The sequence below is a fragment of the Melanerpes formicivorus genome, unplaced genomic scaffold, assembly GCF_026170545.1.
Source record: "Melanerpes formicivorus ecotype bairdi unplaced genomic scaffold, bMelFor1.0.p_v2 SCAF_66, whole genome shotgun sequence".
Lineage (NCBI taxonomy): Eukaryota > Metazoa > Chordata > Aves > Piciformes > Picidae > Melanerpes > Melanerpes formicivorus.
Genome location: NW_027142418.1, coordinates 2,866,846 through 3,110,378, shown reverse-complemented (window position 1 = coordinate 3,110,378; position 243,533 = coordinate 2,866,846). Strand labels below are relative to the sequence as shown.

Here is a 243,533-nt window from a genome sequence, read left to right as displayed (position 1 = left end):
TCCTTGAGGTACTTTCCAACCCTTATGATTCTGTGATCATCCCTGCTGAAGAAGATCACTGGTTTAGTGATAACATAGAAAATAGGGTGGGGGGAGGAGGGGTTGGGGGAGAGGAAATACAATATTCTCTCACTGGACATGGGGAAAACTGAGACAAAAGTCTAAAGAGTAACATCTGTTATTTGGTTTTTTCCTCTGGGGTAAAATAAACACAGTAAGCTAATGCAATTTTCTCTAACTAACCAGAAGAACAATGGCTAGGACAAAGTGCTAACATTTCATAGTTTCATAGTTTCATTCAGGGTTGGAAGGGACCACAAGGATCATCTAGTTCCAACCCCCCTGCCATAGGCAGGGACACCCCACACTAGATCAGGCTGGACAGAGCCTCAGCCAGCCTGGGCTTAAACACCCCCAGGGACGGGGCCTCGACCACCTCCCTGGACAACCCATTCCAGGGCTTCACCACTCTCATGGTGAAGAACTTCCTCCTCACATCTAGCCTGAATCTCCCCACCTCCAGCTTCATTCCATTCCCCCGAGTCCTATCACTACCTGAGATCCTGAGAAGTCCTTCCCCAGCCTTCCTGTAGGCCCCCTTCAGATACTGGAAGGCCACAATTTCACCAGGTCTGGCTAAAACTAATGACCATCTCCACCTTCCAGACACCATCAGCTATCCGGACACAGTGTGTCACCAGACCCTATGCCTCACATTCAGGACTCAAAAAAAACCCACCCCAGCACTGCTGACAATGTTGGCTTGAGCTGTTTGTCCATTGCCACACTGAATTTCTGTGTCAGAGGCAATTAGAGTGCTGAGTTATTGAAAGAGGAATGCAATTGTTTTCTCACAAGACTCCTTTCTCTTCTTATAATCCTTTGGCAATGTTCTCTTCTGACAGATCAATGAAGGTCTTTAATTCAGAGGATGTGGTGCCATCATTCAGGGCAGATATATTTTGGCAAGGCACACAGAAAACATTTTGTTGTCATTCCCCTTAAGCAGGGTAAATAAATGAACTGCACAGGAATATCAAGCTGACCCTTCACCACCTCTAAAGCTGTCTTAAAAGCTAGACATGGTTATGTGATCTTAGCCAACTTCTACACGGCATTCTTTCAGAGACAATCTGAGCCTGCTTTAATTAAATCAGCTGGTGAAAGCCCCATTAAGTCCTGCAGTACATGCATAGAATCATAGAATCAATAAGGTTGGAAAAGACCTCAAAGATCATCAAGTCCAACCTGTCACCCAAGACCTCATGCCTTCTAAACCGTGCTTGACAAACTCCGACACACTTAGACGGGAGATGAAATTCAAACTATTCCCTGAAAAGTGTTTCAATTTCAAGCCAAACAAAACCAAACCCCAACATTTAAATTGTGTGGATATTTGTCCATATTCAGACCTGTCCCATGGAGTACAATTATGCCATTGCCTTCATTTTAGTAACATTTCAAAGCGGAGAGGCTTTAACTATTTGGGGCTTTGAGGGCTCTGAGCAACCTGATCTAGCACGAGGGGTCCGTGCCCATGGCAGGGGGGGTGGAACTCACAGGATCACAGGATGTTAGGGGTTGGAAGGGACCTCCAAAGATCAAGTCCAACCCCCCTGCCAGAGCAGGACCATAGAGTCTAGCACAGGTGACACAGGAATGCATCCAGATGGGTCTTGAAAGTCTCCAGAGGAGGAGACTAAATGACCTTTGAGTTCCCTTCCAACCCTGACAATTCTACTTTTTTTCCTTCTGCTTTTCTGTAACTCCTATGAGGTTAGGATGTTCTGGTTGCTTCATTAAATACCTCTAGGGTCATATTTTGGTAGTTTTGTCTGGAAAGTGTGTGTCTAGAATGTAGTGCAACAGGCCTTTCAGGTTAACTGAGCACAGGTAGTGTTTATGGTAAAGAGCAGCCTGCGATCCAAGATGTTTTTCATACCATGCTAATCGCTTCTGCTCTATTTTATGCTTTCCTAAGATGCAAACCACCCTGAACAACTTCCTTAGGAACTGGAAATCAACTCAATTTGCGATTGCTACTGGAGGGTGTAACTTAATGATGGTGAGAGGGCTCGCAATCAGCACCAGGTTAACTAACTGTAAGCCCTCACAGTGGAATCAGATGAGCTCATGTGCCACCTTTAACTTCCTTGCAGATAATAGTTAGCAGTTGGCTACAGGAGATCAAATGCAGCTGAAAGGAGTTACAACAATTAGTTTGCTATCTCAGTGCTTTAATGTTTATCTCCAGAGCATTCTCTTTTTCACTGCTGCTCTTTTTGATGATTAGATGTGAGAGCACATTCATCAGACTTCACGTGAATAACATCTCTGCTCCTACTCTGCACCTACTCTGGTGCTGGCTGAGAATGATTTTTGCCCACAAAAATCTCTTTCTCTTTTTTTTTTTAACCAGTGGGGGTGATGCTTTTATTACCTGGATCTCATAAGACCCTCTGTGAGTTTTGGGAAAGAATTCTGGAGCAGCCTATTGATTGTAGTGGTGCTTTGAATGTTTTAATGTTTTAGTGTTTGGGGTGGGTTGTTTGAAGGCCATGAGAAGGCTGCAATGAAAGGCTACTTTTTCAGAGGGAAATGATTAATTGATCATTTAGGTGGAGGGAAAACAGAAAGCACACAGCAGAAACCAAGGAACAAAATAGAAATATCTGCAAACTAACTGTTAAACAGAGGGGAAGAGTTTACACCTTTTAGTTTAGTACTAGATTGAACAGGGATGTCATTGTGCCCCTCTACTCAGCACTGGTTAGGCCACACCTTGAGTCCTGTGTCCAGTTCTGGGCTCCTCAATTAAAGAAGGACATTGAGACTCTTGAACGTGTCCAGAGAAGGGCAATGAGGTTGGGGAGGGGTCTGGAGCACAGCCCTGTGAGGAGAGGCTGAGGGAGCTGGGGTTGCTTAGCCTGGAGAAGAGGAAGCTCAGGGGAGACGTTCTTGCTCTCTACAACTACCTGAAGGGAGGTTGTAGCCAGGAGGGGGTTGGTCTCTTCTCCCAGGCACCCAGCACCAGAACAAGAGGACACAGTCTCAAGCTGTGCCAGGGGAAGTTTAGACTGGAGGTGAGGAGAAAGTTCTTCATAGACAGAGTCATTTGCCATTGAGATGTGCTGCCCAGGGAGGTGGTGGAGTCACCATCCCTGGAGGTGTTCAAGAGGGGATTGGACATGGCACTTGAAGCCATGGTTTAGTAGTCATGAGGTCTTGGGTGATAGGTTGGACTTGATGACCCTTAAGGTCTTTTCCAACCTTTTTGATTCTATGAAAACCTTTTATGATATAAATTAGTCTGAACAGTAAAATTCAGTTTGCTTCCAGTGTTACCAGCCAATGTTATTAAGTTGAAGAGGTTATCTCTAATTTGACTAAGAGCAGTCACATGTGAAGACCCAAACTTCACAGCTGCTAAGGAAATACTTGGATTGCAACACTCCCAACCTGAGCAAATTCTCTTAATTCAAACGTTTTTCTGAAGAGTAATATCAGGGTATCATTGGTGCCTAGCAGTTTTTATTGCACAGAGGAATGCTCTAATATGCATCTTGTCACCCAGAAAGAGAGGAAGGAAGCACAAAAACAGCTGCCTTGTGATTGATTTGACCTTAGATATTCTTGCAGCACGGAATCTATCACACTGACATCTTCAAGATTGCTTTGAAATCCTGGCAGCCCTGCAAAATAGCTATGGATTGGTGTAGCTGTACACAAGGTCACATTGCTGCTTTGGGTTTTTTCCAACCAACCAAATCAGAAATGTGTGCTGAATGAGAGTAAGTTAAATATTTTAGGCCTTCTGTGAGCATGAAATTCAGGAGGTAGATAATCCTTTACCACAGATATCACAGCAAGCAATAGAAATAGAATCCTTATAACAGGGAAAGCACAGAATTTGTTTTGTTTTGTACAGCAACGAGGAAAACCAAGATTAGGCAGAAAAAGGCAGGTTCTCCATTTCTTCCCCACATAGACAGACACAGATTTATAGCCATCTGCAGTACTGCCTCCACCTCTGGGTGCTCCAGTTCAAGAGAGACAAGGACTACTGGGGAGAAACCAGCAGAGGGACTGGAGACCATGCTCAGGGGCCTGGAGCATCTCTGTGAGGAGGAAAGGCTGAGAGCTCAGGGGCTGCTGAGCCTCGAGAAGAGCAGCCACAGAGGAGATCTGATCAGTGCTGAGCAGGAGCTAAATGGCAGGGTGCAAGAGGATGGGGCCAGACTCTTCTCAGTGGTGCCCAGTGACAGGTCAAGTGGAAATGGACGCAAATCAGAACCCAGACAGTTCCATCTGAACATGAGTACAAACTTCTTTGGTGCAAGCTTGCTGGAGCCCTGGAGCAGGCTGCCCAGAGAGGTTGTGGAGTCTCTATCTCTAGAGAGATTCCAAACCTGCCTGGACATTGTAATCCTGGGTGAGCTGCTGTGGGTGACTCTGCTTTTGCAGGGGGCGATACTTAATTTTCTCCAGAGCTCCCTCCCAAGACCCACCATGCTGGGATTCTGACAGGTGGGGTGGATGGGCAGGGTCCAAGGGCATGGATTTAACACATCCAAGTGCTGGGTTCTACACATTGGCCACAACAACCCCAGGCAGTGCTACAGGCTGGGGTCAGAGTGGCTGGAGAGTGGCCAGGCAGAGAGGGACCTGGGGGGTACTGGTTGGCACCAGGCTGAACATGAGCCTGCAGTGTGCCCAGGTGGCCAAGAAGGCCAATGGCATCCTGGCCTGCATCAGGAACAGTGTGGCCAGCAGGAGCAGGGAGGTCATTATGCCCTGTGCTCAGCACTGCTTAGGCCACACCTTGAGTCCTGTGTCCAGTTCTGGGCTCCTCAATTCAAGAAAGATGTTGAGTTGCTGGAACATGTCCAGAGAAGGGCAACAAAGCTGGGGAGAGGTCTGGAGCACAGCCCTGTGAGGAGAGACTGAGGGAGCTGGGGTTGCTTAGCCTGGAGAAGAGGAGGCTCAGGGGAGACATTATTGCTGTCTACAACTACCTGAAGGGAGGTTGTAGCCAGGAGGGGGTTGGTCTCTTCTCCCAGGCAACCAGCACCAGAACAAGAGGACACAGCCTCAAGCTGTGTCAGGGGAGGTTTAGGCTGGATGTTAGGAAGAAGTTCTTCATAGAGAGAGTGATTGCCCTTTGGAATATGCTGCCCAGAGAGGTGGTGGAGTCACCATCACTGGAGGTGTTTAGGAAGAGACTGGATGGGGTGCTTGGTGCCATGGTTTAGTTGATTAGATGGTGTTGGATGATGGGCTGGACACAATGATTTCGAAGGTCTCTTCCAACCTGTCCTATTCTATTCCATTCTAGTAACAGAAGCCTCTAGTTACACACACCTGTGTGTATGTGCACCTGTACAATGGCTTTGCTAGATGCCTTTGTGGACCTCTTAGTCAAAATTATAACATTGAGAACATAATGATTTTGTGAAACTAAGGCATTTCTTTTGCAGTGGAATGGTTTAACAAAGGCTTTTTAGCTTCCTGAAGATCAGAAGATCTGGTACTGCCATTTGTTCAAAGGTAACCTCTGGAAGGGGTGGAGTTTATATAGGCTTTTCTCAAAGGATTGTAAATGGGTGCTGATTCCAGCTTTTATTGCCTTAGAGCAGAAATATGAGTAGCATAAAATGAAATTACTTTGTGACCTGTGGTAGCTGATAGGTGCACCCACAGTCCCCTGGTTTTCTCCTCAGCCTAATCTTGGCATTTTTATTTGCTTTATTCCCAGGGTGTTTAAGCCCAGGCTGGCTGAGGCTCTGGCCAGCCTGATCTAGTGTGAGGTGTCCCTGCCCATGGCAGGGGGGTTGGAACTAGATGATCCTTGTGGTCCCTTCCAGCCCTGACTGATTCTGTGAAGCAGGATGTCTGTGTATGTGAGGTGAACAAATGCATAGGGAAAAAAACCAACACAATTAACAAAGGAGAAAACAGCAGTGTGTGAGGCACAGTTCCTCATATGAAGTGACAGTTACAGTGACAGATTACTTTTGATTTATGTATATTTATTTTGCTGATTCTGCAGCATAATAAAAACCTAAAGCACCGTGCTCCTGGGCTAGAAGTGGTTCTGCCATGAATCACAGAATTGGTTCAGTTGGGAAAAATCTCTAAGATCAACACGTCCAACCTTCAACTCAACACCACCATGGCCATTAAACCATGTCCCAAAGGGCCATTCTCACCAGTTTCTTGAACATCACCAGGGATGGTGATTCCACCACCTCACTGGACAGGCTGTTCCAAAGCCTGACCAAAACAGCTCTGGCTGAAGCATGTTAGCTGTGCTGATGGTGAAAGCAGCAAGTTCCTACTTAGGCATAACTATAGCCTCTTATCTGTTGGAATCTCTGCCTGGCAAGACAGTCCTCTGAACTTCAATGATTATCTGAGTCTTTCTGGTGTAGCTGTAGTACACCTGGATGTGGTGGACTTCACGCACACACTGTGTTATAATTCAGGAGTTTCATAATAATCATCTTATGCCTAACCAAACTCTCCAAACCAACACAGAGCTGCCAAATCTCAGCAGGGTGGGGGTTAGAAGGGACCTCTGGAGATCTCCATTCTTTCTTTTGGAGGTGTTCAAGAGGGGATTGGACGTGGCACTTGGCGCCATGGTTTAGTAGTCATGAGGTCTTGGGTGACAGGTTGGACTTGATGATCTTTGAGGTCCACCAGGAGGGTCACCTGACCATAGAAGGAGATCAGGTTGGAGAGGCAGGACCTGCCCTTCCTAAATCCATGTTGGCGGGACCTGAGCCCTTGGCCGTCCATCAGGTGTGCAGTTATTGCTGCCAAGATGATCTGCTCCATCAGTTTCCCTGGCACTGAGGTCAGGCTGACTGGCCTGTAGTTTCTGGGTTCCTCCATCTGACCCTTCTTGTGGATGGGGATCACATTGGCCAGCTTCCAGTCACCTGGGACCTCTCCAGTGATTCAGGACTGGTGGAAAATGATGGAGAGCGGCTTGGCCAAGGTAGATCTTGCTTTCACTAAGGATAACATGAGGTTGTCTCATAGAATCATAGAATAGTCCAGGCCAAAAGGGATCTCCAAAAGTCATCTAGTCTGACATCCCCACAGTCAGCAGGGACATCCCCAACTAGATCAGATTGCCCAGGACCTCACTGAGCCTTACCTTCAATATCTCCAGGGAAGGGACCCCAGCCACCTCCCTGGGCAACCTGTTCCAGTGTTCCACCACGCTCATAGTAAAGAACTTCTCCCTGATATCCAACCTAAATTTGCCCTTCTCTAGTTTGAAGCCATTGCCCCTGATCCTTAAACACTGCTTGCTCTGCAGGACTCTATCAGTCATGTAGTAATAGGACTGGCAGCATGAATGAGCTATGGGTTCCCCTTCTCCCCTTCCTCTTGGGCCAGCATGGCTGTTGTGCAGCATGGGGTAAAGTAGCATCTCTTGTTCCCACTGCAGTGAGAATTTCTTATCCAAAACTGAAGAGTAACAAAGCAATCTTACAACCTCTGCTGTCAGTGCTCAAAGCAGAAGCACTGAAGGGTTGTGCTGTGACTCCTCAAAGGTGGAAGAACAATGGTGACTTCCCTGAGGGGAGATAGAAATGGTTACAGTTCTCTCTGTCTTCAGCAGAGTTGTGTTACTCACCTGTAGGCCTGTCAAAACAAAGAATGGCCTCAGAATTCTAGAGGAGGACCATTCCATTGTGTTCATTTTGCCACAGGAGCTGTGGCAGTGTGCCAGAGTAGTTTTGATTCAAAGTAGATCAAATCGAAGCTGCTGTTATCTAGAGGTTAAAGGCTACTTACTTGATTGGGTCTAAAGGCCAAACAAAACAGCCAAAGTGACCAAGTTGTTTCAGCTCCCTAACATCTACTCTATTTTTAGGTTAGAATGTTCTTTTCATAAATCATGGACAATTATAAAGCAGACCCTAGTTGCCAGACACTGTTTTACACTTGCTGCTATCATACAGACTTTGTCATAGCTGAAATATACCTAAAGCAAGGATGGTGCTTCAGTTTATCTTCTATCTTTGATTTGCTGAAGGCATTTACAGGTTGAAGCTTTCTCTTTGTTTGCTACTTTCAAGATTGCATAAAGACATAGGGAGTTTGGAAGGTCACAAATCAGATTGTCTTGAGCCTTGGTTACTGGGGGGGAAACTCAGCATTATTTAATACCAACTAAAAAGACACAATCACAAGGCCTTAGCACACAACCCACTGGCTGTGCTGGTTAGAGGATTACATCATTGAAAGACCACCAGAAGGACAAACTAATTTAAACAAACCCACCTTTATATCCATATGTATTAAGGGTAGAATATTTAAAGGGCAGTTAGAAAATCATTGTTGTGCATCTTAGCACCCAGCACTGTTTTGCATGTCTCTTATTGCTTTAAGATTGCTCTTTATATTCAATTGACTTTAACTGGCTCCGTCATTTATAACAGTGACTTTACCACCTCCTTGGGCTGCCTGTTCTGGTGCCTGAGAACCCTTTCAGTGAAAAAATTTTTCCTAGTGTCCAGTGTAAACCTCCCCTGAAGGGACACAGTCTCAGGCTGCACCAGGGGAGGTTTAGGCTGGAGGTCAGGAGGAAGTTTTACACAGAGAGAGTGATTGCCCATTGGAATGGGCTGCCCAAGGAGGTGGTGGAGTCGCCATCGCTGGAGGTGTTCAGGAGGAGACTTGACAGGGTGCTTGGTTGCATGGGTTAGTTGGTTGGGTGGTGTTGGATGATAGGTTGTACATGATGATCTTGAAGGTCTCTTCCAACCTGGTTTATTCTATTCTATTCTATTCTATTCTATTCTATTCTATTCTATTCTATTCTATTCTATTCTATTCTATTCTATTCTATTCTATTCTATTCCCTCTTGTCCTATCACTTGTTACCTGGGAGCAGAGACCAACCCCCACCTCACTCCAACCTCTTTTAGAATAGAATTAGTAAGGTTGGAAAAGACCTTCAAGATCATCAAGTCCAACCTATCCCCAACACCATCTAATCAACTAAACCAAGTGCTTCATCCACTCTCATCCTAAACACCTCCAGGGATGGTAACCCAGCCACCCCCCTGGGCAGCCCATTCCAATGGCTAACAGCTCTGTTTGTGAAGAACTTTCTCCTCACCTTGAGCCTAAACCTCTCCTGGTGCAGTTTGAGACTGTGTCCTCTTGTTCTGGTGCTGGTTGCCTGGGAGTAGAGACTAACCCCCACCTGGCTACAACCTCCCTTCAGGGAGTTGGAGAGAGCAAGAAGGTCTCCCCTGAGCCTCCCCTTCTCCAGGCTAAGCAACCCCAGCTCCCTCAGCCTCTCCTCAGAGGGCTGTGCTCCAAACCCCTCCCCAGTTTTGTTGCCCTTCTCTGGACATCTTCCAGCATCTCAACATCTTTCCTAAACTTTCAGGGAGGGAGTGGTTGAGAGCAACGAGTTCTCCCCTCAGCCTCCTCTTCTCCAGTGTAAACAACCCCAGTTCCCTCACCTGCTCCTCATAAGACAGTGTTACTATACAGTCTAATGTGTTGCATGATGATATACTCAAGCCTATGCCTTCTTGTGAGTTTGCCTCTCAACCCTTTGAATGTGACCAAGTGGACTTCAGCTTGAGCTTGAACCTGCTGACGAGGGAGCCAGCTTCTTCTAAACTGTCTGTTTCTTTTTCTGTCCGCAGGGCTTACAATGGTTGATACAGAAATGCCGTTTTGGCCCATGAATTTTGGAATCAGCCCAGTGGACCTGTCTGCCATGGATGACCATGCACATTCCTTTGACATAAAGCCATTCACCACTGTTGATTTTTCAAGCATTTCTTCACCTCACTACGAAGACGTTCCTCTGGCGAGACCAGATCAGACCAGCATTGATTACAAATATGATATCAAGCTCCAGGATTGCCAAAGTATGCTTTGAATTCTCTCCAGTATTTCCCTTCGTGCTCATAGTTGCTCCAGTCTCTGGGAAGTGTTCTATCAGTGAAAGGACTTAGAGGTAGACAGATGTCTAAATGCTGGTGTCCTGTGTCATCTCTACAGGCTGGGGTCAGAGTGGCTGGAGAGCTGCCGAACAGAAAGGGACCTGGGGGTGCTGATTGACAGCTGGCTGAACATGAGCCAGCAGTGTGCCCAGGTGGCCAAGAAGGCTAATGGCATCCTGGCCTGTATTAGGAATAGTGTAGCCAGCAGCAGCAGGGAAGTCATTCTGCCCTGTACTCAGCACTGGTTAGGCCACACCTTGAGTACTGTGTCCAGTTCTGGGCCCCTCAGTTTAAGAAGGACATTGAGACTCTTGAATGTGTCCAGAGAAGGGCAACAAGGCTGGGGAGAGGCCTCAAGTACAACCCTGAGAGAGGCTGAGGGAGCTGGGATTGTTTAGCCTGGAGAAGAGGAGGCTCAGGGGAGACCTTACTGCTCTCTACAACTACCTGAAGGGAGGTTGTAGACAGGCAGAGGTTGGTCTCTTCTCCCAGGCAAGCAGCAGCAGAACAAGAGGACAGAGTCTCAAGCTGTGCCAGGGGAGGTTTAGGCTGGAGATGAGGAGAAAGTTCTTCACAGAGAGAGTTGTTGGCCATTGGGATATGCTGCCCAAGGAGGTGGTGGAGTCACCATCAATAGAACTGTTCAAAAAGGGATTAGACATGGAACTTGAAGCCATGGTTTAGTAGTCATGAGGTCTTGGGTGATAGGTTGGACTTGATGATCTTTGAGGTCTTTTCCAACCTTATTGATTCTATGAGTCTATCAGAGATGGTTGCAAGATTCTCTTGCAGGGCAGATAGGAAAGCTAGAATACATATAGCAGACATTCCCCCTTCCAGAGCAGCAGCTGAAGATGAGGTGAGGTATCATGAAGTGTCCAAAATGAGGTTAAACCCTTTATGAGAGATGTGTACCACACCATTGATTTCTGAAACCTCCAATCTCCTCTTCATGATCTTGTGTGCAAATGGTCCTTTGAAGCTCTATGAGCACAATGTAGAATAAACAGAATCAGAGAATTATAGAATCATTGAATGGTCTGGGTTGGAAGGGAAATTATGGAATGAAGCTGGAGGTGGGGAGATTCAGGCTAGATGTGAGGAGGAGGTTCTTCACCATGCGCGTGGTGAAGCCCTGGAATGGGTTGTCCAGGGAGGTGGTCGAGGCCCCCTGGGGGTGTTTAAGAGCAGGCTGGATGAGGCTCTGGGCAGCCTGATCTAGTGTGGGGTGTCCCTGCCCATGGCAGGGGGGTTGGAACTAGATGATCCTTGTGGTCCCTTCCAACCCTGAATGAAACTATGAAACTATGAAACTATGAATATCTAGATCAAACCCCCTGCCATATGCAGGGATGCCTCCTACTAGAGCAGCTTGCTCAAGGCCTCATCCAACCTGGCTTTCAACATTTCCAGGCTTGGAGCTTCCACAGCTTTGCTGGACAACCTGTTCCAGTGCCTCCCCACTCTCATCACAGGGAAGAATTTCTTCCTAATGTTGAATCTAAATCTACCTTAACATCCAGGCCAGTCTCTGGGTGGCCTGGATGTTTAAAAATGCCCCAGCATATAATAATATATAACGATTATTAATGACTGCCTAACAAACTGATGGAGCCAAAACACTGCCTGCCTCTGAGGCACAGTGTTGGCATCATTCTTATCAGTGTCCCTAACACAGGCATAACCTTGGAGCTTCATGGGTTGTTGTTATTATTTATATACTATGTTCAAATGCTGCTCTCTTGCCAGTCAGTTAAAAAAAAACCCAAAACAAAACAACCCCCACCCCCCAAATTACACAGAACTCTCCCTCTTAAGAAAGGAAGGTGATGTCTTCTTAAACAAGCTCCTGCTCCAAGTAGGAGTGTGAGGATAACTGTGCCTGGAAGCTTTTTAAAGATCCTCTTCACCAACGTGGATCTGACATCACTTTTGTTGGAAGTAATCTGTGCAGGGAGGCTTTCACTCAGGGAATTCTTGCTAGGGAATTTGTGGTATTTAGTTGTAGCTCTCCAGAGAAGCAGGTGCTGTGTGCACCTCTGAGCTGCTTAAGAGATAAAAGACATTTTCCAAGCTAAGAATTTTTTTCCCCTTTGTTTTCATCAGAAATGTTCCCAGCACTTAAAATAACAAGCTAGAGAGTGCAGCAGAGTTTGAGTGGAATAAATCCTTTTTATCTGTACTTGCCTCATTTTCCCACTTCTCTTTTTTTTTTCTTCCTTAGTGTGTATAGGGAAGAAAACTTTGCCCAGTGTAACCGATCTGGGGAAGAAAAATATTCATCTTACTGTAGCACTGCATCTGTTGCATCACTCCCAAGGTGTGCTCTGATGTAACATAATCACAGATGGCATTGGGTTGGAAGGGACCCTCAAGGTCATCTTATCTGACCCTCCTGCAGTGAGCAGGGGGACATTCTTCTATGACCAGTTATGACTGATTTAAAGATACTTAGAGTCATTGATTCTATAAGGATGGAAATGACCTCAGAGATCATCAAGTCCAACCTGTCACCCAAGAGCTCATGACTAACTAAGCCATGGCTTCAAGTGCCACATCCAATTCCCTCTTGAGCACCTCCAGGGATGCTGACTCCACCACCTCCCTGGGCAGCACATTCCAATGGCCAATCTCTCTTTCTGTGGAGAACTTTCTCCTCACCTCCAGCCTAAACTTCCCCTGGCACAGCTTGAGACACTGTCCTCTTGTTCTGGTGCTGGTTGCCTGGGAGAAGAGACCAACCCCCTCCTGGCTACAACCTCCCTTCAGGTAGTTGTAGAGAGCACGAAAGTCTCCCCTGAGCCTCCTCTTCTCCAGGCTAAGCAATCCCAGCTTCCTCAGCCTCTCCTCACAGGGCTGTGCTCCAGACCCCTCCCCAGCTTTGTTGCCCTTCTCTGGACACATTCAAGTGTCTCAGTGTCCTTCTTAAGTTGAGGAGCCCAGAACTGGACACAGTACTTTTTTGGTTTGAGCTCGATTCTCTCATAATTACAAACTCTCAGAAAAGAAAACATGTCTCTGAGCCACATCCAAAGTTGAACAGTGTTTCCCAGAAGAGAAATTGAATAATATATTATTGGATTATATATATTGGATATTTAAAGGAATGTCAGGCTGTGAGATTTGAGGCTGTTCAGCCTGGAGAAAAGGCAGCTCTGGGGAGACCTTATAGAGGCCTTCCAATACCTGAAGCAGGCTACAGGAGAGCTAGGGAGGGACATTTTGACAAAGGGCAATGGACTGAAGCTTGAGGAGGGTGGATTTAGACTGGAGACTAGGAAGAAATTCTTTCCAGTGAGGGTGGTGAGAGACAGTGGAACAGGTTGCCCAGGGAGGCTGTGGATGCCCCCTCCCTGGAAGTGTTCAAGGCCAGGTTGGATGAGAGCAACTTAGGCTAGTGGGAGGTGTCTCTGCCCATGGCAGATCTTCAAGGTCCCTTCCAACCCAAAGCATTCTATGAATCTAAATTTATAGGTCTGTTAGTCAATTTTAATTTAGTTTTAAACTACAAACTCCAGTCCTCCTCTCTGCAGTAGCTCTCAACACCTTAAAAGCAACACAGCAAGGTCAGGCAGTGAGAAAAGTAAGGACTTGCAAGTGTGGCTTCTCCATATGTAAATTTTTAATACCCCTATCTTCAAATCATTCTGCACTACAGAGCTGCAAACTGAATCTCTAATGCACTTTCTCCTTCAGAATCCAGGCCAGGCTGGATGTGGCTCTGAGCAACCTGATCGAGTGTGAGGTGTCCCTGCCCATGGCAGAGGGGTTGGAACTGGATGATCCTTGAGGTCCCTTCCAACCCTAACAATTCCATGACTCTTCAAGATTTTTGAGCCCACATGCTGCCAGTGAAGCAGCTCTTTGCAGGTTACATCCCTTCACATCCTCTGTTTCAGGCTTGCTTTGTGTTGAGAAGCAGAGCTAGGAGTCCAGCTACGTTTGCTGTGATTGCTTGCGGTTATTCCTTGCTGTCTCTTCTATGTACTTAATTGCACTGTGAGTTTATAACTTAAACCTTCTCTCTACACGCAGGTGCAATCAAAATGGAGCCTCCTTCCCCCCCTTACTTCTCAGAAAAAGTTCAGCTGTACAACAAACCTCACGAGGAGTCTTCCAACTCCCTCATGGCTATCGAGTGCCGCGTGTGCGGGGACAAGGCCTCCGGCTTCCATTACGGCGTGCACGCGTGCGAGGGCTGCAAGGTGAGTCGGCACAAGCCTCAGTGTGCTGAAGTAAGGTTTGATATTATTTGCATCTGAATGATCACTTGGCAAAAGCAGAGATCTGTGCTTTAAAAAAAATTCTCCTTTTAAGTCAGGAGAAGTGCAGAGTCCTGCACTTGGGAAGGAAGAATAAACTGCAGCAGTATAGGTTAGGAGGGGATCTGCTAGACAGCAGCACTGTGGAGAAGGACCTGGGAGTGCTGGTGGGCAACAAGTTCTCCATGGGTCAGCAATGTGCCCTTGTGGCCAAGAAAGCCAATGGGATCCTGGGGTGCATTAAGAGGAGTGTGGCCAGCAGATTGAGGGAGGTTCTACTCTGCCCTGGTGAGACCTCACCTGGAATATTGTGTCCAGTTCTGGGCTCCACAGTTCAAGAGGGACAGGGATCTGCTAGACAGCATCCAACAGAAAGCTAGCAGGATGATGAAGGGACTGGAGCACTGAGAGACCTGGGGCTTTTTAGTCTGGAGAGGAGAAGACTGAGAAGGAATCTGATTAATGTCTATAAATATCTGAGGGCTGGGTGTCAAGAGGGGAGGGGACAGGCTCTTCTCAGTTGCTCCCTGTGGTAGGACAAGGGGCAATGGATGGAAACTACAGCACAGGGGGTTCCACCTCAACATGAGGAGGAACTTCTTCACTGTGAGGGTCACAGAGCACTGGAACAGGCTGCCCAGAGAGGTTGTGAAGTCTCCTTCTCTGGAGACTTTCAAGACCCATCTGGATGTGTTCCTGTGTGACCTGTGCTGGATTCTATGATCCTGCTCTGGCAGAAGGGTTGAACTCAATGATCTTGGAGGTCCCTTCCAACCCCTAACATCCTGTGATCTGTATTCCACATATCCTGCATATATTTTATGACTTGGTAAGTGGGAGGTTTTTAAAATATAATGTGCTTTTCAATTATTTATGTTACTGATCTATGAGAAATTTGTGTGCATTTCTTCTGGTTGTGTCAGCTGTGCATTTATATTTCATTCCTGCTGTCTTGGAGGTCACTCACAGAATCACAGAACACAGCAAAAGCAGACTTGTGCCCAACACCCTAGCTCAATACTCTGAGTAAATTCAGACTTTCTTATTCTGATTGATTTGTTTCTTCACCCAGTTCACACACATCTAGAGGACTACAGAAAGAACTACTGGTATTAAAGAATGGAGCTCTAAATTTTAACACTTCAGTATGTCCCCTATGAAGAGAGACTGAGAGCCCTGGGGCTGTTTAGTCTGGAGAAGAGAAGGCTGAGAGGGGAGCTAATCAATGTCTATCAATATCTGAGGGGTGGGTGTCAAGTGGAGGGGGCCAAGCTCTTCTCAGTGGTGCACAGTAATAGGACAAGGAACAACGGATACAAACTTGAAGAGAGAAGGTTTCAGCTCAACATGAGGAGAAACTTCTTTGCAGTGAGGGTGCTAGAGCCCTGGAGCAGGCTGCCCAGAGAGGTTGTGGAGTCTCCTTCTCTGGAGATTTTCCAACCCCACCTGGATGCATTGCTGTGCAGACTACCCTGGGTGATGCTGCTCTGGCAGGGAGGGGTTGGACTGGATGATCTCTTGAGTTCTCTTCCAACATCTAATGTACTGTGATGCTCCAATAAAAGTTAATATCTGTAACACATAAAGAACAAAGAAAAAAAAAAATGGTGTCAAAATTGACCATCCTCAAGAGCAAGTAAAGAAATGCCAGAGAATGAAACTAATAATTCACTGAGTTAAATGTATTGCAGAGTTTAATGTGGAATTCCTATCTCTATTTTCATTCTCTTGAAGATATTAAAAACCCCAAAGAAAGCTTAATAATTGTGGCAATAAGTATGCTGACAATGACTTAAATTGCAGTGCATTATATAAATAAGACTTGTCTTTGTTCCATTATTATTATTCACTGTGAGGAAAATTGCTTCCTACCATCCAACCTAAACCTCCCCTGGTGCAACTTCAGGCCATGCCCTCTTGTCCTGTCACAAGTTGCCTGAGAGAAGAGCCTGACTCCCACTTTACTACCTTCATGTAGTTGTTGAGCCTGATAAGGTCCCCCTTGAGTCTCCTCTTCTCCAGACTGAACACCCCCAGCTCCCTCAGCCTCTCCTCATCAGACTTTCCCTTCAGTCCCTTCCCCAGTCTGGTTGCTCTCCTCTGGACCCACTCCAGCACCTCAAGATCTTTCTTGCAGCAAGGGGCCCAGAGCTACACAGAGCACTCAAGGTGAGGCCTCACCAGTGCCAAGCACAAGGACAGCAGTCCATCCCTAGTGCTGCTGGCCACACACACACACAGAGAATCACCAAGGTTGGAAGAGACCTCAAAGATCATCAAGTACAACCTGTCACCACAGACCTCATGACTAAACCATGGCACCAAGTGCCACATCCAATCCCCTCTTGAACACACTATTCCTGATAGAATAATATTAACCAGGTTGGAAAAGACCTTCAAGATCATAAAGTCCAACCTATTACCCAACACCATCTAATCAACTAAACCATGGCATCAAGTGTCTCATCCCGTCTCCTCTTAAACATCTCCAGGGACAATGACTCCACCACCCCCCTGGGCAGCACATTCCAATGGCCAGTCTCTCTTTCTGTGTAGAACTTCTTCCTAACATCCAGCCTAAAGCTCCCCTGGCACAGCTTGAGACTGTGTTCTCTTGTTCTGGTGCTGCTTGCCTGGGAGAAGAGACCAACCCCCACCTGGCTACAACCTCCCTTCAGGTAGTTGTAGACAGCAATAAGGTCTCCCCTGAGCCTCCTCTTCTCCAGGCTAAGCAACCCCAGCTCCCTCAGCCTCTCCTCATGGGGCTTGTGCTCCAGCCAAGATGCCATTGGCCTTCCATGCCACCTTTTACATGCTTTTGTGTTTCTCCAGGGCTTCTTTCGAAGAACCATCAGGTTAAAGCTAATTTATGACAGATGTGATCTGAACTGCCGCATCCACAAGAAGAGCAGAAACAAATGTCAGTACTGCAGGTTCCAGAAGTGCCTCGCCGTGGGGATGTCGCACAACGGTAAGTGCCCCGGGCAGATCTAGAACCAGCACTGCTTCAGCTGGAAAAATAACACCAAACACCAACCTGTTCACTTAGTGTGCTGCTTGGACACCTACAGCCTTCTATTTCTTGACACTAGGCAGTTTGGAAACGTGCAGCAGAGAGAGTGAGGTCAGGAGGCGAGGCATACGATTGGAGATTGCTTTCAGTGTCAAAATGCGGTGGGTTGAAATTACACACACACACACACACACAGAGTAAAATTGCCAGGCCAGCTCAATTGGAAAGCAAATGAAGCTCTATCTACAAGCAGAACTACCACCTAGAAATGTGAAATGCAGTGAATATGTACCAAAGATACAATAGTTACAGTATCACAGTATCACAGTATAACTAAGGTTGGAAGAGACCTCGAGGATCATTAAGTCCAACCTATCAACACAGACCTCATGACTAGACCATGGCACCAAGTGCCACATCCAATCTCCTCTTGAACACCTCCAGGGACAGTGACTGCACCACCTCCCTGGGTGGGTACATAGATGTACAGTTTATAAACAACACAAGAACTCCCCTGGACAAAACCAAGGGGTTACCAACAGCTTCTCCCTCTACCCCCTAGACAAGGGGAAAAGAAAGAGGAGAAAAGCAAAGAGTACCTTGTTAGTACTTAGCCACCACAAAAGAAAGGCAGCCAAGGTCAGCAAGCCAGCAGAAGCAACCAGCTGGTATCTGCCAGAGTGATGAAGCCAAAAAGAGAGAAAAATAGTTTATACAACTCATTTTATGTTAGTCATCAGACCGATGGGATCATTTAGGCCTTGCCATTGTTTTTCTTTTGCATCCAATGGCAATTTATTTGCACTCTACCACTTTTCTACTCAAGACCTGTGGAAAATTTCCTAGGCATCAGCCTAAAACTGCCACACAAAATCAGACAGGCAGAGGTCTGCGCTTATCAGTACAATCCACACTATATAAGTTGGTTTTACTCTCCATCATTCTTGGTCATGACACTGTTGCTTGTTCTTCCTGCCCCATACTCCTACTGTTACTGTTATTTTTCAGTTCATTGTCTTATTTTCTGGCAAGGCTCTTTTCCATGCTGTAGCTCCCTTTTCCTGTAAGCAGAAGACTCAACTTTAACTATGAAAAATGGCCTAGGGAAGTTTGCTGACACTTTGTGAATACTAGCCTCCTTAAATGTGATGCATGGGCTGTTAGCATCACTAGTTAACACCTCCTCAACCTAGAACACAACATACTTTAATGACTGGGCCAGACCTTGTACTGTTTTAAAACCAACCTGTCCTCCTTCCTAGGATACCCACATCTGGGCATAGATTGCAATGTGTGGTAAGTAGGAGCGTAGTGTTCCTTAGCATGCTCATTCAGCTCTCAGCCTCTCATCATATAGTGTGTCTAGCTGTGATTCCTGTGTAATATGCACTGTCTTACCCCCTCCACCATCCAGAGGTGAAGCCCCTTCCCATCTGTGAACCGTTGGCAGCATTTCCATCTTGAATATGTTGTAATCTTAGATTGCAACGGTGGTGTGTGGTTCTGTGATTGCCTTCTGCCCAGCAGGTGAGCAGACAGCACTGAGCAGCTCATGCTCCTCCTGTCTTGCCCAGCACCTAGACGCAAGTCCCTCCTGAACTTTCAATTTCATGTCTCAGTTCCTCTGGAAATGCTTCACAAATATTTGGACAGAAAGACCCTAATGAAGATCTTTATTTTTCTTTGCTGCTGCCTTGCTTTGGCAAAGCAGAGTGAAAACAGGATTTAAATGTCATAACAGAGAGACTTATGTAATTTTAAGGGTAAAGAATTGCAAACATGACTGGGAAAATAATGTCTTTGTGGTTTGGGTTTTGGTTTTTTTTTTAGAACATTCATTATTTTCAATATAAAAAGGGGAGGGAAAAAAAAAAAAGGAGTGCAGAGTCCCCAAGAGGAAAACTCAACTGTGGTTTGCAAAGTTAATACATGAACTGAATGTAAATTGCTCTGGGAAATCTTTCCCTCATAGAAAATATGGTTTTCAAGTTCCTGGGATGCAGCAGCAACACTTAAGAATAAATCTAATTCTGCAGTGCTACTGTGGGCATTTTAATAGCAATTCAGGAGGCTTTATTAATATTCTTTTCGAGGCGCATGCCAAATTCTCTCATAACTTAGCAACACTGCTCCAAATTAAGTCAATGGGAACCATGTGCAGCTCTGTCAAGAAGGGGAAAGCCAAGACTGGTCTCTCTGGCTTAGTAACATAAAGGGCCCAAGAAATATTCTTTACATTAACATTTCACCTGCCATGTCTTCCTGCTCAGCCACTGCCAGGGCAGAGGATGAAGGAGCATGCAGAGAAGAGCAACAGTCAGTGGCACCGAGACACGTTTCTGTATTACATCTACTGGTTAAAGTTTGCCCATTTGAGTACTGAAACTTCCACTGTTGGAATCAGAATGTGGATTCCTTGCGCCTGAAGGTTCCAATCCATGGCTGCCTTTGCACAGACACACAAACAGGCACTTACAAAACCAGGGGATGCAGGGAGACACTTAGCAGCTACAGCCACATTTTTTCACATATAAATGCTACATACCACTTGGGTGAAGGTTAAAAAAGACAGTAGTGTTCTCATGCTTCAAATATTGTTTTCCTTCCCTTCTCTAGCCACAGAGCTCTTCTGCTCTTAACCCTTAGTTGCTCAGATTGTATTCTGATGTACCACAAAGCAGACGATTTCATAGAATCAAAGCACGATTTTGTGTTGGAAAGGACCTTAAAGAACATCTACTTCCCACCCCCTGCTATGGGCAAGGGACACCTCCTACAAGACCAGATTGGAAAATCCCTCTAAGATTGAGTCCAACCTTCAACCTAAGACTGCTGTGGCCATTAAACAATGTCCAGAAATGCCACACCTATGACCAGGGCAGATGACTCCACCACCTCCCTAGGCAGCCTGTTCCAATGCCTGACCACACTTGCAGGAAAGAAATTTTTCCAAATCTTCAACCTAAACCTCCCCTGGCACAATTTCAGGCCATTTCCTCTTGGTCTATTGCCTGATACTAGGGAAAAGAGACCAAGCCCCAACTCGCTGCAACCTTTTGGGGAGCTGTAGAGAGCAGTGAGCCTTCTCTTCAGACTGAACAACCCCAGCTTCCTCAGTTGTTCCTCACCAGACCTGTTCTGCAGATCCTTTGCAATCTCTGTTGCTCTTCTCTCAACATACTGCAGCACCTCAGTGTCCTTCTTGTAGTGAGGGATCCAAAACTGAAGCCAGTATTTGAGATGCAGCCTCACCAATGCCAAGTACAGGGGCACAAACACTTCCCTGGTCCTGCTGGTCACAAAAGATAAGACAGTAAGATCTCATTTCCTTTCTTAGTGAAGTTAATTCATCTGTGTAGAAGACATTTTAGTCCTATCTGCTACCTGCAGACTCTGCTAATATTAGTGAGAGCCAGAGGTGTGAGCTAAGGGCTGGCAACCATGCATCCATGGGTTGTTCAACCAAGGATGGGTACTTCATGCCAGCAAAAAATAACTCCCCCACCAGCCCCGCCATGCAGCTTTGATTAGCTAATCACTTAGTGCAGTCTGAGATAACAACAGGGAGTTTGGCCTGGTTTGACATGGATGTCATAGCTCTGGGTGCGAGGAGTCAGCTTCCATTCTTCCAGCTAGCTCAGTTCTGAATGCAGCATGCAAGCATTCAAGAACAGGAATAAATGCCTGTTGCCCAGTTTACCATCTAACAACACACCTGCTCATTTTCTTTCAAAGGAAGCTTGGTATTATAAGGCTTCCTCATAATTCTGAGTCACATTTGGTAGCAGTGCTTCTGGAAGAGAGGAGATTTGGACTGGAGACTAGGAAGAAATTCTTTCCAGTGAGGGTGGTGAGACCCTGGAACAGGCTGCCCAGCAAGGTGGTGCATTCCATGGTTCTATTCTGTGATGATTATTTTTTTCCACTGATGAAGCTGCTGCTAAATGCACACTTGATAAGGGGACAGCTTAATCAAATACAATTCCTATGAACCTGAAACCAAAGGTGGTGAAGAACATAACAGCTCTTCATGAAAATATGAATTTAAGAAATGTCTGCACTGCTGCACTGCTCCACAGGGACTTCTAATTAACCTTTCAGACTTTATAGTAGCTATAGTATTATTTTAAACGCTTTCTTGCCCCCCTATTTGGTTATATGCCCCTGCAACAACTTCTTACAACCTGCATGTAACAATGTTTTAACTTTATTATGCTGCCAACAGTTTGATTCTCTTTTTTTTTAATTGAAAGACTTTAGAGCTGCATTTCAATACCTACAGGAAGGCTGGGGAGGGATTATTTAGAAGGGCTTGTGGTGGTAGGGCAGAAGGGAATAGTTTGAAACTGAAGCAGGGGAGATTTAAGTTGGACATTAGGAGGAAATTCCTCACAGTGAAGGTGGTGAAAAGCAGGTTGCCCAGGGATGTGTTGGAAGCACCATCCCTGGAGACATTTAAGATCAGACTTGCTATGGCCTTGGACAGCCTGATCTGGCTGGAGATGTCCCCACTGACTGCAGGGGGGTTGGACAAGATGACCTCTGAGGGTCCCTTCCAACCCAATGTAGTCTATGAGATGGTGAGTATCTAAAGGAGTTTCCTTTCAGGATGCTTTTTATTCTGACATGTTACTCTTAAGAGTACCCAAGCAAGCACCATTCAGAGAGTGAGTTTGCTGAAGGAGGAATGTAGCACAGTGGTAAAATTAAACCACCTTGCTTCTACAGCCATGAAATGAGAGAACTGATCAATAAATAGAATAGGTGACAAACCAGGGTTATGATGTTTTCTGGCACAATCATTTCCTCTTGAGATAAAGTGTTGGGGTTTGTTTGTCAGCATGCTGCAAGCAAACTCATAAAAAGAGAGTGGCTGGTCGTTTCCAAAACACACCCCCCTAGGATAATCCTTCATAGGTATGACCTTCACAGCCCTTTTACTTCATCCAGGGAAAATATGTGTAGTATTTCTATTTCCTCCTGAGACCAAAATAACAAACCTTCACACCTTCCATCAGGTTTTTGTTTGGATGTTCTTTCCTTCTGGTTTGCTTTCATTACAAGATCAATTCTGCTTACTGAAATACCCCATGAGAAATCAGCCTTGATCTTGATCTTGATCTTGATGGCTCATTTGAAACAAGTTCCCAGTCAATCTCCATATGAATCATAGAATCATAGAATGGTTTGGGTTGGAAGGGACCTTAAAGGTCAGCTAGTTCCAACCGCCCCTGCTATGGGGCAGGGACAACTTCCACTACACCAGCTTGCTTAAAGCCTCATCCTTCTGGCCTTGAACAGAGAGAGGGCATCCACAACTTCCCTGGGCAACCTGTGTTACCAGAGGTTCGTTAAATGGTTTAGGTTGGAAGGGACCTTAAAGGTCATCTAGCTCCAAAGCTCCTGCCACGGGCAGGGACACCTTCAAGGTTACTCAAGGCCTCATCCAACCTGGCCTTGAACACCTCCAGGGAGGGGACATCCAAAACTTCCCTGGGCAACCTGTTCCAGTGCCTCACCACTCTCACTGGAAATAATTTCTTCCTAATCTCCAGTCTCAATCTCCCCTCTTCCAGCCCAAAGCCATCCCCCCTCATCACTACAAGCCCTTGTAAAAAGACCCTCCCCAGCTTTCTTGTAGGCTCCCTTCAGGTACTCAAGGCTGCTCTAAGGTCTCCCTGGTGTCTTGGATAGTGAGTACACAGGTATAAAAGCCGTTTCACAGCCTGGTACTGAGCATATGGGAGATCACTGCCTGGAGAAGAGAAGGCTCAGGGGAGACCTTATTGCTGTCTACAACTACCTGAAAGGAGGTTGTAGCCAGGTGAGGGTTGGTCTCTTCTCCCAGGCAACCAGCACCAGAACAAGAGGACACAGTCTCAAGCTGTGCCAGGGGAGGTTTAGGCTGGAGATGAGGAGAAAGTTCTTCACAGAGAGAGGTGTTAGCCATTGGAATGTGCTGCCCAGGGAGGTGGTGGTGTTACCATCCCTGGAGGTGTTCAAGAGGGGATTAGATGTGGCACTTGGAGCCATGGCTTAGTTAGTCATGAGGTGTTGGGTGACAGGTTGGACTTGATGATCTCTGAGGTATTTTCCAACCTTATTGATTCTATAATTCTATGATCCAACTAGGCAGAACTATTTCCTGTTCTTCCATAGAGTCATCACAAAGAACTACTCAACCTTTTCTGGCTTTTTTATTCCCAACACAACCTTCTTTCTCATTCCTTAATTCCTCTGGTATCATTTTCTAGCACTTGGTACATTAAATTGTGTTGAACTATTTAGGAATTTATTCCTGCAGGGCACGTAGGCATTTTGTTTCCAAACAAATGAAGAAGCTGAGATCCATATGGTAATGTGCCCAGAGGAACAGGAGACCAAAAGGTGGTTCCTCCCCTAAGCATTTGAATATCTTCAAGATTCTTTACATTTTATTTAGCTTGGAGTGGGTTTCACCGACTCTGTCAGGTGAGCTGAAAACAGGTTTGCATTTCTAAGCAAGATCTGTAATCCAGCTGTTGGGGCACACAGATTTTTCTCTCTGGGATTTGTTTGTTTACATTTCTTTCAAGCACTTCAAGCTGGTTTGCCTGTGTTGCTGGAGGAAACCATCTTTTGCTGGCTTGCCTAAACACTCTTCTAGTCAGAACTTCAAGATCTCCTAACAAAAGGTGACATTAAGAGCCACTCAAAGTCACTTCTTCTAGGTGCAACTGTAGCTGTAGTAATTGCTTGTCATCTTCTTCAGCCATCAGGTTTGGGCGAATGCCACAAGCGGAGAAGGAGAAGCTCTTGGCAGAGATTTCCAGCGACATCGACCAGTTAAACCCCGAATCTGCTGATCTGCGAGCGCTCGCCAAGCATTTGTATGACTCATACATAAAGTCCTTCCCTCTGACCAAAGCCAAGGCGAGGGCAATCTTGACAGGAAAGACGACAGACAAATCAGTTAGTTCCCTCCGTTGTTTTTGTTGGGGTTTCTTTCTTTCTTTCTCTTTCTTTCCTTCTTTCTCTTTCTTTCTCTCTCTTTCTCTCTTTCTTTCTCTTTCTCTTTCTCTCTCTTATTTCTCTTTCTTTCTTCCTCTTTCTTCTTCTTTCTTCCTTTCTTCCTCTTTCTTTCTCTTTTGTCCTTTCTTCCTCTTTCTCTTTCTCTTTCTTTCTCTTCCTTTATCTTTCTTTCTTTTTCTTTCTCTTCCTTTCTCTTTCTTTCTCTTCCTTTCTTTCTTTCTCTTTCTTTCTCTTTCTTTCTCTTTCTCTTTCTTTTTCTTTCTATTTTCTTTCTCTTTCTTTCTCTTCCTTTCTCTTCCTTTCTCTTTCTTTCTCTTAATTTCTCTTTCTTTCTCTTTTCTTTCTCTTCATTTCTATTTCTTTCTATTTTCTTTTTCTCTTTCTCTTTCTTTTATTTTCTTTCTCTTTCTTTCTCTTCCTCCCTTCCTTTCTTCTTTCCTCCCTTCCTTTCTTCTTTCCTCCCTTCCTTTCTTCTTTCCTCCCTTCCTTTCTTCTTTCCTCCCTTCCTTTCTTCTTTCCTCCCTTCCTTTCTTCTTTCCTCCCTTCCTTTCTTCTTTCCTCCCTTCCTTTCTTCTTTCCTCCCTTCCTTTCTTCTTTCCTCCCTTCCTTTCTTCTTTCCTCCCTTCCTTTCTTCTTTCCTCCCTTCCTTTCTTCTTTCCTCCCTTCCTTTCTTCTTTCCTCCCTTCCTTTCTCTTCTTCCCTTCCTTTCTCTTCCTCTCTTCCTTTCTTTCTTTCCCCCCCCTTCTTTCCTCCCTTTCTCTCTTCATTCCTCCCTTCCTTTCTTCAACTAAAATATTTGACCACATTGACAACACATCTTCCTTTTTTCTTTTTCCTTTTTCTTTTCTTTTTTTAACAAAAGAAAAGGGGGGGGCTGGGGGAAGGCAACTTTGTTGTTGGCAGTTCCATCTTTCAAGCTGTGTCTGAAACACAGGAAATGTTTTCAGATAGGATAAGTAAACATCATTTGAAAAAACGCCAAGTTCACCTAATAAAATAGTTGAAACCAGTACAAGAATTTGAAGGTCATCTTAACCTTTTTGTATTCTCTGATCCACTCTTCCCATTTTCCTTCTCCTTCACCAAAGGTTATCTTCCACACTATCTGTTTAAGATGACCATCTAGCTGTCAGGAATTGGTTGCTGTGTTATTCAAGCAGCCGTGCCATGCCGTATTACCACAGCATGTTATCAGTGTCAGCTGTACCCCCCAAAATACTCTTCTTCATACCCTAACTGTGATATTTATTCTCATGGTGCCCTGATGACTTCCTGCATTTCATTGGGTTTTCCTGAATCAGATAAATGCATCTGGTCACCAAAAAAAAAAAATGATAGAGAGAGTTTCTGAAGTGAATCACTGTGATATATTTAGTGTTACAAGTGCCATCTAATCAGAAGGATCTCTTAAGACATCATTCCTTTATTGTGTTATTGTTTCCAGTTGCTAATCATTTCTTTCATTTTAAGTAGAAGCACAAAGGTATTTAAGCAACAAAAGCATTGCCCCTGTGAGGTCAGTTTTTAAATCTGTGGGTTTCTTGGTAGATTTTTGGGGTTGTGGTTCAGTTTGGGCTGGGTTTTTTTATTGTTGTTGTTGTTGTTCTTTGGTTATTTTGGTGCTGGGTTTTTTTCCTTAAATAATCATAGAATCATAGATTTGTCAGGGTTGAAAGGGACCTCAAGGATCAGCCAGTTCCAAGCCCCCTGCCATGGCCAGGGACACCTCACACTACAGCAGGTTGCTCACAGCCACATCCAGCCTGGCTGCAAAAGCCTCCAGGGATGAGGCTTCCACCACCTCCCTGGGCAACCTGTGCCAGTCTCTCACCACCCTCATGGGGAACAACTTCTTCCTAACATCCAATCTCAATCTACCCATTTCTAGTTTTGTTCCATCCCCTCCAGTCCTATCACTCCCTGGCACCCTCAAAAGTCCCTCCCCAGCTTTCTTGTAGCCCCCTTCAGACACTGGAAGGCCACAATTCGGTCTCCTCAGAACCATCTCCACTCCAGAGTGAATAGCCCAAACTCTCTCAGTCTATCTCCATAGGAGTGGAGCTCCAGCCCTCTGATGATCCTTGTGGCCCTCCCTGGACAAGTTCCAGCACCTCCAGATCCTTCTTGTAATAGAGGCTCCAGAACTGGACACAGTGCTCCAGGTGGGGTCTCACCAGAGCAGAGTAGAGGGGAAGAATCACCTCCCTTGAGGTGATGGCTACAGCTTCTATGTTATTTGAACTCCAGAGCACTTTGTGCGCTGGAACATCAAACTGTGAGCCTGGATTAAATGACATGTCCTTTTTCAATTGCTGTGTTATCTGCTCTAACTGGAAACGATTGGATATGCTAAGTGAAGTGTGTCAAAACTCCAACAACTAACTCCTCTTCTGGGATACAGAGTGCTCAGTTGACATAGTATCATAGTACTAGTGACAAGGATCATCTAGTTCCAACCCTGCTGCCATGGGCAGGGACACCCCACACTAGATCAGCCTGGCCAAAGCCTCATCCAGCCTGGGCTTAAACACCTCCAGGGATGGGGCCTCAACCACCTCCCTGGACAAGTCATTCCAGGGCTTCACCACTCTCATGGGGAAGAACCTCCTCCTCACATCCAGCCTGAATCTCCCCACCTCCAGCTTCATTCTATTCCCCCTAGTCCTATCACTCCCTGAGATCCTGACAAGTCCCTCCCCAGCCTTCTTGTAGGCTCCCTTCAGATACTGGAAGGCCACAACTAGGTCACCTCAGAGCCTTCTCTTCTCCAGACTGAACAGCTCCAACTCTTTCAGTCTGTCCTCATAGGAAAGGTGCTCCAGCCCTCTGCTCATCCTCGTGGCCCTTCTCTGGACACCTTCCAGCATGTTCATATCCCTCTTGTAATAGGGATAAGACATAAGATTCTAAGTTCTCCTGAATCCTTATAGCCAAAATTTCACCAGGTAAATTCAAGGAATCCTCACTTAAATGCTGCTTTAATACCAGGCTCTTCTCCTGCCTATTCTGAAACAAATTGTTTCCAGATTCCAAGAAATGTTTTCCTGGCACTACTTTTTTTCTAATCACCTTTCAAAATTGATTTATTCCAGTTGAGTTTATTTCACAGTCAGGCTCATTCTTGTGTTCTGAATTGTGCTGCTGCCATTCCTGTCATCATATTTGTGGGTTGCTGGTTTTTTTTTTTCCCTTTCCCATAGGCAGGTTATTTGAGTTGAAATAGATCCTGACTTTCTTATTTTTGAAGGAAATATCAGCAAAAGGTTAAATTTAGCAGAAAAAATACAATAATGTTGACATTAATTGGAGTCTTTTCTGGAAGAATAGGACTTGAAAGGAACGTGACAGTATGTGGAGTAATCAAAATGGGACTGTAATCAAAACAAGAGTTATATCATCAGATGTGCCAACAGGTCACTGAACACTTATTAGATTCTGGTTTAAACAAGCCCTTAAAATTAAGGTAAAAGGAGCAACATTCTAATCTTTCATTAAGCAGCATTCCAAACTTGGAATTCTGCTGTTACAGAACCAGTCTAAAACAACCCCCAAACAAACAAGCAACAAAAGAGGGCAAAAATCATGGATATTTTTAGATCACATTCCGTGGCTCGGCCAGAGTTTTAGAATGGAGGATTCAGAGGATGTGAGAAGCCCTTCAGAGCTACTTGTCCTTTCTGTAAACCACTTTAACATTGTGAGGATATTTATCTGAGCAGGTTTATGAAGGTTTAACCCTTTGGGGTCAACTGCCTTTGGTGTATTCCTCATAAATGTCTCTGCTGAGTTGCATCTCTGTACGCTGCTTCTGTTTCTCGGGATTCAAACGCTCCTAGAAAGGACATTTGAAAGTCAATTGTCTTCTCCTTTTTCTTTTTTTAGCCTTTTGTTATTTATGACATGAACTCTTTAATGATGGGAGAAGATCAGATCAAGTGCAAGCACGTGTCCCCACTGCAGGAGGAGAACAAGGAGGTGGCAATCCGCATTTTCCAGCGATGCCAGTTTCGCTCAGTGGAGGCGGTGCAGGAGATAACAGAATTTGCCAAGAACATTCCAGGCTTTGTGAATCTTGACCTGAATGATCAAGTAACTCTCCTGAAATACGGGGTCCATGAGATCATATATACTCTGCTGGCTTCTCTGATGAATAAAGATGGAGTTCTTATATCTGACGGACAAGGATTCATGACACGGGAGTTTCTGAAGAGCCTGAGGAAACCTTTTTGTGACTTTATGGAACCCAAGTTTGAGTTTGCTGTGAAGTTCAATGCACTGGAATTAGATGACAGTGACCTGGCAATATTTATAGCTGTCATTATATTAAGTGGAGGTAAGTGCTGCCTTATTTAATATTTAATATATTATTTTTAGGATGTCAGGGAGTGATAGGACTAGGGGCAGTGGAGCAAAACTACAAGTGGGGACATTCAGGTTGGATGTTAGGAAGAAGTTCTTCCCAAAGAGGGTGGTGAGAGACCGGAACAGGTTGCCCAGGGGGGTGGTGGAAGCCTCATCCCTGGAGGTTTTTGCAGCCAGGATGGATGGGGCTGTGAGCAGCCTGTTGTAGTGTGAGGTGTCCCTGGCCATGGCAGGGGGGTTGGAACTGGATGATCCTTGAGGTGCCTTCCAACCCTGACAATTCTCTGATTCACCAAAAGGATTCTCACTGCAAGAGGCTCCTCAGGGAGGGAGTTGAATCTCCATCCCTGGAGGTGTTTAAAAGACACAAAGATGAGGTGCTGAGGGACGTGGATTAGTGTAGAGTAGAGTAGAGTAGAGTAGAGTAGAGTAGAGTAGAGTAGAGAATGGAATGGAATGGAATGGAATGGAATGGAATGGAATGGAATGGAATGGAATGGAATGGAATGGAATGGACCAGACCAGACCAGACCAGACCAGGTTGGAAGAGACCTTTGAGATCATCAAGTCCAACCTGTCATCCAATACTATCTAATCAACTAAACCATGGCACCAAGCACCCCATCAAGTCTCTTCTTAGGAAGAGACACCTCCAGAGATGGTGACTCCACCACCTCCCTGGGCAACCCATTCCAGCCTTGGCAGAATTAGAGAGTGGTTGGGTTTAATGATCTTAAAGGTCTTTACCAACCAAAACAATTCTGGGATTCTATTCTGGGATTCTACATTTTCATATAACAGAATTGACACGTTTCATCATTCCTGTCTGAACAGGAGAAGTGCTCAGCACTACAAAATAGAAGCGAGTTCACTTACCTATAGGAACACTTTCATCAATTTTCAGCTTTCTTGATGTTGTTTGCCCAATTATTAGGTGTTTTTTTTCAGTTTCAAGCAGAAACTGAAAATGTAAGTGACCTGCTACCAATGACAGAGCTGGAAATGCTGCTGAGTCAGCAGCTCTTTTCATGAGAAAACAAAATCAGGACTATCTGGCTGAAAACAGGAAGGGTGGAATTGCACTGGCAGGAATTTCTGAAAGTTAAGATTCTGGATGAGGCATTTGGAAGCCTGCAATTAGGTTGTGTGGCTGGCTAATTGTCCCCAAGTAGCTGTGACTCCAGAACTGCTTCACAACCTACATGGCCTTTGTTTTTCAGGATGGTTATGGGGAGGTTTTCCATAGCTGTTGTTGGGTTTTCACACGTGCAAGGTTTTGTCTGCCTTGAAAAGGAGGGGAGGAGAAGAATGCCTTTCTCAGGAAAACTGTAGCCTCCTAATGCCTGAGGAAAACTTGTCTTGTGTGTCAGCTCTGTTTGGATTTACTCAGCTGCTCTGTTAGTGTTGAATCTTTGTGCATTAATGCTTTGAGCAAAGCATAAAGCTGAAAGCCCAGGTATCAGCCTACAAGCATTTAACACTGCCTTTAAAAAAAGACTCTGAATTTTCAGCTTTTTAAGGGCAGTCAGTATGCTCTAATTGCTCCTGAGGTGAGGTAGGTATTGTAAGTTGTGCATTAGTGACTGCTACCCAGCTTTAGTTCACTCAGAAACCCTTCCACCACGAATGTGAGCTAGCAGATATCCATTTCAGGTCACACTGAAGGTCTTTACTCTGGCCAGCATTATCAAGTTAGTGGTGTTGCACAAAGAGAATCTTACCCTACTGCTTGGTGTGTATTTTGGCTTCAAATGGCACTGCAGCTATCAACAGGAAGAATGTGCTGAATGCTCTGAATTCAGATCCTCTACAGAGCAATGTGGAGTATTCTGTTACTAAATTATTTTGGAGTAATCAACCCCAACAACCACATGCTATTGTGTGAAAAGCAAACAGGCTGTGAGAGTGCATCTGTGGTGTGAGGTATAGCTTCACTTAAGAGCACAGAGTCACAGAATCATTTGGGATGAAAAAAGACCTCTGAGATCATCAAGTCTAGCCTATGACTTAAGGCCTCCACATCAGCTTAACCATGCCACCAAGTGCCACATCCAATCTTTTCTTAAAGACCTGCAGTGATGGCAACTCCAGCACCTCCATGGGCAGTTCATTTGGTGCCTAATCAGCCTTTCTGTGAGGAAGTGCTTCCTAGCATCTAACCTAAACCTCCCCTGGTGCAGCTTCACATCATGCCCTCTTGTCCTGTTGCTCATTGCCTGGGAAAAGAGCCAGACCCCCATCTGACTACAACTTCCTTTTAAGTAGTTGTAGAGAGGGATAAGGTCCCCTCTAAGCCTCTTCTTCTCCAGGCTGAACAACCCCAGCTCCCTCAGCCTTTCCTCACACAACTTTCCCTCCAGCCCCCTCACCACATCCATCTACCCCTGACGCTGTGCTTCATTCAGCATGAGCGTGGTATCACAATAGGCTTTATTAGCCTAACTAAATCCATTTCAAACAAGTTCAGGCCCCAGCAGACATTTTCTTGTGCAAACCTTTGAACACAATGATCCTTGAGGACCCCAACTGAATTCAGGAAGGGAAAATACGTTACTGGTGTATTTTGGGTTGGCTTATAGCGGGGCAGGAGCAATTATGCGAAGATTTTAGGGCGCTGCACAAAACATGCCAATAGCTTGCATTTTCCTGTCTAATGAAGTTTGACAGATGAGAACCAGGCCTCTCCAAATCCACTCCTAATTGAAAAAAGGGACCTGTGCAGCCTGCTATGCTTCAGCAGTGTTTGGCTTACATCTGGGGAAATAGGTATGAGGTAACTAATCTTACAGTATAGATCTCAGGAGGACAATAAACCACGGGGGGCAGGGGGGAGAAATTGACAATGTCAAAACAGATTTATCAACAAGACTTTTTATTGGAGAAGAGTTTATAATCAGAGATCTATAAAGAACTACCAAATTTTAGCAGTTAGCTCTCAAGAAGGGATTGGACGTGGCACTTGGTGCCATGGTTTGGTCATGAGGTCTGTGGCGACAGGTTGGACTCGATGATCTTTGAGGTCTCTTCCAACCTTGGTGATACTGTGAAATAACCCTGAAGGAAATCCCTGTAAATACACAATCCATAGGAATATCCCAGAATCTTGGAACCATTTGGGATGGATGAGACCTTTAAGGTTATCTGGTCCAACCATGAAGCTAACATTGCCAAGTGCACCCCGGATGTGTTTAAAGGTCTTTTTGGATGTGGTGCTTGGGGATATGGTTTAGGGGTGAGCCTTGTAGAATAGGGTTATTGGTTGGACCTGGTGATCTCAAGGGTCTTTCCCAACCTGAATGTTGCTGTGGTTCTGTGATGAATCAGTCCTTCCTATAAAAATCCTCTGATCTTTATTCAGAATATCTTCTTTTTTTCCCCTTTAAAAAAAGTACAATGGTTATTTGTATAAACCAAGTGAAAACAATTAAACTTTGCTGCCAAGCAGTGAATGGCTTTTACCATGGAATCTATAGTCAGGTGTGACATATATCCAACTGCATCCACTCTGTGGGACTAGAATATCTTACATGGTGTGGAACTGGAATCCTCTTGCTCAGGGCATTGAGTCCATCATCAGTAAGTCTGCAGACAACACCAAGCTGGGGGCAGGAGCTGATCTGCTGGAGGGTAGAGAGGCTTTGCAGAGGGACCTGGACAGACTGGACAGATGGGCAGAGTCCAACAGCAGGAGATTTAACACATCCAAGTGCCGGGTTCTGCACATTGGCCACAACAACCCCAAGCAGTGCTACAGGCTGGGGTCAGAGTGGCTGAGAGCAGCCAGGCAGAGAGGGACCTGGGGGTACTGGTTGATGGTAGGCTGAACATGAGCCAGCAGTGTGCCCAGGCAGCCAGGAGGGCCAATGGCATCCTGGCTTGCATCAGGAACAGTGTGGCCAGCAGGAGCAGGGAGGTCATTCTGCCCCTGTACACTGCCCTGGTTAGGCCACAACTCAAGTCCTGTGTCCAGTTCTGGGCCCCTCAGTTTAGGAAGGAGGTTGACTTGCTGGAACGAGTCCAGAGAAGGGCAACAAAGTTGGTGAGGGGTTTGGAACACAGCCCTGTGAGGAGAGACTGAGGGAGCTGGGGTTGCTTAGCCTGGAGAAGAGGAGGCTCAGGGGAGACCTCATTGCTCTCTACAACTACCTTAAGGGAGGTTGTAGACAGGCAGAGGTTGGTCTCTTCTCCCAGGCAACCAGCACCAGAAGAAGAGGACACAGTCTCAGGCTGCACCAGGGGAGGTTTAGGCTGGAGATTAGGAAGAAGTTCTACACAAAGAGAGTGATTGCCCATTGGAATGGGCTGCCTGGGGAGGTGGTGGAGTCACCATCACTGGAGGTGTTTAGAAGGAGACTTGATAGGGTGTTTGGTTGCATGGTTTAGTTGATTAGATGGTGTTGGATGATAGGTTGGACATGATGATCGTGAAGGTCTCTTCCAACCTGGTTAATTCTATTCTATTCTATTCTATTCTATTCTATTCTATTCTATTCTATTCTATTCTATTCTATTCTATTCTATTCTTTGCAGTTGGCATAAACTTTTCTCTTGTGTTTAGTTGACTAGGTGGTGTTGGGTGATAGGTTGGACTTGATGATCTCAAAGGTCTTTTCCAACCTGGTTAATTCTGTATTCGGTATAACATGAGATGCTCTTGTTTCCACATGAGCTATGTTCTTACAAAGCTTAGTTTCTATAAGTATTATGTGAGTATTGCACCAGGATTTCAAACCCCATTTGTAGCACCTCACCAGCTGCAGGGACTCAGCCATGTTTAAGTCACTGCAAGAAATTTTCTGTGCAAGTATCTTTAAGAGAAAACCAGCTTGGGAAACAAAAGATCCTACCCAAAGGCTCTAATTCATGGAACCAGGTCACTGAATCATAGAATGGTTTGGTTTGGAAGAGACCTTAAAGATCATCTACTTCCAACTCCCTGCCATGGGCAGGGACACCTCCCACTTGATCAGATTGCTCAAAGGCATCATCCGCTCTGGCCTTGAACACCACCAGGGAGGGAGAATTCACAACCTATTCAGTATTCCTAAGGTTGGAAGAGACCTCAAAGATCATCAAGTCCAACCTGTCACCACAGACCTCATGACTAGAGTAGGGAGGACACTACTGCAGGCTTGAACTCACAACCTTCCCATGAAGGGTCTGATGCGCTACCAACTGAGCCACCTATTCCAGTGCCTCTCCACCCCCACTGTAAAGAATTTCTTCCTAATCTCCCGTCTAAAGCTCCCCTCTTCCATCTTAAATCCATTCCTTTTCATCCTATCACTGCAAGCCCTTTTAAAAGTCTAATTCTAAAATTAAAAGAAGAAAAAATCTAAGTGAATCAATCAGTCAGTCCTGAGTGAAACTCCATCAGCTCTGCTGGCTCCACGGGGCCTGCCTCCCATGCAGCTCTGAACAGAAGACAGAAGGGAAAGAGAAAGTCATTCCAGCTGGAATATTGCATGTAGAAAGCTTCTGATTCTGAAGCATTTGGAAATTGCCACAAATCAGCCTTTGGCTATTGGAGCAGTTGCTTTTGCATTACATGTGAAAAAGCCAAATGCTCATTTCACAGTGATCAATCACTTGTAACAACAACAAAATGAGACTACTCCCACTTCCACTTCTCTGTCCTCTCACTGTTTCTGAGCTGCTCAGTGCAGCCTCCCTCTGTGTCTCAAGGATTCCAAACGTTACAAAGCTGAACTCATGATGACAAAGCAGAAGATTGCCATTTGCTGCTGGTTTGTGCTTCCAAACACCACAGTAAATGGCAAACAAAGCCTGGCACTCTGGATGTAGTGCTGCTGAAACAGGGAGGCTGTGTGTGTGAGTAGCAGGGTAGTGCCTTGTTTTCACAGAACAAATGCTTTATGCCATTCACAGCAATGCCAAACTGTCTGACTGAAACAGTCTTAAGGTAACTTTGATGAATGTGCTCTGGGAATGTTACAAATTTTTTTCCTAACTAAGTATTCTTCCTGCCTGTTGTATTCCTTTGTGCCACTGAGCCACACCTTCAGGCAGGAGGGAGTGCTGTGGTATACATGGTGAAGAACTGGAACTATCTTTTAAAGTAGTAGTAGGAACCCCAGCATGGTAGGACTTAGAAGGCACCTCTGGAGGGCATCTAGTCAAACTCACCCTGCTAAAGCAGGGCACCCACAGCAGCTTGCCCAGGATCACAATGGCCAGGCAGGTCTGGAATCTCTCCACAGAAGGAGACTCCACAACCTCTCTGGGCAGCCTGCTCCAGGGCCCCAGCACTCTGACACCAAAGAAGTTTCTCCTCCTGTTCAGATGGAACCTCCTGGGATCCAGCTTGTGTTCATTGCCCCTTGTCCTGTCACTGGACATCGCTGAAGAGAGTCTGGATGCATCCTCTTGCCCTCCACCCTTAAGCTCTTGCTGAGTATTGCTCAGATCCCCTCTGGGGCTGCTCTTCTCCTGGGGCTAAACAACCCAGGCCTCTCAGCCTTTCCTCCTCACAGAGATGTCCAGGCCCCTCAGTATCTTTGTAGCTTCCTCTGGACTCTCCAGTACTGCCCTGTCTCTCTCAAACTGGTGAGCCCAAAACTGGACACAGTTTCACTGAGTTGGAAATGAAGTCAATCATAGGAGCAGAGCTGTGCTTGGGCAGACCAGTTGAGAGTCCAGTCTTTATAAAGGTAACCCACATTTCTAAGCAGGGCAAACTCACTCAAGCAGGTTGTTGTCCAATCAAAAAGAGGCTGGAGAAGTAATTTTGTAGCACATTTATTTAGCATGGATGGACTTCAGCTTTTGTGTATCTCCTTCTACAGTGTTCAGGATACAGTGGTGTCTGGGAATTGTAGTGGACTCTGCCTGTAAAGTCCCACACTCTGTTAGTGAGCACACAGTCAAGCCAGTATTAGAATACAGACATGTTGCTACATCCACTTTTTTTTTCTGGTTTCTGTGTTCCTCACAGCAAATATTGAGCCCTGACTCACTGCTGCTTGTTCAAACACCATGGTAAACAAATGTGCTACAGCCTCAGATCAGGGGAATTTGAAGGGATGCCACTGAATAGCACCAAGAAGTACTTCCAAATCCTGCTTTAGCAAACCTGTTGGGACAAACAAATGGTTTGTCATCCAACCAAGAGCTGCAGGTGATGACTGTGAGCTTTGAACCCAAAGCCTGGTGACTGTGGTACATGTGACACTCTCAGAAGAAAAACCTCAAACTGCTGAGTCACATCTGCCTCAGCAAAAGGAGCAGCACACTTCTTCAGTCAGGCCTAGCTTTGCCTGCTTTTACCACAGAAAGATTTTGGAGTGTATACTAAAATATGCAGGCAAAGGTGAAGGCATGCAGATGGCAATTTTGTGTGTGTGGGAAAGGAAAAAAAAATATTGTGATTATTTGTAGCATGAAAGAAGCATCCAAATCTGGAAGTAAAGGAAGAGCAACAACAACAAATGTTTCTGTGAGACAGCATTGAATATCAATTTACACAAAGTCAGACTGTAGGCTGCTAAAGAGACAGGGCAGTACTGGAGAGAGTCCAGCAGAAGCTACAAAGATGCTGAAGGGCCTGGAGATCTCTGTGAGGAGGAAAGGCTGAGAGCCCTGGGGCTGTTGAGCCTGGAGAAGAGCAGCCCCAGAGGGGATCTGATCAATGCTCAGCAAGAGCTAAAGGGTGGGGGGCAAGAGGGTGCATCCAGACTCTCTTCAGCGATGTCCAGTGACAGGACAAGGGGCAATGAACACAAGCTGGATCCCAGGAGGTTCCATCTGAACAGGAGGAGAAACTTCTTTGGTGTCAGGGTGCTGGAGGCCTGGAGCAGGCTGCCCAGAGAGGTTGTGCATTCTCCTTCTGTGGAAAGATTCTAAACCTGCCTGGCCATTGTGATCCTGGGCAAGCTGCTGTGAGTGACCCTGCTTTGCAGGGAGATTGGGTTAGATGATTTCTAGAGGTCCCTTCCTATGCCACCATGCTAGGATTCTGTGACTAAACTAAAGGGTTGTTCACCTTTCCTGGTCACTGTGAACATTTTCTTACTTAGAACAGCTTCCTGCAGAATTTTCCACCCAAATGAAACAGCCACATGGCAATGAATGAACACCCAAAGAAAACCCAAATAAAGGAAAGTATTAATAAAAAGAGCAAGGTGGAATTCTCTTGGCACAGATTGGATAAAAGGCAGGATAAATAGCACATAGAATGGAATTAACCAGGTTGGAAAAGACCTTTGAGATCATTGAGTCCAAGCTATCATCCAACACCATCTAATCAACTAAACCATGGCACCAAGGACCCCATCCAGTCTCTTCTTAAACACCTCCAGTGATGGTGACTCCACCACCTCCCTGGGTGACTCCTACCCTCCCTTCTCTTTCTATGAAGAGCTTCTTCCTAACATCCAGCCTAAACCTCCCCTTGCACATCTTGAGACTGTGTCCTCTTGTTCTGGTGCTGGTTGCCTGAGAGAAGAGACCAACTCCCACCTGGCTACAACCTCCCTTCAGGCAGTTGTAGACAGCAATAAGGTCACCCCTGAGCCTCCTCTTCTCCAGGTGAAGAGCATGTCCTGAGAGAGAGCATGCTCCTAAGCATGTCCTGCATCAACCACTCCTTTTAATCCTCACTGCCCTCATCAGTTAGTTCCCTTTGCAGTTTTCTCCATGGGATTTCAAACAGCAATTCTGCCTTCCTTAGCCTCTCCAACGCGAAGCGTCACTTCTACTTTGCTCTCATTTCTGTTCCATCCTATTCTCTACTTGTTATTTTTTCTCTCCAGGCTTACTTGAGAACTTAGTCATTACTTAATTATTTCCTTCATGTTTTCTTCTGCAAGCCACATCTCTCTGGAGCTCCTTACAGCATGAGATATACCTTTTGTGGTACAGTAAGCCAACGAGTCTGGAGCATGTGTTTGTTTAAGGTCGTCATGGACAGTTTGATCTGTACCGCAATACCTTAAAGCTTTCTTCTTTCCCTTCTTTGTTCCTTCTCTTTTTTTTTCTGATTTAGATAAGTTTCTTGGAACAGAATCAGCTGCTTTGGTTTGTGTTTTTTTTTCCCTCTGTTAGAAATTGTTACTGAGAAAATTTAGCAAACTGTCAACACCCAAAAGAAATAATGTCCATGTCCTGAAGTTCTCATTCATGAAAAATCCCTCTTGCCTTCAGTGGGAATTTTCCTTTCTCTTGAATTGGCTTATTTAAAAATAACATCTGATGATCTCCTAGGCCTTTTGTCAGAGTCATCTTTTCTGACTCCAGCTCCCCTGGGTCATTATCAAACCATCAGGCTCGGGTCTTTCAAAAGGAGCTTCAGGATTTTAGGTGCTTGAGTTGCGCTGAACTTCCACTGGGCTCGGGCGCCCAAGTTTGAGGGGGCTCCTCAGGAAGCTCTAGGCTCAGTACTGATCTCCTTCTGGGCAGCACAACACTGGAACTGGCTTTCACTTCCAAGCAACTCACACCCCAACAATTCCCACCATCAAAGAAGCAGGGGGCAACTGGAGATTAATCTCAGAGGAAATCAAGGCCACAGTCTTTGTGGACATTTTTCTCTCAATCTCCCTGCACACTGAGTCATCCCCAGCTAGTTCAGAGGTCAGCTGCAGCACAGAAGTAACATTGAAAGCTAGCACAACCCAAAGACAAAATTAGAACCAGCTTGGAAGTAGTGAAATTTGGGAAGTCTCTGAAAGACAGAAAGCAAGCAACAGGATTTTGCAGCACATGAGTTGCATTTTGGTAACCTGAAAATGAATATCTAATATTTATCTTAGAGATTAGCAGATACTATTGCCAGAGGAAATTAATAAAGCTGTTTGCTTGGAGATGATTTTCTGCTTGCAGATATTTGCTTACAGGCTTTCTGAAGCATGTTTTGTGCTTTATCAGCTGAGTGGGGTAAAGAAGTGGGCTCTGGAAGGCAAGCACAGTTTGATAGCATGAAACACCAAATGGAAAGAGGGAGCAAATGGGTCACTGAGTCCAGTCACCTACCACTGAGAGCAGCCACTTCAGATGCCCAGTTCCATATGCACAGATTCATAGAATCATAGAGCTGTTGATGTTGGAAGAGACCTCAAGTCCAGCTGCTCACCGGTGCCTCACAACCCCACCACTACTGCTGAGCTACTACCACTAAACCACATCCCTCAGCAGCACATCCACACAGCTTTTAAATACCTCTAGGAATGGTGACCCCACCACCTCCCTAGGTAGCCTCTGCCAATTATTGATAACCCTTTCTGTGAAGAAATTGATTTTGATATCCAACCTGAACCTCCCTTGCCACCACTTGATGCTGCTTCCTCTTGCCTTGTCACTTGCTGCATCTGAGAAGAGATCAACCTCTACCTGGTTCCAACCACCTTTTAGGAGTTGTAGAGAGCAGTGAGGTCTCCCCTCAGCCTCCTCGTCTCCAAACTAAACCACCCCAGTTATTTCAGGCTCTCCTCACCAGCCCTGTTCGTCAGCCCCTTCACCAGCTTTGTTGTACTTCTCTGGACATGTTCCAGCACCTCAATGTCCTTTGTGGAGTGAGGTACCCAAAACTGAACCCAGTATTTGAGGTGTGGCCTCACCAATGTTGAGTAGAGGGGAGTAATCACCTCCCTAGATCTGCTGGCCACAGTACTCCTCCTGATGCAAGCCAGGATACCATGCCCAGGGAGGTGGTGGAGTCACCATCCCTGGAGGTGTTCAAGAGGGGACTGGACGTGGCACTTGGTGCCATGGTCTAGTAGTCATGAGGTGTTGGTTGACAGGTTGGACTTGATGATCTTCGAGGTCTTTTCCAGCCTTGTTGATTCTGTGATTCTTGGCCACCTGAACACACCACAAGCTCATATTCAGCCAGCCATCAACCAACACCCCAAATCAGCATTGCAACCTACCCTTATTTCTAGTCCTGAACACCTCTGCCTAGACCTCACCTCTTGGAGAGTCACCCTCTTCTAATCAAGAGTCCAACACATGGTCATGGGCTTGAGTACACTTACTTGGTTTTCAGCCAGCTTGGCCTTTTAGTTTACACTGCAATATTTTCCTGCTTGAAGCAAAACCTCAGTGTATTTACAAAGAGCCTTGTCTTCTCTCAGCCTGTTTTCAAGCACAAGCCAAGCTGGGCTAGAAGTGGTTGCACAGAAAGGTTACCAAGATCACAGGAACAAATCATAGAATTGTTAGGATTGGAAGGGACCTCAAGGATCATCCAGTTCCAACCCCCCTCTGCCATGGGCAGGGACACCTCACACTAGATCAGGTTGCTCAGAGCTACATCCAGCCTGGCCTTAAAAACCCCCAGGGATGGGGCAGCCCATTCTTTGTATTTGTAATACAGATCATAGAATCATAGATGGATGACTTCTCCTTGCTGAAATGGAAATGTTGCCTTAGGGAAGTAATTGAAGGCTGGCTACAGGCACTGCTTCCTATTGATCAACCCATGGAAGTGATTTCATAGCTACACAGCAGATGCTATTTAAATTATTGACTGTTTTCTCATGGCCTGCTCTGCTAATCAGGATGTGTTACCCAGTACACAACAGTTTAGCAGTACCAGATTATTGATGGCTCTTGTCACATGTGAGGATTGAACAGTGTTAAGCAATCTTAGTAACTTTCATGGCTGTAGAATCAAATAATTCATCACCTCAAGTTAGAAAACAAATGTGACAAATTGTGTTAAATGGTAACTGCAACTGCTAAAGGAAGTATCTGGGGGCAGCCAGAAATAACAGAGGAGCCATTAATATGAAAGATAGCAGTGGAAAAGAAAGCAAGGGGTTGCTTCTTGCTGAGGAACAAGATATGCCAAAGTTAATCCTGGGCTGTTGCAGCTGTGGCAGTGCTGGCTTTGGTGGTAGAGATTCAGCCTGGACTCCTCCATACAGAGGAGAGCTCTCTGCTGGCATGAGCCCAGAAAAGGCATTTTCTGCATGAGCCACATCTGTCAGCCCTCACTGTCATAAGCTTTTGTGGCCAAGCTGATGAGCCGATGCCAAAAGCTATTGTGAGACTTAATAGCAGCTGGAACTTGAGTGTGGAGTGGAACCAAACCCAGGGTAGCATGGCTGCAGGAGTTGAATGTATAGCTTCTGTAATTTTGATAGTTCAGCATCCAGCCTAGAAGGGAACAGTTTTAATGGGACAAACCACAAGCAGTTCTACCTGAGTAGATTTTCCATGTGTGAATTATCCAATACATGCAGCTTATTCCCCTAATGGATCTCCCTCTTCTTCTCTATAAACACTCCCTGCTTACTCCCAGTTTTCATGCAGCACACCCTGTAGTATTGTGCAAACCTCTCTCTGTATCTGCACCACACAAATGTTTGAATTGTTTCTGAAACTAGATCCAACACTGAGAACATCTTAGTAAAATCTTCCCAGTAAATTCATCAAGGAGTGGTCAAACAGTTCTCAGGATGTGCCAGTTGTCAGCAGTATACTATGGGACCTTTAAAGAATTTTCAGTGCTGGTGAGGCCACACCTTAAAGACTGGGTTCAGTTTTAGGCCCCTCACTGCAAGAAGGACATTGAGGGGCTGGAGCAGGTCCAGAGAAGGGCAACCAAGCTGGGGAAGGGTCTGGAGAACAGGGCTGGGGAGGAGCAGCCAAGTAAAGTGGGGAGTCTGGAGAAGAGGAGACTGAGGGGAGACCTCATTGCTCTATACAACTCCCTGAAAGCAGGCTGCAGTGAGTTGGGGGTTGGTCTCTTCTCCCTACTATCAGCTGATAGAACAAGGGGAAATTGCCTCAAGTTGGATATTAGGGAAAAATTCTTTCCTGCAAGAGTGGTCAGGGGTTGGAACAGGCTGCCTGGGGAGGTGAAGTCATCACCATCCCAGGGTGTTCAAGAAACCTGTGGACATGACACTTCAGGACATGGTCTAATGGCCATGGTAGGCTTAGTTTGATGGTTGGACTCAATGTCCTTAGCAGTCTTTTCTCACCGAAACAATTCTCTGAGCACAAGCGATTGGTATTTCCATACTCTCCGCAGCCTTACCGCTCGCCTTTCTTTCTCCTCCCAGATCGCCCAGGTTTGTTAAATGTGAAGCCCATTGAAGACATCCAAGACAACCTGTTGCAAGCTTTGGAGCTCCAGCTGAAGCTGAACCACCCGGAATCCTCCCAGCTGTTTGCAAAGTTGCTGCAGAAAATGACGGACCTCAGACAGATTGTCACAGAGCACGTGCAGCTCTTGCAAGTCATAAAGAAAACGGAGACAGACATGAGCCTGCATCCACTCCTACAAGAGATCTACAAGGACTTGTATTAGTGGCCACAGTAGCTCTGACACAATGTATGTTCTTCAGATTGCACTATTTCTTTTTTGAGGGAAAACTTTGCATACCTAAGAAATTACTGTGAAACAGCATTTAAAGAGAGAGAGAGAGAGAGAAAGAGAGCTTAGTATAGCAGATATATTTTATGCATATTGTTTATAAAGACACATTTACAATTTACTTTTAATATTAAAAATATATATATATATCTCTCATGAAATCGTTGGCAGTATTTTCAGAATTAATTTGGGGTTGGTTTGGGGGATTTTGAGGTTTGTTTTTTTTTTGGGGGGGGGGGTTGACTGTCTTATTTCTTCAGGTTGCCTGTCCAATATGATCGACGCTTCACTCAAGTGGGTTAAGCATGCAGTGAAATTCTCCACTTGAAAAATAAAAGAAGGATCTTTCTCTAGAATAAAAAAACACCACCACCACCACCAAAACCAAACAACAACAACAACAACAAATCCAGGGAAATTTTTGAAGTATTATGTTTGATTTTGTGCTCTCCGAGGAGGCAGCAAAGTAACAGCGGAACTGAATCACACATTGGTCTGAAGGCAGAAGTTAGAATTCACAGAGAATTGTCAGGGTTGGAAGGGACCTCAAGGATCAGCCAGTTCCAAGCCCACCCTGCCATGAGCAGGGACACCTCACACTACAGTAGGTTGCTCGCAGCCACATCCAGCCTGGCTGCAAAAGCCTCCAGGCATGAGGCTTCCACCACCTCCCTGGGCAACCTGTGCCAGTCTCTCACCACCCTCATGGGGAACAACTTCTTCCTAACATCCAATCTCAATCTACCCATTTCTAGGTTTTTTCCATCCCCCCCAGTCCTATCACTCCCGGACACCCTCCAAAGTCCCTCCTCAGCTTTCTTTTAGCCCCCTTCAGATGCTGGAAGGCCACAATGAGGTCTCCTTGGACCCTTCTCTTCTCCAGGCTGAACAGCCCAAACTCCCTCAGTCTGTCCACGTAGCAGAGCAGCTCCAGCCCTCTGCTCATCCTCATGGCCCTTCTCTGGACACCTTCCAGCACCTCCAGTTCTTTACTGTAATAGAGGCTCCAGAACTGGACACAGTACTCCAGGTGGGGTCTCCTCAGTGCAGAGTAGAGGGGGAGAATCACCTCCCTTGACCTGCTGGCTATGCTTCTCTTGATGCAGGCTGGGCTCTGCTTGGTTTTCTGGGCTGCAAGTGCTCACTGCTGGTTCACGCTGAACTTCTCCTCCCCCAGCACCCCCAAGTCCTTTTCTTTAGGGCTGCTCTCAAGCCAGTCCCTGCCCAGAAATGTCAGAGCTGAGAAGATCTGTGCCTATTGTAGGAGAATTTTACACTGACAGAGAGCTCTGTGGAGAGCCCTTGGTGTAAGTAAGAACTAGGCTCAAATTGCCATTCCATTACTGGACACCTCCAGTAATGATGACTCCACCACCTCCCTGGGCAGCACATCCCAATGGCAAATCACTCTTTCTATGAAGAACTTCTTCCTAATATCCAACCTAAACCTCCTCTGGTGCAGCTTGAGACCGTGTCCTCTTGTTCTGGTGCTGGCTGCCCAGGAGACGAGACCAACCAAGGTAAAGTTACTTACACTATCCTCTTTTGGTGTGTCAGTACTGATCTGAGGGTCCCTTAGACCGGCATTCAGCCTACCCACATTTACAACATCTGAAGGTGATCCCTGACAAAGTCAAGCTGGTGGGACCCAAAGAGGGAATATTTTGGGGGGGGAAAGCCACTAACACTAATATTGAAATGAGGAGCAGTCCTCAATCAAACAGCCTTACTTTCTTCCATGTGGATACATTTCACTTATGCAGGAAAACATGTGCCTTACCCTTAGTGAGACAAGGGCAGTGGGGACAGAGGAGTGGGCCAGGAGGCAGTGTAAGTGTCTATGTGAGCAAGATGGATTTTCAGGGAGAATAAACTGGCCTTACTCCCTTGAAAATCTAGGTTGGTGCAAATGATGCAATTAAGAGACTGAGGAAGGCCAGGAAGTTGGACTAATGGTTGGACTTGGTGATCTTGAAGGTCTTTTCCAACTAAAACATCTATGATTCCGTGAAAATAAATCCTTGAGCTCATGCTTTCTAGGACTAAAAATATTTCCTACCACTTAATTTCAGCTAACCTCTGTTCTATGGTCAGTACCAAGCATTATGCCCACTAGGAAGTTTGGAGAATTGGATCATAGAATCATTAAGGTTGGAAAAGGTCTCTAAGATCATCGAGTCCAGGTTCTACCCAACACCTCCATGGCCACTGGACCATGTCTCAGAGTGCCACAACTACCAGTTTCTTGAACACCCTCAGGGATGGTGACTCCACCACCTCCCTGGGCAGCCTGTTCCAATGCCTGACTACTCATGCAGGAAAGAAATTCTTCCTAATATCCAACCTAAACCTCCCCTGGCACAGTTTGAGACCATTACCTCTTGTCCTGCCCTTAATTACTTGGGAGAAGAGGCCAACACAGGCTTCACCTCAACCTCCTTTCATGCCAATGTAGAGTGGATCGTTCAGCCTTCAGGTTTCAAGCTCAGAGGTGAAATTGCACTGGAATGAAGTCAGAAAGAGGCTGAAGTGAAGAGCTTTGATCCTCACCAGGTTCACAATGAGATCATTTCAGGTAACTCACAAATGATTGCCCTAAAGCAAAGGGAGTATTGCAGGTTAATGCTCCAGCCTGCACGTTCCCTGCACAGTCCAGGCCAGACACACCACACCAAGCTGGGCATCTGGCTGTGACAGGAATCACATGCACAACAGTCTGGGGGGGGGGCTCAATTCAAAAGAACATATATTCTCTCTTCTTGTGTGAAGTTGCTTTCCACTTGGCCACTGGCCATTTGAAGGTTTGCCATCTATCAAGAGATGGGAGAACCTCCATTTAATCACTGAGTTCATCCCCTTCTGTCAGGAGGACATAGCAAAGATTAACTGGCACTGAGAAGGAGCCCAGCTCCAACACTGAATTCCTGTAACACACAGGGAAAAAAACAAAACACCATTCTTCTGAGCCTGCCTTTGCAGTCCAACTCCTTATCCCATCCAATTTCCCACTGGCCTTGCTAGAAATGGGAGTTCACAATCAGTTTTAAATATAGACACATTCTAGGGCCCATTCTTATGTAAGTAATATTGACATTCGCTTGAGAAAGGTGGTGGAAGAGATGCACTGACAAGGAAATTAGGCTCATCACTTTATTACAAGAACAAAGACTCGGTGCACCCAGACAGCAAATTAACTCAGAGAGCTGAGCCTGACTTAATTGCAATATTTTTGGATGTGGCAGCTCAGCAGTGTCAGAGACAATTGGGTCTTTCTAGGCTGCAGAAAAGCAGACTGAGGGGGGACCTCGTAAATGTTGATCAATACTTCAAGGGTGGGTGCCAAGAGGATGGGGCCAGTCCTTATCTGGTGGTGCCCTGTGACTGGACAAGGGGTAACAGGCACAAACTTGGACATTAGAAGTTCCACCTAAACTGGCTGGATGTTAGGAAGAAGTTCTTCGCAGAAAGAGAGATTGGCCATTGGAATGGGATGTCCAGGGAGGTGGTGGAGTCCCCATCCCTGGAGGTGTTTAGGAAGAGCCTGGATGAGGCACTTGGTGCCATGGTTTAGTTGATTAGATGGTGTTGGGTGAGAGGTTGGACTTGATGACATCAAAGGTCTTTTCCAACCTGGTTAATTCTATTCCATTCTCTTCCATTCCATTCCATTCCATTCTATTCTATTCTATTCTATTCTATTCTATTCTATTCTATTCTATTCTATTCTATTCTATTCTATTCTATTCTATTCCATTCCATTCCATTCCATTCCATTCCATTCCATTCCATTCTACTCTACTCTACTCTACTCTACTCTACTCTACTCTACTCTACTCTACTCTACTCTATTCTTAACATGAGGAGGAACTTCTTTAATTTAAGGGTAATGGAGCACTGGAGCAGGCTGCAAAGTGGTGGAGTCTTCATCTCTGGAGACATTCCAGACCCACCTGGACATCTTCCTGTGTGATCTTCTCTAGGTGAACCCAACTGGGCAGGGGGGTTGGACTCAGTTATCTCCAGAGGCCCCTTCCAACCCCTCCCATTCTGTGATTGTGTATGATTCTGTGATTCAGTCCAGTGTGGACATACAGAACACATATCACCTGAGAGTGCTAGTGTAATGGCTGTCACAAAGGTCTAAGGACAGGAGAGAAGACACTTTTGCACAACCAGATGTTATCCTTCCCTGGGATGAAGGGACTGGATGCCCCAAAGCCTACACTTTCCTTTCAAATGTACCAGCTGCTCTAATAAAATGCATTGCTCACCCTACAGCCTGTCTGCTACTACACGTTGATAGTTAACTCATTGTGTTTCCCTCCAGCCATGGAGAACGGTCTTCTTGGGGGTGGTTTTTGGTGTTGTTTCTGGTTTCTTTGTGAATTATTCAAGCACAGAAATGTTCTGATTCTAAATGGTTACCTCACAGCCAGGAGGCTTTGCCTAAAATACTTGTTTGACAAGAATAGATCTTCAGGGGGAAATGTTCATTTGATGGGCAATTGCTCTGTACTAATTTAGAACAAATGACTGTTCTGAGGATATGAAAACATTTGCTCTGAAAAAAAAAGAAGAAGAAGAAAACAAACCAGCCTTTTCTCTCTGGTGAATTATGTGCAGCATTTTCATCCATTGTAAATGCTTCCTTGTTTCTATGAGACTTGATTTATTAAAAACAAACAAACAAACCCAGACCTTGCTAATGGGAGTTTAAAAGCAGACAGCAATCTTTTCAGGCTCTCTGGAGTTGTGCTTGGGGTGGGCCACGTGCCCTAGATGAACAGTTTGGGGTTTGCTCTTCAATGATACTTAAAACCCCCCAAAAAATAGCACCAGCTGCTAGGTGCCTGCCTTTGAAGCTCTTCATTTGGCTTGTGTCTTGGGGTCCTTCCTTAGGCATCCATTCACAACACTGTAATGTCTCCAGAGATGATGTGCTGAGTGAGGTACCAGCACAGTCCCACAGGTTTAAAACCTCTGAGCTCTTATTCTGACTTGTACTATACACCAGTTGTCTTTTTTCAGAGGTAAATCACAGAATCATACAATTATTAAGGTTGGAAAAGACCTCTAAGATCATCAAGTCCAACCTTCTACCCAGCACCTCCATAAGCACTAAACCGTGTCCCAAAGTGCCACATCTTCACAGATTGCCTTGGGTGGGAAGGGACCCTCAAAGGTTGTCTTGTCCAACCCCCCCTGCAAACAGCAGGGACATCTCCAACTAGATCAGGCTGCCCAGGGACACACCAAGTCTGATGCTGAATGTCTCCAGGGATGGGGCCTCAACCACATCCCTGAGTAACTTGTTCCACCACCCACATTGTAAAGAACTTCCTCCTAATGTTCAACCTAAATCTACCCTGCTCCAGTTTCGAACCATTGCCCCTTGTCCTATCACTGCAACCCCTTCAAAACAGCCCTTCTCCAGCTTTCCTGCAGGCCCACCTCAGGTACTGAAAGGCTCTACTTGTTTCTTGACTCTGCCACCCCCCTGGGAAGCCTGTCCTAGTGCCTGACCACCCTTGTAGGAAAGAAATTCTTCCTAATATTCAATCTAAACCTCCCATAGTGCAGTTTGAGGCCACTGTCCTGTTGTTAGTTACTTGGGAGGAAAGGCTTCTAGAGAAAGTCTGAGGCCTTCTCAGAAGGTCACCTCCGGAGAAGGTCATTCGGTATTCCTGCACATATCAGCAACTATCACAGAATCACAGAATCAACCAGGTTGGAAGAGACCTCAGATATCAACAAGTCCAACCAATCTCCCAACCCTAACTAATCAGCCAGACCACTAAGTGCCTCATCCAGTCTCTTCTTAAACACCTCCAGGGATGTTGACCCCACCACCTCTCTGGGCTGCCCCTTCCAAAGCACAATCTCTCTGTGTGAAGAACTTCTTTCGAAGATCAAGCCTAAACTTCACCCTGCACAGCTTCAGACTGTGTCTTCTCATTCTGTTGGTGGTTGCCTGGGAGAAGAGACCAACCCCCTCCTGGCTACAACCTCCTTTCAGGCAGCTGTAGACACCAATAAGGTCTCCCCTGAGCCTCCTCTTCTCCAGGCTAAACAACTATCTGCCTCTGCCCCTCAGCATGTCAAGCATCAGCTGGTTATCAAAATGTTTCCTGTAGAAGCTGAAAAATCTCTATTTATCAGGAAAATAATTGCCTTATATTGTTAGGGTTGGAAGGGACCTCAATGATCATCCAGTTCCAACAACCCTGCCATGGGCAGGGACACTTCACACTACAGCAGGTTGCTCACAGCCATATCCAGCTTGGTCTTCAAAACCTCCAGGGATGAGGCTTATACCACCTCCCTGGGCAGCCTGTGCCAGTGTCTCACCACCCCCATGGGGAACAACTTCTTCCTAACATCCAATCTGAATCTACCCAGTTCTAGCTTTTTCCATTCCCCTCAATCTTATCACTCCCTGACACCCTCAAAAGTCTCTCCCCAGCTATCTTATAGCCCCCTTCAGATACTGGAAGTCCACAAGGAGGTCTCCTCAGTGCCTTCATTTCCCCAGACTGAACAGCCCCAGCTCCTTCAGTCTATCCTCATAGCAGAGCACCTCCAGCCCTCTGCTCATCCTCGTGGCCCTTCTCTGGACACCTTCTAGCACCTCCAGATCCTTCCTGTAATAGGGGTCCCAGAACTGAACACAGTGCTCCAGGTGGGGGTCTCACCAGGTGATGACTTCTAGAGCATATATTGCTGTGAGTGACCTCAAATGAAAACTTAGATGAGAAGAAGACATTTCCAGCCCCACCACTCTTACAACAAGGGCAGCTGAGCCTGTTTTAACCACAGCAAGGAAAAACTGTTTACTTTCCTAATGCAGGAAACTGACTGCATGAAAGGAAGCAACCGAGCTGTGTGTTCCCAACATAATCTCCTCCTAACGCAGGCAGCCCTTCAGTAATCTAAAATACCCAAGCCCAGAAAATGGACTTCCTGATGGTTGTTGTCTTGACTTGTGCTGCAAAGCTTTACAAGTGCAACAGGCCTGCCCTGCCCTTGTACTTTACCATGCATGCCCTGGTTTTCAATCCCCCACTTGTACAGTTGAGCCCTGAGGGATCAGGATTGAGTATTTGATTTGCCATTGTAAACTCTGTCTTGAAGTTGGAGTGCATTTTAATGGCTCTTCTTGCTTTGAATGAAGAAGTAATTTCTCTCCCTTGAAAGGAGGGAGCATCACCTTTGTAAACACAAAGCAATACAAAGCTGGGGCTGGAGGTTTACAGAAGGAGAAAAAGGAAAATTGAGTCCTGTGTCCAGTTCTAGGCCCCTCAATTTAAGAAGGACATTGAGACACTTGAATGTGTCCAGAGAAGGGTAATGAGCCTGGGGAGGGGTCTGGAGCACAGCCCTATGAGGAGAGGCTGAGGGAGCTGGGGTTGCTTAGCCTGGAGAAGAGGAGGCTCAGGGGAGACCTTCTTGCTCTCTACAACTCCCTGAAGGGAGGTTGTAGCCAGGTGGGGGTTGGTCTCTTCTCCCAGGCAACCAGCACCAGAACAAGAGGACACAGTCTCAAGCTGTGCCAGGGGAGCTTTAGGCTGGAGGTGAGGAGAAAGTTCTTCCCAGAAAGCATAACTGGCCATTGGAATGTGCTGCCCAGGGAGGTGGTGGAGTCCCTGTCCCTGGAGGTGTTCAAAAAGGGATTAGATGTGGCACTTGAAGCCATGGTTTTGTTAGTCACGAGGTGTTGGGTGACAAGGTTGGACTTGATGATCTCTGAGGTCTTTTCCAACCTTATTGATTCTATGATTCTAAATAAATAAATAAAATCCCAAGAAAGCAGCTTCCTGGACCAGCAGATCAATCACACACCTGGCAGAGGCTTCAGGGTTTTCATCAAAGCTTGGGCAAAAATTCTAGGCCTGATCTAGAGTCTCCTTCCCTCTGCCTTCTTTGAGGGGGTTAAAGATCAGCTGCAGAGGTTTCTTTCCATCTAGATGACTACAGCAACACACTGGCACACTGAGCAGAACTAACCAGTCCTGAGAACATGGAGAACTGTAGGAGAAACAGTTTGTGAGCTTCTATTTTGCTCTGCAGAGGATCAATATGACATTAGAGTGGCAAAGGAGCATGTCTTAAATATTGCTCACTGGCTTCCAGAGAAGTGGGTAGCCAGTGACTGACCCAGCAACAAAAGGAAGGAAGGAGGAGATTCCAAGACTTCAGATGAGTTACCATGCTATATATTAACATATAACATAATATAATATAACATAACATAACACCAAAGCAGCCCTGTGGAAAAGGATTTGGGAGTGCTGATGGATGAGAAGCTGGACAGGAGCAGGAAGTGTGAGCTTGCAGCACGGAAGGCAAATCACATCCTGGGCTGCATCCAAAGCAGCATTGCCAGAGGTGATTCTACCACTTTGCTCTGCTCTGGTGAGACCTCACCTGGAGCACTGTGTGCAGGTCTGGAGCTCTCAATACAGGAAGGACATGGAGCTGATGGAGAGGCTCCAGGGAGGGCCACAAGAACGATCAGAGGGCTGAAGCATCTCTGCTGTGAGGACAGGCTGAGGGAGCTGGGGGTGTTCAGCCTGGAGAAGAGAAGGCTCCCGGGAGACCTAATAGCAACTTTCCAGTACCTGAAGGGGAACTACAGGAAGGCTGGAGAGAGACTGTTTGCAAAGGATGGTAGAACACTGGAATAGATTGCCCAGGGAGGTGGTTCCCTGGACATATTCAAGGTGAGACTTGATGAGGCCCTGGGCAACCTGATCTAGTTGGGAATATCCCTGCTGAGTGCAGGGAGGTCAGACTGGAGGATCTTTGGAGGTCCCTTCTGGCCCAGACCATTCTATGCTTATATAATATAATTATTATATGTGTGTGTGCACACAGGCAAGGACATTGACAACATTCATTTGTAGTATAGCTACACCAATCAGAAACCATCCTCAACCAGAAACCACCCTTAGCCAGAAACCACTCCTAGTGATCTGTGGGTGGGAGAACTGCAGGCAGTAAGGCATAGCTGCTATGTGTCACCTTTTTGCTCAGACATTTGGAGATTTGCCTCAATATATATCCTTAACATAGGGACATGGCACTTCAGGACAAGGTTTAATGGCCACCGTGGTCTTAGCTTGAGGGTTGGACACGATGATCTTAGGGGGCTTTTCCAACTGATTCTGTGTGATTCTGTGATGTTTAGATGTAAGGTTTTCAGCTTCTGACCCACCTGCATTGCCACACTTCTCATTTCTTTTTCACCAGCACAGAATCACTGTGGCTGGAAAAGACTTTAAGATCACAAAGTCCAACCATAAACTAACTCTAGCAGGGCCACTACCCCGCCATATACTTGAGCACCATACCTAGGTAGCTTTTAAATACATGCTTTCAAGCCATGTAAATTCAGCAGGGTTTCTCCTATGAGTGAGCTGTTGTTTGATAGCTATAGTATCAGTCAGGGTTGGAAGGGACCACAAGGATCAGCTAGTTCCAACCCCCCTGCCATGGGCAGGGACACCCCACACTAGATCAGGCTGCCCAGAGCCTCGTCCAGCCTGGGCTTAAACACCTCCAGGGATGGGGCCTCGACCACCTCCCTGGACAACCCATTCCAGGGTTTCACCACTCTCATGGTGAAGAACCTCCTCCTCACATCCAGCCTGACTCTCCCCACCTCCAGCTTCATTCCATGTCCTCAGGTTTGATAGATATGTCCTCAGTGTAGGGATGGAGGAAGGTTCAAGCAGCCACAGCTCAGCCTACAGAGATAGCAACCGTTTCACTGTGTCTGCCCGTTCCTCAAATGTGGCAAATCCATCTTCTGTTTCAAGGACTGTAACAGAGAATCCCTGTTTATGGTCCCCTAGTCTCCAGAACTGTGTGTTCTGCAGAAGAGCTGCACACTTGTGAAGATAGCGACTTTTCTTCCCAAGAGGGACTTGGTAACATATCCTAATCATAGTGCTTTGTATGCAAGGCACCTAAAGTTCCTAAATGAGATTAGAGAGTCCTGCTGTACTTGGCCTTACACACACCAGCACTGTTCCAAGCAACACACACACCCAGACAAAGCAGATGAAGGGAGGGAGCAGTGGGTTTTAGGCTGGCAGGACCCAGGCAAGGACATCCAGCTCAGTACTCAACCCCACTGCTTAGGCTGCTTCTTAGCAAGCAAGATTCACATTCACACTTTGAAACAGCCAATTGTCTCATGAGACATGGGGTTTGCAAGACAGTTTAGTGTAACACAGGCAGTAAACAGCATCTCTAGGATGATAGGCTCCCAAAATCACAGTATCACAGTATTACTAAGGTTGGAAGAGACCTCAAAGATCATTGAGTCCAACCTGTCACCACAGACCTCATGACTAGACCATGGCACCAAGTGCCACATCCAATCTCCTCTTGAACACCTCCAGGGAAATCCCAGAATCCCAGCATGGAGGGGGTTGGAAGGGACCTCTGGAGATCAGTCAGTCCAGCCCTCCTGCTAAAGCAGGGCACCAACAGCAGCTTGCCCAGGATCACAATGGCCAGGCAGGTTTGGAATCTCTCCACAGAAGGAGACTCCACAACCTCTCTGGGCAGCCTGCTCCAGGCCTCCAGCACCCTGACACCAAAGAAGTTTCTCCTCCTGTTCACATGGAACCTCCTGGGATCCAGTTTGTGTCCATTGGCTGTTGTCCTGTCACTGGACACCACTGAAAATAGTCTGTTCCTATCCTCTTGCCCCCCACCCATTAGCTCTTGCTGAGCACTGATCAGATCCCCTCTGGGGCTGCTCTTCTCCAGGCTCAACAGCCCCAGGGCTCTCAGCCTTTCCTCCTCACAGAGATGCTCCAGGCCCTACAGCATCTTCATAGCCTCTGCTGGACTCTCTCCCTTTCTTGAACTAGAGAGCCCAGAACTGGACCCAGTACTCCAGAGGTGGCCTTGCTAGGGCAGAGTAGAGGGGGAAGAGAACCTTCCTTGCCATGCTGCACTATATGAATGCTTAGTTCAGTTTGCAGCCTCTTCCATGTCACAGGTCTTTCTCAGTTGATGTATCAAATCCTGTGCTAAATTAGTGCAAGCAGGCAGTCCCTGTGCTGTAGCTTACCTAGATCATATAGCCAGAACTCTCTGGGCAAACCCTGCTCAAGACAGTGACTTAGAACTGGGTCTGTTCAGCCTGGAGAAGTGAAGGTCATTTATTTAGGTTTTTCTACTTTTTCTGCTCAAAATCTGCAGTTAAATTTTAAAGGCATAGCCTAAAACTGCTACAGAAGGGTCCAGGAAGACCTTAGAGCAGCCTCCAAGTACCAGAAAAGGACCTACAGGAAAGCTGGGAAGGGACTTTTTACAAAGGCTTGTAGTGGCAAAATGAGTGACAATGGCTTTGAGCTGGAAAAGGGGAGACTGAGTCTGGAGATGAGGAAGAAATTCTTTCCAGTGAGGGTGGAGAGAGCCTGGCACAGGTTGCCCAGGGAGGTTGTGGATGTCCCCTCCCTGGAGGTCTTCAAGGCCAGGTTGGATGAGGCCTTGAGCAGCCTGGGCTGGTGGGAGGTGTCCCTACCCATGGCAGGGAGGGTTACAACTGGATGACTTTAAGGTCCCATCCAACCCAAACCATTCTCTGATCTTCAGGGTTAAATTCTTCAGGAATTCTTTCAAATGTGATTTATGACTTGCTTTACCTCACTAGGCTTCTGCAAATGGCTGCAACCAGTCCTCATCTCCCAAATGGCACAAGTTCCTAATTATCATTTCGCTAACTGCCTTGAACTTTCAGCTCTGCTTTTGGAAAGGGCACGGAGCGTGGAGCCGAAGGAGAGCCCCAGCTGCAAAAGACAAGAACAGATTGGTTAAGGACTTCTCTGCTTAATTGTGAAGCTTCCTTACTGTGCTGGAATGGGCAGCATTTTCACAACAGCATTGGCCAAGAGGAACATCCACGGCTCGTTACATTAGCTGCTGTTACCCAACAAGGCTGTTTTAGTTCAGTGGAAAACAGCAAGGGAAAACTCTACTCTCCAGAGGCAGGGGAGGGAAGGAGAGATCCGCAGCACCATTGGTTCTCACACTGGGAAGAGCTGGCAGTGCAGGGGAAGATCTTGTCCTGCTTGCTGCAATGATGATTAAAGCATTCTGTTGTGTCAGCATATCCTCAGTTTGTTAGTGCTAACTCTCAGCTGGCCATATCCTGCCAGATTTGCAAGCTAAGCCTGCCAAGCCATCTCCACACACACAAAAAAAAATGTAGCTTTAAATATTATAAATGATGCTGCATTTTGCTGGGGAAATGTTTCCTGAAAAGGCTGTTCCAAAACATCCTTTATTGCTGGGGGGGGGGAGGGGAGCAAAAGGGGCCTGGGAGAGAGAGGAGGGAAGGAGGAAAAAGAGCTACATTTAATAGACTCCTATTTTATTATCATTGTTTTTTTGTTAGTTTGGTTGTTTCTTTCAAGCCCAGAGGTTCAACTTCACATCATCCTGTAAGGCCAAATGGATAGTTGGGTGGTTTTTTTTTCCCCTTCCCTTCCCAGTGACTATAAAACATGACAGTAACAATTTTGTGTGTAAGTTTTGGCAGCTGGAGCTTGGGGTGGGAGGAAGGGCAGAGGGCATCTTATTCTGCAAAGGATTGCAGCAAGGAGGGATTTTGCAACTGATCCCTTCATAAAATCGTTTCAGTGGAGCTCTTGCTTGCTGGCAAAGGAGATCTCTCTGCTTCCAGTTGTAATAAACAATAAAAAAAAGAGAAAATCCCAGCAGAGCAGAGGAGTTGGCTCAGAGAGCAAGGAGAGGGTTTGGGTTCTAGACCCAAAGAACAGAAAAACCAGAGGATTTAGGTCTCTGTTTGAGAAGGGTTCAATGAAATCTCTCCAACCCAGCTGTTCTGGTGTTCTTTGATTGCTAGGTTTCCTTCTTCTTTTGTATGAAGACAAGAGGAAATGGCCTCAGGTTGTGCCAGGGGAGGTTTAGGTTGGATGTTAGGAAGAATTTCTTTCCTGCGTGAGTGGTGAGGCGTTGGAACAGGCTGCCCAGGGAAGTGGTGGAGTCACCACCCTGGAGGGGTTCAAAAAATGTGTAGACATGGCACTTGGGGACATGGTTTAGTGGGCATGGTGGAGTTGGGTTAATGGTTGGACTTGATGATCTTAAAGGCCTGTTCCTACCTTTACAATTCTATGATCCAGAACCAAACCATGGAGGCTCCTCTAGAGGCAGAGTTCCCAACTCTTGGCTTTGCAGACCCACACAGAAATCCAAAGCTGTTCAAATCCTATTAATATGGAGAGATCCTTTTAGAAAGAACATTGTCTCCCAAAAGCCCCTCACAGCTCAGCCTCACAGCAGACTGCAGAGTAAGGAAAGGAGTGCTTAGAGCCATGCAGTCACAAGTAGATTCTGCTGTCCACCTTGATGTGCCAACAGTCTCTTTGCACTGCGTCTAGGGAGGTGATTTTCCCCCTCTACTATGTCCAGTTCTGGAGCCCTTATTACAGGAAGGACCTGGAGGTGCTGGAAGGTGTCCAGAGAAGGGCCACGAGGATGAGCAGAGGGCTGGAGCTGCTCTGCTATGAGGACAGACTGAGGGAGTTGGGGCTGTTCAGTCTGGAGAAGAGAAGGCTCCAAGGAGACCTTCTTGTGGCCTTCCAGTATCTGAAGGGGGCTACAAGAAAGCTGGGGAGGGACTTTTGAGGGTATCAGGGAGTGATAGGACTGGGGGGAATGGAATGAAGCTGGAGGTGGGGAGATTCAGGCTGAATGTTAGGAGGAAGTTCTTCACCATGAGAGTGGTGAAGCCCTGGAATGGGTATGCAAGGAAGAAGGTCGTCCCCATGAGGGTGGTGAGAGACTGGCACAGGTTGCCCAGCGAGGTGGTAGAAGCCTCATGCCTGGAGGTTTTTAAGGCCAGGCTGGATGTGGCTCTGGGCAGCCTGCTGTAGTGTGAGGTGTCCCTGCCCATGGCAGGGGGGTTGGAACTGGATGATTCTTGAGGTCCCTTCCAACCCTAACAATTCTCTGATTCTATGACTCCAGCTTGCACTCCCTATCCCTCAGCTGGAATGTAATCACAACATCTAGTAGCTCCTCAGCTGAACATTTCCATGCATCTTTAAGCTTCCTTTTTCTGTGGTTTTCACATTTTTCTGCATTTTACAAGAGCAGGTTTCTTGCCAGATCAGTTCCAGCCTGCTAGGCAATCAAACACATAACAGCTGGGCTCTACAGGCAAGAAAAAATGAGATGCAGGCTCTTGGGCTTCCAGACTCTGCACACACAGTTTGAGGTGTAAACATGAGGTGTTTGTGGTCTCTGTACTGTTACCACAAAGCAAACAAGGGCCTTGCTGTCTGCTTCAAGGAACACTGGACTTTCATGGTGGATTTCCTGCAGCCCAGAAAGCCAACCACGTCCTGGGCTGATCCCCAGAAGCATTGGCAGCCGATGGAGGGAGAGTATTCTGTCCCTCTGTGCCGTTCTGCTGAGACCCCACCTGCACTGCTTGGGCCAGCTCTGGAGTCCTTAGCACAGCAGACACATGGAGCAGTTGGAGCAGGGCTAGAGGAGGCCATAGCAATGATGGCAGGGCTGGAAGCCTCTGCTGTGAGGCCAGGCTGACAAAGTTGTGGCTGTTCAGCCTGGAGAAGAGGAGGCTCCAGGGAGACCTTAAAGCAGCCTGACAGCATTTGAAGGGGGCTACAAAGGAGCTGGGGAGGGACTACATACAAAATTATGGAGTGAGAGAATGAGGGGTGGTGGCTTCAAACTGGAAGAAGCTGGGTTTAGATTAGACATTAGGAAGAAATTCTTCCCCAGGAGGGTGGTGAGGCACCGAAGCAGGTTGCCCAGAGTGTGGAGTCTCCAAGCTTCAAAGTGTTGAAAGCCAGGTTGGCTGGGGCCACGAGCAGTGAGACATGCCCCTGCCTATGACAGGAGGTTGGAACCAGATGATCTTTGAGGTCCCATTCGATCCAAACCATTCTATGATTCCGTGAGTGGATGATTCCCTTCCAGGAAACTCAAAGCCTTGTCTGGTTGAGAGCTGCTGGAATCCAACCCCTGAGCACTTAGCTCATGGCATATCATACCAATGTGATTCTTCTCTGGACACAAACAGCTGCTCTGTGTCAGGCTGGGTTTCAGATTTGGCCATTGTTCATTTGGATTCAGAGGTTTGTCAGTCAAACTCTGCACAACCTGGTTAACTGCATTCCAGGCATGGTGGCAGTTAAGGCACACAGCTACTGTGTACCCATGGAAAAGCAGTGAAGAGGCAGCGTGAGGGTTACTCATCAGCATCCTAAGTGGCTGCTTTATAGCCCATTGTTTCCTCCCTCATAACATGTAGATGAAGCTGTGTAACCTCAAACAATGGCAACTGACTGTGGTAGCACAATATAGAAATACACTGCACTACTTTTGTGCCTTGCAGGTAAGCTCCTCACAGCCTTCTGCTAAGAGCTAATTAAAGGCGATGCTTATGGGGACCCCAAAATTGGCTACATCACAAAACAGCCACTTAATGAGTACAGGATTTCTGCTGCTGGGTGCCAAAGCACCAACAGAACAAGAGGACACAGTCTCAAGCTGTGCCAGGGGAAGTTTAGGCTGGATGTTAGGAAGAAGTTCTTCACAGAAAGAGAGATTGGCCATTGGGATGTGCTGCCCAGGGAGGTGGTGGAGTCACCATCACTGGAGGTGTTTAGGAAGAGCCTGGATGGGGTGCTTGGTGCCATGGTTTAGTTGATTAGATGGTGTTGGATGATAGGTTGGACTTGATGATCTCAAAGGTCTTTTCCAACCTCTTCTCTTCTCTTCTCTTCTCTTCTCTTCTCTTCTCTTCTCTTCTCTTCTCTTCTCTTCTCTTCTCTTCTCTTCTCTTCTCTTCTCTTCTCTTCTCTTCTCTTCTCTTCTCTTCTCTTCTCTTCTCTTCTCTTCTCTTCTCTTCTCTTCTCTTCTCTTCTCTTCTCTTCTCTTCTCTTCTCTTCTCTTCTCTTCTCTTCTCTTCTCTTCTATTCTATTCTATTCTATAGTACCCTCTTCAGGACTTGCATTATCCAAACAGCTCCTACCTACCAGCTTCACAACCCTGTTGTGTTTTCTAAGTCCATGATGTGGTGGAAGCCTCATCCCTGGAGGTTTTTAAGACCAGGCTGGATGTGGCTCTGAGCTACCTGACCTAGTGTGAGGTGTCCCTGCCCATGGCAGGGGGGTTGGAACTGGATGATCCTTGAGGTCCCTTCCAACCCTGACAATTCTCAGAGTTCATCCCCCACTGCAGACAGACACCCTCTCCACAGCTCATGAGTGAGGAGCTAGGTCTGGGTACTGCTAGTACCCAAGGTGAACAGGATTCCATCCTAGGTGGGAGGATACCTGTCCCCCAAAAAAACTCCAAACAAAACCAAACCAAACCAAATCAAAAAGTTTGCCAAGAACAGTAAGTGCCAATTGTCTTAAAAAAAACAAACCACATGAGCCACTAAAACCAATAAAAGGACAGATTGGCAGCGCCATCATAGAACCATAGAATTGTTAGGCTTGGAAGGGACCTCAAGGATCACAGAATCATAGAATCAATAAGGTTGGAAAAGACCTCAGAGATCAACAAGTCCAACCTGTCACCCAACACCTAACTAAACCATGGCTCCAAGTGCCACATCCAATCCCCTCTTGAACCCTGCCAGGGACAGTGGTGCCACCAACTCCCTGGGCAGCACATCTCAATGGCTAACAACTCTCTCTGGGAAGAACTTTCTCCTCTCCTCCAGCCTAAATTTCCCCTGGCACAGCTTGAGACTGTGTCCTCTTGTTCTGGTGCTGCTTGCCTGGGAGAAGAGACCAACCCCCTCCTGGCTACAACCTTCCTTCAGGTAGTTGTAGACAGCAGTAAGGTCTCCCCTGAGCCTCCTCTTCTCCAGACTAAACAATCATCAGTTCCAACCCCCCTGCCATGGGCAGGGACACCTCACACTACAGCAGGTTCCTCACAGCCACATCCAGCCTGGCTGCAAAAACCTCCAGGGATGAGGCTTCCACCACCTCCCTGGGCAACCTGTGCCAGTCTCTCACCACCCTCATGGGAAAGGACTTCTTCCTAACATCCCATCTGAATCTACCCAGTTCTAGTTTTGCTCCAATCCCCCCAGCCCTATCACTCCCTGACACCATAAAAAGTCCTTCCCCAGCTTTCTTGTAGCCTCTCTTCAGATACTGGAAGACCGTAAGAAGGTCTCCTTGAAGCCTTCAGTGCCCCCTGAGAAGCAGGACATCCATGCTCAATAGCAAGCACAGGGAGGTTCTCCTGCCAGCACTCTGCCATCCCAGGGCTAGGCTGGGGACTGCCCAGATTTCAGTGGCTGAGCAAATTCCTTCTATACCAGCAAGAATCCTCTAGCTTCCACTCACAGGAACATTAATGCTCAGTTGTGGGCATTCTTCAAGCAGGAGGGAGAGAGGAGCTGATACTGCACAAAGGAAGGTGCCTGACTGGTTTTCCTGGTTCCTCTCATTCCAGGGAGAAGCAGCTGCAGGAGGATCTGACTTTCAGTGCAAAACAGAGTGCTGCTGCTGCTGCTGTACCCTGGATTCTTCCCATTGTCCCCAGTTCCTGTTCCCTGCATCCGGCCTGTGCCCTTGTTGGGTCTGAGTGCCTGTCCTTCTCAGAGTTATGATAGTTTGGTTTGCAGCCAACAGGCTGAGGATACAAATTAGAATAGCATTTCCTTCCCCAGAACCCATTGTGCCAGGGGATGGGAGCTCTGCAGACCCAGCTGTTCCTGCCTTCTGCAGCTATCCCAAGGTCAATGGCAACCTTGAGGCTCCTTGGAAAGGAGCATCTTGCCAATTCCACAAGGCATAAGGCAGCAAACCTTCTCCCCAACAGCTTTGGTGAGGAGTAAGTGTGGACTCAGAGCAGTTTTCCTGCTGAGCAGGAATGTGTCATCAAGACCTTTCAAACTGCCTGCAGTGGGGCTGAGAACAGCAGTGCAGGTCTGCAAAAGCAAACATACATGCAGCCCACAAAATGAGTTTCCAGCCTGCACTGGAACAAAACTGAGACAAGACAAAAAATCCAGGACTGTAGCAAGAAAAGCTCACATGGAAGCACAGCTTCAGACCCTCACTCCTCAGCCATGGTGCTGGAAGGGAGTTTTCAGAGATTCATAAAATGGTTTGGGTTGGAAGGGACCTTAAATATCATTTAGCTCCAAACACCCTGCCATGGGCAGGGACACCTTCAAGGTTGCTCAAGTTCTCATCCAGCCTGGCCTTGAACACCTCCAGGGAGGGAGCATCCACAACCTCCCTGGGCAACCTGTTCCAGTGTCTCACCACCCTTACTGAAAAGAATTTCTTCCTAATCTCCAGTCTCAGTCTCCCCTCTTCCAGCTCGAAGCCATTGCCCTTCATCCTATCACTATATGCCCTTGTCAAAAGTCCCTCCCCAGCTTTCTTGTAGGCCACCTTCAGGTACTGGAAGGCTGCTCTAAGGTCTTCCCTGGAGCCTTCTTTTCTGCAGGCTCTGGCAGATATCTCAGCCACTGCAGTCAGTTCCTCTTCCAGTTTTATTCCTGAAGGAGCTCTCCTACTTTGCATAAATAAATAGAATACAGAATGCAGAATTAACCAGGCTGGAAACAACCTCAGAGATCAAGTCCAACCTAACACCCAACACCATCTAATAACTAACCCATGGCACTAAGTGCCTCACCCAGTCTCTTCCTAAACACCTCCAGGGATGGTGACTCCACCACCTCCCTGGGCAGCACATCCTAATGGCCAATCTCTCTTGCTGGGAAGAATTTCTTCCTAACATCCAGCCCAAATCTCCCCTGGTGCAGCTTGAGACTGTGTCCTCTTGTTCTGGTGCTGGTTGCATGGGAGAAGAGACCAACCCCCTCCTAGCTACAACCTTCCTTTAGGTAGTTGCAGAGAGCAATAAGGTCTCCCCTGAGCCTTCTCAGAACAGGCTAAACAACCCCAGCTCCCTCAGCCTCTCCTCACAGGGCTGTGCTCCAGACCCCTCCCCAGCTTTGTTGCCCTTCTCTGGACACCTTCCAGCAGCTCAACATCTTTCCTAAACTGAGGGGCCCAGAACTGAACACAGTACTCAAGCTGTGGCCACCTGGGCACACTGCAGGCTCATGTTCAGCCTACTATCAACCAGTATCCCCAGGTCCCTTCCTGCCTGGCTGCTCTCCAGCCACTCCAACCCCAGCCTGGAGTGCTGCATGGGGTTGTTGTGGCCAATGTGTAGAACCTGACACTGAGATGTGCACAGAAAGTTCCAGCACTCATCTGGAAAGCAGTGCAGTGCCTTGAAACCTTTGCCTGTCCCCATACAGGTGAATGCTTCAACTCATTGGCTTTATCTGATCCTTCTCTGACCTACATTCAGTTGAACAAACACCAGGCCTGGTATGAAGGAAGTGCTGAGCAACCAGCAACCGGACTGTGAGGACTTAAATACAGATTGAAGAGCCTAAATTCAGGCACTGGTTTTGAAACCCTTGTGAAGCTTTCACTATGAGATAGCATAGGGACAGACAGTGCTGTGTCTAGGAGACACCTACAACAAACATTCTCCTTTACATTATTTATTGACAAGCCTTAAACAAGTCAGAGATGGAGCTGTTACCCAATCTGTTGGGTTTTCATTTAAAAATAAGACCTTCCAAAGCACCCTACAGATTTTTGGAAGCATGTCTTGCACTCACTCCTTTCTTTCTTTCTTTCTTTTCTTTTTTTGTGGGTTTGGGGTTTTTGTGTTAATTTGCAGGAACAGGACAACAGCAACAAAATGAATGAGTCCCATGCTGCAGATCAGACCGTGTTTCTTCACAGGGCTTTAAAGCCTGTTGTTACACAAATGCAATTGCCACTGCCAAGAGTAAACTAATATACTCTTGGCATGCCTGGTAAGCCTTAAATCACAGGCACTGGGTACATTCTGCTTCACATCCAGAGCAACAGGATTGCACTCTGCTAGCTGCATGGTACAGAGGTCCTTATAAATAGCTGTGAAGTCATTTTGTAGTTGCCCCCTCCCTGGAGGTGTTCAAGGCCAGGTTGGATACTCAGCACTGGTTAGGCCACACCTTGAGTACTGTGTCCAGTTCTGGGCTCTGCAGTTTAAGAATTATTTTGAGACACTTGAAGGTGTCCAGAGAAGGGCAATGAGGCTGGGGAGAGGCCTTGAGCACAGCCCTGTGAGGAGAGGCTGAAGGAGCTGGGGTTGCTTAGCCTGGAGAAGAGGAGGCTCAGGGGAGACCTCATTGCTGTCTACAACTACCTGAAGGGAGGTTGTAACCAGGAGGGGGTTGGTCTCTTCTCCCAGTCAACCAACACCAGAACAAGAGGACACAGTCTCAAGCTGTGCCAGGTGTTGAGGATAAAGCTCTTCACAGAGAGAGTTGTTAGCCATTGGGATGTGCTGCCCAGGGAGGTAGTGGAGTCACCATCACTGGAGGTGTTCAAGAGGGGATTGGACATGGCACTTGGTGCCATGGTTTAGTCCTGAGGTCTGTGGTGACAGGTTGGAATTGATGATCTTTGAGGTCGCTTCCAACCTTGGTGATTCTATGATTTGGTGATTCTGTGATGAGGCCTTGACCAACCTGGGCTGATGAGAGGTGCCCCGTCCCTGGAGGTGTTTAAGCCCAGGCTGGACGAGGCTCTGGGCAGCCTGATCTAGTGTGGGGTGTCCCTGCCCATGGCAGGGGGTTTGGAACTAGACGATCTTAAAGGTCCCTTCCAACCCAAACCATTCTAGGATTCTATGAATTATTACAACTATAGCCTACTCCACCATGCTTAGAATCATAGAATGTTAGAGGTTGGAAGGGACCTCCAGAGATCACCCAGTCCAAGCCCCCTGCCAAAGCAGGATCACTCAGGGTAGTCTGCACAGGAATGCATCCAGGTGGGTTTGGAAAGACTCCAGAGAAGGAGACTTCCACAGCCTCTCTGGGCAGCCTGTTCCAGTGCTTAGACACACAAGACCTCCCCAAGCTCAGCAGGCACTTTTGCATATGTCAGGGCTGCAGGGCACAGGAATGTTGTCATCTGATGATATCTTCTGATTTTCTTAGAAATTGCCCCAGCTGTGTTTTAATGCTGCTGCTGCTCAACTTGGAACTGAGTCATTGCTCAATGCATTAAGACTCCAACATGCTTTATTGGGCGTTTGAACATGTCTTTCAAAGGTGGTTTCAGAGATAAAATCACAGCCTCCAAATTGTACCTTCCCCAGAGCAAACACAGTGCTCTGCTCAGACCATGCTCAGCTCCCTGCTTTTACAACACCAAGCAGGGCACCTGGAGGGGTTCAGGAAATGTGTGGCTGTGGCACTTTGGGACATGGCTTAATGGCCATGGTGGTGTTGGGTTGGTGGCTGGACACAATGAGCACCTCTGCTATGAGGACAGGCTGAGGGAGCTGGGGTTGTTCAGCCTGGAAAAGAGGAGGCCCCAGAGAGACCTCAGAGCAGCCATCCAGTACCTGAAGGGGGCTACAAGAAGGATGGAGACTGTTTGCAGAGGCCTGGAGTGACAGGATGAGAGGCAATGGCTTCAAACTAGAGAAGAGCAGATTTAGATTGGATGTTAGGAACAAGTGTTTTGTGAGGGTGATGGAACACTGGAAAAGGTTGCGTGGGGAGGTGCTTGAGGCCCCTTCCCTGAAGATATACAAGGTGAGGCTGAACAGGGCTCTGGGCAATATGATAGTTGGGCGTGTCCCTGCTGACTGTGGGGAGGTCAGACTGGATGACCTTTGGAGGTCCCTTCCAGCTCAGACTGTTCTATGATTCTATGATCTTAAAGATCTTTTGCAGCTTTTGCAGAGCCAATTCTATGGTTCTGTGATTCTGTCTCCACTGGAGAAGGTTAGTCCAGGGGAGGTCTTTCAGCAAACAGAACAACATTTTACTGATGGGGGAGCTGGGGCACTGGGCTGGCAGTGATTAGCTGAGGACATCCAGAAATCCAGCTGCACACTAAACTTTATTCTTCACCCCCTTCTTCCAGTATCTTCTGCACTCTTCCTAAAAATGTTTCTTTTTCCAAAGGAAAATATCCACTGGCCACCTTACAAAACACCACCAGAAAGAGTTTACTTACAGGGAGGAAAGGTAAGATTTAACTGCCTCAGTTGTGTGTTTGCTTGCAGCTGAGCAACTCCTTTACTTCCTCTCCTCTCCTGCTGCTTCTGTGTGCTGCTTCCTCTGGTCTCAATGAAGAGCAGGGGTGCCTGGAAAGGAGTGAAGAAGCATTGCTCTGGATCACCTCAGGTCAGTGTAGCTGATTTACAAACAGTAAACCCACATGAAACTATCTAATGGTACATTCTCTAACCGCTATAATGCATCCAGTTAGCAGGCTGGAGCTGGTTTTGCTAGGACACCTCTTCCCTGCTATACTCAGATCTAAAATCAAGTGTTTGTTGGTGTCATGCAAGACAGCAAAAACAGAATCACAGAATGGTAGGAAGGAACCTTTGGAGATCATCCAGTCCAATCCTCCTGCCAAGGAAGGTTCACCTAGAGAAGGTCACACAGGAACACATCCAGCTGGGTTTGGAATGTCTCCAGAGATGAAGACTCTACCACCTTTCTGGGCAGCCTGTTCCAGGGCTCCAGCAGCCTTAGATTAAAGAAGTTCCTCCTCAAGTTTAGATGGAACTTCTGATGTTCAAGTTTGTGCCTGTTACCTCCTCTCCTGTCACAGGGCACCACCAATATAAGACTGGTCCCATCCTCCTGACACCCACCCTTGAATTATTGATCAGCATTGATGAGAACCCCACTCAGCCGTCTCTTTTCCACACTAAAAAGACCAAATTCTGTTGTAATATTAAAGTAGAAAACTACAGGTTGCCAGAGGTATTAAAGGGGATGAGAAAAGATTCTTTACATTAAAATAAAAATAACAACAAGAGGTCCAGGACTGCCAGGGGCAGAGGAAGAAAGAACAGGAGAGAAAAGTGAAGAGTCATAGTTCAATGTCGTTGTTGCTTAGGTCTTAGAATCATAGAATCATTAAAGTTGGAAAAGACCTCAGAGATCATCAAGTCCAACCTGTCACCCAACACCTCATGACTAACTAAAACATGGCTTCAAGTGCCACATCCAATCCTTTTTTGAACACCTCCAGGGACAGGGACTCCACCACCTCCCTGGGCAGCACATCCAAATGGCAAACAGCTCTTTCTGTGAAGAACTTTCTCCTCACCTTCAGCCTAAACTTCCCCTGGTGCAGCTTGAGACTGTGTCCTCTTGTCCTGGTGCTGATTGCCTGGGAGAAGAGACCAACCCCTACCTGGTTACAACCTCCTTTCAGTAGTTCTAGAGAGCAATAAGGTCTCCTCTTCTCCAGGCAAAGCAACCCCAGCTCCCTCAGCCTCTCCTCAGAGGGCTGTGTTCCAGACCCCTCCCCAGCCTCGTTGCCCTTCTCTGGACACATTAAAGTGTCTCAATGTCCTTCTTAAATTGAGGGGCCCAGAACTGGGCACATGACTCAAGGTGTGGTCTAACCAGTGCTGAGTACAGGACAGAATGACCTCCCTGCTCCTGCTGGCCACAGGGAGAGGTAAAACCCTACCAGATGCTCAGCATAAATCAAACGAGCAACCAACAGGAGTACAGAGAGTAGGAAAGGAATAGGTTAACCATGTTCAGCTGGGTTAGATGTATTCAAATTAGGAAGCTGTAAGGAAATTTACCCTGGAGTATTGAAGGAAATAGCTGAAATAATCTGAACCATTACATGATTATCTTCAAGAACTCAGGGATCATGGAGAAGTGAGGTCTCAAAGGGCTTAAGAAGGACAAATTTCTTTCTCTTTTTTTCTTTGCAGCCTAATAAAGGAAAAAGAAAGGACCAGGAGAGTTCCAGATGATTCTAGCTTCACATACTCTAATTGGTGGCTGATTTATTCAACTAACAGCCCATCCTTGCCTGCCCAGGCAGTAGCAAGACAATAAGCAGTCCACATACTCTTGTCAAGAGTAAAAATCACACCACTTTCATTTCATTTCCTTTTTTTTTGACAGCATAATTGGCCTAGTGGCTCAAGGGGGGAAGCAGTGGCTGTGCTGTGAGATGACTTTGCACAACTGAATGCAGCACTCAGGAACTCGCTGGTGAAGCACTGGAAGGTGATGCTGTTAGGGGTGCACAAACGGATGGGAAAAGTGTTCCTCAGTGCTTGGCTGTCAGACTGAGGGATCAATCAGACTGAGGAATCAGTCAGACTGAGGAATCAATCCTACCAGCTGGCAGGGATGAGAGCTTTTCTAGGTACTGCTTGCTTTGAAGTTTGGTGTAATGACTAAGATAAAACATACACTGAGGATATTTCTAAATCACATCACAGAGGCTTCTCTGCCTAAGCATAAGGAAAAACTTCTTTGATTTGAGGGTGTTGAAGAGGGTGATTTGAGGGTGTTGATTTGAGGGTGTCCAGAGAGGTTGTAGAGTCTCCTTCTCTGATCATTGTGATCCTGGGCAACCTGCTGCAGGTTACTCTGCTTTAGCAGTGGGGTTGGACTATGTGATCTCCAGAGGTCCCTTCCATCCCCACCATGCTGGGACTGTGTGAAGACTGAGATGTGATCTTCTCAATGCTGACCAATAACTACAGGGCAGGGGGCAGGAGGATGGAGCCAGACTCTTTTCAGTGGTGCCCAGTGACAGGACAAGCAGCAAAGGGCACAAATTGGGACTCACATGGTTCCATCTGAGCATGAGTCAAAAGTTCTTCTCTGTGGAAGTGCTGGATGGAACCCTGGAGCTGTCTGCCCAGAGAATCTGTGGTGTCTCCTAATCTGAAGGCATTCAAAACCTGCCTGAATGTATTCCTGTGTGATTCACTCTGGGTGATCCTGCTCCAGGAAGGACTAGATGATCTCCAGAGGTCCCTTCCAACCCCCACCATGTTATGTGAATTTGTAGTCCTGTGACTTGAGCATTCTGCAGCAGAAGGGTTTCATTCACCCTGATCTTGAGCTATTGGAATAAATGTCTAGAATCAGGAGAGTAAGGCTCAGTGAGCAGAAGTGTGAAGCTTAACCTGTACAAGGAAATTAAAGCTCAACTTTGGGATTACAAAGAGTGGGCTAATTGGCAATGCAGCATTGCTGCAGAGCACTGAGTTTCTGGATAGAGCAGAGCATGATCCCAATGCACAGCAGTATTGTGTTGCTGTTGCTAAAAAAAGGCAGGCACTGCTTAGCAGCCAAAACATCTGCTTGGCTGACAACTGACTCTCACCACCACAATCCCCCAGTTTGATGTTCTTGCCTTGAGTTTGATGGCATGGTCCTAAGATGCCTGAAAGGGCAGGGCCTGGGAAGGGGAGCTAGGAAATACAGAGAAGAACACTTTATTCATTTCTTATACTGGAAATTCATTTCTTAAACACTGGAAGAGGCTGCCCAGGGGGTTGTGGACCCTCCCTCTCTGGAGGTATTCAAAACCTGCCTGGATGTGTTCCTGTGTGACCTGCTCCTGGTGATCCTGCTCTGGCAGGGGGGTTGGACTGGATGAGCTTTCAAGGTCCCTTCTAGCCCCTAACATTCTGTGATTCTGTAGGATGTGAATGTGTGTCCATAGGAAGTCCCTGCTTATGGGTGAGGAAAGCCACCCTCCAGGGCCAGCAGCAAACCAGCCCCTGACACATCCACTCTTTTCCTGATGGCATTTCAACTCGCTCTCTGTCAGCACTGGCTGACAACTGGTGCTTCAAGTCCAGGGTGCTCTTCAGAGACAGCAGCACTCTTTCAGAAGACATTTTGACACCAGACCATTGTATGAATCTGTCTCTCCCTCTCTAACAGCCTTACCCTAACCACCCTCTTGTGCACGGTCCACTGTTCCCACGAATTGCTGGAGAGGGAGGACTTGCTGTTCCCCAGCTCAAGAACAAACCTCAGGAAATTGCAAAAAGTCCTAAAAACCCACAGTTTGTTTTCATAACATTCTTTTCCTTTTAGAGAAGTAATAGATTTGGGGTTTATTTCAAACATTCTGTCTGACATTTCAGGAGTTAATGGACAGCGATGATCGAAAACTGCAGGGGAAAAATAACCCTATCACACCAGGCAGGGGGAAGATAGCTTGACTAAGTATCAGGGCTTTGTTAAGGAGGGGGAAAGGATGCTTGAGTAACAGCAGAGAGTCACAGAATCACACGATTGGGGGGGGGGGGGGGGGGGGAGGAGGAGGGGGTTGGAAGGGACGTCTGGAGAGCACCTGGTCCAACCCCCCTGGCAAGAGTAGGATCACTGAGAGTAAAGCACCCAGGATCATGTCCAGGCAGGTTTTGAATGCCTTCAGAGAAGGAGACTCCACAACTTCTCTGGGAAGCCAGGCTCAGTGCTCTGCCACCCTCAGAGTGAAGAACTTTTACCTCACCTTTCCATAGCGTTGTGGGGTTTGTTTGGTTGTGTTTTGTTGTTGTTTGTTTGTTTTGTTGTTGAGTTTGGGTTTGTTTTGGGGTTTGGTTTGGTCTGGTTTGTTTTGGTTTGGTTTTTCCTGAATGTATTTCTAGGCTCCTTCTAGATCCCAGGCTCACAGGATGTTAGGGGTTGGAAGGGACCTCTGGAGATCATCCAGTCCAACCCACCCTGCCAGAACAGGACCACAGAATCCAGCACAGGTCACACAGGAACACATCCAGACAGTGCTGCAAAGGCTCCAGCGAAGGAGAGTCCACAACCTCTCTGGGCAGCCTGTTCCAGTGCTCTGGGACCCTCACAGTGAAGAAGTTCCTCCTCATGTTGACGTGGAACCTCCTGTGCTGTAGTAGTTATTCATTGCCCCTAGATGCTCCCCTCCAGCTAGCTTACTAATTACAAGGCAAAAATGCACCTGTATACTGGCTTGATTTAATCCAGCTTCATTTAAGGCTGCCTAAAATCCAGGCATCCAAGTAGTCTCTTACTACAAAGCAAGGAGCTCAGCATGGCATTAGTCCCCTGCAAACATCCTTGTGTCAGGCTGAGCACTTTGGAGACACTGCTCCTGCTACAGGCTATGGATGTGGATTTGAGGTGGCTAAATAAAAAGGAGACAAATCACAGCTTATAAAACACTTCACAACACTGTGACATCCCACATCTTCCTTCCAGTCACATGAAGAAGGGTTCTTTCTCACGTAATACATGGTCTCCTGGCATGCATTACGAAGAGTGTGGCCAGCAGGTCAAGGGAGGTTCTCCTGCCCCCTCTACTCCACCCAGGTTACATCTGGAGTAGTGTGTTCAGTTCTGGGCTCCCCAGTTCAAGGGAGACAAGGAACTACTGAAGAGAGTCCAAGAGAGGGTACCAAGGTGCTGAGGGGCCTGGAGCAGCTCTATGAGGAGGAAAGGCTGAGAGCCCTGCGGCTGTTGAGCCTGGAGAAGAGCAGCCCCAGAGGGGATCTGAGCAATGCTCAGTAACAGCTAAAGGATATTAAGAGTATGGGTCCAGACTCTTTTCAGTGGTGCCCAGTGACAGGACAAGGGGCAATGGGCACAAACTGGAACCCAGAAAGTTCCACAAGTCAAACACAACTCAAAACTTCTTTGGTATGAGGGTGCCGGAGCCCTGAAGCTGTCTACCCAGAGAGTCTGAAGGCATTCAAAACCTGCCTGAATGTATTCCTTTGTGATTTAATCTGGGTGATCCTGCTCCAGCAAGGACTAGATGATCTCCAGGGGTCACTTCTACCCCACCATGCTGGCATTCTATGAAATTTCAAAGGAGTCTGTTGTTGTAACTAAATGGTATCACATATCCATAGAGCCTAGCAAAGCTGATTCCATTAGTCCACTCTTCTGTTGCACTTCCTCTCCCTCCTGTGGCTTCTCTTTTCTTTCTCACTTTCACATTGGAATAGGATAGGATAAGATAGGATAGGATAGGATAGGATAGGATAGGATAGGATAGGATAGAATAGAAATAATTAACCAGGTTGGAAAAGACCTTTGAGATCATTGAGTCCAACCTCTCACCCAACACCATCTAAGCAACTAAACCATGGCACCAAGCACCCCATCCAGGCTCTTCCTAAACACCTCCAGTGATGGTGACTCCACCACCTCCCTGGGCAGCCCATTCCAATGGGCAATCATTCTCTCTATGAAGAACTTCTTCCTAACATCCAGCCTAAACCTCCCCTGGCACAGCTTGAGGCTGTGTCCTCTTGTTCTGGTGCTGGTTGCCTGGGAGAAGAGACCAATCCCCACCTGGCTACAACCTCCCTTCAGGTAGTTGTAGAGAGCAAGAAGGTCTCCCCTGAGCCTCCTCTTGTCAGGTGGTGTTGGGTAATCGATTGGACTTGATAATCTCTGAGGTCTTTTCCAAACTGGTTGATTCTGAGATTCTGTTTGTTGTCAGAGGACAAGCAACAAGCCATCAACTACTTTCTTAATGTTTGTCCCTCTTAGGCAACTGCATTTGCCATGGGGATAATATGCAATCAGGGCTGGAAGAAGCAACAAGCTTGGCAAACTGTGGCTGGGTGAGGTGCAAATGTTTAGTGGGTACACCCAGGGACAGAAAGAGAAGGATCTGCAGGGCAGACTGTGCATCAAAGTGCAGTCCAAGTATTCAAATGTGGGGAACTGCTCCTTTAGCAGAAAATCCAGAAGGCCAGTAACAGGTTGTGGTGGGTTGAAGTTTCCCCCCAGCATTAACTTTTAAGCCAGACCAACTCACTTAGAAGCAAATGAAGCTGCCTAAAACTGCCACACAGGGTGACTTGAGCAACAGCTAGTACACAATGTGCAGCTGCTAATGTAACCAGTGCCACTGTGCTTCTCTCTCTAAATGAGCCACTTATTGATGACTTCCTAGGAGATAAATGCTTATTTTATACATCTGGCCACACTGTTCTCATTAGCAAAGGTTTATCCACTTGCAGAAGCTGCTTACCATGTAAATGTCCTCATCACTGGCCTGTGGGAACAGGAGCTGCAAGTTAATTGTGCTTCATCAAAGTGTTTCCTTTGGTGAGCTTAAACGTGTTGGGATTTTTCCATTTCACTCCTAACTGTGTGTTCAGCACTGGAGCTGCCAGCAGAGCCCTGCAAAACCCCACCTCAGAGACAACAAACAGCCTAGCTATGTTTACCTACCTGGGTGAAGGTGCAACTCACAGATATGCTCATAAAAACTCCAGAGATGTTGCAGGAGCTCAGGCTACTCCTGCCATTGAACAACAGCATCTCCTGACACAAAACTGCTGTGTGTTTGGCCTCTAACTAACCTAATTTTTAAAAAACATCCTTTTTTAACCCCTTTCATAGAATCACAGAATTGTTAGGGTTGGAAGGGACCTCAAGGATGATCCAGTTCCAACCCCCCCTGCCGTGAGCAGGGACACCTCACACTACAGCAGGTTGCTCACAGCCACATCCAGCCTGGCTGCAAAAGCCTCCAGGGATGAGGCTTCCACCACCTCCCTGAGCAACCTGTGCCAGTCTCTCACCACCCTCATGGGGAAGAACTTCTTCCTAACATCCAATCTGAATCTACACATTTCTAGTTTTGCTCCATCCCCCCAAGTCCTGTCACTCCCTGACACCCTCAAAAGTCCCTCCCCAGCTTTCTTGTAGCCCCCTTCAGATACTGGAAGGCCACAAGAAGGTCTGTCTCCTTGGAGCCTTCTCCAGGCTGAACAACTCCAACTCTCTCAGTCTTTCCTCATAGCAGAGAAGCTCCAGCCCTCTGCTCATCCTTGTGGCCCTTCTCTGGACACCTTTCAGCACCTCCAGATCCTTCCTGTAATAGGGGCTCCAGAAATGGATACAGTACTCCAGGTGGGGTCTCACCAGAGATGAGTAGAGAGGGAGAATCACCTCCCTTGCCCTGCTGGCCACGCTTCTCTTGATGCAGCCCAGTCTCTGGTTGGCTCTCTGGGCTTCAAGTGCTCACTGATGGTTCATGTTGAGCTTCTCCTCCCCCAGCACCCCCAAGGCCTTTTCTTCAGGGCTGCTCTCAAGCCAGTCCCTGCCCAGCCTGTATCAGTGCCTGGGACTGCCCCGACCCAGCTGCAGGACATTGCACTTGGTCTTGTTGAACCTCATGAGTTTGTCATGAGCTCACCTCTCCAGCCTGTCAAGGTCCCTCTGGATGGATCCCTTCCCGCCATCCTGTCTGCTGCACCACACAGCTTGGTCTCATCAGCAAACTTGCTGAGGGTGCCCTCAACGCCACTCTATCAGGAACAGATGAAGCTTGTCTGCTCCTACCTTGGAAAAGGAGAATGGTTTAGAAGGTCTCTCAGCTCTTTATATCATCATTCTTCTCTTAAACTAGAGCAGGATAGATTTAGGTTGGACACTAGGAGGAAGTTCTTTGCAATGAGCGTAGTGAAACACTGGAACAGGCTGCCAGAGACATAGTGGCAACCCCATCTCTGCAGACCTTCAAGGTCAAACTTGATGGAACCCTGAGCAACCTGATCTAGTTAAAGATGTCGCTGCTGACTGCAGAAGGGTTTGGAAGACTTTGAGAGCTCCTTCCAACCCAAAGCATTCTATGATTCTATAATAGAAAGAAGCAGGTGGGAAAATAAAACAGGATCTTAATTTCCTACCATCCACTAACCTTTGGTTCCACTCAAAATAATTACCTTCCATTTAAGAAGGACATTGAGACACTTGAATGTGTCCAGAGAAGGGCAACAAAGCTGGGGAGGGGTCTGGAGCACAGCCCTGCGAGGAGAGGCTGAGGGAGCTGGGGTTGCTTAGCCTGGAGAAGAGGAGGCTCAGGGGAGACCTTCTTGCTCTCTCCAACTCCCTGAAGGGAGGTTGTAGCCAGGAGGGGGTTGGTGTCTTCTCCCAGGCAGCCAGCACCAGAACAAGAGGACACAGTCTCAAGCTGCACCAGGGGAAGTTTAGGCTGAAGGTGAGGATAAAATCTTTCACAGGGAGAGTGTTAACCATTGGAATGTGCTGCCCAGGAAGGTGGTGGAATCACCATCCCTGGAGGTGTTCAAAAAGGGATTGGATGTGGCACTTGGTGCCATGATTTAGTAGTCATGAGGTCTGTGGTGACAGGTTGGGCTTGATGATCTCTGAGGTCTTTTCCAACCTTATTGATTCTATGATCCTCCATTAGATCAAGTTGCCCAGAGCCCTGTCGAGCCTGATCTTGAGTATGTCCAAGGATGGGGCCTCAACTACCTCCCTGGGCAACCTGTTCCAGTGTTCCACCACCCTCATGGCAAAAAACTCCCTCCTAATGTCCAACCTGAACTGACTCTTCTCTAATGTAAAACCATGGCCCCTCTTGATTGATGAGCTGGTTAAGTCATTCTCACTGAACATACTTAAACCACACAGTTCCCTGCCACAGAGCGCTCTTGGGTTTCTTCTCCGGGAACTGGAGGTGTTTACAGAGCTCTGCAAAGCCCAAGTGCTGGAGCTGACTTAGCAAAAATTCCTTGGCCTGCTTTCTGCAGGATTGGGCATATAGACAAAATAGTGGAGTGACAATCTGTAAGCAGCACAGCCCTGCTCCGCTGGCTGCCAAACTGATAGCGCTGGGTCCCTGCCAGATGATAAAAGAGTGACGAAATTATCAGCCCGAGAACTTTGGGACTTACAGGCTGTACTGATGGCTGATTAGTACTCCAGCTGGGGAATACACAAGTGGGTAAATGTGTAACTACAGCAGAATCAACCCAAACCACTCAGCACTGGCCTGGAGAAGCTGGCAAGCTAGGAGGAGTGGGTGATTGATTAACTGAAGAGCAAACAGCGCGCTCAGGCGGATAGCAGGCAGTGAGGAGAATGGCCTCCTCCCATGGTTTGGACTGCACTGTGCAGCTCTGTCTTTACTAAGGTCAAGCATGGTCCTGTGCCTGCTCTGAAATAAGCAATGCAAAAATAGGCTTTATCAAAACAACAAAATGACCCCCCCAAAAAACCCCACCAACCCCCCCTCCCAACTTGATGGTTGTTTCCAACAGGTGATCTGCTGTCACCCACACAGCAATGCACCTTCCTTCACTGCTGTCACCCATACAGCAATGCACCTTCCTTCACTGCTGTCACCCACACAGCAATGCACCTTCCTTCACTGCTGTCACCCACACAGCAATGCACCTTCCTTCACTGCTGTCACCCATACAGCAATGCACCTTCCTTCACTGCTGTCACCCATACAGCAATGCACCTTCCTTCACTGCTGTCACCCACACAGCAATGCACCTTCCTTCACTGCTGTCACCCATACAGCAATGCACCTTCCTTCACTGCTGTCACCCATACAGCAATGCACCTTCCTTCACTGCTGTCACCCATACAGCAATGCACCTTCCTTCAGCAGAGTCCCTAGGAACAGGGTCCCTAGGAACAGGGTCCCTAGCGGGGTGGTTGAGCTCCCATCCCTGAAGGCATCCAAGACTTGATGTGTCCCTGGGAAGCCTGATCTAGTTGGAGGTCTCCCTGCTCACTGCAGGGATGCTGGACAAGATGACCTTCAAGGTCATCTGTGAATCTGTGAACCTGTAAAACAAGATGAACACCAGGAGCAAAATGCTGCTTGGACCTTGTATCCACGCAGGAGCTTTTAATCTCTGGTAACTGACTGACAATTAACTCAAAACAGATAATCTTCTTGTAAAACCCAGCTTGGACACAACCCAAACATTTGTTCCAGACAACAGAAGTGTAAACTTTTCTCCCTGTTCTGACCCTGTTTGGCAGTAGGATATCAACCCCACTCATTCTTTTTTCAAGGGCTTGTAATGACAGGATGAGGGACAATGGCTTTAAGCTGGAGGAGGGGAGATTGAGACTGGAGATGAGCAAGTGACAGTGGTGAGACACTGGAACAGGTTGCCCAGGGAGGTTGTGGATGCCCCCTCTCTGGAGCTGTTCAAGGCCAGGTTGGATGAGACTTGGAGCAACCTGATCTAATGGAAGGTGTCAGGGAGGTTGCCAATGCCAGGGGGGTTGGAACTGGATATTTCCTTCCAATCCAAACCATTTTATGAATCTGTGAGTCTACAAATCTGTGATCTCTGCTGTGAAGAACTTCAGTCTGATTGCTTGTCTACTTTGTTCTGAAGTGCAAGGTGCAGGTGGCTCTTCACAGCCAGGACATCCTCTCTTAGGAACAAGTTCTTTACTGTGAGAGTGGTGGAACACTGGAACAGGTTGCCTGGGGAGGTAGTTGAGGCCCCATCCCTGGAGATATTCAAGATGAGGCTTGATAAGGCCCTGATCTAGTTGGGGATGCCGCTGCTGGCTGTGGGGAGGTCAGACTGGATGACTTTTGGGGAGTCCCTTGTGGCCCAGCCTATTCCATGCCCCAGGGGAAGTTTAGGCTCAAGGTGAGGAGAAAGTTCTTCACTGAGAGAGTCATTAGCCATTGGAATGGGATGCCCATCCCTGGAGGTGTTCAAGAGGGGATTGGATGTGCTACTTGGTGCCATGGTTTAGTCATGAGGTCTGTGGTGACAGGTTGGACTTGATGATCTGTGAGGTCTCTTCCAACCTTGGTGATTCTGTGATTTGGTGATTCCCAGACAGAGAAAGTTCACACATGGTGTTGCTGCACAGATTGCTTCCCTAAGCCTAACTCATGAGGCAGGATTCCTCTCCATCAAAACATTCCTGAGGTCAGAACCTTAGTCAAACAGAAGCACTTATAAGAAAAACAAACTCTGCTTTTATTTCCTGGTAGAAATTTTTCTGCTTCTTGAAGGATGGAGAATTTTAGTGACAAATGTTCTCATTCCTTTTATTATTATTATTATTATTATTATTATTATTATTATTATTATTATTATTATTATTATTAATCCAAATCCCCAGCTGTAATTTGCCTCTGGTCATATGCTATTTCTTCTGCCTGAACATCTTCAGCTGAGAGCAGAAGCCATGGTGAGTCATTTTCTCAGAAGAGAGGCTCCAGTGCATACTCCACCTGTGAGCCAGCGCGGGGGAAACGCGGCGACGCAAGAGAAATCCCTTGGAGCTTCCTCTGCCCACAGAGGTGGTTTGTGCACCTCCTCTCCCCACACATTAGTCAGCAGAGCTTGCCTGGCTGCTCACAACGAGAGAAAAGCCTGTCCTGACATCAGAGGAAGGCTGAGCAGAGCCTGCACTGACACAGAGAAGCCATGCTGAAATGATTTAAGGCAGATCTGGCAAGAGAATCAAGAGTGTGAAGAATTATTGCCATCTTTCCAACATCCCAGCAGCATTCAGATAAATTACCTTTAAAAATACTGGTCAATAAGTGTTTGAACTGATATTTCTGACCAGCTCCCTTCTAGCTACCTGTCTTGGCTTCTGACTGTTTGCTCTCATGCTCAATTACAGAATTGTTCTGATTGGAAAAGACCTCTAACATCGTCCAGTCCAACCAACCCAACACCACCATGGCCATTAAACCCTGTCCCAAAGTGCTAGGCCCACAGGTTTCTTGAACACCTCCAGTGATGGTGACTCCACCACCTCACTGGGCAGCCTGTTCCAATCCATCTGACCACTCTTTCAGTAAAGAAATTTCTCCTGAAGAGTTCACAGACTCACAGGATGTTAGGGGTTGGAAGGAACCTCTGGAGATCATCCAGTCCAACCCCCTGCCAGAACAGGACCACAGACTCCAGCACAGGTCACACAGGAACACATCCAGACAGTGCTGCAAAGGCTCCAGAGAAGGAGACTCCACAACCCCTCTGGGCAGCCTGTTCCAGTGCTCTGGGACCCCCACAGTGAAGAAGTTCCTCCTCATGTTGAGGTGGAACTTCCTGTGCTGCAGTTTATATCCATTGCCACTTGTCCTATCCCAGGGTGCAACTGAGCAGAGCCTGTCCTATCCCACCCCTCAGAGATTTATAAACATTTATTCAATCCCCTCTCAATCTTCTCTTCTCCAGACTAAATAGCCCCAGGGCTCTCAACCTCTCCTCACAAGGCAAGTGCTCCAGTCCCTTAATCAAGAGTCCCTTAATTAAGAGTTCACACAGGAAAGCTTCACAATATCACAGAACTTTGCAATGTTACAGGTTCACAGATTACATTTGGGTTGATGAGCTCAAAGGTCATTTTGCCCAACCCCCCCTGCATGGAGCAGGGACATCCCCAACTAGAACAGATTGCTCAGGGCCCTATCAAGTTTGATCTTGAATGTCCTCACTGCTGGGGCTCCACCACATCCCTGGGCAACCTGTTCCGGTGTTTCACTACCCTCATTGTGAAGCGCTTCCTCTTTATGTCAAACCTAAACCTGCCCCATTCCAGTTTCATACCATTGCCCCTCGTCCTATCACTAAAGCCTCTCTGAATAGTCCCTCCCCAGGCTTCCTGTAGGTTGCTTCCAGATACTGGAAGGCCACAATAAGGTCTCCTCAGAGCCTTCTCTTCTCCAGATTGAACAAACCCAACTTCTTCAGCCTGTCCCTGTCAGGGAGGTGCTCCAGCTCTCTGATCATCTTTGTGGTCCTCCTCTGGACCCTCTCCAACATGCCTATGCCCTTCTTGTGTTGGGGCCTCCAGAGTACTCAATACTGTCATTAAAGATGATCAAGTTTCAAAGGAAATTGTGCACAAATTGAGACTTAGCTTATACTAAAGTTGTGGCAGAATGGTTCCTGCTCCTCTGGGAGAGCAGAGCAGATACTGCCAGTAGCGTTCTGGGATGGAGCAGAGCAGGGCATCATGTGCTTCTGCTGCAGCCGTTGTCACAAGATCTGGAAGCCCCAATTTGTGTCATATAGCAAAGTCTGTCTTCTGCTGCAGCCTTGAATTCAAATTCATAGTGAATCCTGAATCTCAGCAGGCAGAAAACTCTAGGGACACTCTCAGAATCACAAGATGTTAGGGGCTGGAATGGACCTCCAGAGATCACCGAGTCCAACCCCCCTACCAGAGCAGGACCATAGAGCCCAGCACAGGTCACCGAGGAACACATCCAGATGGATCTTGAAAGTCTCCAGAGAAGGAGAGTCCACAACCTCTCTGGGCAGCCTGTTCCAGTGCTCTGTGACTCTCACAGTGAAGAAGTTCTTCCTCATGTTGAGGTGGAACCTCCTGTGCTGGAGTTTATAGCCATCGCCCCTTGTCCTCAGGCTGTAGAAAACTAAAGGATGGGTCTTGGCAGCATGCTACTGTGTTTTAAGAGAGCCACTCCAACATGTTGGTTTGGTAAAGACAGTGGAATTGCTGGATAGTCCTCTTTCTCCAAACCATATACCTCCATGTCTCTGCTTAACAGCTCCTTTACCCCCACAGTGCCGAGGCCGGCTCATAAATCACACCCAGACAACGAGTAGGGTTAATTATAGCTCCAGAAATATGCTTGCCCACATTCCCACCCCTCCACAGCCCACAAAACTCTGTGGCAATTAAACTATGTGGATTCGAGGTTGCTTCCCTGGGGTCATCTAAAGCGAAGGGCAGATGCTTGGAATCCTCTTGCTCTCAGTCCTGCTGCTGCTTTCCTAGACATTAGTATCCAATAAATAAATAATATTGGGCCAAGTTTACTTGGCTTTATATTTTGAAACCTCGTGTTGCTGCAAGAGGAGCTTGCAGTGCTGCAATAGGGCCTGTGTCTGCAACAGGCAACAGAAGCTTTACCTCATCTCAGCACCAGACAAAGCCGCACGGACAGCAGACGTTTGGCACCACTCCATCACGGGAGGGCCTTCCTGTTGTCTGTTTGCCCCAGGTGCCCTTCAAGGGCCTTTGGAGTGATGGGGCTGCAGTGTGATGATCAAACCTTGTCTGCACAGGAGCTCATCCAGATGGGCCTTGAAAGTCTCCAGAGAAGGAGAGTCCACAACCCCTCTGGGCAGCCTGTTCCAGTGCTCTGGGACCCTCACAGTGAAGAAGTTCCTCCTCATGTTGAGGTGGAACCTCCTGTGCTGCAATTTATATGCATTGCCACTTGTCCTATCCCGGGGTGCAACTGGGCAGAGCCTGTCCTATCCCACCCCTCAGAGACTGATAAACATTTATTCAATCCCCTCTCAGTCTTCTCCTCTCCAGACTAAATAGCCCCAGGGCTCTCAGCCTCTCCTCACAGGGCAAGTGCTCCAGTCCCTTAATCAAGAGTCCCTTAAAGAGGCCTTGAAAGTCTCCAGAGAAGAAGAGTCCACAACCCCCCTGGGCAGCCTGTTCCAGCGCTCTGTAATCCTCACAGTGAAGAAGTTCCTCCTCATGTATGAGGATGATATATCATAGCTCAGAGCATGTTCATGTGGGGAGGGAAACAAGGTAGAGTGTGTGCAAATGCAACTGGGAATAAGGAAACACTGTTAAGCAAAAGAACTTTGGGTTAAAGCTAAGGAAAACTGAAAGACCATAATGGGAAAACATCTCTTCCATGCTAAGTTCCATTTCTAGGGATCTTAAGAGCAAAATTTTCCAAGTGTTTGGCATTGACCTTAAGGTTACCTAAATCTTCCTGAGATGTCTTTCTCACTTGTATAAGGGTTTCTCAAATTAGGGAAGATCCCAGTGGAGAGTGCATTGAGAAGAATGTGGCCAGTGGGGCAAGCAAGATTCTCCTGCCCCTCTACCCTGCAGTACTGGGTCTGCCTCTGGGCTCCCCTCGAGAGACAGGGAACTGCTGGAGAGAGTCCAATGCATGTTACAAAGCCACTGAGGAGCCTGGAGCATCTCTGTGAGGAGGAAAGGCTATGAGCCCTGGGCCTGTTGAGCCTGGAGAAGAGCAGCCCCAGAGGGGATCTGATCAGCAAGAGCTAAAGGATATCAAGAGTGAGGGTCCAGACTCTCTTCAGCAGTGCCCAGTGACAGCACAAGAGGCAATGGGCACAAACTGAACCCTAGGAGGTTCCATCTGAACAGGAGGAGAAATTTCTGTGGAGGGTGCTGAAGCACCCAGAGAAGTTGTGGAGTCTCCCTCTCTGGAGAGATTTCAAACCCACCTGGACATTGTGTGCAGAGAAGGGCCATGAGGATGAGCAGAGGGCTGGAGTTCCTGTCCTATGGAGACAGACTGAGAGAGTTGGGGTTGTTCAGTTTGGAGAAGAGAGGGATCCAAGGAGACCTTATTGTGACCTTCCAGCATCTTAAGGGGGCTCCAAGAAAGCTGGGGAGGGACTTTTGAGGGAGTCAGGGAGTGATAGGACTGGGGGGGGATAGAGCAAAACTAGAAATGGGTAGATTCAGATTGGATGTTAGGAAGAAGTTCTTCCCCATGAGGGTGGTGAGACACTGGAACAGGTTGCCCAGGGAGGTGGTGGAAGCTCCAACCCTGTTGTTTTTTAAGGCCAGGCTGGATGTGGCTGTGAGGAACCTGCTTTAGTGTGAGGTGTCCCTGCCCATGGCAGGGGGATTGGAACTGGATGATCCTTGAGGTGCCTTTCAACCCTGACAATTCTATGATTCTGCTAAAGATAGATTAAATAGAAGCTTTACTGTGCAAAACACTTCTGGGTGGGCTAACAGTCCCTGTAACCCCTTTCACTTCTTTTTGTGCTTGTGAATGTTGCAGCACAGGTTTCATGAAATAAAGCTTCTGCCCACTCACTCTCCCCCTAGAATTAATGATATTCACATGGATCCTAGCCAGTTTTAAAACAGTTTAGTGACATGGTCTAATCAATGGGGTGGTGTTAGGCCATAGGCTGGACTTAATGATCTCAGAAGTCTCTTCCAGCCTCAATAGTTCTGTATTTCTGTGAAAACACTCACTTTACTGTGCCCACCTTTATTTTCCATCACAAGTGAAGCTTCCCTTCTTCCCAACAGACGTGCTTTGTTTTACTGCCAGTGTGAGCTGACTGCTATTGAAAATTCTCCTCCCAAAAGTGGCTGCAAGCAAGCAGGGAGGAAATGATCAACCCCTTTGGCTTCCACAGAGTTCCACGTCCTGATGATGCCACCAAAGTACTGTGTAGCACAATCAGACCCCAATGACATTGGATCCTTCTGTTCAGTGGCACCAGACAGATAGCAGGAGGGTATCTCTGGTGAGAGCTTTGGCACCTCCCTTTTGTTTTGGCTGTACAACAAAAAAGATACAGCAGGCTCCTGCTCTTCTGGTGAAATAAGTTGCTCTCCTCCTTTCTTCACTGATAATTGGAATCAGCTAATTCTAATTACACACTGCCTCAAAAAAACAAAGTAACACAGATCCCACCTCTCAGAGAGCAGCTAGCAGCCCTAGCTTAGGGATCCTGTGGGGCAAGCAGAGGTGGTTATATCACAGGCAATAAAGCACTTATTAGGATATTAATACACACTGGTATTATTTAACTTTGCAGCAGCGTGGCAGAGACTAAACAGTTGAGTTTGCCTTGAAGTTGTGGTATGTGGAAGATACAGTGGGGTGGTTATCTACATGGATACTCGCTGCAGAAGTCTAAATCACAGTGATGAGCTCCAGGATCCTTCCTAATCCTAAACCTCTTACTAAAAGACAAGAGATAGAAATAACCTGAATAACAGTTAGCCTTGCAGCAGTAGTCTTGCATGCCTCTCTAAAGATGGCACTGGAGAGAGCAGCAGAGAAGCCAGGCTGGCACTGGAGGTCTCAGACACAGGTCCAAACCCCTCTTGGTTTGTGTGGCACAGTCTGAATGGGAACCACTGTACCGCTACATCCACAGCTCCAGAGCTGGCATCAAGGGGAGGATTTCATAGAGTCATAGAATGGTTCGGGTTGGAAGAGACCTTAAACATCATCTAGTTCCAAACTCCCTGCCATAGGCAGAGACATGTGCCACTAGCCCAGGTTGTGCAAGGCACTATCCAAGCTGGCCCTGAATAGCTCCAGGGAGGACACATCCACAACCTGCCTGGGCAACCTGTTCCAGTGTCTCCCCACCCTCACTGTAAAGAATTTCTTCCTAATCTCTGGTCTAAATCTCCTCAAGCTTCAGTCCATTGCCCCTCACCCTATCTCTACAAGTCCTTGTCAAAAGTCCCTTCCCAGGAACTTCCTCTGTAACCTGGCTGCCTCAGTTGTGTGCTGAGAAAGGGATTACCTCTTGACAAGAAGTTCAAAGCCATGCAGTTAAGTCTTTACTCAGCCTACCATGATTATTGCTCCAGCAAAGGCTGCAGCTTTGGCAGAAATGCAGCAGTTTGCATTCTTCTTTCACATCTTCTGTGTGGTGAGGCACTGGAAGAGGGGGTCCAGAGAATTTGTGGAGGCTCCAAGCCTGGAAGCGTTCCAAGCCAGGTTAGATGGGGCCTTGAGCAAGCTGTTCTAGTAGGAGGTGTCCTTGCCTATGGGACAGTTGGAATTAGCTGGTCTTTAAGGACCCTTTCAACCTGAACCAGTCCGTGATTTTGAATAGCAGGAGTTTATTCCAGCTCTCTCTTCTGTTTCAGTGTCTCTTATAAAATCAGAAACAAGCAAGGAATTAATTTTAGTGAATGCCTCTCACATTTTAATTGATATAATAAATCCAGTGTTGTAAACAAATGATGGACCTCAGGTCCTCAGACAGAATCACAGAATTGCCAGGTTGGGAAAGGACCCCTAGGATCATCTAGTTCCAACCCCCTGCCATGGGCAGGGACACTTTCCACTACACCAGGCTGCCCAGAGGCACATCCAGCCTGGCCTGAAAAATGTGATGTTAGAGGGAAAAACAGAAGGCTCCCATGTTATCAGATGCCATGGAGTGGCCTTTTCTATGGTTCAGAGTCTGAACCTCTGCCATTACAACTGTTTTCAAGCTACAGGGAAGAAGGAACAGTTACATTCTGCCCAAAAGAGCTGCCAAGCAGAAAGGGACCTGGGGGTGCTGATTGACAGCCGCCTAAACATGAGCCAGCAGTGTGCCCAGGTGGCCAAGAAAGCCAATGGCATCCTGGCCTGCATCAAGAGTAGTGTGGCCAGCAGGAGCAGGGAAGTCATTGTACCCCTGTACTCTGCTCTGGTTAGGCCACACCTTGAGTCCTGTGTCCAGTTCTAGGCCTCTCAGTTTAAGAAGGACATTGAGACACTTGAACGTGTCCACAGAAGGGCAGCAAGGCGGGGGGGGGGGGGGGGGCGGGTCTGGAGCACAGCCCTGTGAGGAGAGGCTGAGGGAGCTGGGGTTGTTTAGCCTGGAGAAAAGGAGGCTCAGGGGGAACCTCACTGTTCTCTACAACTACCTGAAGGGAGATTGTAGCCAGGAGGGGGTTGGTCTCTTCTCCCAGGCAACCAGCACCAGAACAAGAGAACACAGTCTCAAGCTGTGCCAGGGGAAGTTTAGGCTGGAGGTGAGGAGAAAGTTCTTCACAGAAAGAGTGATTGCCCATTGGGATGTGCTGCCCAGGGAGGTGGTGGAGTCACCATCCCTGGAGGTGTTCAAGAGGGGACTGGATGTGGCACTTGGTGCCATGGTCTAGTCATGAGGTCTGTGGTGACAGGTTGGACTTGATGATCTTTGAGGTCTCTTCCAACCTTGGTGATACTGTGATACTGTGACGAGAGCAGTTTGACTTCAATCCCCATTTTCTGGCTCTTCCCAATTTGCTGCAACCTGCACACCACAGCCCATGAGTGCACATTGCAAAGCTTCTCTGAGTCCATGCTGCCTACCTAAGAGACCAGAATATATTCCTTCTGGAGTAAGGAGGCTTAGGGTGATTTTAAATATGTATTACAGATCCTCGATAGGATGAAGGAGTGAATTTGCATTTAGATAGATGCAACTATTTCCTATGAATACATAATCATTTTTTTAAATGAATTTTTGGGGGAAATAATTACTTTTTAAAGGGGTTTCTTAAAAGTAATTATAAGGAATAGTAAGTCTTAAATAACAGTTCCGGTCTCTATCGATATCAAAGTGGGCTGGAAGCAGCTTCATTCTGTGCTGCAAAGAGGGATGCTGGGAATGCCAGTCACATGTTGGAATGGGGAACAGGACCAAATACTATCACAGTAGCACAGTACCACCAAGCTTGGAAGAGACCTCAAAGATCATCGAGTCCAACCTGTCGCCACAGACCTCATGACTAGACCATGGCACCAAGTGCCACATCCAATCCCCTCTTGAACACCTCCAGGGATGGGGACTCCACCACCTCCCTGGGCAGCACATCCCAATGGCTAACAACTCTCTCAGTGAAGAACTTTCTCCTCACCTCGAGCCTAAACCTCCCCTGGTGCAGCTTGAGACTGTGTCCCCTTGTTCTGGTGCTAGTTGCCTGAGAGAAGAGACCAACCCCCACCTGGCTACAACCTCCTTTCAGGTAGTTGTAGACAGCAATAAGGTCTCCCCTGAGCCTCCTCTTCTCCAGGCTAAACAATCCCAGCTCCCTCAGCCTCTCCTCCTAGGGCTTGTTCTCAAGGCCTCTCCCCAGCCTCGTTACCCTTCCCTGGACACGTTCAAGTGTCTCGATGTTCTTCTTAAACTGAGGGGCCCAGAACTGGACACAGGACTCAAGGTGAAGCCTAACCAGAGCAGAGTACAGGGGCACTATGACTTCCCTGAAGTTGACAGAATCATAGAATCATAGAATTTTTTTTGGCTGGAAAAGACCTTTAAGATCATCCAGCCCAACCATTCTGTAACTCTACCAAGCCAAGGGCTAAACCATGTCCCTCAGCAACACATCTCTGCATTTTTGAAACATCTCTAAGGATGGGGATTCAACCACAGAATCACAGAACCACCAAGGTTGGAAGAGACCTCAAAGATCAGCAAGTCCAACCTGTCACCACAGACCTCATGACTAAACCATGGCACCAAGTGCCACGTCCAATCCCCTCTTGAACACCTCCAGGGATGGGGACTCCACCACCTCCCCAGGCAGCACATTCCAATAGCTAACGACTCTCTCAGTGAAGAACTTTCTCCTCACCTGGGCAGCCTGTTCCAGTGTTGGAGAACCTTTCAGGGAGGAAGTTTCTTCTGATATGCAACCAAAACCCCTCCTGGTGCAACCTGGGGGCATTTCATCTCACCCTATCACTTGTTACAAGGGAGAAGACGCTAACCTCAACCTCTCTCCGACCAGGGAGTTGTAGAAAGCAAGGTCTCATGTTTGTATTCTCACATCCTGTTTGCCATGGTGTCTCTAAATAGCCTGCTGGAAAGGTGTCAGAAATGTGGCATTTTTGTGGAAGGCTATGGGGAAAGTATACAGACCTTGCATAACAGTCAGTTGATGCCTTTTTCATTCCAAGTATTCAAATCCAACCACGAGTCATTCTTTCAATCAGACATGGTTGGCTCAAGGGATTCATACAGCCATTGCAAGAATTGATGCAATCCTGCTGCAGTCTTGCAGGGAGTTGTGGTAATAATCTGCAGTCCCCAGATGTGCCATTAATTCCTGACACCAGGCTGTCATTGGATAACCAGGACATTGCTGTCATATAGCATCCAGAATCCTCAAATCCCCAAGAGTTTTGCAGGAATCTGTGGACCAGTTTTGGGCTCCCCAGTTCAAGAGAGACAGAGAACTGCTGAAGAGAGTCCAAGGGAGACCCACGAGGATGATTAGGGGTCTTGAGCATCTCCCCTGTGAAGAGAGAGACTGAGAGCCCTGGGGCCGTTTAGTCTGGAGAAGGCTGAGAGGGGATCTGATCAATGTCTATCAGTATCTGAGGGGTGGGTGTCAAGTGGAGGGGGCCAAGCTCTTCTCAGTGGTGCACAGTAATAAGACAAGGAACAATGGATAGAGACTTGAAGATAGAAGTTTTCACCTCAACATGAAGAGAAACTTCTTTGCAGTGAGGGTGACAGAGCCCTGGAGCAGGCTGCCCAGAGGGGTTGTGGAGTCTCCTTCTCTGGAGATATTCAAAGGCCACCTGGATGCATTGCTGTACAGACTACCCTGGGTGATGCTGCTCTGGCAGAGGGGTTGGACTTAATGATCTCTGGAGGTCCCTTCCAACCTGTAATGTACTGTGATACTGTGGTATTTACTATGTATGATTTCCACAGCAAGCAGTAAGGGCTGGTACATGCCTTTACCGTGTGTTTGAGGACAATAGGCATGTAGATTTCTGGGAATAAGAAGTTAAACTGTCTCCAGGCACTGCAGAAAAGTTCTTTTGCATACTACAAGACTGGTAAATTTATCCAGGTGAGGCCACACCCCTGGGTACTGGGTTCAGTTTTGGGTCCCTCACAACAAGGACATTGAGGTGCTGGAGCAAGTCCAGAGAAGGACAATGAAGTTGGTGAAGGGTCTGGACAACAGGGCTGGTGAGGAGCAGCTGAGGGAACTGTGGAGTCTGGAGAAGAGGAGACTGAGGGGAGACCTCATTGCTCTCTACAGCTCCCTGAAAGGAGGCTGGAGCTAGGTGAGTGTTGGTCTCTTTTCCTTAGTAACAAGTGATAAGATGAGAGGAAATGGGCTCAAGTTGCACCAGGGGAGGTTTAGATTGGATATTAGAAGAAACTTCTTCCCTGAAAGGCCTCTCAAACACTGAAACAGGCTGCCCAAGGAGCACCCCATCCCTGCAGGTGTCTCAAAGATGCAGAGATGTGGTGCTGAGGGACATGGTTTAGCCCTAGCCTTGGCAGAGTTAAATAGTGGTCGGACTGGATGAGCTTAAAGGTCATTTCCAACTGAAACAATTCTATGATTGGGTTCTGGAACACAAGAGAAGATTCTTTCAGGTTCCTTACATGTGTCCAAAAGTATAAAGTTCAAGAGGTCAGGTTAGGCCTTTAAATTCACCTTCTCTGTGCCTGATACCAGTAAACTACACTGTAGTGACCCACCTGCCACTGACAATGACTTTGTGTAGGTGGAACTGATTGAAACTCTTGTAAACAATCCTGTTTGAAGTTCCAGGAGATGAACTGTGATCAGCAGTTCACTCACTTGGAGTTATGTGAACTGCACAGTATGAAGAGGGGTGAAAAAAAACAACAACCCCAAGGCTTTTAACTATCAGCTGATAGGAACAAAGTACAACTCTATGGGAGGAGCAGCACTCTCTGCACTCCAGTTTTCAGAGTAGATTTGCACTCAATTGAACCCAAACAGTGTCTCTCAGGCAGCTTCCCAATGGAGCCTTTCAACACTTTTGAGAGCTAGATGACATGATAGAGAATGCTGTGCCCTTTAATCAGGCAGCAAACACTTTATTCTGACTGCATCAGAATTCCTTTATCAATGTGTTGATCAAACAAGATGAGAAGAGGAAGGATAAGTAGTAGCTGAGCCTAAACTATGGTTTGGTAAGCTACAGTGGACACATTGGTGGGCACAAATATCTCCAAGAACAAAGGCCAATCATTCATTTAAAAGGTGGATCTCTTGGGTCTCTGGATTTGGAATAAGGTGACAGAAAGCCTGCTCAAGCAGCTAAGCAGGCACCTAAGAAATCTAATTCTGTCTTTTACCAGCCAGTTACCAGGTTGTTGTCTGGTGAAGTTAAACATTTGGAGAGAGACCTGTTCCTCACAATTTTATCTGTCCCACCTTGGGACAGGTATTTGTGCTTCCAAAGGGCAGTGTGGTTCCAGTACCCACCACTCCACAGACTTCCACAGGGAGCAGCACCAGCTGCCAAGCAGCTCTGCTCTTGGATTGACAGGCAAGCTTAAAGACAAGAAGATGACATTCCAGCCCCACTCTGAGTCTCCAAGTAGTGAAAATTCAACCCCAGTCAAATCAAAGCTTGATAAACCTGAAAGATGCTTTCAGGAAGATAAGGAAAGGGACTCAGATGTAAGGCAGATAGCTACTGGAAAGTCACCTCTAAGAGCAACTTACACTGAGCCACAGTGAGATGAATGAGTTGACACCAAGAGTTAAGTAAGTGTGTGGCAGATGATTTTAGCCTTGATTTTCAGCTCCTATACTGTCCTGCTGACTAAAAATAAACCTCCACCCGTTGTAAAGAGAGTAATTTACTGGCACTTGGGCCTCATCTAAGAATTTGTGTTGTTAAAAAAAGAAGGAAATATTAGTTGCATTTCTGCAGAAAGCACTTAATCAGCAAAGCAGAGTTCCTTTGAAGCCTCACTCTGTTTAACTCTCCTTCCTTTTATTAAGCAGTCTTCCCCTTCAAGCCTCAATAATCTGTTTCCCAACAGAAGACAGAAATAGTTTAAGAACAGCTTTTACTCATGTTTACCATGGCATAGCATGCTTATAAAACCTTCTTAATAGGTAACCATTTAACTTCTCCTGGCAAGATAAATTCGTGGCCATAGAGATATTTAGTCAATACCACACTACCTTAGCAGCTGAGTCACAGCAGATCAGAAAAAAGGGGGGGTAGGGGTTGCAGTAGCCTTGGGCTGTGAGGGATCAAGTCCAAACTTCTAGGATGAACTAGAGTTGAGAGTTCAGCGTAGTTCAGTGTGTTTTTCATAGTACAGATGGCAACTATGTGCCCTGACCTTCTGTGAGGGGCTTTCTGAGGTCATTCAGCTACCACCCCCACCCTGGGGTGGGTGGTGGTGGGAAATGAGTCAGCAAAAGTGAAGTGATTTCAACACCTTTGTGATAAATTCCATAGATTAGTAATATGAACTTCACAACAGTGTCACTAATGCAGGACCTGTGACACTTCCCACTGAGGAGCTTCAGCTTTAAATCATTCTACACGCTGCCACAATGTTTGCATTGAAGCCACATGAGGGATTGTGGTGGGTTGAAAATTCCCCCCCAACATTAAAGCTACCACAGGGATCCAAGCAGGAAGAAGATTCTAATTTGCTGCTCTAAGGCTACATTTGAAAACTGTCCCTGCCCTAGAAAAGGCAGGGGCAAGGCACAAGTAGCTATTATAAACTGAGTACTGGGACTAGGACTGCTTAGTATCAATGACATAGCTACTGGGATTGAAGCACCCTCAGTGTGTTTGCAGATGACACCAAGCTGAGTGGTGCAGTTGACATGCCTAAGGGATGGGATCCATCCCAGGGACCTGGACAAGCTCAAGATGTGGGAACATGTGAACCTCATGAGGTTCAATAAGGCCAAGTACAAGGTCCTGCACCTGGGCTGGGACAATCCCCAAAATCAACACAGGCTGGGGGATGAAGGGCTGGAGAGCAGCCCTGAGGAGAAGGACTCAGGATTGCTGGTGGGTGAAAAGCTGGACATGAGCTAACAGTGTGCTCTTGCAGCCCAGGAAGCCAAACCTCCCTTGGGCTGCATCCCCAGCAGCAGGGGCAGGTCATGGGAGAGGATTCCACTCCTCTGCTCTGCTGAGACCCCACCTGCAGTGCTGGGGCAGCTCTGGAGTCCTCAGCAAGGGAGAGACATGGACCTGTTGGAGCAGGGCCAGAGGGCACCACAGCATGCTGGGAGGGCTGGAAGCCTCTGCTGTGAGGCTGAGGGAGTTGGGGTTGTTCAGCCTGGAGAAGGCTCCAGAAAGAGCTTCTGGTGGCCTTTTAGTGTTTAAAGGGGCCAAGAAGAAAGGGGCCAAGGACAGGATTTTGAGCAGGGCCTGCTGTGATAGGACAAGGGGTGATGGTTTGAACTAAAAGAGGAAGATTGAGACTAGAGAAAAGGAAGAAATGTTTTACATCAAGGGTGGTGAGACCCTGTCCCAGGTTGCCCAGAGAGGTGGTAGAAGCCCCATCCCTGGAGGTGTTTAGGAAGAGACTGGATGAAGCACTTGGTGCCATGGTTTAGTTGATTAGATGGTGTTGGGTGAGAAGTTGGACTCAATGATCTCAAAGGTCTTTTCCAACCTGATCTATTCCATTCTATTCTATTCTATTCTAGCACAGAAATTCACAGATTCATAGAATGGTTTATGTTGGAAGGGACTTTAAACATCACCTAGCTCCAACCCCCCTGGCATTGGCAGGGACATCTTCCACTAGCCCAAGCTGCTCAAGGCCTCATCCAGCCTGGCCTTGAACACTCCAGGGATGAGGCTTCCACATCCTCCTTGAGCAACCTGTTCCAATGTCTCACCACCCTTACTGGAAAGAATTTCTTCCTAGTGTGCAGTCTACATCTTAGGAAGAAATTTATAGCTGAAAGCTAAAGAGAATCAAGTTTTCATCCATCTGTAGTGAAGTTCAGGTGCCATTAGATGACTCTGTCCTATAAATATAATGAATTTCTCTTTATATCAATGCAGAATTAGGCTCCAAAAGTGCAGCAGCCCACTGACAGCAACCCACACATAACCTGAACCCATGCAAACTGCACCTATGAAATGCCTGTGCCCTGCAGTCTGCCCCTTCACAGTATTGTTCTATTCCCCTTCCCCAGATAACTAAGTTCTATGTATCAGCACACCAGGATTCTCTGTTCACCCCAGCTGGACAATGCTGTGGCAAACCAGCAAGTTTCATCCCATTGTTCTAGGCAGCCTATATATTAAACTCATACAATCACTGTATCTAGAACAAATCAAATAGGAATAAGATGTTCCAGAGCTTAAGCACTTTAACAAGCATGCACATGAGCCTTCTCAGAGGTGTAATCAGCCAGGTGCTCTCAGCTATGAGTGATTTTCCTAAGCCAAGATCCAAGCACTTAATCCAGTGCCCTAAAGGTGTTCCAAGAATCCTGATTCTCCTGCAGGACTTTGTGGATATTACACAATGAATGGAACATACTCATCTATAGGTGGAGTTTTGCATCTGTGACAGGTTGAAGGCCTTCAACAATTCCAATACTCCTCATTTTTCTTCTAACTTTTCAGGATGCAACAGGATGGAAATCACTTCCATGAGCTGGTGAAGGGTCTAGAACTTATGAGGAGCAGCTGGGGGAAATGGGGTGGTTTAGTTTGGGGGAAAAAGGAGGCTGAGAGAAGACCTCACTGCTCTCTACAACTCCTAAAAGGAGGTTGCAGTGAGGTGGGGGTTGGTCTCTCCTCTCTAGGAGAAGACCAGGGAGGTGGTGGAGTCACCATCATTGGAGGTGTTCAGGAGGAGACTTGATGGGGTGCTTGGTGCCATGGATTAGTTGATTAGGTGGTGTTGCATTGGTTGATAGGTTGAACACAATGATCTTGAAGGTCTCTTCCAACCTGGTTGATTCTGTTCTATTCTATTCTATTCTATTCTATTCTATTCTATTCTATTCTATTCTATTCTATTCTATTCTATTCTATTCTATGAAATGGCCTGATCAGCAACAGTGTGGGCAGCAGGAGCAGGGCAGGGAGTGCCCCCCTGTGCTCAGCACTCTCAACACTGCTGACACCACACCCCAAGCACTGGGTTCAGTTTTGAGGCCCTCACTCCAAGGACACTGAGGTGCTGGAGCAGGTCCAGAGAAGGGCAATGAAGCTGGGGAAGGGTCTGGAGAACAGGGCTGGTAATGAGCAGCTGAGGGAACTGGGGTTGTTTAGTCTAGAGAAGAGGAGGCTGAGGAGAGACCTCATTGCTCTCTACAGCTCCCTGAAAGGAAGTTGGAGTGAGGTGGGGGTTGGTCTCTTCTCCCTGGTATCAGGTGATAGAACAAGAGGAAATGACCTGAAATTGTGCCAGGGGAGGTTTAGGTTGGAGATTAGGAAAAGTTTCATTGCTGCAAGAGTGGTCAGGGATTGGAGCAAGCTGCCCAGGGAGGTGGTGGAGTCCCCATCCCTGGCAGTGTTCAAGAAACCTGTGGCCATGGCACTTTGGGACCTGGTTTAATAGCCATGGTGGTGTTGGGTTGGTGGTTTGACTTAGAGGGCTTTTCCAACTGAAACATGTCTCTGATCCTCTGATAAATGATGGAAGCCAAGATATTTTAGATCAGGAAATCATGTGTGTAATTTCTATCTGCTATTGCCAGGGAGAGGACATGAGAAATGGGTTGCCTGTGTAGCTTTGCTGGGACACTCAGTTACATATGTACGGTTTGCATGTTTGTCTCTCTTGTTTCACAAACCTGAATACCAGCATCCAGCAGTAATTTGACTGCTAATCATCTTATTCTCTTGTGAGACAAAATCCAATCATCTCATGACTTGCACAGCAGGTTTCCTAACATGCTGCAACACAATCACAGGACTGTTCACATTCTAATGCAGCCATCCATACCGCCTGGCCACGTGCCTCTGCTCTGGGTTCATGGAAGAAAGAGAGAGAATTGTAGCTTCTTGTAAATTTCATCATGTGTGAAAATAACCTTGCAGAAGGGTAGAGTAAGGGCTGGATTTGGCTGCTAAGAAAGCCATGGGGTTGACTTTGTGGCAGCTAAGGTGCAGAAGCAATCCTGAGGTAAAAGCACAGTGAAACTCAAGAGCTTCAGTTTAGCCTTGAGTTAAGCACACCAAGGTCAGCTCCAAGTGTGGGCTTGGATAACAGCAGAGTTACACCATGGTAAAAAGAAAGTGTTTAGGCTTCACTTTTCACTTCAAAATAGTTCCTCATAGTTATTCATTTCAAGGTGTAAAAGGCTGTGTTTTGAGCAATGAAAATAAAGCTACCTATAACATGGTGCTGAGGGACATGGTTTAGCAGTGACCTCACTACTAAACAACATTTAAATTCACACAGAATCACAGAACAACAGGGGCTGGAAGACCTCTGGAGATCACCAAATCCACCCCTCCTGCCAGAACAGGTTCACCTAGAGCAGGCTGTCTGGGAGCACAATGTCCAAGTGGGCTTTGAGGACTCCAGAGACAGAGACTCCACTACCTCTCTGGGCAGCACGTTCCAGTGCGCCACTACCCTTAACCAGGCAAGCAGCACCAGAACAAGAGGACACAATCTCAAGCTGTGCCAGGGGAGGTTTAGGCTGGATGCTAGGAAGAAATTCTTCATAGAGAGAGTGATTGCCCTTTGGAATGGGCTGCCCAGGGAGGTGGTGGAGTTGCCATTGCTGGAGGTGTTTAGGAGGAGGCTGGATGGGGTGCTTGGTGCCATGGTTGAGTTGATTAGATGGTGTTGTATGATGGGTTGGACACAATGGTCTTGAAGGTCTCTTCCAACCTGGTCTATTCTATTCTATTCTATTCTATTCTATTCTATTCTATTCTATTCTATTCTATTCAAGAATTTCATCCTCATGGTTAGCTGGAACTTTGCACTTTCAAGTCTGTGCCCATTACCTCTTGTCCTGCCACTGGGCACCACTGAAAAAATACTGGCCTTATCCTCCTGACACCCACCACAGACTTTGTACCTTCCTATAAGGACTGCTCTAGCTGGAGCTACATGTCCATATTAGCATGCAGTTTAAAAGGCCATGCTTGACCCACCCATTCTAGAGATAACTGGGCACAGTCCTCTGGCTTGTGAAAAGTGTTCCCTAGATCAAGTGACTGTTGCTAACCTACCTCAGAGAGACAGCATTGCTGCTTTTGTTGTTTTAATTCAGTGGCTGTGAGATTAGCCATTTTTAAAGGAGATGCAATGGTCCTAGATTTCTGCTGAACCTCATGTAAGGAAAACAATCAGGAAGTAGAGATGATGACAGAATTACAGAATCATTTATACTGGAAAAGACCTTTAAGATCATCAAACTGCAGAGAGCAATGAGGTCTCCCTTCAGCCTCCTTTTCCCCAGGCTAAACACCCCCAGCTCCCTCAGCTACTCCTCACCAGCCCTGTTCTCCAGACCCTTCACCAGCTTCACTGTGCTTTTCTGGACCTGCTCCAGCACTTCAATGTCTTTTTTGTAGTGAGGGCCCCAAAACTCAACCCAGTACTCAGTGACAATCACTGCCCTGGTCCTGCTGGCCACACTATGCCTAATCCAACCCAGGACCAACGAAGCCTGGGTCTCTGAGCCTGACATTTACCTCTGAAACCTTGGTGCCTGCATCTCTTTTGTGGCTGTTAATGAAGACGCAGAACAATTGAGTGAAGATCACTCATCCTCCCCCAGCTACTCCAAGTAAGATATCCTCAAAGTCAGAGCCCCAGAAGCCTCCCTAAAGCTAACTTTTCAGTATGACTTTACACAGCTTGACAGATGGAAACAAGATTTCCTTACTGTTTGCACTTCCTTTTATGAGTTATTTACTTTCTTTTCTCCCTTTTTTTGTGTTTGGTTTTTTTTTGGGTTTTGTTTTAATCTGAAGCCTGGATTTCAAACATTACTGTGCCCACAGCTATAACTGCAGGGAATCCAGTCACTAGCTGTTTGCACCTTACTCACTGTTTAAACAAGCCCATATCATGCTCTAACTATGTGAGGAGAACTACCCTGTTTGATAGTCTGCTCTGTCCCACAGTGGCAGAGCTATCCTACCTTTCAAACAGGATTAGGCCAAAACTTGCTGTACTCACTGCAGCTGCCACAATAGAGCAGGTCTGGAGCCCTCAGTATAGGAAGTACATGGACCTAATGGAGCATGTCCAGAGGAGGGACACAAAAATGATCAGAGGGTTGGAGCAGCTCTGCTACCAGGACAGGCTGAGGGAGCTGGGGGTGTTCAGTCTGGAGAAGGGAAGGCTTCAGGGAGACTTAATGGCAACCTGCCAGAACCTGAAGGGGGATAAAAGAAGGATGGAGAGAGACTGTCTGCAAAGGCCTGCAGGGACAGGACTAGGGGCAATGGCTTCAAACTAGAGAAGAGCAGATTTAGATTGGATATCAGGAAGAATTTCTTCACTATGGGGGTGGTGGAACACTAGAACAGGTTGCCCAGGGAGGTAGTTGAGGCTCCTCCATGGAGATATTCAAGGTAAGACTCAATGAGGTTGACTCAATATGGTCCTGGGCAGCCTGATCTAGTTGGGGATGTCCCTGCTGACTGCAGGGAGGTCAGACTGGATGGCCTTAGGTGGTCCCTTCCAGCCTGGACCATTCTATGAAAAGAGGTTGAAATACTCCTGTAAGAGGTCTAACAATCTCTGAAAGCTACTTGTCATGCTTTGAGAGTCTAGCCTAAGGGCTGTGCACTTAAAAAAGCAAGAGTTCAGCGTGGGGATCCACTTCTTCGTGCCAGGGACAATCTTTGTCCTGTGGATCCAGCAATAGATGTATGACAGACCTTGAGCCCAATGTTCACTGTGGCTTAGATGCACTGAGAATAGCAGAGCCCAGCAGGCAATGGGGAAAATAAAATACAGTAATAGAATAAAGTAAAATAAAACAAAACAAAACAAAATAAAATAAAATAAAATAAAATAAAATAAAATAAAATAAAATAAAATAAAATAAAATAAAATAAAATAAAATAAAATAAAATAAAATAAAATTCACAGAACTGTCAGGGTTGGAATGGACCTCAGGGATGATCCAGTTCCAATGCCCCTGCCATGGGCAGGCACACCTCACACTACAGCAGGTTGCTCACAGCCACAGCCAGCCTGGCTGCAAAAACCTCCAGGCAGGAGGCTTCCACCACCTCCCTGGGCAACCTGTGCCAGTCTCTCACCACCCTCATGGGGAACAACTTCTTCCTAACATCCAATCTCAATCTATCCCTTTCTAGTTTTCTTCCATCCCCCCCAGTCCTATCACTCCCTGACACTCTCAAAAGTCCCTCCCCAGCTTTCTTGTAACCCACTTCAGATACTGGAAGGCCACAATTAGGTCTCCTCGAATTAAAAAAAGGAGGATTTCATCTACACTGAAGTTCAAAAGGTACAGAGAGAGGTAAAGAAACTGAAGACAGGAAGGACAGGGACAAATGAGCCAAGGAGCTATATATAATGAAGCACAAATGAGACACCGAGCCATTAGGAGTTGCTCCCTTGCTTTACGATAGGCAATTGTTTGCCTTTTGAGTGTGCTCATCAATGCATTTAAAATAAACAGAACATTTCCTAGTATAGGGCATGGCACTGGCATGCTTTTCCTGGTAGGAGCTTGAAGAATGCCATAGGAATATTAAGATGCTGACATGTATAAACTCAACAAAAGAGCCCCAAAAGCTTTTCCTGTTATTAAACGAGCGGAAAGTAAATAGTCAAGATTGGGATATAGCCCATAAGAGGATGTTCTGGGGTTTATTTGTGCTTCAAAAGAAAGACCAAAAAAATGTATATGCTTTTGGCAACAAACCCAATTTATTTGGTCTCTTTCAGTGCTTAGAATGTGATGATCTAGGGATTTGGCTTGATTTGCTTGTTATTTTGTCCTTTTGTCAGCTATGACACAGGAACCTAGGGAGAACTGAGGATGAGCTTTGAGACACATTTCAGCTGAATGCAGGAGGGGCTGTGCACGTGCTCAGAGGCAGACAGCCCTGTTAAAGCACATTCCCGGACCAGACATGGTTGGGCTTGATGAACTGAGAGGTCTTTTCCAACCTAGGATTCTATAAATGGGAGTGACACCAAATTTTAGTGTGTTTTAGAATAGAAACATAGAATGGTCCAGGCTAGAAGGGACCTCCATAGGTCATCCAGTCCAACCTCCCCGCACTCAGCAGGGACATCCTCAACCAGATCAGGTTGCCCAGAGCCCTGCTGAGCCTCACCTTGAATATCTCCAGGGAAGGGCCCCCAACCACCTCCCTGGGCAATCTATTCCAGGGTTTCACCACCCTCATAGTAAAGAACTAGAATAAAAATAGCCTAGCCTGTGTCCTCAATACTGTAAGTGAGGTAAAAGTGCTGGAGGCCAATACAGTTTTAGGTGCTAGCAATCACATCTATGGGAATTATCATAGTATCATAGTATCAGTCAGGATTGGAAGGGACCACAAGGATCAGCTAGTTCCAACCCCCCTGCCATGGGCAGGGACACCCCACACTACATCAGCCTGGCCACAGCCTCATCCAGCCTGGCCTTAAACACCTCCATGGATGGGGCCTCAACCACCTCCCCTGGACAACCCATTCCAGGGCTTCACCACTCTCATGGGGAAGAACTTCCTCCGCACATCCAACCTGACTCTCCCCACCTCCAGCTTCATTCCATTCCCCCTAGTCCTATCACTACCTGAGATCCTGAGAAGTCCCTCCCCAGCCTTCCTGTAGGCCCCCTTCAGATACTGGAAGGCCACAATTAGGTCACCTCGGAGCCTTCTCTTCTGCAGACTGAACAGCCCCAGCTCCTTCAGTCTGTCCTCACAGAGAGGAGCTCCAGCCCTCTGCTCATCCTCGCGGCCCTTCTCTGGTCACTTAGTGCCTAGTTTGCATCTGGGACCAGCAGCTGCCTTGAAATGGTCTGGTACATACCATTCTCTGAAATGTATTCAATCCTTCCACTTCACAAAACTGAAAATGCCTGGGAAACCAGAAGAAAAATAGTGGGGGGAAAAAAGCCTCTCTCCTGGGTTATTCCTAGAAAGGAATTCAGGAATCTTAAATAAGGCCTTCATTTCAGCTTCTTGGAATTCCCTGTCTCTGCCCTAAAATCACTGGGCTCTGACCTGGTTTTAGTGGCTGGGTATGCAAATCTCAAACCATTACAGGGGTCAGAAATTGGTATCTCTGTTTGTAGTAGGACAGGTAAGTGAGGAAGTCAGTAAGAATGTCACCAATTTGGCATGATAAAGATAGGACCATTGAATCATTAAGGCTGGAAAAGAAATCCAGGATCACTGAGTTCACCCAGCACTGCCAAGCCTGTCACCAAGCCATGTCCCTCAGCACCACATCTACATGGTTTTTGAATATTTCCAGGGCTTTACCACTATTTTAGGGAAGAAATCTTTTGTAACATCCAACCTAAACCTCCTCTGGTGCAACCTGAGGCTGTTTCCTCATGTTCTGTCACTTATTACTCATTAGTAGGCAGAAGAGACCGACCCCTGCCTCCCTCCAGGCAGCTGTAGAGAGGGAGGTCTCCCCTCAGCCTCCTTTTCTCCAGGCTAAACAACCCAGTTCATAGTATCATAGTATCACAGTATCAGTCAGGGTTGGAAGGGACCACAAGGATCAGCTAGTTCCAACCCCCTGCCATGGGCAGGGACACCCCACACTAGATCAGCCTGGCCAGAGCCTCATCCAGCCTGGGCTTAAACACCTCCAGGGATGGCGCCTCAATCACCTCCCTGGACAACCCATTCCAGGGCTTCACCCTTAGCTACTCCTCACCAGCCCTGCTCTCCAGACCATTCATCAGCTTCATTGTGCTTCTCTGGACCTGCTCCAGCACCTCAATGTCCTTCTTGGACTGAGGGTGCCAGAACTGAACTTGGTACTTGGGGTGCGGCCTCAGCAGCACCAAGACACTCCAATGACTCTCGATCTTCTGAGGCAGATGAGCAGAGTGATGACAGTGATCCTGTTCTGCTAACACATACAAAGAGAGATTTGGAGTTGTACCCTGGCATTTTCCATGCCACAACATTCACTGCTTTGGCAGAAGATGGGCACACACTTAAAATGGTGTGCCCCTTGCTCTTAAAATCATAGAATCATGGAACCATGGAATCATAGAGTCATGGAATCATAGAGTCAGAGAATCATAGAATCAGAGAGTCATAGAATCATAAAATCATGGAATCATAGAATCATAGAACTAAAGAATCATAGAGTCACAGAATCATAGAATTGTGCAATCATAGAATCAGAGAGTCACAGAATCATAAAATCATGGACTCACGGAATCATGGAATCATAAAATCATGGAATCATAGAGTCACAGAATCGTAGAACCATAAAATCATAGAATCATAGAGTCACAGAATCATAGAACCATAAAATCATGGAATCATAGAATCATAGAGTCACAGAATCATAGAACCATAAAATCATGGAATCATGGAATCATAGAATCAGAGAGTCACAGAATCATACAACCATAAAATCATGGAATCATAGAATCAGAGAGTCACAGAAACATAGAACCATAGAGTCACAGAATCATAGAATCATATAATGGTCAGGGTGGAAGGGACCTCCAAAGGTCATCTAGTCCAACCCCCCTCTACAGCAAGCAGAAAAGCATCTTCAGTCAGTGAACACTGAGGCCAAAAGGCTGTCTACACTCAGCTTGTTTAAATTTGTGAGCATAAAAAGAACACAAGCTCAGTTATCCTCCTTACGTGCACATGAGCATAACTGTGCTTTCCAACACCCATTAGATACCCAGAGAAAGAAGGTAAATATTAGCCATCAATATTTGAAGAGAAATGTAATGAGCAAAGCAATTATTTTACAATTATGCAGGCATGTCTAAAAATCTGAGCCAGTAGGCTTGGATCTTGCAGAGAGAGCTGAGCTCAAAACAGAAACATGCACAGAAAAACCAGAAGCCAAACTGAAAGGAAAAAACCCAAAACACCAAACCAAACAGTAAGAATCTTGAAAGCTTTTTCCAAAGCAAATATTTATTTCTCCAAGTGAATGCAAAGCACATGATAATTGGGGGGGAAAAAATAATGAGCAAGGCAAGGATGTAAACATCCAGAGGGCTCATATTCAATCCCAGAGAAGTCTGACAGCCTTGTAAGACATTTTCTGTGAGAACAAGGTGTATGAGGCAAAAGGTGTTTTCTGGAGGGGGACGCGCTAGATATTGGTGTCTTTTTAGACCAAAAGCCAGGGGCACAACTTCACTGATATGAGAATCTCTCTGGCATTTGCATCTTTCAGTGGAGCGTGGCATTGGGAAGTACGGGCAGCTACCTCCACTGCAGTTACAAAGGAAAATTGCTGAAATGTGGACATCTAGTGGAGGCATCTGGTGATTACAGTTCCCTTCCTAATGGAATCACAGATGCACAAAGCACACGCCATCCTCCAGGGCTGCATGACCCACAAGATACCACCAACTGCAGAATCCAATCCTCTCTACAGGGTACTGAGAAACTAAAGGAGCAAAAAATACCCCAAAAGCAAGCACGGCCCCCTGGCCCTGTGCTGCCAACTCTCTCAGAGCCCCAGCAAGAGCATCCTGCCTACCCAGACCCCTGGGCCAGGAGGCTGACAGTGCAGTCAGGCAGGCACCAAAGACAATCTGCTGGCCAATTAGTTGAAGTAGTTCACTTGCTGTTTGCTAGGATGAGAGGTATCTTGAAAGACAGAACAAATTCAGAGGGACTTCTACTGATGATCTTTCTGGAGCCTAGAGTTTTGTCCTCGCTTTTCACTGCCTGCCCCATTGCTTAATTGCAGGAGGTGAAGGTGACAGAGTCAGAATTTGTCAAAACAGAAGCTGTGGGTCACTTCACTTACCCGGGTGGCTGATGAAGCAGAAAAACTAATGAGCCATGAGGGAACAAATGTTTCTTCACAAAAGGTAAATTAATCTGATGTGGGAGCACAAGGGATGGGCAAAAATCAGAGGTTGTAAGTGCCCTTAATCTCCCTTGAAATTGCAAGTTCAGCCCTTTTGCATTAGTGTCCATGGGGAGAAGAAAAGTGATCATTTTGGCCATGGTTTAGTAGTCATCAGGTTGGACTTGATGATCTTTGAGGTCTTTTCCAACCTTATTGATTCTATGATTCTATGATTTCTGGATGTGCTGAAAGCCTTGATGCAGTGAAAACGAATGGTTAGATTACCAAAGGTGTGTATTTTGCCATGCCCATGGAGAGGCAGCTATAAGGACAACAAAGGGACACTGTGCACTGTGGTGTCTTCACAGAAAAGTATTGAGGTGCTGGAGTAAGTCCAGAGAAGGGCAAGGAAGCTGAGGAAGGGTCTGGAGAACAGGGCTGGTGAGGAGCAGCTGAGGGAACTGGAGTTGTTCAGCCTGAAGCAAAGGAAGCTGAGGGGAAGACCTCAATCTCTACAGCTGCCCAGAGAGGAGGCTGAAGAACAGTAGAGGTTGGTCTCCTCTTCCTAGTAACAAGTGATGGGATGAGAATAAATGTCCTCAAGCTGCAGGAGGGCAAGTTTAGGCTGTGTATTAGAAGAAACTTCTTCCCTGAAAGAGTCCTCAAACACAGGCTGCCCAGGGAGGTGGCTGAATCCCCATCCCTGGAGGTGTCTCAAAGATGCAGAGATGCTGGGGGGCATGGTTTAGCCCCAGACTGGTAGAGTTAGAGAATGGTTGGGTTTGATTGATTGTAAAGGCCTTTTCCAACTGATAGGATTCTGTGATTGTCTGCAGAGAGAGACAGATCTGATGGGATGTCAGCTGGATCAAATGGCTCTGCAACAATTCCTCATCAAAGAGTGTTTAACCTCCAAGAACACAACCTCGTGTTCCATGTCTGGAGAAGGTATGCTAACAACCAGCTCAACTTTAACATCCTCTTTTCTCATGCTATTCAGTTTATCCACCTTGGGATTTCTGCTGGTTTGGGATTATTTCTTTTCACTGGGTTGATGCTTGGCCAATATTTGTCTGCCTTGTCTTTTTTTGTCTCTTGTGAAAATCATCTGAGGCTCAGCAGAAACTAACCTTGATTTATTTCTGTAATAAACAAAATGAAGATACAGCACATTAATAAAGAGGAAAACTATTCCCTAGTTGGTTGAGGGGGGGGGTGGGGGTTTAAAGTTTCCATAAACAGCCCTGTATCTCTGTCAAAGTTAATGCAACCAGAATTTCCATGGGAATTTCTGTCAGGCCAAGGAAACTGGAGCTGGATAATGTAAATAACTACAGCCCATCCTCCAGCTACTGTTCGAATCACCTTGTGAGAAAGAAAAGAAAGTGTAATAAAATGTCCTTGGCTGTCTACAGCTAGGATGGGGTAAGAAAACTGTACAGGAACATTCTGTGGCAACCAGAGTCAGAAATGAACCTTGTGATGGATCAAATTTCATGGGATTTTGTGCTAAATTTACCCCAAATTACCTAAAGACACAGAATCACAGAAACATCCAGGTTGGATAAGACCCTCAGGATCACCAAGTCCAACCCAGAACCCTACTCTACAAGGTTCACCCCTAAACCATCACCCCAAGCACCACATCCAAGCCACCTTGAAACACATCCAGGCTTGGGGACTCCACCACCTCCCTGGGCAGCACATTCCAATCCCTGACCACTCTTTCTCCTACTGTTCAGTCTAAACCTACCCACTGGCATCTTCTGGCCATTCCCTTCTGTTCTACCACTAATTACCTGTGAGAAGAGACCAGCACCAACCTCTCTACAACCTCCTTTCAGGCAGCTGCAGACAGAATAGGTCATTCTTTTATGGTTTTATGAGGGACTTTCTTCAGAGTGCTACAAAAGCTTTGCAGGCTGACATTTCATATTCTTTCAATAAGCCCAAGAATGAAAAAATATATGTATTTAAAGAGTACCTGTCCTGTTTGTTTTGGCTGGGATAGGACTGGGAATGAACTTCCCAACTCCCTATAAAAGTCTCCAAACATCCAGAAAGCAACCACCTTGGCTAACAGAACTTTCTAGCATTTTCCTGCAGATGGCAGCTTAATTTTCACAGAATCACAGAATCACCAAGGTTGGAAGAGACCTCAAAGATTATCAAGTCCAACCTGTCACCACAGACCACAAGACTAAACCATGGCACCAAGTGCAATGTCCGAGCCCCTCTTGAACACCTCCAGGGATGGTGACTCCACCACCTCCCTGGGCAGCACATTCCAATGGTGAACGACTCAGTGAAGAACTTTCTCCTCACCTCAAGCCTAAACTTCCCCAGGCACAGCTTGAGACTGTGTCCTCTTGTTCTGATGCTGGTTGCTTGAGAGAAGAGACCAGCTCCCTCCTGGCTACAACCACCCTTCAGGTAGTTGTAGAGAGCAATAAGGTCTCCCCTGAGCCTCCTCTTCTCCAGGCTAGACAATCCCAGCTCCCTCAGCCTCTCCTCACAGGGCTGTGCTCAAGGCCTCTCCCCAGCCTTGTTGCCCTTCTCTGGACAAGTTCAAGTGTCTCAATGTCCTTCTTAAACTGAGGGGCCCAGAACTGGACACAGGACTCAAGGTGTGGCCTAACCAGTGCAGAGTACAGGGGCACAATGACTTCCCTGCTCCTGCTGGCCACGCTGTTCTTGATGCAGGCCAGGATGCCATTTTACAGGCATTAGAATCTTCATAGCATGATAATTAGTTAAGATTAGCTGTTAAGTTATATTATTTTCTTTTTTCATGTAATAAATGAGCTCTTATGGTATAAATGAAATGTCTCATCTAAATGATTCCAGATGAAGTATGTAAAAAGGTTATTACTGTGGAAGAACACACCAAAACCACAGAAAGGCTCCAAGTAGATGCCTGCAAATGCTCATAAAGGTTATTACAGAAGGAGTTTAATAAGCCTGGTGCTGAGGGCATGTCAGTCCACTGTGATTGTTTTAACTGCTCCTCTGCCACCACTGAGTAGTCCTGCAACAGCACAGAGAAGAATCATAGAATTGTTAGGGTTGGAAAGGCCCTCAAGGATGATCCAGTTCCAACCCCCCTGCCAGGGGCAAGGACACCTCACACTACAGCAGGTTGCTCACAGCCACAGCCAGCCTGGCTGCAAATACCTCCAGGGATGAGGCTTCCACCACCTCCCTGGGCAACCTGTGCCAGTCTCTCACCACCCTCACAGTGAGTAACTTCCTCCTAACATCCAATCTGAATCTACCCATTTCTATTTGTGCTCCATTCCCCATAGAAGCTTGAAGTTTCCTCAGAGAAAGACATATTCCTAGTTGAGAGGCACTACTATTGTGTTACACCCAAATACCACCAGGTTCTAGGAAGTTCTGGTGATGGCAATGTAAACAACAGGACAGGAATCTGTTGGAGAGGGCCCAGTGGAGAGCCATGAAGTTGATCAGAGGGCTGGAGCACCTCTCCTATGAGGACAGGCTGAGAGAGTTGGGGCCATTCAGCCTGGAGAAGAGAAGGCTCCAGGGAGACCTCAGAGCAGCCTTCCAGTACCTGAAAGGGACTACAAGAAAGCTGGAGAGGGACTGTTTATAAGGGCCTGTGGTGATAGGGCAAGGGGCAATGGTTTGAAGCCAGAGCAGGGCAGATTTAGATGAGACATTAGGAAGAAGTTTTTTACTATGAGGGTGTTGAGACACTGGCACAGGTTGCCCCTGGAATTTGTTGATGCCTCATCCCTGGAAGTGTTGAAAGCCTGGATGAAGCTCTCAGCAGCCTGGTCTAGCAGGAGGTGCTCCTGACCATGGCAGAGGAGTTGGAACTGGATGATCTTTAAGGTCCCTTGTTGGACTTGATGATCTCTGAGGGCTTTTCCAACCTTATTGATCCTATAAGTCAAGCCAGTCTACGATTCAATGACATTGACAGCCACAGACAACTTGAAAATCATGCAGCTAAGGCAACTGTGCCAAAGTTTTAAGCAAAGCATTTCTGGCACTGAAGGGCTACAACCAAATTGTTCTCATCACAATTTGCAAAAGAGGTTCCTGTCAGTCCTTTCAGAAAGCTGAGATCTGCTTGGACCTTTAATTCAATACAGAGCAACAGACTAATTCGGCTATCGAGAACTAGTGAGCAATTGAAAACTCTGCTCAGAAGCAGTGAATAAGCCAGAGACCACATGAAACAGTCTGTTCTCATCAGGAGATTCCTGAGCTGAAAGCCTGCAAAACAGAAAGGGAAAGCTGAAGGCAGATTGAAGGTGAGCTGCAGGCTTCAGCCTCCGTAGGGCAGCACGGAGCATTGCATTTTCTGCCGCACTGCAGAGGGATCAGAAAAGCTCCTGGAAGGATAAACCCTGAAAAAGCCCCTGAGAGGCTTTGTTAGGGCTTTTAGTGCAATCTCTTGTCTCGAGGCAGGATTAACTTTACTTGTATTTCTCCTGAAAGATGTCTGTTTAACCTGCTCCTAAAATTCCTGGTGATGGACAGACTACAATCCTCCCAGGTAATGACAGTGCTGTCCTCCCCTCACAGGTACAGTAGCATTTTGCAGTAATCATAGAATCACAGAACCCTAAAATGCTTTGGGTTGGAAGGGACCTTAGAGATCACCTAGTTCCAAACCCCCTGCCATGGGCAGGGACACCTCCCACGGACCAGGTTGCTTCATCCAACCTGACCTTGAACACCTCCAGGGAACGGGCAGACACAGCCTCCCTGGGCAACCTGTTCTAGTGTCTCCCCACTCTCACTAGAAACAATTTCTTCTTAATCTCCAGTCTAAATCTCCCCTCTTCCAGCTTCAATCCATTCCCCCTCACAAGCCCTAGTGAAAATTCTCTCTCCTTGTTCCTATTCTTTTCCAGAGGTCACACAAAACTCTCTTTCTCCCTCCCTGTAATGGTCTGGTTTGCCCGTTTGACCTTTTTTTCTACATTGAGCTATTTCAGTCCTTCCCCATAGGTCACTCTTGTCACTCTCTTCTTGACTCTTGACAGAGATGCAGCAATTCTGACTCATGCCTGCTTTGTGATTCACTCTTAATCTGCAGGCTTTGCTTTGCAAAACTGCAGCCCAGTCATTTAGCTGCCACCCTGTCATTTGCTGCCTCACCACAAAATAGGGAGATCCAGAGATTTGTGCAAGTGTCTGTACAATTATTAATATTCACAGAAAAAGAGGGGGAAAAAAAGCCCAAGCATGACTCATCCTAAAGGCAGCTTGCCCTTCAGACAGCAAAATTTCTGCCTGAAGCACAGACTGGACCCATAATCAGAAATGGGAGCAGATATTTAGATGAAGAAGTACGCGTGATGGAGTTAATTGACTCAGTGGCGTACGCTGCGGCTTCCCTCTCAAGGCTGTGCCCAGATAACACTGTGGTGAAGGGAAGCAACTGACCTACAGCTTTGGTGTGTTTTGTCTACTTCTTGTTGTGATACACATCTCACAGTAATGTGGCCTGGGCAGGCTGGGCAGAGGAGAACCTCAGGAAGTTCAACCAGGGCAAGTCCTGCAATGGGGCAGCAGTAACACAGAATCACACAAAGTCACAGAATCACCAAGGTGGGAAGAGACCTCAAAGATCATCAAGTCCAACCTGTCACCACAGACCTCATGACTAAACCATGGCACCCCCTGCACCAGCACAGGTGAGGGGTTGACCTGCTGGAAAGCAGCTCTGCAGAGAAGGGCCTGGGAGTGCTGGTGGAAAAGTACCCCATGAACCAAGAATGTGCCCTCGAGGCCCAGAAGGCAAATGGTCTACTGGTGAAGAGTGCAGCTAGCAGGTCAAGGGAGGTTCTCCTGCCCCAGTGAGGCCACATGTGGAGTATTGGGTCCAATTCTGAGCTCCTCTGCTCAAGGACAAGGAACTACTGGACCAAGACCAGCAGAGGCTACAAAGATGCTAGGGGGTCTGGAGCATCTCTGTGAGAAGGAAAGGCTGAGAGCCCTGGGGCTGTTGAGCCTGGAAAAGAGCAGCCCCAGAGGGGATCTGAGCAATGCTCAGCAAGGGTGGGGGGCAAGAGCCTGGGGCCAGACTCTTCTCAGTGGTGCCCAGTGACAGGAGAAGGGGCAATGGGCACAAACTGGAACCCAGGTTTCTCTCGAACTTAAGGAAAAGCTTCTTTGGTGTGGGTGTTGGAGGCCTGGAGCAGGCTGCCCACAGAGGTTGTGGAGTTTCCTTCACTGGAGAGATTCCAGACTTGTCTGGACATTGTGATCCTGGGCAAGCTGCTGTGGGTGCCCTGCTTTAGCAAGGGGGGTGGACTGGATAATCTCCAGAGGTCCCTTCCAACCTCCACCAGTCTGGGATTCTGTGACTCTCCATCTGCACAATCAGCAAACACAGATATCTCAAGCCAAGGGAACCTGCACTTCCAGTTAAATGAGACTAGATTTGACAGAAGCAATTTGGAACTAGAGTGACATCTTTGACACTGATTCTAAGCTCTAAGCATGAACCTGAAGTTAGCAGAGAATTGCTGTGTCCTTTAGTGGCCAGAATTCAACTGAGACCTCCGTGGTTTAGCTTCAAGACTTCTGTATGTCATTCACCATTCAAAATCAATTAACACCCATTAGCCTCTATGTAAAGTGGATGTCTAGGAAATAATCCTAGGGACTCCAGCTCAGTATCCTTAGCTTTATGCTACATTTCTTGTGTAGCCTTAGAACCATTACCGTCCTCCCCATGCCTCAGGAGTCTGTAAAATGGGAGTGAACTACACCATAAGGATGCAGCTTTTCTTCAGTGACTTCACTGACCTCTCTGCTGAAAATCAAACTTCTTTATTGAGAGTCTGTCTCCATGGAGCCAAAACATCTTGATCCTCTGGCTTTGACAGCAGCACTTCATAATTTGACCTCAGAATAAGCAGTTACACTGTAGTTGCATGCATGGTTATGAATTTGCTAAGCAAAGCTTGAAATGGTAATGAGTTCAACATGTATCAGACCAGAGAATAGGACATTTGCTCCTCACTAACTGGTGAAGATGCTTTGCATGTAATTTGGGTACTTTTGACTTCTTAAATTTCACTGTATCCAGCTCTGGTGACAAGCTGCACACTGACAATCACCCCTGCTAACAACTTGTGTAAGAGCACTGTGCAATCCCAGGCAGTTACATGAGTCATGGCCGTGTCAAGAGTTTGTTACAGAGCCAAAAACAATTCTTCTGAGCTGAAAATTCTCTCTCTGCCTCACCTCCCACAGCTATGAATTTTCACCCATCTCAGATGTCCCCCATGATGAAGCCCATCGTTCATTTCAGGATGGGTGTTCCACACAACATGTCATTTATGTCCCTCACGATGAAGCTCGTCACTCATTTCACGATGGGTGTTCCACACAAAATGTCATTTTCCCTTCGCTTGTGCATCGCCAGCTGGTTTGCTATCTGCGGACATCGCTGCAGCACCAAGCAAACGCTCAGAGGGTGGTGTAGCACACACACACCCCCCCCGAGGCCAGCCTTCCCCCTCCTCACAGAGAAGCCATCTGCACAGCTCCCACCTGAGGCTTACCCTGCAGCTGAGAGCCTGGGGCCTTAGAATCATAGAATTGTTTTGGGTGGAGATCTTTAAAGTGAAGCCCAACGTTAACCCAGCACTGCCAGGTCACCACTGAAGTATGTTGCTCAGCACACCACAGCTACACAGCTTTTCAGTCCCTCCAGGGGCGGACACTCCACCATAGTGCTGGGCAGCCTGTAGCAGGGCTGGACAACTCTGTCTGGAAGAAATTGTCCTTCACGTCCAATCTAAATCTCCCCTGGTGCAATTTAAGGCCATTCCTTGTGTCCTATAGCTTGTTCCTTGGGATAAGAGACTAACCCCCACCTGGCTCCAACCTCCTTTCAGAGAGCTGCAGAGCGAGGTGGTCTCCGCCGGGTCCCCTCTTTTCCAGCCTGAACAACCCCACTTCCCCCAGCCGCTCCTCATACCGGGCCCACCTCTTCCCCACACACAGCGCGGCCGCTACTACTCAGCGCCTGGGGCTGGGAGAGCCCCACCAGAGCAGAGCTGAGCTGGCTGCCCGCTACTCGTAACCGCGGCACCGAAGGCTACCCGGCGACTGCGGAAGCCCGCAGCGGACCGTCCCCCAGAACCGCGCCCGTGCGCATGCGCGACCGCTCGCCGGGCGGGATCACGTGGTGGTGGTGTTGGTGCTGTCACGTGTCGGTACCCAGGCGGCGCGCGGCCTCCTCGCGCAGCGGTGACGGGTGCGTGGCGTGCGTGGTTGTTGTGGTGACAGGGCCTGGCCTGGGGCCGCCCTGCAGCTGCGGGGCAGGCCTGAGCTGTCCCTTTCCCCACCCGGCTGCCCAGCACCTCGCCCCAGGTGGGGCTGCCCATGCCGAGGAGGGGTGGGGGCTGGGTGTGTCGGTGGGGAGGGGGGCTGCCCGACTCCGGCCCCGGCGTGGGGGCGGGACTGGGGGAGGTGCGGGGGGGTCGGTGTGTGCCTGCCTGGATCTGAATGCGCCCCCGGCCCCAACCCCAGGTGCCGTTCCGCTGTCTTAACGCCGCGCGAGGGGTCCCGGCGGGCGGGTTTGGTTATCTTGCCGGCGGCAGGCCTGGACCCCTGTAAAGGTGGTTGCTGTGCTGGCAGCAGCGGCGCTTGTGGCCTTCTCGGCGGGTCGCTCAGTGTGGCAAATGGAGCAAAGCGTCGTCCTCAGTGGGTCCGTGCCTTTGCCTTGCGCCCCCTGCCCCATTTCCCTGTGAAAGGGGACCCTCTTTATAAAGGAGAAACCTCCTCAGTCGCTGCTTTTTCTTCAGAATTAATTTCCCTAGTTATTCAAAACCGCTTACAGTTAGGCACTTGGGTGCTGTGATTCGTGCTCATTCTACTCCCTCATCTCTTTCATTCTTGAAGCAGTTCCAGTAATTTCATATTAAGCTTGCTTTTTGAACTCATGGCTGAAGATTAACCCTGCCTGGTCTTTAGTGGGGAACTGCAGTGCTCAAGAGAAAAAGATTATCAGGTAATATTAGCAAACTGTTGCTTATGTTTGCCATACTAGTTACAGAATAAAATTTGCAGTGTCCTGTGGGATTTATCACTGATTTGCTATTGGGGAGGGAACACTGCTGGTACATAAAGAAATGGATGAACTGTAACTCTGGAATACTGTTTTGTTTCCACTTTTTTTAGGAGGAAAAATACTCATACTAGGAAATGGCAGAAGCAGTTTTTCAGCCTCCAAGAAGGAAAAGAAGAATTTTTGAGTCATATGACTCTCCCTTTCCTGTGGCTGTAGGTGGGAAGGATTTCAGGATATGCCGGGCTGAAATCCTGAACAACAATGTTATTGTGAGGAACCCTGAGGACATTGAACTGCTTTATAGCAAGGTGCTGTACCCTCTTTGCACAGTGTCTTTACTGTTTTTGACACAGGCAGAGTGCAGTGCTTTCTAAAATCTGCCTGCCTTAATGTTTTCCTTCCCCTTCAGCCTCCACTAATCCCCTCAGTTTAGGAAAGATGTTGACTGTCTAGAACGTGTCCAGAGAAGGGCAACAAAGTTGGTGAGGGGTTTGGAAAACAGCCCTGTGAGGAGAGGCTGAGGGAGCTGGGGTTGCTTAGCCTGGAGAAGAGGAGGCTCAGGGCAGATATTACTGCTGTCTACAACTTACCTGAAGGGAGGTTGTAGCCAGGTGGGGGCTGGTCTCTTCTCCCAGACAAGCAGCACCAGAAGAAGAGGACACAGTCTCAAGCTGTGCCAGGGGAGGTTTAGGCTGGATGTTAGGAAGAAGTTCTTCATAGAGTGATTAGCCATTGGAATGTGCTGCCCAGGGAGGTGGTGGAGTCACCATCACTGGAGGTGTTTAAGAAGAGCCTGGCTGAGGCACTTGGTGCCATGGTTTAGTTGATTAGATGGTGTTGGATGATGGGTTGGATGCAATGATCTTGAAGGTCTCTTCCAACCTGGTCTGGTCTATTCTATTCTATCTCCTTCATCTCTTGAACTCAGCATTCTGTATCCAGTGTGAAAAGTATTTAATTCTTCTCCCAGCAAACACATTTTTGGAACTGAGTGGTGATGTGAGCTAAAACACAGCTGCAAAGGCTTCATGTTTGTTATGTTTATTTCTCCTTGTAATATTTCAAGCAACCTTGCTAAAGCATTTTCTTCTTTTAAAAGCTGTTTGGAATCTTTATTTATGTTTTATAAACAACATCATTCTGTTACTTCAGAGTGATTTTCTTCTGAGTAAAATAAGCTATTTCAAGTCTTCTATGACTGTGTACTGTTTCACCACCATTCTCAAGCAGTAGTGTTGCCATCTCTTTGCTTCCCATGATGCTTGTCACAGTGTTTGTGCGCAGGTGCTCTCTGTGGCTGCTTCCAAAAGTCTCCTTGGAGGTGCTGACTGACAAATGTTTAGAAGTGAGGAAAAAGACCCACCAGCCTCCACTGGTTAAACCTTTGAGTGCAGGTGTTTGCTCTTGCACTGGTTACCAGAAGCTCAGCCACAAACTTGAGGGAAAGCTGAAATCCTGGAGAATTTCAGTTACCGTTTTCAGCTGATCCTGGTGGTTGGCATTGTATACTTGGAAAGAGGCTCAGTATTGTCTGCTGAGATAAAAATGACTTTTTTCCTTTCCTTCTAAGGGCTATTTTGGGAAAGGAATCCTTTCCAGAAGCCGACCAGTGTACAGCATTTCAGATCCTGCACTGGTTGCAAAGTGGCAAGGTAAATTGTGCCTCTTTGTACTTCCATCACTATTCTCATAGTACTTCTCACTGATTGAAGAGCATAGCACCACAGAACTGTTTTGGTTGGAAGAGACCTTTATAAGCACATATATAAGTACTTACATAAGCAGAAAGGGACCTGGGGGTACTGGTTGACAGTAGGCTGAATATGAGCCAGCAGTGTGCCCAGGTGGCCAGGAGGGCCAATGGCATCCTGGCCTGTATCAGGAATAGCGTGGCCAGCAGGAGCAGGGAAGTCATTCTGCTCTGTGCTCAGCACTGGTTAGGCCACACCTTGAGTCCTGTGTCCAGTTCTGGGCCCCTCAGGTTAGGAAAGATGTTGAGATGCTAGAAGGTGTCCAGAGAAGGACAACAAAGCTGGGGAGGGGGCTGGAGCACAGCCCTGTGAGGAGAGGCTGAGGGAGCTGGGGTTGTTTAGCCTGGAGAAGAGGAGGCTCAGAGGAGACCTTATTGCTCTCTACAGCTACCTGAAGGGAGGTTGTAGCCAGGTGGGGGTTGGTCTCTTCTCCCAGGCAACCAGCACCAGAACAAGAGGACACAGTCTCAAGCTGTGCTGGGGGAGGTTTAGGCTGGATGTTAGGAAGAAGTTCTTCCCAGCAAGAGAGATTGGCCATTGGGAAGGGCTCCCAGGGAGGTGGTGGAGTCACCATCACTGGAGGTGTTTAGGAAGAGACTGGATGGGGTGCTTGGTGCCATGGTTTAGTTGCTTAGATGGTGTTGGGTGATAGGTTGGACTCAATGATCAAAAAGGTCTTTTCCAACCTGGTTAATTCTATTCTGAGTGCTCAAAATCCCATGGCAACATTTTTATATTGATGAAACTGTGGTTTTCTTCACACAGGTGCTAACCTCAACATGCCTATAATCACATCCAAAAAGTAAGTGAGTTTACATTGTTCCTGTTCTTTTAGATCCCTTTGTGTTTTGCCTTGCTGGTTTGCAGGTGCTTGGCTGTACAGAGAGTGCAGACTTGTTTCTTTTCTATTTCATTCATAAATCTCATCAGTAAAAACAGAAGTAAAGCATGGTTTTTTTCCTGTAAGGTTGCATGTATTAATTGCTGACTGGAAGCCAGGATTGAGTACAGGCATAGTAGTAATGTGGGTAATTAATTCATAACAACATCAAGCATTGTAAACTTGTTCTTAGCTGAGGAGGAGAAAGACCCTGCTCCAGAAAGTTCTATTTCAAATAACTTTCCCAGTTCCTTATGAATGAACAGAGTCTCTTGAACTTTTATAACACAGACATGTTTTACTTGGTTTAACTTGATGTTGATTTTGCTTCACCTGCTCTTAATCAGATATAGCACTACTTTGTCTCCCCTTCTTGAGTAGGAGATGACTTATCTGCAAGGGTGCTAGCGTGGATGATATCTGAGCATCAGTAGGAGCTCTGACATATCTGATCTTCCTTGCTTGGAAGTAATTCCTATCCTTTTCCTGGAGGTAACAGAAGAGAGGACAGGCAGTGGGAATCCTGAGGCTTGATGAAACATCAGTGTAAATGTACTCAGTGTTGTCTTTAGGTGCCCCAGCGTGACATGTCTCATGTTGTTGTGTACCTTCTTCTCAGTGTAGCCAGACAGAGGGCTGCAACAGTGAGGAATGAATTCAGTACCTCTTCCATAAAACCTCAGAAACACTTGGAGGATTAAGAAAACAAATGTCAGATCTACCAAACCCTGCTCTGATTATCCCTTAGGACATTCACCTTCATAGAAACTCGTGGCAAAGGAGGCTCAGGGGAGACCTTCTTGCTCTCTACAGCTACCTGAAGGGAGGTTGCAGCCAGGTGGGGGTTGGCCTCTTCTCCCAGGCAAGCAGCACCAGAACAAGAGGACACAGTCTCAAGCTGTGCTGGGGGAGGTTCAGACTGGATATTAGGAAGAAATTCTTCCCAGCAAGAGTGATTGGCCATTGGGATGTGCTGCCCAGGGTGGTGGTGGAGTCACCATCCCTGGAGGTGTTCAGGAGGAGACTGGATGGGGTGCTTGGTTGCATGGTTTAGTTGATTAGGTGGTGTTGGATGATAGGTTGGACATGATGATCTTGGAGATCTCTTTCAAACTGGTCTGGTTCTGTTCTATTCTATTCTATTCTAGCAGCATTTCCTAAAGGTGTTTGTTGCTGCAGAACTTTAAAAGGCAAACCAAACCCTAAAAGAAGGGGGCAGAGTCTTGATGTTTGGTGATGTCTGCAGCTTTCTGAAGACTCAAGTCCTTGTTCATGGTGTATTTGGCATAGCAGTTACTGGGGTGTGTGTTGAATGAGCCATGCTGAATCTGCTTGGGTTTAGGATGCTAATTAAAGGCTGTAATGCCCTAAAACTTCTCATTTATTTTACTTGTGTCCTAGGTACCAGTACCATGTCCAGTGGGCTAAAAGTGTTTTACAAGAGCAAGGATTGGATGAGTGCTCAGTTACCAGAATCCTTGACAATTACACTAAGCCTGTTGAGCTGCCACTTTTGCAAGAGGATAGAGCTGAACAAACCAGGAACAGCTGGAGCAGAACTGGCCTAAATGCAGAAAATACAGACCTTCCCACACAGTCTTCTACAGACACTGGGAACAGAGCAGCCCTAAGTCCTGACAGTCAGCAAGAAGGCTTCAAGAAAGCCTGTTTGGAAAGAGACCCTCAGTTTGATCCTGTGGCCCTGCGTGGCTCTGAAAAACAGGAACAAGGGGACTTGAAAGAGAAAGCTGAAGTGTCTTGCCAGAAGCATGGTGCTCTGGTGCCCTGCAGCTGCACAGGCAAGGAGAACACTAAGCAAGAACCCTGTGAGATGATCAGGTCAGAAGGATGTGCTCCAGAGTATGTGTTGGTGGAGGAAGAAGTAGAAGGTAGCTTAAGTCCTGAAGATGGTTCTGCTCATGCACAAGAAAATGTAAGGATGAAGTGCCTCCTAATCCTTTAGAAAAGTTCCATCAGTGCCATTTTCAGAATTCAGGATTGTTTTTTTCCAGTTCAATGTTTTAGTAATGGAGTGAATTTGTCTTGTAGCTCATCAAGAAGGAAAGACTAGTATGCAGGAAAAATCCCTTTATGATTTCTGAGTATTTACAGCTCAGCTTGGAGGAGGTATGTGTGCAGTACACAAACCCAAAACACTTCAGATGCATTCAGACCAAAAAGTTGTTTCACTTTGAATCTCAAAAGTAAACATTAAGCTATGTTGCAACATCAGGAGGGGAAAAAACTTCTCACTGTGAGGTTGAGGGAACGCTGGAACAGGCTGCCCGGGGGGGTTGTGGAGTCTTCCCTCTCTGGAGAGATTCAAAACCTGCCTGGATGTGGTCCTGTGTGATCTGCTGTGGGTGATCCTGCTCTGGCAGGAGGGGTTGGACTGGATGAGCTGTTGAGGTCCCTTCCAGCCCCTAACATTCTGTGATCATTTAATACCTATTTCTGAAGCAGAAGTTTCTCCTGTGTCTCCTAAGTATTTGAATTGTCTTAGTCCTAGAATCACAGAAATGTTTTGGTGGGAAAAGACCTCCAAGATCATTGACTCCAACCTTCAGCTTTATACTGTAGACTTACTTTCAGTATCTAAATGATTATGCTTAAATAAAATATGTAGGGTTCAATCCCATGTGCTTTAGAAGAATAATCCCACTGCCCAAGGGAGCAGTGACAGGACCTGAGTGTAGAAACACCAGGAACATTTGTGTGCATCCTGCTTCTGAAACTGTTCATGTGTTAGTTTCAACACTGTGCCTTCAGGACTTGACAGCACATGTGTGGATGTTTCTGTAGTGCTGTCCCTGTTGGAATGGAAAGGCCATGAGGACAAACCTGAAAGGAAACTTTCAGGCTCCTTGTTTCTCTTGATGACACAAGGATCCATATACCAAATTAGTGTGAGATTTATCTTCTTACATGGAATATGAACTATTAGGTAGAGTCTAGCTCTTAAACATATTCTCTTTAATGTTTTCAGGCTTTTTTCTTGGTGTATGCTCTGGGATGCTTAAGTATCTATTATGATGAGGTAAGGAATTGGATTAATTTTGGATTAGTGGGGAATACCATCAGTTTGGTTTGCTTAGATTAGTTTGGATTCCTGGGGCTGCCATTATGTATGTTTAGTCTGAAATGGTTCTCTCCTATAGCAGTAGTTTTGGGCCCTTCACTCCAAGAAGGACATTGAGTTGCTGGAATGTGTCCAGAGAAGGGCAACAAAGCTGGGGAAGGGTCTGGAGAATAGGGCTGGTGAGGAGAGGCTGAGGGAACTGGGTTTGTTTAGCCTACAAAAGAAGTTGAGGGGAGAGCTCACTGTTCTCTACAACTCCCTGAGAGGAGATTGGAGCCAGGTGAGGGTTGGTCTTTCTAGTATCACATGATAGGACAATTTGTGTCTGCTTAATATATAGTCACACTCATGCCTTTTGTGATCTTTTAGGAGCCCCTGACTATTGTGAAGCTCTGGGAGGTTTTCAGTGAAGTGAAGCCCCACTTCAAAACAACCTACATGGCCTACCACTACTTTCGCAGCAAGGGCTGGGTCCCCAAAGTTGGCCTGAAGTATGGAACTGATCTCTGTGAGTACCTCCCTTGAAACACCTGGAACCATTTGCAGCCACATTCTTTTAAGGCAGTGCAAGACTCCAGTGCCAAAGGTGGATCAATAACTAACTGCATGACTGAAGCAGCTACTTGCAGTTGACACAGAGATTTTTGACCAGGCTGTGGGGTAGCAGTAAATTTAGGATGAGTTGAAAATCACAGAGTGGTAGGGGTTGGAAGGGACCTCTGGAGATCAAATCCAACCCCCTTGCCAAGGCAGGTTCACCTGGAGAAGATCACACAGGAACAGGTCCAGGTGAATTTAGAATGTGTCCAGACATGGAGACTCCACAACCTCTCTGGGCAGCCTGTTCCAATGCTCTATCACTGTTACAGAAGCTCCTCCTCATGTGTAGATGGAACTTCTTATGCTCAACATTGTGCCCATTAGTTCTTGTCCTGTCACTGGGCACCACTGAGGAAAGCCTGGTCCCCTGCTTCTGACACCCACCTTTTAAGCAGATCAGCATTGATGAGATCCTCCCTCAGTCTTCTCTTTTCCATGCTAAACAGCCCCAATTCTCTCAGCCTTTCCTCATAAGAGAGGTATTCCAGGCCTCTCAGCATCTTTGTAGCCCTTTTCTTGTGGAAGGCAAGTAGGAGTTCTGCCCTGTACCTGAACTCCTCTAGCTTCTTGGGTTTTGGGAGTACCTGCTTAGGGCTGGCATTACTGCAGTTGCTTTTAGTGGATAATTGCTAATCATGGTTGTCCCTGGAACAGAGTGCTGCTCATCCTTTCCCTGACAGGCTCTGTACTAGCCAGCTGTGTGAGAAAAGCTCTGCTAGTTAAAGAAGCTCATGACTAAGGGAAGACAGGAAAACAGAGAATCATAGGATAGGATAGGATAGACGAGATGAGACGAGACTAGGAAGAGACCTTCCAGTTTTACACAGAGAGAGTGATTGCCCACTGGAATGGGCTGCCCGGGGAAGTGATGGAATCACCATTGCTGGAGGTGTTCAGGAGGAGACTTGACAGGGTGCTTGGTTGCATGGGTTAGTTGGTTGGGTGGTGTTGGATGATAGGTTGGATGTGATAATCTTGAAGGTCTCTTCCAACCTGGTCTGGTCTGGTCTAGTCTAGTCTATTCTTCTACTCTATGGGACAAATGCAGAGTTCTGAAGTGTTGCAAGTCCTGTCTTGTGGAACTGAAGTGTTTGAAAATATTTCTGGCCCCTGGTATTGAGCTGAGCTGGAAACTCTGTCTAACCAAGCTGTCTCTCTTTGGTTTCAGTGCTGTATCGGAAAGGCCCTCCCTTCTATCATGCAAGGTTTGAAGCTCATCTTTCTGCCTTAATTTAGTCACTTACTGCCTTCACTGGTTAAGCACCTGTTCTGCACCCAAAATACTTTGCCAGATGCATTCCTACTGGGAATTCTAACAATCCTTTGAGCAGAGGTGCTGAACACCACCATTTCACTTCAATTAAGATAACAGTAGTAAGACTGTGACTATTTGGCACCCGTGGTGAATCCACTCAGGAAAGCAATTGGATGTCCTAATAATGACTTCAAAAAGAGGTGGTATGGATAATTTCTGTGGGAGGAAAAAAACCTCTCTTTGGGTGATGATTGCCTTTAATTCATTAGATACTATGTGGGTTGTAAATGTCAGATTGGTATTCAGAAGAGAGCCATGGAATTGCTTCTGTTGGAAAAGACCCCTGAGAGTGCCACAAACAGGAGCAGAGGAGTGGGGAGGGAAGGTGCTGGTGAATGTATTCACAAGTTTGTCTTCTCTTCCATTCCTAGTAGAGACTTTTAAGTTTCACACCTTGCTTGCTGGCATAGTGTTTAATACCAGTTTTTAGGCTCTAGTTCTTAAGTTTCACAGTCATTCCCCAGTGTTCTCCTGTCAGCTGTCCTGTCTGCTTTGTTTTCCAGTTACTCTGTCATTGCTGAACTGGTTGATGATAACTTTGAAGGTGCTCTTCGCAGACCTCTCAGCTGGAAGTCCTTGTCTGGGCTGAACAGAACAACTGCTAATGCTTCTAAGGTGATATGCTGGGTTTAAAAATGATAAACACACAGTTTAGTTCCAAAACCCAGGAGCTGAAAAGAGAATTCTTATGTTACCAGTCTGCTGAAGAACTTGTTGAGTTGTCCATAGGCCAACAAGTTTTCTTTGTCAATATCCAGATGGATTCTGGAAGCAACTGAGTGAAGTTCTGTCACCTGTATCATAGGATCAATAAGGTTGGAAAAGACCTCAAAGATCATCAAGTCTAACCTGTCACTCAACACCTCATGACTACTAAACCATGTGGCACTTGGTGCCACATCCAATCCCCTCTTGAACACCTCCAGGGGTGGTGACTCCACCACCTCCCTGGGCAGCACATCCCAATGGCTAAGAACTCTCTCTGTGAAGAACTTTCTCCTCACCTCCAGCCTAAACTTCCCCTGGCACAGCTTGAGACTGTGTTCTCTTGTTCTGCTGCTGGTTGTCTGGGAGTAGAGACCAACCCCCTCCTGGCTACAACCTCCCTTCAGGTAGCTGTAGAGAGCAAGAAGGTCTCCCCTGAGCCTCCTCTTCTCCAGGCTAAGCAACCCCAGCTCCCTCAGCCTCTCCTCACAGGGCTGTGCTTGAGGCCTCTCCCCAGCCTCGTTGCCCTTCTCTGGACACATTCAAGAGTCTCAATGTCCTTCTGTAGGAGCATTAAAAGTTGTGTGAGGAACAGAAGAAATACCTGAGGGATGCTTCTTTCCTGCTTGCCACTTCTGTGCCCTCTGCATCAAACCATCATTTTCTTTTGGACAGTGAATCTCCCAAGTTGCCAAAAGATTTCTCTGTGATAGAGCCTCAGGTGTGGTGCTTCCATACTTGCAGCCATGGTGCTCAGGTGTGGTGTAATGTTTCCAGTTTACCTTCTAGCAGTGTTATGCTCTGATCAAGGAAATGGGATATGCATATCATACAGCTCCCCCAAACTGGCTTGCAGAAGACATCATGGAGGAAAGTTGCTGTCTGCATCTCTAATTAATCTAAAACCTCTACCGAAAGAAAGCAACTGAAATCCAGGTATCCATGAACAAGACCAAGTGCCAGGTCCTACACCTGGGTCACAACAACCCCAGGAGCGCTGCAGGCTTGGGACAGAGTGCCTGGAAAGCTGCCCTGTATAGAAAGACCTGAAGATGAGCCAGCAGTGCCCAGATGTCCAAGAAGGCCACCAGCATCCTGGCCTGGATCAGCAATAGTGTGGTCAGCAGGGGCAGAGCAGAGATTGTCCTCCTGTACTCAGCACTGGTGGAGGCCACACCCTGAGTAGGGGATTCAGGTTTGGGGCCCTCAGAGCAAAAAGGGCATTGAGGTGCTGGAGCTGGTCTGGTAAGGAGCAGCAGAGGGAACTGAGGTTGCTTAACCTAGAGAAGAGGAGGCTGAGGGGGGACCTCATTTCCCAAAGGGAGGTGGGGGTTGGTCTTTTCTTCCAAGTGGTAAGAAGAAATGGCCTCAAGTTGCCCCATGGGAAGTTTAGGTTAGATATGAGAAACAATTTTTTCCCCAACAGGGTTGGCAAGCTCTGGAACAGGCTGCCCAGGGTAGTGGTGGAGTCCCCATCCCTGCAGGGGTTTCAGAGCTGTGTAGATGTGGTGCTGGGGGACATAGCTTAGTGGTGAGCTGGTAGTGCTGGGTTAATGCTTGCACTCAGTCTTGAAGTTCTCTTCCAGCCTGAATGATTCCATGTCCTGTGTACCACCAGGAGCTGATGTTGTGCTATGTGATTAGACCATCTGACATGACTGATGAGGAGATGTCAACACCAGAATGCATGAAAAGGATCAAGGTTCAGGTGAGTAATTGCTTCTTTCCTTTGCCCATGTAGCTTTGCTTTGGGGCTGCCAGGAAGCTGACTGCCAGAGCCCCTCTGAGCTGCTGCTTCTCTTCAGCTTGCTTTGGGCCTTGTACCCAAAGCTGCAATAAAAGCACAAGAGCCCTCTGTGCCCCTCTCCTGCTTTGAGCTAGAACAGAACTAATTCTCTACTCAGTTCTGTTCACAGAAAAGGTTTTGGGGGCTCTTGAAAGACTTAAAATATTCTAATCTAATATTCTGATTTTCGCATGGCTGATACTGTGAATATAGGCATTTGCACAGGAAAATGGGGGTGCCTCTCCTGCCCTTCTCCCCCCACCCTGCTTGCCCTGCCCTTCTCCCCCCGCCCTGCTTGCCCTGCCCCTCTTCCTCCGCCATGCCCCTCTCCCCCTGCCTGCCTTGCCCTGCCCTGCCTCTCTCCCCCCCTGCCCTGCCTCTCTCCCCCCCTGCCCTGCCTCTCTCCCCCCCTGCCCTGCCTCTCTCCCCCCCTGCCCTGCCTCTCTCCCCCCCTGCCCTGCCTCTCTCCCCCCCTGCCCTGCCTCTCTCCCCCCCTGCCCTGCCTCTCTCCCCCCCTGCCCTGCCTCTCTCCCCCCCTGCCCTGCCTCTCTCCCCCCCTGCCCTGCCTCTCTCCCCCTGCCCTAACTTGCTGCTTTCACTCTCAGGAGCTGATAGTGAGCCGCTGGGTTTCCTCCCGTGAGCGCAGTGATCAAGATGAACTTTAACTGGCGGTGCAGGAGCAGCTCACTCAGAACCACTTCTTGGGTTTCACTCAGTTGGTCTCTTTGTCATGATGCCCCCCAGCCTCAGAGCAGTTTCAGCTCACTCAGTTGGGTATGTATTCATGCTGTTTTAAATCAGGTACAAACTGTTTCCTGGAGAGGATGTTGAAAACCAGCAGTGTAATAATGAGGATGAAAGGGAGAAGAATAAAGCTCAGCCCCACCTCAAAGTACTTGTTTATTTCCTTAAAACATACAGCCATGTCTGAATGGTGGTTAGGGCTGACTTCATATCCCTGCTTGGTGGCTAGATCTGACTTCACAGCCTTAAAGCTGCACAGACTTGGACCTGGGGAGAGGGTTTTGGGTTGCAACACTGAGTGGTGTAACACATTGCTGTTGGGTGCTCTAGACCCTGGAGTTGTGCCTCACTTTCACAAGCACCACTCAGAATTGAGGAACTCTCCCCAGAATCATAGAAATGTGCAAGGACAGGGTCTAAGCACTGATCAGCAGTTAGGTGTTAGCCACCTTTCTCCAGCTTGATCGTCGCTTGGGATTTTCAGCCTGAATAGAATAAAATTAGCCAGGTTGGAAAAGACCTCAAAGATCATCAAGTCCAACCTCTCGCCCAACACCATCTGATCAACTAAACCATGGCACCAAGTGCCTCAGCCAGGCTCCTCTTAAACACCTCCAGGGGTGGTGACTCCACCACCTCCCTGGGCAGCACATCCCAATGGCCAATCACTCATTCTGTGAAAAACTTCTTCCTGACATCCAGCCTGAACCATCCCTGGCACAGCTTGAGACTGTGTCCTCTTGTTCTGGTGCTGCTTGCCTGGGAGAAGAGACCAACCCCCACCTGGCTACAACCTCCCTTCAGGGAGTTGGAGAGAGCAAGAAGGTCTCCCCTGAGCCTCCTCTTCTCCAGGCTAAGCAACCCCAGCTCCCTCAGCCTCTCCTCACAGGGCTGTGCTCCAGCCCCCTCCCCAGCTTTGTTGCCCTTCTCTGGATACCTTCCAGCAGCTCAACATCTTTCCTAAACTGAGGGGCCCAGAACTGGACACAGGACTCAAGGTGTGGCCTAACCAGTGCTGAGCACAGGGCAGAATGACTTCCCTGCTCCTGCTGGCCACACTGTTCTGATGCAGGCCAGGATGCCATTGGCCCCATGACAGCAAGATGCCCTGAGCACAAGTCAATGCCTTTTACTTCTGCTGAAGATGGGTTTGTGAGCACAAAATAAGATTTGCTGAGCTCAGTCTCTCTGACTTGACCAGAGTCTCAGTTCCATCCCTGCTTTTTTCCTGGTTTACCCAGCAACTCCAGCAGCCTGCACATTTATTTTCACAGGGCACTCCTAGCTCTTCTTGCTCTGCCCAGGCATGTGTGTTTTGGAGGGAGCAGCAGAGCAGTGCTGAGCACTTCTGCCTTGCTGTGCTGGGTGCTTGCAGTTTTCTGACTCTTTGTGTGAGATTCATTCAGCTAGGGTGCAGGGTCTTGAATGTGATGGTGGCCACTGCTAAGCCAGAACTGGAAAACCAACCAACCCACCCAGCAGGTATTCAGCTGTCTTTGGAGTAGAGCCAGGAGGCTAAGTATCAGCTACACTGCACTCTGAAGTGCTGCTGCTTTAGATCCAGGTGTTTGTCTTCCATTTCAGGCTTTGGTGCAGCAGCAGTGAGGGGTTCCAGCTGGTGACAGTGACACCACCTCAGATTTTCTTTGGTAGTTCAGATTGTAAAGCCATGTCACAAATGCAGGGAGCCATGGAACACTTGGGAGTGGAAGGTCTTCTAAACTTTGCTGTCATTGGATGTGCCTTCTGCTGGGAGGATCTCAAATGTTCATCATGTAAGAGCTTGCCCAGGCCAGAGATGTGTTGGCTCTATTGTGGCAAGGTGTTTCAGTTCTAGATGTGGACAAACCCCTCAGTCATGTGTGGTGACTTCTCCAGCTTTGGATTCACAGCTAGACCCAAGGCAGCTTGCCTTGCAGAAATCAGCAGAAGGAAACTGAGGAGTTTAAGCTGGAAAAGGGGAGATTTAGACAGGGAGAAATTCTTTACAGTGAAAGTGGTGAGACACTGGAACAGGTTGGACAGGGCATTGAGCAACCTGGTCTACTGGAAGGTGTCCCTGCCTGTGGCAGGGGGATTGGAACTAGGTGATTGTTAAGATCCCTTCCAAACCAAACCACTCTGTGAAACAAAGCTGAAATGATTTCCTTAAACCAGCACATAAGGAAATAAAGTGAAATTGCCCCAGAGGATGCACTGTAGAAATCTGACCTCAGCATACCTCTTGCCATTGGGATGTGCTGCCCAGGGTGGTGGTGGAGTCACCATCACTGGAAGTGTTTTGAAAGAGCCTGGCTGAGGCACTTGGTGCCATGGTTTAGTTGATGAGCTGGTGTTGGGTGAGAGGTTGGGCTTGATGATCCCTGAGGTCAGCACTCTTTTGGGGGATCAGGAAGGGGTACAATGTAGAAGTCCTTAGCTGTGAGCTCCTGATGCAGAGTGATGTATTTGGAAGCTCTCCTTGTCTGGGGGATCACAAACCTCTCGGTGAATTCCCTTTTGCTCAGCTGCTCTTTCCCCTGTGCGGCCAGGATGCTGTTGACGAAGGCCAGGGCGTATGTGTAGCAGTTGTGGTCATGCTCTTCATACCTAGGGAAAACAGCCCAGCAGGGACAGGTAACACAAAGGCACTGATCACTCTGCATGGAGGATTATTCTCCTGACTAAGATAAGGAAGTACAGCTCTCCAGCCACTGCCACCTTGCTGCAACACTGGTGCTCAAATCATGGTATCATACAATCAGTCAGGGTTGGAAGGGACCACAAGGATCATCTAGTTCCAACCACCCTGCCATGGGCAGGGACACCCCACACTAGATCAGCCTGGCCAGAGCCTCATTCAGCCTGGGCTTAACCACCTCCAGGAACGGGGCCTCGACCACCTCCCTGGACAACCCATTCCAGGGCTTCACCACTCTCATGGGGAAGAACTTCCTCCTCACCTCCAGCCTGAATCTCCCCACCTCCAGCTTCATTCCATTCCCCCTAGTCCTATCACTACCTGAGATCCTGAGCAGTCCCTCCCCAGCCTTCCTGTATGCCCCCTGCAGATACTGGAAGGCCACAATTAGGTCACCTCAGAGCCTTCTCTTCTGCAGACTGAACAGCCCCAACTCCTTCAGTCTGTCCTCATAGGAGAGGAGCTCCAGCCCTCTGCTCATCCTCATGGCCCTTCTCTGGACACCTTCCAGCACATCCATATCCCTCTTGTAATAGGGGCTCCAGATCCATTCATCACAAGTTATAGCTACTAGAAGCTGGGCAGCACATCCCAATGGCCAATCTCTCTTTCTGGGAAGAGTTTCTTCCTAACATCCAGCCTAAACCTCCCCTGGCACAGCTTGAGACTGTTCTCCTGGACTGCTCTACTTCTGTAACCAATGGCACACTCTCAATGGTGATGTTTCATTGAACTGGGTGGGTGTGAGGCTTTTTTTTTTGCTGAGAAAGCTTCCCTAAAATGATCTTTTATTTTAGAGCTTTTACATTCCAGCAGCTGAGTTTATTACTCACAACTTCAGAATACTCTGTTTAGTGAGTCTCAGAGATGCCTGACAGCACTGTGTGGAGTGGTCTGTTAGAAATGTGCTCTAGGGAGCAGGGCCCTGAATTCCAGACCCCTCCCAGAGCCTGGAATAGAGCAACCCAATTTACTACCCCAGTCTAGATCCCAGACTCAGATCTGCCATTGCACCCAGCTCTTCAGCTACATACCTGTGAGGAAGCCAGGCCTCTCCCACAGAGAATTCCTCTAGGAGCTGGTCCCACTGCTGGAGCAGCTCAAACATGTCTGGCTGTACTAGTGGGATACTAATGCACTGTTCCCATCCAGTCTGAGCTCTGTGGATGCCCTCTTGGTTGTAATTGTATACCACACCTGGGAATGGAGAGCAGCAGATGTCAGGTGGCACTGCAGAACACAGCCAAAGCCTTTTTGTTCTAAGGGATGACTGCTGCTCCTAGTTTGCCATACTGCCTTGGAGTACCCACACCCTGGCTTCCCATCAGCTGCAGCTACACAGCAGACACTGCAGTCAACCCTTGCTTTTATCAAAACCTCTTCTTTTCCACTGGAATTTCAGTTGCTCTTGATGAAGGCAACTCAGGGACAACCAGGCCTCCTTTTCAGGCCCCTCAAATTGGATCATTTTCCTGTTAGACATCACAGGTGAGATTTCTCCTCCAAGAGCAGCTGGTGTTAATGTGGCTTTTTGAAATGCCATTTGTGGTTTGGGTTGGTGTTTGGCTTTGGTTTTGTTCAGGGGCATTCTTAGAGTTAACAAAAACTGCCCAAGTCCAAACTTCTGTAAAGCAGACTGCTTGGCTTTGGATTTCCCTGTGGCAGGAGCACAAGTCACCTGCAAATGCCATTCTGTGCAGGGTGAGGAGCAGTGTGTGGCTTTGGAAAGTCACAGAGCAATACACTGGAGCCCCCTTCCAACCCCTACCAGAGATTATCAAGTCCAAGCCCCCTGCCAAAGCCTGGTCACCGAGGGCAGGTCACACAGGAATGCATCCAGATGGGTCCTGTGTCTCCAGAGAAGGAGACTCCACAACCTCTATGGGCTCCAGCTTGTATCCATTGTCCCCTGTCCTGTCACAGGACACCTCTGAAAAGAGACTGGCCCCTTCCTGACACCCACCCCTCAGATTATAAACATTAATAAGATTTCCTCTCAGGCTGCTCTTCTCCAGGCTGAACAGCCCCAAGTCTCTCAGACTGTCCTCATCAGACAGCTGTTCCAGTCCCTTCAGCATCTTCATAGCCCCCACCACACTATCTCTGTAGCTCCCTGTCTCTCTTGAACTGGGGAGCCCAGAACTGGACACAATGCTCCAGATGTGGTCTCACCAGGGCAGAGGGGGAGAAGAACCTCCCTCGACCTGTTGGTCACACTCCATGCACCCAGGAGACCACTGGCCTTGGCCACAAGGCACATTCCTGTCCCCTGGGTAACTTACTGTCTGCCAGGACTCCCAAGACCCTTCTCTGTGGAGCTGTTTCCCAGCAGGTCAACCCCTAATCTGTACTGGTGCACGGTGGTGTTCCTCCCCAGGTGCAGGACTCTACATGATTCCTGTTGAACCTGATCTGATTCCCCTTTGCCAGCTCCCCAGCCTGGCCAGGTCTCACTGCATGGCTCACAGCCTGATGGTGAAGTTCTGCAGGCTCAATGCTGCCAGGCCAGAGAAACTCTTAGCCTAAGAGAGTGTTTTGGTACCTCTTGTACAGAGAAGAGCTAAGCTCCTGGTGCTGATCCCTGCAGCACACTGAGGAAGCAAAGCATCAGATGTTTGGGTGGTGCAGCTCCCGTTTTTAACTGGGACCAGACATTGCCACAAAGGCAGAGGTGGTTCTGAGTTGGCTGTCAGATAACTTGGGTTACCTCAGGCTGGCAGGGGGCAAAGCTGAACTGGGCACACAGCCTAACTACAAGGTACGGGAGGTGGGAGTGAGTCTGTAAGGCAACTATGAGGTACGAGGTGCTTTTTACCATGACTGTTGGTTATTCCCACATGAAGATCCGATTCCCCATCGTATCCTCTGGAAGAAAAACTGGTGTTGGCGAGGGATGGCAGCACGGCTTGTCCCCGCTAGAGACCCTGACGCTGGCTCCCTCTCAGAGCAGGTGACACTCATCGCCACGCTGCCAGGACCCAGCAGGCAAAACTCTAGGTAGGATGCCTGGGAAAGGCCTTTGCGCTCCCAGAAACGGGGTCCGTAAGGGCTTAGAGCCAGGTCTGTGGCAGCTCCCCGGTGCGGGGCTGGGGACCTCAGCAGGAGGTCATGGGTGCTGCTGGGGCTGCAGGCATCGCTCCAGCACCGGGAAAACTCCTGAAAACCACCGCAAAGCTGCTTTCCCTCCGGACCTTTGTCCCTGGCCTACGGTGTGGCTCTCCAGCCGCTGCCTCCCGCCGCCCGTCCGTCCTCCCGTCCTCGCTCGCTCGCCGGGCCCTACCCGAGGAAGGTGCCGGTGGTGGGCCGGAGCAGGAAGGCGCGGGGCTGGCGGTGGCCGTGGCGGAAGGGGCTGGGCAGGCGGAGGGGGGCGGCGGCCAGCCCGGCCCCGCGCAGGGGGAGGCCGCAGGCGGGACAGAGCCGCGGGAGCCGCCGGCAGAAGATGTGGGCGCCGCAGTGCCGCACCCGCAGGATGGCAGCGTCCGCCATGGCAGCTCCGCGCCGCGTCCCAGCCGCCCCGCCCCGGTGCGCGGTGCCTCGGTGAATGGTGTCCGTGCGGGCCGCCGGCGGGCGGGAGGCGGCGTTCCGGCCCCGCCCTTCCTCTCCGCTGCTCAGCGGAACCTCGGAGCGCGGCGCGGGGCGCCGGCCGGCCCGGCGGGCAGAGGGGGCTGGCGCGAGGAGAGATGAGCACGAAGCAGGTGACCTGCAGGTGAGCGCCGCCCGGGCCCGCGGCCTGCCCTCTGCCTCCCGGCCCCGGCCCCGGCCCCGGCCCCGCCGGGCCGCTCGCGGCCTGCTCGTAGCCAGGCAAGGTTGCGGCGGCCGCCCCCGGTTGCCGGCATGTCGTCGGCCTGGCCCCCGGCACACGCTGGGGGAGCGCCTTGTCCTCCATCCGGGAAAGGCTGCGCTGGGCAGAGCTTACTGCCAGGTCGGGAACGGGCAGGGTGCCGCTCCCGGGAGCCGGCGCCCCGTGCCCGGCGCCCTGTGCCCGGCGCCCCGTGCCCGGCGCTGCCGGCGGCGGGGAGCGGTGCGCACAGGGAGCTGCTGCCCTCCCCCGTGTGCAGCAGGGGTCTGCACTCTGCGAGCTCGGGGCTGGTCGGAGACGCTCTTCAGTTTACTCCGGGAAGTAAAAGCGTCCTGACGCCGATCTTCACTAAACAGCCCTGACCAGACCTGCTTGTGCCCCCAGGTACTATTTGCAGGGAGTGTGTCGGGAGGGAAGTAAGTGTCTGTTCTCACATGACTTATCTACAAGCAAATCCTCCACCGTCTGCAAGTACTACCAGAAGGGACAGTGTGCCTACGGAACTCGCTGCAGGTAAAGACCTCTCTTCGGAACAGTGAGTGCACACGCGGGCAGCTTTGAAACCCCGGGGGGTGGTAGAGTTGTTTTAGTTTGAGATCATCACCTTGAGACCTTTGAGATCATCAACTCCAACCATTAATCAAAGGTTAAGAAAATATGACAAAAAGGATGGAATAATATGTTAAGCTCCCTCCCTGGGCAGCCTGTTCCAACGCCTGACCGCTCAGTAGAGACTTTGTGTCCCCATAGCCAATGTAAAGCTCCCCTGGCACAACTTAGGGCCCATTTCCTCTCCTTCTGTTGCTGCCTGTGGTGTGGGAGCACAAAGTCTGAGTGTTGCAGCTTGCAGGGGGAAGCATCACAAAACACCACTCCCTGCTGCCCAGGGTTTTGATGCTGCCCTGAGAAATGCCAGCAAACCTGTTTGTGTGAGGGGGTGACAAAGAGCTGGCTTAATAGGCACATGCCAGGCTGGGTGCCTCTGAAGGAGGCTTTAGAGACATCCATTTTTGGAGGCTGAGAGACCTGAGTCTAGCCTTGAAAGAGAAGGAGCAGCTCAGTCAACTTACCACACCAATCCTTAGAGAAAACGAAGCAGCTGTGCAGTATTATGAATATTTATCAGAGAAGCACAGTGCCAAGCTGAGCATAGAATAGAAGAGAATCCAGAGAGTCACAGGAGTGTTTCAGTTGGAAAATCCTTCTGAGATCATCAAGTCCAACTGCCAACCCAACACCACCATGGCCATTAAACCTTGTCCCAAGGTGCCATGGCTGCATTGTTTCTTGAGCACCTCCAGGGATGGGGACTCCTCCACCTCCCTGGGCAGCCTGTTCCAGTCCCTGACCACTCTTGCAGCAAAGAAACTTTTCCTAATCTCCAACCTAACCCTCCCCTGGCACAATTTCAGGTCATTTTCTCTTCTATCACCTGATAGCAGGGAGAAGAGACCAACCCCCACCTCACTCCAACTTCCTTTCAGGGAGCTGTAGAGAGCAATGAGGTCTCTCCTCAGCCTCCTCTTCTCTAGACTAAACAACCCCAGTTCCCTCAGCTGCTCTTTACCAGCCCTGCTCTCCAGACCCTTTCCCAGCTTCATTGCCCTTCTCTGGGCCTGCTCCAGCACCTCAGTGTCCTTGGAGTGAGGGCCCCAAAACCGAACCCAGTGCTTGGGGTGTGGTGTCAGCAGTGCTGAGCACAGGGGGGCAGTCCCTGCCCTGCTCCTGCTGCCCACACCGTTGCTGATCCGGGCCGGGCTGCTGGTGGCCTTCTTGGCCAGCGGGGCACTGCTGGCTGCCGTTCAGCTGCTGCCAGCTGGCACCCCCGGGCCCTCCCTGCTGCTCACTGTGCCTGTTCCCTCCGCAGGTATGACCACGTCAGGCTCCCTGCCCCGGGGGGCGCCGCGGCCCCTGCGCCTCCCCCGCCCTCGGCCTCGCTGCACAGCCCTCGCCCCCCGCCCGAGCACGCTGCCCCCAGCACCCGGAGCAAGCTGCAGGGGCCTGGCAAGCGGGAGAAGAAGACGCTGGTGCTCAGGGACAGAAGTGAGTGGGAGTGCTGCTGTCCTTGTCCTCCTCCTGCCTCGCCCTTGATAGGAGCTGCTTTGTTCTTCTCCTCTTCTGGCTGGGGTTTTGCTGGAGGGACACAGGCAGAGTTGCCTGTGAGCTGCAGAGGGCTGGGTTTGGTGGGTGGGCTGTCCAGTGCCTAAGGAACTGGCTGGATGATTGCTTACAAAGGGCAGTGGTCAACTGCTCCGTGTCCAGCTGGAGACAGGTGACAGGTGGTGTCCCTCGGGGGCCACTGGTACTGGGACCAGAGCTGTTCAATACCTTCATGAGTGATACAGGGAGCAAGATTGAGGGCACCAGGAGCAAGTTTGCAGGTGACAGCAAGCTGAGTGGTGCAGCTGATAAGGCTGAGGGATAGGTGCCATCCAGAGGGACCTGGACAGACTGCAAAGGTGGTTGAGGAGAACTTCCTTTGACTCTCTAAGGCAAAGTGCAAGGTCCTCCACCTAGGTTGGGGCAATCCTAGATACTGATAACAGGCTGGGGGGTGATGAAATTGAGAGCAGCCCTGCAGAAAAGGACTTGGGGGTGCTGGTGGGTGAGAAGCTGGACATGAGCAGGCAGTGGGCACTTGCAGCAAGTCACATCCTGGGCTGCATCAAAAGATGTGTGGCCAGCAGATCCAGAGAGGTGATTGTGGCACTCTGCTCTGGTGAGGCCTCACCTGGAGTGGTGTGTCCAGCTCTGGGGCCCTTAATGCAGAAACAAGACCCTGATGGAGAGGGTCCAGAGAATGATCAGGCCACAAAGATAATCAGAGTGCTGGAGCACTTCCCCTGTGGAGACAGGCTGAGGCAGCTGGGCTTGTTCAGCCTGGAGAAGAGAAGGCTCCAGGCAGACCTTAGAGCAGCCTTCCAGTACCTGAAGGAGGCTACAGGAGAGCTGGGGAGGGACTGTTCAGAAGAGCTTGGTAGAGACAGGACAAGGGGGAATGGTGTGCAACTGGAGCAGGGTAGATTCAGGTTGGACCTCAGGAGGAAGTTCTGCACAGCAAAGGTGGTGAAATGCTGGAGTGGATTGCCCTGGGATGTGGTGGAGGCCCCATCCCTGGAGACAGTCAAGGTCAGGCTTGATGTGGCCCTGAGCAGCCTGAGCTGATTGGAGATGTCCCTGCTGACTGCAGAGGAGGTTGCAGTGAGGTGGGGGTTGGCCTCTTCTAACTAGTTATCAGGTAACAGAATGAGAGCAAATGGCCTGAAATTGTGCCAGGGGAGCTTTAGGGTTGGTCCCTGCTGTGTCTGTGGTGGCACTCAGTGCCCAGCTGAGCCAGGCCATGGTCCCTGGTGTGTCTGTGGTGCCCCTGGGTGCCCAGCTGAGCCAGGCCATGGTCCCTGGGGTGCCCCTGGGTGCGCAGGTGCGGCAGGCCATGGTCCCTGGGGTGCCCCTGGGTGTGCAGGTGCGGCATGCCATGGTCCCTGGGGTGCCCCTGGGTGCCCAGGTGCGGCAGGCCATGGTCCCTGGGGTGCCCCTGGGTGCCCAGGTGCCCCTGGGTGCCGGTGGCCGTGTGCACCCCTGCAGGCCTGCCCTGGGTCTGTGTTGCGCAGATCTGTGCGGGCCGGCGGAGCAGCAGCCGCAGCAGCAGCAGCAGCAGCAGGCCGGCGGCAGGGCAGAGGCGCCCTGGGGCGGTTGCCCGTCGGAGCAGCCCGAGGTGAAGCCTCACTCCTACCTGGAAGCCATCTGCAGCGGGCTGGAGGAGCCGGCGGCGGGCGGCGGCGCGGCGCAGCAGCTGTGTCCCTACGCGGCGGCGGGAGCCTGCCGCCTCGGCGAGCGCTGCCCCTACCTGCACGGAGACCTCTGCCAGGTCTGCGGCCTGCAGGTGCTCCACCCCTTCGACCCCGAGCAGAGGAAGGCTCACGAGATGGTAAGGGGCCTGGGGCTGCTGGGGCTGCAGAAGAGCAGCCTGAGGGGGGATCCAATCAGCAGTGATGGGGGTGGGGGACATGGAGCAAAACTAGGAGTGGGGAGATGCAGCCTGGCTGTGGGGAAGAAATGCTTCAGCATGAGGCTGGTGAGAGACTGGCACAGGCTGCCCAGGGAGGTGGTGGAAGCCTCATGCCTGGAGGTGTTTGCAGCCAGGCTGTGAGCAACCTGCTGTGGTGTGAGGTGTCCCTGCCCATGGCAGGGGGGTTGGAGCTGGATGATCCTCAGGGTCCCTTCCAGCCCTGACAGTTCTGTGTTTCTATGATCAATGCTCATAGATGTGTGAGGGGTGGTGTCAGGAAGGAGGGGCCAGGCTCTTGGCAGTGGTGTTCTCTGACAGGACAAGGGGCAGTGGATGCAAACTGGAACACAGGAAGTTCCACCTCAGCATGAAGAGAAACTCTTTGGTGTGAGGGTGCTGGAGCCCTGGAGCAGGCTGCCCAGAGAGGCTGTGGAGTCTGTGGAGACTTTCAAGCCCCATCTGGATGCAACACCTGCCCTAGGTGATCCTGCTTTGGATCATCAGAGGTCCCTTCCAACCCCCACCTTTCTGTGAGGAGGGGAAATGGCCACAAGTTGCCCCAGGGTTTAGGTTAGACATTTGAAGAAACTTCTTCCCTGAAAGGGTTCTCAAAGCCTGGAACAGGCTCCTCAGGGAGCTGGTTGAATCTGCATCCCTGGAGGGGTGTTAAAGAGGCAGAGATATGGTGCTAAGGGGACATGGTTTAGCCCCAGACCTGGTAGAGTTGGCCTGGATGATCTCAAAGGCCTTTCCCACCCAAAACAACTCTGTGATTCTAAGTGGTGGGTGCTGTGCTGTGCTCACTGAAGGGTTTGGTTGGTTTGCTCTCAAATCCAAAGCTGAGCTTTGCAGAAGAACCCGTTCCCAAAAGCTGCTGGTTCATAGTTTGTCTGCCTTTAAAACTGATCCTGAGCAGCCAGGGTCACTGTTCCTGGCTGCTCAGGCCTTGGTCCAGGTGTGCTCTTCACTGGGTCAAACCTGGCTGGCTGCCTGGGCCCAAAGAGTTAAACCCAGTTGGTCACAAGTGGTGCTCCCCACGGCTCCCTTTTGAGGCCAGTTCTCTGTAATGCCTTTATCAGTGATCTGCACAAGGGGATCCAGGCACACTCAGTGAGTTTGCAGATGACACCAAGCTGGGTGGGAGTAGGGCAGGAGGCTCTTTGGAGGGACCTGGGCCAAGGCCAGTGGGCTGAGATTCAGCAAGGCCAAGTGCTGGGTCCTGTGCTTGGGTCACAACAACCCCATGGACACTCCAGGCTGAGGGCAGAGTGGCTGGAAACCAGCCAGTGGAGAAGGACCTGAGGATGCTGATTGACAGCTGGCTGAACATGAGCCAGCAGTGCCCAGGTGGCCAAGAAGGCCACCAGCATCCTGGCCTGGATCAGTAATAGTAGGGAAGGGATTGTGCCCCTCTGCTGGGCACTGGTGAGGCTCCATCTGGTTCCAGTTTTGGGGGCCCTCAGTCCCAGAAGGACATTGAGGTGCTGGAGAAGTGCTGTGGAAAGCCTGTCAGAAGAGATGGATCCCTCAGCTGGGCAAGGCTTGGTGTTCATCTGCTGATTGAGTGCGGCCTTACCAACAAGCAGAGTGCTGTCCTCAGTGTGGCACCCATCTGACAGAGATGGCTTGAGGAGTGTTTGAAGGACCTCCTTGGGCAGTACCTGTTCCCTGCCAGAGACAGGGAAAGGTGTAAAGGCAGAGTGTTGGGACAAGCTTAGTTCTGAAGCTGCAGAGATGATGGAAGGGCTGAAACGTGGGATTGAATTTCACCTTTGAGTGCCAGTGCTGAGGGGTGGGAATGATGCTCTTGAGCAGTGTGCCGTGGGCCCCTCCGCAGACTCTTGTGTCTGGCAGGGCAGAGGGTGGTGCCTGGGGTGCAGTAACCAATGTCACCTCTCCTGGGACAGATGTGCATGGCAGCGTTTGAGCACGAGATGGAGAAGGCCTTTGCCTTCCAGGCCAGTCAGGACAAAGTGTGCAGCATCTGCATGGAAGTGGTGTACGAGAAGCCCTCAGCCTCCGAGAGGAGGTTTGGGATCCTGTCCAACTGCAATCACACCTACTGCCTGTCCTGCATCCGGCAGTGGAGGTGTGCCAAGCAGTTTGAGAACCCCATCATCAAGTAAGTTGATGTTCAATGAGGACTTATGCTGATGGGGGGGACGGGGAGGGGTGAGACACTGGAGCAGTTTGCCCAGGGAGATTGTGGATGTCCTCTCCCAGGAGGTGTTCAAGGCCAGGTTGGGTGCTGGTGGATGAGAAGCTCAACATGAGCTCTCAGTGTGCACTTGCAGCCCACAAAGCCAATCAGATCCTGGGCTGCATCAGGAGAAGTGTGGCTAGCAGGGCAAGGGAGGTGATTCTCCCCCTCTGCTCAGCCCTGGTGAGACCCCACCTGGAGTACTGCCTCCAGTTCTGGAGCCCCTATTACAAGAGGGATCTGGAGGTGCTGGAAGGTGTCCAGAGAAGGGCCACGAGGATGAGCAGAGGGCTGGAGCACCTCTCCTATGAGGACAGACTGAAGGAGTTGGGGCTGTTCAGTCTGGAGAAGAGAAGGCTCTGAGGTGACCTCATTGTGGCCTTCCAGTATCTGAAGGGGGCCTACAGGAAGGCTGGGGAGGGACTGCTCAGGATCTCAGGTAGTGATAGGACTAGGGGGAATGGAATGAAGCTGGAGGTGGGGAGATTCAGGCTGGATGTGAGGAAGAAGTTCTGCACCATGAGAGTGGTGAAGCCCTGCAATGGGTTGTCCAGGGAGGTGGTTGGGGCCCTATCCCTGGAGGTGTTTAAGCCCAGGCTGGATGAGGCTCTGGGCAGCCTGATCTAGTGTGGGGTGTTCCTGCCCATGGCAGGGGGGTTGGAACTAGCTGATCCTTGTGGTCCCTTCCAACCCTGACTGATCCTATGATACTAAGGTTGGACTAGATGATCTCTAGAGGTCCCTTCCAGCCCCTACCATTATGTGGATGAAGCCTTGAGCAACCTGGGCTGGTGGAAAGTGTCCCTGCCCCTGGCAGGGGGTTGGAACTGGATGATATTCAGGGTCCCTTCCAAACCAAATCATTCCATGGATCACAGTCTCTGTTAAACAAGAGTTCTCCTGTGTGCTGGGCAGATGAGATGGGCTTTGACTCCACGTGGAAATGACACTGCTGAGGGGAGATTTGTAGCTGTAAATAGTGACTTAGAGGACAGTAAGATCTGAGCTCAGAAAATGCTGGTCCAGATGCTGAAAGATTGCAGGATGTTGGAGCGTGGCTGTGAGAAGCACCCCCAGGACCAACAGGACACTTCAGGTGTTCTTTGGTGCTGCAGTTCCATGTGGGAAGAGCTTGGTTCATGGAGCTGTAGCCCTCTCATGGTGTTGATGCTGGGCAGAGTGGACCCTGGAACAGCTTAGCTCTTGGTAACCTCTGTCCCTCACAGTACCCTGGTGCACAAACAGTGACCTCTTTAGTCCTGTGTGCTTCATTACTGGACTTGTGTCTGAATGCCAGCTCCCTCAAGCTCACTGAACCACTCACCACACAGCTGAGTAAATCCCTCCACTTTCTGACTACCAAACAGAGATTCCCAACTTGCTGCTCCTCAGAGGAGAGGATTTCAAACATCCAGTTAGGGCAGCTTCCTCTTCCTCCTTGAAAGCTCCCTCAGGTTATAGCTTGCTGAGCAAACAGTGAGAAGCATTTTCAGCCTGGTGCCCAAAGCAGCCTGTTCTGCACAGCTTTGGTTACAGACTGCACTGGGATGTAACCAGTATGGGACTGGGACTGAGGGGCACAAACTGCAACCCAGGAGGTTCCACCTGAGCATCAGGAGAAAATTCTTTGGTGTGAGGGTGCTGGAGGCCTGGAGCAGGCTGCCCAGAGAGGTTGTGGAGTCTCCTTCTCTGCAGAGCTTCCAAACACCCCATGGCCAATTTGATCCTGGGCAAGCTGCTGTGGGTGCCCTGCTTTAGCAGGGGGGTTGGACTGGATGATGCCCAGAGGTCCCTTCCAACCCCACCATGCTGAGAGTTCCTGAAAAAAGTAACCAAGAGGTCTGTGTGTGTGTGTGAGGAGGGGTGGCAAAGCATCTGCCTTTCCCTCAGGGAGTGCTGTTGCTGGCAGGTTGGTTGAGCCTGGGCTGTGGGGCAGTGAGAGCTTTGGTTTGCCTTGCCCGCAGGTCGTGCCCGGAGTGCCGCGTCATCTCCGAGTTCGTCATCCCCAGCGCCTACTGGGTGGAGGACCAGGAGAAGAAGAACCAACTGATTGAAGCCTTTAAGCAGGGAGTGGGGTGAGTCCAGAAACCACAGACACTGTGTTACATTGTCCTTAAGAGAGGTACAGCAGCACTGAGTCAAAGGGTAATTACAGACCTTTCTGCAGAGCGCTCTTCAGCTCTCTCGGCGCTGCCCTTTGCTGGCCACAGGGAGGTCTGACGCATCACTGTGGGTCAGAAAGGATTCACAGTCATAGACTCATAGGACTGCCTGGTTGGGAAAGACCTCAAGGACCATTAAGTCTATCCATAACCTGATATCTTAGACCATGTCCCCAGGCTCCTCATCCAAGTGTTTTGTGAACACCTCCAGGGATGGTGACTCCAGCACCTCCCTGGGCAGCCTGTTCCAATCCCTGACCACTCTTGAAGCAAAGAAATTCTTCCTCATGTCCAACCTAAACCTCCCCTGGTGCAACTTGAGACCATTTCCTCTTGTCCTGTTACCTGGGAGAAGAGGCTGCCCCTGCCTGGCTCCAGCCTCCCCTCAGGAGCTGCAGAGAGCAATGAGGTGCTCTGCAGCGCTGAGGCTGTTCCAGTTCAGTTGCCCACCTTGCGTTTTGCTGAGCCCTAAGCGCCTGGGAGCTTGGCAGCTGCTGAGCAGAACAAAGAGGGGAGGGAAATGGATAGCCTTTAGAAATAAGGGATAAAAATGGACAGGGCTTTTGTCATGTCACCTGGAAATGGGAAATATCACCTGGCTGCATTCCTTTTATTGTCTAGTAAGGCTTTGTGCTGTGCTTGGAGCACTGGGAGAGGTCTCCTGAGGGCTGATTTTCCAGCAGCTTTGCCTGGAGTGCGTAGGGGTTTGATGGTTCACAGCAGGCCCCCCCTGGCTTTATCTCCTTGCCTGCTCTAAGGTAAACAAGCAGGGCTGTGCCTGACCCAAGCCAGCATGGACTGAAGGTTGTGCAGCTTTGGTTCTCTGATGTGCACCAACCTTCAAAGCTACCCTTGGCAGTGCAGCACAAAAGACAACCTTGTGTGAGGCTGTTGCTATAAGGTGTTCAGCTGCTGGGGGAGCTGGCAGGCCTGGAGTCCTCTTCTGATGCAGCAGCAGAATTGCTGGAAGCAGAACCACTCTGCTGCATGCTTAATACAGCACCTTGTTTGTTATGCTCACAGCCTGGCAAGATACTTGAATAAAAGGAATGATTTTGAGGTTCTTCAGGTGCAGTTTGTTTCCAGTCCCCTGCTGCTGCTTTGGTTTTCCATTGTAATTCATGAGGGCTTTGAGGGCAGCCTCAGCTTAGCATCTTTTACACATCAGCTGCTGTCACTGGAAGGGAAGTGTCAGGCAGCCTTGGGCATTGGCTTTTGGCAACCTCTTGGAGGGAAGAGAATGCAAAAAGGGGCACTGCTCATCAGCTGAGCTAAGAGCAGTGCATTGTCTTGTGGAGAAAAGCATCTTTGGTGTGGAAATTCTATGGGCAGAGCTCTGGGCAGTCAGGTTAATGTGAAGATTTCACAGTGCAGGGGATGGAAAAGTGGAATTTAAAGAGCAGGGATCATGCCAGCACAAATCCATTCCCATTTGTATGGGTGCAGGATGAAGCAAAAACCAGGCCTGGGAACCTGGGAGTCACAGACCATTTAACTTCCAAAACTAGAGCAATTCATTCTGCAGGGTCTGAGCTGTGGGGTTTGGTTAGTGCTGGACTTTCTTCTCCCTTTAGCTGCTATTTTCCAGACTGTGTCTGTCTTAGGAAGCAGTTTCATGACTGTTTCATTCAAGTTCACATAGTTGCAGGCTCAGTTGACAAGCTCAGTGGCATTTTCTCTCCAGAACCCTCCACCCCTCTGCCTTTGTAGGGGACACCCTTGTGAGAACTGCCCCCACAGAGCAGCTTGGTTCAGGCACAGAGCAGAGCAGCTTGGTTCAGGCACAGAGCAGAGCAGCTTGGTTGAGGCACAGAGCAGAGCAGCTGGAAACTGGAATTCACAAAGCATTGCCATAGAATCATAGTTTCAGTTGAAAAAAAAAAGACCTCCAAGTTCATGGAGTCCAAACATCACCCTAAGACCACTCTGGCCCTTAAACAATCTTCCAAAGGAGGTGAGGGGAGGAACTGGTTCATAAAAATGTAGTGGTGGGAAACACAGGAGAGGAATGTTGCTGGGAAAGCAGCAAAGGAGTTGTTTGTTGTGGTCAATAATGCAGCTGTGTAGGATGGATACCATTATTTGACCCTCCCTCACTTCCCAGCCAATGGTTTTGACTCATGCTCCTGTTCTTTTGTGTAGTTTTGTCTTTGCTTTTAATAATCCTTCCTAACTGTTGTGGCTGCTCAGCAGGGGCTGGGGGAGCAGAGCTCTCAGTATCTTAACAGCAGCAGCACTAAGGCTGAGCCAAGCAGCCCTGGAGAGTGAACTCTCTTTACCTCCTCACCAGTAATTCTCTCTTCTAACTCAATCAGGAAGAAGCCCTGCAAGTACTTTGAACAAGGGAAAGGAACTTGCCCCTTTGGAGGGAAGTGTCTTTACCTTCATGCTTATCCAGACGGGACCCGAGCTGAGCCTGAGAAACCAAGGAAGCAGCTCAGCTCCGAGGGGACAGTGCGGGTAAGGCAACCAGTGTCACCACAACCATCCTGGCTGCCCAGGGGGCCACTTAGATAGGTGTCAAACCACTTGGAGAAGTGAAGGAATCACCTTGAGGTAAAGGTCTGGTGGTAGGGAGAAGCACAGGGAACAGCACTTTATTAAGAGCGAGTCTTCCTTCAGAGGAGTTGTGGTGCTGAAGCTTGCAGCTGCAGCATGAAAGCCTCATCTCCCAGGCCTCTGTGCAGCTGGCAAACTAACTCCAGAAGTTAGAGCTGCCTTAAAAGCTGCTTCTGACCTGGCCAGCAGCCTGAGCAAGGTCAGTACAGCCCCTTAGCTCTGTAATCATGACATCACAGCATGGTAGGGTTGGAAAGGACCTCTGGGGACCTTCCAGTCCAACCCCCCTGCCAGAGCAGGGCCATAGAACCCAGCACAGGTCACAGTGAAACAAAGCCAGAGAGGGCTGGAAAGTCTCCAGAGAAGGAGACTCCACAACCCTTCTGGGGAGCCTTCACAGTGAAGAAGTTCTTCCTCATGTTGAGGTGGAAGCTCCTGTGCTGAAGTTTATATCCATTGCCCCTTGGCACAAGTGAGCAGAGCCTGTCCCCCCCCTCTTGACACCCAGCCCTCAGATATTGATAAACATTGATCAAATTCCCTCTCAGTCTTCTCCTCTCCGGCCTAAACAGCCCCAGGGTTCTCAGCCTCTCTTCACAAGGCAGTGCTTCAGTCCCTTACCATCCTTGTAGCCCTCCCTTGGACTCTCTTGAGTCCCTTTTGAACTGGAGGGTGGTCACCTTGCCAGGCAGTGCTGCTCAGTGAGGTCAGTAAATCCCAGCACAAACCCAGCTTGTCAGCCTCACCTCCTTCCTTCATTAAGACCCAGGGAAGACTGAGAAGGGAGAAAGCTTTGCTGAGGCTGTGCCAGGTAGGAGCTGGTGCTCAGCCAGGTTCTCCTGTCTTGCAGTTCTTCAACTCTGTTCGCCTGTGGGACTTCATTGAGGACAGAGAGAGCAGGACTGTGAGCGGCACAGACGACGAAGTCGCAGAACTGGGAGAACTTTTCATGCACCTTTCTGGGGCTGAGGAGGATTCTGCTACTTCTTAAGAGAGAGACCTCAAGGTGCTGTCTGCTGCAGCTCTCCAGCTCACTCTCTAGCAGTGCTTTTACTCTCTACAGCAGTTAGAATGAATGTGCCCCTGTGGTTTACTTGTGCAGTCCTGGTCAAGTTTCCAGATAGTTTTTGTATGGCAACAAAAATACTGCAAACACTGAAAATAACTTAAAGCAATTGCATGGAAAGAAAACAAAACCAAACAATCCCTGAAGCCCAAGAGGGTTTTCTCCCTCTCTGGCCTAACAGTGAGCTCAGCAGTGGCATAAATACAGATCCACTCTCGGCACCTGAATCTCAACTGCTGAAACTGTTGCTAAAGTTACTTTGGGTGTTTTATTTCTTACTAAATCAACTAAATGTCTACCTGCAAAAACCCCCTGGGGATAATGGTCACTGGGGCTTTCTCTCCCTTAAAAAGGAGAGGTAAGAACTAATCCATGACACCCCAAAGTAGTGGCTGGAGTGCAGAGTAAGTAAATTCTTGCAGTGGGTGGTTCAGTGGGGCCTGGACACTGCCTGGCTCCCAAAGGCTGTGCCAGCTCAGTCCTTGCCCCCATGTGAAGTGACAGCAGGCATCTCCTGCTGCCCCTCTGCTGCAGGCAGCACAACCAGCCTGATGGAGAGCTCCAGTGATGGAGTCACAGCACAGCTAAACCCAGCTGACAGCACAGATTAGGTTATGGAAAGGAAGAGTGAGGAGGTAGCTCCAGCAGTCACTGCAACAGCCATGGTCATGGTCTGGTTCAGTTTCATCTGTTCAAATGGATTTAACTGGAAGGGAAGCCCTGAGTCAGTTAAATGAAGCAGCCAACACTAAATGCAATAAATGATGTTCTGATCCCCTTCTCTCAGTGATCTTGCAGTTTGCCACTACACAACAAACCATTTTAGTTACAAATGACTCGAGCAGTTTTACCTGCTGCTTTTCTTGTCACAGGGAGTGGGATGGAAGGGGCTCTTCCATCCCCAGGGACCTCTGTCAGAGTGAGACTCCTTCCCTTCTAGTTCTTCTTTAGGAGGTCTCCATCTCCAGCTGCCCCTTTGCCTTCTCCAGCTGAAGGTCTAGATGTGAGGTGTTGGGGCACAGCACTTCAGAGCTAACAGAACCATTACTGAACTCTGTGTTAAAGCTCAATTCATGCTTGTCTGGCAAAAGCAGAGTGTGAAGTTTGACAGAAGCAGTCAGTTCTGCTAAGTCCCTTGTGTTAACTTGGTAGAGACAACAGTTTTTTGTACTGTGAAGCAGAGGCTATAGAGCAGCACTTGTGGAACAGCCCTCTCCAAACCGAGTGCTGCTTCGATGGGGGAAACCAGCATCTGGGTCACTGTCATAAGGCAAACAGCAGGAACCTTAATCTGGGATTAAAACATTTTTGAACAGCACCAAATCAGTGGCTCTGGGATTATCTGCTTCAACTGTTGGTTGGCATTTCTGGGTCAACAGTGAAGCTGAGAGACATTCTGGATGGGAATACTGCATTTTTGTGAGGGGCTGGAGAGGAGAGCTCCTCCAGGCTCTGCTGGCCAACAGCTCCCTCCCATGGAGCATCCCCATTTCGCTCTCCTCTTCCCCACAAGTGTTTGCCCCCTAGGTTAATTTTTAAGAGGGCTTCCTGCAAATCAGGCCTTAGCTTGTCAGTGTGTAAAACCATCTGTCAGCTGCTTTTTAGACCTGGCAGATGAAGGCAGCAGTGAAGGCCTTACTCTAGGAAGTCCTTAGTGTAGTAATTCACCATTAAAGGTGAAGGAAAACAAAGTACCACCAAGAGAGATGTAGCTCTGCAGGAGGAGTGTTCAAGGGAGGGCACTTGCCCAGGCACTCTTTCTACCCTAAAACAGAATCATAAAGGTTGCTTCTAACCCAAACCAACCTAAAGATCATCTAGTTCCAAACCCCTGACTCAGAAACTCAGGCATCATCTAAATCTGGCATCCAATGCTGGTCAAAGTAAGCCTCCTTAGGAAATCATTTTTCAAGACACACAATAAAAAGCCTTTTGTAACAACTGGGAGGTAAACGTTTCTTTGGGGCAGTTAGCAATAAAGGAGAATCATCTTACCTTTCTCTTCCCCCCTTCTTAAACTTCCGATGAAGGTAAAATGAGAGAGAAATGACATTGATAAGGGGGCTGCAGTTCAATACCAAAGGGTATTAATAAACAGCCTGCAGAACTCTGGGGGACAGTTTCCTTCAAGCAAGCAAAACTTCATGGCCTCACTAAATGATCACCTAAGGATTAATATTCCACCCTTCTTAGCATGCCCCAAGATACCCTGAGAACAGCCTAGATATGTTTCTAAGTGTAGGTCTGACTTAGCTAGTTCCTCTTTTCCCTCTCATAAGCAGTTTGAGGGCTTTTCCTTACTGAAAATAAGGCTGTTGAGACATGGCAGGCAGCTAAGAGTTGTGAAAAACCACTGCAAAAGCATTTTATCCAACAGAATTTGGGCAGCTGTTCAGATGGAGGTCACAGTGGTTGCAGGTATCTTTTGTCTCCTCGCTCACCAAGCCTGCAGCGAGGCCTTCAGACAGGAGCCCCAGCCTTAGCCAGTGTGCACTCCACATCCCAAGCTGGAAAACCAAGCTGGCTGCTGTCCTTTCCCTGACAAACACAAAACACAACACTTGACAACAAACTCTGAGCTTCAAGCACCTCCTTTCTGTCAGCTGTGGAGCTCAGCCAAGACAAAACAGTTCCTTCTAGCCAGGTAAACAGCAGGTTCCCCGCAGATAAAATGCAGAGCAGCAATGGTGCAGCTGAACAGCCTAGCACTGCATCAAGCAGGTACCTTAAGAGTAGATGCTGCTGAAAGGTGATGACAGCAGACTCAAACCCACCTTGGAGTGACTGGAGACCTGTTGGCTGTCACATCTTGTGTGCTTTCACTTTGAACTGCTATTACCTACCTTGTAACTTCATTTAAGCATTCTTCAGAATGTCTTTTTTTTTGGGGGGGGAGGAAGCTTTCCAAGGTGTCAGAACTGTGCCATCACTACCTTCAAGGATGACATGGAGCCTGAGCCCTACAATTTAATTTATTTTATTAAAATAAGATAATCAGAGGAACCTTGGCTTACAATAAATGCATTTTCTCAGGAGCAATAAAAACAAAATTAAACCCCCCCCAAATCAGCAAGAAAAACTGTCTATGCTCAGTTTCCTCTTGATAGTGCATCTCTGGGATGACAGCTTCCCATGGGATGAAGACTCATTCTGCAGAAGAGTTTGGGATGATGATGTTGCTCAGCTGCTACTCAGCCTTTCCTCAGCCCCGCCCCCCCCAAAAGCCTGTCCCTTCCTGCACTCGCCGGGCTGCAAGAACAAGTCCATAGTACCAAAGTAAGCTGCTGAAGTTGCTGAAGATGACCACTGCAAGCCTGGCTTTAGCTTCCTTCTCTGAGCAGTAAGATTCAGAAGGTATTTTTTCCATTCTTTTGCAAGAGTTTTTCTCCTATGTGCAAAACTATTGCAAAACTATTTTGTGTTGAATTAGCATTTTCACTTATTTCATTGGCTTGATGAAAGCTCTTAGGCAGGAGCTGATTTCCAGACAGTTCTTTTTCTGTTGTTGTTTTGTTTGTTTGTTTTCCTTTTTTCCCCTCCCTCAGTCTAGTTTGCAGCCACCTATGTCAGGCCAAGCTCCCCCACCACCCTGGAGTGGCACAGGGCACTTGAGGAGCACCACAAGGCATCACCTTTCCTCAACACACCAAGGTGAGCCATCCTGGCTGTGAAAGAAAACCAGATCCCAGTCAATCCAGAAACACTGCCAAAGGAAGATCCGTGGTTTCTGTGGATGGGAAAAATAAGGCTCAAGTGCATCTATTAAAAAAAAATATATAGATCTCTTGATTTCTCATCTGTGAACCATCCCAGTCAAAGAAACTGTAGAAAAAAGGCAATGTGGAGCTGTGCCCCTGCAGGGCGAGACCTGCAGGAAGCCTTAGCAGCTTGTTCTTCAAACTGGGACGCAGGTCATCCTGCTGGCACTGATCCTGTACACGGAGGCATTAAAAAGACACAGCTTCTGTTCCTTTCCCATCCCTGAGGAGGAGGAGGGAAGGGGAGCAGGAGCCTAGAAGACAGGCAGCCTGGTGGAGGTTAACGTGCAGGCGTTGATGTCCTCTGTGTGGGCAGCGCGGTGCAGGGACGGCTCGGAAGCGCTCCGGTTGATTTTGGGCAAAGAATGCTGCAGCAGCTCGATGGAGGACAGGATCTGAGGGAAACACAGCACGTTAGAAGCAAGCTGCTTAGGCAGGCAGCTCTTTGCTGGAGTTCATCTACCATGGAGTCAAAGCAGATCTTTAAGAGCTGCACCACACTATGTGGAGGAGCTGAGAACAACCAGCAGTGAGCATTCCCTGCCAAAGAGAGGAATAAGTCAACTGCCTAACGGTTCCCTTGCTGCGGGGAGCCTCACAGCTTCCAGAGGATGGGAGGATACTTGTCCTTAGCTCACAGGAATTCTCATCCTAATGGGAATCCAAGCGCCTCTGCAGCTCTCCAGCAGAGTAACAATCCCAATTCAAGACAGACAGGGATCTACTGCAGTCTCCAACAGGGGCCAGGAGTATTTTTGGGCCTGGAACGTCTCTGCTATGAAGAAAGACTGAGAGCCCTGGGGCTGCTTAGTCTGGAGAAGAGAAGGCTAAGATCTGATTGATGTCTACAAATATCTGAGGGGTGGGTGTCAGGATGAAGGTACCAGGCTCTTTTCAGTGGTGCCCAGTGACAGGACAAGGAAGAAAAGGTATAAGCTGGAACACAGGAGGTTCCACCTCAACTTGAGGAGAAATTTCTTTACCCTGAGGGTGACAAAGCCCTGGAGCAGGCTGCCCAGAGAGGCTGTGGAGTCTCCTTTCAGCACTCATCTGGATGTGTTCCTATGCAGCCTGCCCTGCTTGGGTAGGGGGTTGGACTTGCTCTTTAGAGGTCCCTTCCAACCCCTACCATTCTGTGAGTCTGCTGCCTAACAGTTTGTCTACAAATCAATGCTTGGAACCTTTTCAACAGAAGCTCTACCTGACTGTAACAGCAAGTATTTTGTCTTCTCCAAAAGCTGCTGCTGTTTGGTTCCAGCTATTTAATGAATATCCTAAGAAGGGGCCTTCATCATCCTCAGAGTGACAGGAAAAGTACCAAAACCTGGCTACATGAATTTCCATCCCCACTGGATTTTGTTTGCTTGCTCATGGCTGCAGGGCAGGAAAGGAGGAACAATCTCTCCATCTCCTCAAAGCTACACTCAAATACAGAGTTGATTTTTATCATGTTGGGGGGGGGGTGGGGGGGAGGGGTGTATTTTGGTTATCTCTTAAGAGCAAATTGCTGCAGTGTTGGTCCAACACTGCTTCAGTCTGCAGGCTTAGGACTTTTTGATGCACTTCACCACAAGAGTTAGAAGCAGCCTGAGGGAGCTGGGCTATGAAAAATACACACATGAACAAAGACAGAACCAGGCAGCAGGCTGCATCCCTTCACAGAGGCCCAGACCTCTGTGGATGGTGTGATGTGTGTGCTAATGGCTGTTTATCAAATGCTGCCACGCTGCAGACACTTACTTGTGGAAACAGAGGTCGTTCTTCCCTCACTTTCTTCAAGCAGTCTGCCACCAGCCTCTTCATCGCTTTGGGGCAGTTCTTGTAGAGCTTGCTGAGGTCTGGAGAAGCATAGCCCCGGCCAACCATGAAAATAATCTGGAAAAGGACAAGCAAGCAGCTGAACAACAAAAGCTGTTTCACTGCTTGGGAGCTTTGGTGTCCTAGAGCGAAGAAAGTGCACACCAAAGGGGCACATAAAAGCAGAGCCCTGGAGATTTCTCCCAAGCTCCTAAACTGAACAATGATCCTGCCAGTGCCAGGCTCTCCTCAGTGCCCTGTGACAGGATGAGGGGCACTGGACACACACTGGAACACAGCAGGTTCCACCTCAACATCAGCAAAAACTTTTTCAGTATAAGAGTGCTGGAGCCCTGGAGCAGGCTGCCCAAGGAGGCTGTGGAGTCTCCTTCTCTGAAGACTCCCAAGCCCCATCTGGATGCATTCCTGTGTGGCCTGCCCTAGCTGACCCTGCTTGGGCAGGAGGGTTGGACTTGATCTCTGGAGGTCTCTTCCAACCCCCAACGTTCTGTGGTTCTATGTTAAATCACTGCACTTTGGTCACAACAACCCCATGCAGTGCTATAGGCTGGGGTCAGAGGGGCTGGAGAGCAGCCAGGCAAAAAGGGACCTGGGGGTACTGGCTGACAGCAGCTGAACATGAGCCAGCAGTGTGCCCAGGGGGCCAAGAAGGCCAAGGGCATCCTGGCCTGCATCAGGAACAGTGTGGCCAGCAGGAGCAGGGAAATCATTCTGCCCTGTGCTTAGCACTGGGTAGGCCACACCTTGAGTCCTGTGTCCAGTTCAGGGCCCCTAAATTTAAGAGGGACATTGAGACACTTGAATGTGTCCAGAGAAGGGCAATGAGCCTGGGGAGGGGTCTGGAGCACAGCCCTATGAGGAGAGGCTGAGGGAGCTGGGGTTGTTTAGCCTGGAGAAGAGGAGGCTCAAGGGACACCTCATTGCTGTCTACAACTCCCTGAAGGGAGGTTGTAGCCAGGTGGGGGTTGGTCTCTTTTCCCAGGTACCCAGCACCAGAACAAGAGGACACAGTCTCAAGCTGTGCCAGGGGAGGTTTAGGCTGGAGGTGAGGAGAAAGTTCTTCCCAGCAAGAGAGACTGGCTTTTGGGATGTGCTGCCCAGGGAGGTGGTGGAGTCACCATCCCTGGAGGTGTTCAAGAGGGGATTGGACGTGGCATTTGGAGCCGTAGTTTAGTCAGTCATGAGGTGCTGGGTGACAGGTTGGACTTTATGATCTTGAAGATCTTTTCCAACCTTACTGACTCTATGATTAAAGATTCTATGACTGCATTCAGAATGGAATTGGAGATGCACTGTGACCTGAACATGACATGGCAATTTCCCTCAGCTGAAGGCCACAAGGACAAACAAGTCTCAATCTAAGCAGTTAAAAGCAGCCAGTCTGGCACAAAAGATTAATGTCAGCAGGACTTTATCTTCAGGTGTCAAATAGTGCTGCAAAGTACAGGCAGCAAGTTGGGAGAGATCATCAGAACTAATCCTAACTAATGCAGCAAAAAGGAAACAGGGTTTGGTTTGTTTCATAGAATCACAGAACTGTTTTGGTTGGAAGAGAACTCTAAGATCACTGAGTCCAACTGCCAACCCACCACCACGGCCATTAAACCCTGTCCCAGGAGCCATTTCTACAAGTTTCTTGAGCATCTCCAGGGATGGTGACTCCACCACCTCCCTGGGCAGCCTGCTCCAATGCCTAACCACTCTTCCAGCAAAGAAACTTTTCCTAGTAGCCAACCTAAAGCTACCCTGGCACAATTTCAGGCCATTTGCTCTCATTCTGTTACCTGATAACTAGTTAGAAGAGACCAACCCCCACCTCACTGCAACCTCCTTTCAGGGAGCTGTAGAGAGGAATGAGGTCTCCCCTCAGTCACCTCCAGAAACAAAAGACATCAGAAGACACTACCAGGGTTGGGAAATACATTTTGTGTTTAGCCTAAGTTAGTATGTTCATCATTTGGGGTTTTCATCAGCCTGCCAGGAACCTTAAGAGCTGCCTCTGTAGTCTAGGTAAGGCTACACCGGGTAAAATTGTGTTTTGGTTGGTTGAGAGTTTTATTTGGGGGCTGGGGAGGAGAGGCAAACAGGACTAACTGGGTTAGAGTTTCTTTTCCAGCTCATGGTGTCAAAAGAAAAAGAACAACTAAAAAAGGTCAGAAAAGTGTTGCTAAGAATAAGGTGTCAAATGTTGCTCTCCAGGAAATATTCTACTCCTCCCTGGAAAGCTTACCTGGGGATCAGGTGTCATAGTATCAGTCAGGGTTGGAAGGGACCACAAGGATCATCTAGCTCCAACCCCCCTGCCATGGGCAGGGACACCCCACACTAGATCAGCCTGGCCAGAGCCTCATCCAGCCTGGGCTTAAACACCTCCAGGGATGGGGCCTCAACCACCTCCCTGGACAACCCATTCCAGGGCTTCACCACTCTCATGGGGAAGAACTTCCTCCTCACCTCCAGCCTGAATCTCCCTACCTCTAGCTTCATTCCATTCCCCCTAGTCCTATCACTCCCTGACATGTCACATGTTTTCATAGAATCACAGAATGCTTTGGGTTGGAAGGAACCTTAAACATCCAACCCCCTTGCCACAGGCAGGGACACCTCCCACTAGACCAAGCTGCTCAAGGCCTCATCCAACCTGGCTTTGAACATTTTCAGGCCTGGTGCCTCAAGTTCTCTGGGCAACCTATTCCAGTGCCTCACCATGAATAAATTAAGAGGGCACTTAAAATGTTGATGAAAAGAATTGTTCTCCCTTGAGTAACTACCACTGTCAATCTTGAAACAAGCATTCAGTGACACACATTTACTGCTGAGACCAAGCACTTTGGAAACAACATCTCAGCTCCTCTTTTGCCTTTGTCTCTTACATTTCTGTAAGGCTTCAGAAGGCTCCCAGGAGACTGTATTGTGACCTTCCAGTATCTGAAGGGGCCTACAAGAAAGCTGGGGAGGGACTTTTGAGGGTGTCAGAGAGTGATAGGACTGGGGGGAAATGGATCCAAGCTAGAGGAGGAGAGATTTAGATTAGACATTATAAAGAAGCTCTTCCCCATGAGGGTGGTGAGAGGCTGGCACAGGTTGCCCAGGGAGGTGGTGGAAGCCTCATCCCTGGAGGTGTTTGCAGCCAGACTGGATGTGGCTGTGAACAACCTGCTGTAGTGTGAGGTGTCCCTGCCCATGGCAGGGGGGCTGGAATTGGGTGATCCTTGAGGTCCCTTCCAACCCTGACAATTCTGTGATTCTGGAGGACAACCATACTACAGCCAGACAAAATGCAGCACTCTGGGAACATTTCTTACCTGATCCCTGTTGTTTATGTGGGAGTAGGGCAGCTCTCCTGTCATCAGTTCATATAACACTATTCCATAGGAGTAGACATCTGACTGAAAGCTGAATGGGTTACTGTCCTGCATCCGGATCACCTCTGGAGCCTGGGGAAGGAGGGAAAACACAAACTGTGAGCAATAGGCTAAGAACTCAGGCATGGAAAGGGCAAGAGAAGAACAGGGGGAAAAAAAAAGGCAAAGGGCAAGAGAAGAAAGGGGAAGGGCAAGAGAAGGGAGGGGAAAAAAGGGGAAAAGGGCAGTTTTGAGCTACCTCATCACCTCCTGCAACTCTTTGGTGCAGGGTAGGAAGCAGTGGTGGCCTGACAGCGGTTATTTTAGTGCATGCACCTTACGGCACCGAAGATGAACTGTGCCCATTCCCACACCTCAAGAAGCACTCCCTATCCTCTCCCCAAGCCTCCAATGTGTGATCAGCAGGAGTGTGAGGAGGGATGATGCCCAAGTCCCAGGCAGGGAGCTGGGGAAGAAGAGGCTGCAATGAAGAACACAGAGGAAGGCAGGGTCCCACTGGTCCCACAAGCAAGTGAAAGCCTGCTCTATAGTGAGACAATCCCATGAGGGGTAAGACAGGATGACAGCAGGAGAAGAGCTCTCCTCTTCCCTCAGAAAGGAACTTGTGGTTCCACTGAGAGCCCTGTCTCTGCCCCCAATAGTGAAAATCACTCCAGAAATCAAAAGGAGAATCCTTAGGTAGTGTCTGCTTCAGAGAACTGAGCACCCCACCATTTCACCTCTTCAATTTAACCTTGTCCTGCAACTGGCGTAAGATCCTACACAGCCCTAAAAGCCTATCTTGGTTGATTGAGATGTCAAGCTTTGAAACAGCATGAAAGGCAGCTAGGTTAAAAAGCAGTGCAGTGTTTTGCTCACCATCCACAGGATTGAACCAGTAGGCTGCTCCACCTGCTGAGATCCACTCCACCTGGACTTTACAGTGGCCAGCCCAAAGTCTCCTATTTTCACTGTGAGGCCTTCATGAAGAAATATATCTAAACATCTGTTAAAGAAATTCTGTAGAGAACTTCAGCGACCACCTTGGCATTCCCTGACCTCAAACAGGCCAACTACCCAAGCAGTTTTATGGCATCTAGACTAAGTTTAAGAGTAAACCAGACCAGATGTCTCAGCATTATTCATACATTTATCTTTAGGGTGAGGCAGGAGAGAAAGCAACAGGGTTAATTCACATCAACAACTGCAGCTACTTAAATAAGTGACATCAGAAGTCACCGCAACTCCAAACAGAGCACTGAGGAGAAACAATTGCAGGCAGAAACATCCAAATATCAAAAGCAAATCTATTTACATGAAGCTCTCTCACAGATCTCCTGAGATTTAATCATTTCACCTTGAAATACACACATCTGTTCAATCTGTAATCCATCCACTTCCTGGAGCTGCCTGTTAAGATGGGTTGGTAGGGACTGCTTTGTTTGAGTTGCTCCTCTTCTCAAGAGGAATCCTTTTGCAATTTCACTTAAGAGTGTTTTTAACTTGGAAGTTCAACCAGACCAAGTGCCAGGCCCTGCACTTGGGTCACAACAACCCCACAAATGCTCCAGGCTTGAGGCAGAGTGCCTGGAAACTGCCCACTAGAGAAAGATGAGCCAGCAGCGTGCTCAGAAGGCCAAGAAGGCATCCTGGCCTGGATCAGCAATGGTGTGGGCAGCAGGAGCAGGGCAGGGACACAGCACTGGTGAGGCCACACCTCAAGTACTGGGTTCAGTTTTGGGGCCCTCACTACAAGAAGGGCCCTGAGGTGCTGGACCAAGTCCAGAGAAGGGCAACAAGGATGGTGAAGGGTCTGGAGAACAGGGCTGGTGAGGAGTGGCTGAGGGAACTGGGATGGTTTAGTCTGAAGAAGAGGAAGCTGAGAGGAGTCCCCATTGCTCTCTACAGCTCCCTGAAAGGAGGCTGGAGCCAGGTGGGAGTCAGTCTGTTCCCCAAATTAGTACATGACACCAGGAAATGGCCTCAAGTTGCACTAGGGGAGGTTTGGGTGGGATATGAGGAAAAATTTGTTCCCCAACAGGGTTGTCAAGCCCTGAAACAGGCTGCCCAGGGCAGTGGTGGGGTCCTCATCATAGAACCATAGAATCAATAAGGTTGGAAAAGACCTCAAAGATCATCAACTCCAACCTGTCACCCAAGACCTCAAGACTACTAGACCATGTCACCAAGTGCCACATCCAATCCCCTTGTGATGAATAGAAGAGACCTTTAAGATCAGGGATTGAAAAGCTGTGGTGCTGAGGGACATGGTTTAATGGTGAGCTGGCAGTGCTGGGTTAACAGCTGGACTTGATGATATTAAAGGTCTTTTCCAGCCCAAACAACTCTGCTTCCAAAAGACAGTTCAGCAATAAAACCAGGACAGACTCTCAGGTCTCACCTCCATGCCAGCAGAAGAGTCAATGCCTTTCACTATCAGAAATCACCCAAACTATGTTTTTTCTAGCCTCAGACCAAATAGGCAGCCCCCTACATTCTGGAGCTACTGGGTTGGGTGTGGTGCTTTTAGGATGGCATCTGCAAAACATTCTGCTCACCTTATATGACAGGAAGTTAGAATTTATGGTGCCAGCTCAGTGGATGCTCCTCGTGGCAGTTTCAACAGCAGGCATCTCCAAAGGCAGAAGGCCTGAGCTCACCACATTTTCATTCCACATGTATCACCACAGTTCTATTTTGTTGCAAAAGACAGTGGTGAAAAAAACAGTGCCTGGCCTTGAGCTGAAATTAGGTTTTGGGCTTAATTTGTGGCAGTGATGTGAAGGTGTTTTAAATGTACTGAAAACAGCAGGGCAACAGTAACACAAGCCACATGTGCACACACAGATCTCTTCTCAAGTGAAGAGTGCAGCTTCTCTCCAGTACAGCATCTGGAGAGCAGAGAACTGCATGGGCACCACTGCAGCAAAACTAAGACACTCCTGGGACACCACCTTTCAGCTTTATCCCCACTGCCCAAGCAAGCACAAATCTTCTGTGGCAGTCCTGGTTAAACAGCAATTCAGTGCTCACCAACAGGAATCACTCAGTAGTTACAGGTATCTGAAACAGCCACTTCAACACCCCCATAAAGCTCCAGCTTAACACCAAAGGCAATCTGGTTAAGTTAGGAAAGGATACTATTGGATTTCATGTCTCTGTGGATGATATTCTTTGCATGTAAATAGCTGTGGGGGAAGGAAAAAAAAGAAGAGAGAGAATCAGCGTTATGAAAGCTGTTGACATCAAATCAGGCTTTCAATTGAGAGGTAAGACCCTGTGACAGTTTACTACATACTCCATCAGCTCACAGCCCTCTTGCTGACAGTTTACAGTGACTCCACAATGGTGTGTCTGCTTTGGGAGAAAAGCAGCAAGTGCTAGATGATGGCTACTGCCTCCAGCATTACAGAAGCAATGCAGTAAACAAATCCCAGGAAGATAAAGTGGCATCACTGCAGAATGTCCCAGAAGACATAACTCAAGGCCACACCTTGAGTATTGGGTTCAATTTTTAAGTCCTTACTACAAGAAAGACATTGAGGGACTGGAGCAGGTCCAGAGAATGACACTGAGGTGGTGGAACAGACCCAGAGAAGGGCAACAAAGGTGGTGAAGGGTCTGGAGGACAGGGCTGGTCAGGAGCAGCTGAGGGAACTGGGGTGGTTTAGCCTGGAGAAGAGGAGGCTGAAGGGAGACTTTCTGACTCCCTACAACTCCCTGGTGCTAGAGTGGTCTCTTCTCCCTAGTAACAAGTGCTGGGACAAGAAGAAGTGGCCTCAAGTTCCAGGAGAGCAGGTTTAGGTTGGACATTAGAAGAAACTTCTTCCCTGGGAGGGCTGTCAAAGACTGGAACAGGTGGTTGAATCCCCATCCCTGGAGGTGTTTCAAAGAGGCAGAGCTGTGTTGCTGAGGGCCAAGATTTAGCCCCAGCCTTGGTAGACTTAAAGAATGGTTGGACTGGATGGTCTGTAAGAGCTTTTCCAACCAAAACCATTCTATGAATTCTAAAGCTGGGCACTCTCCCCACATGCATGAAATGTGTACTGTGTGCTAAGGTTTACTTTTTGTTAACTGCTTTAATTGGCAGTGACAATCCATGTGCCTCTCATTTTTATGCCTGGAAACATGGATCCTGATCTACCAAATGGTGGAGCACAGACACCATCAGCATCTTCTTATGCTATGAACAGCCTAAGGTGTTCTGTAGAAGTAGCGAGTGGTTCTATGTCTACTTTAGACATCTAGAGAATGCTTCCAAAAGGTATCTGTGTGTGAGAGTCCTGTAAGCTGGAGAATGGGAAACAGCCATCCCCTCACCTCATTGAAGTGCTGAGTATCAAACAGTGTTTGCCAAGCACTGCAGTGTTACAAGTAACACAGGGAAGAAAGGCATACAAGTTAATTCTGTGTTTAGAATAGGATCTCACCTAGTCTGGCAACCTGAGATCTCCCTCTGTGTGTGGTTTAGTTTTAAATCTAAGTGATGTAACCAATCCATACAGCAGAACCTGGCATCCTTGATTTTTATCCTTGGGGACTGGGATGGCCTTGCCTTGCACTTGCCCTGGTTCCCCTACCCTTTTCTTGTAAGCAAGCAGGCAGACCCTACAGCTGTTAGGCCAATTATCTTTGTTATGAGGGCTTCAAGCTACAAAAGATCAAATACAGGTAGGCTATTATGTGACTAGTGGTCTAACATGAGCCAGGGCAAGAATCCTTGGAGCAAAAGAAGTACTAAATGGAACCCAAGAGGATAACTCAGTGCTGAATTAATGCTGCACAAAATCTTTCTTTCACAGATTGCATTGGGTTGGAAGGAACCCTCAAAGGTCATCTTGTCCAACCCCCCCTGCAGTGAGCAGGGACACCAACTAGGTCAAGTTTGGACCACATTAAGTTTGACCTTGCATGTCTCCAGGGATGGGGCTCTACCACATCCCTGGGTAACCTGTTCCAGGATTTCACCACCCTCATTGTGAAGAGCATCCTCTTGATGTCCAACCTAAATCCACCCTGCTCCAGTTTCAAGCCATTGCCCCTAGCCCTAGTGCTACAGGCTACTGTAAACAGTCCCTCCCCAGCCTTCCTGCAGGTCCCCTTCAGGTATTGAAATGTAGCTCTAAGGTTTCCCCAGAGCCTTCTCCAGGCTGAACATCCCCAACTCTCCCAGTCTGTCTTCACAGGAGAGGTTCTCCAGCCCTCTGATCACCTTGGTGGCCCTCCTCTGGACCCACTCCAGCAGGTCCATGTCTCTCGTGTTGTGGGCTGCAGAGCTGGATACAGTACTCCAGGTGAGGCCTCACCAGAGCAGAGGGGTAGAATCACCTCTGGCCACACTGGTTTTGATGCAGCCCAAGATGCCATTTGTCCTCTGGGCTGCAAGTACTCATTGCCAGCTCGTGTCCAGCCCCTGATTCACCAGCACTTCTACCACTCTGACCCACTGTAGCACATCAAAGTCACACATGAGAGTTTGGGGGAGAGAAGGGCAGCACCATTCCAAGAGGAGAAGTTGATCCTACTCACTCCATTCCCTGTGCTGTCTGCCGAGCAATATCGATGAGCTGGAACATCTGGAACTTGGTCTCTTGCACGTGCAGGTGTTTGTAGAGGCTGCTTCCCTCGCACCACTGCGTGACGATGGCCAGGTTGTCTTTAGTCATGTAGCCCATGAAGAGCAGGATATTCACGTGCCGAGTCTTCCTAATCACACACAGGAGAAACAGACATCAGCATCTTTACACAGAATGCTTCCTAAGTCTTCTTTCCTGGCTGGAGAAACAGGTTTCAGCTTGAGTGTAATAGAATCATTGAATTGTTAGGCTTGGAAGTGACCTCAGGGACCATCCAGTTCCAACCCCCCTGCCGTGGGCAGGGACACCTCACACTACAGCAGGTTGCTCGCAGCCACATTCAGCCTGGATTCCACCATTTCCCTGGGCAACCTGTTCCAGTGTCTCACCACCCTCATGGTGAAGAGCTTCTTCCCAGCATCTAATATGAATCTACCCACTTCTAGTTTTGCTCCATTCCCCCCAGTCCCATCTCTACCTGACACCCTAAAAAGTCCCTCCCCAGCTTTGGAGGCTGAGGGCGCTGGGGTTGCTTAGCCTAGAGAAGAGGAGGCTCAGAGGAGACCTTACTGCTGTCTACAGCTACCTGAAGGGAGGTTGTAGCCAGGAGGGAGTTGGTCTCTTCTCCCAGGCAACCAGCACCAGAACAAGAGGACACAGTCTCAAGCTGTGCCAGGAGAGCCTTAGGCTGGATGTTCAGAAGAAGTTCTTCCCAGCAAGAGAGATTGGCCAAGAAAATTCAAGGGGTTTGGAATTTGCATCCAGCATTCAAGCTTAGAAGTTGTATAACAAAAAAAAACCAAACCAAACAAGGTTTCTTGAGTCATAGAATGACAAAATTGTTTTGGTTGAAAAAGATCTCCAACAACATCAAGTCCAACCATCAACCCAACAGCACCATGGCCACTAAACCACATCCCCAAGTTCCATGGCCACAGGTTTCTTCAACACCTCCAGGGATGGGGACTCCACCACCTCCCTGGGCAGCACATTCCAATGGCTAACAACTCTTTCTGGGAAGAACTTTCTCCTCACCTCCAGCCTAAATTTCCCCTGGTGGAGCTGGAGACTATGTCCTCTTGTTCTGGTGCTGGTTGCTTGAGAGAAGAGACCAACTCCCTCCTGGCTACAACCTCCCTTCAGGTAGTTGTAGACAGCAATGAAGTCTCCCCTGAGCCTCCTCTTCTCCAGGCTAAGCAACCCCAGCTCCCTCAGCCTCTCCTCACAGGGCTGTGCTCAAGGCCTCTCCCCAGCCTTGTTGCCCTTCTCTGGACACCTTCAAGTGTCTCAATGTCCTTCTTAAACTGAGGGGCCCAGAACTGGACACAGGACTCAAGGTGTGGCCTAACCAGTGCAGAGTACAGAGGCACAATGACTTTCCTGCTCCTGCTGGCCACACTATTCTTTATGCAGGCCAGGATGCCACTGGCCTTCTTGGCCACCTGGGCACACTGCTATATGCTTGCTTTTTTATTCTTGTTCTCTGGATTTCTGCTTTTTGTGTCCATCAAGCACAGAACACAGGGTAAGACTGCTTTAAAAGAGGGGTAGGAGTCAAATACAGTGCCTTGGATTAAGAGAATTTAACAATGGAGCTGCCAACTCACCTTAATACAGCCACTTCATTTCTGAAAGCCTGGAACTGCTCTGGGGTTGGATCTACAACCTTTAGTATCTTCACTGCTACGTCCCCTGAAAATACATTTACCATAACAGTTAATGAAAATGCAGCTGGTTTGTTGTTTGGTTCCCCCTCCCCACCTCCTCCCCAATAACATTAATACATAGTATGCTTAAAACTCCTGATCTGTGCACAGTACACCTCTACTCATTTGTTCATAGGTCAAGATTTCCCTGCTGACATCAATTTCTCTAGTAGCAGGCAATTAGTTTACCCAAATTTCAGGCTAATGGAAAAAGTCATTAATTGTTCATAGGCTTCCCTTCTATTTGTCAACAGCTGTGGCTGGCTAGAACTACCTGTATGGTTTGAAGCTAATAAAATCTCCAGTAGCTTTCCAAAAAGGAAGGTGTGCATTCTCAGCACAGCATTTCAATCACAGCCACATCACGGTCTCCCAGCTTCCAAATGGTATCCAAAGCTTCATCACTTGTTCAGCCTGGAGAAAAGGAGGCTGAGGGGACCATTATCCTCTAACAACTCCCTGAAAGGAGGTTGGGGTTGATCTCTTTTCCCTAGCACCAGGTGATAGAACGAGAGGAAATAGCCTGAAGTTGTGCCAGAGGAGGTTTAGGTTGGAGATTAAAAGAAACAACTTCTCTGCAAGGGTTCTCAAACATTGGAACAGGCTGCACAGGGAGGTGGCTGAATCCCCATCCCCTGGAGGGGTTTCAAAGAGGTAGAGATGTGGTGCTGAGGGCCATGGTTTAGCACCAGACTTGGCAGAGTCAGAGAAATGGTTGAACTGAATGATCTTAGAGGCCTTTTCCAGCCAAAATTAATCTGTTCTTTCCTATGCAGTTTTAGCACACTTGTATATACACCTCTGTATTTCTATAGAATTAGGTTTGGCTCTTCAAGTTTATCTAAACTCTAGATGTATTAAAATCTCAGGTAGTAATAGGACTAGGGGGAATGGAATGAAGCTGGAGGTGGGGAAATTCAGGCTGGATGTAAGGAGGAGGTTCTTCCCCATGAGAGTGGTGAAGCCCTGGAATGGGTTGTCCAGGGAGGTGGTTGGGGCCCTGTCCCTGGAGGTGTTTAAGCCCAGGCTGGCTGAGGCTCTGGCCAGGCTGATCTAGTGTGGGGTGTCCCGGCCCATGGCAGGGGGGTTGGAACTAGCTGATCCTTGTGGTCCCTTCCAACCCTGACTGATACTATGATACATACCTCCCTTTTTAATATGAACTTCAAACCCCAAACTCTCTAGATTTAAATCCTGCTAAATTTCAGGAACAGAAGCACCAAAACTACCTAGGAATGGCAGAAGACACATGAATGCTAGAACTGACTTTCCTGTTTCATTAACGAATTTGAGGACTACAGAACTCATCAGACCTTCCTCTTTCTTCAACTGACACCTTATAAAGTTTTACTTTAAGGCTTCATTGAAATTGCTTTCAGTGTCAGCTTGCTTTGCATTCAGCATCTGTGGAAGGGTGACAGGGAGGAACACAGCATGGTTCAGTGCCATCTGTTCAGAGACAGTGTATGAAGCTGTAAAACCCCTTACACAGTGTACATCCAGAAAGCAGGGGAATTAAGCCTCAAAAAAGGCAGACTAGTGCAATGAAGCTTCCTGTTCTAACAAAGCAAAAGCACCGAGACCAAACAACTCCTCGGTGAGAGCAGGAAGTGCCACATTCACTTTAACTACAGATTGACAGCCTTTGAGACTTCAACAAAGGGTAAACTTGCCTTGACATTGTCACAGGATGGCAACAGCAACCCAGGAAGACTGCAACTTCAGTCTTAGACCCAAGTAGTAGAAAGACTGGAGAGTTGCTATATTCCAACAGGCTTATCCCATAGCTTAAAGGCTGCTGCCACTTAAGTATTACAGAACCATCAGCTACATCAAAAATACCCCTGGAGTGACAGATTCCTTTGCTACCACAATCCCTGATCTGCTTTGTATGGCCTCTTTTAGAAGGCAAGTGAAAAATCTGTTAGCAGGGTTCTAGAATATAATCAAGTGAATGCCTTAGGAATACTGCTTCATTAGCAGCAGTGCTTTGAAACTAGAGCAGGGGAGATCGAGGTTGAACATCAGGAGGAAGTTCTGCACAATCAAGAGTGGTAAAATATGGGAACAGGTCGCCCAGAGATGTGATGGCGGCTCCATCCCTGGAGACATTCATGGTCAAACTTGATGAGGCCTTGTGCAACCCAGTGTAGTGGGAGATAGTCCTGCTCACTGCAGAAGGTTGGACAAGATGACTTTCAAGGGTCCCTTCCAACCTGATGCATTCTATGATTAAAAACCAAAATACTTCCAACAAAGTGTGAGAAGGCCATGCAGACTGGCACTGAGTTTCAGAGGACCCTGAGCAACCTGCACTATCTTCTGCTGTAGTTGCCAGTTCCTTTATGCATCATTTGAAGTCACAAAGAGGCACAAACACTGAACACATTATTATACATTTCTGTCTTCTTCCTTTTACTGCAATGAAGGCAATGGAACTCCCATTTTCTCTTCATAAAGAGAACCATCTTGCATTTGCAGTATGCATGATGTTTTATAACCAAGAGATCCCTGCTTCCAGAGCAGAGAGGGAGAATCTAACTGGTAGAAGATTACCCTCTCCTATGACTACCAAACCCACAGGCTTTGAAGTAGCCAAATCCTACTGCAACTCCTGTTGAGGTACAAAACAAGACCAACAGCCTGAGGGAGTTAGGGCTGTTCAGTCTGGAGAAGAGAAAGCTCTGAGGAGACCTTACTGTGGCCTTCCAGTATCTTAAAGGGGCCTACAAGAAAGCTGGTGAGGGATTTTTTAGGGTGGTAGGTAATCAGCTGAGTACTACAGAAATCATCAGACCTTCCTCTTTTTTAAACTGATACATTATAAATTTTACTTTAAAGCTTCATTGAAATGCTTTCAGAATCAGTTTGCTTTGAATTTCAACATCTGTGGAAGGGTGACAGGGAGGAACACAGCATGGTTCAGTGCCATCTGTTCAGACTGTTTTTCCAGAGTATGAAGCTGTAAACCTCCTTACACAGTGTACCTCCAGAAAGCAGTGCAATTATGAATCAAAAACCAGAAGTGGGAAGATTCAGATTGGATGTTAGGAAGAAGTTCTTCCCTGTGAGGGTGGTGAGAGACTGGCACAGGTTGCCCAGGGAGGTGGTGGAAGCCTCATCCCTGGAGGTTTTTAAGGCCAGGCTGGATGTGGCTCTGAGTAATCTGATGTAGTGTGAGGTGTCCCTGGCCATGGCAGGGGGCTTGGAACTCGATTATCCTTGAGGTCCCTTCCAACCCTACCAATTCTATGATTCTATGAAGCCTGTTGCTATGAGCTATGTCCAGACAAGGCAAGGAGAGGAGACAGCATCCACTGACTAAAGGCCAAATGTTCTCAGGTTATTTTTCAGTGTTTCCATTATGATGTTTGTTGTTTGAAGAGATGTTTTTCACTCTGCCCTGCTCTTACTCAATCAGGTGCCACACATTGTTATTTTCAAGCCTTGACAGCATTTCCCAAGTGGCTTTCTCCATAGAAACAGACAGACAACAGCACTTGTGGTGCTCAGCAGCAATCTGAAGACAAATCAGGTTCCACCACCCCCCCCAACCACCAACCCCCTAGAACTGATTACCAGGGTCAAGGGGGGAATGTGAGTGTTTATGATGGGTAGTCTTCCAACCCATTTAAACTGCCTTGGTTCTCTTTCCGCCTTTTAAATTTAGAAGCATGCTACAGGACACTACAGGATCCAAATGGGGTCTGTAACAGAAGGGGTGCAAACAGGAGAATTAGTACTTAACCAGCTGAAACAACCTGGAAAAATATGGAAGTGCAAGACAGCTGTTCAACCAGACATGGCCTCCTCAGAGCAAGACTGCCCCTGATGCTTCATCTTACTTTGGAAGCCCAAATCAGGGAAGGCTACTGGGGACCCAGTAGAGTTTTACATCGTCTTCCAGAGGTGCTCTGGAGAAACACTGAAAACAGTCCCTTGCAGGTGGGCCCAGTAGGGAATCCAACACCTCTGACAATCTAGGATTTCCTCTTAAGTTTGCAGCAATTTGCCCACTTCTCTGTGAAGAGGAAAGGCTGAGAAACCTGGGGCTGTTGAGCCTGGAGAAAGGAATCCACTCAATGCTCAGCAAGAACTAAAGAGAATGTGGCTGGACTCTTTCCAGTGGTGCCCAGTGACAGGACAAGGGGCAACAGGCACAACCTGCAACCAGGAGGTTCCACCTGAGCATCAGGAGAAAATTCTTTGATGTGAAGGTGCTGGAGCCCTGGAGCAGGCTGCCCAGAGAGGTTGTAGAGTTGTTCCTTCTCTGGGGAGATTCCAAACCCACCTGGACATTGTGATCCTGGGCAAACCGCTTTAGCAGGGGGCTTGGACTGGATGATGCCCAGAGGTTCCTTCCAACCCCACCATGCTGGGATTCTACGATTTAGCTACTCCAAGACATCATTTATTGCTGCATTGGTACTACTAGAACAGGTACTACAAAAAAGGTATGCAGTTTCACCAATTTGTGCAGTTCCCTCAATTCTAAATGGCAAAGACATTAAATCTAAACACTGACATCATTTCAGTTGATGCTGCAAATCATTTAGTTATTTAACTTCTCCATTCCTGAGAAGTCAGGAAAACTATGAACAAGTAAGAGAGTAAATCTTACTGCAGACAGCAGCACACCCATCTTGTGCACAGAGCTGAGGGCCCTTTTCTGGACAGGTAGCTCCACCCATCCCTGTTTAACACCTCTTGAGACATGTAGAAAGGCAAATGTTTGATTAAACTACTAACAAGAAATTCTCATCTCTTCCTTGGTTTCCTGAAATCTTACTAAACCTATTTTTCCTCTTGATCTCATGTTCTATTTCACTTCTAACAGTTTAACTGTCCAGTCCTCCCATTGATGTTGGCACTGTTTAGACTTCAAGGAGGGGAAGATAAGTCCACAGATATTCTTCTGTTGCTTGTTTTATGCTGAAAATGCTGTTTAAATTAGGGCCTGGAGGGTTTTGTGCATGCTTCTCTTTAAATTGCAAGCCCTGAGTTTGACATTACCTCTGCAGTTCCACAGTGTGCTGCTCTTCAACATATTCCAGCTACCTTGGTATCACAACCTCTCACCCTGACCATTTTTTCCTTGGAAAAACTCCACAGCAAAAGCAAATTCTGCTTTTTATGCACCTGCCACCTTGACTGCAAGTATGCTAATTAAACCACAGGGGTAGTAAACAAAAAAAGGGGGGGGGGGGGGGGGGGGTAATATAATTTAGCATCAGTCTGTGAAGCTTCCCAGCTAATTCAATCCTGCTAATGGAAAGCAAACATCTTTTCAGGCAACAAGCTGTTGCAGACTATGGTAACAAATGCTGGCTCCAACACAGAGAACACACAGATGGCAGTTGGGAGATTCAGATTTTGATGTCTGCTCTTTGCCTTCATTCCCCCTACCTACTGCCAGTATTGGGACATAATCTCTCTCACCCAGAACTTTCCAGTGGTAGCCAAGCACACAGCACCATTACAACCAGCTTTACCTTTGCTGGGTTGCTGTCCTACCATATCAACATTCTGAGAAGATGGTGACCCACAGTGAGAACTTACCATGCCATTTGCCTTTGTAAACTGTTCCAAAAGAACCTGACCCTATTCTGGTAGAGAGCATCACTTCACTTGCTTCTATTTCCCAGTAATAACTGGAATCTCTCTGGCCACGAGGCCTCTGGAACACAAAAAAAAAGATAAGGCTTTTACTGAAAGTATTGAAGCATGTATGGTACAGGAATACATCAAGAATGAAAGCATTTCCTTCAGACAAGTTTAAGATGCACTGAAACCCTGAGAGGTTTGTCCTGCAGTTTGGACTTTTGTTCTCCTTAGTTTATGAGGGGTGGTTGGTTTGTTTCCAAAATAAGAAGAGGCAAAACACTTTCTTAGATGACAGAATCACAGACTGGATGGGGTTGAAGGGAACTCTGAAAGTGTATCTAGTCCAGCCCCATTACACTCAGCACAGACATCTACAACTAGAGCAGGTTGCTCGGAGTCCCCAAAAGCCTGACCTGGAATGGTTTCAGGCTTAGGTCACCTACCACTTAGACCAGGGCTGGAGCACCTCTCCTATGAAAAGAGGCTGAGACAGTTAGGGTTGGTCAGCCTGGAGAAGAGAAGGCTCCTGGGAGAGAGCTTCTGGTAGCCTTCCAGTGTTTGAAGTGGGATACAGAAGAGCTGGAGAGGGACCTTTTCAAAAGGCCTGGAGTGACAGGACATGGGGGAATGGCTTCAAATCAAAACAGCTGGATTTAGGTGGTAGTAGGAAGATGAGGGTGCTGAGACATTGGAACAGGTTGCTCAGAGATTTGTGGAGGCTCCAAGCCTGGAAGTGTTGAAAGCCAGGCTGGAGATGGGGCCTTGAGCAAGCTGCTCTAGTAGGTGTCGCTGCCCACGGCATGGGTTTGGAACCAGATGATCCCTTGCAACCCAAACCATTCTATGCTTCCATGAAGTACAGAACTTCACTTCATCACATCACCTCCCTCAGCCTAGTTTAGCATATTAAAATCCCAAATCAAATATTACCATACTTACAATTTTGGTTTTTTCTTGTGTGTTAGATCCAGGGGCTCGCTCTCTTTGGGCTGGGACTGGGGTTTTGGGCTGAGACCAGCCAGTTGGGCTCATATTGTTAGGACTTCCAGACAGAGCAGAAGGTGAGGCTTAAACAGAAAAAAACACAGGGGAAAATATTTATGGACCAGAAAACAAACACCAAATAGGATTATGAATTACTTGAGTTGATGAAACCATACCTGATTCACTATGGCTTCGAATTGCATCCTGAAAGGAGACAGATAACAGAGTTATAAGAAAGCATACAAAGAACAAGCAGGAACAGTGTTGAAATCATCCCTGATATTTTTGGTCAAGTGTGCTATGGTATCAACCAATACTCTACAGAAGATGACAGCCTGGGTGTTTTCTAGTTAAAAAAACCAACCACCTTTATGCTAAAACCATGCAAGTTGTGAATTCTTACACATTACAATGATTCACAGCATATTAAGAGGTATTGCTACCATAAAAATAGAAAGGAAAGAGATAAAAGAAGACACAGAACAAGTAGAAACACCAGAAATACTATCTGCATTCCCACCATTGGGTTTTTGTACATGCTTGTGTTTGAGATCTGAACACAGCCACTGTGATGGGCCTGCACCTCTAGGGGACAAGTGCTCAACAAGGTTTTGGGTTACAGGCAGGAAAACTTTTTAAAGCTCCTCACAATGCACATCTTAAAATATATCTATAATACCATTTCAACCCCAAAAGGCTACATCTAGTGCCCTAATACTAGAAGCCTCTACTGTGCAAAACATTTTCCCATTTGCTGCTGTGTGAGAAGCAGGTTGTTACACAGGTCACCAGCTGGCACAGTGCGACAAGTCTCACCTCATGCCACAGGCACTTTACAACACAACTCTACAGCCATGCACAAGATCAACTAAGCTCTGACAAAACAGGACTTCACAGCTTCTCACCTGCTAGGCATTATCCCAAAGTACATACAGGAAAGGTAAAATATCCAGGTACTGTGTAAGTACAAAGCAAGAACATGCACTACAGAAATGTTAAATACTGTCAGAGTTAATAGAAATCAATTCAAGCTAACTGATTAGTAGAATAATTAACCTGAGATTTCATAGGAGGACAGAACAAGCCTACATTCCACCACAGTCTGCAAATTAACTCAGAGCATCTTTAGTCAAGATCCATTTATGAAATGCATCATTTTAGCTAGCTAGTTGCATTCTCCCAGGCTTGACTCCACAACCATTTACACTTGCAGAGTACAACTCTACCCCTGAGCAGATTACTATGTGCAGAAGCTACCAATGAAGAAGTCATGAAAGTTTCTACTCTTGTCCACTCTGAGGACAATAAAGATTGTTAGGAACCTGAATTAATTACAAGTGATGGGTTTTCCCCATCAGCCTGACCAGGTAGCTGCTTCCCCTTCAGCCTGACCAGGTAGCTGCTTCCCCTTCAGCCTGACATAACTGAATTTTAAATGTATATGGAATTCTTATTCAAGAGAAAGTATTCTGGGGCTTCAATCCTGATGTGACTAGTTCTTTCTTCATGGTTTGTTTTTTTTTGCTTACAGATCTTTTTTGAGCTTCAACCCTAATGTGAATATTTGGGATTGTTTTGCTTATGAATCCTACAGCAAATGAACCAAAGCCAGAGCTCTTTAGAGCTGGTCTCACACCACAAACTCATATGCAGTGCTACAGTCCTGTTACCCGTGCTTTGATGTGAAATAATGTATCATGTTCTTAACCTAAGGGGTTTGTACAGTTATATTCAACAACATAGCTTCCAGAGGAGAAGAGCCACACAAGATGTGTTTTAGAAGGTTTTGTTCTAAAAGCAAAACCCAAACCTGTGTGACCAAATGCATCTCTAATCCAAATTCACACCCAATTTCACACTACAGATTCACCCAGCTGAGCTAAACCCAAAACTCTTCTGTCTGCCCCTCGCCAATCAGCATCCTCATGAGCATGCTTATACAGATTTTCACCAAAATCAACTCCAGATTAAACATTTCATGTGGCCATGGCTCACAAGTTACAGCAATCCTGTTAATCACAGAAGGAAAGAAAAAAAAACCATAAAGGGAAAAAAAAAAAAAACAACAACAAAAAAGAAGAAACCAAAAGGCACCAAGAAAATACCTACTCTTCCCCTCAAACAAAACCGTCTGCACCAGGAACTGGGAGAAGCATTCAGGCTGTTATTCTAGGCCAACACAGCAAGAGATAAAAAGAAAAGAACAGAGGAAGTATATATATATGTATTTATTAAAAAAAAATAGTTTAAAAATTAAGTGTTAGGATAAATGAAAAGGAAAAGGGGAAAAAAAAAAGAACCAACCTCATTTGTTTGGCTGTAGGGTAATTAAGTGCGGTGTAACTTTCAAGTATCCCTGCTCCAACCCCAAAGCTCACTAGCATCTGTGCTCTGGGAAACCACTTCATGAAGGAGGCCTTTTCTCCTGTCATGCTAGGAAGGTCTCCACTGCCTTTTTTGTGGTGTTTTGCTGTGGTTTCTTTAAACTGTTTGGGGTTTTTATTTTGGTGGTGGTGGGTTTTTTGGGGGGTTTGTTTAAAGCCTTTTGGAAAAAAATCAGCAAATGCCTTTCAGGCATGAGAGTTATTTCCATTCAGTCCCCATGATATTATGAAGAACAGAAAGTATTTCTGTTTTCATGCTATTCATGAAAAAAGAAAGCAATGTCTGCCTAGAGGCTTGCCCCGCTGCAAGGATCAGTAATCCTTACTTGCTTTCTGCAGTGCTGCTTTATTTTGGGGGCAGCCAGGCTTCTGAAGCAGTAAAAAGAAAGCTGTAAAGCTTGAGAAAAAAAATCAAAGAGAAAGGGAAGCTACCTTTCCCCATAACACAGCTGACACCAAAGCTTCTAACCAAAACAAAAAGCTTCATGGGCCTGCAGCACATTTTTCCTCAGCTCTAAAGGTCCTGTGGACTCCTCTAGCATATTTCACAGTCTTCACATTTCACAGAAGCCTATAAACTACCAGCTGAAGATGCAAGTCAACTTGGCAGCCAAAGGATTTTGCTTGGCCTAAAGAGTTTTTTTTAACTGTTTCAGAGCAAAAAGCTACCAGTGCTCTCTCTGAAGTACTGCAGCTCAGCACTTTCTCTCTGCAAGCCCTTCCTGCAGCACCACTCCCTGATTTTGTTCAGGTTATCATGAAAAAGAACCAGCACTTTAGGTCTGATTTCAAACAGTTGTCTCTCACTACTGCCAGTCTAAGGTAGGGAGTTAAAAAAAGGAAAAGAGAGAGAGAAAAAGGTGTTTGAATGCAAGTAACAGCAAAAATACCCTCAGATGGAGATGGCTTTAGAGCACAAGTCCAGAAGTGCTGCTGTACAACACAAACATACTGCCAGCAAGCTTTGGCTGGGTATATTTCAACTCAAAGAACTAGTCCAAACTATAGCTTAATTTAAACCAAACACCAGGCCCCTCCAACAAATTCACATTTTTAAGGGTAAAAGAAAATTAGGCCTGGTTAAAAATCATTTCTTCAGCAAAACTGAGCTTATTTTCATTTTGGAGCTGTGGAACTTGATTGTTAAAGCTCCCCAAGTTCTAGGTAGAACTTCAGCAAAATGGATAAAGGCTGTGAGAATTATTATTCATTTTCTGTGTTGTCACCTACACTCTTCATCCCTCAGCCAACTATGGCAAACAGTAAGCAAATGGCAGAAAGACAAGAAGAAAAACCAACCAGTGACTATTAGATGGCCATGTCACAACTGCAGTCTAACTTTGCTCTATCCCCAGTATTACCTCGATTATCCGGCTGTCTACAGGCATCGTAGTGCTAACCATGTGGACATTTGGTGTGGATGTAGATCGCTGTCTTTGGGAGAGAGAGCCCTCAGAGGAAGGATTTGATGTGTTGAAGGTGAAGGCATGAGGTGTAGAATACCTGTGCTGGGAACTGGGAAGGAAAAACAAAAAAAGAGAAAGAAAAGGAGAACTGTGGTTATTATTTTCCCCCTCTAGCAACTGAAAAATACTGTTCCATGTCACTTGTCCAAAAGCAACATACACAGAATTCCAAAGAGAAAAAGCTGAGACTTACACTCTAACTAAACTATTTGGTCAGCTGAATCACTCCCAGTTTAACTTTGGAAATAAATTAGAAGATGTTGTCAGCTCACATGCTTATCTAGTGTGTTTAACCCGAGTCTGCTTCTGCCGTGACAAATTTCACCACAGTTCACCTCAGTCCCCATCAAATCCCATCTAACAAACTGACAGCACACTGGCTCTGATGGATTGATTCACATCTGTGACATTTAAAAGAACTGCTCGCATCAAGTCTGTTAACTGCACAGCTTAAGAGCTACTTTTACTGCTAAGCCCTGCATTTGTGCAAGTTTGCAAGACTGTTCAATGGTTCATGCAGAACAGCCAGCAAGGAAGTCATGAAACCCAATACCATTTAAAAGGAGGCCAACAGTAAAATCCAGTTCAATAAAGAGTTACAAATCACTTCCAAGATCACTCAAACCTTATTTGTCCCAAATCACAAGTCTCTTAAATGAAATCAGCCAGCGTTCACAAAAAGCCTCAAAAAACCATCAGTTTAACGACTGGAAATAGCAAAAGATGGCAAAGAGAACAGAAGATCAATCCCTGGTTCCCTTCCCACTAAAATAAGCAAATAAAGACATAGAACCATTTGCAAGTCAGCTACGTGCTCTGTGCCTCATTCCTGAATAGCCCAGGATTTTTTCAAAGAGGTGTAGCAAAAAGCAAAGGTGGCCTGCCCTCTTCAGCCTCTAGAATTGCAAGGAGAAGAATACAGGCACACGTAAGGATCAGAAGACAGGTCCCTTTGAAAGAAAAGCAGGTTTTATTCTAGCATTTCAAATGTTTTCTTTAGGTCTCAGAACTGTCTTTAAAAGGAGCAGATTTTCAGCTTACACTGTTCCCTCTTTAAACCCTTATCTGTCATCACCACATCAGAACATTATCTTAGCTGATGTATGTAAGTCATGCAAAATGAGTCACGGACCCTTACATGTTCTCTACCTGATCAGATAAAATTAATTCACATAAATACCAAAAGGGAGCCTTGACTTTTCCTTGGGTAGAAAAACAAAGGTCTCCAGAAAACCTTTAATACCCTCCCTTAAAATCTTAAGGCTACGAATTGTAATGTAATGTAAAATCCCAAATCAAGGTTTTGCTTGAACCTAAAGCACAAGAACGGACACTAGGCATTATCTGCGGTGAAGTGGTGTTGCCTTCTTGCACATTGACCCCAACCTCCTTGAAGATCCTTTTGGTTTTGAGGAGTTTGGGGGGGGGGGGTGTTGGTTTGGGTTTTAGAGAACTGTATTTCCCAAAACAGAAATGACAGGAAATACTAGCTTACCTAACAGGTATCCGGGAGACAGACTCCCGCATCCGTCTCATTGTCAAGGGAGGTAGTGCAGGGACACCACTGTCACTGATATTTGAATTTGGGAACAATCTGAAATATCAACAAAGACAATTACAATTTCAACTGCTACACTACCTCCTGTACAATGCTCTTAAAAGCTGAAAAGCTAAAGGGCTGTTTCTTTCCAGCACGATTAACTCCACGTACACATTCCTGTCTTCACGTGGTATTTTTCCTCTGTGTATGGTAGGGCTGAAAAAAAAAGTCTTCAGACTCCCAGAGGAAATTTCCACGAGTTCTTTCTGAGCTTAAGATACAAATCTTTTTACATCAGGCTTCAGATCTTCCTGAAAGGGTTTTGGCAGCAGTTCTGTTAAACCTGGGTAGCACCAAGTGGCACAAGTCATCCTACACTCTAATGACTGTCAGTGTAAGAAAGTGCAGAACTATAAAAGCCAACTTCAGTTACTGGGGAACAAAAAAAATTACATTCACTAAAACACACAAAATCAGCTCCAGCTTGTAACAGTTTTGTGTAAGTCTTCTCCTAACATAAAGACTTTCAGCTTTTCCTAATCAGTATTAATAAAGTTGGGAGGTTAGATCAGATGACCTTTAAAGGTGCCTTCCAAACCAAACCATTCCATGATTCCCCTTCATCAGTTTTCTCACCATTCCATTCATTTTCAACAGGGTGTCAAAAGCTGTGGCGGTTCTGAACACTCACACTTTCAACAGCTAAAAAAAAACCAACTGAATCATGACCTTTTTTTTTTCCCCTTCTACCAAGTGTTATGCAAGAGGAGGTACTACTACCCTGCTGAAACAGAGGCTGTTATAGCAACTGTCTGGTCATCCAAGATCTTTGCTTGCCCCAGAATATTAACATTTAGAGCAAGAATGAAGTGCACTTAATGCAAATGGCCTTCTTTACCTGGGAACAGACAATCATTGCTGGCTGTTTTATGAAATCAGCACACAGGCTCTGTATATTGACCACAGTGACTACGCTCCCCACCAATCCAAACTCATCTCTACGATAAAGGATTCAAAACCCCAAAGCTCATCTGTCACAGAGAACTAGAGCTGCTATGAGTCAGGAACAGTCCTTACAAGAGTTGCCTGATGTTGCTCCAGTCGACACACATGGTTGGGACTTTGGTGCTGCAGTGTTCGTGGAACTTGTAACCACACGTCTGACACCGAAAGCCATTCAGCAAGAACTTCTGGCAGATGTCACAGAAAGCAAGCTTTAGAAACGTCTTCCGAGCCTAGGAAACACATTCAACAATTAATCCAAGCTTCTGCCTTCTCTTCATTAGCTGAGATGAAGTGGCAGGTGTCCCTGCTCATGGCAGGGGCTTGGAACTAGACGGTCTTTAAGGTCGCTTCCAAGCCAAACCGCTCTATGACATGAAAAGCTTCAGAACCTGACTTAAATAAATGCCACGTTAAAAAGTTAGCAGTGCCCCCCAACATGTTGTGAACTTAGAAACCACATGAGTGTTCTTGCACTTATTTCCAGTTTGGTTGGAAGCCTGGAAAGCTGAGGTTTGATTACCTGATGATGAGGGAAGACAGAGAGAAAAAAGGAAAGGAAAGGAAAAAGGCAGGGTTCTGTCAAATTCAAAAGCATTGTTTTGTGCTTAGGAAGGTGACAGAGTTGACTGGGCCAAGAACTGAGGGTTTTTTGTATGATCAAGGAGCTGATGGAGGATCAGATGGTAAGAACCACCCTCATTATTTTATTAGTCAAAATGCTCTGAGTAACCACTAACCTCACTTTGCATAGCAAAGAAATTCCTTAGTAAATAACACTGTTTAAGAAAATTCTACCGCTTAACATTTTGCTCCAGATGTGGAAGAAGCTCCAACTTGGAGCCTACCTCCACAGTATGCTCCAGAGGAGAAAGCCCTTTGAGTCACTTCTATCTTTTTTTCAAAGCTTCTGAAATACAAAACAGACTGATTTGACCCAAAGGGCTTTTTCTTCTGGAGCATGCTGTGGAGAAAGGCTGCAAGTCAGGGCTTCTTCCAGATCTGGAGGAAAATACTCAGTTTCTGGTGACCAACTGCAGAAAATGTTATTTGTAGTTTCCTAAAAGTGTAAAGAAAGCAGAAGCAAAGCTACTTTCAGTTGTTGGAACTCAAACCTAAGGTAATGGAGTTAAATGATGATCCTTTAGTTTTGACATGCAACACAATGTGTTTCCAGGGTGAGGGGGGTTGACTGAATAACAGAATACCAGGGTTGCAAGGGACCCCAAGGATCATCTAGTTCCAACCCCTCTGCCATGGGCAGGGACCCCCTCTAGATCAGGTTGCCCAGAGCCACATCCAGCCTGGCCTTAAAAACCTCCAGGGATGAGGTTTCCACCACCTCCCTGGGCAACCTGCTCCAGTGTCTCACCACCCCCAGCCTGGCCTAGGAATCATTAGATCATCTTTAAGCTCCCTTCCAACCCAAACTATTGTAGAAATCCACATCCCAATACAGACAAGGAGGAGCTTACAAAGTTGTGTGTAGTGAGTGGAACATGATCAAGAAAGTCCACTTGGAGTTCCTCTCCAATCAAGGAGGCAGCATCTGTATTCCAATCCAAACGCACTTTTTTTCTGGAAGAAAGAAAATGGGGACAAGAAAGCAGCTTAGCAGGTAAGTGATCAATGTCTGGTGAGTTTTCTTGAGTAAACTGAAAACATGAAGAATAAAAGAGTGCCTAACCTCTTAAAGTGAGCTATATTTCAGTGTCTTCCACTAAAACAGAATTAGAAGTAACTCTAAAAACATCAAGGCTCATCTCTGTTTATTTTTGTCAGGTGTAAGCCATTTAGATACACAGACTATTTGAAATCAAACACCTAGAAGCTGGAATGGGGTCACATAAATACCCTCAGAAGCAAAACATTAGGGATTATGAATGGCAGACTTGGTGGCATGAAAGCTGTATTATGTGCTCCAGCACTACAGTTAGTTACCCCAGAATGGACTCAGTCACACAGAGAGGAAAACCCACAAATGGCTGCCTCACGACCAGGCTCACAAGAGCATTTCTTCACAGAAAGAAAGTTTGGTCACTGGAATGGGCTACCAAGGGAGGTGGTGGAGTCACCATCACTGGAGGTGTATAGGAAGAGACTGGATAAGGCACTTGGTGCCATGGTTAAGTTGATTAAATGGTGTTGGATGATAGGTTGGACTTGATCTCAAAGGTCTTTTCCAACCTGGTTAATTCTATTCTATTCAGCCCAAGCCTTATGAGGTGTGAAGTTAAATGTATTAACTCCATGAGATACCTTCACTCCCTCAGCCTGTAAAAGAATCATTTGGTATTTAATAGCAGCATCCCCAGTCCAATCAAAAATAAGGAGTATCTTAAGGGAGATTCAAATCCAAACACTGAGAAACTCTAGAGGAATGCAGAGCCTTAAAACTGAGCAAACACAATCTGATGTTCACAGAATCGCTTTGGTTGGAAAGACCTTTAAGATCATCCAGTCCAACCACTCTCTAGCTCTACCACAGAGGGGGCTAAACCATGTCTCTCAGGACCACAGCTCTGCCTCTGTGAAACACTTCCAAAGATGGGGATTCAACCACCTCCCTGGGTAGCCTGTTCCAGGGAAATTCTTCAGGGAAGATTCTTTTTCTCATGTCCAACCTAAAGCTCCCTGGTGCAACTTTTTGTTTGTTGAGGCCATTTCCTCTCATCCTACCACCTATTACATGAAAGAGAACAACCCCCACCTCACTGAACCTCCTTTCAGAGAGCTGTAGAGAGCAATGAGGTCTCTCTTCAGCCTCCTCTTCTCCAGACTGAACAGTCCCAGTTCCCCCAGCTGCTCCTCACCAGCCCTAATCTCCAGACTCTTCACCAGCTTCATTGCTCTTCTCCAGACCCATTCCAGCACCGCTGCCTCTTTCTTGTAGTGATGGCCCCAAAACTGAACCCAGTACTTGAACACAGTTGATTTACACTGGCTATGAATTACTAGCACTGAAATTGACCAACTCCAAATGCAGAAGACAGACACAGCTCAAATCTGATGGCATATCATGTTGTTTAACTAGAGTATGACAAAAGCACTGCCACAAGCACGGCAGTGTTTCCTTTAAACAAAATCTTTAACACTCAGGAAGATGAATGAGTTACCCTAGAGAAGGGGAAGAGAGCAACAAGGAAGTGCTCACAGCCAAACTGTGCTTTGCAAAGAAACTAGCAAGAGAGGAGGAAAGTGTTACTGCAGCTGTTCTAAAGCCAAGATTTTTCACACCCTCCAGTTTGAAGTTTCACAGATCATAAGCCCAGACTCTTACCCTTTTGGTTCAGCAAGGAGTCGAAAGACTGCACAGCATTCTGGCTGCAGACCCCTCACTTTCAGTGCCTTCATGAGACAGTCGTGCAAGGTCATCCCATTGCGCACGTTCACCTGTGACCAAAGGGGACACACAGTCAGTGCCTGCACAACTTGGGTAAGCTCTTTTATTTCTTTGTTGTTGCTGGGGAGGAGGAGGGAAAGCAGAGGGCTTTTTCTCCATTTCTTCAGAAGTTCCAGTAAAACTGCACCGTGGTTCACTTCTGAAGCTAATAAATAGATAAATAAAAAGCACTTGCAGACTCGCTGGCCCTTCTGATTGACAATATTATACAGCACTCAAAAGTAGGTAGCCTACAGAATCACAGAACATTTTAGCTTGGAAGAGACCTTAAAGATCACCTGACTCCAACCCCCCTACCATGGGCAGGGACACTTCATGCTAGACTAGCTTCAACCTGGTTTTCAACACTTCCAGGCCTAGATCCTCCACAACTTCTCTGAGCATCCTGTTCAAGTGCCTCACCATGAGGAAGAATTTCTTCCTGATGTCTAATCTAACTGCTTTCAGTTTGAAGCCATTCCCACCCCATCCTTTCACTCCATGCCTTTGCAAAAAGTCACTCTCCAGCTCTCCCTTCAAGTACTGGAAGGCTGCTCTAAGGTTTCCCCTGAGCCTTGTCTTCTCCAGGCTAAACAAGCCCAACTGTGCCAGCCCATCTCCATAGAAGGAGTGCTCCAGCCATCCTCATGGCCCTCCTGTGGACTCACTGCAGGAGTTCCATCTCTTCCTTGTGTTTACTAGAGAAGTAACAGAAATGCCAGCAAATGGAATTGCCTTGAGTATAGAAAAAGGCTTAGTTTAGATTTCAAGGACCTTTGTGTGTCATTAGTGCATTATTAGTAAGTACACTCAGCTCCAAGAAATCCAACAGAAGTACTCCCTTCAGAAGTTTATTCCAGCTTTAACTACCATACTTCGAACTATGGGCAACCAAGGGAAGAAAATGGGGACAGAAGTGACTACACTATTTGCTTCATACAAGGCATCATTGTTTAGTTCAGTCAGCTACTGCTATAACAGTTTGCTGAAGACCACTCTCAAAGCCATGGGGGGTGGATCTTTGAAAAACTGGGAGAAACATTTAGCACAAGCAACCTGGCTGGTAAATAGTAGAGGTTCAGGGAATCAAGCTGGACCTGCACACTCAGATCTGCTACAAAAGGTAGAAAGGAGGCTAGGAAGAAGTTCTACACAGAGAGAGTGATTGCCCATTGGAATGGGCTGCCCAGGGAGGTGGTGGAGTCACCATCCCTGGAGGTGTTTAGAAGGAGACTTGACAGGGTGCTTGGTTGCATGGTTTAGTTGATTAGGTGGTGTTGGATGATAGGTTGGACACGATCTTGAAGGTCTCTTCCAACCTGGTTTGTTCTATTCTATTCTATTCCCTAACATCTCTCCTTTCTCTCTTCTCTTCTAATTAATCAGAGGAAAAAAAGGCAGGGAGATGTTGGGGGGGGAAGCATCCTCCTGCCCAAGGAGGGTTTCTGTGTTGACTTCTCTTTGCAAATACCTGTGCAATATTGTAAATACTGTGTATTTGTACATATTTCATTGCATTCCATTATGGCTTGTAAATACAGCTTTCATTTGCTTCCCCAACTGAGTTCAGCTGCCTTTTTGCTAATGTGGGTGGGTTAAACCATCACACTTTGCATGTTGAATATACAAGCAAAGCACACAGCTCATGAATAGTGGATAAATACAGCACTGGGGTAGAAAAATCCAGGTTCTCAAAATGCATGTGGTGCTTCCAAAGGGTGGCCTCCAGAATGAGCAACCTGATGACACCACACTTAATCACAAGACGACCTCTTGTGAAGCTTGGCACTTCTCTGCCCAGAGGTCATGGTGCCAGCAGTGGGTGCAGGAGGATGTTCCTCACAGCGAGGCAAGGACAACTCACCACGGTGCGCTGCTTGTTGGGCAAGAAGACACGAATGGTATTGCTGGTTTTGGAAGTATCAGAGATTTTGCCATCATCAGACGCTCGGCGCTGATAACCAAACTGCTGGACAATAGTAGGAGAAATACAGTTTGGGCCATCAAAGACAGAATCCTTCAGTCCAAACCCATTACTGAGGGTCTTCCAAGCTCCTTGAATGTGCTCCATTGATGCAGTCTACAAAACAAAAAATGAGAGTTAGAAAAATTGCAACCATAGAATCATTAAGGTTGGAAAAGACCTTCAAACAGCATCAAGTCCAACCACAACCGTGACCACTAAACTATATCCTGAAGCACCACATCCACATGCTTCTTGAACACCTCCAGGGATGGTGACACCACCACCTCCTGTGGGCAGCCTGTTCCAATGTCTGACCATTCTTGCAGGAAAGACATTTTTCTGAATAGCCAACCTAAACCTCCCCAGCACAACTTCAGTCCATTTCCTCTCGTCCTATTGCTAATGGCTTCAAAGAGGAGACCAACCCCTCCTCACTCCAACTTCCTTCCAGGGAGCTGTAGAGAGCACTAAGGTCTCCCCTCAGCCTTCTCTTCTCCAGACTAAACCACCTCAGTTCCCTCAGCCACTCCTCATATTACATGCCCTCTAAACCTCTTACCAGCCTCCTTGCTCTTCTCTTGACACCCTCCAGGACCCCAATGTCTTTCTTATACTGTGGCACCCAAAACTGAACCCAGTACCAAAGCTGTGGCCTCACCAATAACGAGTACAGGGGCACGATCACTTTCCTAACCCTCTGGCCACACTCGTCTTGGCAGGGGCCAGGACACCATTGGCCTTCTTGACCACCTGAGCACACTGCTGCAATATCCTTCTCTATAAAGTGGTACTCTCTCCTCCTGAAACAGCAGACCTCACAGCCTTTCCTGAAAGCATCTGAAAACTGTGCTGCCTTCTCCCTTGTGACACAATCATCCTGCACATCCATGGCACAGCTCAGCCACATCTGCAAAATCAGCCTGAGTCTGGAAAGCATTTAACTTCTGCATAATCAGTAATACATGTCTAATTCCTCTCTCTGCATCTCTGGTGTCACTGGGGCAGTTACCAGCATGTTAATTTAGATAATCAATGCCTGAGGGAGCTTGAGAAGGGTGGCTACATGCCAGCTGCAGGCCTGAATAGTCCTGTAAGCCAGATATAACATGTCAGCATTAGCACAGACTGTACTGGTAAGAAAAAGCAGCCCAACAGGAATGACAATAAAAAGAATTCATTGAAGAGATTCTATTTCTGTCACTGATTTTGGAGCAGTGGTTTGGAGTGTTTTTGAGGAGGGGCAGCTGGTTGTTGGCTTGTTGGTTTTTCTAACACTGGGAGCAAGTTTAATACTGTTAGCACACAGCAAAATACATCACATTTTACATAATATGAAACAAGAAAATATATATATGACATATATAGAGATTCTAACCAGAGAGACACACACACACTATCAGAAAAGCATGGAATAGTTTGGGTTGGAAAGGACATTAAAGATCTTTTTCCAACCTGGTTAATTCTATTCTATTCTATCTAGTTCCAATCATGCTACCACAGGCAGGGACACCTCCTGTCACGTTATGCTTAGTTACAGTTCAGCACAAACCTCTCCCAGTGCAGGGACATGAACAACCCCCCTGCATACTTCCACATCAGCACACACTACTACTTTTGCACATTCATGGACAAAAGGTAAAGGTATCATGGTGGGGAGTTTATCCCTAGCTATCACAATGTCAGTCTAGCTTGAACTCCCAAATTACACTCCAAATGCATCTGATTCAAAAGTAAGCAAAGTCTGCAACAGTTTTAAACACTAAAATGTACTCCTTGATATACTCCCAAGTAGCAAGATTCATTACAGAATCACAGCATCATTTCAGTTGGAAAAGACCTTTAAGATCAAGCCCAATACCACTTCTTGAAGACCTCAAGGCATCACTAGGAAGTGACAGGGACAGAGATGCCTCTGCCTCTCTGGAGGGCTGTTTTGTACCCTAACAAGGGGAGAAGAAAGAACATCAACTCTCTGTCACGTCCAGCACAGTGCTCCCCTGCCCTCCTCTCCACCTGTGCTAAGCCAAACCCAGCTACAAACTGTGGATCCCCTGCCCAGAGACACAAGAATAACAAAACAAAAAGGAACAGTGAAAGTAAGTAGGCTTGTTGATTTCTCCCACAAAACTGCATCCTCCTGTAAAGATCTGAGAAACTGATGTTTAGAAGCCACAGAGTAAGCACACATCTCTTGCAGGCTGTCCCCAAATTAACCTTTGGTGGCCATTCATGCCACCTACATTCCTGAGCACCTCAAGGAAGGGTAAGGAAAGGTGTGTCAAAGCTGCAGTCAAAAAGAAATGAGGCAGGAAATCAGCCAAATCCAAGGCCTCCCAAGCAATTCTAATTGTCCTCTTACACTGGCAGACCTACACTGTTCCCTGAAATCATTAACAACTTGATTCAGCATATGATACCAAGTACTCCTTCCTTGGCTGCACACCTATCTATCCAAGTTCTCATTTCATGCTTGTCCTCTACTCTGCAGTCCATTTCCTTGTGTCCTTTTGTGGAGCACTCATAGCAGCCATGTTTATGTTTATGTCAGAGAGAAAGACAAGTGCTTGTTACAGTTCAAGACCTAAAGCAATGAAATTCATGGGAAAAGAGATCCCCACTAATGCTAAGTGTCTATTCTGTGATGCCCAGAAGGATAAACTCTGCATTTCTGAATGTTTTCACTCCCAGCCCAACCCCAAAAAGTCTTAGCCAGATCTGGAAGTACTTCATGTTGCTACAGACCTAAACTCAAACCTCACTCAACCCTGACTGATACTATGATACTTGTAGCTAGAAAGGAAACCAGTAACAACACACTTAAAGAAAAAGCTTTGGTTTATATGAAGATCTATCACAGTACACAAGGGGACAGAAAAATTGAGGAATATAACTGAGTTCAGTATGCAGAAGCCACTACAACAAGCTCATCACTCACATGCATCAGGAATAAGAAAAGTGAAGAAGTGAGGTACAGTGGCAACAAGTATGTGATGCACAGGGACAGCTTGAAAAGAGCTTAGATGGTCATTACAAAAACAGAGTGCAGAAGAGCTGCTAGGTAAGAGGGGTAAAGATGAAATCCAGACAGCTTATTCTCTTTGTTCCTCTTTAACCTGTCCACTATGGGAAACTCCACTTTATTTCCTCCTTCTAGGTAAGGCCATGGGACAAAACAAGAGCTCAACTGGATTTCTCTGCTGAGTAAGTTGAGGTAAGGAATAAGCAGGGCAACCACCACAGCCTCCTCAGTGTCACTGCTGACCTAAGCTGACAACACAGCCTTTTCAGTCAATATTTTGACATGCTGCCAACATTTCCTGAAAAACTCAAGAGAAAACAGGAAATGACCATTAAAAAAAAAAAATCCAAACTTGCACCTCAGTAACAGCCAAGTTTCACACCAAAAAAGGTACTTCCCTGCTCTACTGGGGTTCCCTCAGCCCACTGCCTAGTGTAGGACAGCCTGCTAGAGGAGATCACAGAAGGTTGCTGGACATACAGAAAAACAAAGAGAGCAACTGCCATCAGCTTTCTGTACAACACAAACCTCAGCTGTGCCTTTGTGCATTTGCAGCCTTGCTCTTTCTGAAGATCATTACTGCTCACAAGTGCTGGATATTCTCAGGCTTGTGTGTGCTTGGCATAATTCTCTCCCCTAGCAGAGCCCTGCTCTCTTGCCATCATGCTTAAGCAGAGTATTTCTGCCATCTTTCTGGCTGCAGCTGATGACTCCCTGACAGTTTGGGTTTCCTATAGAAACATGGAATCAATAAGGTTGGAAAAGACCTCAGAGATCATCAAGTCCAACCTATCACCCAATGCCTCATCACTAACTAAACCATGTTTCCTCACAGACATCAAGAGTTCTTTTTGGGTTTGGGTTTGTGTGTGTGTTTTTTTGTTTGGTTGGTTTGGGTTTTTTTTGCTGGTTGGGAGGTGGCTTTTACTTGTTTACTTTATTGCCTGGCTTTGGGTTTGATTGGTCTTAGGAAATTGAATGTACCTCCTGCTACAGGTTCTACTCACACACTTCAAAAAGGAGCCACCACTGAAGGAAGCAGGTAAGAACTTAGCTCAGATATGGTCTGGAGTGGACAAAAACCTGCAAGTGGCCTGAGGGTGGAAGGATAGGGGAGAAGAAAAGGAAGTTTAAAAGCATTCAAAGACTCCTGGGAAGAGGTAGGCAATTTGGTGTTCAGAAGCTGTAAAAACTGCTCTTGGCATTCATAGTAGTGGGGCATGCAGTTGGTAAAGGTGGAGCTGGCTGCAGAGACAGCAGTAATCAACTGCTCTTTTGCTTACTTCTGCAACTATTCAGAGGCAACCCTCATGTGAGTTGAAGGGAAGGCTTCAGTTCCTCAGAAACACCTCTTCTTCCAGGCCAAGAAGAGTCTAGTCAAGACCACTTTGATGCTGATGCCACATGAGCAGCCACTGGACATGTCCACTTCCCAGGTATAGTCACTGTTCTTACTCCAAATGATTACCACAGAACCATAGAGTGGTCTGGGTTGGAAGGGGCCTCCAAAGGTCCTAATTCAGGGATTGGAATGTGCTGCCCAGGGAGGTGGTTGAGTCACCAACCCTGGATGTTAAAAGGTCGTTTGGATGTGGTGCTTGGGGATATGGTATAGGGTGAACTTTGTAGAGTAGGGTTATTGGCTGGACTTGGTGATCCTGAGGGTCTTTATCAACCTGAATGTTTCTGGGATTTCTGTCATCTAGTCCAACTCCCTCTGCAGTCAGCAGGGACATCCTCAACTAGATCAGGTGGCTCAGAGCCCTCTTGAGCATCAGTTTGAGTATCTCCAGGGATGGGGCCACAACCACCTCCCTGGGCAACCTGTTCCAGTGTTCCACCACCCTCATGGTAAAGAACTTGTTCCTAACATCCAATCTAAGTCTGCTCTTCCCTAGTTTGAAGCTACTGCCCCTCATCCTGTCACTGCAGGCCTTTGCAGTCTCTCTCCATCCCTCCTGTAGCCTCACCTTCAGAGCTATTAGGTCTCCCTGAAGCCTCCTCTTTTCCAGGCTGAACAACCCCAGCTCCCTCAGCCTGTCCTCATAGCAGAGGTGCTACAACAACATGGAATAACAGACAGTCTTAATAGCTGCTTCTTGAGAAGCCACTCATTAATTAATTACACCTTTCCCCTGCCCTCTGCAGAAAGCTAGCTTAAACAATTATATTAAAATACATAAACCCATCCACTTTGAACTCAAACCTTGCACATAGAGATACAGCACCAGAGAATCAGCAAGGCAATTAGTTGACCAGCTTTGAACTAGCAACATTCAATCATACCACATAACACTGCAAAAGCACAAGAGACTTCTAGGTGGTACACAGAACCAAGCACAACAGCAGCACATGACAGACTACTGCCCAGGACACAGGTTCATGTGCCCACCTCAACACAGCTCAGCTTGTGTCCTATAACCTGTGCCCTAACACTGACCTGTTCAGTCATTTAGGGTCTTTTGCTCCAACCAGTAATTGATGAAAGCCATTTCTGCTGAAATTAATTTTCTCTAACTCTCCCAAGATCCACACCAATTCACTCCAATGAAAGGTATCTGATATGTTCTAAAGAGAAATGTTATTTAAAGAAAGAAGAAAGATTTTAGAATGATGCCATCATAAATCACAGAACAGTTTGGGTTGCAATGGACCTTAAAGATCACCTAGTTCCACCCCTCTGCCACAGGCAGGGATACCTTCTGCTAGCACAGCTTGCTTGAGGCCCTGTCCAATCTGGCTTCAACACTCCAGGCTTGGAGCCTCCACTATTTTTCTGATCAACCTGTTCCAGTGCCTCATCACCCTCATCACATGGAAGACTTTCCTCCTAATCTAAATCCAGCTTCTTGCAGTCTGAAGCCATCACCCCTCATCCTGTCACTCCAGGCTTTTGTAAGTCGTCCCCCTCCAGCTCTCCTGTAGCCTCCTTCAAATACTCGAAGGCTGCTATGATCCCCCCAGAGCCTTCTCTTCCCCAGGCTGAATAACCCAAATGCTCTCAGCCTGCTTTCATAGCAGAAGGGTTCCAGCTCTGTGATATCTTTGTGACCTCTTCTGGCCCTGCTCTACCAGGTCCACGTCTCTCCTGTGCTGAAGACTCCACAGTTGATCCCAGCACTGCAGGTGGCATCTCAGCAGAGCAGAGGGGGAAGAATCCTCTCCATTCACCTGCTACCCATGCTGCTGGGGATCAGCACAGAACTTGGTTAGCTCTGGGCTGGGAGAGCACAGTGCTAGCTCACATTGAGCTTCTCCTCAGCTAGCACCCCCAAGTCTTTCCCCTCAGCACTGCTCTCCATCCATTCTCTACCTAGATTGTGTTTGTGCTTGGGTTTGCCCTGACACAGGTACCAAATACTTAGGCACCAAATTCTTAGTTTGTCTAAACAAGCTTTGCTCCCTTTACATGAGTTACCAGCATGTTTCTGAAACATAATCATTACCAGACATTGGATTCTTGCTTATGCCATGCTCAAACAATCCACTGCCAGCTGGTTGTTTTCATGCAGCTTTCAGAATTTTTTTTCTTTAACATATTTCTTCCTGCAACTCTTCCCTTTCATGAAGACAGGAGAGCATCAAACAGCCTGTCTATAGCTACAACAGCAGCATTCAGAGACTGCTTTAAGATACTAAAACTCATCAGTCCCATTGTAGATCTAGATCCACTGCTGCTCAGAAACTTGATACAGATTCATTTCATATTAAACACTCAGTCTGAGCAGAAAAAGCCCTCCTACTATTTCCCCAGCTCCCACAGGCAAACTGCACACTCTGGCAAGACTGCACTCTTCATTCCAGTTCTGGGGCCCTCTGTTTAGGAAAGATGCTGAGTTGCTGGAATGTGTCCAAAGGAGGGCAACAAAGCTGGGGAGGGGTCTGGAGCACAGCCCTGTGAGGAGAGGCTGAGGGAGCTGGGGTTGCTTAGCCTGGAGAAGAGGAGGCTCAGGGGAGCTCTCTACAACAACCTGAAGGGAGGTTGTAGCCAGGTGGGGGTTGGTCTCTTCTCCCAGGCAAGCAGCACCAGAACAAGAGACACAGTCTCAAGCTGTGCCAGGGAAGGTTTAGGCTGGATGCTAGAAAGAAATTCTTCACAGAGAGTGATTGCCCATTGGAATGTGCTGCCCAGGGAGCTGTTGGGAGTCACCATTACTGGAAGTGTTTAGGAGGAGACTGGATGGGGTGCTTGGTGCCATAGTTTAGTTGATTAGGTGGTGCTTAGGTGATAGATTGGTCTCAATCTCAAATGTCTCTTCCAACCTGGTTGATTTTACTCTATTCTATTAGTACTTTTGGCAGTGATTACTAATTTTGATAATCAGTCATTTGAACAAGTAAAAACCAAGTGCACAAAACAGCTGCTGGGCAATGGGCACATCTGACAGCAACAAACTCCTGGAGATCAATTACTCATACCCACTCAGATCATTCATTCTTATCCAAAACACACTTCAAGGTACTTCAGCTTTGTCCATGACTAGCAAATAGTGTTTAGTCTGAGCTGCTAGCAATTTCAGCCTGTCCCCCATAAACCAGTCATGAAGAGGCCTGAAGTTCACAGCATACAAAGCTGAACTGCTCTCAGTACAGAGTTTAGGTGCCTTGCCCTTTTCCCTGTTTCTGAAACAAATACCAAATGCTTTCAAAGAAAATGTAAATAGTTCTCCCTCCCAACACACAGAAGCACACACTGCCATTTCTAGCCACACAACAATCAATGGTCACACTTCTGTTTAATGAAATTCACATACAAAGACAAATCATCCCACAATAGAATCTGGAATCCATTCCAACATGAACACTTCTGTCATATTAGCTTTAAAAGTTGCTTATAAGAAAAGTTTTCATCTCTGACATGAAAGAAATCACAGAATCACACAATGCCAGCTTGGAAGGGACCCCAAAGACCATCAGGTTCACCCTTTAAAAGGTTGGACCTTTAAGAGGTTGGACACTTACTATGGTCTTTTCTCAGTTCCCTTCTCATACAATAATTCCAATTGCTTTGACATTGCATAGGTGACCAAGTTGTCTGAGGAGACCAAAACCCCACACCTAATAAGTATCTGTTGTGATACACAGCAGCAATTCTTCAAAGTAGCTTTTCATAGCAATACAAGACAAATATGGGCCCACTCCAATGTTAACCACAAAATCAAAGAACTATCAGGGCTGGAAGGGACCTCAAGGATCACTTAGTTCCAACCTCTCTGCCATGGGCAGGGACACTTTCCACTAGATCAGGTTGCCCACAGCCACATTCAGCCTAGCCTTAAAAATATCCAGGGCACACCCATGCAGCTTTCAGGCTCATATCCTGCTACCCAGTCCCACCCTGTCCTTGCACATTCTAGTAATCAAAATCTCACTGGACAGACATTTACTAAGTGCTGTAGAAACCATCACAATCCCTTTTCTTTGTCATGTGACCAGTGATTTGGTTGAGCTAACAGCCTTCATAGACTTTCTCTTTGAGATGCTGCTTAAAGCATCACAGCACAGAACTGTGTGAGGTGCAATGCTCAGCTTCATTTTGGCATGTGATAGGGTACAGCTCAGACTGCTGCACTGCATCACCACAGGGGCTGGATTTGATGGCAGTTTATCATACTGATCGATAGATGTGTTTTAAAGCCATTTGTGCAGGCATGTCATCCACTACAATCCCATGCAGAGCTACAGGCTGGGGTCAGAGTGGCTGGAGAGCTGCCAAACAGAGAGGGACCTGGGAATGCTGATTGACAGCCACCTGAACATGAGCCAGCAGTGTGCCCAGGTGGCCAAGAGGGCCAATGGCATCCTGGCCTACATTAGGAATAGTGTGGCCAGCAGGAGCAGGGAAGCCATTGTGACCCTGTACTCTGCTTTGGTTAGGCCACACCTTGAGTACTGTGTCCAGTTCTGGGCTCCTCAGTTTAGGAAGGACATTGAAACACTTGAAGGTGTCCAGAGAAGGGCAACAAGGCTGGGGAGAGGCCTTGAGCACAGCCCTGTGAGGAGAGGCTGAGGGAGCTGGGATTGTTTAGCCTGGAGAAGAGGAGGCTCAGGGGTGACCTCATTGCCCTCTACAACTACCTGAAAGGTGGTTGTAGCCAGGTGGGGGTTGGTCTCTTCTCCCAGGCAATCAGCACCAGAACAAGAGGACACAGTCTCAAGCTGCACCAGGGGAGGTTTAGACTCGAGTTCTTCACCAAGCGAGTTGTTCATCATTGCGATGTGCTGCCCAGGGAGGTGGTGGAGTCACCGTCCCTGGAGGTGTTCAAGAGGGGATTGGACGTGGCACTTGGTGCCATGGTCTAGTCATGGGGTCTGTGTTGACAGGTTGGACTCGATGATCCTCGAGGTCATTTCCAACCTTAGTTATACTGTGATACAAAGTGTAGCCCTTTAGCAGCAGGCAAACTTCTCAGCACAAATATTTCAGTGTGTAAGCCTGAACACAAGTGAAAGCACAGAAATGCCACAGAGCACAGATGAGGAAGGAAATGGAGAGCTCTGCTACCTCCCCTACTCAAGTCTTCGAAAGATCTGTTTGCTTTGTCCATTCCCACAGCAGTCACCCATTTTCTTCCCACCTGCAACTTGCTGTCAAGTTCAAATGCAGAGCTCTGCAATTCTCCCTGTAAAGCCTGAATTCCTTCATTAGAGAAACAGGAGCACTGAGCACTCTGCTTGTGGTCAGTTTGGATGTAGAATCCAAATCCTTCCCTCTCCCAAAGTAGAAACCCATCTGAGGGGGAAAAGAAAAAATTCAGCAGGTATCTCCAAGCACTTGATCAGAACTTAAGTTTTAGTTGGGTATAGATTATACAGATTCAGGGTAAAGTTTATAGATCTATTAAATCAGCAAGGAAAGCAGACCAATTTCCTTCACGTATTTTGTACCAATTTTGCTAAGAAGGCACTGGAACCTCCCCTTTTTTTTTACTACAGTAACTTACAATTTTGATCTTAAAATCAAAATGGATAAACATTGAGAGGTGGTCAAATGCATTCTCAACATCATGAAGACTATTTAAGCTGAAGGGAAATTTAAGACCTCCTTTTTTCATTTGGCAAATTCAAATGGCTTACTGGAAGTAACTACTGAACACCACTTACCTCTGGCTCTGCAAGGATCACATTGTATGACTGCATATGTCATGCGTAAACTTCTTGCTTCTTCACCATCATATTAAATTCTCCACAGCAATATCATAGAATCATAGAACTGTCAGGGTTGGAAGGGACCTCGAGGATCAGCCAGTTCCAACCCCCCTGCCATGGGCAGGGACACCTCACACTACAGCAGGTTGCTCACAGCCACATCCAGCCTGGCTGCAAAAACCTCCAGGGATGAGGCTTCCACCACCTCCCTGGGCAACCTGTGCCAGTCTCTCACCACCCTCATGGGGAAGAACTTCTTCCTGACATCCAATCTGAATCTACCCATTTCTAGTTTTGCTCCATTCCCCCCAGTCCTATCACTCCCTGACACCCTCCAAAGTCCCTCCCCAGCTTTCTTGGAGCCCCCTTCAGATACTGGAAGGCCACAAGGAGGTCTCCTCAAAGGCTTCTCTTCTCCAGACTGAACAGCCCCAACTCTCTCAGTCTGTCCTCACAGCAGAGCAGCTCCAGCCCTCTGCTCATCCTCATGGCCCTTCTCTGGACACCTTCCAGCACCTCCACATCCTTCCTCTAATAGAGGCTCCAGAACTGGACACAGTACTCCAGGTGTGGTCTCACCAGAGTGGAGCAGAGGGGGAGAATCACCTCCTTTGATCTGCTGGCTATGCTTCTCTTGATGCAACCTAAGCTCTAGTTGGCTCTCTGAGCTGCAAGTGCACACTGCTGGCTCATGTTGAGCTTCTCATCCACCAGCACCCCCAAGCCCTTTTCTTCAGGGCTGCTCACTGCCCAGCCTGTGTCAGTGTTTGGGATTGCCCCAACCCAGCTGCAGGACTTTGCACTTGGTCTTGTTCCTCCAAAAAAAGAAGATTCAGAAAGGAAGATCTTTAAAGAAGACCTTGCACTGCAGAAGCAGGCCTATGAGTTTACAGAGACAAGGCTCTCTGGAGAAGCCTTTTTCCCCTCCAAGTCTTTCAATCAGCTGCACATACATTCTCAGACACGTGCTTATTTGCATTCTGAACTCGCTCATGCCTCAATTGTTTCAAGTTGGGATGAAAGCCCCAGACTGTGTTTACAGTCGCCTGGAACTCATCCACTTTACAGCAAGGACGAAAAAGTTACTCAAATGTCAGCAATCCACCGAATGCCCTTCCCACACAAGTTCTCAAGGATTAAACAACAGTGACTGAGAACCTCAGCACAAAGAATCACTGGCTCTGTCCTCCCTGCCTTGCACACAGTAAATGAGGGGACGCTGAGGACACATCAGCCTTTACACCAACCTTGGCTGGTGGAGACACAGCCTGAGATTAGGTTAGTCAGGTTAACGGCTGGGAGCTGCTTGTTAGGCAGGTTAACTGTGCACTTCAGACACCACAGTTCCTGCTAAAACATCCTTGCACAATTCCAGACAATGCCAGTTAGACAGAATGCGTGCAGCCTGTTCAAGAGTTGGGAGTCCTCTGCATTCAAGCAGGGCAGCTTTAAACTGAGAAATTAGGTTTATTAAACATGGGCTCTGTGCCAGAATCAGCAGTGCCACGGGGAGGTCAATACCTCCAAGAGCCTGGGCATGGAAACAATGTAGAGATCATGGGGCAGGGGGCAAGGAACAAGGGCAATAGCACCAAGAGAGATTTGGAAGGGGCCTCATGGTATTTTTCTGTGAGAAGATAGAACAAATTATTCTCTTTTATGTTTTATTATAAAGTACACCCTGGAAGATCTAACACACATTTCTGAAACAGGAACTAAATCTAACATACTACAGGACTCTCTTAGTTACAAACTGCCTGGACAGCTCTACTGGCTTTATTTTGTTGTCCCTATGCACTGGCAACCTGCAAAGCAGTCTGTATGACATGGCAAATAAAGACTGAATTAGAAATTACAGATTGTATACAGCAAAATTACTTAGACTTCAAACAATTACTGTCCTAAGTGCCTCCAAAAAGCAATGATGCTCCATTTTAATTCCATCTCACTCATCAATGAAACCCATGAAACAGTTCTGGTGTCCCCATCATAAGGAGGATACAGAGCTGTTGGAGCAAATCCAGAGGAGGGCCACAAGGATAATCCAAGGGCTATGAGCACAGGTTGAGGTTGTTCATCCTGGAGAAAACTTGGGGGGGTCCTTAGAACTGCCTTCCATTACCTGAAGGGAAGCTAGAGGAAGGCTGGAGAGTCACTTTTCATAAGGGTGTCTACCAATAAGACTAGGGAGGATGGTTTGAAGCTGAGGGATAGTAGGTTTAGACTGGATCTTAGGAAGTCCTTCAGTACGAGAGTGGTGAGACACTTGATGCCCATTCCCTGGAGGTGTTCGAGGCCAGGCTGGATGAGGCCTGGAATAGCCAAGTTGAGTTGAGAAGCATCCCTGCTTCTCATGGTAGGGAGGTTGGAGTAGATGATCTCTAAGGTCTCTTCCAACCTGAGCCATTCTATGAAATTACAGCTCTGGTTTGGGTGGGTTGTGTGTATTTAACAAAGACTTTTCTGATCCTGTACCTTTGAAACAGAGTTTAAGATAAAGTTGCAGACGTGATTTACATTAGGTCTGGATTGCTCCCAACAGACCTGCAGCTGAGTGGAAAAGCAAATGTTCTTTGGAGAAGACAGGCAAATATCAAGATCTAAAGTTCTAAACTGGGGAAGGGCTTTCCCCCTGCAGAGTAAATATGGATGAAGACTGGCTAAAGCAAGAGCTTAAGTTAAACACATGCTGCTGATAAAGCAAACACTGAGCAACTGAAGGTATCCTATGCATTTTGTGGAATGTTTCAAAACCCAAAAAGCACATTTCAGTAACAGTGAAGGAATACAAGCACATGTGTAAGTCTCCTTTCCCCCAGGAAAGAGCCAAGGACCTCAGAAGAAAGAATGAGACAGGGGAAAGGAAAGATAACCAGAGAAAGTTTTTTATACCTTCAGTTTCCCCTTCAGGCAAATGAAGTCCTATGACAAAAGGATGAAGCTCATCATCTGTGGAAGGCAATACAAAATCAGAAGACAATTACTACTTTAACAGACAAACATGCACAACATGTCAAATTATTAACAACAAAAAAAATCATTTTGTGAATTCCATCAACATTATCATAGAACCATAGACTGGGTTGGGTTGGAAGGGGCCTTGAAGATCATCTAGTTCCACCAGACCAGCTTGCTCAAAGCCCCATGCAGCCTGGCTGGATGTTGGAGTTCACTTATCCTTCTACTGTTAAGAGCTTTCAGAGCCTTCTGGCCTTTCATGCTCCATGCAAGGCCAGGCCACATGATAACCAAATGCTACCTCAGTTCAACATGATCATCCAATTCTTATTCAAGAACATCACAAACATCTGTTACAGCTGCAAATTCACTGAAGTAAAAATTAAGCACAAGTTGATTACTTCCTTCTCAGACGCCAGTTCCTCACAAACACAGAAACATCTTGCTGACTCAATTGCTGTAACAAATCATAAAATCATTTTGGCTGGAAAAGCCCTTTAAGATCATCCCGTCCAACCTACCAGAAATCTGGTGAGGGACTTTCTAGGGTGTGAGGTAATGATAGGACTAGGTGGAATGGAACAAAAGTAGAAATGGGTAGCGTCAGCTTGGATGTTAGGAAGAAATTCTTCACCATGAAGGTGATGAGACACTGGAACAGGTTGCCCAGGGAGGTGGTAGAAGCCTCACTCCTGGAGTTTTTGAAGGCCAGGCTGGATGTGGCTCTGAGCAGCCTGATCTAGTGTGAGGTGTCCTTGCCCATGGCAGAAGGGTTGGAACTGGATGATCCTTGAGGTCCCTTCCAACCCTAACAACTCTATGATTCTCTAACTCTAGCAAGGCTGGCACTAAACCATATCACTCAGCAACACATCTCTGCCTCTTTGAAATACCTCCAGGGATGGAGATTTAACCACCTCCTCGGGGAGCCTGCTTCAGGTTTTGAGAGCCCTTGGATTCTAAACAAAGCAAGAAGGAAGATGGGGACCTTCTGAAGGCTATCTGGATCATGCATATAATCAACTGTAAGGGGAGGAATTCCTAGGGAAGCTGTAAAGGTCTTGATTAACAGATTGTAAGGGCAGATAAATTAAAGTGTAAGTGAAACATACATAAGTACTCACTAGATAGTAAAGGGCAAATGCTTTCTTAACCAAAGTTCCCATCCAACTTAGCAATTCCTAAAGCACTCCCATGAAGAGATTAGAGAAGGCAAAGATGCAACAGAGTTACAGTCACTGAGGCTGGAAGAAACCTCTGGAGATCATTTATTTTAACCCTCCCACTCAAGCAGTCAGCAACAGCAGCCTGCCCTGGACCATAATCATTGAGTTTTGAGCATTTCCACAAAAATACATGCACAACCCCTCTGTGCAACCTGTTCAGGTTTGTTTTCTTGTGTTCAGACAGGGGATCTTGTATTTTAATTCATGCTCACTGCCACCTGTGCTGTCTTTGGGTAGCAGTGAGAAGTGGCTGGTGATCTCTTCATTCCCTCTTATCAGTGTAGTCACACACTGACAGAATGCCCTGCAAAGCCTTCTCTTCTCCAGGTGAACTGTTCCAGCTTCTTCCTCTCACCTTTCTTTAAATGAAATACAAAAAACTACACAGGAAAAAAAAAAGTGGGGGGGGGGGGGGAATAGAGGGGATCCACTAAAGAGATCACATACTGCTAGCTCTCACTTGGTTAGAAGTATCCTCTCTCTGGAACAGAGCAGGTAGAAAGGAATCAGCAAAACGCTGCAATGCTTTTATCCAGGATAGCCAACTCCCAAAGACTAACAGAGAACCAGAAGAATGTTTTGGGATCTTTGCCTTCAGCAATTTAAGAATTAAAACCTACTTCCAGTCTGAACAGAGTATTTATTCTCCTAACTTGTGTACCTCTCCACAGCAAGCATTTAGCAATGGGACAAGCAAAATATTGTGAATATGGTTTCCATCGTGCTTGGTTTTCAACAGATTACATTACTGAGCAATAAGGGGTGGAAAGTCATGGGACCAGAGGGTATGTGGAAGCCAGAAGCAGAGAAAAACAGGGAAGCTAGAAAGCACCCTAAGAATCCTAAGAATAAGCAGAGGTCCAGAGAAAGACATCCTGATAAGAACCAATATAGGCATGGAGGAGCGAGGGGGACATGTTGGGTGTTTGGTTTGTTAAAAGCAGCTGAGTTGACAATTAGCAAACTGGTAAGAGTAAAGATACAGTTATGATCCTCATGTTTAGCTAGGAGGTCAAGAGATTTGAACAGGACCAGCTCCTGAGGGAAGTAAGAGCTAAAAACTGACCTGAGAGAGAGTGAGAAGAGCTCTGAGAAAATTAATCCAGTCAGTACAATGGAGAATGTTAAATGAAAGAGAGGGAAGAAAACCAGTGGGGAGGGCTGCTGGGTTTACAGGCTGAGAACTCAAAGCACTTCTACTGTAGCATCCGTAAGGAGAAAAAGGAACCTCATATACAATACAAGAAGAGAAGGGATAGCACAAGACAAGAGTGAAGAGTTAAAGCAGCAGGTACAATATTTCTTCCTGCAACCAAAATAATGGGTGTAAGGGAGCAGATAAGAAATACAAAACAACAACAAAACACAACCAAAAATCAGTAGGAACATTTCCTACCACAACTGACAACAAGAAAGATTTTAAGAAGCAAAAGAGCTGACAAAAATCCCAGCTGTTATTGCAGATGGGAGATCCAATTAAAACTGAGAAGCAGAATTGTTCATCCAAGACAATGGCAAAGCCAAGGGAGAAGAAAATGTTTCTGCACTGGAGGAAGTTTTCCTACTTGAAGGATTTCCACCTGAGATACTCCACGGTGCAGAAAGAGCAAGGGAAGATGCCCAAGCTGGTCACACTTCAATGTCAAGCCAGTGCTCTCAAGTGATTACAAATTCCTTTACAAATACACACCTACTGCACAAGCAGCCAGGCCAGGACAGTTTTGCACTGCCAGGGTTGTGCTGCACTGCGGTTAAGTCACTTTTGAGGTAGATGCTGTTGGTTTTAGAGGAGACACCTGGACCCTGCTGTATTGAAGATCAGGTAATCACAAAGGTTACAAATGTCAGAACTGTGCTTCAGGCTGTCATACTTCTGCATGTGTGGTATCCCAGATGTGATGCTTCTACAAGTGAAGCCCAGTGTTAAAACTCTCTCGGCTCTCTTGGTGTTTCCTCCAGCTTTCACTACAATCACTTTGGGAGATGCAGCTCTTTGTCACTGAAGCTAGTCTTGGAAATAATCAATTCCTTTTCTACTCTGTGAAGGAATCATCAACTTCAAATTTCATCAAAATCAGCTAAGCTTTTTAAGTTATGGCAAAAACCTCCTGATTCACCTATCCCATTTAAAGCCTCCACATGAGTAAGCAAGACAGACAAAACACTCAGCACACAAAGAAAATCAAGTTTGTAAAAACCCAGACATAAAAGATGCAAGCAAAAAGTGAAATAATCTCTTCCAGCTGAGTGGTGACAGACTCATGGAATAACAGAACCACTTAGGCTGGTAAAGCCCTTTAAGATCATCCAGTCCAACCATTTTCTAATTCTGCCAAGGCTGGGGCTAAACCACGTCACTCAGCATCACACCTCTGCATCTTTGAAACGCTTCCAGAGATGTGGATTCAACCACCTCCCTGGGCAGCCTGTTCCAAGGTGTGAGAATCCTTTCAGTGAAGAATTTTCTTATAATGTTCAACCTAGACCTCCCCTGGTGCAACTTGAGACCATTTCCTCTTGTCCTATCACTTGTTGCTTGGGAGAGGAGACCAGCCCCTCCCTGGCTCCAACCTCCTTTCAGGGAGTTGTAGGGAGCCAGAGGGTCCCCCCTTCCATCTCCCCTGCTCCAGACTCAACAACCCCAGTTCCCTCAGCTGCTCCTCACACCACCTATTCTCCAATAGCTTTGTAAAGCTATTTTTAAATGCAAGACAATTTTAGCCTCAATCTGACATTTTTATTGACAGTTTTCTTCAGAGCACACAGCACTTCTGTAAAACAAAATAATTCCAGGTACTGCCCTGTAATTCAACATCCCAAGGGCAGATCTTACTGGAATAGGTAAAAATAGCACTAGTGAACATGCCAAAGGAGAGTCTTTCCACTATATGGCCAGTGCTTAGATTGCAACATCAGCTGGCTCTCTTTTTATAACCTCCTGATTGCCAGTGAACGAGTTACACAGTCAACTTAAAAGGTTTGAGAAATCCAAGGGTAAGCGCTAGAGCTCCCTTTCAGCTGAAATCAATCCACTGTATCACCCTGCCACAGACACTTTGTTTCAGCATGCTATTATTGCCTGGGTAAGCTTTAGACTTGCTTCTAAAGCATTTCACTGAGGAATGATGTCATCCAGAACAGAGTTTATTTTTTGGGAAATGTCAGCATAAAATGAGAGACTTGCACGTTTTCTTGTTTCTTTTGGCTGCAACACAGGTTTAGAAGCCACTTAATTTACTATATTCTCTTGCAGACATCCTCCAGTGGAGCCTTCTACAAATGCACCTCCCTCACCTACAGCCAGCCTGGAATAAGCACTCCCCAGCATCTCAGCTCTGGATGGGTTTTCTTCTGTGCTTCCACATGAAGATAACAACCATCATAATGTGAACACTTAAAACTGTTAGACCTATGATCAAACAGGCAGAAATGTTGTTTTGCTAGAAGAAATTCAGGCTCCTTAGCCAGCAGCTTGACTTAGAGATGACTGCAATTGCTTAGCTTTCTAATTAGGCAGCAGGGAAACCAGTCTCCTCCCATCTTCAACACCACAAACAGGTTTCTGCTTGCTCATGCCTACAGACTGGGATTGATAGGACACAGCTTTCCAAAGCTACTGGAGAGGGAGAAAGGGACAGAAAAGCCCTAAAAAAAGCAGGATGCCACATAGCTTCCACAGGCACCATCCCATTTTTTTCTCCTCAGTCTAAGAAAAACCAAATGATCATCAACATACTTAACTCCTCTCAAGTTTTAAAGTGCTGGTATAGTCAAAAATGTTTCTTACTTGCACAGAGTGGTCCCTGCACTTTGTCTATATAAAGAAATATACACAAGTCTCATGCAAATTTAACAGTAGAGAGTTTAGACACATTTGTCCTACTTTAATGCATGAGCTTTACAACAGAGGTTTTACCAAAAGCCCAGAAAACAGCAACAAGAAGTGCACAAGAAATAATATTAGGCGTTATGAAATAATCTTAGACATGAAGGAATTCAAATTCTATCAGGAACTGCCCAAAAAACTCAGGAAAACATTAACCTGATAGGAATCTCTTAGAATTAACAACTGCTGGGCAAATTCTGCACTTCTGAAACTCTAATGAAATGTTTTATAGGATGAGACTCCAGCACTGGATTCTCTGTCATAAACACGACCAACTTTCAGTGAAACTGAAAGTTCTTAAAGTTAAAATACCCCCCAAGTGGTTGCAGTGTATCAAAGTGCACCTTGCTTTCACCTGGAAGCTAGAGAAAGACTCACACACTTCTGTTCAGCTCCACACTAAATGGAATTAAAATCCACCACCCATTTGTAAAACGCTCCACCTCATGTGATAATCACTTGAGAGTAACACAACTGCCACTTTTTTTCTCCTTTCTTTTGGTAGTAATAAATTGGGACTTATTCACAAGATGGTTAAAATATGATTAACCTGCATTTTTTTTTCTCCCCAGCAACACTGCCACCGTTGAGGCTTCTAGCATAATGGTCCTTCCACACACCAGCTGCATTACTTTGCAGGATTATCCCTCTGCATCAATTCCATGCAAACAAAAAGGAGTACACAGATCTTCACCTGTTTCACTCTGCTTCCTGCAGTTCCACCAAGAAACTCTCCATAATAAATCTCAGTTTCTTCTGCACAGGAAAATTATGAAGACATTAAAAAGAACAGCAAGCAATTTATTTGCCTAACAAGCACAGTGGGAGAGAGACAATTTACCTCATTCACAGGTAGCAAGAGTAAAGAGACCAGTGCTTTTGTAGCCAGCAGACTGAAAAAGGCATTCTAGAAAATAGTGAAAGCATGACTAGACTTTGAGCAAACACTGTCAAGTGACTGAGAATAGGACAAGAAAGTGGAAGATGTAAAAGCCAGCACAGAGTAGTGATAGAGTTGACAGGGACATAAACTAAAAACAAACAGAAGACATTAGGGAAGAAGAAAAAGGAAGATTAGTTGTAAAGTTTCTCAATACCTAAATGCTAGCTCTACAGTGGTACAACAGCATTCAAGACCTTTCTTCTGATTGTGCACTACCTTGCATTCCCCTCTTGCTTAGCCTCTTCAGAGAGGTATTCTTAAGACACTCATTGCAGAATTCCAGCTTGTTCTATAGTGAATAAATTTATGTAACAGCAGACTGCAGTGGGGGCTCTGAGCCATTTTTTTCAAAGCCTAAACCTCTGAGCCAGCTTTAATTAACATGGTTTACCCCACGCCACACCCAGCTGCAAGTCGGTGAAGCAACCTCCCTCCAGCTTGTGAACTAAAAATATACAAGATGTCTCAACTGCTCTTAACCGATACTACGTATTTCAATCGGAATGCAACGTTAATTAACAGCCTTTTGTCAGCTGTTTGTCAGAAATGACACGTTTTGGGGGCAAACCTACAGCCAGCCTGCAATGCAAGCTGAAATCCGAGGAGAAGCGATCACAGAGAACGGGCAGCACTACCCTAATCAGCTCAGCATCTGCAGGGAGCCACAACGCAAGTGAAACGATTCCACAGAGCAGTGAAACCCAGCACACCACCGCCACCACCACTAACATAAAGAGGGGCTGCCGAGGGAAGAGTTGAAGGTACAGATCCCCTCGGCAAATTTTCAGATAGCCCACAGAAAACACGACAGAGGTACTCACACACTCACCACAGGCACAGATGATTTGCAAGGCAAGTCTCCAACTCTTTTGCCTGCAGTTCAAACCCACCAGCTTTGATTTAACTGAGCTGCTGCTACTGCTCTGCTTGGTTGTGCAGGAGACGTTTGGAACAGGCAGAGGAGAAACAGCAGGGCACAGACACACCTGCAACTGCAAACAAACCCAGTGACTCGCATTTGCCACCACGTTGTTCTACACAGATCCAGTTTTCCTGCCTTGAAACCTTAGCTGTAAAAAGCTTGGAAGCAAAAGCCTCTCGAAAACAGAGTTCAGCCACACTGACTACGTGGCTTAGAATGCTGAAAAAAAAACTATACTCACTCATGCAACCATTCTGTTTATTATCAGTTATAATTCTGAGCTCTGAAGCCTACCAAGCAAAGGCTTCACTCATTTCCAAAGGACTCCAGAGCAGGGCTTTGTTTCTCCTCATCTACTGTACAGGCTGCAGCATTTCAGCTGAGATGACCATATTCTGTTAAACTGTAAAAGGTCAGCACACGCTGCTGCAATAAAATCAACTTTGTGTGAAACAGATGGCATTTAGAGTACAAACACAACATTCAAGTCACTAAAGAGATAAACCAGCGCCAGCTGCTTTTCAAAGCAAAAGCCTTGTTTACAAGAAAATAGCGTATGCAGCAAGAGCCAACAGAGCACTGAGAATTACTCACACAACTTGGTCCAAAACAGACTTTCTTAGAATCACAGAATCATTTTTGCTGGAAAAGATCTTTAAGATCATTGAGTCCAACTGTTCCCTAACTCTACCAAGGCTGGGGCTAAACAATGGCCCTCAGCATATTTACGCAGTTTTTAAACACCTCCAAGAACAGAGGTTCAGCCACCTCACTGGGAAAGCCCTTCCCAAGGCTTGGCAATCCTTTCAGGGAAGAAGTTTCTTCTAAAGTCCAACCTAAATCTCCCCTAGTGCAACTTGAGGCCCTTTCCTTTCACCCTAGAACTTGTTACTAAGGAGGACAGTCCTCACCTGGCTCCAGCCTCCTCTCAGGGACTAGTAGAGAGTGAGGTGGTCTCCCCTCAGCCTCCTTTTCTCCAGGCTAACAACCCCAGTTCCCTCACCCACTCCTCACAAGACCTGTTCTCTAGACAGCTTTGTAGTCTTTCTCTGGACACACTCCAGCACCTCAGTGTCCTTCTTGCGGTAAAGGGCCCAAAACTGAACCCAGTGCTCAAGGTGTAACCTCACCAGTGCCCACTACAAGGGCAAGATCACTTCCCTTGTCCTCCTGACCACACTATTGCTGATCCAGGCCAGGCTGCTGCTGGCCTTCTTGGGCACCTGAGCACACAATGGCTCATCTTCAGCCCCTGTTCACCAGCAGCTCCAGGTCTCTCTCTGTTGGACAGTTTCCAAGCCTGAAGCATTCATGGGGTTGTTATGAACCAAGTGCAGGATCCAGCAGTCGGCCAGGTCTTGTCAGAAACACTAGGGACATCACTACACACACCTGGATTTCCCATACTGTAGTATTGGCTTCATGCTGTCTCAAAACTCACAAGTTAATGGATGTTCATGGCTGAAATACCTTTTCAATAGGCACCTAGGTCATAAGGTCAGCGTTTTCACTTGATTTCCCTGCCTTCCATCAATTCCTCTTCAAATAATTTCTAGAGCTGACAGAAACCTTCCCACAACCTTATTCAACACCCAGTGGATACATTTCACATCAGAAATTACTGAAGTGTTTTGCTTAAGCAATTCCTCACAAGGGGCACAATGCAGATGTTTGCCAATGTCTGCCTGTCTACAAGCTAAACTTCTGTGAAGCCTCATGACTTATACTACCATGCATGAAATTTTAGTCACAGCACAAGTTTTCACCTTGCTTTCACTGTTTCTCTTATTGCCCCAAACACACATTATTTTCAATTGTGCAATCTGATGGGTTTAGGAGAAATAGAGTTTCTGTACCTCTTCACAGAGTAACACAGCCTTTACATTTCTGTATTTCCAAGTGTGAAGGCAGTCCACAGACTTGTGCCTCAGAAGACAATCACCTTTTTCAATCACTGCTTTGTTTCAAGCAGCATTGGCATGGAAGTTTTGGCAATCCAACCACACAAAACCATAGTACCCTTGTTTCTCAAGCACCTGGTGTGATGGGACCATGGCACACGGGTCTCTTGCTGCCTCCCATCCAGCAGCTCCTGGATGTATTAGCTTGTTTCAATTACACACTTAGGCAGAGGCATCAAGAACAGCAAATTCCCACAGGCTATGGAAATAGGAAGCCACAGTATAGAAGAATCCTTCGCTGCCCAGGCCTCCTCATCAGCCAGAGCACTGCAGCACAAAGCAAACTAAGAACAAGCCCTCCCTCTTGCCTACCGGACAGGGCAAGAAGGTAGACAAGCCATATAAGAATGAAGGCAGAGGAGGAGGAGAGAAAGTCTGGAGGATGTTTAAGTAAGGCAACAGCAAATACAGGGAAAAGAGGGGAGCTAGAGGTGTGGTGAAGGGAATGATGGAAGGTGCCATGGAAGCATGTGTTTGCAGCAGAGGTGATCACAGACCCAAATACTGAACTGAAGTAGAATTTCTTAGCTCATTTCCTCTCATACCTTTATGAGGAACATAAAAAATAACTTAAACATTCTGTACCCATAACACCAAAGCAAATTCATCAGCACAACTCCTGCACTTCAAACTGATTGAGGACTTACCCACACCCACTGGTTGCCATCTCCTACAGAAGTTTCAGAACCAACAGCTCTCATCTAATCTCTACTAATTTCCAACTAATTTGTTTTCAAAGACAGACAACACAGAAAACTTGGGGGTTTTCCTCAACTCCTTGTTTCACAACAGAGAAAGAACCAAACACAAACTGGGGGGGGGGCAGGAAGGGGGTTTATGTCCCAGAAGAAACCAGTGCTGATGTAGCACACCAAGAAGTGCTGACCAATGATTTCCGTGGGTCACACTTGTGGCTTATAAAATAGGGAGTTATTTTAATAAGCTGTAGTAAGTTCAGGCCCTGAGACAGCACTAACTTCATGCGTAATTTGAATAGACTTTGGTGGTGGTGTTAAAGAATTTTAAATGGAAAATTACAGGTAAACACCAGATGCATTAGGGTTAGAAAAGAAGTAGTTCTGTATCTTCTTGGGAGAAGAAACCAGGTATCTTCTCTGCCACTTCCAGATTTTCTCTCAAAGCAGGTTAGACAGCGGTGTTGCACAATAAGTTGCCCAGTCCTGAAGATATTGAGTATGGCAACAAACCATATGGAAAACACATTCCAGATTTATGAAAGCACCACGGCTCCAAACCCAATTAAGCCAGGTCACTTCTGATTCAATTCCCTAAAATTAAATTGCTTACCAGATTCATCACTCATCCATTTCAGGAACATAATACACAGATCCATACCTTTTTCTTCCTTTTTTATGATTAACTGTGCCCTTAGGGTTTGCCTACAGAAAATTTTCTTCCAGATAAACTAAATCAAAGCAAAATTTCTTTAGGACAAAGCAAATTAAAGCAATTTCCATTCTGACTGGGTTTCCCCAGAACAGATGTAACTGAACTGCCTGAAATTAACCCTCACATTCACCGATTCAATCTCCTCTTCTGGACCAACACTGCACTCATGTCCTAAAGGACAAACAAGACCATTCAAATTATATCCTCGTTTTACACAATGCAGTACTCCTTTAGGCAATATCTGGAGCCAAGTTTGTCAGAAGCATCAAAGCAAAAGCCATTTTAAAGTTCCTTTGTCCAAAACTGTTTTGGCTTTAATTTTGGAAGAACCTTAGTTTTGCACCACTACAGACCCTTCCTGTTTTGCATCTACAACAAACTACAGTTGCACCTGGAATGCACACTGTGCTGTAGTAGCAATTCCACTACAACTGGTTTTGACATCTCATTGTCGCAGGTAAGGTCCCTGTATTTACGGGGGTCACTTAAAGGCTAAGAAGGGGGGGGGGGGGGGGGGGGAATCTGGACGAGTTATTTAGCCTGAGGTAAGCGAGACAAACAATGGACGAAAGAAGTTCTGCTGTTAGCACAGGCAGGTCATTTGGGTGTACATTTTACACTGTAGATAAAAAGAGCCCAGAATCCACAGCACAATCCCGGAGCCCTGACTCTGGTGGAACAACCATTTCTACATGGCAAAGCTGGAACGGTTTAGAAGAAATCAGGAAAGGAAGGAATCTTACTCCAGTTTGGAAATGCCTTTTTGAAAATCCAACTGAACTTACGCCAAACTAAAGAAAGAAAGAAGAAAAAAAAGAAACCAACCAAACCACAGGCAAGCAGTTCAAACTGGAAAATGCCTCAGCAGAACGCATGCAGCTATGCTAACACGACTTCAACGCATTTTCCGTTCCCGGCTGAGCGAACAGCAGATCAAAGTAACAGCGGTTAGGGAGTCCCCGCTGGAAGCACAGGAGGGACAAAGCTGCCAGCAGCCAAGCGGAGCCCCGAGGAGGCCGGGCAAGTGGAGCCGCCGCTTGCATTTCCCTCTTCCAGCGACCAGGGCACCCTTCCAGGTGCCTTTGGATGCCCGTCGCCCATCCCGCCCGCCCGCCCGCCGCCACAGCACCGGCCCGGGCGGAGCCGCAGCACCGGGGCACACCCGCCTGGGCCGCGCATCTCCCCCGGGAGCGGCCGCGGCCCCGAGGCTCCGCGCTGGCACTGACAGGCGGCTGCTCCAACACACCTGACCCGCCGCCACGGGCCGCGGACACCCCCCACCACCGCCACCCCGCCCCGAGCTTTTTGGCACCTTCCCCGCTCCCCGGGCCGGTGCCGCCGCACAGCCTCTCCTCCTATCGAGGCGACAGCCTCCGGCCGGGCCCCGCGGCAGGGACGCCCGCCCCGGCGGCGGGCTCTAAACGATTTCGTCCGCAAAGGGTTCCGCGATGAGCCGCGACCCGCAGGTACGGAGGTGGCCGGTTCCTCTTTCCCCTCCTTCTCCTCCTCCTTCTTTCTCCCAGTCCCCGTCGGGGGGTGCGCGGCCGCTCTCCCCCGAACTGGTTCCCCTCACGGCCGAGACGGCCGTCGGGTCAGCGCGCTGGGAGCAGCCGGCACCGCTCCAGGCGCCAGCACCGAGGAAAGGGAGAGAAGGGGGAGAAGAGAGAGAAAGGAGTGACCTCCGCTCCCTCGTTCCCTGCCGCGTCCCCTGCCGCTCAGCAGCCCGACCCCGCTCCTACCTATGTCACTCCCTCCCAGCGACTCCCTCCAGGCTCTTGTCTCGCTCGGCACCGTTCGTTTCGTTCCTCATCTAAAATGGCGGCCTCACACTCAGCGAGACATTTATCCTCCGCCCATCGACCTCTCAGCACTCGGCTCCTTCCCTTTCGCCTGGCTCTCATTCTTTTCCCGTCCTCCTCCCCGCCCCTCGGCCTGACGGCGGAGCGCCGAGCTATCGATAGCACCACTGCTCTCCGCCCCTCTGCGGGCCGCCATTTGGGAGCGGAGGCAGGGGCTTAGGTGTCGAGGGGAGTTTCACTCTTCCTCATCCTGCCGCCTTTCCGCTCCACACCTTCTTTGGGAACCGGCCTGGGGATGGAGGGTGAACTCCGGGGCAGCTGGAGGTGACTGAGTTGTCTCCCCTCCGCCTTCCCGAAGCGCTGCCGCCGGGTCAGTTGCCTCCCCGCAGCCCCGTGCCCGTCGCTTTTCCTTAGCCCAGGTGAAATCTCCGGCTCCTTTGACACTTAGTTAAACGGACGCATCGGCAGTGAGGGAGCTCCGCGGGGGTGGGCACCAATGGGACCCTGGGACAGAGCCTTCTCCTCCCCGGGCAGCCCCCGAGCTCGGCCGCGCTGCCAGCACGGAGCCGGTGGGTCTTACCTGCTGGAAAGCGAGCCGTGTTTCTGCGGAGAAGAGGCAGAAATTCCCAAGGGGCGGTACGTGCCGAGAGGGGTGGGGAGGCAACTGCTGGGAAAGGTATCTGTGGAGAAATTAAAAAAAAAACCACCACCCCATAGCGTGCAACCTCCTTTCCTGGAGCAGACAGGGAACAGCTGTCAGCCTGCCGTGCCCCGTGCGGCAACCACGAGCGTTTCGGTTGGAAAAGCCCTTTAAGATCATCGAGTCCAACTGTTATCTAACACTACCGAGGCTGGTGCTAAACCGCCTTCCTCAGCACCACGTCTCTGCCTCTCCGAAACACCTTCAGGGATGGGGATTCTACACCTCACTGGCAAGCCTCTACCAGGCAGCCTCTTCCCTTTCAGGGAAGAAGTTTCTTCCAATGCCCAACCTGAACCTCCCCGGGTGCAGCTTGAGGCTGTTTCCTCTCGTCCTCACAGCCTCCATTGTAAGGGCGTAAAGATCCTGAAGGACTCTGCCGGCTGTTTCTGGGGTTGCTTAGCTTGGAGAAGAGGAGGCTCAGAGGAGACCTTATTGCTCTCTACAACTCCCTGAAGGGAGGTTGTAGCCAGGCAGAGGTTGGTCTCTTCTTCCAGGCAACCAGCACCAGAACAAGAGGACACAGTCTCAAGCTGCGCCAGGGGAGGTTTAGGCTGGATGTTAGGAAGAAGTTCTTCATAGAAAGAGAGATTGGCCATTGGAATGGGCTGCCTGGGGAGGTGATGGAGTCACCATCACTGGAGGTGTTTAGGAAGAGACTGGATGGGGTGCTTGGTGCCATGGTTTAGTTGATTAGATTGTGTTGGGTGATAGGCTGGACTCGATCTCAAAGGTCTCTTCCAACCTGGTAAATTCTATTCTATTCTAAATCCTCTTCTTATTCCTATTCTTCTTATTCCTATTCTTCTTATTCCTATTCTTCTTATTCCTATTCTTCTTATTCCTATTCTTCTTATTCCTATTCTTCTTATTCCTATTCTATTCTATTTCTATTCTATTCTATTTCTATTCTACTCTATTTCTGTTAACTTCCAGTGCACTCCAAACTAACCTATTTCAGGTCAGGCTTCGAGGATGTGCAGCGCTGCACATTAAATGGCAAGCAGTTAACTTACCATCCCAAAACAAAGCTTCTAAGGATAGCCATTGCAAAGTAAAACATTTCTCCTAGAACTGCTTTTTAAAAGAGCATAGGTGTTCACATTTGCAGTCATGTAAGTTACATTAATTGTTAATTAAATAAGCACTTCTCTCAAAAGAGCCTCCAGCAAAAATCTCTCAGTCTTATTTGGGATTTCTCCACAGAAGAAAGTTTATTCCAATATAAACCAAAGCTTGCATCCAGCTAAAGTCACATTAACCTCATAGAAGCATAGCAAAGGCAAGAAAAAATGCAGCAGTGCAGGGCTGGCCTCTCCTAAGCACCAAATAAGAAAGAAAAGAAATAAAAATTAATACAAGGTCTTTGGCTACTGGTGCCCTCCAGGAAGAGGTGTGGTTGCCAAATAATAGGAGGTTGGAATGAGGATGGCAACCAGGAGCTCTAGAAGGCTGAAGCAGACATTCCCATGTCTCTAGAATAGTGTGATTCACTACTTTATTCCCGTTGGGTTCCAGAAGTTACCCAGTTATTCCAGTGTACGAAAGCATGCAGAGGATATGGCTAAAAGAAAGATTTAACTCGAGTTTTGCATCACTCTTTTGCAAGACAAACCACATGGAGATTCCAAACTTTGTTGGGAAAAGTGCCTGCTCTCTTTATTCTCTTCCTCAGGCGTACCAAAAAAACCCTCCAGAAAAACTCATACTGTGATTGCACCTACCAAGGACAGAACCCAAAACTGTGAATCATTCAAGTTCTTCCAGAGTTGGTTTTCTCTTGAATGTCACATTGAAGCCTAAGGAGTCATAGAATCATGGAATGGTTTGGGTTGGAGGGGATCTCCAAAGGTCATCCAGTCCACCTCTCTCTGCAGTCAGCAAGGACATCCTCAACTAGATCAGGTTGCCCAGAGCCCTCTTGAGCCTCACCTTGAATATCTCCAGACATGGGACCCCAACCACCTCCCTTGGCAACCTGTTCCAGTGATCCACTACCCTCATGGTACAGAACTTCTTCCTAACATCCAATCTAAATCTGCTCTGCTCTGGTTTGAAGCCATTGCCTCTCACCTTGTCACTGCAGGCCTTTGTAAACAGTCTCTCTCCATCATTCTGCTAGCACCTTTCAGGTACTGGAAGATCATTATTAGGTCCCCCTGGAGCCAGGAGGAAGCCCCAGCTCCCTCAGCCTGTCTTTGTAGCAGAGGTTCTCTAACCCCTTGATCATTTTCATGGCCCTAATGAGTCTTCTGATACACACACTGCAGCATTTATGTGACTCTACAGGAGTCACGTCCATGTATCTGACTTCAAGAGCTGGGCCAGGAGAAACAAATAGAGCAGAGTGTACAATAAATATTCACATGGCTTAAGACTAAGCATATCCATGTAATAGGATAGAGACAGTACAGGCTTCCACAAAATATGCAAAAGGAGCTTAAATATCCTAATATAAAATAGGAATAAGACCATGAGAAGCATAAAAAGAAGGGGGGGAAAGAAAAGAGGGATAACTGCTTCCAGAAGAGGTGGTTTTGACAGATGAATGGCTGTAAAGTTTTAACCTCCTTTTAAAGGAGTGGAAGGATCAAGGATTGCAGTCATGGAACAAATGAAACAGGGATAGGGTGGAAATTTCAGAGAGTTAAACAATGTAGCACATGCAAAGAAGTACAATAATTACCCCCCAAAAAAAGGGGAAAAAAGGCAGAAAAGCTAACAAGGAAACCAAGCAAAGAAATTCAAACACTACCCACACTGAAGTGGAAGGGGAACAGAACTGGAACACACTTTCCAAAATAAGCTGCAAACTATTAGCGTTCTTCCTGGGGTTGATCTGTTTTCTGTTTGTGTTTAGTGGTTGGGTTTACAATGTGTTTAACATCTGAACACCCAGGTATTAGACTTGCATTTGTTCAGGCCTATCATTCAATCTTAGATTTTCAGCATCTGAGGTGTTTTCTCCCTCTACAAAAAGCTGCCCTAGGAGACATCGAGTACCGGTGCCACTGGGGTGCAGGGCTGGCTGAGTTGGTGACAGTAACTATGATCCTGTGGTGTAGAGTTGGGAACTCCCTTTTGTCTCCTAGCAGTGTCACACAGCCACAGCCACCCCAGCCTCACAGATCTCTGTTTCCTCACAGTCAAAAATGGGGTGGATGGTTCTGATTGACCATCTTTGAGAAGAGATTTAAACTGCTGAAGAGAACCACAGAGAAATGAAACCTGCCACTGATTTGTCATGACTCAGTTTGCTATGTGCAGTATTTGGGTATCTCCAGATTATTGACCTGGCATTACTTGGGGAGTCTCAAAGAATATTAAAGGGTTTAAGTGGCCTTAATTGTATTGTCAGTACATACAATGGTCAGGCATTGGAACAAGCTGCCCAGGAAGGTGGTGCAGTCCCCATCCCTGGAGGTGTTTAAGTAATGTGTGGACGTGGTACCTGGGGACACGTTTTGGTGGCTCTGGTGGTCTTGGGTGGAAGGTTGGACTCAATGATCTTACAAGTCTCTTCTAACCAAAACAATTCCGTGATTTTAAGAGGCTCATAAGAACAAGTAGCAAGAATTAGGAGTGTAGTGCTGGGTGGGGAAAACAAACAAAAAAAGCAAGGTATACAATCACTTCATTATGACCTTTGGGTATCGAATCTTACTCCCTTAGTTTCCAAGCCAAGGGCTGCTGCAGACAAACTTTGCCCTTGTACCCAGGATTGTTCAGTCTGAGCCACTTTCAAAGCACTGAGCACACAGAAGTGTGCTGTTCTGACACATATGCTATAAAGTATTCTTTTATTCCCCACTAAGATTTATCTTCTTTTTTTTTTAAATAAGAAGACATTGCTGAGGAGTTTAAGTCAAGTTGAATACAAAAGAAGTCCAACACATAGAGGCCATAAAGGAAGTGGCTTTGATCAAATCAAGCAATAGCATCCTACAAGACAAATACTCCAAATAAGGACTATCTTCTTTGTATGGTGATGCATAAACTCTATGCTTTCTAGTTCAGCTAAAAGACTTCATTGTCTCCCTATGTGACTGAAGTGATCAAAGCAGAGGGGTGGGAAAGTAACTGATGGTTTGTTTGGGGTTTTTTTTCATGCATTGTAGAATTAAAGTGGCATACATGGCTTTACAACAGCAGGAATGTTATAGATGAAGATGGTAACAGAGCAGTGAACTTGTTTTGCTGGAATTCAACCATAGCACAGTCTGTTCACATTAGTTGTTTTGGTTGGTTTATCCTGAACAAACTCTTTTCATTTTAGTATTTCCCAACTAAATGTGGTTGCTATTGGGCTGGCTGGGGTGCATACCTTCCTCTGCTCTGTTCAGCATCTCCTCAGCCAAATAGTGAAGCTAAATCTTAGGAGTCTTTCTCTTCCTCATGAAAATAGCACCTGCCTTGCCATTGGCACAACACCAAAGACACTGCCTTCCAAAAGCTGTGGTCTTTATCATCAGTCACAGAGTAAGCAGGCAGTGACTTCTTCCCTGAAAGAGCTGGATTGTGGAAGCAGATCCTTCTAACCAACTCCTGCACTCAGAAAACTCTAGGGGCAGTCAGTCAGACCCTGAGACAGGGTTGTGCAGGTAAGTATATCTGCAGGCTCTGACCCACAAGGATTTCCTTCAGCAAATCCTCACCTCTGTGAAATCCACTCGTGCTTCATGATGCAGAATGGACTCCCTGATACCAACCTCAAGGATATTGAAGCCTAAAGTAGTAACAGCATATGGGTTTAAATCCCCTTTATTTACTTTATTTAAGTGCTTTAGGACAGTTAGCAAAATGTATTTAGCTGTCTTCTGCACACACATACACACACACAGAGCTTGTGAGGCAGTGCTCAAGGTATGCTGTCCCACAGTTGCCTCCACAATACTGCAAACCAGCTTTGACTTATCTCTTGACTAATTCATTCTGTATATAAATTTGGTCGTATCTTAATTTTATCCTTACCTTCCTCCCTTCCTCCCTTCCTCCCTTCCTTCCTTCCTTCCTTCCTTCCTTCCTTCCTTCCTTCCTTCCTTCCTTCCTTCCTTCCTTCTTTCTTTCTCTTTTTCTTTCTTTCTTTCTTTCTTTCTTTCTTTCTTTCTTTCTTTCTTTCTTTCTTTCTTTCTTTCTTTCTTTCTTTCTTTCTTTCTTTCTTTCTTTCTTTCTTTCTTTCTTTCTTTCTTTCTCTTTCTTTTTCTTTCTATCTTTCATTCTTTCCTTTCTTTCTTTCTCTTCCTTTTTTCTTTCTTTCTTCCTTTTTCTTTTCTTCTTTCTTTCTTTCTTCCTTTCTATCTTTCTTTCTTCCCTTCTTCCCTTCTTTCCTTTCTTCCTCCCTTCCTCTCTTCCTTTTTTCTTTCTTTTACTGTTTTTACACTTTAATTTAAGAAATCATAGAATCCTTTAGGTTGGAAGAGTCCTTTAAGATCATTGAGTCCAACCATTAACCCAGCACTGCCAGGTCACCACTAAACCATGTCCCTCAGCACCACATCTACTCAGCTTTGACTCCCCTGCAGGGACCACCACTGCCCTGGGCAGCCTGTTGGAGGGCTTGACAACCCTTTCAGGGAAGTTGTTTCTAATATCTGACTGTTTCTAAACCTTCCCTGACACAACATGAGGCAATTCCTTCTAAAATCAAGGACTATTATCCTCTGCATATTGGTATATTCTTCCAGAGTCACAGAATCATAGAATTTGTTTCAGTTGGAAGAGACTTTGAAGATCATTGGCTCCAATCTTCAACCTAACACCACTGTGGCCATTGATGCAGTCTATGAAGCAAGAATTGAGAGACTCAGGAAAAATTGTCATCACAAAAAACATTGTAATCACAAAAAATTGCAATCACAGAATCATTAAGGTTGGAAAAGACCTTCAACATCATGAAGTCCAACCATAACCCAACTACTATGACCACTGAACTATATCCTGAAGCACCACATCCACATGCTTCTTGAACACCTCCACGGATGGTGACTCCACCACCTCCCATGGGCAGCCTTTTCCAATGCCTGAGCACTCTTGCAGTAAATCAATTCCCTCTGTAACACTACAACCCATCTATTAGATATTTACATCTATATTATGGCTCTTCTCTTGTCCTTCTATAAACTTATAAAACCATTTGATGGAAATGTCAATTGCAAGAGATTTTCAGTATGAGTTTGTTTACTTCAGACTAAAATTGAATCAGATCTTCATTAAGCCTTGGAGTAATAAGTCAATTCTTCTGAGAGCAGCTCTATAAAGAGTAAGCAATCATCTATTATTGAAACAAAAAAGTTATATTAGCCTTTCTTCACTGATAATCTTCCATGAAGCATTCCTGACGTGTTCAACAAACTCTCTCCCAGCTCCCAGCCCTCCATATGCTCCTACTGTAATTTATGGTATTAGAGATATCCAGTGTCCCTAGGCTTGTTACATACAGTGAAGCAGAGAATTTCTGGTTCTCCAGTTTCAGTGCAATGCAATTTGCTTCTAGGAAAATTCAGAGGCACTGCACTACCCCATCCAGTTATCTCAGCCTCTTCTGCAGACAGGGTGAGTTAAGCTGCTTTCCTGAATTTTAGACATTCATTTGCAGTACTTATGACCAGGGTTTCATTTTCTTCTCCAGTCAGAAGTTGTGACACATAGAATGGCTTAGATTGGAAGGGACCTCAGAGGTCATCTACTCCAACCTCCCTGCCATGGGCAGGGACACCTCTCAAACAGACCAGGTTGCCCAAGGCCTCAACCAGCCTGGCCTTGAACATCCCCAGGGAGGAGGCATAAATGCTGGTCATAACTTTGAAACCTGAGACACGAGGCACAGGTCCTGCTTACAGACAATTGTCCCTGCTGTGTGACTCATTTGCTCTGGCAGATCTTAGCTGCCTACTTGTTTGCAAATGCAGTACAAGCTGGCTGTAAAAACCCCTAAAGCATAAACAACAACAAAAATCACTAAAGCCACCTGGTTTTGAAGTGATTTCTGTTGAACTGTGCCCCACAGGTCCAGTTGTACTTTATTAGGCAACAATAGCTGTGGATTTGCCCTGTAGCTGGAAGTATGTTGGAGGGATGGTAGTCAGATTCCCAAGAGAAGGATCAAGAGTCTGGGTAGCCTTCCTTTTGGCACAGACAGAACATGGGAAGCTTCAAAGAAGAGCACAAGACAACAATACTAAGTCAGTTGGTGCACCAGCTCGCACCAAGAATATCAAAGCATGAAAATCCTCTTAGAATAATGATTTAGAAATGGAATGTGGAGATGCTGAGCTGATGGGTGCCACCTGCACAGCGAGCACACACTCAAGCAAGGGGAGGGGGAAGCCAGCCCAAACCAAAACAATCTAGGCTTTAATTTGTGGCTATTTGAACAGTCATCCCTATTTGGTAGACAATAAATCCAGCACTTTGATTTATACATGGATTCTATTTTGGAAACCTAACCAAACTGGTTTATTTGGTTTATTTGGCCTTTCTGAAAAAAAAAAAAAAAAAAAGAAAGAAAAAAAAAAAGAAAGAAAAGTCTAACCACAATAAAAACTATTCAGGGCTAGGGAGTAGAGTTTAAAAATAACAAAGCAGAAATAGCTCCTTCCTGACAAACCTTTGCAGAGCCGACCCTGAATATATAATTGCTCAGAAGACTTCTTGCTCTGACCTAGAACAACGTGAAGAGGCTGAGTATCTGATCTGGCACATCTCCCCCCCAAGCTGTGCAGCGTTTTCGCTGTGCAGGGACAGTTTCCAGTGTGTGGTCACAGAGCCACACACAGTGCTTGGTTTCTCTAGAAGTGACTTGTTGTTGTAATGTACGACATCGGTGTACGACACCAAGCTGGGGGCAGGAGTTGATCTGCTGGAGGGTAGAGAGGCTCTGCAGAGAGACCTGGACAGGCTGGACAGATGGGCAGAGTCCAAGGGCATGAGATTGAACACATCCAAGTGCCGGGTTCTGCATATTGGCCACAACAACCCCATGCAGGGCTACAGGCTGGGGTCAGAGTGGCTGGAGAGCAGCCAGGCAGAGAGGGACCTGGGGGGTACTGGTCGATGGCAGGCTGAACATGAGCCTGCAGTGTGCCCAGGCAGCCAAGAGGGCCAATGGCATCCTGGCCTGCATCAGGAACAGTGTGGCCAGCAGGAGCAGGGAGGTCATTCTGCCCCTGTATACTGCACTGGTTAGGCCACACCTCGAGTCCTGTGTCCAGTTCTGGGCCCCTCAGTTTAGGAAGGAGGTTGACTTGCTGGAGCGTGTCCAGAGAAGGCCAATGAAGTTGGTGAGGGGTTTGGAACACAAGCCCTATGAGGAGAGACTGAGGGAGCTGGGATTGCTCAGCCTGGAGAAGAGGAGACTCAGGGGTGACCTTATCACTCTCTACAACTACCTGAAGGGAGGTTGTAGACAGGCTGATGATGGTCTCTTCTCCCAGGCACCCAGTACCAGAACAAGAGGACACAGTCTCAGGCTGCGCCAGGGGAGGTTCAGGTTGGATGTTAGGAAGAAGTTCTATACAGAAAGAGTGATTGCCCATTGGAATGGGTTGCCCAGGGAGGTGGTGGAGTCGCCGTCATTGGAGGTGTTCAGGAGGAGACTTGATGGGGTGCTTGGTGCCATGGGTTAGCTGTTTGGGTGGGTTGGATTGGTTGATGGGTTGGACACGATGATCTTGAAGGTCTCTTCCAACCTGGTTTGGTTTATTCTAAATAAATAAAGTATTCTAAATAAATAAAAATGTGCAGCAGAGTGACAGCAAAATGTGAGATTTCTATGAAGAAGGCAAAAGAGGACGATGTGTGCACATGCACACATGTATCTGCCTGTATCTGAGTGTCTCTGTCTGGTGTCCAAAGGTTATGGAAGGGTGAGAGGTAACCAGACAGAAAAAAAAGAGACCATAAACCTCCCTTTATCTTTTCACCAGGACAGCTGAAGGATTGAGCTGTTGGAAAGCAGCTCTGCAGAGAAGGAGTGCTGGTGGACAAGTTCACCATGAGCCAGCAATGTGCCCTCATGGCCAAGGGGGCTAGTGGTCTCCTGGGGTGCATTCAGAAGAGTGTGACCAGCAGGTTAAGGAGGTTCTCCTCCCACTCTGCTGTGCTGTAGTGAGGCCACATCTGGAGTGCTCTGTCCAGTTCTGGCTCCCCATTTCAAGACAGACAGAAAACTATCGGAGAGAGTCCAGTGGAGGCTACAAAGATGCTGTAGGGCCTGGAGCATCTCTGTGAGGAGGAAAAGGCTGAGAGCCCTGGGGCTGTTAAGCCTGGAGAAGGGCAGCCCCAGAGGGAATCTGATTAATGCTCAGCAAGAACTAAAGGGTGGGGGGCAAGAGGATGGGGCCAGACTCTTGTCTGTGATGCCTAGCAACAGGACAAGGAACAGTGGGCACAAATCAGAACCCAGGAGGTTCCATCTGATCAGAAGGAAAAACTTTGGTGTGAGGGTGCTGGAACCTTGGAGCAGGCTGCCCCGAGAGGTTGTGGAGCCTCTTTTTCTGGAGAGATTCCCAATCCCCCTGGACATTGTGATCCTGGGCACCCTGCTGTGGCAGTCCTGCTTTAGCAGTGAGTTTGGACTGGATGATATCCAGAGGTCCCTTCCAATCCCACCATGCTGGGATTCTGGGATTTTCATAAATCCTGTTTATTGTGCTTCTTCATTAAAAAGAAGCTATTTTTTTCCCCCTGTATTTTTGGTGAGAAACCTGCTCTTGCTGCTGCCTGTTTGCCATTGGGTACAGGAACATTCACGCTCTTTTTGCTGTCACACTCAGCTTTTATCAAAGGTAGATTCCAAGAGACAAGGGAAGCAAAAGCAGTCTAGCCAGCATGTCTATCCAGGCTGCTCTCCAGCACTGCCATTCCCAGGTACAGCCAGACTAATTAGAATGTGAGTACAAGGTTGTAAATACCTGGCATCCTTCAAGGGTTCGACGTACCTAGCAAGAACATAAATTGAAAGTCCATTTTCGCCATGCACTAAGAGAAACTGGAGCCTCTGATTCACTGGATTCTGTTATAAAATGCCATGCAAAGTTAGAAGAAGGGGTGGAAAAAAAGCATTTGGCTTTCAGCAGAAGCCTATTTATCCTCTGTCTTTCAAGTTCATCTCAAACATGCAGATAACCACAGATAGGTGATCAAAGGCACACATTACCCTTGGCGATAGCCCCAGCTTATGGCTAGCCTTTGATACTCTCTGCTTCAGTGCCATGTACAGCAAATGGTGCTGAGGAGGGAAGGCCCATCAGAAATTCTGTGTAAGCACATAGCTTCAGAAACAGTGCCCTGATGGGAACAGGAGAGCGGTGAAAGGACCTCAGTGCTAAGCTGATTAAGGCTGGGAGCTGTACAAGTGTAGGTTCACAGTGTTATCTGCCTGAAGCGTGCTGCTACGTCAGGTTTCAGAGCCAGGCTGAAGTGCAAGGGTGGAAATGTCACTAGGTGCTATCAGCCCACACCTCTGTGACAGGTGTCAGCATTAGTCCTGTCAGCAGGACACAGCAGAAGGCTTCACTCTCTGAAGTGACACGTTGTCATTTCATAAGGAATTGCATATCCACGTGGCTAGCTTAGTCTTGGTTATGAAGGTGGGGGATGTTCCTGTCAGATGTTTCATGTTGGTTTTGTTGGTTCAGATGGGGAAGGACTTCTTACAAAGGCTTGTAGTGATAGGAGAAGAGGGGATGGATTCAAGCTGAAAGAGGGTAGTTTTAGTTTGGATATTAGGACGAAATTCTTTCCAGTGAGGGTAGTGAGACACTGGAACAGGTTGTGCAGGGAGGTCATGGATGCTCAGTCTGTGGAGGTGTTCAAGGCCAGGTTGGATGAGGCCTTGAGCAGCCTGGGCTAGTGGGAGGTGTTCCTGCCCATGGCAGGGGCGTTGGAACAAGATGGTCTTCAAAGTCCCTTCCAACCCAACCCATTCTATGACTTAACTATTTAGTTACAATAAGAACTTTATTTTTTGCAGTCACATATTCTAACTACAACCACAGACAGACTCTTGCTTGCATAGTAAGGCCGTCAGGGCCACCACTGACATCTCAGCACAGTGCTTCTCACACAGATTCATAGCCAGAGAGTTGGGTACAAAGCCACAGCCCCTTTGCTTTTCAGTATGACTCTAACAAGGATCTGTATCTTGCCCAGCACTGTCCTTAAAGACAGCAGAAGGTGGAAAGTGAAGCCTCTCAGAGATGGAAAACTGGTGTGGGTGGGCTGTGCAGCCACTGTAAGAGGAGAATCCAGATGAGACAAGGAACTTTTCTGCAGCTTTTGAGTTCAGCTTCTGTGGTTCTCTTAGACTTGGCCAGGGGTTGGAACTAGATGATCTTCAAGGTCCTTTCCAAGCCAAACTGTTCGGTGATCCTGTGCTTCTCTTAGACTGGCTGGTGGTAACTGGCTTGATTCTGTGCATCAGGAGATACTTTCCCTCAATCGCTCTCAAAGCTTCTAATCTGAGACGACCATTTGGCTCTGCTTTCTGTAAGAACTTTCTTTCTCTCTCTCTCTTTCTCCCCCCCCCAAAAAAAAAAAATCTTTCTGCAAGATAATAAAAGCCCAAAACAATGCTATGAGCAAAACAACTGAATTAGTTGAGCAGTAATTAGCAAAGACATCAGGTGAAAGGAATGCAAACATACGAGTCTTTGGCTGTGCCTGGCTGCAGAACCCCACTCTGCTTGCGTTAGGAGAATTGCTGAACCTCTCAGCAATTGCAGAGAAATGAGTATCGACATGTCTGCTGCTACCTGACTATTTTTAATGCTTTCCAAGTGCGTGTCTAATACTCAGATGCGTTCAGATGAATTTATTCAGACATTCCTCACCTTCAGACTTCTTTCTGGCAGAGGCAGAAGCTCGCTGCTGGCGGCGCGGTGTGGAAGCCTTTCATTCTGCAGGTCACCTCAGCGATGACACAAAAGGGTCAGACACTGCTGAAGCATCAGTGCTGAGGCACCAGTTTTGTTTGCAGAGTCACAGAGTGCACTGGCTTGGAAGGCACCCTCAAAGGTCATCTTGTCCAGCCCCCCCTGCGGGCAGTAGGGACACCCCCGACTAGATCAGGCTGCCCAGGGCCACAATCGAGGCTTATCTGGAATGTCTGCAAGGGATGGGGCCTCAACCACCTCTCTGGGCAGCCTGTTTTGTAGTCATGCCAAATAAAGGGAAAAAAGGCAAACTGTTCCCTGGAGAGTAAAGCCCTGTTTTTCTTAAAGTACACGTTGTTAATATCTTGGTGAGTTGCAGTAACCTGATTCCATGTTCACACTCTCACTTACAGCAGGAAACCAGAAAAAGGGTGTTGGGTTTTTTTCCTGAGCACATGCAAAGTTGAATGGAGGGAAAGGAACAGCAAGTTTATGGTGGCAGTATGTAATACATGGAATCACAGTATTGTTTAGGTTGCAAGAGACCTCTAACATCATTGTGTCCAACTGTTAACCCAGCACTGCCAGCTCACCACTAAACCAAGTCCCTCAGCACCACATCTGCACAGCTTTTCCATCCCTCCAGGGACGGCGACTCCACCACTGCCCTGGGCAGCCTAGGCCAGAGTTTGACAACCATTTGGGGGAAGAAATTGTTCCTCATGTCCAACCTAAACCTCCCCTGCTGCAACCTGAGGCCATTTCCTCTCATCCTGGCACTTGTTACCTGGGTAACAACCTGGCTCCAGCCTCTTTTCAGGGAGTTGTAGAGAGGAGCTAGGAGGTCTCCCCTCAGCCTCCTGCTCTCCAGGCTGGACAGCCCCAGTTCCCTCAGCTGCTCCTCACAAGACCTGTTCTCAAGACCACTCACATACTTACTTACAATTCCAGTGTGGGGTTTGATGACTTCACACAACACTAATTCCTGTACAGCTGCCATGCTATTGCCTTCATTCCAGAGTGTCACTTGCAGTATGACAGGGTCAGCAGTGCTTTGTGATGGCCCTGTAAGTGGGGGCTGGATTTATCAAGTTTTCAAGTAGGGTCATGCTCTTAGCTGGCAAGAATGCAGCAAAATTACTTGCTGCTTTTTTTTCCTCCTTTTTTTTTTCTTTTCCCTAGGCTTCATTTAGCATTTGAGAACATACTCTCAGCTGTGCTTGTGCTGAAATAGGGATGGATGGTTGTAGGGTTTGGGTTTGTTTGGCCAACAGGTCAAGGGAGGTTCTTCTCCCACCCTACTCTGCACTGGTGAGACCACATTGGGAGTACTGTTTCCAGTTCTGGGCTCCCCAGTTCGAGAAAGACAGGGAACTACTGGAGAGAATCCAGCAGAGGCTACAAGGATGATGAAGGGACTGGTGAGGAAAGGCTGAGAGGCCTAGGGCTGCTTAGCATGGAGAAGAGCAGCCTGAGAGGGGTTCTTCTCTATGTCTACCAATATCTGAAGGGTGAGTGTCAAGAAGAAGGGGCCAGGCTCTTTTCAGCAGAGTCCTTTGATAGGACAAGGGGCAATGGATACAAACTGCAATGCAGGAAATTCTACCTCAACATGAGAAAAAGCTTCTCTGGTGTGAGGGTGCTGGAGCCCTGGAGCAGGCTGCCCAGAGAGGTTGTGGAGTGTCCTTCCCTAGAGTCTTTCAAGACCCACCTGGATGCATTCCTGTGTGACCTGCCCTAAGCTGTCTTGCTCTGGCAGAAGGGTTGGACTGGATGATTTCTGGAAGTCTCTGTAGAGAGCAAGAAGGTCTCCCCTGAGCCTCCTCTTCTCCAGGCTAAGCAACCCCAGCTCCCTCAGCCTCTCCTCACAGGGCTGTGCTCCAGACCCCTCCCCAGCTTTGTTGCCCTTCTCTCAACATATTCCAGCAACTCCAAATCTTTCCTAACCTGAGGGGCCCAGAACTGGACACAGGACTCAAAACCGTGGGACTGAAGAAGCTTTCATTTATCATAGAATCACAGAATGGTTTGGGTTAGGGAAGGACCTTAAAGATGATCTAGTTCCAACCTCCTGTGTGGTAGTTTCAACCCACCACACTCCTGCCATGGGCAGGGACACCTTCCACTAGAGCAGATTGCTCGAGACCCAACCTACCTGGCCTTGAGGAGTCAAAATGAGTGGTGGCAGCTAGTTCATACATTTCAGCAACACAATCATAAAATCATTGAGTTGTTTTGATTGGAAAAGACCTCCCAGATCATTGAGTCCAACCATCACCTGGACGTGCTGGATCCATGGGCTGAGGCCAACTGTATGGCCCTCCACAAGGCCAAGTGTGGAGTCCTGCACTTGAGTCACAATAACCCCATGAACTGTCCAGGCTTGGGGAAGAGCATCTTGGTAATAGCTTGGCAGAGAGGGATCTGGAGGTACTGGTTGACAGCCAATTGAACATGAGCCAGCAGTGTGTGTGTGTGGCTAAGAAGGCCACCAGCAACCTGGCCTGGGTTAGTAATAGCATGGCCAGCAGGACCATGGAAGTGATTGTTCCCCTGTGCTCAGCACTGGTGAGGCCACACCTTGAGTACTGGATTCAGTTTTGGGCCACTCACTATAGGAAGGACTTTGAGGTGCTGTAGCAGGTCCAGAGGAGGGTTACAAAGCTGGTGAGAGCTTCTGAATACAAGTTCTATGAGCAGCTGTTGAGGGAACTGAGGTTGTTTGGCCTGAAGAAGAGGAGGTTGAGCAAAGACCTCAATGCTCTCCACAGCTCCCAGAAAAGAGGTTAGAGCCAGGTGGGGGCTGTCTTCTCCCTAGTAACAAGTGATAGGACAATAGGAAATGGACTCAAATTGCACCAGGGGAGGTTTAGATTGGATATCATGAAGGATTTCTTCACCAGAAGGGTCAGACACTGGAACAGGCTGCCCAGGGAAATGGTGGAGTCCCCATCCCTAGAGGTATTTGAAAGCTGTCTGGATGAGGAGCTTAGGAACGTGGTCTAACAGTTGTGTACAGGGAGATGTTAGGTTATCACAGTATCACAGTACATTAGAGGTTGGAAGGGACCTCCAGGGATCATCAAGTCCAACCCCCTTGCCAGAGCAGCATCACCCAGGGTAGTCTGCACAGGAATGCAGCCAGATGGCTTTTGAATGTCTCCAGAGAAGGAGACTCCACAGCTTCTTTGGGCAGCCTGCTCCAGGGCTCTGTCACCCTCATTGTAAAGAAATTTCTCCTCACGTTGAGCTGAAACCTTCTGTGGTCCAGCTTGTAACTGTTGTTCCTTGTCTTATTACTGTGCACCACTGAAAAGAGCTTGGTCCCCTCCCCTTGACACCCACCCCTCAGATATTGATATGCACTGATCAGATCCCCTCTCAGCCTTCTCTTTTCCATACTAAATCACCCCAGGGCTCTCAGTCTCTTCACAGGGGAGATGCTCAAGACCCCTAATCATCCTCGTGGCTCTCTTTTCAACTCTCTCCAGCAGGTCCCTGTCTCTCTTGAACTGGGGAGCCCAAAACTGTACAGGTGTGGTCTCAACAGGGCAGAGTAAAGCAGGAGAAGAACCTCCCTAGCCCTGCTGGACACACTTTTCATGAATGCACCAGTGGATTCAGTGATCTTGAGATCTTTTCCAAGCAGGTGATTCTATAACTGTATGCCAAGTGACCAAAAGATAAACCAGGCCTGTTCCAGAAGGATTTCCATTCCTGTAGCACTCCTAGGAAGTCTCTGAGTGGGTGTAAGGAATAGGATCTGTTGTTAGATTTGACACAATATAGCTCATGTGAAAAATCAGATCATAGATTATTCAGTTTCTTACAGGCCATGTGATTCACTCGAGTGTTTAACTCAGGCATGTGGAAAATCCTAGTTTCTCTTAGGGGGAGACAATAGACTTAAGTGATTAAAACTCTTCCTGGTAGCTTTTTGCTGCTTGTTTTTGTAGGAAGTTCAGAATTGTCTGAGGAAAGCCCCACGATGTTTGTGTGGCTTTGTGACTAATGGGAAGAACTGACACCCAAATACGCTCCTGCTGCAGCAGTGTGGAACAAGAAACAACAAAGCAGTCGAGAAGGAAAGATCACCGAGACTCCCTGTCTAGAAAACAGCTTTTCCTTGAGGAAAGTGAAACTGCTGTGGAGCAGCTTAGATGAAACACTTGAGCTGATGCTTTGCCAACGAAGCCTGCCTTGAGATTTGGCAAAGATCCAGGATGTTCTAATTACCTTTCCTTTGCAATTTGAGTTCTTGGGAAGAAAGTGCTGCTTGGAAGCAGCTAACACTGTAGAATCTGATAATCCTGAGTAAATGTTATTGTTCTGCTGGGCTAGAAACAAATATATATATATATAAATAAATAACCCCACAAAACACCACAGAACTCTTTTGGGTGGAAAAGGCCTTCAAGATCACCAAGTCCAAGCCTTCACCCAAACAGACTGAAAATGTTTTATCAAAGAAGATAAGGATATAAGGGAAAGCATAGAAAAGGATCAGTAGCCCAAGTTGATAAATATTATAAGTTGAAGAATATTAGAAGTAATCATTCCTGGAGTTATTTTTAACAACTATTACAATAACTATTAATAACTCTTTTCTTAGGCAAGGAGGCAGTGTTTACATTGCAGAGGGCATTTCTCATGCCAGGAAAAGAAAGAACAGCAGGTTCAAGAAAGCTTTTATCATAGCAGAAAAGAATGCAGAATTAGGAGGAGAAAATATGGAATTCAGAAAAGGAGAGACTGTGGAATACACAGAAGGGGAGAATATAGAATTCATAGGAGAGAATATAGAATTAATAGAAGGAGAGAATATAGAATTAATAGGAGGAGAGAATATAGAATTAATAGGAGGGGAGAATATAGAATACAAGGAAGGGGAGAATATAGAATTCATAGGAGAGAATAAAGAATTAATAGAAGGAGAGAATATAGAATAAATAGAAGAAGAGAATATAGAATTCATAGGAGGGGAGAATATAGAATTAACAGGAGAGAATATAGAATTCATAGGAGTGAATATAGAATTCATAGAAGAAGAGAATCTAGAATTCATAGGAGAGAATATAGAATTAATAGAAGGAGAGAATACAGAATACATAGAAGGGGAGAACACAGAATAGGAGAGAGTATAGAATTCACAGGAGTGAATGTAGAATTGAAAGAAGGAGAGAATGTAGAATTCATAGAAGAAGAGAATGTAGAATTCATAGGGGACTACAGAATTAATAGAGTAAACATAGAATCCACAGAATGAGAGACTACAGAATTAATAGAGTAAACATAGAATTCATAGAATGAGAGACTACAGATTTAATAGGACAGACAACAGAGTGAATAGGAGGGACTATAGAATTCCTAGGAGAGGTTATGGAATTTTTTCTTTCTCAATAACTTAATGGAGCAGAAAACATTCAGAGCAATAAGCCATCTAGATACAATTCTTCCCACAGTCCTTTACTACAAGGCACAAGGGCCTTGACCTTCATTAGCATTTTAGAGTAAATGAATCATAGAACCATAGAATTGTCGGGGTTGGAAGGGACCTCAAGGATCATCCAGTTCCAACCCCCCTGCCATGGGCAGGGACACCTCACACTACAGCAGGTTGCTCACAAAACCTCCAGGCATGAGGCTTCCACCACCTCCCTGGGCAACCTGTGCCAGTCTCTCACCACCCTCATGGGGAAGAACTTCTTCCTACCATCCAATCTGAATCTACCCATTTCTAGTTGTGTTCCATTCAGAAGTCAGCATGGCACACTGAAGCCGCTGTGAGGCAGTTACATCAGCACCTATCTTCAAACAGCCTCAACTGCTTTATTTTTAATCTTCACCTGAACTTGTTCTTCTGATTTCCCATCGATATTAGAAGGGTAAACAAAGAGCAAAAGGCTGCTGTTATCAGGCAGTGCTAATGAGCATCTGCCTGCACGCAGCTCTCTCTTCCCCCGCCTTCGCTGCTGCCAGCGGTGCCAAGGCTGTTGCATCACCTGGGCTGCACTAGGTGTGTGCCACCCAGAGTGCTTTCCCACCTCGACTGCCAACTGCCTTTGTCTAGTCATCATGGCAAGCTTGCAGGGGGCTTTGGGATCCAGAGGAACTACAGCATTAGGCTGAAATGGAGTTGCTGTGAGGCAGCTCTAACTGAGTCTGTCATGACACAGCATTAGAGAACTCACTTCTTGGCTTCGTTCTCTGACACTCCATGGATGAGGACTTTGTAGTCCTGGTGGACAACAAGTTATCCATGGGGCAGCAATGTGCCAATGGTCTCCTGGGGTGCATTAAGGAGAGTGTAGTCAGCAGATTGAGGGAGGTTCTCCTCCCCCTCTGCTCTGCCCTGGTGAGACCCCATCTGGACTATTGTGTCCAGTTCTGGGCTCCTCAGTTCAAGAGGAGGAAGGAACTACTGGAGAGGGTCCAGTGGAGGCTATGAGGATGCTGGAGGGACTGGAACATCTAGATGTCTGATGAAGAAAGGCTGAGACACCTGGGGCTGTTTAGGCTGGAGAAGAGAAGACTGAGAGCAGATCTTCTCAATGGTGTGGGTGTCAAGAAGGGGTTAGTCTCTTTTCAGTGGTGTCCTATGAGAGGACAAGTGGCAGTGGATACAAACTGGAACCCAGGAGGTTCCACCTCTACATGAGGAGAAACTTCTTTGCTGGGAGGGTGACAGAGCCCTGGAGCAGGCTGCCCAGGAAGGTTGTGGAGTCTCCTTCTCCAGATACTTTCTAGACCCATTTATTTATGTTTCTGTGTGGCCTGCCCAGGGTAATTCTGCTTTGGCAGGGGGGGTGGACTCAATGATCTCCAGAGGTCCCTTCAAACCCCTAATATTCTGTGATTCTGTGGCACAAGCTTTCACTTCAGCACAGTTGATATGAGCACTAACCTGCAGAGCAATCATGGATGATGTGCTCAAAGCAAGTCACAGGGCTGATAACAATAATAATGATGATGATAACGATGCTTGTGGACAAGCAGCTCATGGGCTTGGTTGGGGTTTTCAGGCTGTAAACTTAAAAATATACTTATCACAATTGCCTCTGTATATTTTAGTTGGGGCTGGAGAGAAAACGATCCAAGATGTTGTGGTGATCCCCCTATAGCAGGGGAGCTGGACTAGGTGACCTTCAGAGGTCCTTTCCAACCCCCACCATGCTGGGATTCTGTGAAGGTTAAACCTTCACTCTGCATTCCTGACTGTTACAATGTCCTGGAATGAGCTAGGACATTGTTCTTCTGTTGCAAGGAAAAGTGTGGCTTTAAGTTCTACATCCCCCAGGTTTCTCCTAAAGCAGTGCTGTACTCTAGGGCTCAGCTGCCCTTGCACAACCCCTGTGACAGCCTAATAACCCTGCTGCCGAAGGGACAGTCCCTGGTTCCCCTTTGAGCCCCAGCTGCCTCTTCCTGCCCCTTCTCTCATGCTGGCTCTAGCAGTCATGACACAGCACTGTGAGTCAGAGCTTTCTGTTTTCATGACTAATCTCACAGCCCCAGTGTGTCTTGATGTGTCTTGGTGCCAGAGAGGAGCAGGAAGGCCCAGCTGGTGGATGAGGTGAGCAAGGACTGGAATATCCCTGTTTGGCCACAGTCTCCAGGTACTTGCTTTGTGAAAGTGCAGCCTGAGCAGTTAGAATCTCTGTGATCCCAGACAGAGTGTCCTCTGCATATGCAAAGCATCTCTTAAAGGCCATACCTTCCTAGAACACAGGAGGTTTCACTTCAGCTTAGGGAATAACTTTGCTTTGTGGATGCTGGAGCCTTGGAGCAAGCCACCCAGAGAGGCTGTGGAGTCTTCTTCTCTGGAGACCTTCAAAACCCACCTGGAGATGTCTGTGCAACTTGTTCTGGGTGACTCTGCTTTAGCAGTGGAGTTGGACTGGATGAGCTCCAGGGGTCTCTTCAAACCCCCACCATGCTGTGATTCTGTTATTCTTACTCTGCTGTTCACCACACATCAAGCAGCAATATTAATGTGCACCATCAGAGCTGAAGCTGCTAAGTGAGGATTTTTGTCTAGTGTTCATCAATTCCTCAGATGCTGTAATGAATTTACCTCTCACACTACACATATTGTCTGGTTTGAGAAAAACAGAAACACAAAGCCAAAAATGCAACAACAAACCCCAAACTCATCTGACTTCCTCACAAGGCCATAAGGAAACAGCACAAGCAAATAGGAGGGCAGGAAAGTTTGCTGATAAACACTTTCTCTTAAGGTCACAGAATCACAGAACAGCAGGGGTTGGAAGAGACTTACACAGATCATCCAACCCCCTTGCCAAAGCAGAATCACCCAGGGCAGGTCACACAGGAACACATCCAAGCAGGTTTGGAAAGTCTCTAGAGAAGAAGGCTCCACAACCTCTCTGGGCAGCCTGCTCCAGGGCTCCAGCAGCCTCACCATAAAGATCACACAGAAAAGATCTTCAAGACCATCAAGTCCAACCATGATCTAACTCCAACAGGGCTGCTGCTGCACCATATCTTGATGAGCACAACACATGCAGTGAGACTGCCCCATATTAGATGATGAAAGAGCAGATTAAATCTTATGCAAATGAATGCAAAGCAGCAATCTAGGAAAAGACAGTCCACGTCATGTGCAAACAGTAAGGAGTTCTGCTGCAGCTCATGTCAGCCAGACAAAGAGATCCCAGAATCCCAGCATGGTGGAGCTTGAAAGGGATCTCTGGAAATCATCCAATCCAACTCCCCCTGCTAAAGCAGGGTCACCAGGTTCACAACATCCAGGTGGGTTTTGGAAGTCTTCAGAGAAGGACATTCTACAGCCTCTCTGGGCAGCCTGCTCCGGGACTCCATCACCCTGACAAACACCAAATGTGGGATTTACTGTAGAAAGCTCCCTGAAAATGCCAGCTCGTCGGTGGTTAAGGCAAGAAACAATGTGAGGAATTTGGGATGAGGGCTGAGAATGAAACAAACCAGAAGGGAGTACTCACTGCACTGGAGAAATTCAGGATGTTCCCACATTTTGAGTGCAGATCTGTGCCTGTGCCAGAATATACGCTTAATAAAATCAAGAGGAACAGAAAAGGGCCACAGGGAGGTTACAGAGGTATAAAGCAGCTTCTGCATGGTAAGCAGCCAGCTACACAAGGGCTCTTCAGCTGGGAGCCTAGATGGGTGGCAAAGAGAGATAGTTTTAGTAAGATAGCTCAGATGCCTACAAAGTCATCTCAAAGGGACTGCAAAGATAGGTTTGAATCAGAATTTGGCAAGCTCCAAAGGCAGGTACTCTGCTGTAGACATCCCAGATCCTCACAGCACCTCACAAGCCACAACACATCGAATGATAGATCACAGGATCAGAGAAAGGTTTGAGTGGTCCATCCATGGAACCCATCCTGCACCAGCTTGGAGACCAGGATGTCGTGTGGGACAGGTCGGGCGATAGGTTGGACTTGATGATCTTGGAGGTCTCTTCCAACCTGGTTGATTCTGTGATTTTGAGAAAAGGGGAACAATCACTCCTCTAGAACTGCTGGCCATGCTGTTCCTGATGTAAGCCAGGATGCTGTTGGCCTTCTTGGCCAGCTGAGCACACTGCTGGCCCATCACAGACTGTTCACACACACAAAAATAAATGACAAAAATGGGGAAAGAAGAAAGAAAGAACATTTTCCCATGCAGGTGTTCTGGAAAGTATCACACAGTATCACCAAGGTTGGAAGAGACCTCAAAGATCATCAAGTCCAACCTGTCACCCAACACCTCATGACTAAACCATGGCATCAAGTACCACATCCAATCCCCTCTTGAACACCTCCAGGGCCAGTGACTCCACCACCTCCCTGGGCAGCACATTCCAATGACGAATGACTTTCCCCGTGAAGAACTTTCTCCTCACCTCCAGCCTAAACTTCCCTTGGCACAGCTTGAGACTGTGTCCTCTTGTTCTGGTGCTGGTTGCTTGAGAGAAGAGACCAACTCCCTCCTGGCTACAACCTCCCTTCAGGGAGTTGTAGAGAACAATGAGGTCTCCCCTAAGCCTCCTCTTCTCCAGGCTAATCAACCCCAGCTCCCTCAGCCTCTCCTCACAGGGCTGTGCTCAAGGCCTCTCCCCAGCCTCATTGCCCTTCTCTGAACACATTCAAGTGTCTCAATGTCTTTCTTAAACTGAGGGGCCCAGAACTGGACACAGGACTCAAGGTGTGGCCTAACCAGTCCCAGTTCAGTAAACAGAGAGTTTACAGCAAAGCTGGGCTCAAAAGAGAAGTAAAATGAGGAACTCTGTGGTCAAAAAAAAACAAAAGACAGAAGTTCAGTAACTAAATAAATGCTCAGTGTTAAAATTTATCATCCTGATTCTAGGAACTAAGCGACATAGCTCCAGGTGACAAAAATAGCCTCTGGAGGAGTCACATTGGGTGATGTAATGTGAACAAGGGATAAATCCTGGCTTTTTTTTTAAACTGAAAAATTGACATTCAGTGAAACTCCAGGGGGAAAAAAAAGAAAAAGGAAAACAAAACCAACCACTGGTTCAAGTAAGGGGCAGCAGTCATCTCGGGGCAGACAGAAATAGTCCATGGAAGAAAAATCTTAACCTTAGCCTGGTGGTGCGCAGAAATGATGGGTAAGAGCTTCATCTCTATGCACTGTGTGGCCAGCAGGAGCAGGGAAGTCATTGTGCCCTGTACTCTGCATTGGTTAGGCCACACCTTGAGTCCTGTGTCCAGTTCTGGGCCCCTCAGTTTAAGAAGGACATCGAAACACTTGAACATGTCCCGAGAAGGGCAATGAGGCTGGGGAGAGGCCTTGAACACAGCCCTATGAGGAGAGGCTGAGGGAGCTGGGATTGTTTAGCCTGGAGAAGAGGAGGCTCAGGGGTGACCTCATTGCCCTCTACAACTACCTGAAGGGTGGTTGCAGCCGGGAAGGGGTTGGTCTCTTCTCCCAGGCAATCAGCACCAGAACAAGGGGACACAGTCTCAAGCTGCGCCAGGGGGGGTTTAGACTCGAGGTGAGGAGAAAGTTCTTCACCGAGCGAGTCGTTCGTCATTGGAATGTGCTGCCCAGGGAGGTGGTGGAGTCACCATCCCTGGAGGTGTTCAAGAGGGGATTGGACGTGGCACTTGATACCATGGTCTAGTCATGAGGTCTGTGTTGATAGGTTGGACTTGATGATCTTTGAGGTCTCTTCCAACCTTAGTTATACTGTGATACTGTGATACTGGAAATGCATAGTCTCTTCATTTTGTCTGTTGAAGGACAGAAAGTCCTTGACCCTAGTGAGACCACATCTGAAGTACTAGCTCTGGTTCTGGCATCCCCAGTTCAAGAGAGACAGACAACTACTGGAGAGTCCAGTGGGGGCTGCAAAGATTCTGAGGGATCTGGAGCTTGTCTGTGAGGAGGGGAGGCTGAGAGTCCTGGGGCTGTTGAGCCTGGAGAAGAGCAGCTCCAGAGGCAATCTGCTCAATGCTCAGGTAAAGGGTGGGGGGGTAAGAGGATGGAGCCAGACACTTTTTTGTGATAACCAGCAACAGGCCAGAGGGCAATAGGCACAAGCTGGAGCCCAGGAGATTCCATCTGAACATGACATAAAAATTCTTTGCTGTGATGGTGCTGGAGCCGTGGAGCAGGCTGCCCAAAGAGGTTGTAGAGTCTTCATCTCTGGAGAGATTCCAAAGCCCCCTGGATGCTGTGGGTGCCCCTGCTTTAGCATAGGATTGGATGATCCCAGAGGTCCCTCCCAACCCCATGAGTTCATAGTTCTGTGAAGAGTGACACATTGGGAAACAACAGAAAGCACCTTTAGCACTTAGGAGGAAGAAGAAGAGTTGAAGAGCAGATAGAACAGAAAGCAGAACTATTAACTACATAGCACAACTATTTACTGCAGAATGTTCCCACTTCAGCCACAAGTCATCCGTTAAGTATTGTTTCACTTCTGGGGGATAAGAGACAAAGTGACTATGAGCATGGCTCTTTTCTGGCTAGCAAGCCATTCTATGATTCCATGAAGTACAGGACTTCACCACCTCCCCCAGCCTAGTTTAACATACTAAAAACCCCAAATCAAATATTACCATATTTACAATTTTAGATTTTTCCTGTGTGTTAGATCCAGGGGCTTGCTCTCCTTGGGCTGGGACTGGGGTTTTGGGCTGAGACCAGCCAGTTGGGCTCATATTGTTAGGACAGAGCAGAAGGTGGGGCTTAAATGGCAGAATAGAGGGAAACCATTCTGCGATTCTGTGATTCCCTGATTCTATGATTCTATGATTCTGTGACTATGATTCTGTGATTCTGGCTGGAGAGCGGCCAGCAGAGAGGGACCTGGGGGTACTGGTTGATGGTAGGCTGAACATGAGCCTGCAGTGTGCCCAGGCAGCCAGGAGGGCCAATGGCATCCTGGCCTGCATCAGGAACAGTGTGGCCAGCAGGAGCAGAGAGGTCATTCTGCCCCTGTATACTGCACTGGTTAGGCCACACCTTGAGTCCTGTGTCCAGTTCTGGGCCCCTCAGTTTAGGAAGGAGGTTGACTTGCTGGAACGTGTCCAGAGAAGGGCAACAAAGTTGGTGAGGGGCTTGGAACACAAGCTCTATGAGGAGAGGCTGAGGGAGCTGGGGCTGCTTAGCCTGGAGAAGAGGAGACTCAGGGGTGACCTTATTGCTGTCTACAACTACCTGAAGGGAGGTTGTAGACTGGCAGAGGTTGGTCTCTTCTCCCAGGCAACCACAGTATAATCACAGTCTAACTAAGGTTGGAAGAGACCTTGAGGATCATCGAGTCCAACCTAACCAGAACAAGAGGACACAGTCTCAAGCTGCACCAGGGGAGGTTTTAGGCTGGAGGTTAGGAGGAAGTTCTACACAGAGAGAGTGATTGCCCATTGGAATGGGCTGCCCAGGGAGGTGGTGGAGTCACCATCACTGGAGGTGTTCAGGAGGAGACTTGATAGGGTGCTTGGTTGCATGGTTTAGTTGATTAGGTGGTGTTGGATGATAGGTTGGACTCAATGATCTTGAAGATCTCTTCCAACCTGGTTTAATTCTGATTCTGAGATTCTGTGTCTCTATGATTCTATGATTCTGTGATTCTGGGATTCTGTGATTCTGAGATTCTGTGGTTCTGAGATTCTGTGGTTCTGTGATTCTTTGATTCTATGATTCTATGATACCATGATTCCATTATTCCATGATTCTGTGATTCTATGATTCCATGATTCCATGATTCTGTGATTCTGTGACTGTGATTCTGTGATTCTGTGACTGTGATTCTGTGACTCTATGATTCTGTGATTCTATGATTCTGTGATTCTTTGATTCTATGATTCTATGACTCTCTGATTCTGTGACTCTCTGATTCTATGACACGGTGTCTCTATGGTTCTGTGATTCTGTGAATAGGAGCAAAATTGTGGAACTGATTTTTCCCCCATCCTATTGGCCTACACTATCTGACACTCCAGAATGAAAGGATGTCTCCTCTAAACCAGAAACTTTGTCTTGGAACACTGAAACCTCTCCTCACATAAAAAAACACCCGGTTCTTCACCAAAACAGGTTCATTTCCATGCAAAACTTCTGGCTTTGAGCCTCATTTTTCCAATGAAGAAGCATTTTGTTGAAAGATTCTTGATGAGTCCTCTTTCTGAACAGGTTTTGAGTAATCACTGTGTAGGACAAGGAAATATTTGAAAATCATGAGCTTCAGCAGTGTCACCCAACAGATGCATTCTTGCATATGTAATTAGCTTGAAAGCCATCTCCCAGAAGCATTCTCTGCTGCTTTGCAGCTATTTTCAGGGCAGAGTGAGTAATCTAACACTGCCTCTGAAAGCAGCTGCAATTTAGAGATGAGTGATCTTTGCATATGAATACTCTCTGAGCTGTGAGCAGCTAATTTCTGCTTCTTCTGAAAGAGAGGAAACATCTTGTGCTTCCTCTTAGAAAGCAAAGACAGCTTGGGTGGACAATTCCTTACTGAACACTATGGCTAGATTGGCAGCTGTATTTCACTCAGCTGGAAGCTGGAAGAGGGGAGATTGAGACTGGAGATTAGGAAGAAATTCTTTCCAGTGAGGGTGGGGAGACACTGGAACAGGTTGCACAGGGACGCTGTGGATGCTCCCTCCCCAGAGGTGCCAAGGCCAGGTTTGATGAGGCTTTGAGCAAGCTGGGCTGGTGGGAGGTTTCCCTGCCCATGGTGGGGGACTTGGAACTTGATGATCTTTAGGGTACATTCCCACCCAAACCATTCTGTGAGTCTCTGATTCCTCACTTGTCCACTTGCTTCAGATTTTACCCACCAAACTCCCCTGAAGAGACTCTTAAGGCCTATCAAGTGACACTTTATGGGACTCTGAGCAGTTCAATTGTTTGAACACAAGAGAATCTCAATGTTTTGGATTATCTTCATGCTTACTTCAAACCAGATACATAGAAGCATAGAACCATAGAATGGTAGGGATTGGAAGGGACCTCAGAGATCATCCAGTCCAAACCTCCTGCCAAAGTAGGATAACTTAGGGCAGGTCACACAGGAATGCATCCAGGTGGGTCTTGAAAGTCTCCAGAGAAGGAGACTCCACATCTCTGGGCAGCCTGCTCCAGGCTGGGTGAGACTGAATCAAGTTTGGGTTTGTTTTGCCGAGCACTATGTTAAGCTGGCTCTTACAGCTTCATTCTGGAGAATGGACATGACATTCCTCAGCCAGACAAGCTAGAGTGACCTTGGGTTTGAAACTGAGGGCTGCCTATCTGCACAAAGGTAGCTGCTATCACCCCTTGCTTTTGCAGCCAGAGCAAACAGGTCCTGTACAGCACAGCCACTTTCTGCAATAGATGCTCAAGCCACCTCTGGTCCATCCTTTGGTTACCATTTCCTTCTCTACAGTAGAAAGCAGCAGCAATGTGAAGCACCACTCAGGAGCAGGAGGCTTTTAACTAGCCTGAGGTGATCTCAGAGATCTGCATGTTAGAATGTGCTCAGAGAAAGATCATAGAATCACAGAACGATTTGGGTTGGAAGGAACCTTAAAGGTCATCCAGTTCCAACCCCAGCACCATGGTCACCTTCCACCAGATCAGATTGCTCAAGGCCTCATGCAACCTGGCCTTGAACACCTCCCGGAAGGAGGCAGCCACAACCTCTGCAACCTGCACTGGATTCTATGGTCCTGTTCTGGCAGGGGGTTTAGACACAAAGATCTCCAGAGGTCCCTTCCAACCTCTGACATCCTGTGGCCCTGTGCTCCTGTGAGCCTCCCTGGATAACCTGTTCCAGTCTCATCACTCTCACTGTAAAGAATTTCTTCCTAATCCCCAGTCTAAACCTCCCCTCTTCCAGCTCAAAGCCATTGTCCCTAGTCCTGTCACTACACGTCCTTGTCAAAAGTCCCTCCCCAGCTCTCCTGTATCCCCCTTCAAGTACTGGAAGGCTGCTCTAAGGTCTCCCTGGAGCCTTCTCTTCTCCAGGATGGCCAATGCCAACTCTCTCAGCCTGTCTCCATAGGGGAGGTTCTCCAGCCCTTGGATCATATTTGTGGCATCCTCTGGACTCACTGCATCAACTCCAGGTCCCATACAGCAGAAGAAATGAATGGCATCAAATCTGTATTCTTTTTAATCTCAATACTCAGAATCATTAATTTCTGTAATGAAAATAAGGCATATTTCCTCAGGAATAAAATTACTCTAAGACCTTGAGTCCTGTGTCCAGTTCTGGGCCCCTCAATTTACAGACATTGAGACACTTGAACATGTACAGAGAATGACAATGAGGCTGGGGAGAGGCCTTGAACACAAGCCCTATGAGGAGAGCCTGAGGGAGCTGGGATTGTTTAACCTGGAGAAGAGGAGGCTCAGGGGAGAACTTCTTGCTCTCTGCAACTACCTGAAAGGAGGTTGTAGCCAGCTGGGGGTTGGTCTCTTCTCCCAGGCAGCCAGCACCAGAACAAGAGGACACAGTCTCAAGCTGTGCCAGGGGAGGTTTAGGCTGGAGGTGAGGAGAAAGTTCTTCACAGAGAGAATAATTGGCCATTGGGATGTGCTGCCCAGGGAGGTGGTGGAGTCACTGTCTCTGGAGGTGTTCAAAAGAGAATTGGATGTGGCACTTGAAGCCATGGTTTAGTTAGTCATGAGGTGTTTGGTGATATGTTGGACTTGATGATCTCTGAGGTCTTTTCCAACCTTATTGATTCTATGATTCTATGATCTCTTCTACATGCCCGTACACCCAAAGCATCACAGGGCTGGAAACTTGGATGGGAAAGGGTTAATTTAAGCAGGCAGAAGATCAAATAGTCAGACAGGCTGATACCCACTGGTTTGTAAATGAACTGCTGCGATTGTGCAAAGCCAGTGTTGACACACAGGCTTCACCTGCAGGCTTGCAAAGTGTTTCTAAGAAGTGTTTGTGTAATGCACGGGCTGAACACATTTGCACAGGACACAAATGGTCACGGGGACCTCTGAGGTACTGTGAGGAGGAAACAAAGAAGCAGAGAGCTGTCTCCAGTCCAGGTGGCAAATTAGCGACGGGATTTAAATGCTTCTCACAGGGCAGCAATTTATCAGCCATTAAATGCTCTCTCAGGGGAGCAGCCATGTGTTTTTTGCACTGCGTGAGCACTCTAGGACAGGCTGTTCAAAGCAAACCCATAGCCACAACTTGAAACCCTTGCCCGTGACAAAACAAGATCGAGAAACCTACAGCAGAGTTCAATATGTCATCCAAAGCAGAGCAGAGCTGCTTCTGCACCTTAAAACAACCCAGGAGCTTTGATTAAACAGTGATTACAATCTTCCCTCAGATAAAAAGAAATAAATATATGTGTGTGTGTATATTTATGTATATCATTTCAAAATCAAAGCCTTGTACTTACTGCATCTTCTCCTGCCTGTCATCTGCTGGCACTGGCAGCAGATTCCAACAGCCCAGAACACAGCTTGGCAGGGATTAGGCTCCCTCTTATCATGGGCTCTCTAATTGCAATGCATTTGTGTGTTTTTTTTCCCCTTTTGAACTAGCTAACTAACCTGTAATTTTTCTTGCTATCTGCCCAAAGGTAAATGAAGATTCTGATACACCCAAGGAATTCCTCATCTGCTACAGGTGACTGCAGATTGGAAGGTGCCACGGCCAAATGAGAATGAATCTCCCTCTACCTAGGTTTCAATAATAGCCTCAGGCAGGACAGATCGCTCACGCTTCATCTTTGTATTGTTTATTAGTTCTTCTAAGAAGAACAGCAAAGCCTGTGTGCAAATCTCCTCCTCTGAGCTCCAGCACCAGCTTGAAGCCGAGCGAGATTCTGATCATCGAGCAAGTATTGACTTGATTTAATAAGGCAAGAACAACCTCAACCAGCAACTGTGATTCTTGCTGCTACCCACAAGCTTCAGGTGCTCAGCAATTCAGCAGATCAGCAAGGAGGAGGCTTCAGCCTGACCCACTTTCTCTTGCCCACTTTCCCAGATCAGGCGTATTTTTGTTACATTGCATTTGGCACTTTGCACTTAGGCAAGTGCCTTACACTAAAGGATCTGCCACTGTCACCATTTGTAAAGGTGCTGCTCTTAACGTGTCTGCCTGTTAAAAGTCACAGAATCTCAGCATGGTGGGCTTGGAAGGACTCCTGGAGGTCATCTAGTCCACCCCCCCTGCTAAAGCAGAGCAGCTTGCCCAGGATCACAAAGTCCAAGTGGGTTTGGAATCTAACCAGGAGGCTCCACAATATCTGGGCAGCATGCTCCAAGGGTCCAGCACCCTCACACTGCCCAGGGAACTGGTGGAATCACCATCCCTGCAGGTGTTGTAAAGACAATTGAATGAGGTGCTCAGGGGCAAGGTCTAACACTTGCATGGAGGGAGACATTAGGTTATGGTTGGACTCAATGACCTTAAGGTCTTTTCCAACCAGGCAATTCTAAGAATATATGAATCTAAGTTTCCCCTCTTGCTCAGATGGAACCTTCTGGGTTCCAGTTTGTGCCTGCCTGTTGTCCCTTGCCCTGCCTCTGGGCATCACTGAAAGGAATCCCATCCTCTTGCCCCCCACCCTTTAGCTGTTGCTGAGCATTGATCAGACCCCCTCTCAGGCTGCTCTTCTCCAAGATCAACAGCCCCAGGGCTCTCAGCCTTTCCTCCTCACAGAGATGCTCCAGGCATCTCTTGGCCCTCTGTTGGACGTTGGCATTAAAGAATCTGAGCTAGACACCAGGAAAATACTTATCTTGAAGACTGAAGTACTTGAAGTTGGGGTTTTGAAAGGCACCAAGAGTACAGGATTTAGAGTGGCTGCTCTGGGATTGCCTTCACTGTCAACAGCAACACAGCTTCCTCTACTGGAAATATCAAGTTTCTGTACCCCAATCTGTTTGATGTCATTTCCTTCTCATAACTACATGGCTCATTTCAAAGCCACTGCAGACTTCCTCACAGAACAGAGTGAACAATTTTCCATAGGAGATTTGGGGAAAGATACTCAGTTTTTGCCAGCTTCTTTAGGTGCCAGGGACCTTCTAGGCAAGCAGCTTACATTCTAGTTTCCCAGTAAAAACAGTACAATGATTCCCATGCATGTGATAAGCAGTAAAGTAACTTGAGTGGAAGTGAGAAATACTAAGGTGGTGGCTGGGAAGACTGGATTTGGGGCTGTTCAGTCTGGAGAACAGAAGGCTCCAAGGTGACCTAATTGTGGCCTTCCAGTATCTGAAGGGGCCTACAGGAAGGCTGGGGAGGGACTTCTCAGGGTATCAGGTAGTGATAGGACTAGGGGGAATGCAATGAAGCTGGAGGGGGGGAGATTCAGGCTGGATGTGAGGAGGAAATTCTTCACCATGGGAGTGGTGAAGCCCTGGAATGGGTTGTCCAGGGAGGTGGTTGGGGCCCTATCCCTGGAGGTGTTTAAGCTCAGGCTGGATGAGGCTCTGGCCAGCCTGATCCAGTGTGGGGTGTCCCTGCCCATGGCAGGGGGGTTGAAACTAGATGATCCTTGTGGTCCCTTCCAACCCTGACTGATTCTATGATGCTATGATTTCAGTTCAGCTTGAGAAAATCTTGTCCCAGTGTCCAGAAAGTAATTTTTCCACTTGAAGCAATGTTTCTCCATTTCACCTCCCACTGGGATGCTGAATGACAGACCACACATGAACTGAAGGCAGCTGGCTGGGCTCCACTGCTGGTCTCCAGCACAGCTTTGAAGAGCTTTCAACACAAGTTGACATGGTTGGGACCTCTGCTTAGGAACAGCTCAAGTCCTGAGTTGTCCACCTGCTGGTTCCCCATATCAAGAGAAAAGGACCCTGTCAGTCTTGGGGATATTTTAAGGGGAGACCTTACAGTGGCATTTCAGTGTATGAGGGGGACCAGCAAGAAAGCTGGGAAGGGACTGTTTAGAAGGGCTTGTAGCACTAGGGCAAGAGGAGATGGTTTGAATCTGGAGCAGTGCAGATTTAGGTTGGACATTAGGAGGAAGTTCTTTACTATGAGGGTAGTGAAATACTGGAACAGGTTGCCCAGAGATGTGGTGGAGGCCTTGTCCCTGGAGACATTCAAGGCCAGACTTGGTGGGGCCCTGAGCAACCTGGTCTAATTGGAGGATGTCCCTGCTGACTGCAGGGGAACTAGACAAGAGGACCTTTGGAGGGTCCCTTCCAGCCTGATGCATTCTGTGACTCTATAAAGCAGAATGATCATTTCAGGGGGCTTGTTGGCAAGGATGCCCAGGAAATCATTCTTTCTGTGTGTGGTGATGCTCTGATCAGCACGTGGATGCAGTGGGGAGGTTGAAAGGGTTGCAGGTATGTGTGTAGGCATTTCACAACAGCAACACCAGCCTACAGGTGCAGCTAAAAATACCTGTGCAGAACAGGCAGGCAGCGAGTTCAGAATGCCAGGAAAGTCCTGGTGTCAGAGGGCCTGAGTCTGCCACCATTTAGCACAATTATTCATCCTAATTATTCTTTAATTCAATTACCTTAAATCCTCTGTGTTTCAGCAGTGCCATACTGTGAAAGATGGAGACTTGGAGCTTGGTTTCAGTAGTGTGGGTCAGGTTTTGCATTGCTTTCCCAGCCCTCTGTGGGCACAGTTGGCTTTGTGTGCAAACAGCGTTCGTGCAGGTGTCTGCCAGGTGGGTTTGGGGCAGCAAAAGCAGGGCTTGCTAAAACTTGGATTGTGAGGGTTTTCTTCATACTTAACCAATCGTTTCACATACCAGAGTGTCTGGGCACCAGAGGGATGTGTCCTTCCATTTCAGTAGAAGGCAAGTGCAGGGTGCTGCGTCTGGGTCTAGGCAGTCCCAGGCACAAATCCAGGCTGGGCAGTGACTGGCTGGAAAGCAGCCCTGAGGAGAGAGACTTGGGGGTGCTGGTGGACTAAAAGCTCAACATGAGCTCTCAGTGTGCACTTGCAGCCCAGAAAGCCAATCAGCTCCTGGGCTGCATCAAGAGAAGTGTGGCCAGCAGGTCAAGGGAGGTGATCCTCCCCCTCTACTCAGCTCTGCTGAGACCCCACCTGGAATACTGCCTCCAGTTCTGGAGCCCCTATTACAAGAGGGATCTGGAAGTGCTGGAAGGTGTCCAGAGAAGGGCCACGAGGATGAGCAGAGGGCTGGAGCACCTCTCCTATGAGGACAGACTGAAGGAGTTGGGGCTGTTCAGTCTGCAGAAGAGAAGGCTCCAAGGTGACCTAATTGTGGCCTTCCAGTATCTGAAGGGGGCCTACAGGAAGGCTGGGGAGGGACTTCTCAGGATCTCAGGGAGTGATAGGACTAGGGAGAATGGAATGAAGCTGGAGGTGGGGAGATTCAGGCTGGATGTGAGGAGGAAGTTCTTCCCCATGAGAGTGGTGAAGCCCTGGAATGGGTTGTCCAGGGAGGTGGTTGGGGCCCTGTCCCTGGAGGTGTTTAAGCCCAGGCTGGCTGAGGCTCTGGCCAGGCTGATCTAGTGTGGGGTGTCCCTGCCCATGGCAGGGGGGTTGGAACTAGATGATCCTTGTGGTCCCTTCCAACCCTGACTGATACTATGATACTATGATACTTTTTATGGGATGGTTTATGCTTTCTTCTTGTACTGCAAATGAGTGAGGGTACGAGAGAGAGCATCATCATAGAATCACAGAATGGTTTGAGTTGGATGGGATCTTAAAGATCATCCAGTTCCAACCCCCCTGCCATAGGTAAGGACACCTCCAGGTGGCTCAAGACGTTGTCCCACCCAGCCTTGAACACCTCCAGGCAGGGAGCATCCACAGCCTCCCTGGGCTACCTGCTCCAGGGTCTCACCACCCTCACTGTAAAGAATTTCTTGCTAATCTCCAGTCTCAATCTCCCCTCCTCAAATAAAATACCCTCCTCAAACAGAATAAAACCTCATGACAGAGAAGGCTCCAGGAAGACCTAATTGTGGCCTTCCAGTATCTGAAGGGGGCTACAAGAAAGCTGGAGAGGGACATTTTAGGGTGTCAGGGAGTGATAGGACTGGGGGCAATGAAAAAAAAAAACAGAACTAGAAATGGGTAGATTCAGACTGGATGTCAGGAAGAAGTTCTTCCCCATGAGAGGGTGAGAGACTGGCACAGGTTGCCCAGGGAGGTGGTGGAAGCCTCATCCCTGGAGATTTTTGCAGCCAGGCTGGATGTGGCCGTGAGCAACCTGCTGTAGTGTGAGGTGTCCCTGCCCATGGCAGAGGGGTTTGAACTGGATGATCCTTGAGGTCCCTTCCAACTCTAACAATTCTATGATTCTATAACAGAATTATGGAATCTTTCTCTGCTGCCTCCACAGTAGAGAAGATTCCTGTCTTAGCCCCCCAGCACTTGCTGCTGATACATTCCAGAGGAGCAAAAGCTGATTCTCACCAAACCTGAGCAAAGCAAAAGAGTGATCCCTGGTTGGAAAGATTCAAAGGATCCCCAGATGTGAGGTTCTTCTCACAGGGGCCTCTATACACCTTCTGGAATTGAAAAGGGCAAGTATTAAACCTGAGCATCAAACTGACTCTGCTTGTATCCAACTGATCAAAAGGCAACATCATTCTGCTTACCAACATGCACCAATTCCCCTGCACTGCAGTATCATCTAAAAGGAAATAGACCAAAACACATCTGTGGAAATACAACAAAAGCTGTGCAAGGGGCAGCTCAGCAGCAAAGGGAACACAATTCATTGTCCTGCAAATACTGATACTGCATAGGGCTTTTGTGCAGCCCCTGCTCTGGGTTATAAGCCTAGCACCAAGACCCTCAGGAGGCTTGGTTCTTGGTTGTGCCAGGTTCTGCACATCGGCCACAACAACCCCATGCAGTGCTACAGGCTGGGGTCAGAGTGGCTGGAGAGTGGCCAGGCAGAGAGGGACCTCGGGGTGCTGGTTGATGGTAGGCTGAACATGAGCCTGCAGTGTGCCCAGGCAGCCAGGAGGGCCAATGGCATCCTGGCCTGCATCAAGAACGGTGTGGCCAGCAGGAGCAGGGAGATCATTCTGCCCCTGTACACTGCACTGGTTAGGCCACACCTCGAGTCCTGTGTCCAGTTCTGGGCCCCTCAGTGTAGGAAGGAGGTTGACTTGCTGGAACGAGTCCAGAGAAGAGCAACAAAGTTGGTGAGGGGTTTGGAGCACAGCCCTGTGAGGAGAGACTGAGGGAGCTGGGGTTGCTTAGCCTGGAGAAGAGGAGACTCAGGGGAGACCTTATTGCTGTCTACAACTCCCTGAAGGGAGGTTGTAGCCAGGCAGAGGTTGGTCTCTTCTCCCAGGAAGCCAGCACCAGAACAAGAGGACACAGTCTCAGGCTGTGCCAGGGGAGGTTCAGGCTGGAGGTCACGAGGAAGTTCTACACAGAGAGAGTGATTGCCCATTGGAATGGGCTGCCCAGGGAGGTGGTGGAATCGCCGTCACTGGAGGTGTTCAGGAGGAGACTTGACAGGGTGCTTGGTTGCATGGTTTAGTTGGTTGGGTGGTGTTGGATGATAGGTTGGACATGATGATCTTGAAGGTCTCTTCCAACCTGGTCTATTCTATTCTATTCTATTCTATTCTATTCTATTCTATTCTATTCTATTCTATTCTATTCTATTCTATTCTATTCTATTCTATTCTATTCTATTCTATTCTTTTCCCAGTAGCAGTAAGACAGCACCTCTGTGCTCAGGAGAAAAAGGACAGTCAATGCCTTCACCTTCTCCCATCCAGAGTGAGGTACTGGGAAGAGCACAGAATGCCCCAGCACACAGCACAAGCCATGGCACAGGAACATGCAACACCCAGAAAAAAGGCAGCACTGGGACTTCAAAGATGGGGCAGGTAGCAACCACAGGGATGACAACAGCACCATCCAGACTAGCTAGCAGCTGAGGGAAGGATGATGTAACCATGGTATGCAGAGCAGATTGCCAACAACATTAACCTAACACACCAGGAATGCCCAGAATGCTCATCCTAACCTTTTTGTTTCAGGTTATAAAGCAGTATGGGATGTCTGCCAGTGGCATACAGGACAGCTTTGGAGCTTAGGGAGTAATGTTTGGTAACCTCACAGCCTGGATAAAAGCCTTTTACCAAATCCCAGCATGGTGGGTGTTGGAAGGCATGGGCCTCTGGAGGTCATCCAGCACAACACCCTTCCAAAGTAGGGTCATCCACTTTAGGTTGCCAGGATCACAAGGTCCAGGGGGGTTTGGAATCTCCCCAGAGCAGGAGATTCCACAACTTCTTTGGGCAGCCTGTTCCAGGGCTCCAGCACCCTCACACCAAAGAAGTTTCTCATCCTCTTCTGATGGAACCTCCTGGGTTCCAGTTTGTGCCTGTTGCCCCTTGTCCTGTCCCTGGGCACCACTGACAAGACTCTGGCCCCAGCCTCTTGCCCCTCACCCTTTAGCTCTTGCTGAGCATTGCTCAGATCCCCTCTGGGGCTGCTCTTCTCCAGGCTCAACAGCCCCAGGGCTCTCAATCTTCCCTCCTCACAGAGATCTGTAGCTTCTGCTGGACTCTCTCCAGTAGTCCCTTTAGTGTCCAAAATTTGCCCCAGTACTCCAGATGTGGCCTTAGTACATTTCCATTTTGTCACTGTTTCACAACAGCCTAATTAGTGGTAATCTCTTAATGATTTGGATCCAACTGAATTCAAGCTGGGAATCTAACCAGCCACTGCTGGTTACTTGTAATCTCCTTCTTCAAAGCAGATGACAAACTATGTGCTTCACTGTCAACACAAACCATGTATCTCTGCCAAGAAAAAGGAGGCTGGAGAGAGGTGGGGGTTGGTCTCTTCTCCCTAGTATCAGGTGATAGAAGGAGAGGAAATGGCCTGAAACTGTGCCAGGGGAGGGTTAGTTTGGAGATTAGGAAAAATTTCTTTGCTTCAGGAGTGGTCAGGGATCGGAACAGGCTGCCCAGGGAGGTGCTGGAGTCACCATCCCTGGAGGTGTTCAAGGAACCTGTGGATATGGCACTTGGGGACATGGTTTAGTGGCCATGGTGGTCTGGAAGGTCTCCAGAGAAGGGCCATGAGGATGAGCAGAGGGCTGGAGCTGCTCTGCTATGAGGACAGACTGAGGGAGTTGGGGCTCTTCAGTCTAGAGAAGAGAAAGTGCCAAGGAGACATTATTGTGGCCTTCCAGTATCTGAAGGGGGCTACAAGAAAGCTGGGGAGGGACTTTTTAAGGTGTGGGGTAGTGATAGGACTGGGGGGAATGGATCCAAGCTAAAGGAGGGGAGATTTAGATAAGACATTAGGAAAAAGTTCTTCCCCATGAAGGTGAAGAGACACTGGCACAGGTTGCCCAGGGAGGTGGTGGAAGCCTAATCCCTGGAGGCTTTTACGGTCAAGCTAGATGTAGCTCTGAGCAACCTGCTGTAGTGTGAGGTGTCCCTGCCCATGGCAGGGAGGTTGGAACTGGGTGATTCTTGAGGTCCTTCCAACCCTGACAATTCTGTGATTGTGTGTTGGGTTGATGGTTGGACTTGATGACCTCAGAGGTCTTTTCCAACCAAAACAAGTCTCTGATCCTGTATCACTGGGCAAAGGGGTTCTGATGGCTGTTATTTGGCATAGGGCAATGTTTGTAAAAACAATGCACTTCCAGAGTCATTTGGGTGTGGGGATTTTCATGGAACAATCTTGATTAGCTTGCTTTCCTAAGAAGAGGAAGCTTATGTCATGTTCCAGTCTATCTCTTGCTCCAAATTTCAAACATACTCAATGCATGAGCCAAGCTCTTAAAAATAATTAAAATTCTAATCTTTCTTGGAAGGCAGCAACTGATGACAGAAAAAGGAACCATATTCATTCCCCAGCTGAAGGACAAAATGAACTCAGAAACCAACCAATGGACACTGCACCTTGAACTGGACAGGCTGGAGAGCTGGGCAGAGGGCACCTCAACAAGGGCAAGTGAAGGGTCCTGCAAATGGGGAGGAATAACACCTGAACCAGTACAGGCTGGGGGGGGGGGGGGGGGGGGGCTGCTGGAAAGCAGCTCCCTGGAGAGGGACCTGGGAGTGCTGGTGGACAAGTTCACCATGAGCCAACAATGTGCTCTTGTGGCCAAAGGATGTGGTGTCCTGTGGTGCATTGAGAAGAGTGTGGCCAGCTGGCTGGGGGAGGTTCTCCTCCGCCTCTGCTCTGCTCTGGTGAGGCCACATCTGAAGTACTCTCTCTAGTTTGGGGCTCCCCAGTTCAAAACAGACAGGGAACTACTGGAGGGAGTCCAGCAGAGGCTATGAAGATGATGGGGGGCCTGGAACATCTCTGTGAGGAGGAAAAGCTGAGAGCCCTGGGGCTGTTGAGCCTGGAGAAGAGCAGCAAGAGTTAAAGGGAGGGGGGCAAGAGACTGGGGCCAGACTCCTCTCAGTGATGCCCAGCGACAAGACAAGGGCCAATGGGCACAAACTGGACCCCAGGAGATTCCATCAGAACAGCAGGAGGAACTTCTTTGGTGTGAGGGTGCTGGAGGCCTGCAGCAGGCTGCCCAGAGAGGTTGTGGATTCTCCATGTCTGGGGAGATTCCAAACCTCCCTGGACATTGTGGTCTTGGGCAAGCTGCTGTGGGTGCCCCTGCTTTAGCAGGAGGGTTGGACTGGATGATCTCCAGAGGTCTCTTCATACCCCCATCATGCTGGGTGTTGGGGTGCATGAGGGCACTGTTGCTCCTGGGAAGCTGCTCAGCAACCAACACCCCCAAGGCTTTGTGATTTACCCAGGTTGCCAGAGAATGAGAATCTGCAGGTAGCTGCTGTAGTTGCAGCTTGTGTCTCAGATTTTGCTGAGGAATACCAACAATGTGGTGACAGAACTGTGCAGGAAACTTTGCCCAAAATCATTAAGTGCTCCACTTCTTTTCTTTCCACCACCCCCCCACCCCCCCCCTTACAGCAAGGTTCTGTCTGTGTCATTCCTCTTTCATTTGTTGTCCTCAGCCTGGATTCCTTAGATAACTTTGCTAGAGACTTGGGTTTTAGTGGAGATATGGAAAACTGCCTAGAAGTTTGGCTCCGAAGCTGTTCTGGCTGCTTTCCAGCCTCAATAATACTCAAGACACAACACATTCGACTTTCTCCTGCAAGGAGGTGAAAAAGAAAGGACACCCCATGAAATGAACTCTGCTGCTTACCTTCCTTGATGACTTCAGAAAGCAGTAATAGTGAGCTGTGAGCCAGACGGTTGAGGGCTAGTCCTAACTGTGCTGTACTGGTTACGTGAGCCTAAACTACAGCATTAGGTAGAGGTGGCCAGGTTAGTGGCAAGGTCAACAAAGACAACTCAGCACTGCAGATCTGGAGTTGTTGATGTGTCTGTGACCATTCTCTAGCCAAATAATAGAATAGAATAGAATAGAATAGAATAGAATAGAATAGAATAGAATAGAATAGAATAGAATAGAATAGACCAGGTTGGAAGAGACCTTCAAGATCATTGTGTCCAACCTATCATCCAACACCACCCAACCAACTAAACCATGCAACCAAGCACCCTGTCAAGTCTCCTCCTCAACACCTCCAGTGATGGTGACTCCACCACCTCCCCAGGCAGCCCATTCCAATGGGCAATCACTCTCTCTGTGTAAAACTTCCTCCTGACCTCCAGCCTGAATCTCCCCTGGCGAAGCCTGAGACTGTGTCCTCTTGTTCTGGTGCTGGCTTCCTGGGAGAAGAGACCAACCTCTGCCTGGCTACAACCCCCCTTCAGGTAGTTGTAGACAGCAATAAGGTCTCCCCTGAGTCTCCTCTTCTCCAGGCTAAGCAGCCCCAGCTCCCTCAGTCTCTCCTCATAGAGCTTGTGTTCCAAGCCCCTCACCAACTTTGTTGCCCTCCTCTGGACTCGTTCCAGCAAGTCAACCTCCTTCCTACACTGAGGGGCCCAGAACTGGACACAGGACTCGAGGTGTGGCCTAACCAGTGCAGTGTACAGGGGCAGAATGACCTCCCTGCTCCTGCTGGCCACACCGTTCTTGATGCAGGCCAGGATGCCATTGGCCCTCCTGGCTGCCTGGGCACACTGCAGGCTCATGTTCAGCCTACCATCAACCAGTATCCCCAGCTCCCTCTCTGCCTGGCCACTTTCCAGTCACTCTGACCCCAGCCTGTAGCACTGCATGGGGTTGTTGTGGCCAATGTGCAGAACCCGGCACTTGGATGTGTTCAATCTCATGCCCTTGGACTCTGCCCATCTGTCCAGCCTGTCCAGGTCCCTCTGCAGAGCCTCTCTACCCTCCAGCAGATCAACTCCTGCCCCCAGCTTGGTGTCATCCGCAAATTTACTGGTGATCGAAGTTTGGTAGTATACCACAGTCTGTAAACACATCAAAGTTGTTCTCAGTGCTGTTCCAAGCCTTGATGCTGACAGCAGTGAGAATGCCTGCAGAGACACTAGGGCTGTACTGGACAACTCTGGTAACAAACACCTGGCTGAAAGTGTTTAAGGCCAGAGAAGTTGAGGTGCCTCCAGGCTTGGAAGTGTTTAAGACCAGACTGGATGAGGCTTTGAGCAACCTGCTCTAGTGGGAGATGTCCCTGCCCATGGCAGGGGGCTTGGAACTAGATGATCTTTAAGGTCACTTTCAACCCTAACCATTCTGTGACTTTTGTGAACCATCTGTGGCTGCATACATCCAAAAGCCAAAGTACAGACTACTAGATGGAGTCACATGAAGCATATAAAGATAGTAAGCTAGACTTTAAAGCTGTCTGAGAACATGACAGATAATATACACTACACACCCAAGTGGCACAGATAGCCCCCTAGATATCTCCAAACATAAAATCCTGATCTCTCTTGCTGATCAGCTTGCCAACAGACTGTTTGGGTTGTACATTTCCATCCTGGGTCTCTGCCCCAGGTGACTGCATGTCGGGGTGAGTGCCCATGTGTATAAAATAGAAACAATCAGTTGCTCAAGGAAGGAAAAATAATAAACTTTACTCTGTGAAGCATGTCCCAGCTGTTTCTTTGAAGCTGTGGTGTGCCTAGCCTTTCAAGCACATGCTTCAGATTTGAGGAGTTGTTTGCTGTGCTTAAGGATGTGTCTAATGACATCTTGTAGACTGATGAAGTTCCCTTTGCTGGGTGCCCACTGGTTGTATTTACAGGCTGCATCACTTGTCATTTACAGTCCCACACAAACTGAATTAACAACATGGGCTGCAAGGGGCCAAGGCTGCACCTAACATCCTTTCTCATGGTGGAGAGAGTTTAGATCATAGAATCATAGAATGGTTTGGGTTGGAAAGGACCTTAAAAACCATACACAAAACCCCATCATGGCCAGGGACACCTTCCACTAGATCAGGTTGCTCAAGGTTCCATCCAACCTTGAACACATCCAGAGAGGGGCATCCACAACCTCCCTGGGCAACCTGTTCCAGTGTCTCCCCACCATCACTGGAAAGAATTTCTTCCTAATTTCCAGTCTAAATCTCCCCTCTTGCAGCTCAAAGCCATTGCCCCTTGTCCTATCACTACAAGCCCTTGTCAAAAGGACCCTCCCTGGATTTTTTGTAGCCCCCCCCCCCCCCCCCTTCAGGTACTGGAATGTTGAAGCCCTGAAACTTAAAATATCTGTGTCAACCCCCTGAAGAAGCTTCTGCATGTTCCCCAGAGCAGCCCCCTGAACACTGTTCATATTTTCAGAGACACACAATGAAGGCAGAACACAATGCCTAGATGTCACATCAGACTTTTAACAGAGGAAGGAAGGTAAATGATAATCCTACCACTTGGCTTCCTCACTACACTGAAAGAGATTTGGGACTGTGCTCAGCAGCTTTTAGGTTTCCACAATCCTTATAGAATCATAGACTGGTTTGAATTGGGAGGGACATTAAAGGTCCTCTAGTTCCAAACTCATACCATGAGCAGGGACATCTTCCACTAGAGCACATCACTCAAGACCCCTCTAGCCTGGCCTTGAACAGTTCCAGGGAAGGGACTTCCACAGCTTCTCTGGGCAACTTCTTTTTTTGCTGATCTTGACCTTCCTTCAGAACTGTTTCTGCTGCTCCTAGGCATCAGTTTATTTTGACATCCTTCTGTCCTACTGTTACACTGGATCTTTCTGGTACAGAAGCCTTCTTGCCTCTTCCTCTGTGCTACACAAAGCTTCCCATGATCTTCAGCCTGCTGGGGTTCCCTCACCACTGCTGGAAACTGTGTGTCCTTGAGCAACTCAGTGAGCTTCTGCCTCAGTTCCCTGCTTTGGAAAAGAAGAATTGGTGTTTCATGTCCCTTACCCTTTGTCCTAGCCTCTGTTTTTAGTAAGAAAAGATAGGGTTGGGTTTCACACCATGCAGGTAATAACTTATTTTCACTGAGGGGTAAGAGGAAGGATTTCACAGGAAGGTGGACACACAGAGGGAGAGAACCTGGGGACACACAAGACCAAGGGAGTTAAGAGAAGTTACAGTTCTAAGGCAGCTGAAGAATTCAAGAATCAGGCAGAAAGTCCAGACCTTCCTGTGTGCTGAATGTCCTGGCTGACACAGGCTTTGATAAAGAAGGATATTATTGCTTTTCTAGCAACTTCTGACCTGCTGCCAGATATTGTCCAACTGTGGACAGTCATCAAAAAGCTTGGGATTATTTTCCTTTCCTATCAGAGGACATGAATGACTGCTATTTCCTTAAAATGAATTCCAAATACATAGCTCCAATTTGTATTAAACCTCAGATTATCAAGTGGGGGAGGGGGAGGGAAGGGAAGCTCAAAGGAGTTTGACAGTTTTCTGTTCTAATGATAAATTCAGCCTATTCCCTCATCCTTATTAAGTGGAGGCTTGAAAGGCTTCATTCTGTAGCTGAAACAATGGTTAGATGAGGTGTCATGAGAGACCAGCAAGCAGATGAACCTCTGCCATACAGGCAAAGTGCCCAGCTCCACAGGGTTTGGCTCTTGCCTCCTCCTCCTGACTATTTCCCTATAGCTTTGAGTCCCCCCTCACACAAACTCTGCCTTGAGTTACCCTAAATGAGGCTCAGCAATGGGGTGAGTTGGGCAGGGTAACAGAGCTGTGTCTTCAGTTCCCTTGTACCCTCACAACCACTCCCTGGAAGGTGCCATCAACAAGCTGTTAGGCTGCACACCTGATGTGCCACAAAGCTATACAGGAATTGCTGTGTTCATATCCATCAGGTTTTGGACCTCTCACTCCAAGAAGGACCTTGAGGTGCTGGAGCAGGTCCAGAGAATGGCAACAAAGCTGGGGAAGGGTCTGAAGAACAGGGCTGGTGAGGAGCAGCTGAGGGAAATGGGTCCAACATATCATCCAACACCACCTAATCAACTAACCCATGCAACCAAGCACCCTGTCATATGTTATAATAACTATTTAAAAGATGCAGTCTAAATATTTTTAAGATTCTCCTGCTAGTTTACATTTCTTCATGCCTCAAGAAATCTGGACCTGTATATTTCAATTTATAGCAGGGGAAAACCTAATGGGACCATCAGGTGAGCATCTGAAGCTGTTTCACCATGTAAATCCACAGAATCCCTCTTCCTTATAGACTCCTGGACTTGTTTTGGTTGGAAAGCCCTCTGAGATCACCAAGCCAAACCATCAGCCCAACACCACCATGGCCATGAAACCATGTCCCAGAGTGCCGTGTTCACATTGTTTCTTGAACGCCTCTAGGGATGGTGACTTCACCACCTCCCTGGGCAGCCTGCTCCAATGCCTGACCACTCTTCCAGCAAAGAAATGGATCCTAACATCCAACCCAAATCTCCCCTAGCACAATTTCATTAGAAAGAACCTGATATTAGATGGAACCCCCCAAAAAAATGCTCATTCAGTTTAGAACATCCAATTAACAGTGGCAGGAGATCACTTTGAGGTTTCTTTACAGTATCACAGTATAACTTAGGTCGGAAAGGACCTCGAGGATCATCGAGTCCAACCTATCAACACAGACCCCATGACTAGACCATGGCACCAAGTGCCACGTCCAATCTCCTCTTAGACAGTAAATCAAGAACCAAACCAAAGACACAAGGCCAAGGAAGAAAGGTGTTGAGTCCTGTTGTGTCACCCCATGCCACAGGCTCTGTTGCAGCAATGCATTAAGAAACTGAAGGAAGAGGTAGAGAAGACATTGCAATATCTCAGCCCCATGAAACAGGGTGACCTACACAGAGCTGAACTTGTGGTTGAGTCTGAAGGAGCAGAGCTCCATGGGCTCTCACAGATGCTAATGAGTCCCCTGACTAAACTGAGGCATACTTGGGAAATGCAATCCATACTACAGATCATCTCAGTCATCATTAGGAAACTTCTGACCTATATGCAAACATCCAAGGAGCTGCCACTGCAGACAAACTCTGACCCTGCTGCCAGGTAGCCATGGAGCTCCAGTATTGTGTACATATTAAGCCATTGTTATGCAAACACACATCTACTTTTCAACCTCAGCTTCACCAGTCATCGTGGCTTTCATTTCAAAGCATCACAAAGGAGGGAGAAACAAAGTCTCCTGCAAACAGACCTCGATTAAATCTAGAAAGAATTCTTTTCAAATAATCAGGCACAGGCAGTCTGAAACCCTAAACTGGTCAGGGAAGGGCAAATGCTGCACTGGAAGTGCACATTCGGACTTGGCAAAACTTAATTCTTGTGCTGCTTCAATACTTGCAGAGGAAAAGACAATTGCAAAGACTGCTGCTCAGAAAATGAGGGAATTCCTACCAGATTCTTTAGAAGAGAGTCATAAAATGCCCCTTAGAAACAGCACTTGGAGCTTTTCTATCTGATCTCAGACTAATTAATTTAACCTTGTGAAGCAGGTCCAGCAAGTATTTAATCGTGACCCTTTAGCCTGGATTCACAGGCTGACTAATCTTCCATATGTCACTGTACAACTAAAAGCACTGTGCAAGCTCTTAAAACCCTATTCCTCCCCACCTTTGTCCCTTCTGAGACTCACCAGAGCCTGAAGCCTCTTCCTGCCCCCAGCAAGCCTGCTGGCACCATCTGCAGGGGTTCGATCCGAAGAAGAAATCCAAAAGCTGAGCTGGGACCCTGGTGCAAACCCAAGCCTGGACTAACGGTTCCTGGGGAGAGCAGAGGCAGGAGGCTGAGACAGTCGGGATGATTTGCCTTCCCAAAAGGCTGTCCCACGTTCTTTCTGTTAGCAGAAATACCTGAACCCACAGGCTGAGCTCTCCAGCGTCACAGGGTGGCAGAGCTAAAAAAGGGCAAAGCCCTAGGCTTGGTTCAGAGTGCTCCAGTGCTTTTGTGCTTTACCCTGGGGCTGCCCAAGTGCCTCTTACAAACTTTTCTCCAGTTTTCCCGGGATTTTAATGCCCAGCTCCCTTTGGTTTCCTACTTTTTCTCTCTTTTATTTTTAGATTCAGCATTTCAGAGTGGTCTGCAGAGCCTGCTTGACGCCAGCAAATGTAAC

General features: G+C 47.5%; 5 protein-coding genes across 19 annotated transcripts in view; 3 read left to right on the top strand and 2 right to left on the bottom strand.

Moving 5' to 3' along the window:
* The window catches only part of PPARG (peroxisome proliferator activated receptor gamma), an 85,277-nt gene extending 43,113 nt beyond the window's left edge, over positions 1–42,164 (top strand). For both annotated transcript variants that reach the window (XM_068162673.1, XM_068162674.1), the window contains exons 2-7: positions 9,684–9,911; positions 14,022–14,191; positions 17,081–17,219; positions 24,013–24,212; positions 28,155–28,605; positions 41,663–42,164. In XM_068162673.1, coding sequence (XP_068018774.1) covers positions 9,692–9,911; positions 14,022–14,191; positions 17,081–17,219; positions 24,013–24,212; positions 28,155–28,605; positions 41,663–41,910 — 1,428 coding nt within the window. In that variant the 5' untranslated portion in view covers positions 9,684–9,691 and the 3' untranslated portion in view covers positions 41,911–42,164. The remainder of the gene's footprint in view (positions 1–9,683; positions 9,912–14,021; positions 14,192–17,080; positions 17,220–24,012; positions 24,213–28,154; positions 28,606–41,662) is intronic.
* Positions 42,165–108,046: 65,882 nt separating this feature from the next.
* On the top strand, positions 108,047–119,953 carry TSEN2 (tRNA splicing endonuclease subunit 2). Of its 8 annotated transcripts, none has more exons than XM_068162663.1 (13): positions 108,082–108,125; positions 108,773–108,881; positions 109,052–109,249; positions 110,512–110,593; positions 111,458–111,494; positions 112,974–113,505; positions 113,622–113,699; positions 114,559–114,609; positions 115,021–115,159; positions 116,420–116,456; positions 117,070–117,181; positions 118,890–118,979; positions 119,663–119,953. In XM_068162663.1, exons 3-13 carry the CDS (start codon positions 109,076–109,078, stop codon positions 119,720–119,722), a joined length of 1,392 nt encoding a protein of 463 aa, XP_068018764.1. In that variant the 5' UTR covers positions 108,082–108,125; positions 108,773–108,881; positions 109,052–109,075; the 3' UTR covers positions 119,723–119,953. The 8 variants fall into 8 exon arrangements, with proteins under 8 accessions (XP_068018766.1, XP_068018764.1, XP_068018765.1 ...); XM_068162664.1 differs by having other exon boundaries at positions 108,102–108,125; positions 108,776–108,881; XM_068162661.1 differs by lacking the exon at positions 108,082–108,125 and adding an exon at positions 108,136–108,241.
* A 257-nt stretch (positions 119,954–120,210) lies between these two features.
* MKRN2OS (MKRN2 opposite strand) lies at positions 120,211–126,015 on the bottom strand. Its single transcript, XM_068162671.1, has 4 exons — positions 125,762–126,015; positions 125,297–125,346; positions 123,516–123,678; positions 120,211–122,390 (listed from the first exon to the last, which is right to left on the bottom strand). Exons 1-4 carry the CDS (start codon positions 125,965–125,967, stop codon positions 122,171–122,173), a joined length of 639 nt encoding a protein of 212 aa, XP_068018772.1. The 5' UTR covers positions 125,968–126,015; the 3' UTR covers positions 120,211–122,170.
* On the top strand, positions 125,897–139,057 carry MKRN2 (makorin ring finger protein 2). The gene is made up of 8 exons (XM_068162670.1): positions 125,897–126,187; positions 126,665–126,793; positions 128,148–128,323; positions 129,892–130,208; positions 132,197–132,411; positions 134,454–134,564; positions 136,967–137,111; positions 138,061–139,057. The coding sequence occupies exons 1-8, from the start codon at positions 126,162–126,164 to the stop codon at positions 138,199–138,201; spliced, it is 1,260 nt and encodes a 419-aa protein (XP_068018771.1). The 5' UTR covers positions 125,897–126,161; the 3' UTR covers positions 138,202–139,057.
* A 2,180-nt stretch (positions 139,058–141,237) lies between these two features.
* Positions 141,238–243,220, bottom strand: RAF1 (Raf-1 proto-oncogene, serine/threonine kinase). 7 transcript variants are annotated; one of them, XM_068162655.1, is made up of 20 exons: positions 243,057–243,220; positions 198,660–198,759; positions 185,867–185,923; positions 172,705–172,920; positions 170,739–170,851; positions 168,934–169,036; positions 167,534–167,691; positions 166,412–166,510; positions 164,812–164,965; positions 163,176–163,235; positions 161,243–161,270; positions 161,022–161,149; positions 160,038–160,155; positions 154,380–154,464; positions 152,726–152,902; positions 150,338–150,384; positions 148,076–148,194; positions 147,158–147,289; positions 143,775–143,909; positions 141,238–142,429 (listed from the first exon to the last, which is right to left on the bottom strand). In XM_068162655.1, the coding sequence occupies exons 4-20, from the start codon at positions 172,909–172,911 to the stop codon at positions 142,289–142,291; spliced, it is 2,004 nt and encodes a 667-aa protein (XP_068018756.1). In that variant the 5' UTR covers positions 172,912–172,920; positions 185,867–185,923; positions 198,660–198,759; positions 243,057–243,220; the 3' UTR covers positions 141,238–142,288. The 7 variants fall into 7 exon arrangements, with proteins under 7 accessions (XP_068018756.1, XP_068018757.1, XP_068018755.1 ...); XM_068162656.1 differs by lacking the exon at positions 198,660–198,759; XM_068162654.1 differs by lacking the exons at positions 198,660–198,759; positions 243,057–243,220 and adding an exon at positions 198,020–198,252.
* Between the last annotated feature and the right edge of the window lie 313 nt (positions 243,221–243,533).

Coding starts and splice junctions, on each gene's coding strand:
- RAF1 (XM_068162655.1), bottom strand. CDS start 172,911: ATGGAGCACATTCAAGGAGCTTGGAAGACCCTCAGTAATGGGTTTGGA. Junction 164,966..166,411: donor GTCTCCCGGATACCTGTTAG/GTAAGCTAGTAT, acceptor TTTCCTTCCCAG/TTCCCAGCACAGGTATTCTA. Junction 147,290..148,075: donor CTGGTTCAATCCTGTGGATG/GTGAGCAAAACA, acceptor CTCCTTCCCCAG/GCTCCAGAGGTGATCCGGAT.
- TSEN2 (XM_068162665.1), top strand. CDS start 109,076: ATGGCAGAAGCAGTTTTTCAGCCTCCAAGAAGGAAAAGAAGAATTTTT. Junction 113,506..113,621: donor CTGCTCATGCACAAGAAAAT/GTAAGGATGAAG, acceptor TTTGTCTTGTAG/CTCATCAAGAAGGAAAGACT. Junction 115,160..116,419: donor GAAGTATGGAACTGATCTCT/GTGAGTACCTCC, acceptor CTTTGGTTTCAG/TGCTGTATCGGAAAGGCCCT.
- MKRN2 (XM_068162670.1), top strand. CDS start 126,162: ATGAGCACGAAGCAGGTGACCTGCAG. Junction 128,324..129,891: donor GCTGGTGCTCAGGGACAGAA/GTGAGTGGGAGT, acceptor TGTGTTGCGCAG/ATCTGTGCGGGCCGGCGGAG. Junction 134,565..136,966: donor GCCTTTAAGCAGGGAGTGGG/GTGAGTCCAGAA, acceptor TAACTCAATCAG/GAAGAAGCCCTGCAAGTACT.
- MKRN2OS (XM_068162671.1), bottom strand. CDS start 125,967: ATGGCGGACGCTGCCATCCTGCGGGTGCGGCACTGCGGCGCCCACATC. Junction 125,347..125,761: donor ACCACCGGCACCTTCCTCGG/GTAGGGCCCGGC, acceptor TTTTTCTTCCAG/AGGATACGATGGGGAATCGG. Junction 123,679..125,296: donor GGGAATAACCAACAGTCATG/GTAAAAAGCACC, acceptor CTCCATTCCCAG/GTGTGGTATACAATTACAAC.